Genomic DNA, 288,358 nt, shown 5'->3' on the forward strand with positions numbered 1-288,358 from the left:
AGGAACGCCTATTCTTCAGTCAAACCGCACCTGGTGGCATCTAAATGTGTGTGTGAAACACCCTCACCTGATATATAGAAACACATGAGCTCTTTCACACGTATACTTCTAGCAGTGTTGCTCCCCCTAGGTTCCTTCTACATCTGCAGGGTTCCAACACCTCAAGGTTTGCTGACAATCCGCTGTGCTAATATTGAGCAGTTCCTTCTGAAGTACAGAATTTCACCAGACCTCTTCCCAGCGATGTTTAATGATAGTTAAGCCTACATTTCAATACTCAGAACACATTGTGATAACAAGTATGACAGGACCAAGGGCAGAAATTGGTTTAATCACGTGGAACATTTTATATGAAGGAACGGTCCAATGCTGTTTTGACAAAGCTAAGATAGCATTAAATCAGATGTTATCTTTGTTTAGAGCTAATGAAATCTATTAAAATCCTGCTTTACATAAAATAACATTTTCCTATGACACGATATCTGCTGTGTTTTTTTATCAGAAAAACCTATCCCTGGATTGATCATTTCCAATTTGAGCCACATTACTTAGCAGACATTGATTTTATTAGTCACATGATGTTAGTTCTATTACCCAGATGAGTACATATTCTACTTGAGCAACAGAGCTTTCCTGGACAAAATGTAATATTTGGTTTCCTAGGACACCTTTAAATAAACTGCTAAAATTGCTTTTCTACAAATGCAGAGAGTGAAATTATTTTACCTTGAATGTTCACAGAAATTAAAAAAAAAAAAGAAAAACAAAGAAAAAGAAAGAAAGAAAAAAGGCAGAATGTACACAGAATGACTTGGGTTGGAAGGGACCTCAAAGATCGTTTGGCTCCAACACCCTGGCATGGGCAGGGTTGACATTTGCAAGATTAAGCACTAGATCAGGCTGCTTAGGGCCCCACTCTATCTTGCAATGAGTGAGCAGAAATTGCTTTTACTGTCTCAAAGTCCAGGATTTCAAATATCTCTTCTTTCTAGATTAGAAGGGAAAGAAATCCCAAACTGGGATGAAAAGGAGGCCTGAGCACATGGCAATGAGCATCTCCAGTTTTGGGAGGTTATCCTGAGTCTCAGGTCCCTATTTGTTAGCTCCACAAAGCAGAAGTATTACAGGAAGAACTGAGTGAACACAGTCACAATACAGGCAGCAGCATAGGGTTATATTATTGATTTGAATTAGTACTTCAAATCCTGAAATTTTAAGTTGTTGGTCCTTGTCTCACAATAGGGGTACTGATTATCCATATGATTTGTTATGTTGTTTTTGTTTTTGTTTTTGTTTTTTTTTCCTGAAATATCTACTTACTCCCATAAAAAGAAAATTAGTATAGAAGAAGGAAAAAAGTCCTGTCACAAGACAATTTTGCAGAAGAATTCCCTGAATGGTCACTCAGGAATAAGCCAACCTTTGGCTGCCCTGTTGGGGCCTCCATCCCTTCAAATCCCACAACATAAATAGGGTCATGCTTGGGAGATGTGTATATTAGATGCATTTGGCCAAGTCTTGCTTCAGGAAGTAGATTAACTAACAGGTCTGTCAAGCAGATTTACAAGTCTTTAAATTTATATTAAATGTGTTGGCATGGTGCTATAAATGCTGAAGTGACATATTTTCTACAAGGTGCAAACCCAAAGGTTCTTAGCAGGTAAATGGAGAAGAGATTGTAAGACTAGATGTAATCCAACCCTCCCTATATATTAGATTTCATTTAGTTATTTCCCAGTTGCTCAAGCTTTCCCTGAGGATTTTGCTGAGATTTGTGATCCCCACACCTGCTCTGCACAGCTGTGATGTGTGCTTCCAGAGCTGCTGCATTCTGGACCAGGGGAGCTCAGAAATGGAGGAGCTACTACCAAGAGCAAAGTGGTTATTACACATACATAGGCATTGGTAAATGAGAGGATGCTATTCTAAGAGGAAGAGACTATGCATTATGTGTAGTCCACCTTATACCCAATCTCAAGTTTTCAGTGGGGTTTTTACCATTCAGTCCTGAGTGAATATCAGTATGGCAGAGAAATCTTTGTATATAGAAGGACTAACAGTATTTTTAAATTGCATTGAACACAGATGGCTTGCAGTATCAGGATGACTCTTCACTTCAGAGACTGCATAAATTCAGCCTCTCTGACTCAATATTTCCATTCATCCACAGACAAAAAGGTCACTACTGGTATGAATTAATAAGGAAATACTCCACACAGCAACCACTCTACACATTCTCATTTAGCTCTAAGTATATGTAAGCCATGCTGACACCTCTTCAGATGCAAGGTTTGACTCAAAAAAAACCCCACACACCATTAATAAAGTGTGTTATTTCCTAAATCAGGAAATTTTTGGCCATAGAAATCAACTAGAAGCAATCACTTCAAAGAGTCCACGTCCCTGAATAAATACACATATGCTGCAATTAATGTAAATGGATAATAAAATATTTTCACAATGTACAACAAAAGAAGGCAATGACAGCACCTTCTACATCAATACAAGCATTATGGAGCAATAGAAGATAACAAAGAAGGAAAAGAAGCTCATCCCTTCCAACAACCAGTAACAGCTCAAGAGGAATGCAGTCTTTATCTAGAAAGATGCTACTCCCTTGGCTGCTAACCCTTAAAAGAGGGCGAGGAGGGGTAGATTCAGCCTCCACCCCTTCCAGTTGCTGGGGTGCATGACTTGCACCTGAGCTCACGGGGTTAGCCACACCTTTTCACCTGGTGCTCAGCCAAAACACAGATCATGATCACAGAATCACTAAGGTTGGAAAACACCTATAAGATCATCCAGTCCAACCATCCACCTATCAGCAATGGTTCTCGCTAAACCATATCCCTCAACACAACATCCAATGTTCTATCTCTCAGCAGGTCTTAACCTCAAGCTTTTGTTGCACAAGCATGACAGTCACTCTAGCTACTCTGGAGTAAAAGCTGCACACATTCTGTAGTACAGATGCTGCCATATCCTTTGCACTGCTCCCACAAGATGAAGTGAATAAATTGCTTCTGTATCTTCTCTGTGTCCACATCTGTGCCATAACAACAGAGTTTAATATATTGGCAAGTCAGTAATGCAATCAGTGTTTGCAGCATGTATGAACTTCTCTGGATCAAATTTCATTTATAAACTGACATTGGTATTATTTCACAAGCAACTCCACATGAATGAATTAATTTGATGTTGTGTCTAAAGCTCTCACTGATATTTGAGGTGAGCATCACTGTGCTACTGGGGACAACCAGCAGTGTCCACGGGGACAGATGCAGCAGCTTAAATGAAAAAAACTGGCCTACTGAACCACTCTGACTTGGATACATTGAATTTCAGCATCCTTGAATTATGTATTTTTCTGGAATTATTCAACGTGAGTGATACGAAATTGACAAAACATACATCACTTCTGCCAGTAAAACCCTAGTATTGTCAGTTATGATCTTTATATCTTTGTTATTACATTTCAGTCTGATCTGCTACATCACCAGAAACCACCTACTCATTGTACAAGACTCAGCTGTAGTTACAGATGCACACCATAGATACAGTCACAAATTGGGTCACATTGGACCTTTATATTCAGAGATCTCTGCCCACTCTTTTTGGGAGGAGGAACGCTTACACCAGCAGAGTTAATGTCTGTTAAAGGAAGATGTTTTTACAATTTGTAAAACAAAATATTCAGGGCCAACTGTCTTAAAATCAGGAGAAAGAGAAATCTGAACTTTTCAGCACTATTGTAGGTTCTCACTGACTTGGAGAGCATGAAGAACTCAGCTCTCCCTCAAAGTAAAAATAAAAAAAAGAGAAGGGAAGGGAAGATTTTCTTTCACATTTCCTTACTCACATAGTCATGTTTCAAATGAATTCTTGAAGAATTACAGCATTTAGTTAGACTGGGCTATAACCAAAAAGAAAAAAAATGTCTTTCAGAGCATCTCTTCTGAACAGATTCCTCATCCACGTGCCCTTCCAGCCAGGTGACATGGTCAGAAATGTTCTGTGAGGGCTTTCTCCCACTGCCATAGCCCCAGGACCAGTGGAGGACAGAGGAAGTCACCCCTCGGGACGTGAACAGAAATAGACATTTGCGTTTAGGGTTTTGTTCTTACTAGCATGAAGATGCCTTTGAGGAATAAAGCCTAAATTACACAAAAGCATAAAAGCAGATCTCTCTTTTTTTGTCTGCAGGTACTTTCATTTAAAAAGTTCATGCCTGCTGCTTGCAGAGGCCTCTGTGCAAATGAGAGCCTGCCTTCCCACAGCTGTAGCAGAAGAAAGGAGTCTCAAAGCAGAAGTTTGCATGTTAATTTTAAAGCTCCTTGCAAAGGCCATAGAGATAGCAAAACTCACATGCAGAATATTCGTTCCTTGTGCGTGTCTGCACACAGACTGCATGAGCAGCCTGCTGAGCGCATGTGCTGCCCTGGGCAGCCACAGCTGCATCCTGGTGAGAAAGCCTCACAGCAGCTCTAACCTGGCACCACAGGAAGACAATCCAAATGCCAGGAATTTCACGGCCTTATTGTGAGGACTGACTCACATGCAGCTTACTCAGTGCACAGTATGGATCCTGTGCTTAGATTTGTAAATGTTCCAGCCAAGATGCTGCTGTTATAAACAAGTAAATACAGACAGGCATCTTTCTTCTGTAAAATTATCTCCCCTGACTCATTTCAGAGCTCTTTTGTCACATCAAGCCCACATGCCTGACTGTCTATTCTTCAGGAGATGGGAGAGAGTCTCTTCTCTCAAGAACAGTCTTAGAATAAGTGCATACAAAGTAATTCAAAGGAAAGAAAAAAAAAAATTTCCAGCTCACCTAAAATCAGACTTTTTAGTTAAATATTAATCCTCTGCAATTATCGTTATTTCAGCTGACTCAGCTACTGGCTATAAACATAAATGTTACCAAGGGATGTTCATCTCCAGGATGGTCAATTTAACTCTGCAAAAGATCGGAGTCTTGCAAAAGCACGATTAGAATCACAGCAGCATTTAATAGAACATAAGAGAGGAACTGCAAAAGAATTCCCAGTGCTAACAAGCAATGATCCTTTCATTGAAAGAAGGAAATCTACTGTGGATTACACAATTTGAAGAACAGGACAACAGACAGAAGTTCTCTAATTACTGCTGAACAAGTTTCAAGGTGTCTCTTCAAGGCAAAACCCAAGAGGTAAAAGGCATCAGAGAGTAAGAGGTAAAAGGCAAGAGGTAAAAGGCATCATATATCAGAGACACAAAGGTCAGGAACTTTCTCTGCTAAGGCTTCTCCCATTGTCAGGCTGGTCAATGGCTATAAGCATCCTAGAGCACATAGAAGGAGCTAACAAAGCCAACCACATTCCTTGAAGGTAAACTGTTTGGTTCACACCAGAGGTTGAGGCGCACCTCCAAAGAAATATACACAATTAGACATGTCACCAGGATCCCATCCAAGGTCATTTGACACTTGAGTCTGGCTCCTCAGGCATACATTTATCCTCTTCTTTAGCTGTGTAACAGTTTAGTCAGCTCAGTGAGATGACCAACATATCTCAGATTTTCCCTGCAATGGTTTCTTGTCAGTTATGTTGAATGACCTGACTAACGTTGGAGGGCAGTATACAGTGATACTCTTCTGTTTTACAGTTAGAACAGACAGAGATGATACGATGCCTTCGGGAGTCTGATGTGATTGAAATCTGCCCATATTCACCATTGTAATAATGAAAAATAAAATGACAAAAAATGAGAGCTCTGATCAGGGTGTATCATAAGGACAGTAGAGTTAGTTACATCCCTGATTTGTGAAGGCAAGGAGGACTGGCTAATACACTAGTGGGCATGCTGCTACCTAGCTAGCAAAAAACAAACCCTGCAAATGCTGCCATTAAAGAAAAGAAAGAAACATGGATAAACACGTAGTCTAAGTACTATCAAGAGAAGAGAAATACTGAGGCAGCGTCAGTCTGATTGCCACCAGGCATGGCTTGACGTTTGTGGAGAGTGACATTGTGAAATGCTCCTGAGTAATCTCCCTTTGGCATGGGGGAGAGTTTTCACATTTACCCTAGAACCAGTTACTGAGCTATTTGCACTCACTGCCACAAGAGTTTCTGTCAAGAGGACAGCTGGGAGCTTTGGCAGGAAAATGCTTCTTAAGGTGCCATTCACTAAGAAGTACATGATACAAGTAATCCAGCTTCTCTGAGTTGCTTTAACTGTAATGAAACCACTGCCAGGCTTGAGAACACAAAGATGCTCTGGATGGAAAACAGAATTTTGATGAGACCAAAGGAGTATCCAAACCAGTGTATGGCAGGAGAAAAATGTGTGTGTTTTGTCCTGCATGGCAAGAATGAGTTACTGCTTGAAGAAGCTTTCTCCATTCTACAGCTACAAATTGCAGTAAAAAAGGGAAATACAAATATTTTAATGAGTAAGAAACAGGAACTATGCTTGATTTTTATTTTTATTTGTTTTAATTAACTCTTTGAAATAAAAATCTTGGAAAATTGTTGAAAGGAGTATTTACAGAAATATCACTGTTTTGGAGATAAACAATCTACTGCTTGGTTTATATAAATCCCAATATCTCATTTTTCACTAACGCTCATCTGGAAAAGCTTTATTGGTAATAATAAAAAAAAGTCAAGGTACTTCCTATGTGGTGTTTGCAAAAATGTGTATTTTTAAGCATTGTAATGTACAGCCCAGTAGATGTGCTTAAGTGTTAAACACTTGCTTACATATTTCTGCTCAACTGGGTCATGCTGGAGTGTTATACAGTGTGTTATCTGGCTACATTGAGTTTCATCTTCATCTTCAGCAAAACTTCCCATGCATTTGGATGCACAATCAGGCTTTCAGATCAAATTGCCTGTTTTCTGCAAAAATTATTCTGCAGAAGTGGGACGAGCACGGCCGGGCATGTTAGACAAAGCCTTGCATTTTAATGCTCCCTCTCTTCCAGAGTACTTTTACTTGAAGGAACAAAATGATCTACAAAACATGCTTTCTATTAATTAAGACAATGAAGCCCTCCTTGCTTCATTTGCACAACTTATTGAAAGTTCCTCAGCTAATGCTGATCACATATTGCCTTGTTGAAAATCCAGGTAATCTGATTTGCTGCTGAAGTGATACAAATGGATTGTAAAATCCCCAGATTTCAGGTGTCTGGCTCATAATTTCAGCACTACCTGCAAGCTATTCACTAGCCTGAGTGCCTCATCAGTACAAGGCATTAGTTAACTTCTCAGCTATCATCCTATCAGAAGAGCATCAGATGACTGCTTTTTTGAGGCACTCATCCCAGATGCTGGCTATACAATTCACATGCTTATTGAATATACTGTCTGGCTTTTAAAAGGAAAAAGCATTAGGTTATATTTGCAGATCTGTAACAGTGGGAATTAAATGTGTGAATCCTACCATCATGCAGAGGGGCTATGTAACTAAGTACCTGTTAAGTGTATGGAAAATTTGAACTAATCAGGCCTTCACAGAGAGGTACAATTTGCAGGGGGCACTCAGTACAAAACATATTACGACTTTTCAGGTTCATTCTCTCTTCCATGAATTTTAGACTTTTTGCCTTATTTCGACCCCATCCTGCTATTTAAAGGATGTTAAGGGCTTTGTTCATTGCAATTCTCAGCCCATAGCTCCCATCCCATCTTTCATCTCTGAGAAGACAAGAAAAAAGGGAAAAAAAAACCCTCTCTGTCTTCTGTAGAGTCATGCGGTCGATGCTAACGCTTTTCTCAGAAGTGTCTCACCTGGGATGTTTTTCTTGCTCCCCTTCTACTGATGTTGTTAAAGGTCTTTGGAGATACTTTTGTTTCATCCTTCTGTTCTAGTTGAGCAAGGGTGATGACATACCAGCTGAAATGTCTGGAGGCTTGTTAGCAAAAACCCTGTCACTGGGAGGGATCAAAGCGTTCTTGTGCGGAGTCCTTAGGGCACAGATCCTGGCAATACAGCTGGACTCCGCGCAGCCTCCACATGGCCTACTGTGACAAGCAGCTGGACCCTCAAGCTACCAGACAGAGTCGCGTTCTCAGGATGAATTGCCTTTCACAAAACCAAGGGGTAAAATGAGCATCGTTACCAGAAAACCTTGTTTAATTTTTTTGCAGTATTTGTTAACTAGAAAAAAAATGGCAAAAAATATGTTTACTAAGAAGAAGAAACTGGTTCTTTTCACTGAATAAAAGAAGACAGAATGAGGACTGGAGCAAACTCATTGTGGCACATCAAGTTTTTGAGCAAGATGGGAGCAGGGAACAATTCACTGCAATGAGGCCAGCCCTCCTTGCTGATAAATACTGGTTTTAAGCTGAAAATAAGCCCGAGACTGACTGACTTTCAGATGTATATGCAATCATTGCAGCCTAGCTGGAGGATGACCCACAGACGCAAGCTGCCTGTACATCAGTAATCAAATAATTGACTGGCTGACAGCTCAGCCCAGTATCTGGCTTCATGCCCCTGCCTAGACAGGAAATGGCATTTCCTGCATCTTGATAAAGCAGATGTCACTTTGTCCCTCCAGCAAAATACAAGGCACTGGGGGCATCTTTAGGAAAGGTTCCTTCCCACGCATGCAATATTGGCCAGTTTAAAATATTCCCTGTCCCCCCCGTTCTCTTCCTGTATAGTTTTATTAGGTAGTAGCTTTTAGCAGGCTAGAAATTCAGGGGAAAAGCTTGTACAACAGATGATGTCCTCATATCTGACTAAGTCTGCAGCTGTGCTGCTTCTCCTCAGTGGTGCTCCTGCTACATCCAGGCTATGTCCTTCCTTACATAAAAGCCTCAGACTCTTCTGTTCCTATGATTAGTTTTCAGCTGGTTTAATTCCTTGGACCAGCCTACGTCAAAATCAAAAGCCTCATGAGTGAATATGAGGAAGAAATGTGGGAATATCTGCACTCCAGCCTGTACATCCTCAGCAAAGTTGGGAGCAGGATCCCAGCAGACCTCCATGTGTAGCCTTTCCCGAGAGGAAGGAGGTAGCTCAGCTCTGGCTCTCTGGAGGAAATCACAGCAACTCCGCCTTGCCAGAGCTTACTGTCACAAGTCTGCTTTGCCAGTATGCATTTGGGACTGCAGAGGAGATGCTCCCTTGATTAAATATAAAGAATTTGCATTACCAGATTATTCCCCTAATCCATCCAGCTCTGCATTCTGTCCCTGACAGCAGCCAGCACTGCTTCTTCAGAGACCAGAGTAAAATCCTCATTATAGACAATTTTACAGCTAATAAAATCCTAAAAGCCTGTATGCAGAAAAATCCCTGAGGTTTTCACATTAGGAGTTTGCCAGAGTTAGAACTGAGAACTGACCGTATGATCTGGTCTAGCAGAAAATGTCAAACTCCTGTTATCCGCAGAGTTGATGCTACTAATAAACAATGAAAACACAGAAGCATAACCAGAGTTATCTGTCAGTAACAAAGGCATATCCTTAAATAATATCACCCATAGAATTACATTCAGAGAAAAGAAGAGTGCATCATCAGTGGCTGTCTCTTCCTCCCACCTGATGGACAGATTTCTGCAATCATCTCTCCAGGATGAGCACTGCGTGCAGGAGTTGGGCTGCAAAACCCCTGTGTAATCTGTCAGGCTGGTTGCAGCGTTTGGTATGCTGCAAGGATACCACACTGAACTTAAGGAGGCAAAAATCAATTCATAAACAACTTTTAGATTTGATAACTATCCAAATGTTCACCGCTTCGATGAAGATAATTGTACTTGCATTCATTTCTAAAATCTACAGCCAGGGTGAAAATGGGTATTCTTCAATACCTCATCTCTCAACGGCAGCTGTAAATATACTGGCTGATCTATAAGGATGGCTTAGATTTATTTTCTTTGTATTGTTTCTTCAATTAGTTCTTCATTGCCTCTTGCTTCTGTTACTCTCCACATCTCCTTGGAAGTAGTTTTAATTTACCCAGTCCCTGTAGTACAAGCATGTCATATGTTCATACCACAGCCCGTTACCACCCAACATGATGAATGCAAAAAGCTCAAGCTTGTTATGGGAATTAACACACGCTGGCAACACCAAACACTGAAGAACAGCTTTGGAAGGCAGAAGCAAGGCAAGGCCTAGCAAGCTTTTCATTTCTTATCAACGGAGCTGACAGAGATTTCTAGGCATGCCTTTGGACTGAACAATTGTTTAGGCATAATCTGTAAACAAGGGGCAGATGACTTCTGCAGGGTCAGGAGCAACACCAAGCACTCCAAATATTTAACAACAGCACCATTCCTGAAGAAGTGAGATTGACCCATGTCAGCTGTGTCCAAGCCAAGTGCTACACATACTGGCTATGCCCTGGCTGTGTTCCTTCCCCCTCCTTTGCTCCAGGACTGATCCCCATACACCTACACAAATAACTCATCTGGGGGGGTGGAGGGGAGAGGCTGGAACTAACTATAAAAGTAAAATAAATGTTACAGGAATATTCATTTGTTTCAGATCATATGCAATGACCCTACAAGCAGACCTGACAAAAAAAGGTGGGATCATAGATTTGGGAACAAAAGAAATGAAGAAATCAGAGAAGCCCTGTTTTAGACTAGTTTATGTGGCATAGCGTTATGCTCTCACTTGTTTCAAGGGATTTACATAACTTTTGGTAGGCTTGGAGATTTTAAAATATACACCCGATCCTTGCATGTCCCAGTGCTTCGGTCCCTCATCCCTCCATTGGAAAAACAAAATGTACACCTTTGAGGGAGGAATCTGAACTGACTTGAGCCTCTGGTAACTCTGAGAAGAAAGAAGGGCTCTGGGCTTCTGGTGTCCCTGTACTGGAGTGGGCCAAAAAAGGCATGGACTGAGCCCATGCATCCCAGTTCCTGCAATTCCACTTGCCTAGGCACACCTACAACCCTGTGCATACTTAATTACTCCCTATTTTTATTTATAAATTCTCTCTAATACTTTTACTGACCCATCCACTAGAGTAATTTGCTGCAGAATCCTGGTAGTCTGCATTACTTAATGACAGTCCACAAAGAAATAGTGGCACTATGGCTTCTGTCAGTATAAACATGCATTCCCACGTTTATACTGACAGAACGAGCAGCAGATCTACCCATTCAGGCTTCTCATTCCTGTTCCCACATCACTACTTCTTTCACATGGACTGCAGGAAAGGCTGTGGTGAAGTGGCAGGGCCAAGCAGAAGGACATGGCACTGCTTCATCTGACTGCAGTATTGAACACACATGGCTTGCAAGCCTACAAGAAACAATAGCCTAAAAAAAAGCGGGCATACTGCTGAAGACTCAAATGAGCTGTCTGAGAATCTCCCATTCCTCTGAAAACTAATGTTCACTGAATAGAGGAGGCTGTAACACCACAGCATTACACTATCCTATGTGTATCAGAGCTGCTTCAAAGAGGAGGAGAACAACTGCCATCTGACACAATGCAATCAGACCTCTGGCTTCTCTGCCATGCTCTGGGATTTAAGGTCTTTTTCTTTTTTTTAACCTTCAGTACTCCTGCAAACCTAATCTCTCTTTTATCCTACACAAGCATGTAAAGGTTAAGCCTGAGTGACACAAAGTTCATAGAGAGGCAAGCATCTATTATTACTTCTAAGCACCAAAAGTCAACTTGTTTCTCTACTATCCTCATGTTAACATTTCACCTTTGCTTAACACAAAAAGGTTCTGCAAAGCAGGACAAAAACATGTGGAGGGGGCTGAAGCAGTTGTATTACCTGCTAGTCTTGGGTACTGCATGTAAGGTACAAACAAAATGCTGCATCTTTTCTTGTGCATTAACTTGATTTGATATAAGTCACTATGTGGGAAACAAAGTGATTGTAGGGGAAATACAGAGATGCATCCCTTACCTGTTCCTCTCTAACCTACAGGCTGATAAACAACACTTGCATGGTGTTTTATTACTGCCCAGAGATGGCCTAAATCCTGTATTAAACAGTCATGGCTTGGATTGCAGATTGCAAGACATTCCTGTTCAGCCCAGTGCTGCAGATCCCCTGTCACTTCTGTTTAAAGATAAATGCCTTTTCTGCTTTGCATTGTGCTACATGCAGATATACATATATAAATAATAAAGAAAAACAGTAAAAAATAAACAAAAACATTATGGGTGCAAATTCAACTACTCAAAGATTAGGAAATGATAAGCTTAAGAATTTCTGTCCTCCTTCCATATACAATATTGGCATCACTTATGAGGCCACATGCTGTTTTTTCCAATGAAACCTGGTGCCTCATTCAGTGCAATAGATGGTGCCAATGCACAGCTGTGCAATATGTTGTTTCATTCCCTGAACCTACTATGCCACTCCAGGCTTTGCTTAACTGTGCTCTAACCAAATCCCTTCCGTCCGCATAAAATAATTTATCTCTTGGTGGGCTCTGCTGTGATGCTCTTCAATATGCCACTTGAATGCTTCAAAAGCAGAAGTTAATTTGTCTCTAAATTAGAGAGGAGTTTGTATTCCCACCATTTTCAAGACAAGAAGCAGACGAAGTGATGCTACACCTAGGAAACACAGCAACCCACCTAAAGATGCCCCTGCACCTCATTTCTCCCATCACCTCCCAGGCTGCACTGCATGCCTCTCTCATGCATGCAGAGGTGGGCACCCACCCTAGAAGGGCTGGAGGAAGGCAGACAGCTCGGCTGCATCCCTCTGCAACCATATTATCAGCAGCAAACACCACGTCCTCCAGGTTTTGTTGGACTCAGTGTTCTTCCAGCTGCCTGTCTCTTTTATTTCACCCTCAGGTCTCAGAGCAGCCTCTCCTGGCCTCGCTAGATCCTTCTCTGAACTCTTTCCTTTCTACTGTTCCTCTTTCCTCTTTAATGAGCTTTGTCGGTCCCTGCAAGCTCATCTCAGGCTTTGCACCTCCCTGTTCTCAGGTCTCATCCTGTGCCTCTGAGCAGCAGGGGGGATGCTGCCCTCTCCCTCCCTGCTGGACTGCTCCCCAGGTGATTCTTTCCAGTCTTTAGTGAGTCTATATGTCATTTAGTGTTACATTCTTCCTCCTGTTTTTAACTTCCCATGTTCCTAATACTAACATTTGGACACATTTTCCTATATCTTCCAGATAAAGCAGCTGCTTTTCTCCATTCTGAATCTGTTTTATTTTTCAAATTAAAGAATACATATATATATATATGTATATTCACTGTAGTACTGAAGTGAGAATTGCATCACTCAAAATCAAAGAATGCAACCAGCAACCTTCCTCAAAAAGCCAAGTTGCCCATCAAAGCCATCACCTTCCCCCTGCCCACGGTTTCTTGTGATCTCACCGACCAACCCATCTCCATTCAGACCCCAGCTGCTCCCAAGGCAGCTGCACTGCAGCCCTATGGCACATTTTTGGGCATGGTGTCAGTATGCAGCCAGCAGCTGTGCATGCAGCCTGGTATGGGGACAGCAGGGCTTCATCTCTCCTTTTCCTGCTGTGAGCTCAGCTCACTTGTTAGACAACTGACTGAGAGAGCACGGTTTTTTCCTTGTTTTTTTTTTTTTTTTTTTTTTTTTTTTTGCTGATAAGGGCAGGAGCAGAAAGAAAAAGAGAAGAAACAACTGATGTGGGGAGGAACAGAGAGGAAGGATTTAGGGGAAATAAAGGCAGAAGAAAGTAAAACATAAAGCCCACCTCAAATTTCTAGACAATATCATAGCCTACCCCTAAGCCCTGCCCATCGCCTCTCACAGCAGCTGATAATTTCATTAGAACAATCATGAAAAGAAAAACGGGGAAGGTTGGAAAGCTAGAAAAGCAACAGCTTGAATCCTGAGAAAAGTCTGTGCTCATAACCTGGTGCTTCTCTCACAGGCTGCCTGCTGCTAGTGCTCTAAGATAGCAATAACCTTCCCCACATCCATTTGTGCGGAAGCTGTCTAATCCAGTCAGCTCAGCACAAGGAACAGGCTGCAGCACCCTCCTCCCCCCCCAAGTGTGAGCATTTCGCCTTCCTCCTTCACGTGGCAACAGCAAGATCTCAAAGTATTCACTTAGTCCCTGCTTCTCTACCCAGGTCTCAGAAGTCATATTTCACTGTATCAAATACTAAACACTGGATGACATTTAATTTTCAGCACAGGTTATGTACCATTGCAGAACAGCCATCTATAGATATAACACCTTGATATGTGCTAGATACCTGAGCAGCACATAACCACACATTTAGAGGAATACCATTAGCTAGCCATCCAGCTATTTAAACTGAATTAAAAGCAGCTTCAATTTTCACACTTGCTCCCAAATCTCCTTGCCAATTTGCAGCCTCAGTTTTCTTAGACACTTTTATATTAGTCTTCCTTCTCATTGATATCACCCTTCTCAGAGTACAAAAACTGCAATTTAACAAATTAAAACCATCTATTCGGGGAGGAACAGTGTGAGTGATCATTCTCACACATACATGGCACTGGCTGCCCTCCATTTTGATGGACCAAAGCCCCATTATATTGTTTGGAGCTCACCTCACTGTGAACATCTGAAGCCTTTAGAGTCCAAACAAATGCTCAGCTTCACTTCAGATTTCAAAATGCAAGCCTATTCAGGGGTGCATCTTATCTACAGCATCAAGTATCTCAGTGCACATGCCCACTCCTCCTTCCCCCCCAGAGAGTAATCCTAATCTTTCTGGCCTCAGACTCCTAAATATAGTTGATTCTTTACCTCATCTCCCAGGTAACTAGCAATAGGATGAGAGGTAATGGCTTTAAGTTGCACCAGGAAAAGTTCAGGTTGGATATTAGGAAAAAGTTCTCCTCAGAAAGAGTGGTGAGACAGTGGCATAAGCTGCCCAGGGAGGTGGTGGAGTTGCCATCCCTGGAGTGTTCAAGAACCATGTAGATGTAACACCTGGGACACGGGTTAGTGAGCATGGTGGGAATGGGTTGATGGTTGGACTAAGTGATCTTGGTGGTCTTTTTCAGACTTAGTGATTCTATGATTCATGCAGAGGCATCCAAAGAACTTGCGATGGTCAGCCCTTGCATGCTTTTTCTGCTGGTGAGCTTCTGCACTAATGATTTGAGCCCTTACAATGAACACCAGCTGTGTTTGGGTCAGATCAAAAGTTCAGTGAGTCCCGTACCCCCTCTTTAACAGGAGGAGATAGCAGATGTTTATTATAGGCTGCTATCAGTTTACATTAATATGCCAGGCTGCACAAATCACAGCTGAATCCTCTGATTCATTGTCTGTCTTGGAGGGAGCTGCCCTTGTTAGAACACTCTCTCCTGCACTTGGGAGTAGTTGCAGTGGAGAGAAGGTAATCTTTAGCTGCATTCTTCCACATGTTTTAATTGTGACTTCTCCCTTTTGAATCATAAACTGAGCCAAGCCTGCAAATGGATATAGATATATACCTAGCCTCATTCCCCTACTCCTGGCCCCAGAAATGAAAGTATTCCCTCTTAAGCTTTTTGGATAATGTAGATTTAGCTAGAAAAACAAAATGTGATTGAATGCATAAAATAAACAGTAGAATTTTAAAAACAGATTTTTTTTTCATATTTGTGATATTGCTCATATTGCCATATTGTGCATGTAGGTACTCCTTGGAACTATAAGTAGTGCAAAAATATTAGGTTGTGATGGTATTTATAACTCTCCTCTCTTAGAGGACAGTTTTACACATTTGAAGGGGTATGAAACCTCTAAGAAATTCACATGAATTTTCACAGTGGAATATAGGCCATCGATGCACAGCTTCTCATACAAATAGGCATTATCATCTGGAAATGCAACTGGACAATTTGGATCATCGTTGTCTGCTGGAATGGAATGGGAATAGCTTAGTTACTAGCAAACAGTAGGACAGGTTAATATTTTGACTTTAAAATCATTAATGTTATGGGCAAATAGTGCATCTTTAGCACTGGGCCTGACACCATCTACACTTTACTCCAACCAGACCGATGGAGAAGTACAGGAGAAAAACATCAGCCAAAATATGAATGCAGTATTAGATAAAAAGATTTCACTTAAAGCTACATTTTTCCAAAAGTACCCACACTCTTGTAATTTGCTTTCATCATCAAAATACCAAATGCTTGGACAAACACAAGAACTCTCAATATATCTCTGAAAACTATTATTTCCCCCCATTCTGATATCCTTGCATCCCATTTTTCCATGCATGGAACCTGTTTTTTTTAGCCAAACTCCTTCGTAAATTAAAAAATTATACTATTTTTACGTATGTGTAAATAATGACGCAAAGTAATGAAGATAGGGGCTGAGGGACTCCAGTGTACTCCAGTTTTTAAAATCCATTATCCTAAATTGTTTCAGCATTTTAACTCCATATACTCCTTCTGCATTCTTTTTGCAACCCTACAAACACAAAAAAATACTTAAAGGCAAAATTCATAACAGCAATGCACTGGAACTACAGCCAGCTTTTAAAAAAACATTGTATAATTGAAAAGTTGTAATGTAAAAGCAAGTAAATGAATTGTTGAAATTTTTTGCATGAAACTTTTATAGCGAAACGCTCTCTTCCATAAAGATAGATGGAAGGGCGTCTCTCATATGCAAAAATAAAACAGTTTATTTGTTTGCAAAGCTGACATCCTTTAAGCATGCCTCTGGAGAACAAACTTGGAGACAGAGCTGCAGAAAGATGCAAACTTGACTTGCGGATGCATTCCTGCATCCAGGAGTGACTTATGGGAAGGGATGGGGAGCCAAAGGTGGCACTGAGACTTAATGAATTAACCTGCTTCCCCCCATCTGAAGAAGCGTAAACAAAAATCAAAGGGATCTTTTTCCCAACGACAACATGGTATGCAAGGTCACGTGGCCTAATATTTTAAGAGGATTATTGCTAAATCTCCACAAACTTTGAAATGGCCCAACCAAGCCTGTGAGCTTTTCAGTTTAAATGGGCGCGCAGCATGACTTCTACAATCAGCTGGAATTTGGCAGGAAGAGTTATAGCAAAGTGAACTAAAACAATTCAGTCCTGCAGTGATAGATTTTACAGGGTATCTGTTAATTTGGAGCTGTGCAGGAGGTGGAAACAAAGTGAGTCACCGAAACAGCTCAATACTCGTGCACAAAGTTTGTACAGAAAGGAAAACTAATCCTTGATATTTATTATTCATCAAATCAGGAACACAACCTCTGTGGTTTTGTTTCATTTCCAGGAGAACTGCAAGCACCCCAGCCTAACTGGAGCATCACAAACCACTTAAACAGCACCTCCATCACTCTTCAAAAAACAGTTCCTTAAAAAAATGCAAAAGCATACAGGAGAAAGCCCTGTTCTGGATAGTGAAGAACAGCCTTTCACCAAAACATCTCTATCTGAGCCTCAGCCATTATCACATGCAAGATGCATGCAGAGTAAATCTATTCACCAGATGGGGAAAATTGCTAATTGTCCTGTAGAATCCAGCCACCAGCTGGCAGGCAGCTACCATCATGCGAACAAGAAGCAATCCCAATAACCACACATAAAAATAGCAGAACAACATGCATTCAACCTGAACCATCAATTGTCGTTAGGGGCACAGCTGACAAAAAAAAAATCTGCTCTGAAAGCAAAGCCTGTAAATTCATCTGCCTGTGTTTTAGGAGCACTGCAAAGCATTTCTATGATAAAAGCTGTGGTAGTAAAGTAGCCAGGGAGCTCCATTCCTTATCATGTGGATGGCTGCCCTCTGAAGCTCAGACTTGACCCCCCACGTCTGGGGAGATATAAACATTTGCTTTCCAGAGCTGTATATCTCAAACATCGCAGTACTGGGTAATTACCCAGGAGCTGGATTGCTGCTGCATAGCTAGAAAGTTTGGAAACATTTAATAGTTTTGGTGGGAGCAGAGAATCCTCCTAGATCTTAAGAAGATTTTCATTTTCTGAAACAACAAGAACAATTTAAATCATTTACGGAAAAGACTTACAAAGAAGAAGCTGATGAATCTGATAGCTCTGTACCTGGCATCCTTTTGAGCAAAGAGGCAGCTTTCCTTTTCCTTTGCCACAGCTGATGCTTTTTTTGCATTCCCACTTTCTTCCAGCCTTCTTGTTGCTTCTACTAAAAGAATTGTTGAGTTAGCCAAGGGGACGTTGGGTGCAATAGAAAACTCTGTGGTAGAGACAGTGAATTTTTCAGTAGAAAATGTAAAGAGATTTAACCAACAACAAGACCGACTTGGAAGGTACTGTTTCATGCATGCAAACTTAGACTCTCTCAGAACCTCTTATGAAAACAAAAAAAAATATTCCACTTCAAAAGTTTGTTGGATTTTTTTTTCTTTTTAATGTTATTCGGTGCCAGTGTGTTTGCAAATGCTTCCCCTGCAAAACACATAGGAGGCAAGAGGACTGGGAACTGCACAGTAGGCTCAGAGTTCTCCAGCTGCAGTTCATTAGATCAGATCTCTCCTGTACACCTGTTTGTCCCTGAGAGGTCAAAACAGAACTGGTTTGGTTTTTTAAGTTTTGTTTTTTTTTTTTTTTTTTTAATTAAAAAAAAGCACCCAGGGAAACTGCATTTTTAGAAAGCACAGTCAAGTAAGCAACATTCTACATAATAAGCCACTTTTAAGCACCTATCTGAAGATCTTAATTAGCACATTCTGCTGTTAATTTCACATATCCCCTCATTGCCTTCAGTATCTTTCTGGAACAATTTACAGGCAACTGCATCTATGTTTAAACCCATATCCATCTAGGCAGGATATGATTATGATTATTTATGATTAGTTCTCCATGCATTCCCACTAGATCAGTGTACAAATGCTGAAAAGTTAACTCCCTGCATCCTTGCCTCAAAACAAGCACCCCAGCACCCTATGAAAATAATGAATTGTTCCTCCCAACAGGCCATTTCTAGATGGTGGAGTTTTTTTTCCTTTTCTAATTCACTATTCTGCCCTGTATTCTTATACTGAACACCACTGGCTCAACTGCAGAACAGTCCCAAGCACTGTTTACCTACAGTCTCAAAAATCAGGTGAGGAGACCATGGAATCATAGAATGGCTAATGTTGGAGGGGGCCTTAAAAATCATCTAGTTTCCAACTCCTGCCATGGGCAGGGCTGCCAGCCAGGCTACTCAGGGCTCTATTCAACCTGGTCTCAAGCACCTCCAAGAACAGGGCACCCACAGTTTCTCTGTGCAGCCCATGCCAGTGTCTCACTGCCCTCTGAGTAAAGAATTTCTTCCTAACATCTAACCTAACTTTCTCCCCTTTTAGTTTAATGCCATTCCTCCTTGTCCTATCATTATCAGACTGTGTAAAAAATCTGTCCCCCTCCTGCTTATAAGCTCTCTTCATATGCTGAAAGATCACGAGGTCTCTCCTGATTCTTCTCTTCTCCAAGCTGAGCAAGCGCAATTCCCTCAACCTTTTGTCATAGGAGAGGTGCACCAGCCCCCTGATCATCTTTGTGCTGCTCCTCTGGATCCACTCCAAAAGATCCCTCCTGCACTGATTCCAGCGCCCAAGCTGCTTCTCTCTTACAGAGCAATATATCCTTCTGTACACAAACAATACTGTAAACTCATGTTTAACATTTCCTGGACAATCATTCCCCAAAGGAAATGCTGTGATGCAGTGCAGCATTTCTGGCAGTCTTCTTTCAAACTAGTTATTTTCATATGAGTCACATGAAAATAGAAAGACTTTTGTACCTTGGACACCACACACTTACAGAGCAGTCAGCATGGGTTGAGGACAAGCAGGTCTTGCTTGATCTAGCTGATCTCCTTCAATGATCGAGTGACCCACCTGAAGAATTCATTTGCTTCAAATTAACAAAGTGAAACATTGTTCTGAAATGTTTTTTGTTTGTTTTTTTATTGTTTTTTGTTTTTTTGTTTTTAATTGAGATAAGAGTAAACAACAGTTTAAAATGGTAACAACTCAAGAAGTTTCCAAAATTCTATTCGTGACTGACATGCAGGGAAAGGCTGTTGACATAGCCTGCCTAGACACCAGCAAAGCCTTAGATGCTGTCTCCCACTGTATGCTCCTAGAGAGGCTGGCAGCCCATGGCTTGGACAGGTACACTCTTTGCTGGGTAAGGAACTGGCTGGAGGCCCAGGTCCAGAGAGTGGTGGTGAATGGAGTTAAATCCTTTCTGATTCTGTGATTCCATGACACTGTTTACCAGCATATTTTTACTTTTCTGTAAAAAATACAGAAGTTCCACCTTTCTAAAAAACTTCCTGCCTCCCACATTTCTCTGTACAGTTTCCTAAAAGATGGATACACTAAGGGGGATAAATACAGCCATTTTTGAAAGGCCCTGAGATATGTAACTTAGAACTATATCTATTTTTGTTTCACAGCACAAAAAATAACATCTGGAAGAAGGCAATATATTGTCAACATCAAAGAGGCACAATACTTCATACTGAAATTACAATATATTGAATTCGTATTCATCCATAACAATTTGAAGAACTAGCTTCTGCTGTGGATGTCCAGACAGTATCTTTATAGAGAAGAAAACATTTTCTCTTATAAATTTACATGATATCAACATAATCCCATCTATCAAAATGCAAGAGGAAGAAAATAAGAGCTGTGAAATTAGCTTCTCTGAGGGCAGAACTGCATTATGGGTAGCAATTAGAAAATGCCTGCACGAACCATGAACTAAGTGAGCAGATTTAGCACATCACAGGTAATTAATGAATCTGCATGTAAAAGATGATAACAACTCTTTCCTCCAAACTATCTCCTTGTTGGCAGTGCAGCAAATGTAATTGAAGTTCTTGAGGCCACAGAGATGGTTCTCACTGAAATATGAAGAGAAGTGAATGCTGGTGCCTTGTTCTCTAATGGAAGAACTGAGGTAATGCCCTCTGCTTTCCTTCAGTTTGACCTTCCTGGCCAAGGGTGTCCTATCTGCAGTTCTGGCATGTTGTGTGTGCTATGTTCCTAGCAAGAAATATGTGTGTGTGTATATATATATATATACACATAGGTACATGATGGAATTCCTTTCATCCTTTCATCACCGCAGAGGTATTTATGGATAAGTCCGTTATCTACTTGGAAAAGAAAAAATGTTGGGAGAGAGCTAGCAAAGGGAATAAAAATAGAAAGCTGAAAAATAAGACAAAGTGCAGACTGGTTTTGTGACATCAAGAATCTCATGCTGATGTATTTCCAGCCAATATCAAAGTTCCTCAGGTCATGTTCACATGCTAGAGATAGTCTGTTGGGAACAAACAGCCCTCCTCCTCACTGAGAAGCTGCCACAGGGCCTAGAAAACAATCACACACAAGAGAATTAAATAAAATGATGAGAAGAGGATAGGGATCATAACATCAATAGAAACACAGAATTAAGAGAAATCAGAGGGGTCTGGATCACCATCACCCTTTGAAAGGAAGACAAAGGGAGAGGGCTAACAACACCCAAGGGAACAGCCTCTGATTAGATGTACAGCAAAGGCTGGGGCTTCAGGTGGGTCCCTGCCACAAAGCAACTGCTTTTCGAGTTGCTTTCCTCTGATCAGGCAATTGGCCATCCTTCTCAATAGGAAGAAGGAACTGAGGACTGGAAAAAGAAAATGAAAGCAGAAATGAAAGAGCTGGAAGACTGTAACTTAATATATTGTAAAAAAAAATCACACGTTCCTGTTTCCTGTCTCCCATCAAAGAGCCAACTATCCAGGGAATAAGAAAATCTCATCATAACAATGCCCAGGTCTTGTTACAGGGAGGAGTTAAAAGGTCAAGAGTCTGACTGAAGAGGGATGAGCAGAAAACTGATCTGAGTAGAAATATCTAAGCATATTCAAGAATTAAGATTCATTAGAGGAAATTCCTCCTTTGCTTTCTTATTCTGTTATCTCCAATGTCACTGTAGTTCTGCTGTGGGAGGATGTGTTCCTAAGGGTCTTTTTCCACGGGGGTTTCCGTCTTTCCCGCTGTGGCTTTTTCTCATTAATCACCCCCAGCCTCTCCTCCCTGTCCTCTAAACGTCTTCCTCGGATGGACTGCTTTTGCCCCTCCTGCAGAGCGGCTCCCTCAGCCCAGCTGCCTTCTCACCTCTCTCCACCTCCTGCAGCCTGCACAACCATGCCCTGCCGCTCCAATCACTCAAACCCTTCACACCCACAGCAGTTGGCTGTGGAATCCTGGAATTAAACACGATAGTCTGCAAGAGAGAGATTAGAAGAGGGCTGAATGTTCACACCAAATTGAGCTGATCGCTGCAATGCATCATTCAAACAAGGGAAGGTGGTGGCAGGAGTGTGCATGCTAAACATATTGTCATGGGGATTGGAGGCCCCACTCATTAAAAGCCTTACTGCTCAAGAACAGTTGAGCAGCTTTCCCTGGCTTTCATAGAGCCTGCTGGCTTGTCTGCCAGCTGTCATACTGTCCCTATTCGAGGGAGCTTTTCACTTGGAGTTCATAAAATGCACTTCTGAGCAATGCTCTTTGCCTTTATAACGAGACAGATTATAGTGTGCTGAAGACATTTTCAGATGTTCTCAAGGAAAAATAAATCTCCAGAGAGAAACTTTGCCTTCAAACTGTAGCTGTGTATCTTTTCCTCAAAACTACGTAGCACACTGCTGCAGAAAAGCATGCTCTGGTAGGTCTTTACCGGTTGATCTTGTCTCCATAATGATGAGGGGTGTATGTGCTTCATTTAAGAGAAGAAAAAGCATTAGCAGTTTTTCCTGCCTGTAGTATGCAAACACTTCATTCTGAACATGTACCACTAGCACAGGACAAAACGCGGGTGGGAATTCTTGGTATACCAGAATTTCATCACCAAAATAGGTCATATCTTTACAAACCATGAAACATACTATATGTTATATCTGTGTGTGGTTTTATCAAAACCAGTGGAGGGATGAAACTGTTACTGTTTGCTATTCAGTAGCAATGGTGGGAAAACGTATTTTTAACATCTCTATACCTGGATGATATGTAAGGAAGAAAAAACACATACATTTCAACATAAATAGGACATGTGTCCTACATTTCCAACATTCTAGTTTGCCTGGGCTGCACTGAGTGAACAGGAAATGTCTCAGGCCGCGTACACAAAGGTAATGCCTCCTATTTATTTCCACAAAAACTACACTAGTATAAAGAGCTCAATAAAACTATTTGAGATAGCAAAAGCTCAGCTACAAAACACTATTTTTCAACATAGTAAGAATCATTTAACTATGTGCTTTTATCAGAACATGAGCTGCATGCCAGGCTCATACAAATCTGCACCAGTAGAGGTGACCCACTCTTGTTTTCACTGCTGAAGCACATCACCCTCACTGTGCTCACATCCACTGTTTGGTCTCCATAAATGTTCAGAAATCACCAATGAATATCAAGGGTGCCATTTTTTCTGCATGAAGGAGTTCAGTGACAAACTTCTGTTTCATCTGTACTTGCATGTCAGACGCCATTTTGTCAGACTGCTCCTCTGCTGCCATCTGTCACACGGCAACAACCTGGAATAGAATATTGGTGGGAGTGTTCAACCCTTACTGCCATACCACCAACATCTTCTGACATTGTGGGCCAATATAATAAAATAGGAAGCATTACTTTCAGAGCAGTCCTCATAAAATACATAATACTGTTCGTGTAAAAATATAAAATATTGCTCATATATACAAGAAATAAAACTTGTTTTAATCAAAAACATGGAATGAATGGGGTACGTGACCCTGTTTTTGTGAAACTAATGCATCAATATCTGTTTTGATGTCAGTGGCTGAAATTCTTAGTGAGTTCTCAAAGTGCTCTTCAGAGATTTTTGATTAAATTTTACTCTTCCTGTGCTTCATCCTTGAAAATAGCTGTTCACAATTGTGCGTCCTGACTCAAAGTGATGACATGAATAAGGTGTGACTATGAAATGAGGAATGTTTTTCTCTGATCGGAGAGGGCTTATAAAAGTAAAGAGACACAGTCAGGTTTTTGAACTGAATGTCTGATTGCAGCTCTATACAATCCATTTCAAAACTCCCAGGTAATGTATTTATGTTGACTGAAAACGGAGTTGCAAATATCCAAAAAAATAACAATTTTTTTTTTTCAATCTTGAAACATGTTCTCAAATTCCTTTCTCAGAACAAAAAGCAGGTTGCACATTTTTTTTTGCTGTTCACAGGACTGCGTTTAGACAATGAATCAAAATGCATACAACAATTAGCTGTAACTTGAGCTGGCACTGCACTGCACCCTCCCCATGCTCTGGATCCAACTTAGACAGTGTTAATAGCACAGAAACATTCAGCTGCTGCTGAGTGGTGGGTGTTCCACCAGGGCCAGGCAGGGGATGTGGGGCAGCAGCTGGGCCACAGTGCCAGCTGTGCAGGGCCGCATGCAGCCTGCAGCCTGTGGGTTGGACAACCCTGAATAAGGACAAATTTAAAAATTTACACAAACCACAAATGGCTCTTACTTTAAATACATTTCACATGAAAGGGGAACTCATCCAAATGTTGGTCCCAGACTTTTATGGCCCTCTGTGCAGAATACAAGGCACCCCTACTAAGTGGCTGTGGCTTACAAAAGAGGATCACATCAAATCACGTGTTGCCCATTCCTCCACACAACTCCACTGGCAAAGCCCAAGAGCTGCTATGTTAGCACCAGGCACATCACAAGGACCACAACAACACATCAGGAGAAGCAATACAAGAGTTTCTTCTGCTGCCTCTTCCAGCTGTATGGACTGGTTGGTCACAGTACCAAAAACCAGAGCAAGAGAATCTTCAAGGGAAACACTGCCAAACCAGGTTCAGGTTAGAAAGAAGGGAAATAATGAAATAATAGCCAGAAAATTATTGTTTTAAAGTTATTTATGACTGTACTGAAAAGAAAAGCTGAGTGTCAGTGCTATATGCACTATTAAATCATTGCTGAAAGCATACCTATTGTATTCTCACAAGTAGGAGTCAGAAAGCTCATTTCCCAATCATTTACCATGTTCCCTGTTAGACTGTCACACTTTCCTTGGAAATCATATTTCTTTGTTTGACAGAACAGGCAGACTATTACCCCTAAAACACTCTGTCAAGGTCCTTTTAAAGTCACTGACTCTTCAGAAAGGAGCTGCATCCAAGCATCTGACCTCCTGACATCCAAGGCATCTGGCATCCTGAGTGGATGCAGTTACTACTATGTAATTACACAAAATTGAGGTGGCTTTCAGAACTTCAGTGCTACTTAGAAAAATTTGCCAGAGTCCCTAGTAGGAAAAGTGAAGCAGGTATGTCAGGGAAGTTGGCCACAAAGCTCTCACATTTGTTGCTCCTGAACAGATTTAGGTGGGAGGTATCTGCTGGAATTTTGCACTGTCCGTGTGGTAGAAGCTCTGGGAGTGTGGAGAGTGTGCTCTGTTCCTGCAGCTGTGTTTGAGTTCTCAAATTCCCAGGCCAACAGTGAGTATCTCCCAGTCACAGAAATATGCTGTCAAGCAACTGCAAAAAGTGACTTACCTGAACAGGCAGGGAACTGTATCATGAGCATATGATCCAGCATGTTAATTACGATATGGCACTAGAGAACTTTACAACACAAGAAAACCTAACTGACCACAATTTTTCAGGTGCAGAATGGGACAGACTTTCAGTAGAAAGTTTTTTTCTAGTCTAAGAAGTCCTTTCGTGGACTTGGGTTCATGACGTGTAGATATCTACTGCCATAAAAAATAAGAAGAGCCTATGTTTGACATTCCTTCACCCCTTCCAGTGCCCTGGAGAGGCTCCACAGACACACGGCAAGTTTTGTCAAACCCTGCCTTGCATTTACCCAGCCAGGTTGTGTAGGCATGCAGACAGACGGGTCTTCACCTTATAAAAGGAAGCAGTAGGCTTTTAGAACCTGATAGGTCATTTGCTGGAGCTCATTCCCTCGCACAGCTGTGCTATTTTTTACTTTGAAATTTTTTGTAGACCTAAATGAAAAGTAAATTAAATTTTGATTGTTTCATTTCTATGTGCTGCAAATGAGCAAGGTTCAACAATTCAACAGAGCAGGAAAATCTGGCAAAGGATCCACAGTCCAGCCAGACAGTAGTCAAAGCTCCTGCTTTGATTTTCTGGACACTTGATGAGTTAGGCTCAAGCAATCTAGAAAGATACTGTAAGTAGATGAAAACAGTGAACTTCCCTTAGTCTGCAGTAACATAGAAGATAAGGAGATGGGTAAATATTTCAGCATGTATATGGCAAGTACCTTAGTGACTTAGTTTCAGGACATATTGGATTTCTTTGCATGAGTGCATACCTTTCCTGCACTGTCAGTACAGCTTGCATTGACAGTTTGTAGTAATTGGCATCCTTGTTCATTTTCATAATCTGTATTTATTTTGAAAGGTTTTACCACAAAAGGGCCCAAATTCTTGGAGAAAGCCCTCTCCAAAGGATAATGCTGATACTCATGGACAACTGAACTATAGATGCTAGAGATTTTAATGAATAAGTAACTTGGAGACATATATATGACTGAATTTTGTTTAAATATATACACATACACATGATCCACACAAATACTAAATTATATCCCAACTCTGTATTAGGTGATAACCTGGAAAATCACGAGTGGGACAAATAGGAACTACAGCTTGCTCCAAGAGACAATCTAGGCACAACAATTGTACCCTTTTTTCCTCCTTCAAAGTCTGTTTATTCGCATGATTCTTTTTCCTTACTCATATGCCAGTCAACTGTGGCACAAATAAATGCATGAAATAACAGAGTTTTCCCTGGACAATGCCAAGTTACCATTTACTGGAAAGGAACGTTGTTTTGAAGAAATTTGTGACAAATGCAAGGCTGTTGATCTGCATAGGCAGAAAGACATATCATGCCAAGTTTTATTTGTGTATGTTTTTGTTTTTTCACTGTTTTGTCAAGTACCCTGCAGCACAGTTCAGTGATAGCGGGTAGTGTTTGAATGAGTGGGTAAAGGATGTCAAACTGAGCGTACAAGAATGAAAGCATTGGCCTCATCTGTGGAAGATCTGTTCAATTTTAAAAGCTAATTCAATGATACAAGCTTTCCTTCAGCTGGTTTGATGAAAGAATGCAAGCAGACTTTTTCACTTCTTCCTTTTTTCTTCCTGCTTTTTGAATGTGTGTTGCAGGCCCCCAGGCATCTGTTCACAGGCTTTCCCTTTCCTACCATGTAGAAAAAGCTTCTTATCTGCCTGAAAAATTGAGTTAGGACACCATACCATCCTAATTATCTGTAAAGGAGTTTTCTTGCTTCCTTTTAGTGCCAGGCATGCCTTTTTTTTTTTTTTTGTGAGCCTTGTGCCTCCTAAGTTTCCATGAGCTACATTGCCTCAGGACACTCTCAGCCCAGTATAGCACGCTGTGGGATGATCAGCATTTGCCTCTGATCAGCACTGGTCCTGTGAGAGTAGGCAGTGCGCCTCAGGGAGGATTGGGAGGGCACAAGGCAGAGACAGAAAGGCTGGTTGCTCTGGATGGATCCATCACCTCCTCATTAGCTTTGTTTCCAGCCTGCTGGCATGCAGAGTGACAGTCTAGAGGTCACTTGCTGGTCTGGATCTCGAGCCGGGCTCATCATGACACCTAGACAGGAGCAAGAGATGTCTTATCCTGTTATAATTGGATCAGTCTTCTGGATTGTTTGGGAAATGGAGGAGTTCTGTAACATTTTAATGTATATTCTGATACTGTGTGTACTTATTTACCTTGTCACAAGTAAAGTGACTTAGTCATAAAAGAAGAAAGGAAATAAAAAATCCTTCAGAACTTGCAGGATAAAAATGGCCTCCTTGAATCAATCTTCATCCGATGGTCATGTAATTATGGATTATTTACCAAGATCCAGTCTCTTACTCAGAGCACAAAAATTGCCAAGGTGCCTGGTGCTAGTAAATTAGATAACACACAGGGTGATTTGTCATTATTACAGATCATTAGTTCTTTTCATGTTTAAACTTGCCCTTTCCGAAGACAGACTTTTTTGTGGGTGTCTGGAAGATACAATGTGCTTCAATCATGACTCAACCGGTGTTTTAATCATTGCACTGGATTGATTCTCTGTACTCCCCCAGAAAAGAAAACAGCATTAGAAGTTTTATAAAGTGATGGCAAAGAAAGAAAGCCACAAATGGACAAATATGACTTGGCTAATAGAGATAGTGAGGGAAGGAACTAGATCAGCAGACACAACATGAAAGCTCTTTTACCTGATCCTGTGACCAACACTGTCTCCGTCCCTTGTGTCCTAGGCCTTAGGAACACATCTCTCAATGGAGCATCTATGAAAGACATGGAGGTCTAACAGAACAGTCTGAACTGGTCCCCTTGGAAGTGGTGGCATCCTAAAATCCTTCTCTTTGAGGGTGGGAAAATGTTACTGTGCTGCCCTCTAATGCTCACAGCCATGCATTCTCTCACAGATGGGAAGATTTAAGGTTAGTCCTGCTGAATAGGCACAACACCGTTTTTTCATCTGCTCTCATTACATAAAATTGGAAAAGCAGGGCTTTATGCTAAATTCAGTGCCACATTTCCTGTGCAAGCACACTTGCTATTATGCAGTGAAAGCATGAATTACTGAGCGCTTTGGGGCTGTAATCCAATTTGTGGATATTTCATTTAAAGTATGCCATGAGTGAATTGTCCCACATTGATGAATTGATAGGCCCTAGGCTGATAATGTCACTGAGAGGTAAAATAAGGCAACTGAGCATGATTGGAAAAGATAGGGGAACTTTTCTTGAAGGAAATCATGATAGACACATTAGGATCTTGTTCCTTTAAATTTTAGACCATATAAATGTGACGCTTCCTGCACTGTTGTAGCTTGCAGAACCATTTCACGGGGATCACTTAATCTTCTTCAGAAGCTTCCCTGCCCTGAGTTTCTTATTGTTCTCCTTCTGCATCAACTAAAACCCTGTCAAAACTTAAACCCACTATCCTAATCCAAGATTGACCGCCTGAGCTCTGTGTTTCCGTACATCCTGTTTTGCACTTAAATAGATACCAGCAGCTCCCCCTGCTCTTCTCCCCTGCAGAGAGATGCAGGATGGGGGTAGGTGCTTTGTAGCATGCAGCCCGCTCTGGGAGGCACAGCCTGATCTTGGAGCTGAGCAGCCTCACAACTGCTGCCAGAGTGGGGAAGGAGCAGGGAAGGGAGGGCTGCAAGTGGGGAACGTAACATCTTCACGGAAACCCAGTGAGGGACAGGGTCTAAATGAGCTTATCAAGAAGCATAAATATTAATTGCAGCGTTTAAGCTGACATCCTGCCCCATCTGCAGATCTTCGCCATAAGAGGTTTCTCTAATAGGGCATGATGTCTCAAAGCTCCTTTTATTAATAATTAAAATGTTGTATCTTGAATTACCAGCCAGTTCATGGAGGATATCGCTGTGTCAGCAGTGTCAGGAAGGGGAGATCCCTGTGTATAATGTTGAGGTGAACAGGTTAGGTATGCAGCCTTCTGCCTTTCTCTTCATTATTTACATTTCAGTGCTTCCTAAAAGCCATGAGGGCATGCCCTCCTTGTGTTTGGCTCTACTCTTCACCCCTTTTCCCATCTGAAAAATGAATGTGCATTCGCTTATCAAGCACTTTGATTCCTATCAATACAAAGCATCATGTACAACCAGGCTCAAAGGCTTCTTTGTCAGATTACATTATGGGGTTATTAAATGCTAGTGCCAGCAAATCTAGTCTCCTCTATCCTCAGATTGTCACATGCACAGATTAAGAGGTAATTCTGCAAAAAATAAAAGACATATTTAGGAGCATTAAATGCCCTTCAACCAAGGAGGGACAGAAGCAAGCACAGCACAATGACTCAGCAATGCCTCAGGCAGGAGAGCTAGTGGGCACAGGGCAAGTCACAGGCAGTGGACTGTCTGTGCTATGGATAGGCCAGAAAGGTAGAAGAGTATGGCACTGAGTCATCCTATGGATTGAGGCAAAGAGAAGTGCATATATGACCCGCAAGGAGTCCTCCTTCAGGGATCTGAGCTGCAAGGAGCACAGAAGAGTCGTAATTAAGAGGGAAGATATAATCAATCCAGACACGAAATGTTTTAATTGAGAATTTGTTCTGTTTTCCCTTTGGAGGCCAATTTCCATCTGGCAACAGGCATTAAAGTCTGTGCAAAGATAGATCTGTGGCTATTGGTCTGTTGTGGTGGTGAAGCTCAGGGAATGAAGTAGAAAGAACAGATAGGACTGAGCCTGTGCAGTCCAAACCAGAGCTTAATGCTAAGACATCCCAGACAACAACAATCCAAGCATTAATGTTCTCATGTTGCAACCCATTCTGTGTCTAAAGCATGTCTGGAGGTATGGCTGGAGCAACCATGATTTGAATGAGCTGTGACAGCAGTGTCCCTGCTTCTGGTCCAAAGTGGGCAGAGCAGCTGAATTTGTTAGCATCTGCAGGTGGGTGCATCCTCACCGGTCCCAGTGTTCACATAAGAGCAAAGCAGAGCTCACACAAAGGTGTGTTTGAAACCCCTGGTGTCAGACATCTCTCTTTGTGCCTAGACTGGTATAAAAGTGTTTCAGAACTGAGCTCACATTATTTACAAACTAATGTCTTCCACATTTTTAATTATTACACTGAATTATTTTAAGTGTTGGGGAAAAAAAAAAGATACCAGTGGGAGCTGAAGAAGCTAGCAAAGATTTGAATGTGCTTTCAGATTTTTCTGGGCATGGAAACTTTCTCCAGCCATAAAGTTACATTTATACTAAAAGGAACCTGTGTGCCAGACTTAGTCAAGAAATCTGAAAGAACAAAAAAGAAAAAAAGAAAGCAAGAAGCAGATGCTGATGAAGTTGTTTAGAAAAAAAGATGTGCTTAGTATTAAAGAGCAGGCAGTATAAGGCAGTCAGATGGAAGCTGAACCTTTCCATTTCTTTTTTGGTAACAATTCCAGAACCCGTTGTCACCTTCTCTGCTTTCTTTTTGTCATTGTTGTCTATTCCCTGTTCACACAGAGAAGCTGGCACACAGGAGGCTCTTAATCTTTCGGCTAGGTGTTGTAATTGTTTGAAAACAGATTGCTATACTGAGGGACAAGAGAATTAAGAGACACGTCTGAGGTCACGCTATAGGTTAATGGCTAATCACAGTTTGAATCCAGGAACTTCTAATTATTAGACTTTTGCTGTAATCGACTGTGTTGTCTCCTGCAACTCCAGAGTGCTATAATATCACTTGGAAATTGACGTAAGGGTTGCATAGGTGAAAATTAAAAATGTGGTCAGGAAACAAAAAAAATTGAGCTATCAGGAATCACTAACAAGCATCTAAAACTGATTACTTCTTAAACAAACAGTCTGGATTCTACAGAGATGTATTTGGTACCCTCAGAACAATTAATCAACCCACATAAGTGGTAAGTGACAGTAATAATAACTTACCTGCAGATCACAGAATTCCCAGTGAAAACTGTGCTTGTGATAAAATCCTTCTGCCTTTTGTTTCCTCAGCGGAATTTGTTGGCACTTACTACCCTGCTGAGAATGTTATGTGGGAGAATTTCTGGAAGAAGGCAAAGTACTGCTCTCCTTCACCTGTCTCCTTCCAATTAAACCTCCATGGATTTACGTCTTAATAAAAAGGCAGTTATACTTTTTTTTCCAACTTGTCTTTGCTGTTAAAATCCACTACTCCAAACATAATAGGTATTGTCTGCAATTGCTTAAATTGGGCATAAACATTTATTGCCTCCCTAGCTAACGAAAGCAACCTTGCTGTTCGTAGGAATGAGGAAAATTCCACTCAAGGTCAAGTGCCCTGATGTTTTCAGGCAGCCTCATTACCTACATTAGCACTGTAGAAGATGAAGCAGAACATCTGGTAGTGCCATAAAAATGATAGAAATGTATGTATATTTGCTTTAGCTCTCATGCCAACATTCAGCCTGTCCTCCCATTTGAGGTCAACACTCTGAAGAACTGTCAGAGTCTTACTGTTTAAGGTTTAGCTTGAAAATATTTTTGGTTTCTGCTATTCCTTATGTTTGAAACAAAATCACAGGGGCACTGAAACTGGCATTTCTTGATCTTTGTCAGCGCTATCGGATTTCAGGCAGAGATGATTTAGCCAATCTGATATGCATTTTGTCTCATGTCTCTGACATCTGGGAGGTAGCTGTTTATTACAGAGCTGTCAGTATCCCTCTGTCGTCATGTCTGTCATGGAACTTTGCTCACCACAACAAAAACGAGTTACAGAACTGGAAGAGGAGAGGATGAAAAATTCTGTGCTCCTCTTACGCTGCCCTCAAATGAGCTGCAGCCCCAGTTGCTTTGCACTGTTCCATTCAGTTTTTGGAGGGCACGGAAGGGCAGCAGCATCTCACCAAACCCCTACAGGAGGAACCTCCCTGCCCACAAAAGCTCATCACAGGTGCACAAGTGAAATTTACTCAGCTCCTTGATTTTCTGCCTAACTCCATCAATGTAGTAGTTCTGGGTCTATTTTGCATCAGCAGGTTATGATGATCACACACTGACAGCTGAGAGACTTTGCTTTCTGGCTTTGCTTTCTTCCTGAAGTCTGACACATTTGAGGTATGGAAGGAAGGAACTTTAAGATCTGGCTCTGTAGCTTCTTGTCATATGGAAACACCGCTGTTCAGAATATCTTTACTGCAGAATCCAGGGAAGCTTCACCTCCCTTCAATGCAAAGGAGCACTGCAGAATCGTGGTGATGGGCTGAAAATCTGCCTGCAACCAACTACAGCATGGTCTGTCCACACAGTATGACTGGTTTGTATCTCTGTAGCACTCCTGCTCATTTCAGTACATTAAAAATGACTAAACATTTAGGACCTCCTGCTGCAGGTGCCAAAACAGTCAACAGCTATATTTTTGCCATCCAGAGCTTCAGAACTAAAGAAGATGAAAACAGAGAGATGTCTACCAACATGATTCTGTAGTGTATATTCCGTTAGTTTGGATTTCTGATGTAGAAGATAGCCAGGAAAACAGAGAAGACCCTGCTTGGGAAGCATCTGACTCCTTCATGAAGGTTGCCCTCTCCCATTCTCATCCATTCCTTCTTGACCTGCATGTTTTCAGCTAAACTGAAGAAGAAGCACCAGAGTCATCATCCATTGAAAATATTTTGGCCTCAGTGGTCATTACTGCTGCTGCCAAGGATAATAAACACAAGTTCTATGCACTCCTTGTTGACCAGCTGGAAATCTCTGCAGACATCAGAGCATAGGAACAACACAGTGATTCCAGTAGGCAGGGCAGCTCTTTCCAAGGTGGCCTTAGTGATGTTTCATGCAAAGATGTGAAATTGAAATAATCGAAACCCACCACCTCACTCAGTATGCCATATTGCCTGAGCACACATCCTTGCCTGTATTTTAAAGTGCTCCCAATTCAGAGTAATTTAAAACCTCATCAGTACTCACTAGAGGGTTGGGGTTTAGAACCTCAGTCAATTAAATCCATGTAGATGAGTAATGGGAGTAAAACTCACAGTTTTCAGTGCAGAAAAAGAAAGAAGAAAAAAAAAAAGATTCCATAGCCTAGCTATTTAAAAGCAATTATATTTTTAGTTACATAGAGAGACATTTTCAGATTTCTAATTGCTCCAAATCTGTCTGCTAAAGAGTCATTACATTCCATTTTAACCCCTCTCTGACACCAGGAACTAATGTTGTAATTGAACTGTGTCACCAGTGATCTCAGTTCAAGATCATTAGTACAGTTATTCTTGTTCATATTTGCTCTAACACTGCTGTTCATTGCCTACAGGTGTGGGGCCAGATTTGCTGGTAGCACGTGTGGGTACAACACCACTGAGATTGGTGGTTGATGTATCCAGCTAGGCCTGTGGTGGGGCTGCCCTATGTGCTATTAGCCACCATTAACTAATATATTCCCATTACACACTGAGTCCTGTTCACCCAAATACATCCTCAAGTACACATGGCAAAGGAGGATACAAATCAGCAATATTGTGCAGTTGAATTCTCCCCAATTATTTTATATCATAATATTATTTTGCATCAATTTTATACCCACTCACATGATATGTATTTCAACCGTGGACAAGAAATGAATGATACATTTAACTAATTTGGCCTGCAACATGCTTTCAGAATTGTGCTTCTTCCTAGTATTTCTGCATATCTGTAAATAAAACTGGGATCATCTCCTTTCTCTCCACAGAGTTTAGCTGAATAAAAGGAAGAAACTGAGTCAGAATATCATAGTAAACATGTTAATAAGGTTACATGCAGTTTTCATATCAAATCAAAATATAGATTTTGTCTTGTAAAAAAAAGAAAGAAAAATGAAATATAGGAAATAGTGCTAAAGGAGACCTAGAAGGTGATACTTCACTATACAGCATGATAGCTATTGGCAAGTGATCATGAGAGTCCTGTAACAACTCTATAATTAAGATTCTACTCACATTTCTACTTTAAGCTCTGCCATAAAAATATGCTTTGAACTGTAATTTGGCAGAGGTCTTAGCACAGCAGTGTGTTTTTTGTTTTGTTTTTAATTCCAAAAAATGATTCACATTTTATAGCAGAGAAAGATAAAGAATGAGCTGGAATTTTCCAGGCTCTCTGTTATGATCTTGTGCAACTGGTATGAGCCCAAGATTAATGCTCACAAATGCAATAACTCAATCTCATTCTCATGGCACGAGACAGCTCAGAGCCCAGCATTTACACAGCAGGTAGTGGAAGAGTTTTCTCATGCCGGTGTCATGATGTCAGTGTCTATCAAACCAGTTGATTCATAACCTTCCTCACCATTCCAAGCACACATTGGCCAGATATGTGGTGCTGTTTACGGTCCAGCTCTGCTTGTGCTCCCACTGATGGAGCATACACTGTTTAGCTGTGTTAGCACATACTGCAGAGCTCTGTCAGTACAACTGACTGGCCTGAGCACTACCATACAGCTGACCTTTACAGGGCCACAGCTGTCTCCTACCTCATTAGCTCAGAGGACAGGAGAAGGTGGTTGGTGACCATCTGCATGTATAGATGGCACCTGGGGAGAAACTGCTTTCTGGGCCAAACTGTGGCCTGTGACCCATTAGGAGAGTTATGTTGAGACAAACAACCCCATTTACATTTTTACCTACTTCATATTAAAACCAGGCTCTCTCTAGAGAGAAAACTGAACTTGTATCTGGGCCAAGATCCTGGTAAACTAGGTCACCACCATGCTGATGCCACCTGCAAGTCAGCTCAGCTCCCAGGGGAAGAGCAGATGCCATGTGCCAGAGCCACGGCTCTACACCAGCCTTGAACATGGCTGCCAAAGGAACAGTCCCAGTCGTTTGTGTCTCCTGAAATGTTAATGAAAGCACACAGTGGTATGGAGTGAAAATCTGGTCCTGGATAGAACCAACCTTGCGGGGAGAGAGAGAGAGAGATGGGTTAGTTACAACTTGCTTGGGTTTCCAAAGTTACACCCTTCTGGTCACATGGACATTTATGGCCTCAGCTGCACGGAACAGCTCCTGCCAGCACAATGGAATGAGTGACTGGAGCATGGGAGCTGTGGGATGGGAGCATCACTGCTAGCTAAAGGTGTCTTGAAGAGTATGGGAGACCAGAGCTTGAAAAGTCAAGCACAATGGCTTAATATCAACAAGAATCAATCTCAAAACCACTGTGAAAATCCTGTGTCTGCATTGAAAGCCCAATTTCTGAGTCATTCTATGATCAATATGTAAAAGCCTTAGCCTTCTAAGGAAATAATAGCATTAGAAATGACTAACATCCTGAACCTTTAGACTAGCTCAACATGTATGCACATGCTTTTTCCTCTGAAGATTAATAAGAGTTTTTACGTCATTATTACAGCGTTTAATCTAAATTTACGTCAATATTATTGTTATGTTCCTAACAAATCAATAGCATGATCTATTTCAGTATTCAGTTAGCATAATAAAAGCTGAAAAATTAACTAAAAACAAAATGAAAAAAAGTTCTCCTAGCACAAATCAAATGAACAGACCATAAAGATGACATGCTCCCAGCTCTTTCCACTTTAGCCAGACATTAGTCTGAGCTTTCCCAAAACACTCTGTACTGCTTTAACTTAGCTAGCCAAGCTCAGAGCCCACCCACATAAATATCCCTGTCTTTTTCATCACAAATGGAGGTCATATGAAGTGCTCCTACAGCACTCCCCTACCGCACAACACAGATCTACTTTCCCCCCACTTTCCTTATTCATTTTTAAAATATATATTCCTGTCAGTGGTATTCTCTGTATCTAGATCATATAGGAAGCAAGACACTAATATAAATGCTGATTATTCTTATTAGCTGTTGGTGAATAATCATTATCATTATATTTCCAAAATTAGGTTCCACATTAATGTCTTCCTGTGGTGCCCCTTATATTAAACCTTGGATGTTTAATCTGCAACTGCAATGCTTCTTGCTTCTGTCAGATTACTTTTCTGCCTTAGTGTTACTCTAATAGGTGGTATTTGGCATGTGAAACGACGAGTGCGTATTGTAAACCAATTAGGTTTTATTTAAAAAAAAACTTGTGATTGGCAATGGAAAAATATCATGAAGCACTGAGAAATGCTTGAATTTCCTGATTGTTCCTGCCTCAGAAACTGCTGTTTAGCCGATCTGCTAAACCATTGGAACAGCTTTGTTTTTAGATGATGTGTCTCCTTTGCTAACATTTTTTTTCTTGCTCTGTAGAGCTAATTACTATCCCATACACTACTCTATGTACCTTCAGTTGAAATCAAAAGTTAGATTTTTTTCATTGATTCTTTCTAAAGTAACAGGAGATAAAGAGATGCATACCTATGGACTAATTTTATCCCGTGGAAAATTTCATTTTTACTCCCATCGTATTTTCATGAGTTAATTTCCATTTTGACTATTTTATTAATAGACCTCTGGAAGCTTATAAACACTTCAAGGCTTTTAAGGCTGTGTTTTTGAGAAAGTGATTAATTATACAGTTTTATGGATTATGATGCCCTCCCTTTCCATGGTTTTCTGACTTCCTGCTTGTTGTCATGTAGCTACAAAAGTCTGATGAACACAAGAATGTTTTGGTTTTTTTTTTCCCATTTGTTATAAAGGACAGTGTGATTCTTTATAAAGGACATATTGCAAACTGAAAATCTGCCACTCACAGTCAAGTTGTCTTATAATGCATACAACTACTCAGTGCCTTTTTAAAGACTAGTTAAGTACTTCTGCAAAAGCCCAGACTATCAGCTGCAGAGATTGACAAGCTTAAAGCTAACAAGGTCAGTGGCAACCATCAGAACTTATTTCCCACACAATACAGACCATATACATTTCCTCTCTAATTTTTCTGAAGGCAAGATTTTTTCTTTCTGAAACACCAGAGCTATTTGATCTATGAGAGCAAAGGAACAGTGTCACCTTCTACTGCGTTGCCTCAGATTTTGATCAAACAATGTCTGAGTAGTTCCTTTATGAAAATAATTATTGGATTCTTTATGGATCATATGGAGTGGAGCTAAGTAAATCTTGAAACAAGGATCTCTACTGGAGGGTATCAATTTCATTTCTTAACAAATATAGGCAGTTTGTCCTGATCCTGCTAGCATAGGCATACATTTTCTACTGTCTTCCTCAGATAATCAGTTGCACTTTTGACTTCACTGCAAATTCCCACATCAGAAACCTTATTTAACAGGTTTACTTTGCTCTGCTTGGAGGTACTCCCTTATTATAATGAAGAGGCTTTCAAAAGCAGGCAGTGAACAACTGATATGGCAGGAATACTGCCATGGTATTGCACCAGTACTTTCTATCTCTAAGGTAACCTGATAACCAAGTGCTGCTGGGGGTGCTTCACCACTGAGGCATGAACAGAAAGCCTTAAAGATTGTAAACTATTACATTCTGACCCAGCCTGTCCGTCTGTGAAGAGAAGCATGGGAATGGTAGAGAAATTTCTTGTGGTGGGGAGATAGAGAATAGAGAAACTCTTTGTTCCCCTAGGGATTTTTCTTGTTACAGGAGACCAAGTATCATAAAATGATGAACTTCCCAGAAACCAGAATCTATGTTCTTTTTGCAGTAAACAGAAGGACAAGGGTGATCACTCCTCTTGTCCCTAGTATAACAAGCCCAACTGAGCTCACATAGACAAGCAAATAGATCAGCCTAGAAGGCAAACATGACCTATCTCCTCCTTAGTCAGAGAGCGGAGGTGGAATGGACTGCTGTGATCTGCAGCCTGGTGTGCACTCTGCATGCACAGCTCGACAGTCACATGGAGCTTTCCTCAAGGCACACTGGAAGATATAATTTTTATCTGCCACAGACACTTAGCATGGAAACCAGCCATTTACATAGTTCATTGGCTAAAATGTAGTGGTTACATTTCTATGGCTAAAATGAAGCAGTTCCACCTCACATCACTTCTCTATTAAGGTCTGACATACCAATTTATAAGTAAGCTTTGATTTTCTTTGTGCTTTTCACCCTTAATTTCTGGAGTACTTCAAGTACATTGATGAATTCTGTTTTGCATGAAATGCAAAAATGTGCACAGAAAGGAGAGGCATAGTATGATGACCAGATTTCCATACAACTAAGCAGACTGAAGGAGCTCCTGCAGGTCACCCGATGCCTGGAGATATTCACCCCCTTCCCAGAGGAAGCTATTGCTCTTCTGGGCTGCCTCTGCTACCCATAGCAAAACTTCCCAGTCCATTTCAGCCCTAAGAAGAGGTCCTTGATTAGGAGGGTTGTGAGCAAATCTCTGCTAACCCAGGTGGTTTTGAGTGCATTCAGGAGAGCAGCTCAAGCTGGATTGCCTCTGGCAAGGATGGGTAGCTAGGAGGCAGGGTTGGGCTGGTAAATTCTTCAGCTGGCAAGGCTGTATCTGGAAGTAGGTAGTGTGCTCACGCAATGACTTGCCCAGGGTCAGACTGTGGCATAAACAGCCTGAGACTTGCATTAGTTAATAAGTAGAAGATAAGAATGGTGATGACGGAAGTTCACAGCAGAAATTCTACAGTGCAGTGAAAAGAGAAGATACAACAAAAGCCAAGGGGAATAACAGTTTTCTTTGTTAGAATAAGGTCCTTTATTCAATATTAGAAGAAAGCACCTTTTATGTGATTTTACACTTTTTGCCACAAAGCTTTTATACAAACAACTTCTAGTTTTATGAGGCAGCAACCAGGCACTCTTCTTCCAGAACTGTCAGACAGTGATAATTAAAGCTGCTATTCAGGAGACTGGATTTGAACAACTGCTTGACAGGGAGAGAGTGTTATGGAATATCCTGCACACTCCCTGCATTGCACAGCCTTTCTTTTGCTATGAACTCACTAAAAAATGGAAGTTAAATTACATCAGACAAATGCATAATGAGCTTGTGCTGCAATGTTTAATAAGTTAATCAAGTATGTTAATGATACATATTTACAAGAAAGGCATTTGACTTGAAATCAAGTCAGGAAACAACAAAGGCTGGTAATAAGAACAGCTTTGCATTGACAAAGTCCAGATGAATATGAGATAATTTGGGAATCGAAAAGAACACAGAAACTGGTGATAGATGGAGCTATGAAGAAGAGCTGAATTTCACAGCATATCCATTTACAAAAGTCATTACTGATAGGAATAGCAAAACAACTTGTCTATACAGGATATGAGTAGAATCCAGTGGACTAAGTTGTCTATATTTGTGCAGCATTTCATATTTATTTTTAAAAATTTGCTTGATACTGTGGAATTTGAATCTGATTTCCAAAGCCTTAGAACATCTGGAATATGTCAGGTCTTTGATTGGTTTGTTGGAATTAAGGCAGATGTGAAGTTAGGGTTTCAGACTTGGCAAGCTCTACAACACAGAGTGTTTGGAGTTGCTAGGGTTAACTTTTTTTTTTCCCCCTATTTTTCAAATCTCATTTCTTCAAAAATGAATGACTGGAGAAGAATCATCCCACTGTAAAAGCTCCTGTTTCAGGTAAGAAACAGCACCCTTTCTTTGATCTACTCAAAACCGTGAGACACATGGAGATGGCTAAAAATGAAACAAGACCAAAGTTCATCCCAAACCAGGACTTAGAAGCATGACTTTCACTGAAGAGATTTTTTGTAATGGACAGAAAATCTATTTTATTTTTATTTTCTTCCCTTAGAAAGGAAAACTATTGCCCCTGTCTGTGTTTAGAGCTCCTAATTTCTAAAGCATGAGAAAAAGATAATCAGTAAGCCTCACTGCATGAGTGCAAATTATTTTTTTCTCATGACATCAGTGTGGTGGGCTGATAAAGAGTGAACCCCAAGGCATCACAAGGCATGGTGACCACTCTTGTTGCACTGCTGTGCTGCACTCCTATCCCTCCAACCACTGGTGTTCGGTGGCAAACTCCTAGGGTGCACTGTCACACCACGCAAGGACACTAGCTGGGATCAGAAAGCTGCATGGCTACACCAGTCCACAGAATCTACTCTTCCACATTCTTTGAGGTACCAACATAAGATTTTTCCTTGCAGTCCCAGCTTGAGCTAAGCTCAATCAGAGCACCTCCAAGCTCAGACACAGGCATGTTACTCTATGTAACCCATTTACTGCCACACATTATGTTCCTCCCCGTGCCTACACCATTTGTAGACCCTCAGCCATCTCTAATATCTATTAATGCTTAAGGTCAATTTGACTAACTCTGGCTGCACGTACTTTGCTCAAAAACATGCTCCCTAGGATCAACTGAAACTGGACTCCAAAGGTTTATTTAAAGAATCTGCATTACTTGTCTTTAAACACTTTTGCATTCTGAAAGTCATTTAGATAGACTCTCCATGGTACTAATTCAAATTAAGAATTCATTAGTTTTCAACCATTTTGAATTTTTTTCTTTTTTTTTTTTTTTAAATGGAAATGTGTGCATTTTATTTTAGAAACTTCACATTATTTTGCAGAATTTGTTGTCCATAAGAATCTATTGTCATAAGAATCTGTTACAGCTGAAAAGATTATTGTGGTGAAAATGAAAAAAGAAACAAACAGGGAAGGAATACTCACCTATATCTAAAGATCTAGGTTCACAGGAAAGGCTCCACAGAGGAAAGATCTCCAGAAAGAGACTCTTCCCTAGAAGCAGTCAGCCATTAAATGGGATCTAGGAGGGATGGAGCCTGCCTTCACCTGTGCTCCCACGGCTGACTCACTCCTTTCGTCAGGTGATCAATCAGTGGTTCAGGCCGTGTCTCAACAGCTTCCATAAAAGCACCTCATGTAAGTAATTCCCACTCTGAGATTGGTGATCTCAGGCAAAGTGCTCCTGGTTATTTGAACTCCCTGAACAACACAGTTTCTTCTCATTTGTTGGAGGGAAATTATGTTGCAACTTAGATGGTAAAGAATGGAAGTTTATGCTTGAGTCCTTAACACTGTTTTTCAAGGTTAGCACTCTTTAATGAAGTGAGTGCTAGCTGATGCATCTCTGAAATACAGCTTTGCTTGTCTTAGAGGCTGCATTGACAGCTACTAGCCCTTAATCAGAAGCCTGAGCAGGTCAGTGAACAATAAAAGATGGTGTGATTGGAGTTGTTAATAATGTTTTTCCTCTGCTAAACTGCATAAGCTAAGTATTAAAATTACTTGGAGCACTAAACGATGACCCTTCTCGAGTCACCATGTGTCAGTGGCTTTCAAATGATGGCTGCACAAAAGCCCAGCTAGGCCCAGCAGCCAGCAGGGTAGCTCATCTGACGTCCCTGAAAGGTTTTGGCTAGGCTCCTTTGATGGCTTCAGACCTTGGCAGCAAGGGAGACTCTGAGCTACTGTCTGAACAAAGGAACAGAAGGTTTTCTAGTGCTGTTTCTCTCTGCACTTCTTATTTTTATTTTTATTTTTTTCTCATCACAAGGACTACTTTCTCTTGGTCTTTTTGGCAGCTGCACTTTCACCTCCCAGTTCCTCTCTCATCAGTTGTTCTGCTTTTAAAGTAGAACACATAGATGAGGTGACAAGGATCATTTCTGTGGACTTAGTGAACATCCTTTTCCTTCAGGGTTAACCTCATTGCACATGCTGAGGTTTTCCTGCTCTGTCCTTGGCTCCTCTTTTTACTTTCTCTGCAGTGAAAAACTTAAGCCTCAAAGTGCATCTTTCTCTCAGCCATTGCAACAGTAGAAAGACAGCTGCGCCATAGCTTTATTTTTTAGAGTTTCTTACAGCTGTTGGAGAGCATGTTTCTTTTCTGCTACAGCAGACTGGCTGTCTGAGCCAAGCTGAGAAATAACTGAAAATAATAATAAAGCAGTTTAACACATTGAATGTCTGTGTGAAGCACTTACTGCATCCTGAGTCTTTTCTCCTCTTACGGACTCCTGTTTAGTCCCTGTTATTGTTCACTCAGCATTTTATAATGACAGGCATATAAACATTATAAAGCCATGCAGCTGGAGCATGCCTGAATGCAAATTACCTCACACAGGAAATCGTGCAATGCATTCGGTACCTGAAAATAAAGATCCACATAATGAAAATGGAGATAGTTGTGTAGATGCAAGAGGAATCATGGTAATTTATGGCAGCTAAGGATTTGCCTATGCAGATGTCCCAACAAGCAGGTGAAAAACAGCTTGTCCTGTGCATAATTGGTGTATTCTGTGGCACAGTCCCTCCCCCCAACCCTCCAGAACTGGGCGCAAATTATTCTTCTTCCCTCAGGACTGAAATACTGGAGCTTGAGGGATTTGAATTGCACAGTTTGGGTCCAAGGCATTTTTAAGAGCACAGATATGTCAATCCAGCATAAAGCTTAAATTTCCACAGGGAGATAATGCTCTGCAGTCTTGTCCCTTGCCTTGAACTGATATGTCCTGCAGATAAAATTCCAGAGAATTCAGGGTGTAAGGGCCACGGGGCAGAAAATTACAATGAAGGTGTCTACTAGAGAAAGGAAGTCAGTTAAGCTATGATGACAGAAATTGAGTCCTTCTCAATAATTCCTTTCTCTACCTGTTCTGTGCAAGATTTAAAAGGGATTACTATGTCTTGTGGACACAAGTTAAAAGCAGACCTAAAAATTAATTAGTTTTCTGCATCCTTTCAGAGAGCCATCAAGGTTTGCATCAAAGAGCCCCAAACCATTTCTATCTTAGATGTGGCAAATAGCAATAACAAAGTAGAGAGACTATCATGGGCTAAAACTCCCATACGAAGATTTTGCTTATACCGAGTGTGTGCTTCTTTTTAATTGCTGCTTTGAAGAACTTAGTTACCTCTTGTCCCATACAAGCCTTAAAGAGGCATTTGTAGTGTTTTTTGCCCTTCAGTTTCCCTCTTGGAAAATGTTAATCTATCTGCCTGAAGAGCCGCTGATGTTCTAAATCAACTCAAGGAAGGAATAGAATATCCAGTGTCCCACATCTTGAGTGGTTATTTACACCTCAATGGAACCAGACTAAATCAAAATGATGCTCTTTGATATTTTGCACTATGCAAATTGTTCCACAAGGGGTAATGCCAGCACAGAGTGAGGTCCAGGAACCCACAGGAAAGGACTTGCACAGTAATTTAATGTGAGCTGAGTGAAAAAATGATGGTAATTCATGGGGCAAAAGGCTAAATGTCTTCATTTTGCAGCATGTGGAGGAACATTCGGGAACAAGGCAGTCACAGAGCAAAACACAGACTTCACACAAACCTTTAAAGACATAGTGCAGAAACTTACAATGAGACAACCACATAACAGAAGAAGATAGCATTCTGTTGGCAGACAAAAAAATCCTCACACTTGTAACATTAAGATTGGAAATGTCTCCAGTTGATAAACATACATTCTTCTACACAGATTTACCCAGAGCATTGTCTCCCTTCGCTCATTGTGATAGCAATAAAACCATGTTGTATACAAACTAAGGCACATATCAGTGTGATGTCTGACAGAGGAACTCCAGCACTCCCCATACTTGCCTCTGCTCTAATATTATGCTCATTATTTTTCTGCAAACCCATAAATTCCCCTAACGTCTAAGAAAGAGTGTGCACTTAAAGAAAGAGAATTAAGCCCAGAAACAACGTGATACTGCACACTGCCAATAATTAGGCACTATCTCAGCCATACCAAAATGGAATAGAAGACTAATTAGAAAAACATTGAGGTAGCACACATCAAAATCTTCAGCAGCACATAAATATTATTCAATCATGGCATCCCTCTATTTGATCTGAAAAATAACCACTGGATTTTCAGTTGGACTTGTTTTACATTGTTCCTTATCCACCCTTCCCTAAAAGGAAAAAAAAAAAAAAAAAAAAAAAAAGGCTAAAACCTATGCAACTGTTCTCTTAAATATCTGTCTGGGTATCTCGGTAGTGCAACATTAGTGTTGTTGGTTTTAAATTTCATCTGTGCTCATCAAGAGAGAAATGCAGAAGGGTCAGGGTAGCACAAAGATAATACCGGTTATATTATTTTTATCCTTATTAGCTCCCTAACAGGAAGAAGTTGCTACCTCAGCCTCAGTGTAGAGCAAGAAAGGAGCAGGGTATCTCTCTGAGCCTGTGCTCCCTGACACATTCATCATTTTGGTTTATTTCAGAGGACTCCTTTTGTTATCCTGCACTATACACCAAGGCTCTTCAGCTGGCTTTTGGGGCAAACTGTGTATTATATTATACTATATTGCTCTGTATTGAAAAGTTCATATATTTCAAGGAAGACAGCAGAGGAAGGCATTATTAAAAAGATTTGAAGAACTGTATGAAAAGTATGGCATGTTTCATGGTTCCACTACAGTTCTGAATCCTTTAAAATTTATGCATGAGTATGGTGTGAAAAGGAATAGCAGTTGGCTAGGGTGAGAGAGATCACTAGGAAACAACACAGGCATGGAGACTCATTGTAAGATGAAAGCTAATGTCCCTCCAGCTGTAGGGAACTTTGAGGAATGTGAAGTCAGAAATTTGAATACTGGATTTTTCTCTTGGGTCCCATCAAATCCCTGTTCTGTTTCACTTGATTGAATGGGATCTGCATCAGGGACTTCCTATATTCCTGCCTAATCAGGTGAAAACACAGTGAAAGATGTGACTAGCCGTCTGTAGGGAACAATTTCTGGGCAGCAGATAGGAGCACACATTTGCCTTGCTATAAACTGATTCAGCCCAGGATTCATCATCTGTCCTTAGGCCCAGCTCGAAAATTCACTGTGATGCATTATATATGTCATTAGCAGAAACATCTGAGAACATGTCTGCAGGCTACATTTATCAGCACAAATGCAAGCATCCATTGTTATGATGGATCTCACACCTGGTCTAGGCTAGAAATAAGGGTGTAACATCTTGGTGGTCATGGGGGCAATGGAAAGAAGTTCAGGAATGAAGGTTTTATTATTGATTTCATTTTTAAGTTGAGAAAGAAGGAACAGGGCAGTGACAATAGATATCCCACGAGGTCAGATATGAAATGATCTCAACTCAGTCACAGAATAGTTACTCCAGATGGTGGAAAGAATGGGAGGGAGGAAAAGATCTACCACCCATTGTGCAATATAGGAAGAGAAAAGTAGTCCAGTATGTGCAAAGAATAGGTTGGATTTGAGGGGAAGAAATCTCACTGTGTCTTAACTGAGTAAGATAAAATGTTTAGATTGACTGGAAGACTAAGTGAGGTGCAGAAGTTCTCAAGCAGTAGCTTTGCATGTAAAGAACACATTTTGCTTTCTCTTGTATTTTTCTGCTAGGGATACAGGTACTTCCTCTGTCAGGATAACTTGTGAAATAACACCACAAGACAGCACACAATATGACCAAACAAAACTTTTAAGACATAATCCCAACAGTAAATGTCTCTCTCTTTCTCTCTCTCTTTTTTTTTTTTTTTCCAGTTGTTTTAAAACTAAGTATCTGCTTTTGCCATTAGCACAGCTTATGATGTGACATCTGTGACCAGTGTCTACAAAAGATGACTGCATAGTCATCTTTTTTGTTTTAAGTCTTTGCAATGGGATTGGAAGAAGTAGCAACCATAGAATCTCAGCAGTGAATTCATGAATGATGCATTAAAAGAAATACCACTCTGCCTGGTGCTTAGAGGTAATACAGGCAAGGTTGCAAAACCATTGCTGGGCTGGGCTACTGGATGCAATATGCAGCTTGAACATGGCCAGGAAATTCTACTTAGTCTCAAAGCAAATGCATAAAACACAATAAGAAAAAATAAAGAGCTAATTATTTGAAGTCATTTGACATATTGTGCTTTTTTTCCCCTCTTTCATCCTCTCCCTTTATGTCACTCACTTTCACAAAACAGCTGCCTTCACAAATCTGGCAAAAGTAAAGTCTGTTTTAATTACTTCCTTGATATGTCCTATAGAAACATATCTTAGTGAAATACGGCTACCACATTTCCAAGGGAGATCTTTTCCTCAAAAACAGTGATCTGTAACCTTTCTAACAATGAAATTTCTTTCCATATTACTAATACTGTTAGAGGGCCCTAAGAAACTGTGCAAGTTTTTTCTGTGGTATAAGAATAACCCTGTCTTTAAACCTAACTTCATCTACAAAATCTAGCTCAGGAGTTTGAGATACTATTACTACAAAGTAATAATTTCTTTTCTGCTATAAATTTCAGCATAGACCACCATTTGTTACCAAAACCCATTACTGGTTAACAGGCATTTGTAACAGCTTAACACTGAGTTGCTCTTTCCAATTAAGAGGTGTGTGTGACTCAGTACACCTGGCAGTTCCAGCAAAGATGATGAATAAGCTGGCAGAATAAGTCATCTTCCTACTCTCATAAAATAAGCCAGACATGGAAATGTATGTCCTGATGTTGATCCACAGTTAGAAATTCCACATTAATCTGAAATCAACTCTTTTTATTCCCAACTTTCTGTATCTCCACAGTGATCATCTTCAAAACCTAAGAGTTAAGACTAGCTACGTTCTCTTGCTATGTTAAGCTATAGGGTTGTAAGATATTTTATCATTTGTTAGAGCTAGTAAACAATAAGGGAGGGAAAGTGACATATACTAGCAGGGAGAGAGCTGACAGAACTTATGCCTTTACAGAAAAATAAATCATTCATGTCTATGAGAACAGAGAGTCGGCTGGCAAATTGTAATGACAAATGATGTAATAACTTCATTATGTCCTGTTTTAGTATCCAGAAGAGTTACAAATTTTAATTCTAAACTCATTATATGAAGTGATTTGTAGATCTCCCTTGAGGCTTGCTACTTGGAAGTCAGAGATGCTTTGTGAAAAATACCCAAACTAAAGATTTCTATCCTTTATTGATTATCTGCAAAAGTTCATGTTTCCGCATACTGATGATTCATTTTCACAGTGACAGCACTGCCTGCATGGGATCTCACCTTTCAAGAAGAGTGTGTGTGAAAGATTTTGGTGGGTTTATTTGTGGAGATAGATGCATATATTGTCCTGGGAACATTTATTTAGGCTTATTTATTAAGTATTAGATTGTGGAAAGTTTTCATGAGTTTGTTGAAGATGAGTATTGCTTGAGATGCAGAGATGAAAATGGTATTTACTAGCATTGTTTTTAAGGGTTTAATGCATTTTTGTACAGTCCTAGTCTAAGAAAATTTCTAGCAATGGAGTATTTTATCTGTTTAAGTACCAGTCTGTTCAAATATGTGATAAGTTTCTTTGGGAAAGTCATGTTTGGGTTAGACTCATCTTTGAATTGGTGAGTGGGCAGGGAAGTGTTCTCATAAGAGTAAACACAGCAGCAGTTGGACTATTAATCACAGCCTATTTGGCCTACTACAGATCACTCTGTTTTTACCTTTCCAAATCCCTGCATCAACAGACTCCCTTTCTTCTTGTTTTACATTCCATTTCAGATCTGTCATTCCTCCAGACTGAGGATAATATCCATCCCTTTTATTTGACTTATCTCTTCTCTGTTCTTCTCACTACACCTATGACTCCGTCCTCAAGACAAAATTAATCCTCCTTCCTAAACTTTCTTTTTCCCCTGTAGAAAAAGAAAAAGGTAAAAAAAAAAAAAAGGGGGGTGAAGATGTGGAGATGTGAATCATCCCTTTAGATCTGCCAGCAAAATATCTGTAAACGTGTAAAAAAACCTCAAGCAATCAAACAAGCAAACAGTAGCAGAGGAAGTGTCTGATGTTGCTCAGGGAGCACGCCCAAGCCTGACTGCTATCTGCAGTCCATTCCCCCACGCTCTTTATCTTCCACAGTTGTTACACCAGATGTCAGAGGGTGCCGCCCCGCCTTTTCTCTTAGTGTCTGCTTATGGATTTGTGGTCCATGACTTAGTCTCACCTCTTTCTGAACCCACTGAAAATATCTACCACCACAACATCTCTGGCAACAAATTTCAGAAGGTCGTTATCACTGTATAAAAATCTTTTATAGAAGATTTCTTTTGTAGGAGAAAAATTCTTTTATCTGTCCTAAACCCATGTCAGTAAGAGCTCCAGATTCCTCTTATTCACAGCCTCTGTAATTCTGTAAACCTTCATTCATCCATTCATTCTCCCCCTGTCCCATTTCTGCTGTACAGTGCAGAATGCAATGAGTGTATCTAACAATGGTCAGGTAGAGCTGTGGTTGGAAATAAATTATATTGACAGATAAAAACAGTACACTCCCCGCTTTCATAAATCAGTGCGCAATTACATTTGAAGATTGGCCCTTCAGTGAGAGCTGGGTACCTATTTGTTTTTGTGAATTATTTCAAGGGAACAGCTGCTCATTCTTTTGCTTGTGGAATGTCTATCTTGTTTGAGGCACTGAAGCAACAGAAATAATTTTAATTCAGCAGCATGAATGTAGATCAAAAAGCAAGCTGAAAGCAGGACATCTTGGGGCAGCTTCTGTAACACAAGTTCACAGGAGGACCTCCAAATCTGCTATTATTTGCATGGAGAAGTAAAAAATCAAAGCTAAATACTACATTGTCTCTGGGTATTCAACATTTTCCCCTGGAGAGAAGCGAGCTGCTGCTTTCAGCAACCCAGCATTTGGAAAGACTGATACAGGATAACAAACTGCTTAGTGGTGTCACTGGCCAGGAGAGAGGCAGAAAGGAGAACCTGCCAAGGTAAAGGCAAAAGGGTGAGAGCAATTAACCTTTGACATGCAGTATAACGTCTTATGGCCATCACCAGCTTCATTAACTATCGTGCCTACATCAGGAATATTCTCTTACACATCCATAGGTCTTGGCAAGGTTCATTTGCAAAATGCCATCTATTTGCATTATCTGGGAGCAATTTGCATTCAAGATCCTCAATCATTTTTAGACAGGGGAGTGCTAAGGAAGCTCCCCAGATAACAAAATACTGAAACGATTTAGAATGAGGAAAAAAAAAAAAACAACCCACAATAAAGTTAAGAACATTTAATAGTTTAAACGAGGAAAAAAATACTGATGGGACTTTCCAGTGACTGGCAAAAATGAGCACATAGGATGGTAGCTTGGAGCCTGGAGACCCAGGTCCTCTTCCTAGGCCCATCAATCACTGTGCCTTGTCGGGCAGGTTGTTTTGCCATTTATCCTGAGGACAGGGAGAAAGGCTGTACACACTGATTCTGCACCTGAGCACACAAGCACTGTCAAGCTGACAGATACAGAGCATACTTAGACTGGATATAAGGAAAAAGTTTTTTACAGTAGGAGTGGTGAGGCACTGGAACAGGTTGCCCAGAGAGGTGATGGATGCCCCGTCCTTGGAGACACTCAAGGTCAGGTTGGATGGGGCCCTGAGCAGCCCGATGTAGCTGTAGATGTCCCTGTTCATTGCAGGGGAGTTGGACTAGATGACCTCTGAGAGTCCCTTCCAACTTAAATGATTCTATGATTCCATAATTACAGACTTCAGCAAGCAGGGGAGAATCGGTTATTTGGTGCAAGTATGAATGAGCTGGCACAAAGAGAATAAATACCTGATGGGGATTTCTTCAGACTGCCCATCACTAAAAATGAGCCATTGGCATTGCACTATAACACAGTTGCAGATCACAGGGGTAAAAGCACCAAACATTGCTATATTTGTCCATATTAATAGAGTAGCCTGCCATCTGCTTCCCAGCCCATGTGCATGGGCTGTTGCTCCATACTTGAGCATACATTCACAAGAGGAATGCTTGCATGGCAGGCAGATAGGGCTTCATTGTAGAGATCTTCACAAACATTGCATTGCATTTTCTCAGTCATTTAAAAATCTTTCTATCTCCAAACACTTGTCTGTGTTTTTTTGTTGTGTTTCTTTTTCTTAAAGAAAACAAATCTGATATCTTAACGAGACACTAACTACATTTTCCAACTGCAGATATGCACAAACAGATAAACATAATATTTATATTTCTATATATGCATATATACTTGTATAAAAGTGCAGTGACAAAGAGATGGGATGAATAGCTTGGGAATTAGACCCTGCTGTAACACTGACTCCAGAGAATTGTGGGACAATTAAATGCTATTTTTGCTGACAAAACCGCCTTGGGAAATTTCTCTGCACTGCCCTGACCCAGTTGCTGCCCCTCCACAGGAGCTTGCTGTCTCCTTGGCAGAGGCAATGCAATTCTTTGCAGAACAGTCTGCGTCTGAGACCCTTGAGACAGTGCAGGGTAAAAAGAAAACACCAGAAGAAAGGCATTTGAGGCTTTTGTCCTTACTATTGTGTGTGTGCGTGTTTGTTTGTCTGCTTTTTAATGCTGATGTAGTTCATGAAATGATCCAGCTGCGCTGGCACATGTGTGTGGGAGCAGGCAAAAAGGGCTGAAGGGCAGCGGAGGAAGGTTAGACACTTAGTTAATGTCTCCACGAAGGAACACGTACAATGCAACTAATCCTAAAACCAACCTGCACCATTTTGCAGTGCTGTAGCAAAACTTTAGCTCTTCAGATCACTGTACTTGATTCACATATTTCACTTGCTAAATATTCTAGGTGTGGGTGTATTGTTTAAAAAAAAAATGCTTCTCTTTTTTTTCACTAAAGCATACTGACAAGCAACTATTCATTTCTTCCAAAATAGAGTATCAGACAGTGAAATGCAGCTTTAAGCTAAAAGATTTTTTTTCTTTTTTTTTCTTTTTTTTCTTTTTTCTTCTTTTTTATTTTTTATTTTTTTTCATGTGACATCTTTCTTGCCAGTGGAATAAACAACCAGCATGTATTTCCAGCTGGTGCTCAATTCCTCCTCGTGTCTGATTCAGCCCTTGTACATCATTACGTGAGTGCTATTGTTGCTGTTGAAAGTACGTGGATTGTTGGGTATTTGTTTCCTCAAAGAAGCAATTTTTCTTCCCCTAGGATAAATAATTGTGGGTATTTTATTTATGGGAAGCTCAGTACTGAACATGCTTACACCAGTTCAGCAAAGAATGTAAGTGTGTACTTAACTTGAGGAGTATAATTTCTACTGCACTCATCAGGGACACTACTTACCTGCTGAGAACAAAGCAAGCGTCTTCCTGGATTATAGCCAGAATGTTCAGAACCTCACAAAATTGAGCACATTGCTAATTGAAATTACTATGTGCGCTTCAGTAGGAGTTAGCCACTTAAGAACCATTGGAGATCTGGTCTAAAGTCATCCTTAGAATCCTACTAATCCCCCTTTTAAGCCTTGGTTACAGCAGTTCATACACAGCTACATCCTATTTCTGCTTCCAAAAGCATCCTTTTAACAGTTTTAAATTGGTTTCCTCTTAAGTGATAATTGATGATCTGACTTGGTGATCTTCAAGGTCTTTTTCAGCCTGGATGATTCTATCATTGTATAACTTCATAGTATATCTGTATTTTTCTATTGTGGAAGCAAACAGGTGCTTCTGTCTGACCTTCTCTGTTCTAGTCAGTGTCGGATATATTTCTGTTACGTCATAATTTATTTGTTTTTCTCTGAAACACTCAGCTTTATAATCACCGTGAATACTGCAGACATCTTGCTGTTCCTCTGATATTTTTTTCTTGCCCTTCTCTAGACCCATTGACTTTCTGGTTTTATCTTTTTTGAATTGTTGTGCACAGAATTGCAAACAGCATTCAAGGTGAAGGTACACTCTCTGTTTACATTATGACACATTCTTAGCAGCATTTGTTTCCTTTCTTAATACAGACTCTTGTTTATTTAACTTGATTCTCAGCTTCCGTCAATAGATGGCTTTCATCAAGGAGACTATGATGAAGGCTTTTCTTTCCTGCAGACACATAAATTTAGAACTGATCAATCTATAGGCAGTGTTTTGCTGTTAGTCTGCTTCACTACCAGCTGCCTTTTTGACTACCAGCTTGAGGTTAAATGTTTCCTTCTCAGGCCGTTCCCAACCCATAACCTGGAGAAACACTGGTAGTAGTTCACACACTAAATCACTGATGTGTTACAGTCTAATTCATTATTCTTCACACACACATACATCTGAAGTGATGGTCTCCCTGAAAATACAGGTAACTCTGTTTCCCCCTCCATCCTCCACAGAACACATATGGATAAACAACTAAACAAGTGAAAGCTCTACAAATACAGTACACATCCCTATTCTCCTGCAATGCACAAAGTTCCCCTACCCAGAAGTAAGGAGCTGCCTTGTTCCAGACACGAGGCGGTCTGTGCTCCTGAAACAGTTCTTTTCTGTCTTGCTGTAACAATATTGTTTTGCATTGTTTGCAAGCTTTACTGTATTGCTTACACGTCTTTACACAAATATTGATGAATATGCGGGAGTCTCCCAGTCAAAGGTGTTTCTTGGCTTGTTTTTCAGGTCAGCCCCATCCCAGGCTGAAAACGAACTGCTTACTATATCCAATGCTCCTGACAAATTTGCAGTTTCTCATCGATTCTATGACCCTTCTTTCTCACCCCACAACTGCGTGGCTGCCCTTACAGCCTCCCCAGGGACACTGTCAGGAAATGCACAGCAGGTGGGAGATCTCATGTATCACCTCCTGCAAATGAAGGCTGAGCAGCTCCTTACCCAAGCTCAAGCACAAGTACCCTAAAATTATCTGGGCATTTGGCAGCAGCAGCTGTACATAGCAATGCACTGCAGCCCAGGCAGCGGCGAGGCACAGAAACAGATGGTGCAGCAGAAAATATGGGTGTTGTGTTTGCTGTCTGGAGGCCTCCTCGCTTCCTTCTTTTATCGTCTTTGCTGAGTTTGTTGTGGATAAAATGGGATTCCCTTTCTGCCCCTCTTCCTATTGCTTCTGTATCCAGTTTTTACTGGAACATCTCTCCATTTATAATTGGTCACTTATACTGATTCCTTTCTGGTTTTGACCTTTCTCTTCAACCTGTGCTCTTACATTTTTGGCTCGTCTCCACAATACTCACATGGTAGAATAGTATTGTTCCTACAGGTTTCTTCTGCTCATGAGGGAGGTGAGTGTAGGCATTAGCATTTACCTCAAAGGAGTCATCAGAAACATTTTAAACTTTTATGCTACAGAACGTGCATGGATGTGTGTCCTGCCACAGCAGTGTCAAAAAACCTGTGAAAAAGCTTTTACTTTTTTTCCCTGCAGAAAATCAGATGTCCTGTGGGAGGCCAGTAAAGTTCTGGCAGTTTCCATTTACTACATTCAAAATGAAGAGATTTTTTTGCTCTTCTGATGAATTTCAGGGCAATGCAGCTCAATGAACCTAGATTTTCCTAGCATGACTCCCTTGTTCAAGCACAGAGAGCTCTGGATCTGTGACACCCACTGGCATTCTGCAGCAGTAGTGCTGCTCAAAACTTCTAGGGGATAAAAATAAAAAAACAGAAAACTCCGGTGATTAAAACTATAAATTTAAGAGCAAATTGATGAAAGTATGTAATGTGTCTCGAGGTGCAATGGAGCTGTAGTGTACATACCGGGAAGTAAGTGCCCCATGCCCTCTGAGTCACGCTTTTGAAGCACAGAAGTTAGTAATGCACACCCATAGGAGACATAGACTGGGGCAGGGATGCTCAGAGAGAGCCTGGCAGGAAAACCAGTGTGCAACAAAGAAATGCAAACATCCCTATCTCTATTTCTGTGCTGTCCAAAGCCTCACTGGGGAATAAATAATGTCATTTGAGACTGAGGCTAGGTGTTCTACTTATGTAGATGCTCATATCCTCCTTTATTTTTTATTTTTTATTTTTTTACTATTTTTTTTTTTCTCTCTGTGATTGTTAAGCTTCTGTTTATTGGCAATGAATTCATTAAAATTCTCCCTCTTGAGTCTACTTTGCTGTGGACACTGAAGATTCACTTTGCCTCTGGGACCTCCACATTACCAATGCAAACTAGGGGAAAGCAGGAGATGCATTCTTATCTCCATGCCCTAGCTTTCTCTAAGTACTTTTAACCTATAATAGCTATGGATACAAGCTCTGTGCACTTGTAAACTAGATGACAAACTGAGCAGCACTTGTGCTCACATACTCTTGACAAACACAAACCACAAAATCCCCAGGCATTCACCAGCCTGCTGAAAATTGTTTTGACCTTCACTCTGACGTGGGACAGAGTGGCTGGGGGCAGGAAGTAGTTGCTGATCTGTGATTGCTTTTGAGGCAGTGAATCATAGTCATGTTATCCCGGGACAACAGGGTTGCATATCTTTCAAATCACTGAAAATATCAGTTTCAGTCCATGGATACTGCTGTACTGCATGGCTTGAAAAGAGTTTATCCCTGCCTTTCATCCATTGGAAATAATTGAATTGCAATCATTAGATTATTTGTGCTTTTTTCTTTGCAGTTGTTGCCTTCTTTTCTTCTATTTAAAACCTGAAAATGAGATTTACATTGCATTCCAGAATCCAGACTTCATGCATGAAGTTGTATGCTATCCACATGGACATTAGGGACTGCAGCAGTGAGTCATTGCTTTCCCGAGAAAATCAACTCTAGCAAAGTTTGGGGCAGTAATTTAAAAGTGCTTTCTTCCTGTTTAAGTTAGGAGAAAATTTGAGGATTTGTACCTCTCAGGAAGTGATAGGGGTAACACTGTTAGCTAATGCTGTGGCATACATAAAGCAAAAATTTACATCTTTCCCAACTTTTCCCAGGGTATACAATGAACAGAGAGGTGAAATATACTTAAATTTATAAGCACAGGCACACCTCAAGAAATTGGATATTGAGGTTTAAATGCTTTCTATTCCTTAGGAAAAAATATAGGTGCAATCACAGTCTGTAAGAGCTAGCAGTTCTTCTGAAGCTTAAAAGAAACTTGCTTTTTGGTTATAAAATATGTATTATTCATCTTGCCCAGGTTAACTTTATTTTTCTTTTAAAGGAGCTTCGACACTTGAAACTGGCATTTGTAAATTACTATAAATCTCTGCAATATTAACCAGGTGGCAAGCTGGTTGTAGAAAATGAGAAATATGACCTATGGAATAGCCCGTTTAAACAGAAGCTGAATTCAGCCTACTTAAAAGCACTAAACCAGGTACTGGCTGCTCTGCGCTGCCTGTCTGTAGACATTGCTCCATCCCACTGTCATGGTAGTTCTTCAGTAGATTTTAAAATATTTTCTATATAAATGTATTTCTTCCTTCCTTCCTTCCTTCCTTCCTTCCTTCCTTCCTTCCTTCCTTCCTTCCTTCCTTCCTTCCTTCCTTCCTTCCTTCCTTCCTTCCTTCCTTCCTTCATTTCTCTTTTCTTTCTTTCTTTCTTTCTTTCTTTCTTTCTTTCTTTCTTTCTTTCTTTCTTTCTTTCTTTCTTTCTTTCTTTCTTTCTTTCTTTCTTTTTTTCCTTTCTCTTTTCTAGGAAAATAGATTGAAAATTAGAAGTAGCAAGTATAAATTGTATAAATTTCCTGAGGATAGTCATTTGAATACAAAATTGAATTAGATCTGGCCGTGTTCTAACCCACTTTATGTTTGTCTTTCACATGCCTTTAAGCAAGTAAATTTTGCTAACATAAGTGCACAATAAAACTTTCAAAAATCACAGTAGAACTAGTGCATTTTAGGGCATTTGGTGTTGTTTATGCAGAAAGTGTCTGACCTTCCAAAATCCTTTCACACCTCCTTAGCACAAAGACCAGGCAATGATTCAGGAAATGTTTTGGCCACACCTTCTGGTAATTAGGAATGCAGATGCAACCATATTACCACAGAGTTAATATGTTCACTGAAAAGTTCATTTGGGGAATTAGCATCAAAAAGGATGAGTAGGAAAAGCAGCCAGGTTGAAAAGCCAGATCATGTCACTGTATCTACTGGCTATGCACTTGCATTATTGTTTCTGGATCATATATCATGTATGATCATTTCTCAACGCTGTTGAAAGTGAAGTCACTCCATGTTTCCTTCTCTACAAAATGCTGGAGAAACTGTCTGTCTTTTTGGACAAGATAATGGAAGATAATTGCAGTGTTTTAGAGTTGACTTTGTAGAGGTTTTCAAAAAATGGCCCTTTAGAGGCACTAACAATACAGTCTCAGAACCACAGAATGTCATTGGTTGGAGAGGACATTAAACCCCCCCCCCACCCAGTCCCACCTCATGCCGTGGGCAGGGCTGCCACCCAGCAGCTCAGCTGCCCAGGGCCTCATCCAACCTGGCCTTGAGCACCTCCAGGGATGGGGCACCACAGCTTCTCTGTGTAGACTTTGCCAGTGTCCACTCAGTAAAGGATTTATTTCTAACATCTAACCTAAATTTCCTCTCTTTTAGTTTAAAGTCATTTCACCTTGTCCTATCACTATCAGGCCATGTGAAAATGTTGATCTCTTTCCTGCTTGTAAGCACCCTTCAAATATTGGAAGGCTGCAATGAGATTTCCTGGAGCCTTCTCTTTTCCAAGCCTAAACAAGCCCAACTCCCTCAGCCTTTCTTCATCAGAGAGGTGCTCCAGCCCTCAAATCATTCATGGGGAAATACAGCAGATACTGATGAATCCATTTGCTGCTCTTCCTTTGTGGTAGTAAAACTGTTGACCTCTTAGATAACGTCTTGTTTTCCAACCCCAACACAGACCTCACCGCTTCCACAGAAACAGCAGAGTGGGACCACTCTGCAGTTCACTCTGAATTTGGCTGGTTTTTAGTGGAAGTATCTGTGAAACAACACACAAAACTATTTCTCTCGTTATTTCTTTTTTTTTTTTTTTTTTTTTTTTTCAGTATAAATGCATTCCTGAGAAAAATCAAGAGCTTGAAGATGAGTGTTGACTGAAAGCTTCTTTGAGCTGAGAGCAAATAGATTGCCTCCCAGTGTTTAATTCTTTCTGCATTAAGGGCTGCATGAGTAAAAAGAGATTACCTCAGAGACACCTTGCTCTGCCACCCATTTTTACCCCTCAGAACTCTGAGTCCCACAAATCTTGACAAACAGCAAAGGTCAGAAGAGTCTCTTTGTGTACTAGTTGAAAAATGAATGTAAATGAGGAAAGCCAAAGGAAGACAGATTTTGAATGGTAAGTGAGAGTAATAACAGTGAGTGGGTGAAATTATCCACTCAAGCAGTGAAAGCAACAAGGAAGTCAAGGGAAATACTGAACAAGCCAGACAGAACATTTCAGTGTGCATCAGCATGAGAGAAAAAAGGCTCCAGTGCGGAAAAGCTGAAAAGCTGAAAAGCTGAGCTCATGCTGTGTGGGAGAATGGGATTAACATAATTCATTCACCTTTGAACTTGTGGAGAGTGCACAAAACAAATGTTCTAATCAAAATATTAGAAGATTGTTGCACCCATATGAAAACTCTATATTCGGGCACTGTGAGTTCAGCAGCTGGGGAAAAAAAGTCAAGGCATCTGATTGCTCTGCAACAACCTTTCAAATACCTTTCATATCAATGTTAGAACATCTTGTAGAGGGAATAATTTGTAATGGAATTACAGTTGGTTTTAAAAGTGAGGAGGGTAAGGCAGTGATTGCACACACCAGAGCAGCTATAATCTCCATAAAGTGCAAGGAGGCACACCAGGCAAAGAAAGATCTGTGCGTGGCAGAAGAAAAAATGCAAAGGCTGACATAAGATTGAACAGTAAGCTCTATTTCAAAAGAAATTTTTTGATAGCAGATCAAGGAAAGTAAATGCATTCTGGTATTCAAGAAAGAGAATGCGCTTAGGCAGAAGTCCCCAACAAATCTCAGAGCTGAGCAGCTAACAAAATCCTCATAGATGACAGCTTTGAAGAAAAATAGTTTTGCAGGAGAAGCACTGGGTTGAGCCTCAGGAGCTTGGTGTCCTCATTGCTACACTGCTACACGTGCTCTCTGGGACCGTGAAGGGGAAAAAAGTTTCACCAAAGATTTCCTTTATGAAATAGAGTCAATATTTCCCTTCCCTGACATTGCCTCATCTATTTATGAGAAAATTACATCTTTGTATTTATTCTTAGCTGAGCCTGTCAAGTGTTACTGTGGAAAACAACATTCCAGGGACATCTTAAAGAACAAACTGGTGTAGCCAGAGATACACCCTGCAAACCTGCATATTGAGAAATAGAATACGAAGCTGAGGCCACTTACACAGAGGTCACCTTTCATGAGATGGCAGGGAGGCAAAATCTGCTTGGATTCTTCATGTCAGTCTGGAGACTTCTATTCTTTTCAGGTTGTCAGCAGGTCAATCTTACAATCAAAAAGAGGGTTTGTGGGTGTTTTCCAAAGTGTTTGGGGCCGGTAGAGCAATCAAACCTTTCATGACCTTATCCTAACCTTTAATGGTCCCTCTGACCCTGCTCTGAGCAGACAGTAGGCCCCTAGAAGTCCATTCCAACACAACTGATTTAGTGATTCCATTGTTCTGTGAATTGCTCAAACTAAGTAAAAAACAAAAATAATGACTTCTGACAAGAACACGGGCACAATTAGAATCTGGTTTGATGTTATGGCTTGAGACAAGTAATAGGATAATGCTGCTGTCCTGCCCTGATTCCCAGTATCTCCGCTACTCCTGCTCATAGCCATGTTCTCCCACTGCTCTCTTTGAGGTGACTGTCATATGTGTGTAAGTCATATAGCATATAGGATGAAGGAGAAACAGATCTTTACAGAAATCAGATTCCTACCAAGCAAGAAAAGAAAATGCGAAGAGGAGAAAGCACACTTCAACCCATACTAAACATTCTTCAAGGCTTTCTAGCATCAGCCATCTGTATACGCACAGTACTTCTAATTGTGCACTTTCCTCTCTGATTTATTCTGGGTAGGGTAATATGACGACTACAATGCGGTGCTCCGTACCCTCATAAAAGGATATGTTTCTCCTCAATGACCTGCCCATTGCAGGCAAACAACCCTGTGTAATATATGTGTCTTTGTTCACAAGACTCTGGAGCAAAAATCCCATAACTCCAAAATGGAATGGCCATAAATGGAAAGCAACAAGCCTTTATACAGGAAAATTACACGCTCAGACAAAAGCTCAGGACTAGAGTTGGTGAAATCATGATGAGTGCTACAAAAATTCAGCGATAATGGACACAGAGCTTGCTACACAAAAGAACACAGGCCACATAGCAATGGCCTTATGAGTGAGTGGCATTCAAACCACAGACACAGTGTTTGAAAGCAGTAAGAAGTGATTGTATTGCAATAAAATATCTTCCCAGACAGACTAATCCCAGGGCTGTAAGTATACACTTTGTATTATTAAGGAACATTAAATCCCAAAGAACTGAAAATGCCTCATTCCAAAATAAAAGATAGCCTGCTTGCTTCTGAATGTAAAGGTCTTCACAGTTTAAAGCCATACTTTTAAAGCTGATATCTTCTACAACAGTTACAGTTAACACCGTGTTTAACGGCAGCGGAGACTGGCTCATCCCAGCTTTTGAGGAGAGAAACATTTGCTGATTGTCTTCAAGTTCTTCTCCCTAGTCTGAAAAGGTGGGATAACTAATGCCTGGCGGAAATCCAAACCTTTTGGTTCAGCAAACCTTATTGTTTCCTCTAGATGATTTATTTTCTTCAGTGTTTCCCAATGGCACCAATTTGTGCTAACAGAAAAGAAGCCCATGGGCAGCATCATATAGCTTCATGAAGTTCCCATAGTTGAGCTGGAATCGGTTTTGCCTAGTGGATGGAAAATCTGTCCCTTCAATTGCCTGCCCTGCCCTCCAGCTGTCCACCAGCAGCCTCAAAGAACATTTCTCATGCCTCAGTGGCACCATTCCGTAGTACATCTGAGTGGGATACAGGGACAAGGTTGCTGCTTGAGCAAGTGATTTCTGCAGAATTGTTCTGCAGTTCATTCTTGCCAAGAAATAGCACTAATGTGACTTTGCAAAGTTTTTCCCACCTCAGGTCAACTCAGATAAGTGTTCAGCAAGCCCAGAGCTGTATTTCTTTTCTCTGGATGAACAGCTACCCTAAATTGTTAGTGAGGTGCAATTTAAAAAAGCTGGTAATAGATTTGCCAAAGTCTTCTCTGTAGAATCGATATTAGCTTGTACTCATAATAGCATTTCAAACCATTGCATTCTGAGGCCCTGACCATCTGGGCCAGGAAATGGCAAGGGGAATTAGCATTTCTTCTCTTCTAGCCCCCAGTATGCTACCCTGTGGCTATTACAGCCATCTATTTTGCATTCTGGTTCCCCTGTGATATTGACAATAAACAGTAAACAGTGCACTTGGTAATAACTTCTCCAAAGGAAAAAAAAGTACTCAACAAAAAAGCATAATGTGGACACACGCTGTAGGAGTTTCCAAGATGGTTTGCAGCAGCCACTCAGGCATCAGTGCCAAACAAAATTATCTGAGTGGTAGAAAAAGTCCCCAAACAGCTGCCACCAGCTGTAGCAGGCCAAGCTGGAAATAATGAAAAGGAGGTGGGTTTTTTTGGGTAATTTTTTTTTTTTTTTTTCCAAGGCATTATTAGAACTGGGAACAGAACAATGTAGAGTGTACCTTCTAAAATGTCTTTTGTTGTTCATAATCCTTACAGCAATTTACATATGTCACCATCTGCTGGTTTCCTCCATAACTGCGATACGTATTACATTGCTCTATAACGTCAATAAATTGTTTCATAAAATTCCCATGATTCTGCTTAGAAAAGAGTGGATTGGAGGCATCATTGTAATGGAAATGGCCAAACCCTTGTGAAACCACCAGAGCTTGAGGACAGCTCAGCCCACATTTCACCTGCAGAACCAGACTAGTGGTTTCTGGGGGGTTGTGCCTGGGAACAGGGAGAGAGATTGTCACCGGGGTTGACTTGATGGAAGAGAGTAGAAGGACTGATTCTGTTAGGAAAGAGGGAAATCCTAGAACCACAGAATGGCTGAGACTGGAAGGCACCTCTTGGTCCATGTGGTCCAACCCTGCACAGGTAGAGTCTTACAGAGCAGGAAGAAAAGGAAATGTTTTACAGGCAGCAAGTGACAAAGCAGCGCTTTAGTCAGCTTACTGTCCAGTCCTTAGGATCCTGATTTGTGCCTTCCTATTCTTTTTGTCTTATTTGTTCATGTCTGTGTTTTTGTCTGAACTCCATTCCTTCAGTTGTCAAGTTTCAATGTTTTTTTTTTTTTTTTTTTTTTCCCCCCAATTTTTTTAATACAATGATCTTCTTTTTTGGGGATATTTGACGGATAGTTTGCAGCTCCACCTCATAACTCATTTTGACATTAAATCTGTCTAGTAGTGTTTTCTTTGTCTGGAAATGAGTCCCTTACCCTATTCTTCACAATGGATCCTTGTAGTGCTCACATATTAACACTTTATTATCTTGGAATCACAAAATATCCCCAGTTGGAATGAATCCATGTGGAACATCAAGTCCAACTCCTGCAATGGTGAATGCGTGGATATAATGTTGAATAACTGGATATCTACAGGCTTTATAAAATGTCTGCCATAAAATGAATCTCTGCATGAACAGATTGCTTTGTTATTGGAGTAGATAGTTAAAAAAGAAGAGCAACAGTTTGAAAGTGATCAGAATGAAGGAAAATGACCATATAGACAAAATGTATATAGAGAGGCACAGGACTATGAAAACTGTAATGTAGTTGTCTGTATCTGATCAATTCATTATTATATTTTATAGTGTTGGGAATATATACATGCATACAGCAAGCTAAACTAGTAGGCCAATACACTGGACAGGGATAAGCTTTTAAAATGCTGGACAGTATCTTGCATGAGGGCTAGAAATATACTACATGGCCCTCAACTCACTGCATGCAACAGTTTTGCTAAAAATGCCTCATGGCAGCTTTGCTCTACTGCATGCATAGGTTTGATAAATCCATCTACTTCAGGGCTTCATAGCCAGAAAGGCAGCATTTCTGACTGCAGGGAAACAAATAGAAATGAGTTACTCTGAGGAAAAGATACAGGCAGAACAAGTTGTGTTATATTTCCTTCCAGTTACATTTATTCCAAGCTTAACTTGAACTGAGGAATGGCATTGATGTAGGTGAAATTACCTTGAAACTTTAGTATGCTGTTTCATTATGCTCAATCTTTGGGACAGATGATGCTTCTTAGCTCAAGATAAAAAACACCACTTGCATAGCAGTGCTGACCTCAGAGAAGAGCTGAAAATAGAAAATAATAGCCAAGCAGAACTTTGAAGGAAGAAAATATCAAAAATACAGCACAACTGCTTGGTTTTGCCACCTTCCTCAGCTTCCCCTACTTTATATGTCCTACCACCTCCTTTCACTGTATCTTTTTCTTCTTATTTTTTTGCTTGTTTACAAAGCTGCTAATTGCCTGGGTTCCTGGCAGTGCTAGTCCAAGTGTTAATCTTTGAAGTATAACTGAATTAAAGAGCTCTAGGTTCTGTGTTTTTAACAACATAAGAAATAAGAACACTTGTTAGTAGCAGTGCCTTCAATGCGCATCTTTCTTCGAGAAAAACAGAATTATTGTTTGGGGCTCTTCTCTGCAGGTGCCTCTGCTGCCGGTATTAGTGCAGGAGCTCACAGCTCTGCTGGGGGCTTATCACTGCCTCCACATGCACAACAAGGAGTCTCTCAGTAATAAAAAAGGAATTTAGGGATTATTCTGTAGTGACGGGGTTGCTGTCTGTGGGCTTGTGTGAAAGATCCAGGCTAGTATCCCAGACTTGAACTCAGCTGCTGAAAACTGCAACTCCGAATCATCTATTTGATTTGATCCTCAATTTACAGACGTTCTCTTCCACATCTTGTATGTATTTTTCTCGAACAGTGTTATTTCATCTTTCTGCAGTCTTTTGCATTCAGGAGGCGTGCTCTAAGCTTCGGTTAAGATGCAGAAGATAAGAGTTAAATGCTGTACTTTATTTTAAGGAATAAGTCATGTCTGATAAACAGCTTTATCTGGAGAGGAATTTGAATTTTTTTAGCTTATCGTGCTTCTGTTCTATCCAGGCAAAATGTCACACATTGGCATCTATAGGGGAGCTATTGCCAGTGACCTTTACGCTGCCTTGAAAGAGCCTTAGAAACTACTTTTTTAAAAAACTTTTTTTTATTTTTAAAATTTTTTTTGCCATTTGTTTAAAGCAAGAGGAGAGGAAACGACTCCAAATTCTTTCATTAGCAGCTAAATCTTTACTTCTTAACAACACACCTCCGGGCAGGTAACATGGATTGCAGTCAATAGGAACAACCTAAATCTAGCAAATTTCAGAGGCAACTTTAGAGTAACACTGCATTGATTGTGGCATAAAAAGATCTGTGTATTTGCAAGCACAAATATACATTTTTTCTTTGTGAGACTGACTCTTCACACGGAGAGACATAAACCTGAGCGCTCTACTGTTTAAAACAAAAATTAAGACCAGTTTGCACAGCCTTGTAGATTAAACAAGAGAAAATGTTGGGTAATTAAATGCTAATGATTCAAGCTGGGTGCTTATGTTTTAGATTACTTCCCTAATAATGTTAGCATTTAAATGGTCAGCTATGAAGTTAACAAACAGCACATTAGGATGCAACCAGGGAGCTGGGGCTCTTTGGGTGCCATAGTTTCAGTCTGGCTGGCTGCAGACTCAACAGAACAGCAGTGGTGGGATTTACATAGCAAAGAGCATTTTTGCAATTGGAAAAGCCAGAAGTTTTTTTATTATTATTTATTTTACACAGTGAAAGCTCACATTATTGAGAACACAGCATGTGGGAACTCTACTCATTTCTCCCGAGCTCTGGGATTTCTATTGTCCCTGCTGACTGCTTAAATACAAATCCTTTGGTTCCCAAGCAGAGGCTCTGCACAGTGATCACCCTATTGCAGCCATCAGCACCATACCAGATTGTGCACTCCTCGGTGGTATTGCTGGGGGCTTGCAAGGGTTAATACAAAAATCGGCTCCTGTCAGTGAAAGTTAAAGGAGCCTCAGTGATGAAAATTGCACCATATAATGAAAAATCCTCAAAGTAGCAGCTACTTAAAGGATAGAAATAATTAAGACATGATTGTCAATGGAACAGAATATTCTCTGCAATAATGGGCTCCTGCAGATGCAAGAAGAGCACAGCAAAGCCAAAGCATTTATGGAAAATAAATGGCACGGTGCAACTCAGACTCTTTCTTCTTCAAAGCACACAATGCTGATCCTGTGAAAATGGTCTGTTATTCCAAATCATTGATGTAGACTTAATTATTTTGTCTAATGGAGGTTGATTTGGGAGTTACTTACTGAGCCACTGTAGACCTATTGCATTTCAAGTGCCTCCAAAGAGAAAGGCACAGTGGGTTTCAGAGCCTGGGTTTCATCAGACATTTTGTTATCCCTGCTGTGACTGCTGTTCCCTGCTCTTACCGCATGGTGCTAACGGAGGAGGCCTAGTTCCGTTTTATCAAAAGCAGAGTGCTGTGAAAGTTTGATGCTTCTTGGTGGCAACAGTAAATATTGACATTTCAGTGACTACCACGGTGGGAATTTGATGCAACTTATCAGTGCTAATGGGGCTTTTGTTTTAATGCAATTTAAAGGGAATCATTGCAAGCTTTGTTTGGTTCATTAGTGGAACTGTTCTTAATTTGGCTTTGTTTTCTGGTGTCTTCTACATGAGGTATAAATGCCAGAACAGCCTCCTTATAAAACTATCTTACATGTTTCGATCTTTTGTGTTATGCTAAAGAATTTATTAGAAATAACTTCCACAGATATGTGCTGCTAGGTCTCAGATCTTGATTGCAGAATCATAGAATCAATTGAATTGAAAGGGACCCTTAAAGGTCATCTAGTCCAACCCCCCTGCAATGAACAGGGGCACCTACAGCTACATCAGGTGCTCAGAGCCCCATCCAGCCTGACCTTGAGGTCTCCAACGATGGGACATTCACCACCTCTCTGGGCAACCTGTTCCAGTACCTCCCCACCCTTACTGTAAAACACTTCTTCCTAGTATCCAATCCAAATCTCTTCTCTTTTAATTTGAGACCATTTCCCCTTATCCTATCCAGACGCTAGATGATCTGGATGTTTAAGAAAAACTTCTTTATGCAAAAAAATGAGAAATAGTTAATTAGTCCTTAGTTAGAAAAATCTGTTGGGTTAAAGCAATTTCTTCCAGTTATTCATTTGCCATCTTTATTCTTGTGATGTCATTGTTAATTATTATTATTGTTTCCTCAGAAATGTTAGATAGGGTTTATTTATGTATTCTGATCTTCTGTTCCATACTGTGTTAACTTAGGGAGGGCACCCTTCAAGGCAGGGGACATCTTTGCATCCTCCTGCCCACACATGACATGATCAGGAGAATAATGTCTGTTTTAGTGCTGCATGAGCAGCATGTAGCTGTACAAAAGGGCACAGACTTGGCCTTCTGTCTTTCATGCAAAGGCTGAATGAGATAACTTAGCAGGCTGAGTTAAAAAAACACAGACAGACTCCAAAATGCAATAATGACATAGATAAAGAGAGATCAATAGTATGATTAAAGTACTAAGATCACAATGAATTTTTTCCAAGTGTCTACAGCTGTTAGGATGAATGTCTGATGATTTTATAACTACTCCAGTTTTAATTGAGAAGGTGTCTGAGAAAGTGATGTAAAGCCTGCATTTCCTTCTGTCTTCATTTTTTGCTACAATGACATTAACAGCATGTGATAAGTTCTGTGACCTAATACATCTCTCTTACTCTAAACTTACCAAAGCAAGGACAGACTGCAAGGTCCCCTTGCCTGTGTCAAACCTTTCTAGCTATAGCTCTCTTTCTATCCAGTTTGAGCAAATTATCTTCTTCACAGATATTCCCATTCTGACTGCTAGGTAATCAGGCGAACACTGCAAATAATGTGTGATTTTCATTCTAAAACACATTTCTTTGCTATTTTTGAAGGGTTTGATCCTTCTCTTACTGTAATAAGAATGCCCATAAAAATTTTGGTGCAATGTATTTGCTTGCTAGCATATATGGTGTTTTTTTTCCTATATCTGAGATTTAGAAACACGTGGACTCTAATCCTGAACAACTTGACAAACCTGTCATGCTTACTACCATTTCTGTGGCCTTGCAAGTGTCCATTGTATGGAAGACGCAAGCAATATGGACCACTGCAGTTTTGCCATACTTAAGATTTATTACTATATGTTATAGCATCTTAGAACAGCAGCCACAATCTGGGGTCTATCTCCAAGAGTCAGAAAAGGGCTGTTATGAACTAGCTCTGTCTGTCTCCCTGCTGAAACCGTGTGATGTATTTCACATTGAGGCTGGAAACAACTGTTCTGGCTTTGTAACCTTTTGTGCTGAGCGTGCTTCATTCCCAAGCCTGTCGCCCAAAGATGCAACTTCTCTGCCTTGTCAAAGAGCTGTGTGAGGAGCTGCAGACCACCTGAGTAGTTCTATTTTCCCTGGGACTTCTTCCAGACAGAGAACTTTCAACGCACTTTGCTGCTGACACATTTATTCACTGAATGATGTGCTCCACACCGCCTCTTCTCCGGACCCTTGTGCCTGCTGGAATAGCAGCCTGCAGGATTTACACAGCTGCCTGGAGGAAGTGATAAAACAACACAAGAGCAGCTTTAGGTGGGAAGGTAGGAACCGTCTGTCAGAGTGGGGCTGCATGGTATGCAGAAGTTTCTTTTGCTAAATTTGGCACTGAACTCTCTCTTAGATATGCCTAGTTGATGGTGATGTCACACTGTATCTATAGAGTTTATGATACTTTTTGGAAAAGAGACCCTATTGTCCTTTCTGTGTCTGAAGATCCTGCTTTAAGCTGTCTATGGCAGCTACTGACTTTTCATCAATAGCTGTTATAGGAGCTATTGGATCAAGGATCAATATAGGAAGGTTATATATGGTCATGCCTTCATTTCTTATACTACACAAGGAAGTGCAAAACCACCCATATATAGCAAGAACTTGACAAATCTTACTCCTGTAAACCTGCAATAACCATGGCTTTAAAATAAATTTTTTAAAGAGGCAACTTTAAAAATACTCATTAGTTTCTACATTCTCTGTTTTACTGGAGAAGAATGCTTTGTGATTAACCTGAAAAGAAAGTAGTCACGACTCTCGTATGAGAAACGAACAACGCTTCAGTTGTAGGTAGTTCCAATCTCAGACAGATGAAAATAAAGACTATCCATCCACAACAATACAAACAAACAAACAATTAAGCAAAAAGCCCAACAAAACTAAATGCTTCAAAATGTTACGTTCTGGGGTAAGATTTTCAAATGTGCTCAGCAATGGGTTGGCACCAGTGAAAAGAATCTGGTAGATTTCCTTATTTACCAGTTCAGTATGATGGAGGCAAAACGGAAGAGGCCATGAACCCAGAGGAGAGCTGTGGCCTTCAGAAGACCCATGCTGTTATGTCTGAAGCATCAACCTTGGAGGAGAGCTCCTTGCTGTTGTTTGTGATGGCTGGGTGGGAAACCTGTGTCTGTGACATTAGGGCCCTTCTACAATTGAATGAAGTTAGCAAAGTGCTCCAATGGATTCTGCAAAGCAGAAGTGCTTGAAGCAAATTCACTCTGCTACTGCTGCTCTATTTGGATTGCTATGAACAAGCTTTCTCTTCAAAAATATATACAGCGAACATGACTATTTCTATAATCATTTCAGGTTACATCTTAGAAAGGAAGACAATTTTGCCTCCTCCCTGCCCCTCCTCCTCTTCTCTTGTTCCCTCCACTCTGGAAAAGTCTTATGTACAATTAAAGCATATGCTAAATGTGGGAGGGAAAAAAATATCTTCCAAATCTTCCCTTCATGTTCTTTGACAGCAAAGCAGCTGTATATATCTCTCCCCTTCAGTGGTATGAATTAAAACTGAAGAAATACTACTCCAAAAGCTCATAGAATTTGACAGATCTTTCTTAGTGTGTGGTGGCTATGGCTGTTAGCAGTTCTTTGTGAAGAATCTCAGAATGTCTGATATTAGAGGGAAAGTCCACCTTTTCATTTCTTAAAGCATGGGGAAACCCAGACAGAGGATGACTGCGTTAGTCATGCACAGCTATATGTAGTTTTTGTTTTGACTCAGCTGATCTTATTCACAGATCTTGCAGACTCTAACAGGCATAGCTTGGCATTCAAGGATGAAATCACTTATCTCTATCAATCTTGATACAAATACTCATCTCTTGGCCCAGACAGGGAGACAGTGCTAGAGGAAGAGAGTATAAAAAGAAATTCCTCCCCCAGTGTACATTGAATGTGGCTGTTTCAATAGAGGGACTGAATCCAGACCTGCATTTTCTGAGTAGGTATTAGTCTGATTTTTAGGGGAGCAAGAAATTTTGTATTTAGAAGCTGATTCATACAAAGGGGAAAACAAAACAAGACAAAATAAAGCAACAAAAATACCCAACAATGAAATATCAGGAGCTAGCTACAAAAGCTTTGTGAAGAATAAGAGACCAATAGCCACAGGAGGATAGAAATATGCAGAAGGTTTTTATAAAGGAAAAATAAAAAAAGCTAAATAGACAAACATATATAAAAATAAAAAGGAAGAAAGTAGTCAGAGAAATAGGGAACTGACTCTAGGCTAGAGCCAATTCACATAGGTTGACTAACCATAATCAATAGCCGTGTTAGTGGTCTTTAAATAAAGGTCAGACAAAACTGTATCAAAATCCGCAGGCACAGGCATTATTTAAGTGCTTATTTAAGACAGTGGGTTGCTTGTGGAAGGCTAGTGGTAGTTTCACTGTTATTTTTAATAACTCTTAGTTAGTTTACTGTTGTATTTAAAATGTTTCCTTTTTAAGGGACTTTAAAATCTTTCTATTAAAAACTTGCCTCCATCTTCATTTCTCCCTTCAGCTGCAGGAGAAACATAAATGTCTCATTTCAAATTCTGCATCTTGTGAACAATCCTCTGGCAGTGGGACTGTGGGAGTACAAGAACCACAGCTCAAGCCAGAAAGTTCTCAGGACTCATCAAAAAGCTTCTATGGAAACAATCAATCAAAATATCATCTTCTCCTCTGTTTGTCAATGTCTTCTTCTGCCTCAGTCATTGAAGCAGAATGCCATGAACTCCATGCACTTTAGAACCTTGTCATTCCGAGACTGATGATGAAATCATGGCTGTTTACACTTTGGCAAGCTTAGTTATCAGGCATGAGGTGACAAAAATGTTTATCTAGAATGGTCTACTGACCTTCTGTACCTACAGAAGTTGGATAACTGGAAAATATGCAATGACATTGTATGGTTTTACAGGCTCAGAAGTTGGTACAATTTCTGAATGTAACATATATAGCTCAGAAACATTTTTGTGAGTGGGGCCAGTACTGTTGTATATACTCCTTGTTTCTGTAACACACTATAAAACTTTAAATCAGGTGCACAAGTTTGTAAACCATTTTCTCAGTGGCTAAGAATGCACAGTATCCCTTTTGCTAAAATATCTCCTTACCCACCCCAGGGAGAAATGGAAATCTTCCAAAAATTAATTCTGTATATGAATTTAGCAGAGCCAAAGCAGATATATTTTCCAGTTTTGCAAATCATGCCTGTTTGAGACCTTGCAGCTGGACCATTTAAATCCTCTGGATAAAATACATGAGAATAATTGTCCTTCAAAAGGTGGCCTTCTGATAAACACTGCCTCTGTGCTCTTACTACCTAAGAGCACCTTGTCTGTGGCTCATGTCACCTTCAGCACCCTCAGCTCTGTTTCCAGCTCTGTGCTGCAGATACCAATTGGCACAGGTTGCCCAGAGGCTGTGGGGTCTCCTCCTTGGGGACTCTCAGCAGTTGCCTGGATGTGGGCCTGGACCCCCTGCTCTAGTGACCCTGCTGGAATGGAGGTTGGGCCTGATGGACCCTGAGGGCACTGCCAGCCTCAGCCATTGTGATTCTGTAAGGCACTGCTGAGCAGCTGCTGTCCCTGCTAGTCTGAGTTCCTATAGGAACATTTGTGGTACTGAGTAGAATATAGTTTTTAGGAGTACTGATGTGGAAAGTGAGCCCTGTCTTGTGGAGAAGAAAAACAGGCTGACCAGCACTCTGCTGCACAGAGAGGTTACGCTGACCTGCTGAATGAGCTAGATGCTTGAGCTTTTGCATGTATTACAGGGTCCAAATGGGACTGTGAAAACAAAAATTCTCCAGATCTGAACAATCAACTACTTTATCACTACTGGGAGTTTAATCCTCTTTTATACACAGATTGAAATGAGAATACCATTGGATCCTTGTACTGCTCACTGCGATGTAAATATATAAGGAGCACGGCAATGTACTGCTTTAGGATTGAAACTACTCTGAAAAGTGTCCTTTAAGGCAAAATTGATTTCAAAAAACATGAGTGCTGTAGGGAACATTTCCACTCTGTTCTATGGAGGCTGTGCAGGTTGGTTTCTATCTTGCATGAAATGGTATTTGATATGAACTATTATTAGCTGAAAAAAGATAATCTGTTGAGTGAAACATATTCATTTTCTGGTCTCAAATTGTTTCCGCTCCTTAAAAGCACCAGTCCCACAGTAATTCAGAATACAAGCTCTGCTACTGTTATGCTTGACGTACATATTTATCAATCTGATAATTATGCTTAAAATAAGGGAGGGAAACAAGAAAGGGCTGACTGAGAAGGAATTCTGATCGAGTGCTAGAGGCAGGCACTGCTCATGCCTGCTAGCTTCGAGGTTTACAAGAAAACAGAAAAAAATGCAATTTCACATTTTATTCAGTGCTGTTTATTCAGCTCTTTTTCCCTAACAATCATTATCAATATTCTGTAGTTACTCGTGACTCCATTTCTGTTGGAACCTGGGTCAGCAAATCTTTTCTACAATAAAGTATTCTCTGTTTTATATCTGCTCACAGATGTTTTAGGATGAGATATTGATTATCCTGTAAATGGACAAGAAAGCAGTTGCTTGTGAACCAGAAGGTTGTTTTCCTCGTTACAGCTCTAAATGACTTGCTGGTTTTTAAACCTATTCAATCCTCTGGTTCTGTTTCATCAGCTTCCCAGTTGTTTTTTTTTTTCCTTTTTTTTCTTTTTTTTTCTTTTGGCTTCTCTCAGATTGTTGAGGTTGCAAAATTCCTAGGATATTTCACTATTCATGCTGCATATAAATGAAGAAATGAAGGGGTGAGCGTGTGTGTTTCTATGCATGCTTTGGAAACTTAGCAATGTGGTGATATTGCCACTCACATATTGTTTGTGCCATGCTGTTATGGTGGGCTTACCTGGGCTGGCTGCCAGGCCTTAACCCAGCTGCTCTCTCTCCCCCTCCTCAGTGAGACAAGGGGAGAAAACAAGATAAAAAAAAACCTCATGAATCAAGATATGGACAGGGAGATGACTTACCAGTTACCAGCATGGGCAAAACAAGTTTTACTTGGGGAAAATTTAGTTTACTGTCAAATAGAAATAGAGTAGGATAATGAGAAACAAAGACTAAACTCCTGCAAGTTCACTCCACCTCCTCCTTCTCTGGCTCAATTTCACTCCGTCGTTCCTGACTATCATATGTCTCTTCCCCATATGGCACAGGAGAATGGAGGATGGGGGCTGTGGTTAAGCCATAGTGCTCCATCTCTGTCATTCCTTCACAGTGCCTCCCTTCCCCTTCTCCACATGGGATCCCTCCCATAGATGCCATCCTTCCCAAATGAATCCTGTATCAGCTTCCTACCACAGGCCACAGCTCTCCAAGCACTGCTCCAACACAGCTCTATACCACAGGGCCCATCCTTCAGGCACTGTTCCAGCATGGGTCATCACAGGCAACAGCTCCCCCAGCCTTCGTGCCCCACCATGGACTCCTCTCCATGGGCTGCAGCTCGAGCCCAGGGCTGCTCCTATGGGGGTATGCATGGGCTGTGGCTCCTTCAGGCCTCACGCACTGCTGCACCACAAGCTCCTTCATGGCTGCACATGGAGATCTGCTCTGTGTGGTACCATGGGCTGCAGGGGGACAGCCTGATCCTCTGTGGGCATCTGGGCTGCAGCTCCAGCCTGGCACCTGCTCCAGTGAGTCAAGGATTTGTTTTACACTAGTTAGACTTGTATAAAAACCGTGTGACTAGAAGTTATCACTTAGAAAGCGATGAATGGACTGACCGTAATATCTAAAAGGATTTTTGAATGGAGCTTGAGGCATAGCATCTCCAGTCAGCGCTTGCTAAAATGACACCCTTAATGAGTAGATGACAAAAGAATTTCATATCACCCACGTGAAAGAAGAGGCATTTTGCATCTTCTCATGCCTTTCATGAAAAAAACAGCACTTTTCTGTCACAATATTCCACCATATACTTCCTGTCAGTAAGAACTGAGCATGGTCCAATTCATCTGCTGAAGCAGAGCACCTTGCAGGGTGGGGTGTGGAGGGCTGCTTCTTCCTAAAGAAGAGGAGGCTCAGGGGAGCCCTTATCGTTCTCTACAACTGTCTGAAAGGAGGTTGTGGGGATCAGCCTCTTCTCCAAGGTGACAGCAACAGGATGAGAAGGAATGGCCTCAAGTTATGCCAGGAAATGTTCAGGTTGGACATTAGGAAAAAATTCTTCTCAGAAAGAGTGGTGAGGCATTGGAACAGGATGCCCAGGTTGGTGGCAGAGTCACTATCCCCAGAGGCGTTCAAGAAATGTGGAGATGTGACACTGAGGGACATGAGTTAGTGGTACAGTGGTGATGGGTTAATAGTTGGATTAGGCAATCTTAGTGGTCTTTCCAGTCTTTCTGATTCTATAATTCTCTCTAAACAAGTACTACCTACAAGGCAGTGCTCAGCCATGCTGTAGGCCCATCAGTGCCTACAGCTTTATGCCTTATCTGTTTTCTGTTGACAGTGGGTCTGTAATTGATACCCATTTCTGCAAACCTCTTTCTCCTCCTGAAAGTCACTTAACAGCTTCCAGGATCTGGTGGGGCTGTCTCCCTACCAGGGAGACACTGGAATCCCCACTTGTGCATTGCAATCTTTGACAGACATTTCACACACACATGTTGGAAGAATTTGAAGAATTTGAACAGCAACAGATGATTGTTTTGCTTAAGCTTTTAAGCCGGGTATTGAGGTTCACTAATGTGCTGCTTGCGAGCATTGGGGCTATGTCATGACAATGCAAGCCAAAAGAAGAAAAAAAAGGATTCACAATTTTTCCCTGTATCTTGAGGTATATTACAGGCTGAGCTGTCAGTGTGAGACAGTAAGACAAAGACTTTTTGGAGGAATGCAATATGGTGAAGTAAGGATTCATATGCTCCATTAAAAAAGACCATCCTCAGCTGGGACATAAAAGAAGAGGAGCTAACAGGAGAAAATTCTGTTTTTTCCTGTATTGTTTTGAAGTTCTGGAAAGCACTTTGTGATATGGGGTTCCCATTGGAGTCTGGAAGGAGAGTCAGCCTTAGCAATATGGCCTACATGGGCACCACCATTCTGGGGCTGGACTCAGTTAACATTATGTTATTCTGTGTCACTAAAACCACACACTCAGGACTACTAATTCATACCTGTGAATAGAAAGGAATTGAAATAAAAAAACTACTTAGCTGGTTTAAATTAGCCTAGCCTGAATGGTCTTATTAGTTAGCAAAACTCAAACAAGAGAATCTGCTCCAATATATGAAACATTAAATAATGTATATGTGTGTGTACACATCCACATAACCAGAAAACAATCATAGCATTATGTTATAATTTTTTAAAACTCTTCCTCAGAATGGACCAAATTGATCGTATTTCAAGGATTCCAGATGTTAAAAAACACTAACAGGAAGAACCTTTTTGTCAATGCAAGACACTATACCGCAGCACTTCTGTTTGCTAATTAAGTCAAGAAGTTCATGCAGCTGCTATTCAGAGCTGTGTGGGATGAGGTCTGAGGACAACAGGGCATGCCTCTGACCAGAGGAGTGGTTCAGAGGTGATGCCTTGAAAAAAAAGTGCCATTTTCTGGCACAAGTGAGTACAGTCCTTTGGATATCCAAAGACAGAAAGGATGAAATTTCATTCAGAACTTTTCTCATTTCTCTTAAAACTCTAATAAAAATACATGATTCCTCCTAGCTGGGAAATTATTCTTGCTTTTAAAACCTTCTTTTTTCCCTTTAGCTGCTGATGATTGACTTTCCCTGTAAACTGCTTTGTAATACTCTGTATGGAGGACAGTATATAAAAATAAATTGTATTGAGCTTGATCCAAACATCATTTGATTCAAAATTACACTCAGGTTGTTGTTTTTTTCTTCCCTATTTCTAGTTCAGACTGGCAAGACACATCATTTCTATTTGCTATCATAAAGGCTAAATAAAAGGGCAAACAACTCATTGCTGTTTCAATAAAATCCATGTTGTTATTTGCAAATGTATTTCTCCTTTCACAGCCCCCATCCCCCTACATACATAGACAATGCTGCTCAGATCAGTTATGTGTTTGCACATCACCAAGCCTGCAGAAATTATGGAATCCATTTATACCTCATTTGGTAGACCTGATCAGTGAAAAAAGAGTGGGCCCACTGGAAAATTAGCTTTTATTTACAACACCGATGACAGTGAAAAGATGCAGCCTCTTAGTACTGTTCTGAAGTCATTACCTTCCTTGTAGTAAATCTCAGGGCACACAATTAAAGTTAACTTGCAGCTTGCAAGCAGCCTGTAAAGTTTGCTGGAAAGAGCTGCCATATTGTCATTCAAAGTACTTTGTACTAAACAGTGTAAGACAGTGACAAAACATCTAATTATCTGATTACGCTGCAAGAATTGTTCCTCACATATCCTGAATTTTGCATACCACCAGTGAATACAGACTGTGTTCATCTGTGACTCACATAAACACAACTCAAACAAAAATAAAATAGAACATTGGGTTTCAACTATTCTTGTTCCCAAACAAATTCACATTTGCCTCTCCCTGGAGAAGCCTTTCAGAGGAGGGAAGAGGCTAATGCAGAGATTCTTGTGGAGTGAGTGAGGGTATAGATAAGCAGCATGGAAACTGCATTACTTTTCCACCAGTTTTTCTTTTCAAGCTGATTCTGCAGTCAATTGCACACGCAACACACTGACTAGTCTGTATGCAAAACTCAATATGGGTAAGGTACTCAAATTTTCTTTACTACAGTATGGGGCAAGACAAAGGAAGAAAATGAGGTTTTGGAGCATCTCATAACTAAACTAATTTCAGTGGAAGAGGTTATGTTGCTTTGCTACTACTGCATGGAGAGAACTCTTGCATCAACCACAACATAGTCCTGCTTCTTCACAGTCCCAACTGTCACACCATTAAACATAAATCATGGCCTCAAGGGACCCTCTTTTACAGAAAGGAGAAGCAATTTAGCCTACGTAATACATCAGTCTCCATCTTGTCCTGAAATGGCTGTCAATTGCACTGAATTATGTATAAAATCAGTGCAGGGTGCTGTCTGTCAGAGATGAGTTGACATTAGCAATTTCATTTTCACTGAAGGGGGTCACAAGTCCCAAACCTTCATGAATGTGGAAGTACCTATTCCTCCCCTGCTCCTCCAGTTCCAAAATGGCACCCCTTTTGTTGCATGTTTAGAATTTAAAAAAAAAGTTCACAATAAGATGTTGCTGTCATGAAGCACCTCTTTGATTTCCTACAGTGGAAAAACTTAAATACTGTTGTCAAAGAGTACCATTATAATCTGCCCCTCCCTACTCTAATTTAATTGTACTATCTACTAAATGCACATTCACAAGAACTTTTTTTGGGGGGGTGGAAGAGGGTCCCCCCCATAGTATTACATCAAAATGACAAAAATCAGTACTCATAGGACTCGCAAGAATTTTCAGTAATGAAGAACATCTCCTCAATAGTAAGATGCCCAAATACAAGTATGTACAATATATTAATGTGAATTGAGAGGGACAAGTAACTTTCTGTTGATCTTCAGGGAAGTCTGATGTTGTATTTGACTCTGATTATGAATCTTGCCCGTGTAAAAATCACCATCACTGTGCGGCTGTATTAAATGATGAGGGATTGTGGCTCACAGACCAAAGATAAGTAGAGCCCTGTTTTACCACATCCTTTTTCACTACTGTATGTATGGCTGGTGCAGCACTGAATTCCAATTTAATGGAGTGGTCTTTGCCGTCTCCTCTAGAATGGCAGCAGATGATGTGTTCCTGTGACCTACTAAATGTCTGAGCATCTAGTGCTCTTTAAGACCATCAACCAACAATATTGCCATCAAAATTCTCTTTCAAAAAATTCAGTTCTGAAATAGATTTCTGTAAAAGCTCATTTAAACAGGGTCACCTGGCATCTCAGCATGTGTCAGAGCTCAGCAAACATAGCACCTCACCGAATATGAGTGGTAATAAACAAAGTTATTAAAGGACATTTTTCAAAAAGAAGTCAATTGACAACTCGTAACAATTTGGAATTGTTATGTCAGTCTATACTTTCCAAAACAAATGTATTCAAGGTTATATTGCTGGTTATTCAAGGCAGTTTTGCTTTTTATAACATCATACATGGCTGCAGGGATATTACAGCCATGAATATTTTCTCTGAACTGAATGCTGCTTTGAGGGCATACACAATAATCACGGACACATCTCTATTGACTCGGGAGCTTCATATGTGAACCTACTTCTGAAGGTCTTTATTCCACTACTCTCCTATTTTGCATTGTGTTACTCTAGTGGACATGTTGACTCTACTGAGTGGTAAATATTTTCATGAGAACTTGACCTGATGGATAACTTAGAGGGAAGAGAAGCATCTAGAAGGACCTGGACATGCTTGAGAAGATGGGCCCATGCCAACCTCATGAAGTTCAACAAGGCCAAGTGCAAGGTCCTGAACCTGGGTAGTTGCAATCCCAAGTACACATAGAGGCTAGGCAGAGAACAGAACAGCTTGAAAGCAGCCCTGAAGAGAAGGATTTGGTGGGGGGAGGGGGGAGGCAGTTGATGAAAGACTCAACATGAGCTGGAAATGTGTGCTTGCAGCCCAGAAGGCCAGCCGTATCCTGGATTACGCCAAGAGAAGTGTGACCAGGAAGTTGAGGGAGGGGATTCTGCCTCATCTACTCTGCTTTTATGAGACTCCACCTGGAGTACTGCACCCAGTTCTGGGCCCTCAGCACAAGAAGGACATGGAGCAGGTCCAGAGGCAAGCCATGAACATGATCAGAGGGTTGGAGCACCTCCCCTACAAGATTAGGCTGAGAGAGCTGGGGCTCTTCAGCCTAGAGAAGGCTCCAGGGAGACCTTGTAGTGGCTTGGCACAGTGCCTGAAGGGGGCCTACAAGAAAGCTGGGGAGGGACTTTTTATAAGGCATGAAGTGACAGGACAAGAGGAGAATGGCTTTAAACTGGAAGAGGAATAAATTAGAGTTTAGGAAGATATTAGATTTAGGTATTAGGAAGAAATTCTTTACTGTGCGGGCGGTGAGATGCTGGAACAAGTTGTCCAGAGAGGTTGTGGATGCCCCCTCACTAGAGGTATGCAAGGCCAGGCTGGATGGGGCTTTGAGCAATCTGATCTAGTGGGAAGTGTCCCTGTGTGTAACAGCGGTATTGGAACTAGATGATATTAAAGATCAGCATTGTCTTTCATTTCATTGAAGGTGGTTCTCAAAATACTTATTTGTGGTACTTGTCTCCTATGAAAACCATATTGCAATTTCTTGAATGAGAAGTTGCAGGGCAAGTAGCAATGGATTGCAAAAACTCTGGTCTAGTGTTGTCCAGAAAACAATTTATTTTTTGAATACACACAAAGAATTTGTGATGCGTGTCCTTCAGGATAAAATCTAGAACTTCCCAGAGATTTTCATGGCCATTTTCAAAATAATGATCAGAGCATTCTCTCAGTATATAAATTACCAAGGGAAAATTCTTCATTCTTGAGCAGGGACCGGTACTTTTTACTCCCCAAATAGTGCTTTAGGCTTTAAAGTCCTTTATAAAGAACAGCAAATATTTAATTAGTCACACCAACAGGGAACAATAGGAAACACCAAAGCAACTAATTCAGATTTAGAGCTTGGACTCAGATGCTCTGCAGTCAGATTATTCAGGCTCTAGTCAGCGTGAATTCTTTTCACATAAAAAATGGGAAGATCAAAAAGCGAGGCAATAGCCTGGAATTCTTCTGTTATGAGACACAACAGTAGAGCAAGTCTTTGAAGTTGCCTCTCCCAGTCCATGATGAGTTTTTAAGGGTCGGATTTACTTCTTTTTTTACTTCTTTTTTATTGATTTCCTTCATTCTGCCCAAATGAGGAAAAAATCAGTTCCCAAAAAGGGATGGGGCACTGCAAATTGCTTCCTGATTAGGGAAGGTAAATGATTCATTTCTTTTTTTTTTTTTTGGTTTATCTTAAAATAACCATGCTGAGCAAACTGCTCTTTATTAACTTTGAGTCAAAACATACCAGTAATGATTCTACGTTTTTAATGTAATTCCCTCTAATCATCCCAGTACAAAAATCCTGCTTGTTTTTATATCTCCTTTATACAATGCCACCAGTAATGAATGTTCTAGAATTGGAACATAATTTTGATTATCTGGCCATTACTTTTGATTTATGGAGCACAGAGACAGCTGGATTTTTATAAGCTCGCCCTGCAGTACTGCAGATAACAAATGTAATGTAATAATCAAACTTCTGTAACATGGAACACAGAAGGGGAGGGCTCACAGATCTGTCTATCTTTATACACCAATACCACATCAACAAATTTTATCTTCAGAAGCAGAAGTATAAAAGTAATTCACACAATGCTACTATTCATTATTCATACCCAGAGCTAAATATGTTGCTTTCAGAACTTGTACTTAGGCTCTGCAGGAGAGAGTGAACAACTTGGAGGTGGTTTCAGTAAATTGCATAAATGCAAGCCACTAAAAGGTTTACAAATGCATCCACATATTAAAAAAAAAAAAAAAAAAAAAAAAGTCTCTCAAAAGAAATATATTTTAAGAAACAGTAATAAATAAAAGCCAAGTGAAAGAAAAAAAAGAAAAGAATTTTTTTTCTGCCAATGCAGGAAAATATGGAGTGAACACGACTTTCCCACTGGAAAGGGAAAATAAAATCAGCTGATTGAAGGAACATGTTGACCATTTAGTTTACTTATGAGAGATGGATCAAAGTTCTGAAAACAGCAGAAAACAAAATTGGAAAGTAGAAAGGGGAATACAGAAATATTCTCTCAGGCTTGTCAAGAGATCTAGAAGGACAGAATTTGTCCTACCCAAGCCAAAAGGGCTTAATAAATATACAAGCAGGGGGAAATAGCAGCAAGTAGCAAAAGTAATTTATGAACCAAATCAATGTTCCCAAATACTTTGCAAAAATCACTCTGTTACAGGGTGCGAGGATGAGAAGAATGATAAAAGCATTGAAAACATACTGGCCATCTTGTTCAGGTAGCATCTGATTATAAAGGCGATAAGAGAGCACTGGGGAGGAAAGGGAGTAAATGCCCATGAGCTCCATCCAGCTATGTTCCAGGGCTTGTATGCGGGTGGCTCACATGTGTGCAGAGAACAGGGCTGATAGAGCTGTGATTACATGGACATCTTTCCAGTACTCAAAAGGAGCTTATATTCAGGAGAGAGACTGACTTTTTACAGAGTCTAATAGTGAAAGCACAAGGGAGAATGGTTTTATACTAAATGAGAGGAGATTTAGATAAGACGTTAGGTTGAAATGCTTTACTCAGAGGTTGGTGAGGTGCTGGCACAGCTGCCCTGAGAAGCTGTGATGCCCCATTCCTGGAGGCACTCAAGGCCAGGTTGGATGGGGCCCTGGGCAGCTGAGCTGCTGGGTGGCAGCCCTGCCCATGGCACGGGGGGGACTGGGGGGAATTAAGGTATTCTTATATATAGCCAGAGCTACACAGAGAGCAGTTCAGAGAACACATGCCCAACTTCATCCTCCTGATTAATCATACCTAAAAGGTCTCTGGGGGCTGCAACTTCCCACTGTCATCACATTAGTTCGTGCCCTTCTGTGCCAGAAAAATTAAAAGAGCATACGAATAAACATAGCTACAATATTCCTGGCAATTTCTGCATTTTTAGATTTTAGAAACCCACAGAGGCTTCAGGGGAAAAATACTGTTTTGGATACTAACATTTAAAACAAAGCCAAGTCCTTCCAGCTATTGCTATGTTGAGAACACATCCTCATCTCTAAAGAAAAACCAGCAAACCAAAACAAGACTAAGGGCTTGATTCTGTGAGGCTGCCAGTTGAAGAACATGTAGTCTGATTTGAGGTTTTGCACTGTTCAACTATCTTAGTTGAACAGAGTGAAAACATTGGGTAAAACATGGTGAAATTTACCCCATAATGAAAGGCAGTGTCATTACAGCAGAAGCTCCAGTGAAGAGGCATCTTCAAATTCTCCATTATGCTGACAAAAGCAGTTTGCCCATTCCAGAAGCAGCAGGTTAGTTGAGGAGGGCCTTGTGATGGTTTATCAAAGGGTCCCAAACAGAGGAGCAATGCTCTTTCCCTGCCTGTATGATGGAAAGTACTTTGAATCCCTAGAAGTACTCAGCATTTCTTATCTGTTATCTTGTTTCCCTGGGCTTTGTTGTTGTGGGGAAAACTCCTAATTATTCCCAAAACTTCCTCATTATTCCCACTTTTTCTGTGGCACACACTAAGCAAAAAAACAGTTATGCTATGCTTTAGGAAAACTCGTAGGAAAGATCCATTGGAACAAGTTATCCAAGGAGGTTGTGGGTGCTCCATTCCTGGAGGTTGGTGACCCTGCACATAGCAGGGAGGTTGAAACTAGATGATCCTCTTCAACCCAGGCCATTCTATGATTCTATGATCTTTGCTCACAGCAAATTAAAAGAAGCAAAATTTACGTAAAGAAGACGAAGAAAGGAAGGACACCATGTGAAGTACATTATCTCTAGCTGAATGAAGAAAGAAACGTGTATAAAATACACCATTGTGTGCTGTGTAGTGATGCATTTAGATGACTTTGCTGCATTTTATTTGAATAATTAATATTGACCAAGTTAACAACAGTCAGGTACTCTGCTTTCATACTCCTGGCCCAGAAAAGTAAATATGCTAATACCATACTACTCCTGCTAGGAAGAAGGCTCCTTAGGATGTTCCAAGTAGTTTTCTAAGTTAAGAAGTGGCAATGGCTTACCTGGACATCCTGAACGACTAGATGTGTTGGAAAGACTGTCAGTAATTTGTGCCTAATCGCTATCAGAAGACACTTATCTTAACACATAAGGTGAATAGGTCCCAGTTGCAGTAAAGACAAACTCTCTTCAGGGTTAGGAACTTGCTATATTGATTAAATACAATAATATAGCAAGAAACAGAGCTCCCAAGAAGCAGACTTCATATGGCTTTTAGCATCAGAACAAACTTTGCTACTTCGGCACCAAAAGGAGGCAAATAGCTGTCTAAAATGTTTTTGTTCGCAACTGTGAAACATCTTCTGTATGCAAATTCAGACACTAAATTAAACATCTTTCATTTAAAATTTACATGAATTTATAAACATTTTATAAAGCAGAGTCAAGGAAGACAAAATAATTTGGAGCAGAAGAAGCCAGTGCTTACTGCTTGCCTTATCAAACTGATTTATGTGGGTCTTTTGTAATTCAGAAAGATCACAGTGAGCTTTACACCTAGCCTGTAACAGTGCTACAGCACTACACAGCAGCAGCATCACTGACAACGTAGTCACCAGTTGAGAGCTCTACTATAATTTAGTTGAACTACATAGAGGAAGCCTAAGTACGGGTTTTAGCCTGTTACAGTCTGAGTAGTAACAAACTTCATGAGCATTGATAGTGATAGGACAAGGGGGAATAGTTTTAAACTAAGACGGGGTGGTTTAGATTAGATATTAGAAGGAAGTTTTTCACACAGAGGGTGGTGAGGCACTGGTACAGGTTGCCCAAGGAGGTTGTGGATGCCCCATCCCTGGAAGCATTGAAGGCCAGGCTGGATGTGGCTCTGGGCAGCCTGGTCTGGTGGTTGGCGACCCTGCACGTAGCAGGGGGTTGAAACTAGGTGATCATTGTGGTCCTTTTCAACACAGGCCATTCTAGGATTCCATGATCCTTCACCAGTGTACTTGGCAATCTCAGAATGAACACAGGAAGCTAGATCTATCTATATGTGTGTAAAGTCTTCTGTGACATTCATCCCCAAGAAAACCCTTCTCCTCACCTCTCCAGCCTCTTAATTTCAGAAGGAACTACCACTGAAAGGAAATACAACCTGCAGAAAAGGCAAGAGAGGAAAGCTCCTAAAGCCCAATTCCTTGTCAGCAGCTTCCCTTAGATGCAATGTCTATAAGACAAAAGCATTACTTATCACTGCTAAATCTCATTTCCAAAACATGCAGCCAGAATTTCTCAAAACTGCAGCATCTGCAGGTTGACCATCTTCTTCCTCTCAGTCCTCTGAGATTTAAGTATATGTGACCAAAAACCACTCCCACATTTCTATAATAGCAATAAACCTGAAGCTAGATGAGTGAGGATCAGTATGAACACATTTTCTTTTTTTCCTTGTAAAAGCATTTGAGATGTAAAAAAAAGTTTTACCCTTTGCTCTGTTCAGTAGACTTAAAACTGACCTGACACTGGGTTTGAGAACCACTGCTAGAATCGCAAAGCAGCTCTAGACAGAGCTATAAGATTGTCTGATCAAGACAGAGATAAATGGATATATTAACACTCAAACGTATGAGCTCCTATTGCTGTCCAAGAGAGCTGAGTGTTCATAAAAGACAAAACCTACCATGTTTAAACAACATAATGGACTACAGTCAAACCTGGAAATCTCACGTATCTCTCCTTATCTTTTAGCATTCAATCTCAATTAAACAATCTAGCATTTCCAATTCCTTTGGTTCCAAACAGCAGAAACAACAGGATTATTGTTTTTGCATGAATCACAGAAGTTGGACAAAAATCAACATGCCAATAGTGGCCTTTTGCTTACTTAACACGCTTCTGCAGTTTCAACGTTGCCGTTTATCAAGAGTTCATTCCTTAATTATGCATAGCCAGATTTTTCTTATTTTTTTTTCCCACCCTGCTAATTAACATGAAAATAGCTTAAAAAAATCTCAGTGATAAGTTTTGACACATTACTGAAAAATTAAGGCTACAGTATCAAGCTATAGTTACTAGCTCACGAGATAAATAACAGTTAGGTATGCAGACACGAAGGATCTATTTCAACCTGAGGGGGATTCACAGCATCATCAGGATTGAGAAAGAAAGGAGACGTGCCCATGAAAAGCTTTAGTGAGGAAGAGATATCACATTTTGTAACCTACAGTCATATGCAGCACATAATGCTGACTCTGATTTCAGGGTTCACCTCTGAAAAACACAATGACATTAAGTAAATTGCAGTCAGAGCGCTGAGGAAGCACTGAATTGGCACCATGCTGAAGAGCATCACCCAGAGCTTCCCAAGCCTTCCCAATGATAAGGCTGCTGCATTACTCCGCGTGGATCACCTCCTGCCGCTCCAATTCTCTCGACAGGCTGTAGAAATGTGTTTCTGCTGAGTACAGACTTCACACTGCTCACAATTAGGCTCCTAATGAGTGTAAATGTAGACTTTAAAGCTGAACAGACTGTTGCAAGTGAATGCAAGGCAGAATTACTGCACCTACTGCGCTTGCTTTGTTTGCAAATAAATCACTGTAACAGGTTAGAAATGTGTCTGGTAATGACTAATCTCCTAAAAGGACTTGCTTTCCATGACTGTCAGCATTCTCCTTGAGGGACGTGAGCCGGTGTGCACCAAGTTAATAGGGGCCTTGTCTTTTCTTCAGAGTTCAGGCAGCAGGACGGCAGTCAGGATCTGCAACTTACTTGTTAACACAACCAGCAGTATTAGCACAAAACCAATCTAGAAATGAGTCAAAAATGGTGAAAGACTTATTATTTAGATAAAGTACATTAAACCAAAGAGTCACCTTCATGGAACTGGAAGTTTTGGATTTCCAGCAATGGCACAATCACTCTGCTTCACCTGAGAACTCAGCTTCCCAATCCATGCCGAAGTTTCTCCTCTATGCAGCTGATTTTCAGTCCAGCAGTACTGAATGCACAAGAAGTGCACACTGGACACAATTCAAATGTGCTCTGTGTGTGTTTTATTTACTACGCTCAGGGCTTACCCATGTAGGAAAAAAACTGCCAAACCAAGCACCAGATCCAAAATTAGCATTTTATTCAGAACGTTGGGGTCAGAGGTGTATCATTCATATTCTGGTACACAATACAGAGGCAAAGCTGTTCTCAGAAGTCTCTCCAGTTTGAAAGCTCCTTCCCCCTTCCCTCCCCACCCCCAAAACATACTGTATATTTACTCGTGCCACCAGTATTAGGCCAACTTCCCTCCCCCCCCCTTTTTTGGTACAAATTATGTAAAACTTTTGTGCTAAGAACTTTTTTCCCTCCCCAAACAAACAAAAAATAATAAAAATAAAAATAAAAAAAATATTGAGTACTCTAACTACAGTTCAACAATTGATTCAATGTCACTTGTTTGCAACCTGTTTTGTAAATACTTTATCCATAACGAAAGATATAAACATGCAAAAACCTGAATCCATAGTCCAAATAATACATACACATGTTCTGAAGTTTCTGCACTTCTCCACAGACTATGCCAATAAAACATTATGTACACATACCATTTTTACAGTGAAGTGGGAAAAAAGTACTAGAAAGTAAAAAAAAAAAAAAAGTGTACATGGATTGCGACCAAAATGTGTCTAACATTCTAGCGTAAGGAAAAAAAAAAAAATCAATTCTGCTACAAACTGGTGATATGAAAACTCCCTTTATTTGCAACCAGCTGCATAAGTTTTAGAATTTTAGTGAAAAAAATCCCCTAACATCTAAAACTAGAAGTAATGTACATTGTTCTACCTCATGGTCTTCTCTTCCACATAATAAAATTGTTCCATGAGGAATTTTTTTTTTTTAAATTTTCAGTCTCCTTATTTTAATAAAAGCAATGCGATGTAACAAAAGCATATTGAAGCATATTGTGATTCACCTTACTCCTCCCCACCCCAACATACCTTGTTTCTTTAATGCATCATTTCATAAATCAGTACCATTAAAGCCTTAAACATAAAACTAATTCCGATCTGAAAAAGGTACAAAAAGGCACATAAAATCCCAGTGCTTCTGTACTGTAAAATTCAAGTGTAACTGAGCTCAATATTTTTTTCCAAACAGCATTGGATCACTGATATTCCACGGAGCCCAAATTGGTTTGCAGCCTATGCCAAAGCCTTCAGCAAGCACTTGTGCTAGTAGACTACAAAGTTAAAGCCTAGCTTCTGTATGCTTTTGGGGAATATCAGTTGAAATGTTTGTACTTGTCCAAAAACAAAGTTCACTTTGAAGTTCAGTCATCACCTCCACCGTACATGTCAGCAAGTTTCTTGAAGCGTGGGCCCCAGTCATTTAGGTAGTCATAGTCTTGCTCACCACCACTACTTGAGGAGTTAAGAGAGCTCAAGGATCCAGCAGTGGAGCCACTTCCTTCATAGTCGAAGACTAAGAGGGAATCGTATGGTGGGGCTGTAGGGTCATTGTCGGCTGCTTTAAGTCCCTGTAATAACGAGAGAGAGAAAAAAAGGTTAAGTTCTGTATCAGTGAGGCAACATGTAACTGGAACACTGCATTGCTGTTATCTACCAGCCTTGAGAAAATACCATTCTTGTTCTTCTACAGTTCATCTAAAGCAGAACGGCATGGTTCATGTCTCTGTAACTCCAGCAAAAACATATTTCAATTGCCTTTAGAATGGACACATTTCCAGCATTTAAAGCTGGAAGTTTTGGAACAACTGCACGCACTGTTCTAACAAAATCTTAAGAGAACATCACTGAACTTGGAATGGTGCTAATAAATATACAGTTTCTGAGCTGTACAGCTCACAACCTGAGGCATGAGCAATATGGGACTGGTTAAATAGACAGATGGGGAAGGAGAAATAGGCATGTTTGCAAAGATTTGCTTTAACAGCTATCTCACATGGCCAATAACATATCCACTGACACTGCTGGCCTGCAGTCCATCTGTGTGTGCCAAAAGCTGTATTTAGTTAGTTCTGCAAAATTCATGTGCCTCTGTAGGCTGCTGTGAGATAAAGGTACAATATGTTGGCTTAAGCCGCATGTGTTTTGCCATTACCACCCATAAGATTCCACCTGCTCCTCATAAAACACACACAGAAAGAGACGCAAAAGCTAAATGCATCAATATATCCATTTTTGCTTCCTTGTTTGAAAGTATTCAGGCCATAAACACACAAATATTAGTTCTTCAGTAATTTTAAACTTTTACCCTCTACAGCTGAATAACCCCAAACTAAAACCAAAGCAAACTGAACGAGGGAAAAGTAGAGCAAGAACCAGACTTCTTCCAGAGGAGTGACTCCTCTGTTTCCTAATGTAAGATCAAACTTAAACAGTAAATTTAAAGAATATAAAGCAATTACTCTGTGGCGAGCCACACTTAGCCTGGAAAGACTTACAGCATGAATATAACAGGCTACAGTTATAAGTAAATGCAAGCCCTCTTGTGTTTTGGATTTTTCAGCCCCGTAGTTTCTTCCACAGGATTAGCAATGATTTTTCAAGATCTTCCACTTTCAGGATGGATCTATTCTGGCAGCTATTGATGAGGAATAATGTGACTGCCAAGGTTCTTTCAGCCTTAGCTAAGGCTTCAAGTTGCTCACTGTTAGATTAATTTTAACCAGTGCAATTTGTGCCAATTTTCCTGTTAATTTTTGATGCTCGTTTATTTCTTTGAAAAATCGCTTTCTTCTACTCTTTTTTTGAAGGATTGATTGTGCCTCCTTTGAATTATTTAAGATGCCATTTTTACAAATGTACGTTTTAAACCAAACAGTGCACGATAAAAATGTGATCTAACAGAAATGACTGAATTTTTTTCCCTATAAATATATATGTACCTGAATTTGTTAATTAAAACATATAGTATTGATAAAAGAAATCTGATTATTAGCATCTAAAATCATTCAGAAGTGTGCAAAATGTACCTAAAATAGTTTTGCAAATCAATGCTGGAAAGGCCCAGCATTATTATCAAACTAATGACCTCCAATCAAGAACATATTTTGGATTTAAAGTGATCGTTTCGCGTAGTACAACAACATCAAGCACGCTATTAATAGCCTGTATTAGAAGCATAATCTTGAATTATCTGATAAGAATAATTGGTGATGCTTATTATCTTTCTCTTTGGAGTTTTCCATCCTGACAGCCGCAATAAGGGCAAATGATTCAAGATTCCTAAAAGGCAACAGAAAGTACATGTAGGAAGATTTCCTTCGTCCAGCTTCAAAGCTTCAAATAGTTCTAAGGCTTTCTCTTTATTTCTGCCGCTGAAGCAGAAATCTAAATTTAAGTCTTAAGCAGTCCTTACAGTATTTGCACCTTCACTTAAGCCTGCTTGCGGTGATGTACTTACTCTCATGCTTTTTGGACAGAGGTGACAAGGAAGGTGAATACTTAAGGAGTGCTGAGGTAGGAATCTCAGGTGTTTCTGTGTAAAAAATCATTTACAAAGGAGGTTTGGGAGGAAATGTTATTTCCTTGCAGTTCTGCCTGGGAACAGCCAAACACGTGATACTGACTTATTACAATTAACAATTCCTCAGACTCTAGATATAATGAACGTAGTTTCTAACTTTAAGACAACAAAGTTCTCTGCCATATCTGTATGGCATGTTAAGATGATTAAGAAATAGCACAACTTTTTACATTCCTTCTGCTAAGCATATTCTCTGAACTGCTGGGTTCTACAGCATGTCTGAAGCTGGAGATGCTTGATGTCAGCTTTGGCAATGAAATTGGCTTATGAGACTACCCTTGGTTTTAATATTGTCATCTTTCTGCTTACTATGCCGTTCCTTCCAGTACCACAAAGTGCTGTATTGGCATGACTGAGAAGGCAGAAATGATTCCCAGTGATTGCTTACACTGTTTTTGCTGGAGTGGTATTGTCAACCACTCCTCAAAAGATTCCTTAGTATTTCTCAGAGGTGCTCAAGAACTTCAGAACACTGAATTTTTTGTTGTTTTGATTACTGATTCCTGATCTTGAAAACCTGCAGTTTCCACTAGTTAAAAGTAATTCAACAGTTTAATTGAGGGGACATTTACATGAGAGCAGATAATCTCCCTGGAAGATGGAGAACCAAAATACATTTCTTTGCATTTGCTACACAAGCAATGCACAAAAAGCAGTCACTGAAGAGAAGCTGCTGTGACAGCCAATAACATCATGGCAATACAAAAGCGAGCTTGAGATCTAGGATAGACTGACCAGCAACCTCACTTACTCCTATTCCTTATGTGTTGCACATCCTTTCACTGATCAGGAGATAAAGAGGATGAAGAGGAAAGACTACAGTGCCTTAATAGAACAATGATGGCAACCTTAAATTATACTTGTATAACTTGGTCTTGTATATACATGCCTGGTCCCAAATAGAGCAAAAATGAAATCCACAAGATGAAACTTTACAAAATCTAATCTAATGCTTTTGTTTTTATTAATCCTACTACTTAATCAGATTCAACAGATTTTTGATGAGAATAAAAGAATAGAGCCCTACAATGAAGTATGAAAAATGGTTTCAACTTGTTTTTTCACTTGACAAGAGAAAACAGAAAACACTGAGGGACTGTGTTCTGCTCAGAGGTGTACTGTATCAAGTCATTTCCTAAGAACGAATCAAGTGTCCTCCACGTTCTCACGGGATGAGACCTTCAGTTTGTGATTTAATTTACCTCAAGCTATGTCCTCTATTGATTAGAAATATATTCTTATTCAGAAACTTTCTGCCACAATAATTTCTTTAAGATTTCTAGGGACAGCATAGGTGATTCTTGAAAATGAGCTTAACAAAGCTTCTTCAAACAGGTCTGATTTATACTGCCTGCAAATCCTGAATACTCTTAGCATTAATTATGCTCCACATTCTGTAGGTTATGTTTTAAAAAGCTCAAAATGGAAAACAGTGTCTACAGAGGATTCTTAATAACACATGACTTATTTCCCTGACTTGTTTGTACACTGAACTGGAAGAAAAGAAAGTTTTCCCGTTGCCCTCCCCTCCCTTAAATTAGAGATTCATCTATCCACTGAAACAGACAAAACAAGAAAGTCCCCGAGGTCATTTAGATTATGCCTGTAAAACATATTTTGATTATAAGGCACCTCTGGAACCTTCTTATTTTTACGAAGTTCGTGTTTTATTTTAACTTTGCAAGTGTCATACAAATACTTGAAGGATTTATCATACTTCTAACTTGTTTTTCCAATGAGAAGTTATTAGAACACTACAACATACTCATACTTACACATGTTTCACTGTATTAGGTAGACTTAATACAACTGATGACAGCTGGAAAATAATACACTGCAAAAAACAAAGTAAGTACTGCCAAACAGAAAAAAGATGATCCACTAGGTCTTTTTCACCTTCTATTCCTCTGTAATAGGATCAAGAAGAAAAAAATATCCCATGCTTTCTCAGGTGGTGGTAGCTATGTCCTCTAGTATCTGACACAAATGATGTATGGTTATTTTTTGCCAAGAAGTTGGAGTAATTTGGTAGCCAGTTTGAACAATACTGGCACTGTGTCTGAGGTACTGGTGAGCATTCAACAGACTGAATTAATTCCTATACGTGGGCTAGCATCCCAAAGGCTCAGTGATCAGCATCTCTGGGAACAGGGCCAAGTCCTCCAAAATACAGGACTAATCTCCAAAAAGCGTTGCATGTTTTCAAGCCAGCAGAGTAAATGCAAACTTTGTTGCAGAGGTACTGACAACTGAAAGGCAGCCCCTCTCTGTTCAGCTAGCGACTCGGTTAGTTTGGGATGTGGTCTGGATTAGGGCTGAACAAAAGAGAAGTATGGTGTGATGTCGCAGTGGAAGAAAGTTCTTTGCCTAACAATGCTAAATATGGACGCAAAGAAATATGAACTTTACCATTTCTTATCTTGCTATGTCTTTTTCACAGCTTAGCATATCTTCTGTCTGAACTATCATTCTAAAAGAGAAAACTGGCATCTTTAGCAAAGATATTTCCTTCATTTATTCCACATAAAACTGAGAGATTTGAAAACTGAACAACTTGTTCAGGCATAACCTTGCTGGGGTTGCTTACAACACGTGGCAAAGGATGTTATCTGAAGCAAATCTGAAAACCTGTGCAGCCTCAATGTTTATGCACAGGATACTGATTATTAACTGTAATAGTGACTACTACAGCAACAACTGATTTTTTTTTGTTCTAATAAATTTCTTAGAATCATGTTTGCCATGGGAAATTTTGACATAACACAAATTAAGATAAAACTACTGTGGAGAAATAAAATCTTCATTTTGCTCAGTGTTCTGGTAAAACAGAGCAGAAAGAATCCTCAGCAATGATTGTGCACTTCAGAGAGGATTAGGTGAAATGCTCCATAGTAAAACAAAATCAAAATCCTAAGAAAGAAACACCTTACAACAAAAAGAAGCTAAATATATAACATTTGAAACACAGAATCTACATCATGTAGTTCCTTTCAATATGGGGAAGCAATTGATTACCAGTTAGGTTGCAGATAAAATTGCCATGCTTTAATTTTGTATATAAATCTAATGTTAGTTTTGTTTTTGATTGAATTATATTATTGCTATCATTTTACAATATAAAACTAGCTGGAAGAACCCTTCTCTTTTAGATGAAGAGGAAAAGGAAATATGCAGGAAGGTACTGAGCTAATACAACAGAAATCAGTAAGAAAATGATTCCTACCTTGGTACTAAGATATAAACATGGGGTTAAATAAAGATAGAACCTACTGTTTCTATCTATTTATGATAGATTCTTCAGGAGTGACAACATACTGAAAAATAACATTGCTAAAACAGTTCACTGAGTAATTTTAAAATTGTGTAAGACTGGACAAACTGTCCCTTTTCTGGTTGTCGAGAATCACTCCCTCATTTCTTATCTAGGATCCATATGAGTGTCAACATTGCTGCAAACATGAGAAAAATCAGGCTGCTGAGGATCATAGGCTCTTTGCCAGCACTTGCCAGGTTAGGAACGTACAGCACAATCAAAGGAGAACAAGAATGGAAACTGATCATCTGGAAGAAGATGAGGGGCTGTAAGGAAGTTCTTGTGCGTACACAATCTTGGTCATTTTATTCTTCCATGACTCTGCTTTATTACAAAAGTCAAATGTATTTGAAATATTTAGAAGTACAAGATATGCAAAGATCCACTTTGCTAAGCCACTTCATTCTAATAGAGGTCTTCCACAAATCTGGATACTCTTAAAATAACATCTAATTGGAATAGCTTACAGCTAGTCACCTCCCTTTACGTAGTATTGCTGTGTATCATATTAGGATCAAACTCCATTTTACACGGCCTGCTAACATAGAAGAGAGTTAAGTGTATTAGTCTGCTTTTTTTCCTTAAAACAAACAAGAAACATATCTGCAAAAACTGTTCTCTTCAATACTTATCCAGCTAGTAACTGCCAGAGATACAAGAAAATTAGAGAATATAATTTACGGAGAATATAATTAATCTACAGAATACTGAATTACTAAACCATAATTTACAACTTAAAAATAAGCTAAACATTTGTGTTTCTGTAATCAGTGAGCACAAGAAATGCATTCTACTGCTACATAAAAATCAATGATTTAAGATTGACAAGTGATTAAAATAATGAAACAAATATTTGTAATGTTATTACTTTCAGAAGCGTGAATAATCTGGTTATAGTCTGAATCTTACTTACATTTATCTTTATTAATTTGAGGAATCAAAGATAATGCAAAGACTTTTAAAGCTCTATGACAAGTATTAAAAGCACTTACATAACATTTAATTTAGCTGCCCTGCTCACTAATCGTATTTGATGGAATTCTTCTGGCCTTACTGAACGTACAGAATTTCCAGTACTATCCAGCTTCAAAGGGTAATGTATGAGGAAAATGAATATGAACTACTTCTATTAATAAATTACTCTGAATTAATAAATGAATTTAGGCTAAACTATAATTTTGTTATTCTATTTATTACTTGGAACCCAAAGAATAATCCTGCTTGAAGATACTGTGGTTGCAGCTGATAATGTATTATGAATGTAATTAATACAAATGTGCAGAAGTTAATTGATATATCTTCTCCTTCTGTTTGAATGAGTTAATTGAATTTGTCTGCACTTTAAAAGAATGCATTTAGTTCAATTTAGCGGGACAACTTTAATTGTTTAAGTAAGTTTTTAAAAGTTATAATGTTCAAATTTAATAGCTACTCATGCAGAGTACAATTAAGAAAATATAAAACCTTACAGATCAGAGGAGGAAATTCTTTCTCTCTTTTACCTCATTAATGAAGTCCCCAATGTCCCCAGGATGAGGAGCAGCTGATCTGACTGGATACTGAGGTTCTGCATGGATTGGCCTTTCATCAAGACGTCTGATTCCAACAGGTTTGATAGCATCTGGTTCTACAGTGTCAGGCTGCTGGAGCTGGCTCAAGTCATAATCCTGCAACATGCGAAGCAGAGAGAGTACGTTAGGAGAATTTTAAATGCTGCCTGTCAGCAGAAACATGAGGAAAGAAAACAGGGAAGTACAAGGAATCATTTCACCACAACTCTTATTTTCAGGATTGGAACACGTACTGAGAATAAGTCTGAAACATAGTTACTTCCAGGACATTATTTGATTTATACTCCCTGAACCTACTGTTTTGATTCTGTTCCATCAGATTTGTAGTGGTTCTCATAAATTTTCCATTGAGAAGAAAGGATTTGTGTAGGATTTGTGTTAGTCTCTATTAAGAGACTAAACACTTTTCCTCGTAACGATGATCTACTGCATAGAGCAAAGATATCAAATCCAACTCTCATTTTTCTAGGGAAACAAACACTAGACATTCTTGTTCCGAGAAAGAAGCAAGAGTACTGCTCCGCAGTATTTTATAACACATTCAAGAATGGAGTTTAAGACTTCCTGCTGATTTCATGTGGCTTCTACAATACAAAAGCCAAAGGGGGAAAAATGTCATAAGAAGTACAAAGCTCCTCAGATTTGGCCTTAATTCTAGGCTTTTTCTAAAGATTACTTGTGGATCTGTTCATTAAGTACTTGATGCCACAGTTTCCAACTCTGGCAGACTGATGAAGCTAGCATACCGCCATGAATTTCAATAAGCAGTATATATGTATATTAAATTTTTAATTAGATGAATATTTATGCATTTAAGATAGATATGTCTGAATACTATTTGCACAGTGTGATGTGTTTCTGCACTGTCATTCACCTCGCTGTAGTCATGCCTAGAAGGTAGTCATGCTCAAAGGATGCCTTTCCACAAGGCACTGGTAAAATTGCAGAACAAAGAACTGGACTTAAAGGCTTAAACTAAAGCCAACCATCCACGAACTACCTGCAGACTGGGGCTTAACGCCAGCTCTACTGTATGCCAGATGCCCTACCCCACAGATAGTCCAAGCAGCTGAGAAGCATCCTAAAATAAGTTCTTTTGTAATCAGTATCTATTTTTCAGTAGTGTTTTTCTAGTAAAAACCTTATTTGCAATCTCAATTTGCTGGGTGTTGTCTGTACAGAGAATTACATTTTCATTGTTTCCTAACTGATTCCTGAGAAAAAAATATATACTGCTGCTGTCACTTCATGGAACTTACGGGGCCTTTTGAGAGCATTACTTCACCAACTGTGGCCCCCCAGCACAGATCTTTCAACAGGAAGCAAGGACTGTTGACTGCAGTGAAGGCATTTTCATTGGGAGAGCTTTACTGTCTATCAGATCATTACACTTTCTAATTTGTTTCTCAGGTCCTCAACTGATTGCACACAAATTCATAGTTAAAAAGGTGCAACAGCTCCACTGAGATCTTAGAATGTAGTTTTGTATGTTTTAATTAAATTAGAAGTTCCTTGGGGCAGAGCTGTAACTTTAACCCTTTGTCTCATCAAAACAAAACAGAATAAGTCATTTCAATGAAGTCATATGGACTAGAAAAAGTGCAAGTAAAGAAAGTAAAAGTAAACCAAACTCTTTATCCTTTCCCTTTTTATTATGTAAAATAAATCAAAACAGTTTACAGACATACTATCAGAAAATCATATGAGAGTAGAATGCAGTTTTCAGAATTTATGAATATGTATAAAGAGTGCTTTTCATACATTTCGTTTTAATGCTTAATATTTTCCCAGGAAGGAATTCAAATAGGTATGGTTAATGAAAAAAAAATATTAAAATCAGGAAAATCTCTCTAGTCATTTCAATTTTATAATGCTATATATATCTATATAAATATATATTTATATTGTTATAAACATTTTATATATTTATATATACACACATCAATAGAATCACAACATGGCTTGGGTTGGAATAGACCTTAAAAAGAACAAGCAGTTTCAACAAGCTGCTTAGTGGCTGAATACCTCCAAGGATGGAGCATTCAGAGCTTCTCCAGGCAACCTGTTCCAGTCTCACCACTCTCTGAATAAAAAATTTCCTAATACCTCATCTAAATCTCTCCTCTTTTAGTCTATTCACCCATCCCCATATGCAAAAGCTCGTTTCCTGATTAGTGGTCATACAGAAATACCGTATTAAATGAGTCAGACAGAGTCCTCATATTTAAGGTTATCCTCCTGTGTATTTGTATAGTATGAGACATCTCTAAGCTTTACAGCTACAAAGACAGCAAAGATTGCCATCCTCAAGGCAACAGCAGGGCAGAATGTCTCTTTACGTGGACTCCCACTTTGGATTTTTTTTCCAGGATAATTTATGACACTGCCTTCCAGACTTCTATCAGAGGAAATTTATTTTGCAGGTCTATTAAGTGTCTGGACAGGAAAAAAAGAGATCCATTGTGCTTATTACCACAGACTCCCAATTCTCCTGTATCATTAAAATCAATACCAACTGTACATCAGTCAGGTATGGCAACTCATTCACCATCTCCTGAAACTGGCTTAATGTCGTACAAATACAGCATCATGGCAATGTCTCCAGCTGTTTCAACATTCTGTCTGAAGCCAACCCTACTCAATTACTGCAAAGTAAAAATAAATAAATAAATAAAATAGTAATATATATATACACACACACACACACACACACATATATGTATTTCAAAGACTCAGAGTGTAAGCTGTAAAGGACTGTAGAAATTCCATGTCTTTGCTCAATGTTGCATTCACTGCTAGATAAATGGAAAAACTTTTGCTGCATTATCTAAAGCTCCTGAACAGACTTTAAGGTTAGTCTCAAGCAGAGTTTTACATAGTTAAGTGCAAAAGTAACAGCTAAAAGGAAAAGTGTCATATCAGAGTGAGAAAAAAACATGCTGAGGTAGGTTGGGACAGCATGCTCAGATGATGTTCAGGGTCATTATTCCTACTCTAATTCAGAACCAGAAGTCAACAGTTCTATCCTAACTTCCATCTTTTTTCATGTCATCTGTTCATTATTTCAATCTGCTGAGGGATTAATGAGGAACGAGAATAGGCCCTCTACTGAAGTGATGACATTTAATTCATATGGCTGTTAGCTTTTGTCAGAGGCATTTATTTACTAATTTCTATTAGTAAGCCCTAACTCCAGTAATTTTTTTCCCTTCCTTAAGTTTGGATTTGAGCAAATTCCTTCAGAAGGTTTGAATTCTTCTTCTTTAGACTTCGGGATAAGCTTAGATGGTTAATGAAAAGAAGAATTGAAGACTGCTGTTCTTTTTTTTTCCTACTGGGAGATAGCTAAAACATTAGCTTTTATTTATCTAGCGAACTCGGGCCCTCAAGAAACCAGAAAATTACACTGATCTGGTTGTCCAAGTCTACCAGAAAACAGAAGCCTCCAATTCAATGACAGGGATCTAAGTGAAGCAAGCTGAATGACCTCTTGCTTATAAAGGGATCTTATAGAACTGTATGAGACAATACAACCACCTTTTAGATAACTGGTGGCTAATGAGATGACTAGCTTAATGTTTTATCAATATAACTTGATGTAACCACAAACATTTCTGTTTCCTTAGTTAGCTTCTTTTGATATCACTATTTACTCTTACTGGGGAAAAAAAAGTTCAAAAAAACCCAAAGCAACAACAACAAAAAAGCAGACAACCAAAACCCCACTATCACCTGTACTGAAACAGAAGAACTTGTTTTTGATTTGTTTTTGGTTTTAAGAAAGGAAATAAAAGTCAGGATCTCCTAAAAAGGTATTTTACCAGAAGCTGCATCTTGTCCAATTAAGTTATCCTCATGCTCCCTTACCACAAAAGAAGCCAACTTCGTATCAGCCCAATTACAAATATTAACAATATTACCTATTCACTTAGTTTTAGACAGCTTCAAGCAAAGACTTGAACCATTAGTAGCTCTTCCTGAAATGTGAGATCCAAGTATTAAATGTCAAAACCAGCTACCAGCTATAGAGATCAACCACTTTACCAGCTGTGCAGACAGAAGAGACCAAAGCTCCTAAAAGCTTTTCTTTAAGAAACTTTACACAGTAGTTGGAAGCACAGTTCACATATCTCAACTTGAATAGAAGAAATGGCCAGAAGAGAAGAAAATGCCATTTTATATTCCCTAGTAATCACTGATTTACAAAGAAAAAGAAAATGCTTTTTCCTTAAACAACTTCCTCTTGTGCGAAGCAGCCATTTATTTAATGGCACTTGAGTAATAATCCCTCATATAGCAGCCATCAGCTGCGGTAGTGGGAGAAATATCTCCAAAGAAGTACCTCACTTTCTGGCTGCAACCAATCTTTGGAGGTTAAAAAATAAAAAATAAAATAAAAAAAAATCCAGGAGATAGGATTTCCCAGAAGCTTCAACTTGAAGTTAACTTTTTCTCCTGGATTAGCTGCTCTGTGCTTGAATTTTAGAAGTTGTTGGCAATAACTTAAATTACAAACATATTACACTAACTAGACCGTCTTAATATGAATACATACTGAAACAAAGCAGAATTCCAAATACCAGACTGAAACCACAAGTTAATAAACCTGTAGATTTTTATGAACAGATGGGTTATTTCTTAAAAGCAATCAAACAAGTTTTTGCTGTTGTTGTTTTGTTTGTTTTTTGTTTTTGTTTGTTTGTTCGTTTTTAAATCTCTCACAGAAAGCAAGCTTTGGCTACATATATATACAGGCCTGGACACATGACTCACATAACAAAAATACAACACCTGTTTCTCATTTTCAATGCATATGGCCTTTATGAAGACATACAGAAGTTCTGATCTATTCCCATGGAAGAAATCAATTTAATTGTCACTGGTTCACTTAATTTGATTGTGACAGCTGTAAGTGGCATTCACTGGACAAAACCAGATGCAGTGCTCTAAGAGCAAGTAAGGCAGCACTGGCAGAAGTCTGTAATTCACGCACCTGTTTTACAGGATGGTATCTTAGTATAAACCCAATTTTATTTCAGTGTTGAGATAACAGAGCAAACTATGACTTGAATGGTCATAAATGGTCATAGATAAAATGTGTGGTCTGCTTCTCCTCTGTGTTGCTAACTACTGTTCTCTACTCCAACAGAGAACTGGAGCAGGGGGAGCAATGGAAGAAAAATGTAGGTGAAAATTCAGAAATGTAAAAGTCTCATACAAATAATGAAAAGGAAGTGAAAACCAATCCTCTAACCATTCTACCCCAAAACCCATTGAACATAATCATAAATAATGTTGAGCAACTTGCACATAAAATATTGCTCAAGTTCTGCAAAATGCTCCAAATCCCCTAAATCTTTCATTTACTGAAATAGGATTCCCAAAAAGGAAAAGCACGTGGGTTTGACTAGATACAGACTGCAGGTGGGAGTCTAGTTACAGTGTCTGCACTAACAGTTGGTCTTTATTTGCAACTCATTTTTTATTACTTTCTGCCATATTCCTTTTCCCATTTGATTTTATTGTAGATAAATCTAAAGCATTACAAGTTAATCATTTTTAAGATAACCAAGAAGCTCACTTATCTGTTTTAATAAAAAAGGTAAAAGTTAAACACCAACTGCAGATAAAACACAATAACACTGACGTATGTTCTAGATGGGATAAAATAAAATACAACACAATTTTGTAATGGAATTATGGAAACATTACTTTTCCATGATGAGATAAAGATTCACCAAAGAATGATGATAATTCCTCCACAGGAGCACTGCATGAGTCACTCACTCAAAAAACAAGGTAAGCAAGCAATCACTATTCTCAAAATAACTTCCTCGTGTTTATAATATTACAGATGCCTAGGGATACCTTAACAGCAGTTATTTTATTCATTATCGTTTAAGTTTTTAAATGAAATATTTTACAGTCTTAAATGTAATACAGATAAAGGTTAAGAAGTGAGAGTAAATGATCTGAACATTCCGGATGGTAAAATATAATCATGTGGATTTATACTGTTGATAAAGTAGCTCAGAAATATTGTTTTTACAACAGAGCTTACGATAAGATCCAGCATATAAAACTGATGTAATCTTAAAGACACCAATATCCAGAAAGTCATGACATTAACAAAACAGAAAAAAAGAAACAAACTATTAAAATACAAATGATTATTCGGAACATTTTTATCAATGACACACAAATGCTGGAATAAAAAGCTATCCTCTTTCACAAATGAGAAACTCCTGTTTAGAATTTAGATCCATTCACACCTAAAAGTAGACTATTATGTTTTTATCATCTTTAAAATAATTGCTGTTTTATTTCTCAATATTAATGGTAATAAAACAGGAGAAAAAGTGAGCTACCGACTGTAAGGAACAGTGATTTAGGAAGGAACAAGCAAAGTTCTTGGTTCTAAGAAAAATACTTAATGATAGCAAAATCACTGCTTTACAAACTCTTGTATTTGAGTGTGATAGTCAGGTTAAAATACATTCAGGACAGCCGAAAATAAATAGTTTCAAGGCATACCACTTGCTGTTCTAATTTGCATCAACAAGACCACTTGCATAACTATGCACTATTAAAATTCAGGAAACATCATAGAACTGGACTCAAAGGAGATGTGAGGAGCATCTTCCATAATGTACTATGGAAGACTCATGAAAAAACAATTAAATAGTAAACAATACATATCACAGATATCAAGCTGATGTATGCATCGAGTATCCCAGTTGAGCACCCACTGCCTCAATGTAAATCACATAAGTGGCTTGAGGGACGTGGTAGAACGAATTAGTGATGTTTATAGGTTGTGATCTGCCACACATGCAAACTATGTGGCAGACGTGCTAAGTGCTTTAACACTCAGCCAACATAAGGATTTTGCATTTAGAATTGACAATAGTGTTACAAGCTGAGTGCATATCATGCCACCAGGACTATGTCAGTCCTCTGTCTCACTCACACCTCCCGTCTGCTAACAATTATAAGCTCCAGATCATGTGGCAGTTCATTATTAATCAAGACTGTCGCTCCCAGCTTCGGAATTTGTCATAACACTTGGTAACGTTATGGCAAATTGTAATTCCCCTGCCACAGATAGCTGGGTTAAACATTCAGAGGGAATAAAAAACCCAAATCCTTCCCAAAGCAGCCCCACTGACTCCTGTGGAATGGTGGCGACCCAAAGTAACTTCTAGTGTTACTCCAACAGGTAGCCAAATTACAAGTAGAAAATTAAACAAAACCCTGAAAGATTAGCAGACCTTCTATTACCTGGAGTATCTCTTCCCTCTCTTAACACCCTCTCTCCTTTCAGCTGTCAGAACAGTGGGGGGGACAAAAAAAAAAAAAAGAAAAAACGCTCCTGCCTGCACAATATGAGTACTATAGAGCTTTCAGATCCAGGTTTTAAACTTTTTTTTTCCCAAAAACTGAAATTTCAAGTGAAAAAAGGCCAAAACACTTCTTGTGTTGACAACACTCTGCAGTGAGAGCAGGCTGACATCAGTTATGACTGACAGATACACAGCTTTTCTGGCTTAGGGAATTAAATGCATTTTTCTCTACTGTGGAGATCACACAATCCTGTGCAGATCATTCGAAGCTAGAGACAAACAACGAATCATTTCAGAACCTCAATTTTCTTTACAACCATTCAGTCTGCCAGTGAGCAAAGCAGGTCAAGAAGGCTTCAGAGTGGATTAACAGGAGACACAATAAATTGCTCTTTGATGACAATCTTCACATCACAATTAATTCAAAATTCTAGTTTGGGAAGGGGGAGAACACATGCAAACACAAAAGACAACAAAGCATTCTGCCTCACAGGAAGGAGTTGGAATTTGGAACTAATCAAATTTGTTACTGGATACATTTCTCTGATTGCACAAACAAAGAATTTGAAAGCAACATGCTGAGCATGCTTTAGGAGAGTGTTGTGACAGCTTGGAAACCTAACTGAATAGCATTTAAAAGAAACAAACAAAAAAAACCACCTCCTAAATAAATAAATGACCTTCCAAGAACAAACCAGAAGTCTGAAAGTGGTTTGGTTTAGGATCTAAAGTATCTTAATTTTATCACTTTAGACACATCTTTGGAGTCTTATCAACCAAATCTTCTGGTCACCTAAAATATCTGCATAAACAAGATGACGATGAGGCCACACTATGCAAATCTTCAAGTATTCATTCAGAAGAGTGGGTAATTTTTAAAAGGCCTAAAAAATTTACTTTTTATCAATACAAAAAGGAATTTTAAGAGGTAAAGAATATGAAAATATTTGAACTTCTTAAAATATTCTGTGTTTTCACTGAGTTTTGCAAGAAGCTTTAAGCATTCCCCTTTCTTTTTCTGCATGAGAGGCATCCAGGCTTCAATGGCTCTGTATTCCTGAGCCTTTTTTGTCACCATCTTCCACCTAGGCTGCTTGGTCAATCAGCGCTGATCTTGTTCGGGATAAGGAGCAACAAACATTAATACTGACATACATATGTCATTTGCTGATCATCTACAGACCCACAGCTGACATTAAACATCTTTTTCTTGATTTTAATGGAACAGTGGCCTGATGAGGCCTCATTCTGAAAACCAGTTTTTGAGGGCAGTCTTGAATGCTTTTTTGGGAACACCTAACTTTGATCTTTAACTCTTTAAATTTGGGAAGAAAAAAAAAAATTGATAGCCAATGTCTAAATAGCATTTTACATTTCTTTGCCTGTACAGGGTTGCAAAGATGAGATAACTATTTGTAGGGAACTTGTTAGGACACTAGAAAAGCATACATAGTTCTTAAATCTCATACAAAATGTGTGGAAAACCACTTTATAAGAAATAACAATAATGTTAAATCAAAATAGTAGTCTTCCTCCTTCCCCAGAGGGTTGAGGAGTGAGGGAGGGAAGAAGGAAAACAAGAACAAGTGAACCTAGAAACTGTGATCATCTAGTTAAGCACCAACAGGAATCTACTTTTTTTCAGTAGCAAACCATCAAGTTAATGAGTTTCCATGAAAAGCAAGACAGAAGATATTGAGACCATCTGATGTAGATAGAAAATTAGGTGCCAACATGAAAGCTTCTGCTCTCTGTTTAGACACACGATCACTTTTACTTATCCTTCCTGTGACATTCGGTATGTCTAAAGTGTATAAAGATCTTTTAGATCTCTGCTCAAGGAATCAAGAGAGTGACCAGTGTACCTCAACAACATGGTTGGTAATTACAATTACCATGACTCTCTTAAGGTAGCCAAATGCCTCATCATCTAATTAGTGACACGCATGAATGGATGATGTCCTCAAAAAGTACCTTAAGAAAGAAAGCAGGGTTTTTGTGGCTAAAAATCTTTTTTTTTTTTAAATGAAGTCCTTGAACTTCCCTATATCTTGGTGCTTCCTCGACTCGTTGTAAGAACTGATTCTCATTTCCCTTTTCTTACCAATTTACTACTCCACCAACAGTTTCTCCTTTCACTGCATGCACTACACTCATTCATAGGTTGTGAAAGGCTGCGTTTCTGGATGCTTTACATCCTGCTAATCTTTAACTGTGTTCACAAAATGTTATGTCCTGCTGCGCTCCCCTGACTATCTCTCTGATAAAAACAGCACATTCCCTGCTGAGGAGCACTGTGTACAATGGACAGAGGAGAGACTCCAGCACTCTTTTCAAATGATTATTTTACTCTTCCCTATGCTGCTACTACAAGGCTTAAGGTTTCCGATCTCCAGGCACAACCTCTCCCAACACTCTAATCGTATCACCTACAATTTCCTAGCAAACAGTATAGACACTCAAAACTTTACTGACTCTATCCTGGGGACTGTCTCATCAATAATTAAAACCAAAACTACATAAAAATTGCTAAGCAGATCCTCCAGGGAATTGTGGGTGGACAAGAGCTGGGGATACGTGAACTGGAAAATTAGTCCTCACAGGACAGACTTTTCTTGTTATCTTCTGTGCAGTAACATGCGCAAGCTGGGTACGGTTCTTGCACTCAGTCTGTACAATCAACTGGAATATATACAGTCTCGAAGGGTTGTCTTCAATTTATTAACATAAATGATTTTCCAAAACCGCATGAGCTGAAGTTTCCTTTGCAAACTGCTTAAAAACAAAGTTATGCAGAAAACCCAGGAAGTAGGAACAGGACCAGGGGAAATGCAGGAAGCCTGGAAGTTACTAAGGATAACAAAAATTTCAGACAAACCAACAGAAGAGCAGAGGGAAGCCACATGTGTCTGTACTAGTGAAGGGAGACACTTTTCAGGTAACTGAAGTGCCAGATGAACATGGCTGAGGATCTGAGGATGTGTGGAAAAATTATACTTGATTTTTCAAGGCTTTTTACTGGAAAATTTCTCAGGATGTATTATATGCACTGTTCCCTTCATAATTATTACACTCACTTCTACCAGTAATAATGTGCATTAGTCTATTGTTTGTCACGCTCATAAAGCACTTAACAAATCTCCTCTGAAGGAAGGAAACCACACTGCTTGGAAATTCACTAACTTTGAGAGAGGTGGAGGGGAAGAGAAAGAGGGGAAAAAGTAGCTATTCTTAGCATATACACATCACTCCTAGTCCTCTGACATATCAACAATGGTTCAACCAGAGGTGATGTGAGAGTAAATGCATATGGCACCTGCCTGGAAAGGTATTTGAATAAACACAGATGTGCCCTGACAGCTACTTGAAACATAAATACTTTCCAAGCTGAAATCCCTGTAGTGGCCAATCTGTCAATAGCCCACATTACTGTACATCCAGAAAAGCATTCACCTACCACTAAACAAGGGTTGTATTTGCATCGGACTGTATTAGCCACTCTACAACAGGATCCCAGGCAAGGAGTGGAAGGTTTACAGATTACGACGAGAAGGGATTTTTATTTTCATTTAAATATAATTGCCTTGGTTGAAATATGGCAAGAATACCATGTCTTTTTTTAATGGCGTAAGTCAGCATGCTGTTGGTTTTGCATATTACCCAAGAAACAGAAAATTTCTGTCTGTGCAACTGCAAAAGCAACATGAGAAAACAATGTTTTTTTTCAGGCTTTTGAAGTAGTACTCATTGTCTTCAGTGTGTTATGCACAAATTAGCTATTTATAACGATTTGTCAATAGAAACAAAATAAAGTGCAGAGCGAATTATGAGCCTTTACATAAGAAGTACTCAACATTCCTCACCTGATCTTCTTCTCCACCACCTTCTTCATCGTATTTCAGAATGTTGTCCCTCACATCATCCTCTGGATCAATTAAGAGCTGCTTGGCCTGACGCTCCTTATCACGGCGCTTCATCCATACTACAAACATCAGAACTAAAACTACATGGCAAAAAGAGAAGACAAACACACATCTTGATTCCAAAGCATGGAAAATTGTGCAAATTTAAACCACACTACTACTATTATCTTTTGTTCTGGATGAGAAATTTCAGTATTCCAGGATAGCTTTCTATTTTCAAATTTAAAAGAAGATAGCTTAAGCTTTAGAAGTTTAAACTTAGGATACTATAAAGCAACTTGATTTGGAAATCAATCACATATTACTTCCCTTAGTCAAAAAATCTGTATCTACAAATTAAACTTGTCATAAAGTAAGAAAAAACAAGTATAATGAATCATAGAATTCAGAAGGAAAGAAATCCTTCCAATAGAAATAAGAATTCTAGATTACACTGCCTGCATTTTTCCCTACTATGACCAAACAATATATGGTACTTTACACAATGGCATACATTTTTAATCATTCATTACAGATCATTTTTCTGTTTTACTGATTGCTTACAATCTAAAACTATTAAAGAAAGCAAAATAACGAAGAAAACAAAATAAGAAAGAAAACAGAATAAATACATGATTTTCTAATATACTAGGTAAATTTCTAATTACACTGACACTTCTTTCCATGAAGGTAGTTGTATCTCAAATGTAAAAATATGGAGAATATTAAAAAAAAAAAATGCAAAGAATACCTTATAAGATGCAGCAGTTTCATTAAGCGTCTGCCAAACCAATATCTGACATTTTAAGAGTGCCTTGTACCAGGAAAATCACTGTGCTGTGCTTGTGTTCAGCCATGGGCTTTGCCTGGCCCAAAGACTCTCCCTCACACTCCCCACCCCCATGACTCCCTTCCATCATTTTCTATGTTCTGGACTAGTGCACAGTATACTCTAAACAGGTTAATCTTTTTCTCGTGTTCTACCACAATCAGAAATCAGTTAACCATAGTGTGTAGGAGAGCTGGCATCTAATTTACTACACTGGACAGATACTTAGTCATGATGTTTAGTCATTTCCCTTATTGAATGCGCTCAACACAAAAATAAAATACTAGCACAGCTTTATGTAGTACTTGAACAAATACACACATCTCTTTTTCCTGCATGGCTGCCAGATTGTCAGACCTTATATGAAGTACTGTGATACATTACTTTCCAAAATCATAAAATAGCCTACTTACATTAATCTGACACACAATAGTAGTAACGCCAGAGCATTCCTCAGAGGCTGTGCAACCTACTGTGAGTGGTGCCAAATTACACAGTACCAACAGGACCACAGACTAAATATCTGAGGGCTAATCTCATTTTCGTCCTGGTCACCCACTGATGTAATATAACATGTGCCCTTTGGCACGGATGGAAAACTTCCTTCGTAAGCTCAGTGTAGGGACTGTGAACTTGACTGCCAAGTAACCATGCAAGTGCTAATTATGACCTTTCTCACAAACTCCTAATCCATCAGAAAGTTTTCATACTTGTTCAACAGTTATTGTATTTGAGTCTTTAATTCCTCCCTGGTCTTTGACAAGGTACATGGGATTGAAACACAAAATAGCAGTTATAATACAAGAGTAAAAGGGTCAGGATTCAGAGATCCATCTACTTACTGAGCAAGATGATGATACAAAGCAGAATTGCAATGATGGCACCAGTGCCCAGTCCTGCGCCAACAATCCGGTCAACATCAGTACAGTCCCCATTTATGTCACATTGGCAAACTTTCACTTTCAGCACAGAAGTGCTAGATGCATGTGGATTTCCAGAATCTGTAATTACTATGGGCACATCATAAATACCAGCCTCCAAGAACCTGATCCTTAAAGAGAGCTGGGCATGATCACCTGTGGGTGAAAGCAAGGCACTTGTTACAAGGTAGTGTATTGCTCATGTTTTAAAAAACAAATGGCAAAAATGGCTTTGCATATTGCATAACTGGGTATTAGACCCACAAAGTGCATGACTTCTTTACTGTAAACTTCCTTAAAATTTATTCTTCTCTGGGGAACTTGTGCCAAGGTTCTTTCCTATTTATATTAACCAGATCAGCATGTATTATGAGATAACACCAAAGTAGAAAACAGAAAAGAATATGCAATAGTTCCTTTAATACAATTAAAATTTCTGTAATGTTAATTACCACTAATTCGAACAATGGTCCAATTCCTCTTAATACTAGGAGGTGAATCAGGCAGCTCAAAGGCAAATGGGCCTGCATTTGGATCAATGTCAGGGTCTACAGCAGTGATGTTAATAGCATTAGGCTGCAGGGTTTCACAAGTGGTGGCTTCTTTTGGGTTCACTTGGGGAGCATTATCATTGATATCCAGCAAGTATATCTGAAGTGTGCCGGTTCCACTCATTGGAGGAATTCCTTGGAGAAAAAAGAAGAACCATCAGGTATTGAGACTGTTTACAGTTGGAAAATTACTTAAAATGAAATCTTAACAGCACTTTTCAATTACCATGCACATGTTTTGGTATTGTGTCTAGAATCCAAGCTAGTCTAACGCTGTCAGTATTCCTGCAAACACACAAATAATCATGTCGTCTGCCTTTTGAATAACTGTCCTACCTAGCAAAATTCAACACAACTGCAGATTCACAGGTGAGGGGGACTCAATCACTTTACTTGAACAAATAGGTAGGCTCATTTTTCAGAGAAGTCCACATCAAATGCTTCAGACAAAAACACGTAGAATTTGCTGGAGAAATTCTTTATTAACTTGGAAGACTTACTATCATCCTTCATCACATGCATGATATTTAAATTCTTTCTAATACTTACTTTTAGCATGTGGATTCATACTTCTAGACACTTGTTATCTATACTGAACGTGTGATGCTTCCTTAAACCTTGCTAAAGTCACACATTTATGAGAACATGTAGCACTGAATTTCTCAGTATAATTAGCAATAGTTCTCATTCCTCCTGCTGTACCCAATAAAATCTCCTTCCAATTCCATTTAATTTTACTCTCCAGAACAGGGCCAAAAGGATAGAAATAGCTGACCTAGCTTTGTTATACTGTACCAGTTTGCATAATTTTACCATTTGTCTTCTCTCCAAAGTAAACAGCCTCAGCTTTCCCCTCCAATGTGAGAATACTACTAAATACACCTGTCCATTTTTCCAGTACCGACTACAAACAGCACAACATCCTAGCCACTCTCACAGGGCTAATTTCTGAGCAGAGATCTTCATTAACAAACGGCCAAAGAAAAAAACACTTTTCCTCTGCACTACTGCAGTCAGAATATGGAAAAATACAATCCATGACCCCCCCTTCAACGAGCTACTTCCCACAAAGTCATCAGCTACTCCTGCTGTGAATCCAACTCAGCCTCGTGCAATCTTGTGCAGACTTTTTCAGTTTTCTGTAAGCTTGACTGACATAACAAAACCAATTCTCTTCTCTGAACTTGTTCACTTATTTTTCAGCTGTTTCACAACTAGATAGAAACTACATGGAGCCTGATACTAATCCAGACTTCTGACTGGATATATCCCAAGCATATCTTGTTTTCTGCCCAGTATAAAATAGAATCACATAGAAGAAAGCTTTTTGAAAAAAAAATACAATGTTGATACATACCATTATCAGAGGCAAGAAAAGTTGCATTATACATATTGTTTTGCACATATATCGATTCTCTGTCCAAAACAGCTGTGGTTGTTATTTGTCCATTAACAGGGTCAATTTTTAGCCAATTTGCAGGATCCGAAAGTTTTGAGTACCTGTGTATTTTAACACAAGATGTGCTATTTATTTACCAACAAAAATATTGACAATAAACATAACGTACGTACTTGAATTTGTATTCTGAACACATTTTTGTAATTTGGAGTCAACATTTTATAAAGCTTCCATTTGTTAAGCTTTGTCACTAGAATTCATGAAGACACATATTCAAGAATCTCAACATAGGACTGTTCTAAAGTGCCCTGCCATGCATTTTATCACATTACTTGATAATGTGATAAACAACATAATATATACCTTCAGACTCAAAATACTTCACTAAGGATCCCTCTTGCTTGCTCTATACCTACATTACCTACTTGCTCTATACATACATTAGCATTGACGATACTAACTTTCCTACTTTTAAAACTGTGATAACATGAAAGATGGAGAGAAGTAACAATGTACAAAGAGCTGTTAACAGCAATAAATTATTCTCATGCTTTCAGTATCACTTAAACTTAATTTTCTAAAGAGGCAATGGTTTTAATGAATGTTTCTCATGTTCATTTGAAAAAAAGAGCATCTTTCAAAACCATCCTTCAATCTATCAAATTTGGCCTTTGACATTAATCAAGTGAAAGCCATCTTAGCTCATTAAAAATGCATATATCCTGAGAGTCTTATCATGATGTCTACAATGCTTACATCCAGAAAAAATCATCCTACCAGTTACTGCTAACCAATGTTAAGTGAAAATAAAATTTCAAGAACCTTGGAACCTCTCTGAAAGCTAGAAAGAAGTCTTGGAGTTTCCTCTCTAAGCTAAAAAGCTGTTGGATAAACTAGGAAAGTGAGTCCTGACCCAAGGCTAATCAATCAGCTTTAGTTTTGTAGTCATTAGCCACTTTCTGAATGAGGCATATGTTTAAAATTTCCATGATTTTGCTTTATACTCCCCACTTTTCTAATTTAGATCATCTTTTAGACTTCAAGCGAATTGTGAACAAATTACAATCGTAGCTATCAGCACAAGAATTTACAGATAGGCAACAATAGTACTGCAAATTGTTGGTGAATAAATGAGAAGAAAACTCCTCAAGATTCGGTCCACTAGCATGGTTTAGATACAGCATCAAAACTGCTAGTTTATTTAAATTGCAAAAGCCTTAGTTCATACAAGCATGTGACTGTTCTGACTGAACTCACTGGGATGCCAAATGTACTTTAACACAGGTGCGTACCTTCACTGTACCTTGATGAAGATAGCATTAGAATTTGATCCTATTTACAGACCTATGAACACTAGTCAGGTTATCTTTTCTTCACAGCCAAAAATCCATTTAGACAGTGCTGCTAAAAAGCTACAGAAGGTATTGCTATAGATATGGGTTGTGGTAAATAGAATCACTTCACAGCACAGTTTCTATGCTCCTCACATGCTCTAAAAAACATATATCGCGTTGTATTGTTAAGTAACTGTTAAATGTTTATACAGACCTTAGAGAGGTTTGCTGCATGTAACGATCTGGGTCCCGAGCAGTGAAAGTTGTCAACATGCTACCAGCAAGTAGCCCTTCTTCTTGACGTACAAGCTTGGGGTTTGGAACAAAATATGGACTCTCATTCACATCAATAACCGTAATGGACACTGTTGCTGTTGACTGAGGAGGATGCTGAATCCCCTTAGCCAAAGGCACTTGATTTTCCGCAGCCACAGTAAGTACAAACATCCTGTTGGTCTCAAAGTCAATGGGCTGGGAAAAGAAAAGAGTGGGAAATGTTAACATTTACTCACAACAGTGTTGGACATGAAAAACATTTTTACTTTTAAGCAGATTTTCAAAGTAATACTTATGCTGGTTTTCTGAAAAACGAGGAAAAAGCTGAAAAGGAATACAACCAACGTAATACCTCAACACATAGCTGGGTTGGGGTTTTGCTTATCAGCAGTAGCACTTGTAAGGTTAGAACAGCTTGAAACCTTAGCATTTCTTGGATTTTACTTGCTTGAGTACTGCCGTTACTTACAACTGAAGAAACAAATAGTTTCATCAGAAGATGACAGAGGGAGTCCCAGCTTGTGGCACTCATTTAAGCAGATATGCCCTGAGAGGAGCTCTCCAGTGGAGAGACTTTCACTATCATAACACAGAAAGGCAAGTGTCCTATAAACAAGATCACAACCATACCTAGCCCCTAGATCATGGATTCCTATGTCCTTGTATTTTACTAGAAAGACTGTAATCCCAGCTAACCCCATTGCTGATATCCCTACTGCTCCATTTTCAGAGTTCCGATACCCCATAGTCTGGGGACTTCCTCACTGAGCCAGGAGTCCAGTTTAAGGAGTAGAGACAGTCTGAAGCTAGAGTTCCTTTGTTGTGCTGCACATGGCTGAGGCATTTCTTAAGACCTGATTCTCACTAGTGCTACGCACTGACCTGCCTGCACTAACTCTAGACTTACTAAGGCAACTGGCACCTGACAGCATGAAGTCAATCAAGAGACAACCCAATCTTCATTACAAGTTGACAGATCAATTCACTGCATTGCAAACAACCCTGTGTCTGGGTTCTTACAGAAGTGCTGCTGGTCAGACTGCAGAACTGCAATTCACCACCGTAAGCTGAATTTTCTATGCTGTTTAAGAGCTTCTGATTTCAGATAATACATCTGACCCCCTTCTGAACAGACCCATCATTCCCTTTCATTTGTAGGAATAAGTTCTTTTTCCAAATGCAGCTCCCACATGCTGCTATTTTGTTGTTAAACCAGGTCAGACATGGCAAAACACTGAGACACCAGCAATAGAGGGGACACAGATTTATTTTAACAAATTCTCAGTGAGCAAAGCTATGTCAAATACATTAGAGACTTGCATGCTCCCGGCTGCTTCTCTTTTGTTACTTTGGTTTAATCTAAGTAATTTTTCAGATTCACTTTTCCAGAGGTTTCTAGTTTTATGCTATTCTTAGATCTGAGAAAGATACGCATGTGTCTAATTACAAAGCACAGACATGCAATACTTGCTTGAAGACTGTAATATAACAATTGGTACCTCTGGGGAAGTACAGTTATAGAACAGAGAGTTATAAAAAAAAACCAACACCACCCCAGTGTGGAGTTTTGTACAGCTAGAGTGATATCTTTTTCTCACCTAAATACTGAGATGATTAAAAAAGGAAAAAGAATTAGAAAAGAGAATGAATGTTTTAATTTCCAAATGGGAACACTGGCATCTTACACTTGACTTTATAACTGGATGGGCCAAAAGCAGAACAGGCCAGCTCAGAGGTTACACTTATCAGAGAGTCATGAGGAAAGGTGGCTACTGCTTGTCAGGCTTAATTATAGAATCACACTGTTATTATCACTTTAAGTAAGTCAACCCTCAACACGGAGCAGTGTTGGATATGGAATGAAGATAGACAGGTTATTCCATAAAAGGTATTTAAATGAGGTTTTAAAAATAGCCAGTCTTTATAAGTCTCTTGTAGAAGTAGCCTCCCACCTATCACTTTTTCCTCTCTGGTTGTGACTTGACTGTTTAAACTGTACCTGTTCCTTAACGGGAACGTGTTGACATAATACCAGCAGACAACAAGCATTACTACTAATGGATGCCAGGAGGTAGGAAGCTGTTTCACGAGACTAGCAATGAATGCTAAGCAAACACTTTTTTCCAGACTAATTCCTATATTTTGGTAAATAAAGCTTCAAAATCTGTCATTTTCAACTATCTTACCTGCCTTTTACAATTGATCACTTAGAATACTACTTAGAGCATAAGCAAGGAAACATTCCAGAAGATGAACGGCTTACTTCCCCAAGATAGACAGTGCACATTCATTTTACTTTCAAGACTTGTGCTGGCCTCAGGAGTTCACATTTATTCTCAGTGTTCTCCCACTTATTCCATCTCTCTTTAATTCACTGAATTGTAGGCATCTCTTACCTTGACAACAGTTACCAACCCATCATTGCTATTTGGATCGGTCAGGATAGTAAATTGGCCTGTCGGGTCTCCCCCCGTCATTTGGTACCTTGCATTCCACGCAGGCGTGTGTGGCTGATCTTTATCTGTTACTGTTAGGTTAGCTACTATGACATCCACTCTGTTTTCTGGTACTTCACCATAAAACTGCAAAAAGAACAAAGACTGTCATCATACTCGCAAACGCATACAAGAGTTGTACAAGTAGTCCACAGGCTGGCATCCACTTTGTTTGGTACTGGAGCATCTCTCTCATCACTGGAGCCCTGACAACTTATCTAACAAAGTTCACCTGAGGCCAACCAGAAAGCGGACAGTTCAATTCCCTAATCTACTTTTGCTTTGAGTCTAAGGAGAATACCATATCTAAGGTATTTACTATATCCTGCATGTATTTAAGTCCTACCTGCTAATAAGCTATTCAATAAGTAATAAACATTCACCATCTGTGAGCATGATGAGAAAAGTGGGGAATAGTTATAAATATGCACATCCTTCCATTAGTCCTACCCTGTACTTACAGTCATAGCAGTGAACTCTGGAGGATTGTCATTGACATCTGTCACAGTGATGACAGCAGTTGCTGTGTTTGAAAGACCATATGTTGGGTTTCCTTCCATGTCCGTAGCTTGAATTATTAATGTATATTGTTGTACTTTCTAAAACACAAAATGACATCAACATAAGTTTTAGACAAAACTAACATTACTGTAGGACAGCAGGTGTTTCCAAAATTACACGTCGCTAAACACTGAGCTCATCGTACTGTTTATTCTAGTTAGCATCACTTGAAATGACAGAAGCAAAGTTTGTACCACAAAAATAATGCACCAAGTTGCATTCAACTGTGTTGAACCACCGCTTGACTTTCCAAATACCACTAATATAACCACAGACTGCCTACTTCCTATTTGCAAAATTGAAAACAGGCAGTTAATGCTATTATCACAGGTTTAGAAACACTTTTTTTTTTTAAATGAGAAAAAAAAAGAAAAAAAAAGAAAAAGAAACAGCACAGTTTATACTATGACACAGTTAAGTCCTCAAAAGCATTTGAGAGGGCTGAGCCAAGGTACATCCGTTGGCTAAGCCACCATAACGGTCAGGCCTAAGTATACAAGGGTAGTTGCAACTTCTTGCCATTGCTATGGAAACAAACGGTGTCAGGGCTTACTGAGACCAGTGGGGGCAGCTGGAAGAAGGGGGAGGCAGCTACCCAGCAAACTACTTCCATAAATGTTAAACACTCTGGAGAAGATGGCTGCTGCCTCCTCCCTCGCGTGGTGTTACTCGGGCTCTGTGAGCCAGGGAGCCATGCTCTCCGGCAGGCCTGGAGGGAGGCCAGTGTTCCCAAGCACAGCTTCTTTTCTCTGTAAAAGAAATGCCCTGCTGGGAGCTGGCCTCTGACTGGTTGGCTTTATAACACGCAGCTGACACGGTTGTAGTTAAAAATAAGAATAAAGAAATAAAATTAGAAACTCTGACACAACGCTGCTTGGAAGTTGCTTTTAACTCATCCATAGTTTCTACCATAAAAACAGTGCGTATACTTTATTGTTTTTCAGTTTCAAATTTAGTTCAGAGAGAGCGAGGTAGGTGCTATCATCATAAATTCAATTCTTTAAAAAAGAAAACTCGAACATAAGAAGTTACTGTTACTTTGAAACATCAATTTCATGAACAGTTTGCCAACACAGCCAAAATCTTTGTAGCAAAATAAAAATACTTTAAAAAAGCATAATTTTCCACTTGGTAATATCATTTCTCCCATTACTTAAAAACTGAGCTTTGTGACAGATTATTGCTCGTGTAAATAGCTTAGGAAATAGAATTACTGACACAAAAATGAGTAAGGACAATGACACTGATGATATCCTTTTTTTTTTTTTTTTTTTGCAACGCAATGCTAGAAATGCACACTTCTATTCTGCAAATACAAGCTACTGAATATAAAGTTTTAAAACAAATGTATTCATCTTTATGTGACACTGAAGATAATTTATGCTCATGTCCTCTTTCACAAAGGAACTCCTACAAGACACTGTCTATTATTGCATAAGCATCCCATGGGTCTTTTTTAAACAAAACCAATACTAATCTTATTTATAGAGAAATGTAATATATACATTCAATAACACACCCATATTATACACATTCTGCTTTGGAAAATATACTTGCAAAGTGACCTTCGTAAGTCTTAAGTAAACATCCTAAAGGTTTCATTTACGACACCAACACGAGAAACAGTCAGAAGGGAATCAAAGAAATACTTTTGGTGCTTTCATCCAGGAAAAAATATACTTTACTTATAGTGAAGCAATAAAATCTAGAGCAGTATTGAAGTAAATCTTGCAGCCAGATGATTCTGAGTTATTGAAACAGCAGGTGCTTCTGATTCATCTGGGTCTTAGCACATTGATCCCAAGCAGCAAATTTCATTAAGGAAACTCCATTATTATTACACGGAGACTCAACTTTCACACAATCTTCTTATTTAATTCCAACAGAAGAAGCGCATGGGAAATTCTCTTCAAAATGCCCCAAAAGTCAGCAGTTATGTGAGTTCTTTTCCTGTCTGTCCTTCTCTCACCCCTTTCCAGCACTCAGATACGTGAGATCAACTGCTGGGGAATGAAACTTCAGGAAAATCAGCATGCGCACAACTTTTACAAGCATGGGGAAAATAAGGGAGGTTGCTCTCCTCGTTTTACTGAGAGTTGAGAAGCAGCCAGGAGTAAGCCGTTGAGCATGTGTCAGCAGCCTGCACAGAAACTTTGCAGCAACGCATCTGAAAACGAGCTGGCAGCTTCAAGAAAGAACACAGACCTCATCAGGTCAAATCTTTCCACTTCAACACAGGCCAAATAAAAAAGAGCACTTCACTGAATTAACCTCACGTGAGACAGGAATGCCTGTGTGTAAATTTAAGTATCCTGCCTGACTTCTGTACCTCCAGCCGCAGAAAGGCAGATGTTTTAATGTTGAAGCAGATTCTTCCACAGCAGTAGTGGAAGAAATGAGAACAGCTGGAGCTCATGAAAAAGCATCTTCTGGGGAACAAGTGAAAGATTCCTTCTGCCCGTAGCTGAGTACTTAAGCAATTCTCCCTTCCTGTGCACGTTCATGTGGACAATGCATTGCCTGTATTTAACCTAAAATGCCCCAGCAGATTATTCAAAGTTAATATCATGCTACTTCTGTTAGCCCTGGAGAGTTCAGACAGTTGGACTACATGATCTTTCAAGGTCCTTTTCAACTGAACTATTTTATTAGGAATGCTATCAGGGGGACCACCTTTTTTTTTTTTTTTTTTTTTTTTAATGCCTTCAACACTTATGCTCGTGTAAGAATTTAAAAGTGTCCTCAGTATTTAGTGAGCCCAATTAGAATTTCACAAAGGGTATCAAGATTCAAAGAAAAGAGAAGACTGTGGTAGCCCAGAGGAGGCTCACAGACACCACCTCTGCAGTGAAGTCCAAGTACAACAGCATTCCCCAGAGCACTGTAAGAAGCCCTGCTTGATTCAGATCTGGCTTTTGAGAATCCTGACTGTTTTAATTAAATTGACTCTCATGAAACTCAGGAAATGAAGGAAGCAAAGCAATAGCTTGGGAAGGAAACCAATTTATCTCATATTAGTCTAATTTAATATTTCAATGCTTTAAAATTAATCATTAATATTCAACATGCGCAATAAATGTTTATAAATACGCATTTGGGTATCAGTACAGTGATCCTCTGGGAAAACTGACAGCAAATGACAAGTCTTCTTCCAAAGTTATATGAGCATCAAAGCTGCAAAGACTGCTGGTTTCTTCCAAGTTAAATCACAGTAAAGCTAGTCACTAAGCAATAAAACTCTGAGTTATCTCTATGTGTTTACCTGCCAAAAGGTAAAAAGCGTACCTGTCAAAGATGACCAGGGGATTTTAAAAACAAGAGCAGAGCCACCCATCATTCTTTTAGCACTGCAATATTATAAGGTTCAGGTTTTTTTTCCTTTTCTTAATTCCAGTCTCATAAAAAACAACTTTAACAGAAGAAATATTAATAAAACTTTTTTAAAAAAATTAGCCACAATATCTGTTTGTCTGTCTAGCTTTTCAAAGCTTCTGATAGCCACTTTAAAACTGCCAAGTGCAGTCAAATATTAATATCCAATCAAGAGCACCCTTTTGCTCTCCATTTTGAATAAGTATAAGCAAACAGCTAAAAGCTGAACTTCACATTTAATTAAAAAAGTATTTCAGATTCAATATGCTAAAATGAGGTTAGTAAAACCAAAACTGAAAACAAGATACGTTCAGTTAAAATTTGCTTGGATTTTATAGTTTCTTTATGAAATAACCTGTCGTCTCTTGTGAAGTCTGAGCTAGTTCAAAAAGTCGTTAGCCCATGTAACACATCTGAACTGAAGAGGGAAATATTTTCACCTCACAGCTTGGTAAACCAGAGCAAAGGACTTGGCACCTTCTCTCTCCAGTGGAGGGCTTAGTAAAGAACTGTCTGGACAGCATGGCATTTGTCCAGGACGTGGCAGGTAGCTACTGACGGAATTTTTTTCTAAAGTTTTCAAATGTGTGATCAGATTTTTAAGACCTACTTTTCTCTATACAGTTTCCACAACAGACTTCTTTATTTCTTAGAGACGTGTACAATTCAAATTTTATCATCAGTCATGCTTTTCCTGGTTTATTTTAATCAGCAAAGTTCAGATCAGGGCATTACTGCAATTTAGCAACACAGAATCTAGAAGATTTAAAATATTTACCACCTCTCTGTGAAGAGCTAGGAAGAAGAGCAGGGAGGATAGAAGCTCCTCTCCTGAGCTTCCAAGATTAATAAAACAGAAAGCCAATTCTATTTTCCATCTACTCTCTGCTTACAGAACTCAGCAAGAGGAGAGGGTTGGAGCTGAGGAAAGTCTTCCATTTCAGCACCCAAGTTGAGCACCTGAAACCTCGTCTGCATCATCCTGATTTAGAGTGTACCCATTCCTTAAAAGCACATACAAATTGTCTGTGGTTAATTTCCTTCCATGTAGTCATTTTCTCTTTTTTAGCTTTGTATACTCTGGGCCTAGAGTAATGACTAGTGTCAACAGAATGATGAAAGGAAGAAAGAGTGGGAAAGGGGGTGAAATACTTGCAATTACTCACAAAAATTGTGCATTTTCACAACACTCAACACAACCACTCTACAATATCAAGATCTGCCATACCTCTCTGTCAAGCCCAGCTGCTACAGTAATAATATCACCAGTCTCATTGTTGATTGTAAACATGTTGGGAGAGGGACTGCTTGGTGCCTGTGACAAGATTCTGTATCTCAGCATCCCATTCTGTGCATTGGGATCATCAGCATCTATGGCAGTAACAGTCATCACATAGGTTCCTAGCAGCAGGATAAATAATTGATGTTATATAAACAGTTTACTCAGATTACCCAAGATCACTTACAAGCAACGGTCAAAGTATATATTTCTTTTGGTAAACTCTACACATTCCTTCTCTTTCTCAAAACAAACTGATTAAACCCAAGATTCACCAGCAGGGTAATTAAAATACATAACAGGAGATAAAAATACTTTCTGTTTATAAAATATCAGGTTTGCTTAGAACTGAAGAAGCTCCATAAACAGTGAAATCTTACAGTTCTGCCATAAATAACATTTCTGTAACAACATAGTTTCCCAATGTTAAGATAAAAATATTATTAATTGGGCCAAAGAAAATATACTTGATTTTCAGAATTGGTGCACATAATGATAGTGATTGAAAATGAATGTAAGTAATACTTTTTCAAAGGTCTTTGAGATGCACGTTCTTTCCATCTCAATGCCAAGTCAACACTGCAAAGTGAGAAAATCTATTCCTTTTGCTAGCCTTTTTAAAAATTTCGTTTTGCACTATGGACAAATTAAGGAAGCCATTTCAGCCATAGTGCAAATGTAAACATGAGCTGATTAGAATTTTAATGAGATGTGAACAACATTTAGAGTTTTCTCAAGAATTCAAATGCAAATGTTTGATTTCAAATCCCAGTTTCCGAGCCTCTGAGAATCAGAGCTGGAACTGAATCTGCTGGTGTGCGAGACGTCTCTTATATCCTCAGTTGTCAAGTAAATGAGCAGCAATTGCTACTATGAACATAACTGGAAGAACTGTAACATTTTAAATAGGATTTTCAAAAACAGGAACCTAATCATAATCTTAAATCCTCCTCTGTTTTAGTTTATGTAATAGTTTCCTTCTTTGACATACTAAAAAGAGTTAAAAATGAGGTGAAAGAGTAAGACAGTACCCGAGATTTCACTCATTACATTTATAAGACACCCTTGAAAATGTTAGAAGGTATGAAGATACACCCTTTATCATCTTTTCAAAACATAACTGTGTAACTTTCTCCTTCCCCCACCTCCTCTCTGCTCAGAAAGCCCATATATTACCTGGCTTTGATCCTTCAGGGACTGTCCCATTCCAAACCTGATGCAGGAACTCAGGTCTGTTATCATTCATGTCAATGACGTTAATCACAATATCAATAGGATTTTCCACCTGGTTTCCATTTACATCCACTGCATGTGCTCTCAGCTACAAAAATTATCGTGAAATATTAGAATTTGCAAAACACAGTCACGAGTAGATACTAATAATGGTGACACAATGATTCAGGCCAGACATATTTAGATCAGTGCAGTCTGTCAGCTTCCACTGCTCCCCCACACCGATCGTTTAAGTTTTCAGGTTGATAACTGGTATCTGAACTATTTAGAAGTTATATACTACTTTGATTTGTTGAAAATTCTTTTGAATCATATAATTTTGATTAATACCAATGCCAGCTGTCAAATATAATTCTCTTCTTAATAATGATCATTAAAAATCAGTCTCCAAAAGCATGCATATTTATATTAAAGGGATGAAAAATTTAAAAAGATAGACCTCATTAACAATTCAAAGGGAATAAATGCTGGCATCACTTTCAAACACTCTTAGCTGATATTATGGATATTGAACAGACATGAATGCATAGAAAAAGCGTAGAGAATATATTTGTAATACACGATAAAGGTAACCAAGGCAAAGTTTGTGATAAATCACTGTCAACAAACACAATAAAATGCCAGACTAAAATTAAGCTGAAGTTTACAGACCAAACATCTTTGAAACTGAAACTGTTACATTTAATGTCCTGGTTGTCAAAAAAGGCTAACTACCTTTGACAGTCAGGCTTACCTAAATAAACTTAAATTGGACAGAAAAAAAAAAAATGGGGGAACATGGTTGTTTTTGAAAATATAAACCTATGTATCTAGGCCATAACCTGGCAATTGCTATGCAAAAAGAAAAAAACATCCTGCTAAAGCCCATTAGGTATCTATCTACTGGCTGCAAACCTACTAGAAAAGAGCAAGAAGCCATGATTAACTCACTACTCTGAAAATGGCTCATACAGATGTAAATTCTTATGTCAATAAATCTTAAATTGCCAAATTTTCAGTAAAACCTCATAGATGCTGGAACCATTTGTCCTTGCAAGAGCCAGGTTCCAGACACAAATGCCATCTGCTATGTCCTCCATTCAGGAGTAGCACTCAAATAGATTTCAAGAGAGCCAGACAAGGAGTGTTTTAATCAACAGCATGCTGGAAGTTCTCTCTAAGAGCTGAGTGAGTGTAGTAAAAATTTCAACCAGGCCTTTCAACAGCAGCGAAAATTCTAGGCCAAAGTTTGGTCTCCCTCCTTCCTTCAAAGCCTTCTTTTGGACTAAAACTGGAACCAATGGTCTACTCTGTCAATTCCTTTAGAGCAAAGAATATCATTTTCATAAGCTGGCAGACTGATTTACAATTCCATTAAAATGCTTAGACTTGCCCCGAAAATGAAAATTGGTACGTTATTCTTCCCATCCATTTCTCAAATCACAGCTGCTGCAATTCTAATAGCAGTCTTGTCTTAATTTAAGTTGCTGAATTAAAAGTAAACTTTTGAAAAATATGCAATAGTGGAGACTGTGATCAATGGCCTGCATTTGAAATATAAACTACAGTAACCATATTTCAATCTTTTAAAATTACTTTATATAAATACATTTAATCACTGTTTATGTCTGTTAATGCATTTAAGCTGCTTAGGCATAGTAAGAGTTAGCCTCAGTAAGTACAATAAATATAAATCTGCTACAGACTCTTCAAATCATATCTCATAGAAAACTAAATGCCGGCTGCTCAAGTCATGTTTGAAGCAGATGTTAATCTTCAATTTGATAATCTGATTTATGGTAAATTAAACTCTTACATGAAAAGAAGCAATCTGCTCCCGATCTAAAGGCTTTGTCACAGACAGCTGTCCTGAGATGGGGTTGATGATGAAGATTCCTGTTGGAGGTTGGTCAGCTCCTGGGCCAGTCACACTGTACCGTAGCGAAAGGCTTTTATCACGATCAGATCTAATCTGTGCGTCAAAAAGATAATGTTTACATTAGCTACAAACAACCAGTAGATGTAACTGCTGCTGTGATGGTTAGTATAAAGACTGAGGTTTTCAGTCACACTCTTTCACTTGTCATAAAGCGAGTTAATAAAATTCCAGGAACATAAAATTATCTCTGATTACTTTTTGTAACAATCATGACCGTGGATGGAAGGTCTCCTGCACTGGACTCTCAGCATTGTGATGCAGAGTCCTGCAAAGGAACCAACGTCCTTAACCCTATCACATCCCTCTTCCTCCTGCCTCCTGGTACAGTCTTCCTCCTGTAAACTCCTGCACATCTCCCAGTGGAGAACTCCTCTGTAGGTTAACCAGAGCATTCTGAACCTGCAGAGATTCTCCTTAACAGGGAGGAAGTTGTCACAGTACTTACCACCAGAAATAAAATCACCTTATTCCAGTACAGGAGCATGGGGACAACTTAAAAATAAATCAGTAATATAGGAATAAATAGCAATCAGCCCAAAAGACCTCGATGAACATCTGGATTGCAAACAAAACATCGTTCACATGAAGTCTCTCCAAGAACACTTTAAGGACACTGAAATCATATTTCTATTAACTTCCTTACCCTAACTAATTCTTGAGGAAAAGGGCCTCTGGAATTTTCTGGTAGGTTGATTGGAGGGATAACCCAGTCTCTCTTCTGTCTCTTCAGATGGCTGCTGTCCTTATACTGTTGCCATGGAAATATGATGTCTTCAATTTTCTTTTGGTCCTTTCCCAGGTACATGGTAAAATTATGCATGTGTTAGGAAACGTTATAAAATACTTTGGATACAATTTCATAATTGACTGAATAGCTGTCTTTCCGCTGTGTTATTTACATTAACAGATGAGTACAAAAATAGCCAAATGTTATTTACAACTGTATGAGAAAAACTCCTTTTCTTTCCTCCTTATTCATGTCAGAAGAGAAATGAAATCATAAGCCATTTATAACATGGCACTACTGTGTAAACTATCCTCCACTTTCAGGAAAGTAGTTAATATTTTGCAGAATTTAATAGTATGCCTTTATGTATTTCTCATTAGCTGGAACTTCAGTCCAGGTAATGTGTTACTGTATATTAAATTTAGATCTGGGTGTTCTAAAATATAATTTGAGTTTCAAGAGAAGTTTAATACATACTGGTAAGGAATGTCTCAAATATTTATGACCCTATTAAATCCCATCGAATTAATGCTGTAATTATTTTAAACCTATGTCAGCCATGATGGATGCTGTAGATGACCCACTTTACACGTTGGGCATTAATCTCTGCTGGGTGTCAACATTCTTTTCCCATTCCCTTCTACAGCCGCAGTCATTTCAGCCTTTGGAAGCCAGCACACACATACCCATGCTAGCTTGCTTAAGGGTGGAGACAGTGAGACAAAAACATTTTCAAAATCTTTTAGGAGAAAAATCTCTTTCCTCTCCCCATCCCTTCCCTTAGTCATTAATCTAATCAAATGTGTCACGGACTAAAAACAGATGTCCAACTGAAGGCCAGATTCCACTACTCTATATTCTACTTATGTTAGAGATGCCTGAACTGCATCTGTGGAAGGAACAGGGCATGCTGTTGCGTATCTAAGCATATGCCCTTTTACAGACTTTTTTGGACAAAACAACAATATTTCCTTGTTTAAAAACATGCCTTAAAAGGTTTAAAAGCAATCTGCAAACAGAAAAAACAAAACAAAACAAACACACCCTGAAAGTTACAGAGCTTTGATTTCCTAAATGTTCTCAGCAAAAATATCTTGCATAATCACACCATCCATTTTGAAATTATGCCTAAATCTTTAATGTATATCCATAACAGATATACTAATGCAGGAATAAATTTTGTTCCTTGTTTGTAAATTAATCAGCTTATAAGAGAAGAAACACCAAGCAGCAAGTAATAATACAGAGCAGACCTAATACTGATTTCCTAAAGTAAATATATTATGTTATTCAGATATCGCTAGGTGTGATTTCTGGTACAGCACAGTACATGATTTATCCTATGGCAGCTTCCAGCAGAGGGAGACTATCTTCCTTACCAAGTAGAGTTGGCATCATGAATAATTTACAGCTTCCAATTTGATTATGAGGGGACAAGACAAAGCCAATATTCCCTGCCAGAAATGCTTTCCTACTACTGCTGCAAAATACAGCTCCCATCTAATAAACTTGACTGATGCATACTAGCACAGATTTGTTTATTTTGTGGTTATATTTAACTGCTTGGATAAATACCGCAATACTTTCAAGCAATTTAAAATAAAGAAATGACCATGTCCGACTTAAGTTTAGGTATAAATCTCAAACTATACAAACAAAAAGCTCAAACATAAATGAATCCTACATATTTAAACAGATATGCCTTTTCCATGCCTTAGCAAAGCTACAGAATAACAACAGAGAAGCTCTTTTAAGGCTCCAGCTTTACAATTATTCATGCAGTATTTGCCCATTTAGTAAAATACCTCATGGAGAGGTGCATGACAGCCAGAATTAAAGACCTGTTTTTAAGCTTGTTTCTGGACAGATGCTTATACATACAGCATTTATAGTTACTGTTTTACCTTTTCTGAGGCCCCTGTGAATGCTGGTTCAGGGGTTAGCTTCACCTTCATTTGCCATTCTTCCTGAGTTTCCTTGTCTTGAGCAGACACTACAAACTCTGTGGGCTCTGCTGAAAGTTGAAAGCTTCTCTCTGCATATACTACACCATCTTCACCTACTCTGAAATCTTCTGGCTCACTGCTTCCAAAGTATATTTTTCGGTTTTCATCACAGCTTTGAAACCTCACTATAAAACACAAAGTGAAGAACAAAAAATTAGAAGCAGTAAGTTTGAAAACTATGTGATATAAAATGCATTGAGAACAAATACTCAAAATAAGGAATATCTGTAGGGATTTGCACCTCAAGCTTCAAGAAAATATTCAGTCAAGTCAAAATCATAATACGCTCAGAAACACCCAGTGAATTTAATTATGCTACAACCGTAATCACAAACACAACTGTGCTTACAGTGCCTTCTCCGCTATTGATGGTAAATCAAAAACCCTGAAGTCAGTTATGAGATTAACTTCTATGCCTTCCTCAATCCATGATTCAGCTGTATTATCTCTATACGTCACTTATGAGCTCTGGGCTTAATTTTCCTCCCTCATTCCTCACCTGTAAGACAGAATCAGCAGTAAATACTTACCTTATAGAGAAAATACAAGTTACAAACTCAATATTTATCTTTTTTCTTTTTTTTTTTTTTTTTAAAGCTGCTTCATATGCATCCATATATCCACTTAAGAGTATAACCCTTTTTAATCTAATTCTCCCTCAGCCTTGATTCATTTTGTGCCATCTCAATTATGCTCACTGGAACAAGAACTCAGTAAAACCAACTGTGCAAGGTACTGATGGGAAACGCACAAAACAGGCTGCTGTTTTCTTTACCCAGTTGCTTTCACTACTGCTTATCTTCCAGATTACTGCGAATAATAGTAGGTAAAAAATGAAAGTGTGACTTTAAAACCAATGATCGTTCTTTAATGCTTTCAAAGAATTGTGAAATATTTGATTGTATGGGCAACAGAAGTTCAAAACATCATTATGAAGGTTGTGTTGAAATGCACATAGTGAAGATGAAGATAAAATGAGGCTTTATGCCTCATTTCAGTTATTGGACTTTTTTATATTGTGCTAAACCATGCACAAACTATTTAGCTTCAAAACCTAAAGGTCTCTCTCAAGAAAAATCACTACTAAATGTCATGCATCATATGCTTTCTTCTGTAATGCACTGGTTACAGGAAGGTACTGAGAAGAAGAATCGTATCTTTTCCCATTTAAACTTCAAGGACCGAGATGATGTTCAGATGACATTCAAAATTTGTTTCTTTACTTCACCCTTTCAATTATCTGGAATCTCCCACTTGGCCTCTCCTGACAGAAAAGACTTCACAAAATACTTATTTAAAAGGGTCTATCATGCATATCAGTGTGATGAAGTACAGTGCTCCTCAAAATAAAAGATAAAACATCAATGTTCCCAGTATTAAGCTTACTGGCTTGTGCTCTTTCCAGATGGCTCACGTGGCTTAAAGGCTTCCTTTGGGAAATGCCACTGTCATCCTAGGGAGAATATGAGACCCTGTACAAAGCACAGAAGGCAGGAAGAACACATCTCCCTGGGTGAAGGCTGTGGCCTCATCACTAGGACTTCTCATGTGGCTCCTTGTAAATGCTGCCTTAGGCCTTCACCATGAGCAGTGGGACTGTTTCACTACAATTCTAATAAATACTTGGCCTCTAAGACCTGGAAAACATAACGGAGTCAAAAAAAACACCCAAAAACAGAAGAGTGAGCAACATAACCCGTAGCTCTGTGCCTTTGCTGGCCTCTAATCTCAGCTACCACTGCTCTCTCTGAACCTGCTCTTCAAAAGAGTGCCCTGACCAAAAAGGCAAAAGACAGGCTGATTCACCTCTGGCGCCTCTCAAGTCTCATTTCTAAAAACTACCAAGTGCAAAAGAAAATTAATATTAATCCAAACTTTGATCATTACTAGTTTTAAAAAGGGGAAATTTAAAAGGAATATTACAGTCATTATAATCTGAAAGACTAAGATACCATGACATTTTATAAAAACTTATTTCCCAACACACAGAAATGTAATATATTCAATGTTTTATGCATATCATAAGATTCTGAGAAAATCCCTTTCCTTTTACAGCATCTTTGTAAAAATTTATAAAATCGTCAGTGCTTTGTTAGAATTACTCTCCCTTTGCAAGGAACACATTAACAAATTACACTCAACTATAACCATCCATAATTGAATTACCTTGACAGAGTACAAGTTGTACAGTAGTGACTCTCTCCACAACTGTACGGTTATCATTCTTAAATTCGATTTAGATCCCTCTACTTCATTTTTCAATATTCAACTGGTATGAACAAAGAGGGACTGCTGACTGTAGGTATTTAATCTAAGGATGGTGGGTTTTTTTGCAAAAATGCTACAGGAACTTTTTTCAATGAGAGTAACACCACTATTTACATCAATCATGTTCTAACAATGACAATGAATCACAGAATGGCCTGGGTTGAAAAGGACCACAATGATCACAGAGTTTCAACCCCCCTGCTATGTGCAGGGTCACCAACCACCAGACCAGGCTGCCCAGAGCCACATCCAGCCTGGCCCTGAATGCCTCCAGGGATGGGGCATCCACAACCTCCTTGGGCAACCTGTTCCAATGTATCACCACCTCTGTGTGAAAAACTTCCTCCTAATATCTAACTTAAATCTTCCCTGTCTTTAAAACCATTCCCCCTTGTCCTATCACTATCCACCTCGTAAACAGCCGTTCTCCCTCCTTTTTGTACGCTCTCTTCATGTACTGGAAGGTCACAATAAGGTCTCCTGGGAGCCTTCTCTTCTCCTAGCTAATTAAGCCCAGTTCCCTCAGCTTTTTTTCACAGGAGATATGAAGGGAGATATGTTTTCCAAAAGTTCCATTCTGTTGATAAATCAATCATATGGATCCCTTTTAATTTAAAAACAAGGTTAACCACATATATTATAGAGCATTTAGTCACTTTATTTGCAATGAAAATAGCAATCAAATATCTTTTTTTTTTCTACTTCATTAGTTTCCTACTACTCTGAGAAACTTTTCCAGTACAAAACAAAGAGTATTATATTCATTATTAAAAAAAAGAGAGAACCAGTCTCTGTAACATTATTAAAGGAACACATATAGCACTGCGCTGCGCTATTAAAGCAAGCCCTCAAGTCAACACTCTTTTGCATGGAAGCAATTAAAATATATGTTTAAATTTGTAGTGTACAAAGTCTTGAGAACTAAACATGCAAATTCATTTAAAGTGCCAGAGTTACACCACTTTTACTCCTGTCTAATGGGATGAATGATTCATGCTATCTGTTAAAACATTTCTAACCTCATGTACCTTACTAGTAGTCTTTAAATTACTTTGGTTTTTATTCTCTCAGAGAGGACTCTTTCTTCAGCTACTCACACTGGTTTGCACTCTTTTAGCAATTCCCTTCTGCTCCCTTCATCTTAGGCAAAAAACAGCAAAGTTATCTGACCTAGGGACCGAATACAGTCTGAAACAATGGCCTATTACTAAAATCAGTTTTCCACGAAAATATTCACGTACAGTCTACTAATAGAGACTTTTTGTTACTTGTATTAATCCCGAGACAGCTGTGTTGAGTTTGCCATTCAAATTTTTGTACTTTGAAAGTATCTAGTTCACTTCTGGATAAGATTCAGATACATAAAAACAACAACAACAACAACAAAATAATGTGTTTCATTTTGATGATATACTGGAGCAACATTACTTGTCTTGGATGTTATTCTCAATGCCTAAGCATCAACATCAAGGCTTACTTATTGGACATCATGAAAACTGCAATAAATTCTAAGCACTAGTTAATACAGTTAAAAGTATGCATCATAAAATGGAAAAAAAAAACCCAGGTATATTTAACTTCAAGATCACTGTTCAACAGATAAGTAAGATAAGAAAGTGGCTTACATAAGACCACCTACCAGATACCACTTTTGACAGTATGAAAAACTGTACAGAAACATTCTGCTTGAAGTATCAAGCTAGCTGCAGGCTTAACAACTGAATACTAACCTCTTCAAGAAGGCTATTAAGAAGAATTCCTATTCTCTCCTGCAAGGAGAGAAATCAGAGAAAACTATGCTAAATATATATACATATATTTTTAATTACACCTCTATAAATTAGTCATTTATTCAGATTGGCTACTTCTGTACCTGTAAGGTGATCTATCAGTCCTACTTACAGAATGCAGATGCTCATATTTCAGTTTATGGTTTGCCAAAGTGGCATCTGAAATACCCATGAGACACTCTACTACAATTATAGATAACCTTCAAGTACATATAAAGCCAGAGAAGTGTATTTTTTCTAATGTATCTTGGTGGGCCATTATAATTGCAAAGAACTGAACTACTTGCCAACTTGCTTCTTCCTTCAATGATAGCACTTCTAAAGTATGTCTGATTATTAAACCTTCACGAGCTTAGCTTAAAAACATTATTTTTGGTTTTTTGACACATGGGTGGCCTGTAGCCATCAGGAAAATGTCTTGACTTTACCTGTAAGCTAAGAAAATTAGATGCAGAAGCTACTGATGCAAAATAAACACGGAATATAATCAAGTTATTTTAGACAATGGCATTTTCCTAACTGAATTATAATTGAATTTGTCATTATATCCCTCAGAGATACTTCAATTCACTAGCACTGTTTCTAATACGTTCTTCCATTCTGTTTTCTAATCCCCTTTTCCTTTGTCCTTTTACAGTCATGCACAGTACTTCATCCTATTCTCCATGTCATCCAGAAAAATCTCAAAAAGTGACTCCTTTTGAGCCTTTTTGGAGTAACCGGCCTGTAACATTTCCAAAGAAAGCTTGCCTGTCAAAAGGCAGCTGCTTACCACTTTCTGAGAGCAAGTCTGCTTATTCAGTAATTGCTTCTGAAAATCTCTAATTCTGTGCTGAACACTGCACTATGCTCTGCCACCTTCACTCACAGTGAGCAGAAGGCTGCTTCCATGGAAGACATGTTCCAAGTTTTGCTACTTACTAAGGGCCAAATTTGGTCTATATGCTTCTAATTCCTATTTTCACTTGACTTCACAAGCTTTTCAACCTGGTTCCAAGTGGAAGCCTGGCTAGGAAACTTGCAAAAAGGAAAGAAACAAACAGAGAAAAGTTTCAACTGAAATGAAACTGGAGATAAATTAATTTACCAATTTTAAATGTTTTATGATCTGACTCTTAGTAGCTTAACTTTCCACATTTTCATGTTATACTGTTTGCTTAATCACCTGTCTATTCAGTTAGGAAAACAATAATTAAAAGGAAAAATGATTTGCAACAGTTGTGGTTTAATTTGCAAGAGTTGTGGTTTAATTCATACAGTATACACTTATTTCATTAACTGCAAGCATTTTCAATGGAGTGATCTGTGGCAGGCATAAGGTAAAGCTTACTATTAATATATGACTTTGTTATTAGTTATAGTACATAATACATGCTAATAAATATATATAATGGTATATATATAGTATGTATAATATATGGCAGTAAGATGCTTGTCGTAAGTCATGTACTGCAGAAAAACTGTAAAATTGCGTGAGAAGTTATACAAGATGCTGTACAATACACTGGTAAAAATAATTTGTGCTGGTTATTGCAGCAAATGCTCTTTCAGGACATTTTCCTCCCCTACTCCACTCCCCAGGCTAGTACTTCTAGACTGAAGAATATGCATACTTCCTAAAGTAATATACTTTCAAAGCAATCTGGTAGTCTACACAATGGTGATTTCTGCAAACCCTATTTCTTCAACACTATTTTTCATTCTTGATTTGTGTAATTGCATTGTGAGGATGTTATTAATATTATTTTTGCAAGTCTTGCATTGCAAGGTGCAAATGGGAAATGTTGGCCAGAGGCCTGCTTCCTCATTAACCCAACCAACTCAAAAACTAGGGTCTGGTTTTGAAGTATTTTCTTTCACAGGTAGCTGTCACAAAACTGCCCAGTTCCTACATTTGTAGTGAAAGGCATGCACAGTTCTTTAACAAAATGCCATCCAGTTCCCAGTTCCCATAATCCTTTGTTTACAGAACAAAGTTGTAACTGGCATGCCAGAATGAAAATAGGGATAATGTTCTTTCTATTCGATAGAAATGCCTCTGCAAGCTTTTCAGAACAGGAATACCAGACATCAGCAAAACACAGAGCTGGTATCTCAAACAGAGTCCAAATTATATCTAATTCACTGACCCTTTTCATTTCTTGCCTCTACCACTCACTGACACAAAGATCATCTGCGTTTTGACACCCCTTTTGTCCTCATTTTAGGGAAAAAAAATGCAGAAAAAGAGGATAAGCATCTTTGGGGAGGGGAAGTCCTTCTACTTCGACAACTGCTTTTGTTTTAAAGCACAAAAAGGTTTCTTTCTCTTTCCCTCCACTCTTTTTCACTTAATGCAGTTTTGCTATAGACAAGCCTGTAGGGCCCCTGCAGAGTTCTGCTCCAGCTTCTTCCTAAAGGATGCTAGCTGAAAGAGAACTTGGTAATAAATGTCATTCTTGTACTCTGGAGTATGCAGTGCACCTTTAATACTTCCCCAAGTATACCATTCTACACAGTAATAAAAAGAAGGATTAAATGCTAATCTCTTATACCCATAATGCATCAACAGACTATACCTTCTAAAATCCAATTTGGTAATTAAAAAATATCTCCTGAACAGCCAGACTGGGAAACTAAAGGGAAAGTACTGTCTTTAGAGATAGCTAGAAGAACACAGCTTCAAAATTCAGGCACTTAGCACAAACCTATTTTTACTTCTATTCATTTTTATGTGACCTTAAGCAGCATAAGAAATAAATACCTACAATTATGGTGTAGCAATTACAGGGCAGTTTTATTGCTACAGTAATGACTTAAATATCTAGTATAAACTAGGTAAGCAGCATTACTTTTAGTTTGCCTTCAGAAAACACAGAAAAGGATTTTACTTTTTTTTTTCCTCCTCTTTAACAATAGGGAGAGACACTTTTGTACATTCTTTTTGCCAACTGCTCCTGGACAAAACTCTTTCTAGGCTTCAAATTTCACTTTCTTACTGTCTCTTTCTTTTTCACTCCTCCTCCAGTCTCTCGTTGTTTTCTTGAATACTGAAACTCACTTTCTTATCATTACTTTGTTGCCTGATGCTCTCCTTTTTCCTGCCTCCTCATAAAGCTGTGCTCCCCATGGAGGTGCACAGGTGCTGAAGCTTAACTCATTTCATGCTGACAGCCCAGCCTTCCAGCACACTGAGGGCAGAAAGAGGCTGTCACTGGAGGGCTGCCTTTAAGAAATAAACTAAATAAAAACACAGGCTCCTGGTTCAGTAGAGAGCTAGAACATGCTGATATATCAAACAGGCACATGATTTCAAATGAGCTGATGATCTGTTTCATCCATTCAACAGGTCAGCAGTTTTCATAGCTGTCTTAAGCTCCCACACTTAATAGGGGTTTAAAAGCCAACAGGAGACAAGTATGCATATATCACAGTTAGGGTATTTTTCACTACTACCGTGAAAAGAAGCAAAATCAAATTAGAGTCTTTTCCCCTTTAATTATTGGGCTGCCCTAGCAGCAATGAATGTTGTATTTGCAAAGAATTACATCAAACAAAAATTCTCAGCTCTGACAAAATGGCTGTGATTCAGAGAGTGCTCCCACTTCCAATGCAAAAACATTCTTAGAAACAGATGTGGGGGCATTTATTATTTGGTACTCTGATGAGAACTCTGGCTATCACCCACTGCTTAGTAGCACATTTTGCAGTTCTTTGCAGGTGGCTCAAGGCACACAGGGGCACACAGTTACGTGGATGCACTTCTCAGATGCACTGGGCTGTGAGAGATGCAACAAGTGGAAGGTGGGATAGTTTTCCCAAAGCTGCTTTTCACCTTTGCAAGTGCTGCACTTTCTCTCATCTCCTCTCTTCCTGTATAGTTAGTCAATGGCTCTGGTGTCACTTGGCATTCCCAACTGCTGAGAGAGCGCATGAGCAAAACACACCACTGTCCTCAGAGTCACCTGGAGGTGGCCTGGCCCCCTGCTCTGGGTGGTCCTGCTGGAACAGAGGATGGGCCAGATAGACCCAGAGAGCCCTACCAGCCTCCTTTCATTCCAAGACTCCTTGATAATACATGTCTACCCACTACTTAACAAAGACAAAATGGTTTAAAAGCATCCTACTTGCTTCAATACTGTGCCGTAACAACAAAAAAAGGGCAGGAAACTGACAGTTACCAAATGGGATAGAAGAAAGGCAGGGACAGCCTAGCAGCCTGCTAACATACTGATGTTTCAGATAGCAATAAAAAAAAAAAAATCACAAATCCCAGGGATTATACTATCACTAGATCATGTCCAGTAGGCCTCAGGGAGAAAACGAGTTGCCACAGCAGCTTACTGTTACCTAGTCAGACCTGGGGATTTATTATTATTACTACTAATAATAAACACAGATATCTGACCTTAAAAATCAACAAAGTATCTGGTGAGCGATACAGTTAGCACAGGCCACAGAATAGCTTCCTGTAGCAAACAAAACAGAAGACAAAGAACTAGGGGAACACGACTCTCTTTTCAGAAAGGAATATGCATGTGTGTAGAAGTCACATGTAAATGGGTGTTCTCTCCCTCTACATACAGCTTTCACCTCTTCAGATGGCAAAGGTAGTGTTCAAATGTCCGATTAATCTTTCAAGAGGAGAAAATACCTAGAGAAATGGCAAGAAAATGCCTAACTGCATATACTTGACTGTACTTCCAGGAGCTTGTTATGGTATCTCTCTGAATGCACATAGCATTCACCTTTGAATGCATATCCCATTCTCCCTGCTTGCAAAAATGAGTGTAGATATCTAAAAAAAAACCAACCAAACACACAAAGAAGCACTAGTATCAGCAATCAGAATTGAAAAGACGCAGGAAATCTTTGAACACTGAAGACCAAGGAAGTTTACCTCAAATGTTCAATCATCACACTGAACCCTTACAGCTGCATTCAGCCCTACACATAGCAGCAATGAGTAATTAGTATATATTTTTACTTTTTTATTTTTCCCCACTCTTAAATGAAAAGTAGTACAACAACCAAGGGGGAAAAAAAAAAAAAAAGTAGATTACAGTGCAGGAATATTCCTCAGTGACTGTAATGCAGTGAATGCTGTGATAAATTACTTTTATCCTCTTGATTGATCACCTAGACCAGATCCTCAATGAGGTAAGGCATCACTGCAATGTTACTGAATCTCAACTGACCAAAAGGCGAAAGTAGAAGAAAAGAAATCTGATTTCTTAGGATAAATAAAGAGCCACAGAATAAAGATTTGAGTCTCTTTTCAAATTATCATTTAATGGAAAGCTAACCTGGCTCTAAACAATTTAGAGAAATATTGTTTGTGGCCAGAAGTAGCATTTTCACTTCATATTTATGCAGTGGAAACTTTAAAATGACCGACTTAAGATCATTTGTGTACAGCCAACACAATTAAAGTCAAAATTCAAGCGGTGCTACTTGCTTTCAGTAACACTTACCATTCTTTGCATACAGAGTTCTAAGGATTACAAAATTACAAGCCTCAAATAATCCACTTAAATTCAAATTGACAGTAACAAAATTGACAGAAATAAAAAAGGAGTTATGCTAGGAAAAAAAGCACAGATAAAAACTGTTTTCTTCTCAAAATGCACACAAGCATGACAGCAGCACAACATGGCACCTGGGATAATCCTGGAAAAAAAAAACCAGAATCCTCTGATAGAAAAAGCAGACAAATGAAAGGGATGCAGAGAGGCTTAATTCAAGAAGCAACTTTCAAAGCCAAGAAAAATTAAGACATATTTTAGGATCCTGTTCCAAAACAGTGCTGTGCAAATTTATGCAATTTATTCCAGGTAAGAGCCTTCCTGGGGAACAGGCTGATGCAGACCTGGCTGAACAGCCTCTTGCTTAACAATCATTTCAGTCCAGACACAGAAGAACAGAAAAGAAAACGAACAGACGTTCTGATATATTTGAAGATACGCTTCCTATGATAAATGCAGCAATTTTTTGCGTCTAGACTTTCCTGTGGGCCTTGTGAGTGCAAAACACAAGATACTTGACATTCAAATTGTGTTAGATTGGAATAATGCCTGAAAATGGCAGGGGCTTGACTGATTGAACTAGAACTAAAAAGCTACTTTTAGAAAGGCCTAAGGACTGGAGCAGGATATTACCTTTCTGAACCCTTTTGCTGGGTGAACGGTTACACCAGCTTTGAGACCAAAGATTAATGTTATAAATATCACAATGAAAATCCTCCGTGTGATAACGGTTCCTGAAGGGAGTCATTAGAATTCATTTCTGGATGTGGCAATTAACCTATTACTGCCTGAGTCAAGACTGTTTTGCTGAGCAGCAGTGAGATACTGTCCTCTGCGCAGCCTTGATTTTTCAATTATTAGTCATGACATCCTAAGTTTCTTAGTACAGATTATGCAGCATCACCCTCCAAATGCCTAGAATGCAAAGTCTCCAGGGATAATCCCTACAGTGATCAGTATAATGGGACTGATCCTTGACTGGCAGTCCTTGGTACTAGACGAAAAAAACAGAAATAATTTCAGATATTTACATTAATCAGAGCAGTCCATGCACCTGGATGATGGAAACACTCATTCAGTGTTGAACTGCAGAATCTATGTATCACAAAAATGGAACTAATTTTGCTTGCTGAAACCGAGTGTCCTTTCTGATAGGAAGACATGCCTCATTCTGCTTACCAGAATATGAAATATTCTGTTTCAAAAGGAATCTGAGTGGAAAAGTCCCATTATCATAAACATTTCAATGATTATTTCAACTGCCATCTGTATTTCACTTAATTTTCTTCAAGTGTTTGAATTCCCAGAAAAGGCACCTGTGGTATTCATTCATGCAAACATCTCTTTCTACTTCCTCTCCTCCAAAACAAAGTCAGTTTGCAAATGGAATAAAAAGAGCCATGCTACAGTGACTACGTACTTTGGAAAATACTGCCCAGCGTGCTTTATAGTAATGACCACTGATAAGCAATTTCTCTCTGCTGTAGTTATTTTTCCTTAGAACAGGCATTATTTTGAACATCTTGTACAATGATTACTGAGGGGCTGAATGTGTTAGACAATATAAGCATATTCATGATTTATCTAAATGATGACTACAGTTACTCATGGCAAAATTTGTTGGTTTTTTTTTCCTGATGCATGAAGTGCTGTTCCTCTCCAGTGAATCTCAGACACTTACTATAACCAAAACGTGCCTTTATATGCATATGAAAATGCTTTTGGTCCATAAATGAAATAGTTTCACCTACTGGGAGAAGACGAAGTCATTCAGCGAGACAACATACTGAATTTCTGTTGAAACAGAACTGTAGAGCGTGAAATAGCAACCTGTCATCAGGTGTTGAGAGTCTGATGTTCATCAATGGCAGCTGAAAACCACCCTCTCCTCCCCACATATGTTTGAGGCAGTCAAGAGCCATCAGCGTGCAGGCAAAGACTGCAGCACTGCTTGGATATGTTTCACTCTGCCTTAGGGCTGTGTTCTATACAGGTAAAAAGCAAAAAAACAAACAAACAAAAAAAGACAAAAAAAAAAAAAGCCCTACCATGAAAGCCAAACCAAAAGAAAATTACTCATTTTGGGTCACTTCAATGTAGGTACTATCTAATTTGTATCAAAACATGTACTCTGTTTGAAAAATGGATCCAAATCCCCATCACACTACCTCACTTCATACAGAAAAATTTCAGAGACTGAAAGCAGTTGCCCTCAGCATGATGCACCCATTGAGGACAGGGGGCCTGCAGACATGCTTGGCAGTTGTCTGAAATGTGCTACCAAGAACAAGTGGTGAAATGCATCTGGTTGATTTCCTGACCAGTGGAGAGTCCACCTGGCTGGTGTATAACACTTCGACAACGTAATCGGGCAGGTAAGCAAGACATACCTTCTATACAAGCAGCCACCCTGCTGACCACTTTGAGTTTGAATAATGCTCATGAATTTGGGCCAGGCCGACAGCAAAAGAGGAATGCATTATTTCCATTTGCTTCTCAGGGCTCAAATTATGGTATCTAAACCTTACCTTCCCCTATGAGAAAAGGATTTCTGAAAACTAAAAGCAGCCTCTTTGGCAGCGGGAGAAAGCAGCACGTGAAATTGAACAGATATGACCTTACATTAAACATCTGAGCTACATTTTAAAATACTGGCACCAATACATTATTACTTTGCTTTGATATGCTGCCAAGGGAAAGCAAAGATCCACTGAAAATTGAACTCTATTTAGAAATCACATCCATTTTTCAGTAATCCTTGTAATTCTGTATATATAACTTAAAGATGTTATAAAATACAACAGACTATGATGTCATGAAGTAATAATATTAATGTGAAGGTCTCAACAGGTTCATAGTTACTACTGTTGCACATCAGAAAAATCACCAATGAAAATATAAATAACACCGCAAATGAATTATACAGAGAAACTTGGGTATGGTTAAAAGCATTGGTGTTAAATTAATAGTATTTTGGCTCACAAGCACACCAACATGGCAACTGTTTCATAGAAATAACATTTTTATTAAGTTCACTATAGCATTTTTTCCCCTTTTTTAAAATGTGCAAATGCCACCTTAAATGTGCCACTGTTGACATTTGGCTCATTATAAATATTACTAATAAATTTCCAAAGCCTGCTATCAGTAATCTCCAAGCAAGCATGCTTTAACTCTTTTGTTGCTTGACGTTTTCAATAGTGCAATTTAATTTTCTCTTTGTAGACTAAGGAAAGAGAGTAACTTGACACATCTGATATTTTACTCATGCAATTGTGTTTTATCCATGGCACTCAAAAAGCCCTCAGGATAAAAATCAGTAACTGCATTCAATCCATCTACAAATCATACTCAACTGTCTTACGTACAGCTGTGTAGCTTTGCTTTTTCTTTAGCTTCCTTTCATATTTGATAGATTTCTGCTCTTTTGTTAAGTATGTTATGCTGCTTTCCCTTTCTTTAACACACCCTGCCTCCACGATACCTTTTCTAAAGCAAGCTGCTTTCTACATATGACACAACCCAATTCTCTGCTTTCACTTTTTCTACCTAGATGTCTCCAAGCAGTGTTTTCCATTAAGTGTCTTCATGCTGCTCAGAGCAGTACTACTGCCATGTAGGTCCCTGTCTCTTAGGTGCCAGTGAGATGTTTATTTTTTCCTCCCAGACTTCAGGGAAAGAATTAAAAAAAAATCTCAGCAGACTCAGATAGTCTTCCCAAAATCTTGATGCTAGGAGGCAGAGAAGCACTGACGCCTTAGGAAATGGATGTTCCTCACCCAAGCTGGTTTACTGCATTTTAGGTATTCTGGGGAATAAGAAAGGACACAGTACTTCTTTCTACTGCTCATCAACTGAGTCTTCTCCACTGCACCTGGAAATGCTCTCATGTAATGGCAGCTGATGAGTAAATGGAACTCATGTCATTTTTACAAAGGATTCAGAAACAATTCCAAAAGCAATTTTAACAGGTATGACAGAGGCTTCCATATAGGAATCAGAAAGCATTACAGTAGGTACTCTTCCCTTAGCCCTAGCTGACCCTTACTGCATCTGCAGGTTGCACAGGGCAGCGTGGAGAAAGGCAAAACTACAGGATGAGTCTTTGCCATCCAATTAACTCACATTTCCATTGGTTATGTTTACTGGAAACAAGGGAGTGAAAAATGCAAAACTGGGATGCTGTTCAGCAGTACATCACCACTTCCAAAAACATAACTAAGCCAACATGAATTACTTATGAATGCAGGTATGGAAAAGGGAACATTTTTACTGATGTTTTCCATCCACCTGAGGAGCGCACAGAACAATTTTATAGGCACATCTCTCTTGACACCTATTTATCCAGTGCATCTTGGTTAGATTTTTCTATTAACATATGGATGAAATTATCAAAACCTGCAAACAAAAAACGGAAAGTAAAACTGAGTAATTCAAAAATGAATGAGAAAAAAAGAGAAAAACAAGTTACTCTCAAAAAAATTGTCCTGAAAACCAGTCACCACTTAAACTACTTAGTCTTTGTCTTTCTATTTAAAAGGGAAAAAAAAAAATAAAAAAAAAATATATTAATTATAAAAATGCTTCCTCTCCTGCCAAATAGCAATATTGTCTTTTTGTAGTTTCATCAGGTCAAAAGCACAGTAAAGACTGTGATACTCACTGACCTGAAGAGAAAACAAAGTTTAACACAGGGAAAGCTATGTCATTTCTCTAGATGAAAATTGAAAGATTTCTTCTTCACTAAGTGTCTTTTCAATAGGGTAGCAGTTTTGAAATAATAATTAAAAAATAATTAATTGCATTTCCTGCTTTCCTTGGTTGTGGTCACGAACTGGAGAAGGCTGAGATGTGCCTTTTTTGTTATTGCTGTTTCTGTAAGAAAGAAGCCCTTGTTCTATACTTTTTTTCATCCGAGTCTGAAATATATTCACAAGGCCTTGTCAACAAATGTACAACTCTGAAATAGAGGACCAGCTTACTGAAACTAAGCACAGTTTCAGAACTGCTTAATGCAAGACTATAAAATACTGTTGCCTTCCAAAATTAAATTTACCAAGTTTTTAAAAAGATGTATTTATATATCCTGTAACAGTTCTTCATTATATTTACTGGATCAGTAGCCAAGATTACACTTTTCAGCTCTTAATAAACAGTATGCATATTATAATGATCTATTTCCTATCCTTTCCACTGATGCTAACTCCGTCAAAGGAGGAGAAAACACTACCAGTATCTTCAAACAAACCTCCTACAGAACATGATCTAAAGTAAATAGAAACTATCCGGAGAAGGAGAACTAGACGTGACATCTCTTGTTGCTCCTATTAATGCTGTTTTACTGCATGACCTCTAGGAAAATCCCTTCCTGATCACAGTAAAGATGTTGCACGACTCGTGCAGAAGGAGGGATGGGAGCTGCCCCAGTGATTGCCTCTACCAGGCCGAGCTCCCTCCTATGAGCAAGAGCTGAGCCTCAATGACAAGTAATGCCCACTTTTCCTGTGATCCTCACAGACCTCTATTTCCCAGGCGCAAGCAGCGACCTCAGCATTTCCCCAGAGCAGGAGGCTTTGACACAAACACAGAGCTCCAGAAGAAAACGCGAAGTGACATAGGGATATTTCAAACATGAGTCTTGCAGTGAGCTGCTGCAGGATCGGTGAGATGAGGGGTCAGACAGGTCAGCAAAATATCAAGGGTAGCAAATTGTTTAGCCACTATTTTGTTTAGTGTGCAAGTGGCTTCGGACTGGGAGGAGCGGTAATTCTTTCCGGTTTGCCTTGGGCAGTGAGAGCTATAAAAGCATTTGTACTTGACTGGTGTCTGGGGAAATCAGATGAGGCTTTGGGGCTGCTCCCTTATCAAGTCTGGCAAGTGCTATGCTATGTGTGGCACACTTAAGATTTTCTCTCTCCCTCTCCCTGTTTCACGTAATACATCCAGAAACAGCATTAAACATGCCAGACCAAAAAAACCCCAACAAATAGTAGGCAAAAAAATCCCTCCAACACTGCTTAGCAAGCTGCTTTTGCAGGGGTTTACTGTTTGAGCAAGACTTTTACCCTAATCTTCATAGAAAACCATAATGCCATACAGATGCCTGGTTAGCAAATCTCTGAAGCTAAAAATTTGCATGGGAACTTGAAGGAAGGAAGCTATAAACTGCTGAAAAAGGATCTTATTTACAGCTTGGCAGAAGTGACAGTACCCACTAGCAGGCATTAACAACAACAGCAACAGAAAGACAGATTTTTTTGAATTTATTTATAAGCCATTTCTGTAGTTTAAGCCACGTTGTTGTCATATACAAAATGAGAAATTACAACACAGCTGGGGACAACGGGGAATTTCAGTAATAACCTTGAACATTCATTTTATCTCCAACCCCTACCTGGATAGAAGTACAATTTTTGTTAAAATTGCTGGAATTAAAGTCAACTGTAAAATATTACAGTCTTTGAAGAATAAGAAGGTGACTTTGGTTAATACTGATCCATTTACATAGAAGAACAATCCGCCTTTCAAAACAGAAATGTTCATTTAACTTGAAACACAAGTAATTAATTAATTCAACAGATTATAAATTGTGACTATTAAATGCAACTACCAACAGTAACTGAAAAAGTACTTTGTTGTGTCTTTTAGGTTTTGATAGTTCACAGTAGATTAGAACTAATTATAGTTTCAAGGTCTTCATCATTAAGTAACTCAGTGCTCCTATCAGCTAATTCACTGAAAACATTACACACACTAGACAAATGATTTATTGTGCAACTATACAACTAAAACTGGGCAGCCGCAATATTTGGGTGAATGTAGACAAGGCCTCAAAAGCCTGTTCTAATGGAACCAACCAGCCATAGCTTAATGGAGTAATTCCAATCAACTCAACCTGGACTTGTCACAAATCTATACAAAAATCTTGCCTGATATATAACCTACTGGATGGCTTCTACTGGAGTTCATAAAAAAAAACAAAGTAAACTATTCTTGATATTATCTATCCTTGCTTAAATAACACAAGAAAAAAACATTAAGAGATTGCTAGCAGAAAAAATAAATGTATGAATTTTCATTTGTGATTTCATTTGAAAATTGAACAAATACACTTCTAGAAGGGACAGGCATTTCAAATCGATACATAATAAATGAATAAAACATCAGCGACCAGAGAGGCCAGCTTTTCTTGAGCAAAGTTACTGTATTTGCAAAGAAAGCGCTGAAGGGAAACAAGTAGATACCAGAAACCTATCTATACTATACACTTGTATTGATTTGGAGGAGTTTGGTATGCATGAGAACTACAAGACTACGTTCTAGGGAAATTAAAAGGAGATTCAACAACCTTGTACTGCTAGATTTTTTTTCACCAAATGGTGTCTGTTCCTGAACTTTCATCACTAACAGAAAAAGAGAGAAAATGAAGGTTGATAAGGCCTTAAGCACTTCCACTACCCTACTGCTGCTACTGAATCCACTTGCCCCACAGCCAGGCTGCTCAGCATGGACGTGGGGACCTGGCACAGTCAGCAGAAAACCGGAGGAAGTGTTTCTAAACAGAGAATGCTAAGGGAATACACAACTGGGTCTCAGCAGTCATTCATGGGGACATGGGAAATGTGTCTCCCAAGTTGTTATGGCCGCCATCATGTACCATTCACTTCGCTGTAAACTGCAGTTCCAGTAATAGTTATTCTCAGTCCTTTCTTTCTTAAGTTCCTCAGCCTTACTTACCTTTTAATTACACCAAAACAACTCTTGCAGAAGTCATTTGTCTTTAAAATGCTGGATTCCAAAATTAATGGTCTATAACAAAAGCTAATTGATACAGGATCTTCAGGATATGAGATGGATTTGAAGGCACATAGATAAGACGAGCAAAATTGACAAAAGATCAGTAATTAACATTTCCCAACATATTTATATATGCCAAAATAAGACTTCCCAACATACTGTATTTATTTATATGATGGGAAATCTTAATTTATCTATGTATTTTTGCAGAACATTGGGATTGCCAACAGAACAATCTGCAGCCACTCAGGATGAAATTTTCTATAAGAGAAATTTATTTCTCTTCCATTTCATTTCAGCAAATGGATCTCATCTCTGAAACTGGAGGTAGGAAAAACAGGTGCTTAACTCCTACAGATATCCGTCTAACTACTTTGAGGGATGGGATGCTCTTCTCAGCTACTGTAGCTAAATGACTATGTTAAATCTGTAAAATAGAAATTATCAGATATTTTTATGAACACTTCAACTACCATGGACCTGTCTTGGATCCAACTTCTCCTAGATAATTTTAAGGAAACAAAGCAATTGTAATTCCTAGAGACTCTGATCTAACAAGAGACAATGTGCTGACCTTGAAAAGACTTTTTCATTGCTATTTTTTTTTTTCCTAAGCTAGTGGCAGAAAAATATCCTACACAAAAAGGGCTACAGAGGCCACAATTCTGGGGCAGCAGAGCACTGTAAAAGGATTATGCTGCTGCTCAGAGAATATGTACCACAAATGCTTTCCCCTTGAAAACTGTGACAGCTACACAAAAATCCTAAAACTCGAGAACTATTTTGACCATCTATACTTAAATTTTTAACTATCATTCATGAGAAAGGCACACTGGGGCAACAAGGAGCAAGCAGAACAGGAGACTCAGCACATCTTTATTCAGTGGCAGGAAGGCACTATTGTCAGATGCAGAATGGGCCTGAAAAGCAAAGAAAGCCTGCATTGTTGCCAGTGTTACTGGGAACACCCCAAGCGCTCACTGCAGTATTCAGAGAGATGAGCTGGGACAACCCAAAACAATACCTTTCAAACTGATAAACCAAGCTCAATTCTTGCAATAAGACTAAAACCCAGGCACGCAGGTAAAGTACTTACTACCCAGAAATGCACGGATAACAAGTGGCTGGAGACTGGCCTTCAGAGTCTGTCTCCGCAAGCGTGCTCCGGAGTTATAGCAAAAGATGCAGTCAGCCTTTTAGACACGGTTGTCTTGGAGACACCAGAACACACTGCGCTGATGACAAAGAAAACAAAAAGCTGGATGCACTTTCTAAGGCTTTTAGTCTGCTCTCTTTCACATCGAGTTCATGGAGGAGGGCCTCCCTGGGATGGGTATGCGAAAAATGCTGGCAAACCCCACTGCATAGTGGGGCCGAAAGTTGTGCCTGGTTGCCTGGCAGGTCAGCCTGCTCATCTCCAAGCAAGTCACAGCTCTGCACCAGAGTTAAGCCCTTCCACACCTAACCATCTTCAGCAGATGCCAAGTGGTTTGATAATATAGGGGGCTATAACTTCATGAGCTTCACGTGAGCTTTTCCTGACAGCAGACACTTACAAAGGATGGTGTTGGGGGGGGGGGGGGAGGGGGAGGAAGGGAAGGAGGAGGCAGAACGTTAAGCTGCAATTATTCTTTTATGAATCTGATGATCAGTAACTGCAGAGCAGTAGGTCTGCTTTTAAAATAATTATGGAAAGCTCGAAGAGCTGCCAAGTGAACTCTTACAGAAGCAGTCTGTGACCCAGAGAGAGAAATAAAGCAGGCAGTGTCTCGCAGCTCGTGCAAGGGCCCGGGAGCCACGCTGGGGATTATTTCCAATTAACCAATTGGTTTGCTGAGAGATGCCTTCCAAATTATAGGCAGAGATTCAGAAATATACTTTTAACGTACACAGCCACAGAGTTTCCAGCAACTAGCAAAGGAACAGCTAGTGGCATTTAGGCAGTGGCTCAGGGGAAAAAAAAAAAAAAAAAAAACCCTTCTATCTCTCTGTCATTGATATGCATGAAGAAATTTTAGCAAAAGCCTTTTTAAAGAGATGATGGACTCAACAGTGAATCTCTCCTATTCCAATTACGAGTAACACCTGTAACTCCCTGCCTTCCTGGCTGAACTCACAGATCCTGGCTTTGCAAGAAAGTAAGACAAGTTTGTCATTTCTGTCCACTTTAGCTAAGGAAGGCTATTATCGGGGAGTAGCACTCAGCCTGAACAGGCCTCTTCTGCACTGTATATAATATGTGCATCAAGTATGAGGATCTTTTCAATTTGCAGTACTCTTCATTGATGTAATTCAGAGCCACATCAGAGGATGCCATGACAACAATAGTAACTAGTGGCTGTAGATACACAGTGTCACATGCACCCATCGCTCCTTGAATTAATTCACGCTAACATCCAGGTCTAGCTGGATAGCCTGACAGCACACACCCAAACACACACAATGCAAGGACTCTGGCTTTGTCTCCACATCCAAACCTCGTGTAGGGCAACATGATACTGAAAATTATTTGCAGAGAGTGCACAAAGGTTTCATCTATTTCATACAAAAAAAAGATGGAAGCTCTCACTCCACCACAGGTTGTACAGTTGTTTATTAATTTCCTGATTTCGTGGGCTGCTGACTTCTATATGCCCATTTTCAGATTCTGAGTACACCAAAAATTCTGTGTGATATATCAACATCTAGTTCTGACTGAACTGAATGGGACAGGAGGAGATGAGGTGAACACAAGCAAATTGATAATTTTCCACATCATACCTTCCTTTCACACTGTTCCTCTCTTTTGCCTGGACACCCTCCAAAAGGAGGGAATGGAAAAGCCTACACAAATGCACGTTACTTGCCTTCCTAGTCTGTTCTAGAATGTCATAAAATGGATAGAGAGGAGAACATTGGAACAATCAGTACAACTACCATCATGCATTACCTCTAAACATCTTTAAGTAGAACTATACTACCACAGCAGATGATTGTTATCCTTTCACAACGATGACTGGCAATAGCAGAAACCTAGGTCAAAAGATGCAAAAGACATTCAAACTTGATGAGATCAGCTGCTATTGGTGGTTTCTGAATAAGACTTGCCACAGTCATACACAGCATTAAGATCACCATCTCTCAATTTGGTCCATTTGTCTTACCACTAAATGCAAAACAGTATATTTTATTAACTGAACTGCTGACTGGATTTGAGACTGATAAAAACACAATTATACTATAGACACCAAAGTACAGATTTGGGGATATTTCAGGCACTGTGTGTCTTAGGCACAAACAAGCCAAGTCAAACGTCATGGAATTTTCAGAATTGGTGAACCTATGATTTTAGCAAGGTTAATAAAAGTACATTCAGAAATTCTGTCTTCTCATGTGAAGCATACCTCAGATGCCACCCATGAACTGAGTGGCTGTAAGCCTTCCAGGACTCCATCTGTAGTGCATGCTTGCGTGTTAAATCTTCAGTATTCTCTATTCTCCAGCAATGTCTTCTTGTAAAAGCATACCATAAATAGGACATGCTGCTGCTCATATTGGCTCTATCCTTTTACAATTATACATCAAGTTTACTTAATGGATTGAGACTGACAAGTTCCTTTTTGTGTGTCTGTACTTGAAACAAGCAGTATCATAGCTTTTTCTCAGGTACAAAACAAAAATCCTAGGAATTTGAGTTGAACACTTACGACTGCAGCATCCTAATGACCAATGTTTGGTCATTCTTTCTGATGTGCAGCCTTTGACCTGTCAATCATCTAGAAGTTGAAAGAGATGCATGCTATGTACACTTATCACATAAAATGTAAATCTGCCACTACTGCCTTACAAGAATTCAATGGTGCAAGTACAAATCTGAAAACTCTGTTAGTTTGCCAGACTGGCCCAATCTGCCAGACTAAAAATGCCTCTTTGATGCATCATTTACAATTTCTTTGATGATAAGTAAATCGATACATGGCAAGTACAGATGATCTATTCCTTGGTGTAGCTACCTTGGGTAGCTGAAGCATGCACAGCAGTACGATTATGTACGATTTATCGGCAACACTGTAAAACTAAAAAAACAAACTATCCAAAATGATTAGGGGAGCAAGTCCTCTAAAATGGAAATGGATTAATTTAATGATAATCATAATTTAATGATACTGTAATTCCTGCTGTAAAGTTTAAAGTAAATAAATAGCCCAAGTATGTGTCCACCATTCTGATATTAAACCCAACAGTAAAGACCAGGCTTGGAAAACAAAGGAGTAAATACTGATGATGGTTCATGAGGTAGAATGTACTATAAAACAGTATTTTTTCAATTAAGTCCATTTTGTGAAATATCTCAGAATCTATGCCAACGAAAGCCCCTTAATCTTTGCCTAGATCCAATCCAAAACTCTCCAAACCACACACAAAGCCATTAACTCCTACGAAAGTTTTAAAGTTCCAATCCCACTTTCTAGATGAACTGTAATTAAGATCTTGTGCCACATCTCTTTACAGTCAGGTAAGTTAAAGAGATAACAAGTATTGGCTGACAGCTAAATTACTCCATTTTGCCCAAGCCATACCAGATGTCTACTAAAATTGTTTCACCATGGCAAAGCTAGGAAACAAGAAGATTTTGCTTACTTTCAAAGAGCTTTCCCCACTTCCCCAACTGAAAACCTACTGTGTATTATGAACACTTAGCTCAATTTCTTAGGCCTTTGTAAGGTATGTGCTCCACACAGCTGATGTACACTGACTACCAATTGTCAAATTTATTAGTGACCCATCTACTAAGTCCTGCTGCAACAACCCATAAACAGCAAAGGGCCTTTCAGTTAATAGCATCTAGATAATAAATCTCTGCATGATTCCTGTAAATTTTTACCAGAAAATAAGAAATAATGATGCCTAAAAGAAATATTTACAAACTAACACATTGAAACTTCAGTTAAAGTAAGTAAAACAGGTTTTCTTGTTCTTCATAGCAGATGCCACTTGCTCCCACTATTGTTTTATGTGAATTCAATTCCTTAGACATCAACATCATGCGTTGCATGTTTTATGGATACGATTTTGCATCTAGGTCAGTTTCAATTTTCCAAATCTTCATCCTTAGCAGTCAAAGCCAGAATCACAAGAACAACAGAAGATCATTAAAGAATGATGTGTTTGCAATGTGAATGTACACAATACACCATGCAAACAAAAAGCAAATTTCGCAGTTCCGGTTAATGTAAATCACCATGAGGTAATAATTGGTATGACTTGCCAGATCGACTGGAAGGCAAAGCCTGAAACAGAAAAATTGTTTTTGTATTACTACATTCCTGGTAAAAGTAGACAGGACTACTGCTATACTTTGAACTGGTCATACATGATTTCATTGTGGAAATACAGTCCTGGATACCTATCTCTGTATTAGTACAGCAGCTGAAATATTGCAGCTTTACACCTCCTGCTTGCTTGAATCACTTTTACTGCTGTAGCAGGTATTTACATCAATGTTGCTCCTGCATAGAAAGTAACATGATAAAATCTTCTGGTTATTTGTAAAAAGATTTTTGTAACCATCATCTCTATTAAATGTATCTGGATCAAAAACAAATACATCACTTAAAAATGATCAGAGCGGGTTGTTAATACCATATTTGAACATTATTTTCTCAAGCTCATTTTCCTCTTCCTTTTACATTCTGCGTATCACACCCCTCCCCCACTTTCTCTAGTAATCCCTTTTCTATTGTGCAGACATAAACAAAGCAAAAAAAAAAAAAAAAAAAAAAGCAAAATGAGCCCGTATTCCTGCTGTGGGATTGTGCCACAGAAACAGAGCAAAGTTCACTAGAATTATGTAAGTATATACTGTCAGCTCTGCTCTGCTCCCACTGACACTTGCTGACTGTCTGCACAGGAGAGAATGGAGATGTAAAGTTGTAGCATACAGAAGACATGAATAAGGGGAGAAAAGCAAAATGGGCATCCTGGCTTACTCCTAGATATGCAGACACATACTACAGACACTATGATTGTACGTGTAACAGTTTGCTAAGCAGAAGCAACAGGAATGCTAGTTCTACCATCAGCAGTCTATCACATGATTCCAAATCACAGGTGTGTATCTCATGCAGTTGGGATAAACTGTTGCTTAAACTCAGTATGGTCAAATAAACTACAGATTAACAATTAAATGTTCCCCTCTTTAATTCATAATATCAAACCTGACAAGTTCTCTTTCAGCTAAAGACACAGGTAGGTACCTTACATACAGAAGAGATTTGGTTGCCTGTGAAGATGTTTTCATGACTCTTCAGCTCTCTCAGAAGAGTCATTCACGTTTGTGATGGACGTGAATCTTATTTTCAAAATCATTTCTAATGTAAGACTTCAAAATATATAGGCTATTGCCACCTTTATTTCACAACAGTGAAATTCCATGATACATTTTCTGTCAAAGTTTACTAGCAACACAGTTTAAAAGAAAAGTTGGTTTCCAAAAGACTGATGCTGTAATTAAAATTAAAAGCAAAATTTCCAGTTTGAGAGCAGAACTTAATGAAAGGCCAACAGCAAGTTAAAACTTTTCATAATAACCAGTTTCCATAAAAGAAATTTCTTTGGCCTTTATCCAAAGGTAAGTACTAGATACCTAAGACCATTCCACACATACATTTAAAAGTACTATTATTATCACACTATTTCAGAATAACAGGTTACATCTAATAAGATTGAGACTGCTGGTATTTGAAGATAAAGAAAAAATGTAGAATGCACTCAGAATGTTAAACAACAGGTTATTCTACATCTTAGGATACTTGCATTCTACATATATACATGCATGCTCAGTACGTACATAATAGTAAATACATATTGATACTTATCAATGCCTTAGGACAGCAAGTGTATTTATACCAGTCCTAGGACAGCCGGATATTTAAATTCTTCATATAGGGACTATCAGTTTTGTAGTATTAATGTTAAAGACCTGCTTCCTCAGCTGATTCTCCAAAGAATCAGGTTTCCAGGAAGTATCCAGCTTATCTTTCACCCATTTTCTACTCAATTTTAAAAAATAAATATGAACACTTTAAAAACGACAATGACAAGCTGAAGATGGTGGAGTTCACGTCAACCAACTGTAGTGAGCCCAAATGTCTAATCTGTCCACTTTCTGTACTCGCCTGAAAGATAAATTGCTTTCCTAAAGGGTTAAGGCAGGCTGAGATAGTGCCATCTAAAAATAACTTTCCCTCCACTAGAGAGTCTGCAGAAGCCCAGATGACTGACACCAGATGCCTAGCAATAAAAGACAAGTTTCATATGAAGAAATATCATCTTGAATTAGGCTAACTTGCATAGTTTCAAAAATGATGCAAGTTTTGGGTCATTGAAACTCTTCTTTGGGTTGTTTTAAAATCTGCATAATATTATTCTCAGGTGGGCAAGTATTCTTACTTTGCAGCTATGGAAAGACAACCAAAGACAAAAGGTTTGCCAAGGGCTACAATGCAAACTAACAGCAAACTAAGATCAAAGATCAAGCAGTTCTGGATGTACATTTGGGGGATTCGTTCCCTAGCTAACATCACTTCTCTAATATATTTGGAGAGCCTGCACTGAACAAAAACAGACTTGCCAAATTGCCTTAAGAGAGTTGTTTCATGGTTTCAATGTGCCCTACATAATGTACTTCACTGCGATCCACCAAAAGAATATATTGGCTGCTGCTGATAAAAGAAACCAGTTGAAGCCACAAGGAAAAAACAGACCCTGCTAATGCTATATGTATGTCCTTAAAATTATCTACTCCATCTAAGTATTTCCACACTCACAGAACAGACAATAAGGAGGAAAAAAAAAAAAAGATTATATATATATATATATATGATAACCTCACATTGAAACAGATCTCTACTTTAAATAAGTTGTATGGTCTAAAACAAGAGCCTGTTTTTAGGCAGAATTTCTGACAAGGAGAGAGTGAGTCAGTACAGATCAGAAGCAGTTTATGCATACAGATATCCAGAGGGGAAAATTACTGAAAATTCTGTTTACAGTTCTGAGTTTGAGACTGCCTACAGGTAAATAGTCTAGATTAGAATTAGTGTCTAAGGGTGATGGTTCTTTCATAAGTCTCTGATCTGATATAACCCTTTCAGTGAACTATAACTAGATTTCTATGTACTTGCCCCTCAGGGACTCATACGCAGTTCCTGACCTTGAATGGGTACCAGCTGACCTGGCAAAGACTCCTATCACCAGATCCAAAATAGCCTCAATGATACTCCCAATGTGGGTCGCGATTAGCATTACCACTCGACAAGAAGCAATGACTTCTCTGGTTTGCGTTGCAGTTGACAGTCACAAACAAAAAGCTTCCCATAAATTGTTGAACGGTACCCAACTGAGCAGGAAGAATCTGGAGGGAAGCTTTTAATAGGCCATTGAAGAACACTGTGATGAGCTAAGTATGAAACAGCAATAGAAATAATAGTGGAGGACTGCAAAACAAGGGCATAAGGCCTAATATATGTGAAGATGTGCCAGTCAGAGGCAGGAAGGAACTAATGCTGGGAAAGGGAGCTCACAAAGCAATTCTTGAGTAATGAGTCGGATAAAAATACACCTTACTAGTTCTGTTTGCCTTTAGCCTGTGATGCATTTCGCAGCACTGCATATCTAGGAATATTGCCCTGCTATTTAAACTGTGCTCCCTGCCTCATTCTCAACAGATGGCAGTACCTTCTGCCACCTGTTCCTGCCCCCCTTCCCATGAAAGCACCCCACAAACCAGTGCTCAAATCTGTAGAGCTTAGCACAAACGCAGATGGCTGACTGTTTTACCTTTTCTTCTTCTTTTCATGACCTATAAAACTAAACTATACCAATTAATCATGGATGATACAAAAATGATGCAATAAACTTTATTCTAGTTTTCTGAACCTCTGGATGCATTTCTTCCCTCTACAATTGTAAGATCATAAGTACCCACAGAAGCTACAGAAAACATGTCATTTGTCTCAAAATGCCCAAGCAGTGAACCAAAACGTGGCATTTCCCAATCAGGACCTACCAAGGTTTAAAGAAGTACTAGCTGTTCAATACTGGCTAATAAAGACACATTATGTGGTACTCCTTGAATCCCCTGTATATATTCAAAGTCAGCCTTAGAGAAAGACATCTCTTACTCCAGGCTCTGTTCCCTTTGAAAATTTCTGGAATTTGAGGGAAAAAATGCATGGAGGCAGAAAGGAAGGGAATGAAAAAAAAAAAAAAAAACACAAAAGGGAGCTGGAAGCTGAACCCTTTGGACAAGCTGGCAGAAGAGATCACATACTTGTTCCTAACAAATAGCTAACTGCAGAAGATCCACTGCTTGGAAAGAGGTCCATTCAAGTTATATGAGAGATGCTTCCTTACTCCCTGTGCATAAAGATTATGAAAGAAAACATGTATTTCTGAGTCCTTCCACAATTGCTATAATCAAATTTTTAATAAATTTGATTCAAACTCTTCAAAAGTAGAAAAAAAACCTCTTCTTCCACCTATTAACAGGGAGAAAAATGCCAGATACTGGAATAAGCAAGAAGGTGTTACCTGTGGGACACGAGCGTTTACAGTAAGGCTCCTATGTTTGCTCAAAAATTTGCTTCTTAGTTGACTTATACAGTTTTTAAGAGGTCTTACTTAAAAAGCGTTTCAGTGAATAGCCTCCATGAAAACTGACTGACCAGAAAAAATCCATGCAGAATTCTGCCTTATATAAAATAGGAAACACATTAATAATGGCTGTAACGCTAATCTCATTTGTCAACACTGCAATGAGAGAAACTTGCACTTTGTAACTGCACAAAAAATTGTTGCAATCTGGATATATGAAACACTAATCATACAAAGACTGTTAGTAAACTAAATACCCACTATTCCTTCGGCATTCAGGAATAACAGTTATGCCCATCTACCTGCATGGACAAGCGCCCTGTCAGATGACTGCTACAAGAAAGCAATGCTTCCCTATCAACTTGTTGAACTAACTGACAGAGCTAAAATGGGATTTATAAGCCCAACATTTTGAGATAGGAACAAAAGAATTCACTCTGTTCTAAGAAACCACTATGTTTGCTTTTTTTAGTACACTTCAGAACAAGTTAAGGCTTTACTGATCTTCAACAGCACAAATACAAGACGGCTGTTCAGAGTAAGCCTTAACACTTCCAGTAGCAAACATGCCTACAGACAAGTGTGTGCCTATGGGTAAAATTTGCCTCTTGAGTATGAAAGTTTGTGAAACAATTCCTGTCTATTTTAGGTTATTACTTTAGGTACTATCAAGGGTTAGAAAATGAGCAGCAATTAAAAATAAGCCCACTTATGAATGGAGCAGATGATACTTTTCCTTTAATAACAGCCTCTATACAACACTTTGTTTACTGCATTTCAAACAATGATAATCCAAATGCAAAAGTGCAAGTTTGTTTTTTTTTTTTTAATGTATTGTGTATTAGATTAGCTGTCAGTTGCTAAACATTACAGTTTAATTACACTTTTTATTCTCCCCTCCCCCACCCCCTTTTCTGTTTCTCCCCCATCCTTCCAAGAGAGAACATTTACAATTTTGAGTCCTTCTCTGGCCTGCCAGTACCTCTGCTCACTACACCGGCTTTTCAGCAGTGCTGAGCAACTTGCTCTTCTGCTTCTTCATTCATACTTCAGTGGCTTTTTGCTAAACAGAATAAAACTAGAAGTGGGGTGGAGAGACCACAGATACTCGTTTCCTCTATGGATATCCAGCCTAGTTACATGATCACTTTCCCATTTTAGAACATTAAACTATTCTTAGAGAAATTGCATGGAAGGTACAAAATAAATAAAGTACTGTTTAGTCCCAGTGAGCATTCACGTGGAAGGTCAAACAGATAACAGCACAGCAACTAACAAAATATCATATCCATCTTCTATAGGTAAATCTGCCCATCATTTGGTATTATTACTCCACAACTATTCCTGACCAGACACAAACATCCAAAACCAAATCAGAAGCTACTTTAAATGCTCCTCTTTCTTTCAGTCTCTCAAAAATAACTATTCCATTGTCTTGCCTTTGATCATTCAGAGATTACACTAACACATTACTTCTAAATTTGGCACAAGACAGGAACAAAGCTACAAAGCATGTTTACTGCACAGGACAGAGGCTTGTTAGAGTTACTATTTGATAAAATCCTGGTGAAGAAGGAAGACTGTGGTTATTGTTATTCATTATTAAAACAGACAAGAAACACTTCTACGTTTAAAGTATGGGGAAAAAAGCCTTTTTCTTTGAGCAGTCAACTAGCAAAACTGCAAAATGTTTTTTTGAAATCCTTTTTAGTGGATTAAGCATCTTTTAAGTCATACATCTTATACATGATTAATTTGGTAAGCAATGGAAAAAATAACAGCATTTACTGCAAGGGTCATTAGCTTAAAATGAAATTATTACCCATTTTTGTATGGAGATACAGGCACACATTTATTTCTTTAATGCTTTTACATTTATGCTTCTAAAACAGAACGTTAAGGATAACATAAGCTGGATGATATGTAATAGACATATTTTATCCATATACACGACAAAGACTTGCCAATTGGCAATTCCAGTACCATGAGAAGTTGGGCAGCATTTTATTTTCCCTTTGAACTTCAAAAAAATTAGAGGCTAATCTCTCATTTTTAAAAAAGACTGTTTAAAGATAAAAATCTTTACTGGACAGACTACCTCTGTTCATCACACCATTTACAAGCAGTTGCACCAAAACATTACTAGCAACACGTAACTATTGGAGGTTAAAAAGGAATGACTCTGACTGCATTTCTTGCACACTGAAGTGTGCACAGAGGGGGCTCAATGGGGCCTTGTGCCCCCCACCCTTCCTCACCCATGCTCTCAGCTCATTAGAATTTCTGCATCCTCTGGTCCTGCAGAACTCCTGTTACCTTCTTTTGTGCTGGGGCACTAAAGACAGTAATTTACGTCTAATTAACGGAACTGAGTCATAATGAGCTTCTTTCTTTCAGACATGGTTTGAATGCTAAAATTCCAAAATAACCAGCAAAACTGGGCTTCTAGTCTTGCTCCATTTTAAGTTCCTGTAGCACAATGCTCTTATTCAGGCCCCCTCGCTTTGCATACAGTCGGAGGGCCGGAGGTTGTTCACACTGAGAAAGCCTTAAGATGGTTTGCACAAAGGGCCTCGCCGTCAGCTTTAGCATTGTAGCTGAGCAGCCATGTTGAGGCAGGCAGGCTGACTCGCTCGTCCTTCGAGGCTCTCTGTGGGTTTTCTCCCCCAGCTCTGAAATGGCACGGTGTCTGACAGGGCTCTTCACGAGCGATCAATTTGCAGCAAGAGAGACAAAAGGCGAGATGGAAGTTAGAAGGGAAAGACACAAAGGACTGCACATCTGTGTCAAGAAAAGCGTGATAAAGCAGTTCTTCTACCGACCCGAGATGAGCGACCAAGATGTAATGAGGTAAGTCGAGGCTATCAAAAGAACTGAAGCGGGAACAAAAGCGTGCACAAAAGGAAAGGAACTGTGCTGCTCAGTCAAGGAAAGAGGAAACTTGCTGACCCAGTGTATCTAACCACAATAATACAAAAGGAATACATCAAACGTTTAAAGATATTGACCAATCACCCGGAAAGATCGTTCAGAACCAGAACCTGGCCTATCATATTTCTATCACTGTTTTCAGTTACACAGGCAATTGCAAAGAAGTATATATCACATCCATACTAATATGTTACTGTAAGCAGAAAGGCAAAAAACAGCCCCAGTAGGATGAGCAAGTAACAGCCTTGCAGAGCTTGGCTCTTCCACAGAGTTCTGGAGCACAACCAGCCAAAGAGAACCTCCCACCTGCATGGATCCAACTGCGCTATGTATGGATGCATCAAAGATGTCCCTGTGCTGCACTGTAGGCTTGGGCTTCCCAACTCCTAAGTTTGGAGTTTCTTAAGGAAAGCTACAGATTCAGGTCCTCTCTACCAGAAGACTGTTTAGTGGACTACAAATTACTTTAAAGACCAAGAACTGTCTTTATTTGTTTGGCATTATAGTAATACTGTGTATTACTCATAACACTCATTTTACAAATCTTTTTTTTCCCCCAAAATTAATTTTAAGTAGAGCACCTTAGTTAATGTTAAAGCATCATGCCTGATGTCAAAATGACACATAAATAGTTACACAACCACCTACTCATTTTTACTGGTAGTTCACTGAAAGTATGAATTTGTGACAGCAAAATAAAGCCTCAGACTAAAATAATTAATAATTAGAACACGGTAGTAAAAATGCATTCTGAGATTATATTTTGTATGGGTTACCTTGGAATCACAGAATCTTCTGAGTTGGAAGGGACCCCTAAAGGTCATCTAGTCCAACTTCTCTGCAACAGTTTTTATACCATGAATGCAATATAACAGCTTATAAACTTTTGTCTTGTTTTGTAACAGTACACTGAATATCTTAAATTAAAGTCTACAGAGCTTTACTTTCACCTACGTTGATGAAAATAATTCATATTAAGCTAATAATCTAGCTGCTTGGTAAAAATACTTTAATTGGATCATAAGAAGTTATTGTTTTCAATTGGCTAAAAAGCACTCAAAGTTGAATTACACTAAGAACACTTTCAATGTTACAATTACGTGTAAAGAAAAAACAATGTTATCTTTAAAAACTGTATTTGTCAAGTGTTCATTTCGTTAATGCACTGTTCTAGTCTTCTATGATAGTGACTTATTAAACATAGTTTTCAATGAAATTTATCATAAAGAAAACAAGTACATCACATCACACTATATTAAAACTTATCTTCATTTGAAAACAATACTGGTAATTAAATGACATCATAAATGGAATTGCTTTCAAAAGAAAGAGTACTCATTTAAAGAATCAGTTAATCAAACATGAAAATTCTTAGTAAAATTACTGTACTCTCTTTAAATGCAAGCACAGCAACGGAAGAGATTTAGCTTTCATTTCTGCCCATAAATTTTGTTAATACGAAAAAAGACAAATCAAGAACCATGCATCACGACAATCAGTCCAGTTTTGTTCCTCTGAACTGAATCAAATGGATTTGCAAAGGTTGATTATCATCAGTTGCATATAAAATGCATTTTCACTGGAGGAGTACAGACCAGATTAAAAAGAAGAAAAAAAAAACAAAAAAACAAGAAGGGCAATTACTAATAAAAACATACACTAAATGTAAAAAAAAAAAAAAAAAAAAAAAAAAAAAAACCTATTTCCATAATCATTTTTCCCTGAGCAATCTGAATGAACACACAACTAAAGCACAGAACCGGCAATCTGCTGCTGAGACCACTTTGTTTGCTGATGGCAGAAGGTTCAGACTGATATGTACTGCATTTTCTCAGAAGCTCATGCAGTGTTCCCTAGAAGAGAGATTTTTAAAATAGCATACGAAGTGTTTCTACACACAAAGCACAATGAAAGGTGCCTCACCAATTTCCTGAATCTTTCTCTGAAAGAACAAATACAGCTATACCTAATTTTCTACTTCAATATTTGCAAGGGACTTCAATAATAACCAATTTGGTTTCGGTAGTACTCATTCTACTTGCATTATTTTCTACTCTTCTATTTTAACAATTTGTTTAACACAGTTTGCACAAAGAAACTTCATTATGAAGAAAACCATGTCTGACTGACAATATATCAACTGATTATGCCGCTGTGCAAAGCTCAAGCTACCTCACTACCACATGCTGTTTTAGCCCTAAGAACTTCTTGCCTTTTCTTCCACTACAAATATTGAATGTAAAAGCTTGCTTCCATATGCAGATTAAAGTTTAAGTGGGTATGATAAGAATTTACTCCTAAAACTTAGCAATTGGCGCTCAATGAAATTTTAATGCTAGTCAAAGAACTCCAGACAGGATTCATTTCTACAATTTAAGTCTCAAATTTTTAAATTTATATGGCAACTCAGTCATCCATTTAACAGCCTGTCAAACCAAGCTAGCAAACGTATAGGAAACGTGATTTCAAGACAAGAATAAAGACCACCAGAGTGCTGTTAATATACTTGTGTGCACGCTGATGTACACACATTGTCTGCTTTTGTTAATGCATTCCCAGTGTGAAGCCCTTTTTCCTGACTCTTCCAATCAGTAGATCCCTAATTCTCTGTTACTGGTTCCACCTGGCTAGAAAGGCTTTTCTCCATTCATACTGTTCCTATTCCCATACCTCTGTTCAGAGTGACCAGCAAGCAGGGACAACAGCCACAAAAATCAGACTGACAAGAACCAGGTTTGGGCCCTGTCTACGTGGAGTCCATCTTACAATACTATTTTTTCCTTTTGGTTTATGTTTATGCACCAATGCAGCCATACTGATGTCAAACTTGCTCAATCTAAATTTCATACCAGTGCAAGAAGAGTCCATCACTACTGTCAGAGCATTACAGGAAGTCCAGGGCTTGCAGTTTCCCACCCACCTGATGAACTAGATGCAAGCCTGAGTTACAACTCTAGCACTTGCTTTTAAAGGCTTCTCTCAGGAAACAGAAGTCACTTCAACTAGATTACTTTAAATTGTTTGACAAAAGGCTGCCTGTTTTTTTGTGGTATTGGAAGTTCATCTTCACATAATTCTGTTTCAGTAGAAAATTTGCAGATGTCCTGGAGAGTAAAGCTGCATGACTGACACATTTCTCCCATTTCTGGGAACAAGGAAACACATGCTCCTCCTACAAACAGCCAGAGAATACCTTGCAGTTCTTTATAAAGTCATATAAAAGCTGGATACCAACCTAAGAACATTACCTTTCAGTTCAAGGATTGTTAAATTGGTCAAAAGTAGTTGAGTAATCACAACTGTATTAAAAAAACACAGACCCTTTGCCAATATTAAACCCGAAATGACTTTAAAGGTCCTCCCTGAGTCTCAGGCTTTTATTAAGGTCACAGTGACAACCACTGAGCCATCCAACTTTCTCTAATTCAAAAAGGGCTCCAACTTAGAACTGGAAAAAGTCTGAAATACAACACTATACGAAGGCATTTAAAAATACATTATTTCAGCACCTTGGGACATGGTGAATTGAAAAGCTGACTTTTTACTCTCTTTTTATTTATGAATAATTATGTGAACAGAGAGATGTGAAACGGGTGTTCAGAAAGGCAATGTATTATTCAACTCAGAGCAGAATTCACATTCCAGGACACATTTCTCCATGAGTACAGGACTCCACTGAATAACATTTTCACAGCACTGCAGATCACAGTATAATTCCTGGGTCACAAACAACGTGTCCCATAGTTTCATCACAATAGCCAAAATTCCTCATGTGACCTAGCGTTATACAGCATTGGTACATGCTGAAGTCAGGGCATAAAGCTGCATGCTACAACCAAGGCTGAGAAATACCCCGTGTGAAGCATGGCTCCGTCTGGTGCTCATTTCGTATGCAAAAGATTTGGCTAAAATTAAGCGCGACCTCCACTACCATGAGAACAAGAGCAGAACACAAACAACTATTTACAAAATTGTTGTGCTAAAAGTGGATTTTAAGGGAAATAGGAAGAGTCAGGATTACATAAAAATTCACTGTATCTCATGTTATTCTCATTTATGTTTTGAAGATTTCAGAATGCTGATCTCATTAGCTGAGTGAGATTGCTGCTAAGTAGACCAGTTAGGTATGTAAGAATTTGGTCTCTGAAATGTAGAGAAAAATCTAGACCTCTGCTGTTGAGTTTCTACCTTTGCCATTCTGCAGTTCCCTACACAGGACTCCATCTCTTCTAGTAAAGAGGAAAGAAAAACTGTAGTTTTAACAAGTTTAACCACAAACTTTCAGAGAAAATGATTTCATGTGGTATAGCACTTCTCAGGATTTCTCCACAGTTTTTTTTATCCTAGTATTTAAATTACTCCCTGAAGAACCAAGTCCTTTGGGTATGAACACATACATTCATACAGTAGCCAACATTTATGACTGAAATAATTTTGAATCTAACCAGTCAACTTCTTGCTGTAAGGGATCATTCTGTTCTACATGTGGTAGTCAATAAAATGTTGATGACTTCCAGAAGAAAACAATCAAGCCGTAGGAAACCAAAACTTGGCAAATGAGCTGTATATGAAATACTTTCCACGCAAAGAAAATGCATGTGCTTTCTAACAATTCTTTGCTGTCCTGAACAGTTTTTGTTGAACTGCAAGAATTATTTCTATACTAATTAAGCATCCAAGCATTTGATTCCTCCAGCAGTTTTTCTTAAGCATATGAGAAAATATTTCAGATAAGACTGTGGTATTTGGTGGTCTACACTAAAAAACAGTCCTGCAATGAATGCTGAAAATAGTATTGCCAAAAGGCTTATAAAATATTATATCACTCTCTTCTGCACCCATCTGACAATGATCGTATGTTCACAAATATATCTTTCATGATGAAAGAAAGGAAACAGTATTCAGAAAAGGGCAGTGATTTCACGAAGTAAGCTAAAATTCATGAATAGTATCCAGAATGGTAACTATTTTCACAACCCAAGCTCAAGTTTCCAGTGGAGAAAAGACAGGCAGTGTCATCATCTGTTGGCAGCACAATAAAAAAGAGCTAGGTTATAGTGGAAGCATGTGCTTCTGGAAGTTTTTTTTCTTTGCGTAGATGCCTGAAGTACCCACCGGACACATACACCCTATGCACTTACAAGTTGGCCTCTATGCTCTTTGTGAGTTTCAACCAACTTGGAATACTGTAAAATTCTATGATCTCAAATCTAGCAAGCTCAGACATACTGACAGAAAAATTCCTCAATGTATCTTTATTAGATCAAGATCTACAAATAGACTGAAAACACAGTAATTAAACAGCTAACTTCAATAAAAGCGAGCTGACGCTCTATTATAAGCAAGGAAGTCAGTTGCCCAGTGCATTATAAATCCTATGATATTTGATGCTTTACTTTGACATATGACGTTTCCAAAAAGTCTGCTATGCCAATAACAATTGGAGATTGAGGCATTTCACCTATTAGACAGCACTTCTGGAAGTTAACGATCCTTTATTTGCTTCAGTCTGAAACTAGGACAATTCTGGAAATCAGTCTTTCCTCACTGGTGTTCATTTTCACCCAGTGGGGCAATGAAACTCAAACATTCTTAAAATGCTGCTGTTAAAACTCGAAAAGCATACACTATTTTGAGGAAAGAAAAGATCATTCTTGCTTGCAGGGTTGTCTTACAGACAGCTGCCAGACAGAACAATTCCCCAGACTGATCTGCTTTCTGATCCTGTTTCAGGTACCTAACTTTCCTAAACAATTTTAATTGTCTGACATAAAAAGTCCGGCAATGAGCCATACTTTTTTCTGTATCTTGCTAAAAAAAATTACACAAGTTTTCACTAGAAGAAGAGCTGTTATCATTTACATTCATAACAAGTCATTCCTGACAACTGTTCCTTGACCTTTGCTTAAGAAGCACAATTTTAACATAAAGGGTGACTGCAAATTACCAGGTCAAGGAAATTAAGCTACGAAGGACTACAAACCTAAAGGGTCTCGTAATTGGAATGTTGCTGGGATGCTATGCTTCTTTAAATCATTTTCCCCTCAACCAAAAAAACCCTTACATTCATTACATCTTTTTATTTGATGCTCACACTAACTCAATGCAATAATACTTGTGATGTCTTTCCTCCTTTACCCACCTGAAAGAGAAAAGGAGTGTGGCATACACTGTTTGTGATCCCATCATCCAGGAAGCCTAAAGGCAGCATAACAACTGATAAAAGCTACAGCTATGCTATTATCTTCTCTTACTTGTCCTACACAGCCTTTGTTTTTCCAAGTCTAAAAAAGACAAAAAATAAAAACAAACCAAAGAAAGTTAAGCAAATAAGGAGGAGCCTGGCAAGAGCAATTCACACTGGAAGATTAAAGAGCTAAGCATACTGTGTATTTTGGCTAAGCAACAAATGAGGGAGTCACGATAACAATCTGCAAAGTATTTTAAGGACATGGAATAGGGAGGAAGAGGGAATCTGTAAAGCTGCATAACCCGGGAAGGTACAAAGAGAGTACCAGGCTGGTTAGATAAGGGAAATGGATGCAGAGTATCAGGGAAAGCATTCAATAACAATCACTTACTATGCAGTTGTGCTTGAAAATAAAGATAATTTTAAAAAGCCATTACATGGAAATAGCTAAAATAGAGGGGAAAAAAAAGAAAAATCAACAATCACTTGTTTCTTTGCAAGCTATGTGACAACATCCAGTCTATGTTATTCACCTGCAGAATTCGTTTTCCTCTTTGCAATTCTGCTGTTTTCCCACGTGGGCTTTGCTGGTATGGCAGGAATTGTAAAACATGGATTTAGAGAAAGTACTATCACTGGCCAAACAAATAAGTAGTGATGCTAAATCAAGGTGTTCTTTTTTTCTTTCCTTTTTTTAAATAAAAAACACACACAGAAATAGCAAAGTGAAAAAGTCTACAGATAATCGTTCTCAAGCAAGGAATGGAAAACAAACAAACAAACAAAAGAACTATGCAAAAAAAATCACTTCCCCAGAAGAACCTTGAGGTAATATTCTGATGTGCTCCAGGAACAAACACCTTGCTACAGATGACAGGGTGAGAGAAGCAAGAAGTACGTCCTTTCTTACTTTTTCAGGCTCTGAGCAACATCTAGCACGTTTTTTTATTTTTTTATTTTTATTTTTTAGGGAGAGTTACTCATCATCACTCTCAAAAGCATTCATAAAAGTGTTTCAAGAACCACTTTTCCAGACTGAGTGCGCAACCATTAAGAGACAAAACACTGGGGCTACTGAATCTGGGTACTCATACAGACATCATCCAGTCTAACACAGAACTGATGACAGAATGAAGTTTCTCATAGGATAAGTTAAGGAAGAAAGCAAAGAGTATTTTAACGTAGTTTTATACTGACCTGAAGAACCACTTTTCACATTAGTCTCGGGAACAGCTGATTTCTTGCCAGAGTACTGACAAAGGGTACAGTTACCAAAGGATAAATAGTTCAAATTCCAGAAATTCATATAGTTCTATGTAGCAACCTCCCTTTCTATCTTCAGGCTGTTCTTTTTTGTTTGTTTGTTGTTTTGTTTTTTTAATTGTACTGGTTTAGAACAACTATTATAGAGAAAAAAAAAAGCTTTTTGGCTGTATCACAACTTAGGAAAACCCATGAATGACTCTACAGGATCAAGGAGGAAACCTGTCAAGATTCAAGGTGAGCAACATGGCATCCAAGAGGAGCAAAAAAGATAAACTTACATCTCGACTTTCAAAGGGCCTGTCGTTCTCATATTTACTGAATCAGAGATGGAGATGCAAAAATAAATCTATCAGAAATACATGGCAACAATTAGTAGTTTAGGAAAACAAACAAACAAGACCAATAATAAAAAAAAAACCAAAAATCTAAATACAACATAGGGATGGAGATGATCACATTTACACAAAAGGAAAGGACGCTTTCCTGAACAGAGATTATAAAGTGTGATTCTAACAGAAGAAGTCAACACACTTCCAAGAGGACAAGTAAAATTGTTTTTGGAGAGTGGTGATCAAGTACCAGGAGAAAACTACTTCACTAATTTATATGGTCTATCAATGAACAGTATGGATGTACTAACATTGCTAGACAAACTTGCCAAAACCAAAGCTTTGCTGAATCCATATATTTTCTTTAGTACTGAAGAAGATAAACAAAAATGCAGTTGAACCTTAGGTTCCAGAATGAAAATGCAAGGCTAGCAATTAGAGGAAACACAATCGGAGTTGTAACGTAAGCGCATTTGATGTAAATCTCACTGACAAAAAATACACTGAGAGATACAATGCCACTTTTACACTCCCTCCAGAATGCACACATTTTCACATGAGAGGAGAATGCTGCTTTCAATTTAATTTCCAGAATGAGTTCCATTCTATAAAATGCTACAATACCAAAATGCCATTGTAATACCTTGTATAAGATTTTCTTCCATGTTTTTAAGCAGCATTTAAAACTATACTCCTCAGATATGAGATATAGTCTCTTAATTTGTAATAGCCTGCCAGAATATCCTGAAGAGTTTTCTTGCAACAGTGACCTCTGATGTTTCCTACTTACAGGAATCACCTTCTAGAATCAGTAAAGCATCATTACTTTCCTTTAAATGAGATAGTTATCTGTTAATAGCAGTAAATGCAACTATAAGCCCCTCAATAATCTCAGATTTATGTGATGCTTATTCTTTAAAGAAAGATCTAAGGCCAATTTTATTTTAACAATGCAAGGCGATCATATTTTTTACCTGCTGCTTTTACAACTGGGTGCCACTCACCCCAAGGGGCTCATCCAGCAGCCCTGCCGCCAGTCTGCCTCCCTGTATTTCTCTGTAAGTTACGTGCAGTTCACAGAATTTACATATCCCTTCTCAGAGTCCAATTTTAGAGCTTTATTCAATATAGTGTCCCTTGGCTCCACACACCAGATAGCAATTAGATTTTGTCCTGTTCGAGGAATAGCAATCAGACTGTCATGAGACGCCTACTCCTTAGTTTGTCTCCTGCCCTCTTAAATAATCAAGTTTTAAAGCCCAAACCACACACTTTTGCTCTTCCTTCTATTAGTCATGTAGTTTGCAGCCTCCAAAACAAACAAAAATAACAGAAGGAAATGCTCCCAAAGTTATCTGATCCCCAGATTTTGGACAGACTGCAAAGCAAAATGCTTGCTTATAGTCTGTCCTTTTATACTGTCACAAGATGATATTTCATCCTTTTACCCTCCCACGTCGCACAAACATACCTTTGGCAAAAGTTGTGATGCCTTAAGTGGGCCATCTGTATGCAGTGAATTCTATCCATAAACCTGAATTACTGATGCTCAGTATTTTTAAATATCTTTCTGGACAAACCTTATATATAATTTATGCATTCAGTTCTAAAGTATGGGAGAATCATTACATAAATCTGCACATTTTATCTACTTAGAATTACCTTACCAAACTTTGAATGCCATCAGAAATGAGATCACCTCAGCTAGAATGGAAAAAGGGAGAGAGGGTAGAGGGGTTATTGGTTAAAGAGCCACGCTCTCCTCAGCTAACATTATGTACACGAAGTTTGTTCTTTTAAAGCTGAAGTTAAAAAATAATTCTACAGCACAACATAGCACAACATTTTGGCTACCTCCTTTCTGAATTACTAAACTACTGACTTAAAATGATCAGCATCTCAAAACCTCATTGAAACCAAGAAGTTTTCATATATGCCAAAATAATTGATTGAGATGATGGGGAAGCATGGTTCAGTATTCAAACAACAGGCACCGAATCCAAATGAAACATCAATTAAAAACCAAAAACCACTCATGAATAATTTTGCGTATACAAGCTACTGAAGAACTGACAATATGTATGTTTAAAAAAAAAAAAAACAACAAGAATGTTGAATTTTGATCACTTTGTATGCTTCAGAAAAGTGTAAGGAAATTCAGTTTAATAATATGATCTTTTACTGTACTAGAAATCAGGTTTGTTTGTAAATCTTTAATCTAGGGTGCATGTGGACAATTGCACATAAATTTATGATCTTAAAAGTCCACACAACCTACTCCTTACCTCTTTAGCCCATTTGCACCAAGTAAAAATGAGTAAAAATGAAGCATTTGCAAATGCTTCATTCTTGAGGAATGCTTTCCTGGAAAGGATAAACAAAAGCTTTCTTCATACACTTTAATTAGCCAGCTTGCCAACCAGAAAGGAGACGGAGACCAACAATTAAAATCTTCTGTAGCTGGCACTTTGTTGTCTACTAGAAGAAAACCCTCCCACTTTGGGATTTAAAAGACTGCTGTTCCTTTAGTATCCTTCCGGTAGCTACCAACAAGATTTATCTCCAAATAACTGCTTGTTTACAGTACAGATATTATTCTGCCACAAATTAAAGCTAATTATCCAGAGTTTTTAATTGAAACTATTTAACAATCTTCATGTTTCATTTTGCTAGACTAACAAAAGAATAACCCACTACTGCTGGGGGAGACCAGGAAAAGTGAGAAATATGGGGGAGAGGAGGCTTGTAAGCCAGTTAATTAAAAATCTGAATGTTCAGCAAGCATGACAAATGGTAGAAAGATAAACAGACTTTTTTTTTCCTTTCTTCCTTTTTTTTTTTTTAATACTTTAGGCTTGGCATTTTACCAAAAGATTCTTTTGCAGCACAAAAATAAACTACTGTAAGCTACCAACCACTTGAAACATCAGTACGTGTAAACTTCTTCTGGACACTTACTCATTCTTAACATACGCCCTCATCAGCTTTTCCTTCCAACTGCTATCTAAGCTGGTGGATTTATTTTAGCTGCCGCTGAAAGCCAAGCCAGCAGCACCCAGCTAAGCATTCCCGGCTGCAATGAGAGCAGGCACAGGAACTGCCACGATGGATGCATGGGGCTGGCCAGGCATAGCTGGCTGCTGCCTGTCCTTCCTCACATAGCTGATGCCAGACCTGGCCCAGCTGGCACCAGAGGCCTCTCTGGCATCAAAGCCAAACACAAGGTTACTAAAAAAAACCACAAGTACCAAGTGTGCTCTAAAGGCGAAGGTGCTTGCAGCCTGAAGCACTTCTCTGCACTTCAGTTTTTGCTCAAAAAAGGTACATTATTTGTCTGCACTACAAAAGATTTCCACGGAACAACCCCCACCAGCCCCTCCCTTCTCTCTGAATTTCCAGTAGCTGTTTCTGAAGGATCAAATTACTTTGTTATGCTCTCAAAAATCCCGTCTGAGCTGGCACTAGTTCCATCCAACTGACTTCTTCCTCCACGGGCCTTGCCCTATTTCTTTTAAAGCTACATTTATACAATGCTTTCATGTGCTCTTGTTAACAGCTTGGGGAGCAAATGTCATTGTTCTCCTCCTCAAAATTTGGAAACCAGGGGATTCAAAAAAATGAGCAAAGAGGTCACAAAGTGCTACAGGATAGAGGAGCCGTGCTGTGAATGACACGGTCTGCTCTCAAAGATGATATATTTGGCCTTCCAGCTGCTACCACCTAGGCTTTTCAGTGCACCACCATTTTTAATCACAGGAAGAATCAACCACACCAAGAAGAGGAATGACCAAAACAACGTTGTTACTTTCCTGCATGCACAGGGAAGGAAGCTACTGCAATTCTACAGAGAGGATCTTACCACCCCTTTTACTCATCCCTCAAAAACATGGGAGAGTGAGCCAACTAGCAGAGATGCAACAGGCCCAACTGAGTTCATTCTGATTAAAGTGCACCCAAGCAAACCCTGCAATATCCTGGTCATCTCTGAAATCTCTGTAGCAAAACCAGCAGAAACGCTTTCTTCCCTCAGCAATTTACTAAGTTAAAATGTTGGCTGACTTCAAAGTCTAGTTAGCCCTACCCTGCTACCAAGACAGTCAGGGAGGGATCTTCGGTCCCCTTTATTTTGTGCTAACACTACCTCTTCCCACCCTGCAATCTCGCTTTGAGAATGAACACAGCCCTCCGAGTACAGCATCTTGTGGGAAGGCTTACTACACAGCAAAACCACAAACATTTAAGTAATTTGACAGATTATGGGTTTTATGACAGATTAAGTTAACTTTGGTCTTGCACCACATCCCAAGAGAGCAACAGGCAACTACAGAGTAAGTTTTCTTACCATTCTTTCAGATTTATTTCTGCCTCTGTTGTGTAACCTCTGTATTTCTGCTCTTTTATTACACTCTCAAGAAGGCACTCCACCTCCTGTCACAAACAGTACTACTATTTAACTTATCATTTAACTTGGACCTTTTCAAAAAGAACAAAAGCCAGTTCCCATTCCACAACGTGAATTCAGGAGCCTTATGAGATGTTCTGAGCACACATCCCTTAGGCAGGCCAGTTAAGTCTCAGCCATCAACACCAGTCATTGCACAGGGCTATCTCGTACAGGAAAACAGCTATACAAGAAAAGAAAAGATTATTTGCAGAATGACCTAGTTAGAGCTAACAGGACTAGCAATATCTACATATACCTGCAATATTTTTGGTGTATGCTAGCAGCGGATGGTAGCTTTAGCTTTCTACCATCTGGATGTGCTACAGCTTAAGCATATGCACAATAAGGTTGCCAGCTGCTAAGGTCACCTGCTCTTGTAGGAAAGCAGCACTCCTGTAATGCTGAAGTAATGGTGCATTTGGTTCCTGAGACAGGCACTGAAAAGGTAAGGCTCTTTTGGTTTAGCAGGCTGGGGGAGACGTGGAGGAGGAGATCAAGAATACAGAGGAACAATGTTGGGGTCTGTGTTTAGGAAAGCAGGAGGGAAACATGAAGGGTTGAGTCTTGCTTTTAGGGAGTAAGGAATATAGTGGGAGTATAGGAAAAATCTACTTGGAAGTCTTCAATTAACTTGGGAGTACACTGTTACATGGCACAAACTTATGTCAAAAAGGTCAATTTAGCCTACGTGCAACTGCTCTGAAGAAGACTACATGAGGTCAAATGAACAGTGGAGAAAAAAGAAGTTCTTTCAAACAACTCTGAGGCTATTCTTGTAATATAATCATTAGTTATTACATGCAGAAAACCCTAGAGAACGTCTTCCAAACTTTGTCACGAAGCAAAAAAACCAGATTGTTAAAGATAATTCAGCTAACTAGCAAAAAGGATGGAATGGAATTTACGTGGCATTTCACCAGTACCATCCTGTCAGAAAATTACAGACATCAAAAAATATGCATACTGTGCAATGGTTAGACCACAGATAACAGTAATTACAGCCTGCACTACACAGAGTTTTTCATTAGCAGCGTGCTTTGCAAATAACAACAGTAAGAAGAAAAACAAAAAAAAAGAAAAGCCCCAAACATCACCACAAAATTTTGCCTGGAAAAACATATACACAAAAAAAAAACATTTAAATCCCTGACATCCTCCTTTTAGCTTTGTTCCTGGCCTCATCACTCTTCAGACTTCAGTTGACAAGTACTCTAACAAAGTCTCTTCACTCTTAGGGCGCTTAGAACATGTCAGAAGACCATCTTGACTTAATATAATGGTACACACATTCTCTCATGTATTAATTCTGTATCAAATCCCCCAAACACACTTGCCAATGGATCAGGGATGAACTGGAAAACTGAGGGTTCAAGCCTTCTCTCAGAGCAGAGAACACAGTTCTGCAGAATTCCATATTGTAGAGCTGCTACAAGAACTTGATAAAGTCCATCCCCTCCAACTCAGCACACTTCAACTGTAACCTGGATGTGCAAAATAAACAGACTGTGCCAGCAGAGAAACAAGTGAGCACTCCACCCAGTATGGCAGGATTGGACCTAATTCTCACACTTTTAGATATAAAAGATGTTACAGACATGCAAGACAAAAGTCAACAGCTCACCCTGTTACTATAAATATTCAGCTTTTGTATTTGTATTGTTTCCCTCAGTATTTTCATTTTTCCTTCACTTTTGACCAAACATCTCCCTTCTACATTCCATTTGTATTTAATGCATGAAACGAAATAATGGCTACAAACTAATAATAGACCTAGGAGAAAAGGCCATCAATATCTGCACACTGATGTTTATAGAAGACTTTGTCACCTGCAGATAACTTCCTAAATCACACCCACTACAGGCTCCCTGCTGCACACAGCCCTTATTATTTCCTATCTCTGCTCTGCGACCAGATACAAAGTCACTGGACTAAAATAAGCCACAGCTACTCTGTGCTGTTATCATCCTAGAGGCTGTCTGTGATCCTGCCCTGAAGAACTCCCTGCGGCGAGCAAAATGCACAAAGGCACATTCAGAGACTGACCTCAGTGCGGCTGGAAATGCTGCACATGCGTGAGCAGCTTTCACCACATCCAACATCGAAGTGATGGCTGGAGATAACGGCCATTAATTCATGGGTACATATGGTTTGTGTAGTTTTCTTTAAATAGCCCTGGTACCTGTAGCATTCAAAGAGAATTCTGAAGCATGTGCCTTTTCTCTTCCCACTCTGAATTATGCTCAATTATTTTTAAGTCACTGAGAAAATAGAGGAAGAAAGGATGAAGTTTAAATAGCAGAATAACTTGATTTCCCTTACTTGCAGACACTAACTGATGGTAACAAAAAACCTTTCTTCTCCAAAGCTGAGACTAGATTAACAAAGGCTAAAAAACTGGGGGGAGGGCAGGGAGTCCTCAGCTATCTTCATGCTAAAATACCAAAAGTAAAAGGTCAGCGGTTACTGAAATCCATGTTCTATGAGAAGTTCAACTCTGAGTCTCTGATGAGGTGAGGGGCCTTTCCCCATTTTTCTCACTTCTTTTTCTTTACAAAAGACTATTTCAACTGAACATAAGAAGATTTTATATTAAGATTTCTTACATTGTCTCTTATGCTGAAATAGGTGAAGCAGAGTCTCTATCTTTGAAAAGCACTTTTTTTTTTCTTTTTTCCCCCTCTAAAGGCTGTTCTATTAGAGATAGTATCTGGGAGTTTATTCTACAGCCAGACCCCTTCTTAAATAGGAAGATTATCTCCTTTGACACTTTGCCTTTTTTTTTTTTTTTTTTCCTCCAAATGCACTGCTAAGCCATGCATTTCAAGTCACCCAACACTTTGGAGATTGCAACAGAGCCTTCATACCCAGTGCAAGGGTGGAGCACAGGTCTAAGCTCCTTAGCCAGAGATTAGCCTTGCCTAGTAGAAGGGGTGGCACGCTATGCCACAGCAAATCCAGCTGCTCTTTGTCCTCCCCCCGGCCCTCCCCTCTCAGGCTGCCACTCTGCCTCTCCCATTCCTGTCACCAAGCAGCAGGACCAAACCAGTAAGCAAGACTCTGCTCAGAGTTGCCTGACCTCAGAACTTTCCTCTCCAAATGCACCATCATGCAGAGACTTCTAGATTAGCCTACCAGAGTTCCAGTAAACTGAGACAGAGTGCTGCCACAGTATAGCTTGCCTAATCCTGTAACAGGAAAGGGGAAGAAACAAATTCAGTTTCATGGAACCAAGACGTTTTTGTCTCATTTGTTTGTTTTGAAGTGTGACCCTACATTTCTTCCACATCTAATTCCACAGTTATAGCTGCAGTAGTGCAGTGCTGATAAGACAAAAAACCAATATGATACAGAAGCAGCGAGAAGACAAAAGCTACCCTGACCAGCAATACAAGCACTGAGCTAGGCAGTACAACAAAAAGGTAGGACAGGCAAGCAGAAAATACTGTACTTCTGTAAAGACAACTAAATGACTTCCAACTAGCCTTACACCTACTGTTTTTGAGCAATACATTTTTTATCATGTGGTAATCTCCTGTGCGCATGATAATATTCTTTTAACTGCACAATGGGGGACGACATATGGGGCAAAGTGTCTCGAAGTTGTTCATATATACTGGGCTGTTCACTGCAGAATGGCAAAGAAAAAAAGACAGCAGACTTGCGCGTACAGCAGACAAGGAAAAAACTAGGAAAAAACAAGGCCGATTTTTCTCATTTTTAAATTAAAGCCTTTAGCATGCAATGGAGTCCTTTTATTATTATTATTTTTGCTTTATCGAAACGTCCATCAGCCTCTCAACATCTTCAGTATGATGCTTCCAGAGCATAACTGCTCTGAACTCTAAAACTGAACAATGCTATGCATTTTTTAAACCAGTCATTCCAGCACCAGAAATTCTGCTCTTCTGAGTACTTTAAGGTTGCGCTTCCCTTCCAGGTCAATGTCATACAGCTTTAAACGTGTTCCCAAATACAAAACAATACTGCTTTTGAAATTAGGTAGTGAGCAATTCAAGTCCACACCCAAGTATAGAGACAGACAGCATTAATAGCTGTCCCGGACTTGTGTGACAGAGGGGAAAAAATATGAATACTTGCACAAGGGATTTCTTTTTTTGCTACACAGTTATGAATGACATACATCTTGACAGTCAAATGACCTCTGAAAAGGACCAGAGTAGTGCCTATGTGTTCTATAAAACCCACAGACGATTTACAGGCTCAGTGAGCAGCAATGTCAGGGCCCACCCAGCTTTTCAATGCTCTGCAGGAAGCAATGCAGAAGATGGGGGTAAAAAACACAGTTTGTGACCCTCCTTTCTGGAAAGATGAAGAAAGCAGCCAAGGAAGCACTTTCCAGAGAGCAGAGCTGCTGAACAACAGACCTTCTGGCAGCTGCCATTCTCCAGTCAAGCTGTTCTACAGCAAGCACAGCAAGTTCTCTGCTTCCCAACCTCCAGCAGCTCTTTAAAACTCCTTTTGAGACACAAAAAAGACACAGGCTCTTGCTCTGAAGAGCAACAACAACAGTGGCTTTCTGGGAAAAAATGGGATTACCTGAGAGTAGAGTAGCATTCCATATGGTTTTATATTCCTCCTGTAGTGGATCAGCTCCCACTGTGCTGCTCTGTAAAAAGCAGCAGCTTCATTGTACAAGTAAGGGAGTGGTGAAGCTGCGATCAACACCGTCACTCTTCTGCTACAAAGGAACTGTCTGATAAAGCTTGTCTAAGCTAGAAACAACACTCGGTGTGACTAGTTTAGGATGGTGCTTCCACAGAAATAAAGGGCCATCCAACTTCACTATATTTCAATAAAAAAATAAGACAGTTCTGTTGCATAATGTCTTGCTAGGAGTCACTCTACATAGGGGGAGGCATGCTTGAGCAGAACAAAGACAAAAAATTAAAATAAAGATCTCAAGCACAGCGATGCTCGTTTGTAACCTGCAACAATACCAAATTAAAGATTAATCAGAGCAACTCTGATACCTGCCTGATGAGATGCTCATCCTTCTCATTAGCTCGAATTTTAAGTGCACATGTAAGGTTCAAGCAACACTGGCATTCTGACTCCCACTGCAACAGGTCTGGCTGTTCTTTGGGTAACACCCTGAAGAATTAAGTCCTATCAGGACAGTCTCAGAACAACACTGGAAGCACAGTGCATTACTCTGGCATCAGAGAAGGAAAAAAAAAAAAACATACATGGAATGATTCATCTCCAGCGTTAACTACACATTTCTACAAAAAATAAAATCAATTTAAGCTTTGATTACAAGTTCTGCGCTGACTGCAACTCACTCAATTTTGCTATTCGCTGTTGCTTTAAGAACGCAGAGGAGATAAACTAAAGCAATGCATCTAATGAAAGCTAAGCCTATATAACTTAATTACCACTGAGGTACTGCATTTGTCATTTGAGAAAAACAGACCTTCCTTGTTTTCACATCTATTGCAGCTTGACAGAAACGTGAAAAAAAATCTAAATGTGTCACTGACGGTCCTAACTAGTATCGATGAGCACAAAGGAAATGGCAAATTTCTGTATTTTGCCAAGTTCCCAACTTGTCACTTGGAATAAAGGAAAGATCCACCGTGAAGTCCATCGAATAACCGAGACTTCTCCTCCCAGTCCTGGTTTTCCTCATGGTTTCTTCTTTCCTCTCCAAGAATATTTGCAGTAGCACTGAGGTGCACATTAACTACCACAAACTACTTAGTGAACTCCACTTAACAGGTACACAAATTCAAGGATGTCAACACTATTTCTTTTAAATAGTAACCTTTACTTTTTTGTCATCTTTGAATATTTAGATTCAGTTCTTTGTACAGAATTCCAACATTGCAGACACAACAGAACTCTGTTAAACAGCTCTATTTTTTCCACTACTACAGTCTTCTTCAAAGGTTTTGTCCACTACAAGTATCCATGTGTGCAGGGCAGGCAGTCACTGAATTCAGACAAGGAAGTTACTCTGTGATATTGTTGTCTAAATATTGCAGATGTATCTTCTCTGTGTTCTCATAAAAGCGCAAAATATTTCTAATGCAAAGGAAATGAATTAATAAAACAATGCTGCTTTTGTTAATTTTAGGCCTCAGCAATTAAATTGTTCCTTCTGCCCTTCCCCCTTTCCCTTTTTTTTTTTTTTAAAAGTCTGTTTAGGAAATTAAAATTATTGGCAAAGCCACACTGTATTGCATTGAACAACCCCCTCCGGCCACAGCTGTCAGCTCTTAGTTTCAGAATCAGGATCTGCCCAAGGGCACTGATATCGCTTGTAGCTAATAGTCTCATTAGAAGTCAAGGGCAAACGAAAAAATCCACAGAAATCAGTATGAAATGCTAATGTAACTTCTGATGCTCAGATTACATAGTTGCACATCAGTATTTTGATAGTACATTTTTTTCCTCATTTAACGTCCAGCTTTCATTTAAGTGAAAACCCACACAGAGAAATCGTTCAAGTCATAAGAAAAAGCAAGCAGTTAGCTCCTGAGCGCAAGTTCAGATTAAATAAAATTGGGTATCATAAAATCTTTATCTGAAGAAACACACCTATGCCATCAGGTACAGTATGGTATTATCATAGAGAATAGTGCATTAATTATTAGTGTCCAGAAGCATCTTTACTCCTATTCATCTTTGGGCAGGAAGCTGGCATGACTGACATTCACTATAAAAGTCACATAACATATAGAAAAATAACTTGCATCCCTTTCCTAGAATACAAGATCTAGAGGAGATTCTACAATCGTTGACAGTTGAGATATTCTGAACAAGTAAAAATCTAAATACCAGAGACTTCTAAGTTTGACACTGATTTTAAATTAATAAACAGATTTGCCTTGAATTTCAAGCATTGCTAGAAACTCTGGAGCTAATTTTCCCCATCTTATATCTGCACATCCCACCAGTTTTGACACGTTACTTTTATGCTGCCCACTAATTTGAGAAGAGAAGCAGACTGTGCTATGTAAAGATCTTAGGAGCAAATAATTTGAAAAGAATACTTTAAAAAATGTTGTTGAAAACAAGCCATGTTCTTCAGGTTAAATGGAAACATTCCTGCTGTTTTCAATTCCAACTTTATCAAACTGATTATTACAGGGATTGTTTTTTGTTTTTTTTTTTTAACCCACTTACTACAATAGAAACACTTGCAATTAGCCTTCAACTTCAGTTAACCATTTTGTGCTTAAAAAGCACCAGTCCCTGCCACCCCCAGAACTCACTGCAGAAAACAGCTGGAGACCTCTCCCAAGAGGGAGAAGTCCCCTATGAACAAACGGGGTAAGGAGAAAAGGCAGAAAAGCCACAGCCTCAGCCACCTGTTTTCCTCCCCTCCCTGTGCTGACAACAGTGCCTTGCGAGACCTGACAGAAGATCTCTAATTTTGTCTCAGCCATTCTAGTTCACATTCGTTGTCTTGGCTTCAGCACAGCTTTACTGCTATTTCAAACCAGGCTCTGACCCACTGAGGCTGAAGCAGGGCACGCAGCCTGTGATCAGTCGCACTGCAGGACGGCAGCCTCCAGCAGAGCCAACGCACTGCAGGAGGCAGTGGCACCTTCAGCAGCTGCAGAAGGCTCCAGCAGAGCCATGCTTCAAAGCTCCTGACACAAAGGAAAGCCCCCAGAGCAGCCCAGGCAGACTGTCATGTTTTACATGAGTGGGGGTGGCTGAAGAAGCAGCTCAAGATGGATGCGTACAGAAGGGGCTTCCAGCTACAGCAGTCAGCCTCACTCGCTTCACTTCGCCTTGTGTGTCTGTGGTAGGACTTATGAAACTTCTGGTCGAAACAGAAACACTGCCACTTGTTTAAGGGGTTAGTACTGGATTGACACAGCAGCGAGAATGAGAATGGACAGACTGGAGAAAGATTAAAACGCTGCACGTCATTCTCATATTTCACAGAAGGGCTTCATGTAATAGTGAAATACCCATGATTTATACATGCATTAAAAAAAAATAATCACAGCAGAAAGGTCATCCTATTTGCATACTAGATGATCAAATAAGCCATTCAAGTTTTGTAGATCTATTGCACCTAAGATGACAGCAAAGCATTACTATTGGCCAGTCAGTGATGCAGGATGAAGACCTACAGAGGAGGGAAGCAGATGTAGTTAGCATGTGCTTTTGGCATTACAGTTATAGAGGAGGTGGTCTGGCAGTCCGGGAACCCACCTCCTCCCCTCCCTGCAGAATAGCCACTGGACAAGCAATCCATCTGGCAGACCCAATGGAATATTGGTTGTCCTGCTTCAGGCAAAGTGCCTGATCTGCATTAACCCACGCTGAGGATGCACAACTGCTGTATCCCATGCAAGAGAGGCATTAGGACCTCAAGTTAAGGCTGAAGAAGTGCGAGACTGCTGTTTTCAATGGCAACTATTTTTATTTTATTTTTTAACCCTTAGGTCACAACAAGTGTAATACAGAACTTCAGCCTTCAATATAAGAAGGTAAGTCTAATAGTGCTCCATTGTTACCACTGAAGGAGAATGGGGTCGTCGAGCTTTTCTCAAGTGCGACTCACATCAGAAAAGTGGTACCATTCAATCCCTTATCACCACAGATCATTTTTCCCCTTCTCTCTCCCAGGCCACCACCTTGGTTCTCTTACAGTCCCAAACCAGACCAATGTTTCTTTTAGCCACCTCATCCACAGCCATGTAAGTAGCTCTGCACCAAACCTCTTAGTGCATTCAGATCTAGGAGAGGCATGCACAAGCTGGACAACATCAACACCTTATGTTACTCCACATTTATTTGATGTTCGTCTCTCACTAGCAAGATATACTCCGCAATTTCTGAATTGCTCCTCTGCAATTCTTATGTACTCTAATTTGGAGGAAATCGTACTCTTACTGTAAGGGAGCTTGGAGCTATCAATCTCCTAAATTGGTCTCCTAATCTTCTTGGTCTTTGTCAGTAAGCCCACGTGCCAGCATCTTTTAAGTCTTTCAGTGTGTTTCATAAACTACACTATTGCTAGGAACCTGCAGTATTTATCAGAGAGGGCTTAAGACACCTGAGCAATCCAATTATGGAATTCTACAGCCTGCAGCAAAAAACATTTTACAAGCTAAACTTTAATGGCTTTACTCACTGCACTGAAGAAAAATTATTTCAAACACTTTGTAGAAACAGAAATTCAAAGGATGAGAAATACAACATTCATCTGCATGCACACTGATTATAAAACGTACTAAAAGAGATCATGTATAAATGAGCATTGATCCCCTGATAATTTTATCAGAACTAAGCAGGTACATTATGAAACAATCCAAAAACACTGCCTGTCCCTGACTGAGCAACAGACTTGACCATTCTCCCAGCATCCCCAGCAACACAGTTCTTTTCCTGACCAAACCCAAGGAGAACGTTCTCATACAGTACATACCTAAAGTTACACAGCAGCCTTTCAGCAGATAGCACGTGGGCTTAAAAAAACATCTTTTTCTGAACTCTTCTTTGATTGCCCTACAAAAAGGTTAACGAGTGAAAGTTTACAGCCTGTGCAAGGAACACAAACATTTAGAGCTTACTTACTCAGTCCATTATTGATGAGCTGTGTTATAAAAGCGGCTTCAAAAATTGAGAAGCAGATTTGTGTCAGATCACTTATTTAAGAGGAATGCACTTTTAATTTAAGATCAGCTGGAATATAAAAACCACAGCTACACAGACTGCCATTGCCCGAAGCAAACCTTCAACCCCATGCAGACAGACCACAGCAGCCGCAGGAAGCTCTGCAGGGAGCACACAACAGAACAGCTCCTGCAAAATAGGTCTGACGGACAGGAACACCTGTACTTCCACCAGTCTTTGCTTCTTTTAAATTATGATCCCATTAAAGGCTAGCAAAATTTTATATTTTAGTGTCAATTTTTTTTGTTTTGGGTTTTGTTTTTCTATAAGTTATAGTCTTTGTCAAAAAAAAAAAAAAAAGAAGGAAGAACTAACAGGTCTTTAGACTTCTACAACTGATAAAGAAAAAAATTACCTTTCCTGAGGATGAAGTGATCCATTTTTATAAATAGTGGCATGTACCATAGTCAAATATTTAATTGCAAATGACAAGATTTGAATTAAATGAGACTTAACACAGTCAAAGTGCAGACAGTGACACGCAAAATTAAGAACACTGTTTTGTTTTCTTTTCTTTTCTTGGATTTATTTTGATTTTAATTTCAACAGAATATGGACTTTGGAAACATTCTGAAACAATTCCAGGGGTTACAAAACCATCTCCAGACCTAAAAACAACAGATGTACTTTCTGCTTCAAGCTGTCTCAGCTCCTACAGTAACTTACCTTAACTCTGCACCTAAGCACTCCGTTTCACTGCTCTTCTGTTCTAGACTTACAACATTGCTACATCACTGACCTCCTCCTGCTACTTTAATTTGTACAAATGCTCCCTACACACATTTTCCATTAATTCAGTGATTTTTCTACTCTTATATAATAAGTATGTTTTTAACGTAAACTCCTGCAAAAGAAACCAGACCAACCAATGCAATGTTTGCAGAGCCTCCAGACAAGCTATCAGTTAGAGGCTACTGGGCGCAGACGGCAGGCTGCATCTGACCTGGTGACCTAGAAAGGACAAGTGGTCCCCCATCAGCCAGCCTCCAAGAGATGAATTAATGGGTCTTTTTGATAAGAGCACACACATGCACTAAAGCACGGTAAAATAATGTGGTTATATGAAAAGAAAACACATGCTGAATTAGAAGTTATTTTTATGGTATAAAAAGTGTACCAGCTGCTTTACAGAAAACAATTAACACAAGGTTTGTTTGTTTTTTCCTTCTTGGGAAGAACACAGACTACAACCAGCACTGAAAACTGATTCTAAGCTACAAAAACAATTAGATTTAATGAACGAATCGTGATTTGAATGCAGTTTGAGAAATCTGTTCCAAACAACTGCTGGCATAAAAGCCAGTATTTACTAAATAGTAAATACTATGGACAGGACATAAGGAGTATGTGGAGATGATACAGTCATACTTTCACCTGACAAACAATACAAAAACAGAGAGTGCCCAGCCAATTATCAGCATGTCAATGACAATGTTTCACGAATTAAAAAAAAACAAAAACAAAAACTGAAGTACACATTTTAAACTTGACCTTTATTTTCTATTCCTCACAACAGTTCCTACGAACGGATTTTGTTGTAAGGTTCTCCTTCAAATTTACTAACTACTTTAAGCCAGGCATGCAGACAAATGTACAGTTTAAGAGCCTGCATTCTCTATAAAGCAGAAAGCCCCAGGACACAAACACCAGTAACATTTTACGCATCCGGTTTCTGTCACAAGACTTAAGTGTTAACATATAAATGAGTGTACTGCATAGAGCAATTATTATATTAATGAGCGTAAGCAGAATCCAAATCCAGGAAGGTCAGAATAATTCCCACTGACCTCAGCTATGCATCAAATCCTATTTGCAAAGCTAAAAACCCAGAAGAAACAAAGACCAAAAAACTCCCAGAAATGCTCAGTATTCATTAACTGCTACTAATGTTTAAAAGCCACTCACTTGTAGAAAAGGGTTTTTTTCCCTCTCTTTTCATATGCTTGAATCAAAACGTTGACCTAATACAACCAGTGGGCCACCATTAATAAAGCCCCATGCTGAAAGAGAAGCAAGAGCTTAACCTCCACACACACATATTTTTCATACAGGTATGCTAAATGCAGAAACCCAAAGTCTATTTACATAGATGTTTTGCTTGTATTTGATTACCAGTTTACTTATATTTGAATATCAATTTGCAAGCTAATTAGAGAACATCACTAAGCCCGTTACAGAAAAATAGTGCTCCACCATTAACTGCAGTGCTATCTAACTAATTCCTTTAAAGACTGGCTTCAAACACCATCTTCATCTCCATTCAAAACAATTAGTGTACATTTATTTCACATTTTAAACTGCAGAGAATCAATTTTTTAAACACTTTAACAGATTGCACTGCTATTTTGATAGCTTTTATGTTACAAATTATGCTTTTAGGGATTCGTAACTTTCCTATTTAAGGAAATGTTAAACTGGAACTCACAGAGGGGCTCAAATAATTCTTCTCTACAACCTGAGAGCTATGTGCCATTAACTTTCAAAAACAAACAAAACCTAGTTCTTGAAAGAGCACAGTACACAAAAAAGGACTTGCTCCTACAGGCAAGCCGTAATTTCCAATACTGCTCAAAACTCCACCAAAGCCTCATAGATGGTAAAACGAAGCAGGAAAAAGTCAACCTGGGTGTCTAGTCCTCGGAGACTACCAGCAGCAGGGCAGCCATGGGTCAGCTGCTGCCAGGGCAGCACACTGCCAGGGCAAGCCTCAGGGTGCTGCCCAACCCTGGAGTAAATTAAACAACAGTACAAAGGGAGAAAAGAAAAAAAAAAAAGCCAAAAACCCACCAAAATAAAACATACAACACAACAACCTTTCACTAACGGAGTATCCAGCGCTGTGGAGCCTCATTCAGCTGTGACCTCCTTTTCTTCCATTACCCTCAGCAGATTGTTTTGCTCACTAACTTATCTCCTTTCCCAAAGCAGGTCCCTTTCTTCTCTCCTCTCTCCATGCCGGTGCCAAGCAGTGCAAATCTGAATAAGAAACATACATGCTGGAAAAGGCTAAAAGGAAATATGTACACTGTCAACTGCTACTTCTGCCTACTTACAACTGCTGATGAATTTTCAGACACAGAAGGACATCTCCACAGGAAATCCACAGCTTGGTTTAATTGCGCTGTTATGAGATTGAGGGAAGGAATGGCAGCCTGTGTCTATGTTGGACAGCTGGGGCACCGCTCACACCTTCTATCTTTTGGCTGCTTGGAATGTGTTGCTTACCAGATGAATGGAACAGAAAGGGAACTGGTTTGATGGGCAGAAAACTGGAAAGTAACACCAACAGCTGTTCCTGGGATTTTCTTCTGAAGAAAGAGCTAGAAGAGTGCTTCTGAGTCCATACACTATTCTTAAGGTCCAATATCACTTCTACCATACCCAAACTCAACATCAGCCATGTAGTAAATCCTCAAGGAACCATCCCATCATAAAGGCCTGGAATAGTTTTGTGTCAGGTCAGCTCGGACTCATCCCAACAACCACATGGATGCAATGTACTCTCAACTCAAGGAGAGAAAGCTGCATTCCTAGTACAGCCTCTCTCACTGAAGGCTGTATTTCCACATGTACTTAAACTGCACACCTATAATCATAGTGAGAAACAATGAAACATACCACCATTATTACTGGTACCAACTCACCTATAGCAAGCAGGCAGAACGCTTTTCCAGGCTGCTCTGTAGGCAGCAATGGATATCAATACCTCAAAACCCAGAGTTGTCCCTGGAAGACACACATTGCGTGGCTATGAGTGTTTATTTAGAGGCGTTCATGTCCTGGCTGCAAGATCAGTTTATCTTCAAAAGACTCTTCCTTCTGCTTCATTCCCTCTTCCCCCACCAGAGTTTAACATCACTCATTTCTCAATATCTTTCTCCTTGTTCTCTGAGGGAAAAGTCACCCAGATGGTATAGAGAGAGAATACTGCAAAACCAGCTGCGTCACGTTGAACTGAAAGGCTTCAACAAGCGTTAAAGACCAATTCCTCCTCCTACAGCTTAATAAGAAGATAATAACAACTCCAGCTCTTTTTCTTCTCTCCACAACCTGCTGCCGTTCCTTGCACTGTTTTCTATCCCTTCTACAGTCTCAGCTCAGTGGGGCTGACTGATACTTAGGACATGCCCTAAAAGTTTGGAAGAGAATTCTCTAAAAGTTACTGTTTCCAGGTTAACAAATATGCTCACATAGGTGTCAGACCATGACACGTTCAATCAAAAATAATGAACCCAGCTCACTGCACTCAACCAGCAGAAGAGCAGTTCAAAACGTATTTGAATTTGACGATTGACATCAAAGTCTTCAACACAGCAGTATTTGATTTAATGTAGTTACCAAATGTTTAAATACTACTGGAATTTCTATACCCTAATTAAGGGTATTTTCCATAATATCAGTTCAATAAGACGCTCTAGTAATTTTGTCTAGTCACTAGTCAACAGATTATCTTAAATTGGGAAGTTGAAAGAATAATTATATATACCATGTGTATCTTATCGTGCTAACACAGGCAGCCTCACCCAAGGTTTTGCTCCATGTATTCCATATACTGATCCTTCTCTCTTTATAGAATTCTTAATGCTGCTGTTGCCAGGTGATGATGAAACTTGTCTCCTACCACTGAATCAATTAGTCATCCTTAAGGGCAGCTTTGTTTGCTCTGGAGGGCCCCTTTGCAGAGCTTTGTATCTGCCATTCCACTCCCCTAAAGCACGGGTCAGCCTTGGAGAAAGCTCCAACTACAGCAATTCCAGGAAAAATAACGTCCCTCTGGGAATCAAGGCCAGATGGCAGAGTTTAAAACAGAACTAAGGCTACATTAAATGGTGTCAGAAGCAGGTAAAACCAGACTCAGCTTTTGAGGCAGAAACTAACATCTACTTTGCCATCCCCTGTTGAGCCATGCCAAGAGCCTTACTGAGGCAGCTGATGGCTCAGCTCTCTTAACTCGTATTTCTACACAGAGAAAGGAGACTGCATTTGAGATCCTCTTAAGTAACCATCTGAATATAGGAAAAGGGAATAAGCAGTAATTAATTCACTGCATTCCAAGTAAATGCACCATAAACAGAAACGACTATCAGAGCTGGACTAATTAACCAAGATAGTAATTTACGGATTCCAGAACACTGCAACTATGCAGGATCTGTGTAATTTCTCCATAAGAGTATTTTTCTCTTTATCGAGATATATTTGGAAGGTCCTACAATGAAAACATGAGCAGAATTTTGTAGAGAATAAAGGTGAATCAAGTACCCTTTTCCGGAAAAAGTGGACCCAATAGTTGATTTAGGATTTTTTGTTTGTTTCAAAACCTATATATATATGTATATATATATATATATATATATATACATATATATATATATATATATATACATATACACACACACTTCCACCCCAATTCAAATATTTCATAAAAAGAAAGCATTTTGATTGGTGTGTCTGCAAGTTTCTTTCAGAATGGCTTCTCTAGAACTCAAGCAATACATTCCCCGACTACTGGATATACAAACTGATCCAAATGCTACACTTCCTAACAGCTTTAGTGCTAGCATTGTTCCTGAAGAACAATGGAATCTTGTTTTTGAAATCACGTTTGTCCTCTATGTGCATCCAAAATAGTGTTGAATTTTGTAATTTATTCCCTCTTTATATACATAAAGTTTAACATACATTAACATTAATTAGTACCTCAATACTGGAGAGTAAAGTCAGGTATCACAAGTAAGATGTAGAATTTTACACAAGTAGAAGAAAAAAGGAATCACTATTCAAGTATATATCACTTTTCACTAAGTTGAGCATGTTTTATTTATATTCCAGGACATATTCCACTTTTAACTGAGGAGTGGAAGAAAGGGAGTAGGAAACCGAATCCCTAAAAAAAAAAAAAAAAAAAAAAGAAAGCCAACAATAAAACTATTGCTTCATTAAAAGCAAGCTCTGTTTTTCAGGGAACTACTGTCTGAGAATAAGTTAAAGAGCTTGGCAGATAAACAGGCAACAGAAATAATAAAACAGGTGCTGTGCTTGTGTAGTTAAAGCAAACAGAAGAAGCTCTACCAATCCAGGAGAGTAAGCTCAGTACTGACACATGAGAATTTAGGATGCTGCGGGGAACGCAAAAAGGACAAACAGGAAGACTGTTTGAGAAAAGAAGAGAAAAAGGATTAAAAGACAAGAGAGTAAGAACTAGAATACAACTGTAACAAAGTAAGTCAACAGGCAAAGCATCACCAAAAAGTGGCAGTGAAATTTACTCTGCTTCACATGGGAAGAGGACAAAACCAAACCTACTAAATGTTAAGCAGGAGTGGTAAGAAAAACAAATATTCTCAACATAAGCTTCTTAACAGAAAAAAACAACCCAACTAAAAACAATATCCTTACTCCTGCTAGGGCAAAGAAGTGTGACTTGGAGCACATGGCTGTTCGTTGAGTGCTTTATTTTTGGGGGGGTGCAGGTAGGGTGTGCAAAGAAGAATTAAAAAAAAAAAACAACAAAACATTTGGGAAGAATGGAAACAATTTCTTTCAGCTTTCCAGCAGCTCACAGAGAGACCCCATCCATCTGAGATTCTTTGGCTGTCTGCCTGGAAGGAACTTGTCAAATTGTCTTTTTTTGCTAATGGCAAGGAGAGTTCAAACAAAGCAGTTGCTACTTCCATATTTTTTTTTCCTGCAAAAACACAAACTTTTTTTCAGTTTGGAAACAAGAATTTCCTCTTTGAAAATATGATTCTGCTTTCACTTTTCCTGGCTCTACTCTTAACATTCACTGGAATATCAAAGATGCCAGCATACACTAGCATAGGAAGAACACAATTGCATAAAAGTGTTGTTTTCTTTTTATTTATAGCGAGGATAAAACAAGCCTTAAAAACAGTACTGCTGTCTTGTTTTAAGCATGATGACTTCTAGAGGAATTTTATTCTTCGTTGACGATGGACATTTTTATGCATGGAATGATGAGAACAGTAGCAAAAAAAACAAAAGCTGAGTGCATCTGGGATTGCCAGAAGATGCATCACCTGCACTACCTAATGAAGAAAGCATTAGTTACATTTAAATACCAGGCACTCTTAAACATTAACCTTGGGATTGATTTTCCTCAGCTTTCATCACCTAGAAATCAGTAGTCCAGTGCAAGATCAGCTTCCAGACTTCCTTATCACCACTGCAGAACCACCAGGCTCTCTTGGGAACAGTGTGTCCCGTACAGAAATTAGTAATTTGGATGGATGAACTTATCTCTAACATCACGCAACTCTACAGCAAGCTGAAAGAGCAGCTCTCCATCCCCAGAACCTCCAGTCCTTCCTCACCACAAATAGTTCTTGAGAACCATCCCCTAATCACCATGCTTTCCTCTTATGCTCAGGCTCCTCCCATTAACCAACAAATATCAGTGGAGCTTACTATCTTCAGCTACATAGCCACCAAATCAGAGGACAAATTATGCTCACACAGGTACATGGGGTGCACCTGCAAATGGCACCACAGGTGACAGGACATGGGGACACACCTAAGACTGAGGAGAACCAACAGTATAAAAAGAAGTAAAGCAAACAAGGGGGGAAAGTTCCTCACCTTAGTGGCACATTCCCAGCAATATGCTTCTGGATTGTTTTATAACAAGTTACGTTCAAAGTTGTAAACTACAAAGTAAGTCAGTGGAAATGCTGAAATCAGAATCTGGCATCAGATATCAGAGCATTAAAGGTTATTTACTTAGAGCTTCACTGCTTGAAAAGAAAAGGCAGCAAGGATGCCATGGCTCCATTTAATCATACAAGATCTGTCTGCAGAAACCTAGGGACAGGGAGCATGAGCTATATGCCAGATAAGCTGGCCAACCCCATTCAATTTGTGGTTTCACAACCACTTGGTACCAACCTCAAAAAGGAAAGGAAGCGGAAGCAACCCCGTCAGCTTGCTTCAGCTTACACAGCTCATGGAACAGCGGTGTTACTCATCCATGATCACTGCTTATCTCCATGACCAACACTAAGATATTTTCTTCCTCTATCACTGTGCAACTCAAAGAGCTTAGAATTATTTGATAGCTACACAATGCTCAAACAATGCATTTAAGCATCATGTGTAGGCAACAAATTTGTTTAGGAGAACTAAAATCATGCTTTTAGTAACAGGACACAATATTAAAATACGTGCAGTGTTAAAAAAAATCACTAAATTATCAGACAGAGTTTGAAAGTTTAAGATATTTTTCTGCAAAGAATTGTTCAAGTAACCTTCCTAGGTTGGTAATTTTAGTAGAAATGCATTATTCTTATCTTAAAATTTGCAGGATATAGAACAGAGATTAGATAAACAGGTTGGACATGCATATCAAGTGGCCAAAGTATTTCTTTCCTGGATGAACTACAAGACTCTGATAAAACGAGCACTAGCAAGGACATTTCATATATTAAACAGAACTCCCTCTTCAACTTAACCTCTTCTTCTCCAAATACTAAATCTTAAGCATGACACTTCAAGTACAAATTACATTTTAAATAAAGAAACAAGTAAGTAGTACCGTGTCTGTAAGTTCAGGTTAGATATCTTCTATTAGGTGAAGTCTGGTGAGTGAGTCATATAAGAATTGTTTTATTTAATACTGAAACATTTCAATCTTCAAATACTTAACAAATACATTCAATTCTAGAAGAAGGCCCAAATAATTCCACGGTTTTATCAGTAAGATAAGCACTTTTTTTCTGGTGCACAAAGTTCCTTTTAATTTTCTTTCAGAGACTTATTTTTCTCCCCTTTCCCTTGACAGAAACGAAGGCGTTGGTACTGAGCTCCTCCCAGTCACTCTAATAACACCGAAGCGTCTGACGCTTATTCAGAATATATTTTTCCATCAATTTTTCACAAATCATGTCAACCGAATACAGGGATACCAACTTAATATATGCCCTAATGCACAGAAGGACAAACTAGTGAAAGTTAACATATGCTAGCCACGTGAATAAATGGAGAAAGTCATTACAAATTAAAGAAATATTTTTTTCCTCCATGTAATAGGAATAACTCTGACCCTTCCTGGAATACAGGAATAAAAAAAAAAGAGTATCACATGGCACACGATAGAACACTGCCCCATCCTCTCAAACCTAGGCATTTCCTATAAGGATATTTAATAATCAAATATCCCAGATTACTGTAACAACTGAAAAGCATAGATCAACAAGTCATATGATTATTCTACTTTTATTTACATTTTGGTGAGAGAGATGGAAATTGAAGAGCTTAGAAGCAGCTTATCCCCCCCAGTGGGCAAGATAAAAGCACACAAACATGACAGATATTAAACATCTTGTCTCTTTTTTTTTTTTTTTTTTGGTTCAAAAATTTAAGAAACAACATGTCAAGAAAACATCAAGTAAAGTTCAAATTATTCTGCAACTGACTGAGAGGATCATAAAGCCTCTATGTTTGTTGTATCAACGCACAAATCCAAAGAAAATTAGAGCTTTCAATTCTAAATCACACAGAAAACTTATATATGTGTCACTTCTGAATTCATACTAGCATAATCATGCAGTTAGATATGAATAAGGCCACTGAGATCAGAATCAGGCCCATGGTTATACTTAAGAAGCAAATGTCATGCAACTATACATAACTTGTAGCATCATCTGAATCTAGTTCAATAACCAGAAAATAGGCTTTTGACAACAATAGTATTTCAAAATGACAGTATAATTAAATTTAAGTCAAAGCTATGCCATGATGGACTGTATGTTTATCTGTAACCAGCAAATGATATGCTTTTAAGCATGTCAGAATTTTCAAAAGAATTAACCATTGCAGTAATGCAACTGAGGAAATGGTAGTAGAAAGCAAACTCCTCCAGGTCATTTCAAAACCAGTTGATGTTGATGTGATACAGAACACGCTATATGCTCTGTACATTTTTTCCTATTCCAACTTCCCTAAAATGCTATGCATTTTAATACCATTCAAGGACAAACCAACAGTATGCCTCACTCCAAAGTTTTAAAAAGCAACAGGAGGGACTGTGTAGTTGAGATGAGTAATGAAAAAGGAAGTCAGTTTTCCATCCGTACATTACTTACTCAAAACCAATTAGGGCTGGTCAGTCATTATCATCAGATTTGTATGAGCAATACTGAGAATCAGAAGGCAATTCACTGTATTTCCCAGCCAGTAGAAAGACGTGAGAGAGATTTCAGAAAGGGTCTTGATTCCATGAAGACAGAAGACAGTTTCCATGGGACAGAGCATATCCCATGAATTCATGTCATTTTCATGTTATGATTAACCAGCAGCATTATAACTGACCATTACCAAACAATGGTTTCAAGACAGCACATTTGGAAAGCAGTTGCCTTCTAAGTTCTCTGCTGTTGTTTCTGCCCCTTTCTCCAGGTTTCCAACATCACCTATGGAAGGAGTTCTCAGTGTTGATAACTATTGCAACATTCTACAGCAGAACGGTATATTAACTCGCAACTGGTCGAGCAGTGAGGGAAATTCCTCTGTATTATCTTTTCAGTTAGCTGAATATTTAATTTAATGCATAAATTTCTAAGCTATTCTTCAATAAAATAAAAAATGTGGTTGTTAAATATATTTCCTTGAAACTGAACTAAAAATGCTTTAATAACCGAAGCTGAAACATGATAAAGGAGATTGATTCTTTGATTCTACTTCCATTAACGTTTCCACTATACTTCTCAAAAGCACAACACAAGTCTGTAAGAAAATAATTAAGGAGAGATACCGGTATATACAGCATGCAGTATCAAGACTACAGCTTCTATTTTGTTTTGCAGAGTCATTAGCATGTTTTTCATTCAAGAGTCTTGATCTGTGTAACTGTACTTACATGCGAGAGAAAACAAAAAATTAAATTAGCTATTAAGATGTATTTGAAACTAAGACTGATGTTCTTAGTCCCGCAGTTTCAGAATTAGATTGAATAAAAGCAACATTGATGCCAGCAGTTCAGAAAACAGTGAAATTTATGCAAATTTTTTAAATGTCATTCTTTCACAAAGTTCTATACTGAAACTTAGCTTATTGGGAAATTCAAAAAGGCTCACATCAGGTGCCTTTGTGTTCCACAGATGGCTAATCTAGCCCTTAAGAGACAAGAAGACAAGAAGGGCAGTGAACCCAATTCCCCACCCAGACGGCTCCCAGGCACATGGGCAGACCTACTGACTTTAGAGCATCCCATGCAGAAGCAAGAGCTCACACTGGCGGAGCTCACTGCTAGCTGGAGACTTGGCTAGCCTTTGTCTGGGCATCGTGCCACTCAGACACAGATACGTGCCAGGGCAAAGCAGCAGTGCACCGTCCGAGAGATAGCACCGGCATGATGCTGTGCTGCCTGGCAAGGCTCCTCTCTGAGCACTGAGAGCTATAGCCACTGACCAGGGCTCCCAGGCAGCTGCCCTTGATATAATTCCCTGTCCTATGTCTTGCCTTCCATAGGTGCCTCTCTCCTGAGGTCACTAGGAAAAAGCAACCTATGTTGCTGCCTAAATTAAACTACCCACTCCCGTGCTACATTGCCTGTGGATACGCAAAAGCTTGAGCTCTCTTCTCCATCTTTGGCAGGTACTTAAGGAGCATAATCACTTAATTATCTACAGCCAAAAGCATGCTCCCATACAGCCTCCCATCTTGTCTAACAAATATATATGTGACTTCCAGCCCCATCAGAGTGCCACCAAAGACAGCTCCCTACTAAAGGAACTATCCCTGCATTGATTTGTGCACGAAGACTAGGTGCTAACTGCAGTACTTCCATAGAAGATAGAAAGCAGAAGGGAAGCTTACTTTACCTTCTCGACACTCACACATGGGTTCAAATTACAGGCAGATGACAAATCAGTTTAAGGGCTGTAATAGGAAGTATAAACGGGAAGACTGTGCTAAGAAAGGGAATTATTCTATCTATGGTGAACATATGTCCATGTGCTACCATTAACAGCAACTGATTTTCCAGGTCCTACAACAGTAACCAAACAGTAAGGAAAAATTAATCACATAAGAGCTGATATTCCTTCCTTAATTTGTGTCCTAAGAATGAAAATCTTCAACACTGATTTATGATTAAGATTCTAGGTAATAGAAATCAGAACATCTTTTCTAGCAGTACCGTTGAGCAGAGGCTGTCCTCCATGTACACTCCTCGACACGACTGCACTGTGCACATCTTCAGGAAATCCCATCTTGCACAACACGTCTTCACAAGTTGCTTTTATCGGTGCCTGAAATGCAAGACAAAATTTATGTAATATCACAACCCTTATTCACCAGAGAAACATTCCAGTTAGCACACATTCTGTTTTGCTGCTATCTTGTACAAACAGCATCTTTGTTCCTATACGACAGCAATTAGAAGTCCGAGGGCAAAGGGTTAATCTCTCTGATAACTGGAATGGAAGAAACAAGTCCCACTTGTCTGGTAAGATCTAAATAATACACAATCTTGATTCTTCTGACAACTGAACATTTCAACTAAACCAGTCTTTGAGACTGAAGTGGAAACTTAGGGGGAACAAAAACATTCCTTCCTCTGGAAATAAATGTTGCACAGAGACAAATGACTTTTTTTTTTCATGGCCAGATATATTTGAGAGGAAAGACTTCAGCCAATGATTTAAAATGCTTTATTTAGACATCTCTATGTGAGGCTGCCCCAGTACCTGTAACTGAAGACAGAATGTTGCATTTGTGGTAAAGTAACAGTACTTACATTTGTGTTAGCAAACAGATATCATAGCAAGTCAAATGGTTCCAATGTAATCCCAATCCAGTGAACATTAGGTTAAATAAAGAGCTGCTCTTCACTGAATTTGCACAAGGCAAAAGACAAGCAGTTGAAACCGTTCTCTCACTTGTGAAGAAAGTCTCCCTTCAAATCACATTTTTCTAAGTTTCATAAATGACCTTTTATTAAGAAAGATAATAGTGCACAAAAACTTTTTTGTTCTGTAGAGGGTTCCGTGTTCAAAATATACTGATAGGTAAAGCCAGCTTTCAGGACAGTTTGCTGCTGTAAAAAAAAAGCATACAACTTGCTCTGGCAAAAGACTATGATTTCTTTTCAGTGGATTGTTTTTTCCTTATTTCAGAGCTGCATAGAACAGCCAAGCTTCCATGTGGCTAAATGACCAAATGGAGAAAAACACCTCAAACTGCACAAGGCAGAGACCAACTTTCACACCACTACACTGAACTGCATTCCAGATACTGAGACCCCTTGAAAAACCTGACATGCACCTACACATTATGTAAAGACCTATTCATATGCATGCCCAGATGCTGTAGTATATGAACTTTGATATCATGAGCAATTGTGTGCTTTTGCCTACAACTGATCACATCTTTAAAAAGATTTTCCCTTCTACTTTCTCAAATGGGCGTTTCTCAAGTGGAACTACTTGAAGTCATGTAAGCACACACCAGCACACATTTCACAACAGAAGCCCAACAGGAAAGAGGCAAGGAGAAAAAAAAAAAGAAGGATGCAAAAAAAGCAGATGATGGTGCTACACCAGTTTACCACTTTCCTGAGCATCAGCACACTGACTCAGGGCATCAGGATATTATGCCCTAAGCTCTGTGCTCACACATTACCTGCACAGAAGAGGAGGAGCATTCCCATACTGTGCAGTGGCTGTGTCACCTGTTTGAAGACAAATTTCACCAGGTCTGGAGGCTGAACACAGAGATGTTACAGCTGTGCGCCTGGTCCAGCTCAGCTTGGCAAGAGATTAACCCACAGTCTGCCTACAGGTTTATCAGCACTTTCCACTGGAATTTTTCAAGCATGCAGCTATCTGTCACCACTCTGTCTCATAGTGCAGTCACAAATTTTGAGATTAGTTTCCATGCTTTTAACAGCATATCATCTGTAAACCAAATCCCTTTCTGTCAGAGGCAGGTTAGGGAGCACTTAACCAAACCACTATGATGGCAAACCCGAGCAGGTAGCACGTGCTGGCATGCAGTGGGGACAGCCCACTGGTGTTACTTCAAGAGCAGAGGCAGTAAGCTGAACTTGCATTTAAGATGAACAAAAGTGCAGCACCAAAAACACGCTGGCTTTCACCCTGCTGACACTGCTACAGGAGCAGTAGTCTCAGTGCATGAGAACATTACAGATGTGGGACAGCAGCGCCAGAAACCACGTGTTTCCCAGGGAAGAGGTCCCAGCAGAAGTGCTTGCTGTCCATTGACACGCTAGGCCATGCACAGCATGCCAGCTCCTATTAGGGTAATTTTATTGCTATTGCAAGGAGGGATTTGTAGCACAGCCAGATGCACTTACACTTACCGATCCTATCTAAGCAGCTCAACACACTAGCAATAAAAACAAACATTTTTCTACCCACCTCCAAATTAGTAAGCTATCTAGGTAAGCACCCAGTAAGAGAAATTTTAATTATCAAGTGTCCACTTAAACTGTGGCACTGGTTTCACTGTGATTTAATCTTTTTTTTTTTTTTTTTTTTAAATATGGGGACCTAAAGAAGAAATGTAATGGAAGAAAAGTAAAGAAAGAAAGGAACAAAGTTTAAAGTACGAGGAGGCTATGCAACCTGCAAAGTTGGAACCTGGGTCTGCAGCTAAGCATCAACAGCCCACTCAAACATTGATTTTTTAAAAGATAAAAAGATGGTAAAATCAAAAAATAATTATGATTCCAGCTGCCAGGTTCCTCGGCTTTAGAATCAAATCACAGGCTTTATAAAGTTTCCATAATTTGAAAGAAAAATACTAAGACTTGTTTAAACTACTGCATAAAAGATAACCTCAAAGAAAATGTGACAAAAAAAAAAAAAGCCTTTCATGGTATCCTTGAAACAATAAAGGTCCTGGGTGGGCAGTAGAGGAGATAACAGGATTGTGTAACAAGTCCGCTCTGATGCGCCTGGGAATCTTTCAGCCTTCTCAACAATCTATACGTACTAAACAACTCTTATAAACTGAAACAATGCCCACTGAAACAAAGACGTGGGGACATGAATAGAGAGCCTTCTTTGTTCTTTCATTTGCAGCCATCAATTTTATCTGGAGACAAAAGACTGTACTCTGCTCTCCAAAAACAGTCCTTTGTAAATATTGTTTGAGAATAAAAACACAAGGGAAAGGAGAATTTAAATTTCCAGCATTTCTTAATCACCCCATGTTAAGCATTTTGAATTAAGTAGGAGTTGTAGCTTCAGACACAGTGGGTCACATCAAGTTCAGACTGAAAATACTGCAAGACTTAAACCATTTTAACTCGAAGCAAAAGACAGTGCTGGAATATTTTTATCTCCTTATCCAGGGCAAAAGGGGAAAACTAGCAAAGATTATGGGGGCACATTACTGTAATTTACAGGATTTTGTGTGATTAGTGCAATTCTCAAGACTATTTTGAACACAATATTAGTTGTACATCCATCTACAGAAGGACACAACTGAAAAACTATCTTTTAAGATGGAAAGCAATTACCTTAGCTTGTACTCACATAAAATCTACTTAAAAGAGTTACAAAGCTTTGAACAAGATCAGTACATGGAAAATTCTTCTCTGAAGCACTAACAGACTTTGCAAAAGCAAAATAGGTACCACTGTAAAACTATTTTGCTTCCCCTTATAGCTAACTCAGTCATTTTTAAAGATGTTCGTTACATTATGCTGTTATCTCCAGATGCTAAAGCCTACTCAAACTTGGTAAGGTCATGCATATAAACTTGGTAGTATACATTTCAGACTAAATGCAAAAGACATGCTGCACTCATGAAGCAACATGACACACATTAGAAGCCCTCTGTCAAAACTTATTATTCAATTAATTAACAGAACAGGTCATTTTGATAAAGCAGCTGAGCCTGCTGTTTTTGTACCCTGCCCCTCCAGTTACTTTAACTTCACAACTAGAAGTCTGTGGTTTAAATTCAAGGTTGTGCCATGGCTCAATTAGAAAAAAATAAAATCCTCCATGACCATCTAAACTTTGTAACTGTAAAGGAATCATATTTACATGTTTTTCTAAACACCACCAGTAACATTATTCCAACAATGTAGGCTTCACACTTGAGAAAAGATTGTAAATGGAAACAAGAATAAAACCAGACAGGACTATTTCATTAACACTGATGGTTCTAGACTAATAGCTCTCTCCAATTTCCAAACTTGCTAAGACATAGCCACATTTAAAATGCAGTTCTGTAAGGAAACACCTATTTAAAAATGCAAGCTCACCACACAACTGTAGAAGCAATTTTATATCACAACACGCATCCTATGTTTTCAGAATTGGATTCTTAAAGACTGCTTTCAAACAGGGTTGGTCTTGTTCCTTGTGCATATGCCATACACCACTGGAGTTCAGCAGTTTCAATTCATCTGAAATATCAAAGTCTCTGCTTTTGCACTGTTTGCATTTGCATGTACCACAACATTAGATTTCTTAATATTGATTGTAACAAAATGCAAGGGAAGTTGTTTACGAAAGACTTCTTTCTTTTATGCTGAATATAGCTTACTCCTGTAGGAAAATAAGCCTACGTCGTAAAACGAGGAATGGAGGGATATGCATTGGAGAAAATACCACACCACACATTTATAATTGGATGTGTTACAGCTGCTAATTGCCAAGTCCAGCCAATTCGCAGGGCATTATTGTGTGAAGCTCAAAACAAAGTCTTACATAATTACACCTATGACAGAGCAGGAACTGGGTATTTGAGCTCTCCCTCGTTAATAAGCAACATTAATTTTCAATTGTGACAGTAATATTCAACTTAAGCACAGATCACAGAAACATCTGTGACTGTGTTTAAAGGCTGGGAGTTTCCTCATTAATTTAAAGGCCAAAATTGTACCTAGCATTCATTCACAACTTATGTAACTCTAGAGATCATCTTAACAATTTTTAGTTTTGGGTAAACACATCATCTGACAAAATGTGATATGTTGCACAAGGTAGATTTTACTTTATGAGAAGCTTCCCCTCACTACCATAAAGTAACAGGCATATGAAAGATAACCTGCAGGATCATTGCCACATCTCCAATATACTTTAGATGCAACACTTGAAAACGATCAGCAACTCTCTTAATCTCTGACTTACTGCTAAGAGCTGCAGCAGTTTATACCTTCACACAACTAAAGAGAGTTGAGCGTAACTCCAGCAAATACTGTCAAGTACCGTTTGTTTTCAACTGTGGACTGCAACAAGAGAGAAAGTGCCTTTCACTCAAATTGTTCTGGGAGCTAGCAGCTACCCAAGCCAAGGCCAGACCACGTTCTCCCTGAGGTCATCCAGTTACCTCTATTTCAGAGGCACCAAAAGCGGTTCTCATTACAGCACCTTCAGCTCATATTAGAGCTCCACTCCATGAACCAGATTTCAAACCAGAAAGTGCAGCTTCTTAAACCAATACATAAAGCTTTCAAATACTTCCACAGGATAACGGGATCTACAACTTCCACGCTATCATTTGTTTCAAAATGAACTGCCTCAAACTACCACTGGTTACTGTTTGTTTGCAATCCAGAGTTTCACAAACTGCACTCATAGCCTCCTCTTGTTCAGCCCGGCTGAGAAACAAGGGCTGTTGATTTGCTTTACAAAATATGGAGACATTTATGGGCGTATCTGATACAGCACAAAGCTTTGATCTGGAATTTCTTGTTCCATCAACAAGGAGAACATGGAACCCCCACTCTCCAAGACACAGTTCCTATCAGAGAAAAAAAAGACTAAAATTTCAACTAAAATGCCACAACTAAATGGATTTTTTTAATAAGTCTAAGTCACATTTCTGTAATAAAAAAATAAATATTTTAAAACCAGCCCTATGTTTGACTACATATCCCAATTTCTTCAAAAAACTGAAACTTCCTCACTCTGACTTGATGATAAAGGTTGCGTGTTCAGCATCTCTGCCCATGAAAACTGCTGCTGATGCACACAGAAGAGCTCTGGGTTTTTCTGACCTTCAGGGGAGGCCTTGCAAGGCCTATCTGGAAGAACTCTTTCAGGGAATCACAAAATTTTAACTATGTCTTCAGCTGCTGGGTGATAATTATGTGCTAATTATAAGGAATGGAGGAGTCCCTAGGCGAGTCTGTTGGTAAAAATATATTTTTTAAATATGTCAAGGAGTGCCTAGAGGAGAGGATAAACGCGCCTTTTGGATATATGATATTTAATTAAATACATGAATACTGACTAAAACCAAATAGTTTAAGTGAATCGTTGAAAAGGCTTGGCAGTGATATACCTTCCATCTTGGAAGCTGCTGTATCTGTTTTCATAAGCCATTTAAAAATAGAAAGCCTAATTTCCCCTCTTTATTCAGACAGAGCTCCCATGATCTTTCAGTGAGAACGGCAGGATCAAATCAAATTATGAATCACGCAGATTAGGTCATCCACTGATCTGCCGCTGCCACAAGAAAGGGAGCTGGAACACAGCCCAACACTCAGATAAGGAAGGTCCTTCTCCCATCAGCCACAAGCTACAAACACTCTCCAGCAAGACAAATCCTCCTCAAACTCATCCCACGTTAATGCACACCACCTTTTTTCCTGAAGTTCTCTCTCGCAGAGAAACACTTGAAAAGGCTGCCCAGAGAGATGGTGGATATTCCATCTCTGGAGATGTTCAAGGTCAGGCTGGATTGGGACACTCAATAACCTAATATAGCTGCTGGACTGCTCACTGCATGGAAGTTGGACTACTTGGCCTTTTAAATGTCCCTTCTTAACTCAAATGATTCTGATTCTAGACAAACTCACTTCTGCCTGGTATGGGCAACCAGTGACCAAGCAACAAGCATCACTTCAGTGAAAAGTGAGGGAAATTGCTATAAAAATGATAATTTCTACTGCAAAAGACATTGAGTGTTTACTTTACTTTCATCATTCATATGGGATTTGCCCCATTCCACCTCATACACAACTGGAAAGAATGAGGTAGTAGATAAACGAAGCCTATCTACTATGACACTGTAGGCCTCTCCTATACTTTGTAACAACAACAAAAAAAGCTTAAAAATAAACACATAAAAAGCCACCATAATACATTACAGGTTCAGTTTCTTAGGTGAGCAAATTGATGTCTTGTACGCGCATTGTTTAAAGCATAAATTCTTATCCTAGATGCTGGTAGCTGGTGAACTACTGAACTACATGCTATTTAACTTAAAAAATAAAAATAAGTAAAACAAAAAAGCATTCAGAAAAAAAAAGAAGGAAACACAACAGTGAGAGACAAGGAGTTTAACTGGTAGATGATCCTCTCATTCAGGCAAGAAAAGCCATTCAACAGTTCCTGCTTGCTGCCACATGACAAAAAGTCCCTTACGCAAGGCAGTCTGCAATGAACAAAAATAACTTGATTCACAACTTCCCCAGGCTATTTTTAAATATTATACTACTAAAATTTACTTGTTATACTACTATAAGAACCAAATTTTCTTATGTGTTCAGTTATTAAAAACATCAATAATTGAAATTACTGACATAAAAATGTCACTAAAAATAATTAAGATAGAACATGACAGGGTTTTTCCAGTGATGTTTCTGGGAGTTCCTCCAACTTCTGGGAGCAGAAAGACAATAGATGGGAAGTTTTTGAGTTACACATTCTTAACTAGATGTAGTTCAAAAAATATGACAATTCAGGATGATATTTTAAAACAGGTATAACAAAACCCACAAATGTAACTGACTTTTCTTTATTGCACATTAAATTGCATGCCTACATAGTAGAACTACACACGAAGAAAGAGAGCAACAGAAGGCTTTCTAGAAAACACACATCATTTATTAAAATGAAAATTATGAATACAATACAAGAAAATATCTATCTTCTGTTACATTGGCATCGTATACATTTATGAGCTTGCTACAATACCTGTTCAGAGAACAGAAAACAGAATTTCCTGTTTTGTAAACCAGTGATTTCAATTCCAAAAATTCACTGCCTACTTCAGCGACATCTATTTCTGTCCTACAACAGGCAGAAAAAAACAGTTTACAGAAAAAGTCTTTTTGAAAAATATATTTTAAAACAATGCATCCAGTTTAATATCCAAAGATAGATTCCCAAAAATACGTTTGTTTTTTTCAATGTTGAAGATATTAGAATTTTGAGGATATGTCAGTGGTACCACTATCACCTAAACCAGGCAGACAGGGAGCAGAGAGCTCTCTGCTGCAGCATCCTGCCACATTTAACTTCTCAGATTCTTTGAAGGTGAAGCAAAAACAGGACAGGAAGATCCATAAAGGTTGAGCCACTCACGTAAGTGTTCTGTTCCAGGGCTTATGAAATGCATTATAAAACACATTCAGTTCACTTTCAAGGGAGTAATGATGTTTGAGTCTGCTTTGTTTGAGAGACACCCTCAAACTCATTTTAGTTCTTATACAATCACGTATCTACTATAATACTTAAAATAGTTTGGCTAAAAAAAATATTGAAGACACGTGTGTTATGAGATACATTCAGAATAAAAGATCTCAGCTCTCCTTCTGTGCAAAACTGCATTCATGTATCTCGCCCCATTCTGCCAGAGATCAGTGCTGGAGGTAAGAGTGGTCTAATTGACAAGAAACTCAATCACTGAATTCACAGCTGAGGCAGCTTAACAGGAATGTCATTTAGGGCAAGAGTTTTATCACCTGGATATGTTTGCTAAGACCTGGAATAAGATCAAAACTGCCTGCGGGGAGTAATAACTTATGTCCCTTGTCATCATAATTCGAATTCAAACCAGTCTTCTACATACGCAGGGCTCTATAATGGCATTATTATTTGTTCTAATTCAGAAATGGAGAACGCCCATGGAGTGGTCCCATCACCTTGTACTTAAAAAGAACGATTCCCCTTTTGAGCACTTAATTTCTATTCCCTTTTCCAGTTAATTTTTAACTCATCTCAGTTTTATTCCCATAAACCCAACACTCAAACCATCTCTTCCTCTGCTTCTGTTTTGTTGTTATCCCTGTTCCAGAAGCAGCTGACGTTTGGGGCAGAAAAGCAGATACTGCTTCTTCTTTCCTACCCTCTCCCGGGTTCTTTACACAGTGCTTCCAGCCTCACACTGAATTGGCTGATCAGCAAAATCAAGAGCAGTTTACATTCTCTTGCATCCCATGTGCATTATACATTGCCAGAAATCTAAAGCCCTTTCTTCTAAACATACACAGAACCCACAGATCTGACTTAAAACACACTTCCAGTTATGATCAAGCATTCCATCATGACTGCTTTTCCACATCACTGATGAAAAATGAGTGATCAATAACTTCAGACAATAAAGGCAGAGAGCTCTTGTGTTGCAAAGAGGCAGGAAAAAGCTGGAAGGTTCAGCACTGCAGAAGAACCTTAAAGAGATAACCTTGTACAAACCAAAAGGAGCAAGTACCAAGGCGGGAAAAAAAAGTTCCCATTGCACCCTATTCGTGAGGGCTCTTTGCAGTACACGTGAAAGAAAAAATAAATAAAGTGCTGTACAGACACAGGTCTATAAATCTGATTTCATACCCAACTTCCAATTTTGTTACACACTATTAAAAATCAGTCCTAACCTGATTTAATGGATACCCAAACAAGGGGGAAATTGGATTCCCCAAGCGTAACACAACAGTGACACTGAGTGATGCATGAAAGCAGTGAGGCTCCCTCCTGTCCCCAATTCAGAGCTCGGGCTTCATTTTCAACCTGCCCCGGGTAGGAAAAAGATGAAATAAAGGCTCAGTGCAGAACGTGGGCTTTGAAGAGTCACTGAGACGGGAACAATGAACAGAACTGAAAGCGTGCACGATAAACAGCACTAAAAATCAGTCTGTACCGGTTTTCGGGATCTGGGTTCTGCCTTGCAAAAACAAGCATAAAACAAAGCTAAAGTGGCACAACACAAGTTTCTGAGCAGAGTGGGTGCTATCATGGAAGTCAGTCGAGTCCTGCCGGACGCTCTTCCATAGCGATGGACGGACAGACAGCCCCATACCCTGTGCCCTCTGTGCTGAAATCCGCCTCACCGCGCTGCCAGCCAGCAGCCCCGGGCGCCGCTGGGACGCCCGGGGATCGCAGAGAGGGCACGCGGTGAGGGAAACAGCGGAGAGGCGGCAGAGCTCCCTCCTGCCCCGCCGCTCACCATGGACAGGGGCCGCCGGCCCGGCCGCAGCCCGTGCGGGAGGCGGAGGCCGCCGCAGCGCCCCGGGGCCCTGTCCCCGCCGGCGGCCCGGCCTCCGGCCTCTCCCCCAACCCGCCAGAAATGCCCCGACCGTAAATACCATTAAGAGGCGATGATCTGCGCCATCTGTCCCTCAGATTTACCGCCCTCTCCACCCCCCTGGCTGGGCTCAGCCGGCACAAAGCCAGGGGACAGCGGCCGCCACCCGCTCCTACCGCGTCCCCCTGGCGCTCGGGGCACCCCTGCGGGATCCATTTTGCCGCCCGCCACCTGCCCCCACCCGGGTCCCGCTCTCCCTCCGAGCGCCGCCCCGGGAGCGCCCCGCACCTCGAGCCCTCCCGGGCCGTGCGGAGGGGCTCCGGCCGTGCGTTACACACTTCGGAGCCCCGTCTCGTCCCGCTGGAAATTCCCGTTACACGCAGGGGGTGGGCGAGCGGCGCCCGCACGGAGGCGGCGGCTGATTAAATTCTTCCCGGGAAGGGATTAGCGGGCACGGAGCCGGAGGCGGCGGAGCTCCGTGCCCTCTCGGCGAGGCCGGCCGGGCTGTAGCCCCACCTGCCCGGGAGGGACGCGGGGCTCTGCCTTACGCCGCACCGCTCCTGTTTCCCCGCACCGTGTCCGTTCCGCTACTTTCTCCCCCACGCGCGATACGAGGGAGATACCTCCTCTTCCGTCCGCAAAACTAGGACCGGACCCCCCTATTCCCCCCCATAAACACACGCGCATCCCTCCGCACCTGCTCTCCCCCCAGCCCCGAGCAGGTGGCCGGCAGCGCATCCCGCGCCCCGCCGCTCCTCCCGCCGACTCTCCCCGGGCACCGCCGCCCGCAGGGGAACAAAGAGCCGCAGCCCGGCCCCGCTCCCCACCCGCCGCCGGCGGTGCTTACCTGCTGCAGGGCCGCCAGCAGCATCAGCGCCAGCGGCGGCAAGATCCGCGGCGGCGTTCCCGCTATCCGGCACATGGAGGCGAGGAGGGGCGGCGGCGGGGCGGCCCCCGGCGGTCCTGGAGCGCGGCTGGAGCCCGGAGCGGGGCGAGGGGTGCGGCGGGAGCGGAGGGAGGGTCGGGCGCCGGCGGCTCCCGGGGCTGCGTTCTGTCCCCGCCTGCCCGAGCCGGTGCCGCGGCGCTGGCTGCCGCCTGCCGCTCTAGCTCATGGGCAGCGATGCAGCGGGGGAAAAGAGAGACGGAGAGAGGCGGAGGATGGGGGAAACTCGGCTCCGGGTCAGGCTGCTTTTCTCTCTGTCGAGCCCCCTCCGCGGTGCAGAGGGTGGGCAGGGAAGAAGAGGAGGAGGAGGAGGATGGGCGAACAAAAGGCTGCGAGATAAGAAAGAAGTAGCTGCTGCCGCTGCTGCCAGGCCGGTGCGGCGGCGGCTCGGCGCGGCAGTCCTCGGCGCCGTCCCCACGCCCGGATCGTGCCCGCCCCTCTCCTCCCCGCTCTGCTCCCCGGCGAGCTCGGGCGGGCGGCTCCGTTCAGCTCAGCGCCTCGCCCCGGGCGTGCCAGCCCCGCCGCTGCCCCGGCCCCAGCCCTGCTGCATGCTCCGTCTCCACTTTCTCTCTGCCTCTTTCTTCCCTCCCTCCACCCCTCCCCCTGCACGCAGAGAGCCCTCCGCCGAAGCACGATGATAACAATACCGAGCAGCCTCTGTGCGTGTGTGCGCGCCGGGCGCAGCCGCTCCCTACGACCAATGGAGCTGCCCCGCCTCGCTCCGGGGAGCGGGTACGAGGCTGGGGCACCCCGCAGCGCCAGCAATCCGGGAACAAAGAGAAAAATAATTACAGAAACGCTCCTAACTTGCTTCGCTGTGATTGTTTGGGGGGCGAGGGGGAGGGACGAAGGGAGGGAGGACCCAGGGGTGTCATTCCCGGGGGTTGCGGGGCGCTGCCGGCGTCCCAAGTTTAGCTCTAGTGCTGCTGCTGAGAAGGTTGCTTATTATTATTTCTGTTACTCCTCTCCTATCTTTTCCTCTTTCTTCTTTACTCCTTTCTATTCCAAACTACCTGCCGAATTTACCAGCCAATGTTTTTCAAAGGCTTTGGCCGGCGCTGCGGTCCGCGCGTCCAAAAAATGTCAGCGTGCTTAACGGAAACGGAGAGCGCTGCTGAGCGACCAGTCACAGCAGCGACTATCAGTGCTGGGTCAGTGGCGGAGCTGGCAAGGAGCTTCCCTCGCCCTCAGGTCGCTGAGCAAAGTTGTTTTGTGTCCATGCATCGCAGCTCCCATCCTGGGACATAATAAGGGGAGGATTTGTAGGCATTCCCAGGAAGGCAATCTCACCAAGTGTTGACTCAAAATGGTGCATTATTTTAAAGCATCATATTCTACACTTCAGCTTGCAAGAAAAACACTCTCAGCGCCTGCCTTTTTTTTTTTTTTTTTTTCCTCCCCTTCTTTTGTTTTGAAAGAAAACAGCAGGTTTGCTTTTACATTTTGCCGAGGACTCTCGCACGATGCTGGTTCCACGAGATGCAGAATGGCAAACACCGGTGCCGTGCGCCTACCGGACCGCGGCTCCGAGGCAGCCCAGGACCGGGGAGAACCACACCCACCTGGAGGCATTAAAAAGCAAATGAGGCTCAGGTGAGGAGGGACAGCCCCGACAGGAAAAATCAGCCCCCCTTTTATTCCGCGCGCTTTCTTAAAGTTATAGCCCATGAAATGGTATCGAAGCCAAGAGTTGTGATGAGCAATAAAGGAGGGAAGCAGTGTCTGATAATGCAGTTCTGGAACCAAACGCAGCTTGGAATGGAAGGAAAGTGAGCAGGAAAGATACTGCTGGTGTTTGTTATTTTCATACGTACTGCGGTGAGTTTCCCGAGTTTGCACCTGGTAGTGCACGTACTCTGTCAGTCTTTGTGGCTAATCTGAGCTTTTGCTCGGATTTGCTTATGAAATGCTGACTTTCCCTCAGATTCCTCTTTGTGTTTTCAGGTAGATAGACATAATAATAACAACAATAGTTAATTAACTATGCTGTTTGACCGTTTATTCACTCTCACAAGTGTGCTACAAAATGCAAAGCATACCATATAAATAATGCTGCAAACAAGCAATCCAATTAGAATAATTACCATCAGCTGGAGAAGACCAGCCTCTCATACTCCCTCAGCCCATCCATCCCTACAGGCCTGAAAAAGCAAAAGGCTCTACAGCATATCTGGAAGGGGACCAGCTCTGTGTTCTGCCTGATGCTTCTTATAGTTCTGTTATTGCCTTCAGGTTTCTTAGTGGAAATACTAACCAGGGTAGAAAAACTGCTCTTACAAACACTGTTATACTGAATCTTTTAGCCTTGAATAGCTTTCTACTAAGCAGGTGGCTTCCGTCATTTACACTTTTGTAATCAAAAGTGCTATCATGCTCATGGACTTTCCTGGTTCTGGGTGCTGTGATCAAGAGAATCTAACAGAGCAGGGATAGGTTACACTTTTTTGCACAAAATCATGTTACGAGAGCAGAGCAGAAACCTGTGAGTTGCTTATGAATGTGGATGGCTCCTCGAGGCTTCTGCTATTCTTCTGCAGCATGACCCCCCAGAGAATAGCTTGTTCCAGAAGTAAACTAGTAACAAGTGGGTGTAGTTAGGGCTTAGGAATTAGAATTGGTGCTAGACTGAGATCATCAACAGAACTGATAACTAGATTGCGATCATCAGCCCTTTTCACATATATCATGTAAATGCCTGGCCAAGATTCAAACAAGTGATTTAGAGCTCAAAGAGTTTATCTCATAACTCAGCTACAGATTGCATTTATGAGTGTGTTCTAAGCAGTGGAAAAATAATGGACACGTTAACATTCAACCTAGGAGATCTCAAGGGCTTCCAGAAAAACCTTGTTAAAATTCTATGATTAAGTTGAAGAGAGGATTAGGGTAATTCCCATGTTAGTCATGGAGTTGAGTCTCTCTTTCAACTTGTCCAAATTAATTTTCATTCCTAAGGTTCATAAAAATTCTGTAAAAAAAAAGAATGTTTTCAATTTGGAACATACTAGAGAGCTCATGGCTTCAAATATTTTGAAAAATAAAAGAACTTTTCCCTGGTGGGTTGATCCATACATTTAATATGCCAGGTACTGCCACTGCCTCTTTCCTCAATTCAAATTAAGCACCTTACTGACAGTTTAGGCCTTGATCTGACAAATATTTATACATGTGATCTCAGAAAATTCCGTCGTACTACACACTGCATCCTGCTGTTCATATGCCTACGTATTTACAAGGTGGAGGCTATACTGCATTATTTAGAATTAATAAAGGAAGGATAAATATAACAAGCAAAAGGACTAAGAGCATATTAATATATCCACTTTTCTTGTTTTCATTGCATACCACAAAATATCTGTTTCATTAAAAAAAAAAACAAAAACAATAGCAAAACATTAATTAATAGTTTCCTCATTCTCTGCAATCTTGTTTTCTTTCTGAAAGCATTCAGTTCTTAGTGCAGTTTTATCATGATACTGGAAAAAATAGGGGTTGTTTCTTACTATGACATGAGAAGGATGCATGTATTATGAGCTAACCAGGATTTTGTGCATGTTTCTCCAGCCTTTCTTATATGAAGACCATGCGAGTTATGGAAAGGTGTCTAAGGGTGCTGCAGTCTGTGGGCTGCTCTGCTCAGATTGGAAAATCGTCTGAGTTAGGATAAAAGCAGCATGTAGCAGATGAAACTGTTTGTAGCAGTTCCATTGCTTTAGCAACCCTCAACATCATTAATCTCTGTCATGTGTATATTTAACATACATATATATGATTTGGTGAAAGAGGATTTTCCTTTTTCTGATAGCTAAATCGTAACTGCCACCAGTTATATTTGTGTTAATTGCTAGTACATTTTGCAAAGGATATCTCTATGGAGAAGAAGCTGAGCATGTGTAATCCAGCTGAGATACTACATATTTGCATATTGTATAATTTGCTTTATGTCTATACCCTATGTTTGATGATTTGGGAATCAGCATAGTGAAGCTCATTCAGCATCGCTGCCCAGTGCCTGTAAGCTGTTCAGTCTGGAGAGTTTCTATCGAAAATCAAGACAGAGGGAGAGATCTTCTGATCAACAGCATCTCTGTTTGGTCATATATCATATATAACAAACAATTATCTTCCAGAACGATGTCCTTCCGTACTAAAATGTTGTGATAAAGGATTGAAAAGACGGTAACTTGTAAGAATGGCGTATGATAATTTCTGATCATCACAAAAGAAAGTTTTACAGTTTCATATAACTGTTCCATTAGAAAGCAGTCCAGTAGAAGGAGTAGGACTTGCCTCTTAAAAAGCTGATTTCACTAAAATCAGTCAATTTTTTTTTTTTTTAATTTGCTCATAATTCATTTATTTGAAGTGAAATATCTCCTTTTTCTTGATCAGCCTCTCAATGAAATCATGTAACCAAATCTTGGGATCAGAAGTCTCACCTTTTTCAGACTCACACAGTCTGCAGAGTCCCAGACTTCCTCTTCATTAAAAGCCAGAATTCACTGGCAGAATGCCTGTTAGTTTCTCTAAAAGTTAGGTAACACATAGAAAATAAATAAATAAATAAATATTGATATTTCCAGAATAACAGCCTTATTATTGCTGACTTCCAGGAAATAACAGTTAAGGAACTGGAATCCCAATCATTTATTGTAAACCAGCATAGATAATAATTTGTTTAAATGAAAATGAAATTCATGTGGGTTGTCTCTTCTGTTGCTGAGCAGAAATTTTACTAGCACCTATAGTTAAATTTGCTTAATATTTTCTATCCCAAAATCTTATTTGTATTTACTGTTCCCTTCCTTTAGTTAACTAGATTGAATTTTCTGTGCTGGTTTGCTGTTTTAAGTTTTTTGATAACTTTAGAAAAAATCTTTTATCCTTTTTGAAGAATGAGATCAAGGAAAATATTTTATTTTTGTTATAAAATTGTTTTTGCCATCTCACTGAGGGATTTTACTCCGAGGCTCTGGAAAACAGCCTTTAACTTTGGAAGGAACCTAGTTCTTATATTGAGGGTGTGTCTTCCTTGGCCTTTATTAAAGTTGATCAAAATCTGGTATTGTTGCAGGTTTGAAAATTATGTTGATGTATTTTAGAGAAGTTTCCTATCTGTATACCCTAAATCTGTCTGCATCTAATATTCCCCTTATTCTCCCAGCAAGCACTGTGTTGCAAAAATTTTGCATCTAAGCCATCTTCACTGAACAAGTGAGCATTCACTGTTTGGAGACTGCAGCAGCTTCTCTGGAGTTTACAAGAGTCTGTGGTGTATTGAGTGGCAGAGAGATGGTAGGGACTATCTATTTTCATATCCTTGTTGTCCCCCTTCAAAGGGCCTGACAGCACAGAGCTGGTTCTGACTGATGTCTCAAAGGAAAGTTGAAGAACTGAGACAAATGCTTCTCTTGGATGTGGCACTGGAAATAAAATTGCTGTGCTTTAAAATTTACTTAGTCAGAAAATTACAGAAACATATGGCTTGCTTCAGTGAATAAACTGTTTTCAATATAGGATGTAGTTGCACTTCATAGATATCTCCTTTTGTAGTGGATTATAATAGTGATAATTATGTTTATCATAGGAAATGTGAAGTTAGAATATAAAATGGCCCAGTGTGCTAATATAATTGGTATCCTGTTGATACCTTTTTCTGGTTCGAGGAAAGAAATTGCAATTACAAAAAGTGAATTTTAGATCACAGTCAATGTTCTCCAAAGTTGGAGATTAAAATACACATTGTATATGGTTTGTTCCAAGGATGAAAGAAGTTTAGAGCATTTAGAAAATTAGGAAGTTGTGGATTCAAAATTGTTTTTATTGACAGGTGGATTGATAATAATAATGCTCATTCAAAGTGTTTACAATCTGGCTGCAGAAATCCTATCCAAGTTAAAATCTGACACACAGTGAAATACCCATGCTGCAATATTTTACAAAGTTCGTAGAGATATGATGATTTTTAAAAAATCCTCATTTTGAATCATTTATACTAGGACTTCTAAATGGCTTTCTTCTCTGATGTGACATTTTTGAGATCTTTCTGTTTTGCAGTAATGCAAGTCTGAAATGTCCCTAATGCTATATAAATTGACATGTCTGGATCATCAGTCTGAACTCCAGAAAGTCTTTAAGTATTTATTCATGGAAGAAGGATACTCTCCTTTGGGTGAAGGGACCTGGACCCCTGGAAGCCTGCAGAATTGGGGTTTGGGCCTCATAGCATCAGGCCTTTCCAGTGGGAGAGATGGTGAGAAGTTTTACATTTGTGCCCGAAAGTGGGCTCTTTCAGATAGAAAGAGCTGTTCCCATGGCATTGTGATGTGTTACAATTCACAGCTGTCCACCTTGTATCTACCCAAGAGGCCTCCATCCCCAGAGCTAAGGGAATGTGCTCATAACCTCCTCACCAGTTGTGCAGGCTGCCATGTTTGATGAAACAGGAGTTGAACGGTACCCTTAAAAGCTACCAGGCAGCTGATTGTTGGTTCTTTTTTATATATAAAAAAGAATGATAACTGTGAGACCAAAGGGTAGGAGGGCTGTTTGGATGAAAGTGTCAGCAGTTGCCTTGGCACGATGGCTTGTGTTCCTTTGTGAATGTCCTACATCTGCATTAGCAGTTAGAAACTTTTCTCTGCTGCTTCTCACTTCAGGGCCCGTGGGGGCTGCAGAGTACTTGTCATCTATGAAAACATGGCCCGTATTTTATAGAGTTACAACAGAAGTACTTCTGAAATATAAAATTATTATTATTGCTATTAGTATCATTTTTAGTCACAGCCCCAAATTTGTTCCTGTGTTAAGGAGCACCATTTAGTACATGTGCTGATTCTGGGAAGAAATAATAATCTAGGACTTCAGTTCTTTGGCTTTAAAATAAAGTCTCTTCCTTTTTCTCCACTGCTAATGGATCGCATCAACTGCTTATACATTCTGAAGTCAGAGGGGACCGTTTTCATCATTTACTTTGACCTCATTGTAAAACAGGCTTAAGAATATTGCCTGGTAATTTTCCCGACAGGGCCAATAACTTGCAGAGAGGCAGGGCATGTTTTTATAGCAGAGATGGAGGCTTGATTTAAAGTGACAGAACCCACCACAAGCTTTGTTTGTTGCAGTTATTTTTTCCCAGTGAATGTGTTTCCTCAGTGGAAAATCTCACTTCACAAATCAGTGACAGACGCATTCTTAGCCTTGCCTGGGCCTTTCTTTGAACCACTTCAGAGAGGGTGCAACATCAACTACTGCTATAACTAAGGCTGTTCACTGCTCCTCAGCTGCAGGCAGCAGCAGGGAACTCAGCAGGGGCTAAACACCCAAGCATTTGCTCTGATTTGCAGAGAGGCTGCATCCAGCACTGAGTGGTGTGCTGCTGTTAACTGGCCTGATGCTATCCCAGTGGTATCTCTATTACACAGCACTTACTCCACAGCCAAAGATAAATAGTGAAAGAGCTTATATGCCTCATAGGGTTTATCAGAAATTCTTTATGCATGTTTGTGATTTACTTTAAAACCATTAGATTGGAAATGTTAGATATCCTAGTTTAAATGAGCAAAAGTGTATAGGATGACCTTTCGTGTAATACTGGCTATAAAATGCTACTGAAATAATTGCTGCTTGAACTAGATACTTAAAAAAAAATCCAATTTTAATTTAAAAATTACTGGTGATGGAGAATATAATGTTACCTGTAGTAAGTTGTTCCAGTGGATAGTTACTCTTCCCTTTAAAAACGTCTGTGTCATGACTGGACTGCATTTATCTAACTTGTCTAATTTCCAGTCATTGACTCTTGTTATTTCTTTCAGCAATAAGCTGATGAGTTGCTTTTTCATGTTTCTGTTTCCTGTATAGAACTGCAGACTAGTTACCTTTGATAAGTCTGTACTTTTCCTCATTAAGCTAACTAAAGCAAAATTCTGGAGTATTTCATTAAAATACTAGGTTTCCAATCATTTAATAAATGTTCTAGTTCTTCTCTGACCCTCTAATTTTAAACATTCTGCTTGAAATACTGGCACTAGCACTGCACAGTGTGTTTCACTACTAGCTGTAATCATTAAAAAATAATAATAATTTAAAAAAATGATGTACAGGATTCCTGTTCACTCTTTCCATATCAACAAATACAATGATCACATTAATCCTTTTGTCACACTATTGCTTTGGTTATCATTCAGAATCACAGCTTACCAAAATAGCATTCCACTCTCTGAAAAACACCCTGCAGTATTTGTTCCAGGCATCTGATTTTTACAGGAAGAACCCTCATTTTCCTTTGCACCGAAGCTTTTGTAAATACATTCCTTGCAGCTCCACTTTTGGCAGTCTTCCACTTCCATCCCACACTGATCACTTTATATCTCTACATGTTTTCTCCTTGCACTGATTTGGTGTCATCATGACCAGACCAGACTGCCTTTAGAAATAAAGTGCCCTTAGGAAGCCAGAAGTGTCCCACTCCACTGCTAGGTAACAGTGAGTTTCCATATCCATTAGAGCACGTATGTCCCTTTTGATTCTGCCTGAACATGTCCTGGGCTTCTGAAGAGAAACATGTGTAATCCCACCTGGAGATGAGTCAGTAAATTGTAAACATATTGTTGGAAGAAATCCCTCCAAATCTGGGCCAAAAAGTTGCAGTAAAGAAACTGAAGAACAAGAAGACTAGAACAGGTCTGATAATATTGGATGTGCTACCATTGTGAGGAGTTGGATGGTGTTAGCATCTAAACAAAGAGTTATATGTTGTTTTCCATGAAAACACAAGTTACTTGATTCGGTGCTGTGTATTTGTAAGTCTACAAACGTATGCTAGGCTTTGGAATGGTGTGGAGTTTTCTCCATGTGTATTACTTTGCCTCACAGCTGTACCTTCCTGGTGCCTTATTTTCCACAAGCTTCAGTCTGAACTGGATGACTTTGCTCAGCAGTTTTTAATAGTTTTGGAGAGGGTTCGTTGTTTTGGTGGCTTCTATGCTTTTTGAATACACATCCATACCATGATTCATCCCCTAGAATCACAGCACTGGCTCTTTTTGAGGGGAGGTTGTGAAATAAAAGCTTACAGTTAGCCATTGCTTGAGAATGCAGAGGTAAGACTTTCCTCCCTCCCATATTCCATGAGAGTTTAAATATTTTGTGTTTTTATGACTTTGTTTTCCTTTGACAGCAACCTTGTGTTGACTGTAAATTCAGCCATTCATACTCTTCTTCCTTTTAACTCAAGTGCACGAGTTGTATAAATGAAGACAGGCTGCAAAACAATAGTATTCACAGCGTCTCTCCCTGCTGAAGAAAGTGACATTTATCAGGTGCTGATTTAGAAATAAATTCTAGATTTGTTTTCTTCCTGGTATCACACACCTAATAAAGAAACAGAGCTAAAGAACTCTGTATTAGCTGTTTTCAACACATCTCCTTCCTTAGTCTTCTTTAACATAAGGCTTTCTATAACATAGCAGCGTGCTTCAATTCATTCCTGCGAGAAACCCTTTTTCAAAAGCTTCATGTTTCTGAGATCTGGTCTCTTGGTCATCATTGCTTGTACAGAAAACAGGCAAATGGGGTTTAGATCTGCTGAAGGGTCACTTCAGTATGGAGGTGGGATATGGTTACAGTTCACATCTGGATTTTGGGTGTTTAGTTTTCCTCCAAAAAACGGACTAAGTGGGACTTTGGAAGAGAAGATAACCCAGCATGCGATGCTTACTGTAGTGGTAGAGCCAGCATGAGAAACAATGAAAGAACATTGGCTCAGTGTTGCATTAGTGCACTCAGCTTTTGCTGTTATCGGGATTTCATAACATAAATGGACAAAATTACATTACAGAGACATTTCAAACTTGAATAGAGATTTTTAAGACATTACAAACTACTTGCCCTTAAGCAGTTACTTCAGAATGTTATTAATTTTGCAGTATATTTTACACTTATTTGTAGGTATGATAAAAAAGAACTGAAATCTAAGATGCATGAACTTCAAGGAAGAGAAGCTTTGCTACATACGCCCAGATAGCTAGTATTTCTCTGTACTGTTTCAGCAGCTGGAGTGCTTGTATGAGTAGGAGAGAGATGGGGAAAAGCTCTTGATAAAGAGCACCCTTGTGCATCTTTGGGGTTGGCCTGTTGCCTGTTTTGAATAAGATCTTTCTGTACCCCAAGAAAATCTTTTCTCTTGGTAGCATCCTTGAAAGTAAGAATAGCGTTGATTAATATAGAATGCTATTAGCAACCATCTAATTACTCTTCTTTTATCTGTCTACCCAAGAAATCCCTGAAAGCGTACGTCAAACACCCAGATGCTATCACAGAAGTTCTTTGTAGGAGAGGAGAACCAAATATAGCTCATACTCTCAAAGGAAGTCAGAAGAAATCCCAAGGTAGAAAAGTAGCTGGAAATAGTATCCCAAAACTGTGGGGGAGGTGGGAAAGGGGAGAAGAATTGTTTTTTTGTTGGCGCTGATACTATGAAGAGGGCAACATGATGTGCCTGAGATAGTTCTCTCACGCTGTAGCTTGTATAAATGGGGCAGCCGTCTTTCACTGAGAATCAAACAGATAACCATAGGAAATGAAAGAAGAAAATATCTGCTTGGAAGGATTATTGAATTTGCTGTAGCAGAAGGCCACAAAGGGACAGCTGAGAAGCAAATAGTTTCTTATGCCAAGACCAGGGGACAAAAACAGAGGAAAAAGCTCTGGAAAGAATCAAAATGAAGAAAATGAAGGGAAAAATGGCATAAATACATATCTCCAGCAGTAGGCTGAGCAGCACAGCCTTGAGATCTGCTGCCATCTGTGTGGGAAGCGTCGTTTCAAGCAATGGCTATAGAAAAACTTCACACAGTGATCACCATCTCCTTGTTTAATCCCTGCAGAATAAAACAGATCCTTTCCACACATCTATGGGGAAAATCCAGTGTTTAATAAGTGGTCCAAAGACACCTTTCATTTTAAGACTAAGCAAAATGAAGCCAAAGTGTTCTTTTTCCCACCAGAAGAACCTAGAGAAAGCACTATATACTAGGGAAGAGAAAACACAACAGATCTTTCCTACTGAAACGTGAAACCTTAACACCATTCTAATATCCAGATTCACAGGAAGCAGATTCACCTTGGGCAGTGCTGGAAATGAACCCTAGTTCTTGGCAACGTTGATGTTTCCACATTAATATCAGTGAACCTTCCTTAATGATTGAGGAGGCCTTGCAGCAAGATGAAAATTCTGTAGGATTTTGGCTTGCTATCTTGCTGAGGATCAAATTGCACAATCATGCTGAGAGTCCTAAGGAAATTAGAAGTGCAACCATACAATGCCATTCATAGGTCTCTCCAAACAGCCAGTGCTACTGGTACGTAGCAACAGCACTGGGAGCACAAAGGAGCAACAGCACTGCTCCTTGCAGTACTTCTGTTCTACACTATGTTTGCAGTACTTCTCTTCTACACTATGTTGAGCTCCAATAGTTAGCTCAAAACAGGCAATCAGCAGGTAAAGTGAGCTTTCTGATGATACTGAGACATGGTAACACCTTGCCTATGCAGACACATAGGAAAGCAGCCTTTGTCATCCTGACTTTCTACTGTTCTTCTAGGGCACTTTTGCATCACTGCCCTGGTCCTTGTCACTGCAGGTTCCTTATTTAACAGTAGAAGCCAACTAGGAAAATCTGTACCGTGCTCAGCCTCTTCCATGAGCCAGATGACCACGACAGCTGGAGTTGCTCAATACTGCATAGTGTCATCCATCTGTTGTAAAATTCCAGTTGCATAGGCATCATCCTATTTGTATTAATAGGATATATATTCACAGCATTCAAGATTCCTCCAAACATCTTTACAGCAGTTCAAAAACAACTGGCAAAAATAATGGATGTCACAAAAGCAGTGATGAGAGTGTTAGTCTCAGCTGCAGTTTGCAGTTTGAAATTTGTATCTTCAGGGACTGTCCTGAACTATGAGAAAAAAAATAAATAAAAAAAAAAAAGCAAAATATGGAGGCTTGGGGTGTGTGGTAGAACATCATAGGGCATCTTCCCAGACTGCTGAAGGGAACATTTGAAAAAATGTGGTAATGTGAATATGCATTTACATTGCATTACTGATGAGTCTACTACAAGCTGCTGTTGTAAAGTGATATGCATGTACTTGTGTTTGATATTGCTACATAACGGAACATAGAGTGAAATGGTTCATCTTATGTACAGACACTTAGCAGTGCAGCTTCAGAAAGGCATATGTGAAATATTTCCTCAGCTGATTTTACTTTCAAGACTTTGTTTAAAGTTATACCAAAAGCTTCTGAAAAGTCTATTTAATTGATTGCCACGACTCTTCCCTAGTCATTTTCATCTAAAAAGTGGACGGAGCTCCGTAAAAACACACTACAAAATTAGGAATACAACTAAACTTAGTAAACCTACTGAAACCATACCATAACATTCTTACAAAACAAACTCCCATTGAATAGAATTATGGTTGTATTTAGAAGAAAATAATTTATGTTATCCTAACTATATGAAATTATGATAGAGTACAGTGCCAATGCATATTAAGACCTATTTGCACAGACTTAGCTAAAATTTAATCATTGCTAGAGTGAACTGAAGGACAGTCTTAATTTTGTTTATGTCAGTAAAGAAAACTCACTTGTAATAATAAATTAAAACTAACCTCTTTATTCTATTTGTGTTAAATAGAACGCTTAATGGAAAAATCAGAAATATAACAGGCCAGCAAATACATTCATTTGTATCCTGTATTTAAGGCATTAAGCAGTTTCCTATCAAGTGCCCTGCCAACAGTTTAAATATGGACCTTTCAGAGCTGCTTATGTAGTTCCAGTGACTTCAGCTGATGTTACTACAACTTTAAAGCCAGGAAGGCTCTAAAGGCTTGGGTAAAGGAGACTACATCTGGTTTATGTTGTTGCCTTTATGTTAGGTTTTTTCAACTGGTAATTCTCTATTATAAAAATGTTATATTTTCATGAGTGTTAAATCAAGCCCTGCGTAGACAAATAAAAAATATCAGAAATTGTAGACCCAGTGAAAATTGAACACAGAAGTACTGGTTTCCTTTGACTCATTGAAGAAGCCTTGCTGTTAGGATGAACTACCTAATAAGATCCAGAAGTCACTCAGAAAAAGAAACAACAAACACAGCGAACGTTTTGAGTGTGTGCTAACTGGTCACGTGTGAATCTGGCTTTCCCACAAGCAATGTTATCTGCTGGAAATGAGTCCACTGGCTTCACTCATTTTTACATTTGTCCCAATCTTAGTCTGCTTTTTTTCTTTCCTACTGAAGGGAATCAACAGTGTGCCCTCTCCTGTACTGTGCTTAACTTAACCATCTGCTCCTTCACTTACCTTCTCTTAACTTGGTTCTGTATACCCAAGAATTATCCTAATTACCTGAAATCAGGTTAATTTCCAGAACTCTGTTGATTTAATTTCTTAGGTTCCAAGCAAATGTTGTATAAGGCACTAGCTACTAAATTGCTAAACAAATACAAGGTGATCAGACCTTGACAGATGGCTGGTGTTGAAGTCCTTGTTACAAAGATTCCTATTGTTATTTTTTTAAAACCAAGGTAGAAATGGTGGATTGCTAGCTGAGAGGATGCACAGGCAATCAATATGTTTACAGAGGAAGGTACAGAAAATCTAACTTTCATTACTCAGTGCTCCAGCCACTTACATGTGTGTATATTAATTACGTACTGTACTCCTGGAAAAAAAAAAAAGAAAAAAAAAAAAAGAAAAAAAAGAAAAAAAAAAAAAGGAAGAAGAAGAAAAAGAAAGTACAATATGAGGCAATTTTCAGAGACTAATAATGCTGACAGTGTGTGTCCTTTTAACTGAAGACTCTTTTTCTCTTCAGCTCTCTTCAGCAAGAGGGTAACTTCTTTAAAATACCAAATTTAATCGTAGTTAGCACTGCAATGATAAATAAAAGATTTTACTCTCTACAGGAGGCTATTTTTTGACTGATGAAAGGGGAGAGATGTCTGACAGAATAATGGGATTAATTTTAAAAAACACACTAAGCTTTGGACATTATCTCCAAGGGTACTGACATGACTTTAAAGAAAATACAAAAGTTTATTTTTAAGGAAAACACTGGAAATATTAAGACAGTAGGCATTTGATTGGCTTTGAGGACTTAATAGACAGTTTAGTTACCTTTCAAATTGTTGGCTGACAAGCCAAGTGTACATTTCAAACAAGTTGTCTGGAGTTCACAATCTCAGCTTCTACTGGCTGTACTGGAAATCATACTGTTCCTATCTTTGGTAGTAAGTCTAAATTTTCTTGAGCCAATTCTTTTGGGTACCACTAACTTTGCCTGCCAAACAACACAGGCAGATAACTCTCAGGCACAATACTGTACCAATTAAAGATGAAAGGTTATTTATGTTTCCAAGGATTTCCTTTGAAAGTGAGATCCTTATCCTAATACCTTGACATTAATTCATCTTCAAGCAATGTAAAAGAGTATTTTGTCATAGGAACACACAGCTGTTTGCAGAGAAGCATTTGCATGGTCACAAACAGATGCAGAGTAAAGATATTACAGGAAAGTACTTTGAATTTCCTGACCTTCACAGAATTAAAGTTTCAACTTTAATCAGTGCTAACACAGTTTCTCTCCCTTCTACTCTTTTCACAATACAGTAAAATTTTATTTTAATATTGTCAAGTGTGTTGTAAAGTCTCAGAAAATTGAAGTGGCAACTCTCCAGGATCTGACTGTGCTAAGGGAAGAGATAAATTATCTTTCTTGAAGGAGTGAGCAATTGCTTCATGTTTAAAACCTCTCTTCTATTAGAAATGAAAAACAAACACTTGGATTTTGCTCTGTGACCTCCCTCCAATGTCCAGGAAGAGAATGACTTAAATGTCAACCAAAGCAGGCCTTCACATAGGAGGAAGAAGGAAAGTAAGGGCTTCTCTCTTTCAAAAAAACCCCCAAAACTACCACTGTCAAAAGACATTTTGAGGACAGGTGTATTATTATGCATTACATCAACTGAACTTTCCAAGTTTTGTTGTTTTAAGCAAAAGAGATGTTAGGAACATTTTAGATTAATATTAATATAACTTCTGGCTCTGGAACAAAGGACATTTGTAACATTTTAAATATGAATAAAGTACGCTTCTGAGCAGGATTCTTGTCATACCAGAAATATTGTTTTGTACCAGATATACAGTTACCCTGTAGTATTTGTCTGTCTTTCCATATGTAATAACAGAGTTCTAACATTAATAAACAGGAACCTAAGCAATATAAGCACCTCTACACGGAACGTTAACTGCAATACCAGCAGTCCTTTTCATTGTTAAATTTTAAATCTTCATTGCCGAATACACATGAGACAAAATAAATCATTTTCTTTAACTGCAGAAACCTTTCTCCCCCGGATTCCTTTCTTTTCCCCTCCAAGACTTTTTCTTGCTATTTTAGTGATAACATAACATGTTAACTTCTTTATGCTGCAGTTTGCTGATAGGAAATTTTATTGTATGTGTTAATATAGGAAAGCTACCAGAAAGTTGCTTGATCTTCTTCCAAGTTTTAAATACCAATTTTGAGCAGCAATAGTCTCATTCACTAATTGCTGTTTATTTCTTGCATGCTGCTGTATTTTTCCTATTCTTATTTTCTCTTTCTCCCATAGCTGAGTGTTTTTAATTGCAGCACAATTTTTCATTCTGCTCAGGTCAGTTTTATTTCCCTCCTTCCCTCAGCTTTAATAATATTTATAGAGAAAAATACTGGGTGCTGTGTTATTTTTGGATTTTGCTAGAAGTAGGCAATCTATCCTAGCATTGTGATAAAGCTAAGGTTGAATAGCATTATAAGGGAGGTGTGGACCTGTAAACTGTAAAAGCTGCTTAGCAAAAATGCATTTTCAGGTTATCTTCCCATTCAAGCAATAATTCTCACTGTTGCAAAATTGGGATCTCATTGCTAAAGAAAAAGAGAAAAAAGTAATTATCCTTTCTATGAATAAGCTAAAAAAGAAACAGAGGCAAAATCTCCTTTTTTTTCTACTTCTGAGAGGATTGCTTCTTGTTCTAGGTGCTTTAAACATGAAACAACCATTGTATTCTACTTTCACATATTCTTCTCATGTCTTCTCTGCCACTTTCTCCTCTGATTTAGGCCTTCAGCCTTTCCCTCAATTTTGACTTGACTTTGTCAAGAAGTGGAAATGAAAACAATGAAGCTTTTGCTTCTGTTTCCCAGATTCATGGTCTCTTCAGTCATCATAGAAGCTTTTCTAGCATGACCTAATGCTTCAAGGGAAAAGAGTAAGCGTCCATGTTGTTTTAGTGTCAACAAACCAAACTAGTCTGTACATTCTAAAGAGAAAGAAAAGCTCTCTCAGTATATGCTTCTATATATCTCTATGCGTTCATAGGACATTGAGCAAAATGGTCACTATATAACCCAGAGAAAATCATGTTTGATGCATGTTCTGTGTTAATTGCCTCTCATCCCTTTCTGTCTTCTCTGCACTTCTTTTTTTTTTTACTGCATCTCTTTCAATTTCTTACATTTTATTCACAGTGCATTGAAATTCAAGGTATTCAAACCAGAATAACTCAATATTTGATAAACTGAGTACTAGAATTTTAGGTTTCTTTTTTCCTTCTTTATATCCAAAAGATATTAATGATGGTAATAAGAGGCTATTCAGAGTTTTGCATGATAGGTAGAACATAAGCGCAACATAATAATGAGCCTCTTAGCAAACCCCTTTTGACTTGTTTGTATTATTGACTCTGCTTATCAGGCTCCTACTGAGTTTAGGACCTTTTTTTGTTCTGAGTACTATGCAAGCAAAGAAGATAAATAATTCCTGAGCTAATTAGGCTAGTTTTAGACTTGGCAGAGGGAGTGAAAGTAGGAATTTATTCTTCATTTTCAAGTAGGATGTTGAAGAAAGATTGTGTACTCTCTATCCTTGAGAGTATTTTATCCTGATAAGATTTGGCTTGTAATAATGATACTACAAAAGATGTTATAATTGAATAACCTGTTTATACAACCAAAGAGAAGAGGCTCTGTAAATTGAGTAGATGCTATCCTGGGTATTCTTAAATTTAAAAAACCCGAAATTTCAGAAAAGTCAGTGAGAAAAAAAGTAACTAAGGGAGGACTTCTTAGCAATCCACTATTACATAGTACTTGAAGCTTAATAAACATTGACTTATGCTGCTAGAAGTCTGATAAGTGCTTAAATTACAGTTATTGTTGGAACGCTCTGCTGAGGTTTTCATAAAAATAGACAACTTGGAACTGCCAGAGGAAGTTTTCTTGAAAAAAGTCACACATAAATTAATGTAAAAGGTTTTGTTAGCTGATTGAGTAAATACTGAAGTGCACCCATTAAGAGGCTTGAAAACCTCTGCTACAGTTTTATATGAATTTATTGAAACATTTATGTTAAATAAGGTACTTTAATCTTAACTCTTTAAAATACACTCAAGCTAGTTAGATCTTTAGTTCCTCTTCTGTCTTTGGAAGATCAGGGAACTCTCAGAACTCAGAGCTACGTACTGTGTGTATAAAAGCTGAAATTCCTACTTCATTCACAAAGCTGGAATAAGCAACAGGTTTGCATCAGGAAAGAAGAAAGAACTTGTATAATGGCAAAACAATTAAGTTCAGTTTTACAGTCTGACTGAAATTTATCTAATTGAGAATCCAACAGTAAATATTAGTCTTTTCCAGGCAGTAGTCTCTCTTCGAATCATTCTTCCCATCTCACCACCTAACTTGTCAGCAAATTTTGTTGGCATTTACAATGTAAGAAATGTAAGAAATCTTTAAGCTGGGCTATGGTGTACAAAGCACTGCTTGGAGGAAATAGGTCTATTTGTGTCATTTTGTAAAGCTGCAGGCAATTAAGTCACAGGATTTTAAAAATAAACCAATATTTCAACTATACAAGCACTGATTCCCAAGTCTCTTCCAGATAAGTATTTTTCTATTATCCACTATAGCTTTACAATCAAAATTAGGAGCAAGCAGCAAACACGGGATCAAAAGCAGATTTTTTTTTTCCTTTTAGGGTTGAGGCAAGATAAACAGCAAAATTATTGTCTTTTCCTTTCATGTAGTCTATAGTGTGATCAGATATTCAATCGTCAACGTTGATGATTTTCTATTAAGGAATTATTATTTACATCAGCATCAATTAGATCTCCTCCTCAGTAAATATTCTACCCAGAAATTTTCCTAGACTTTTGGATTCCTTAATGTTTAAACTGAGTAACTATGAAGTCCTAGATTATTTATTTTCTTAAAGAGTGTATCTCTACTATTACTTGAACAGTTATTTTGCTATTCTGGCTGCTGCAGATGTGTCACAGACATCTCTGTACTATCTATCAAGTCACATGCTGTTAAACCCTTGCCAAAACTGTCTTCACATTTTCCACTAATAAAAATCACAGTATAGAGAAATTGTCACATTTACAGTGTTAATATAAGACTTAAGACTTAATATATTGAAAGGGTGAATAAAACAATGGCTTTCAAAATGCCTGAGGTTGTGAACCACAGCCTTCAAGACTACTTTTTTCTTTTTTCTGCTATTTTTTGCAAGCTTTGCCATTAATTCATCTTGTACAGAAAACAGTAACTGCTCAACAACAAAGTAAAATTAAAGAGATTTTCTAACTCCTAAAAGAGATTGAAATATATTCAATCTTGAGAACATTTGTTAGTGAGCCTGCTTTACTCACGTCTTTTTCATCCTCCCACAGAAGGAACTGCAAAATCTGAGTTATGGAGACACTGTTACTCTGAGGAAAAAAGTTTGTGTTTGGAGATCAGGTAGGTGTGCACAATAACTTTTCAATTTCTTTTTTTAAAATATGCACTTATATGGTGACATCCCCTCAGATGTACTAATTTTACATAAAGAAAAGAGACTGGAGGAGATCTGTAATTTATTCTCAGTAGGAAATATAAGATATGCAGTCTCTAGGGAAGATGGCTGAGGGGATGAAAAGACTTTATTTCTTCCATTAAACAAATCAGTTGTATGTATGAAGAACAGAGTGGAGCACAGTAGTAGTCCTGTGCAGCCTTGTTCTCATTTAAGCATTATGCAATCTAAACATACTACAGAAGAATAAGGGGAAAAAAAAAGAGTAAAAAGAGAAAAGATTGAAACTACATGGATCACTCCAAAAGTAATGCCTCCTATTTTTTTTCCATGGAAATGACAACAGATATGAAGAGCTCAAAACCATGATTTGGTAGAACAAATTCTCAGCTACAAAACACAATTTTTCCACAGTCACTACCATTAGCTATGCATTTTTGCCAGCAGTGAACAAGAGCCTGCATGCTGTGTTTTTAAAAGTTTGTACTCGTGGAGGAGACCCACTGTTGCTGTCTCTATTGCTGAAAAGAACTACCCGCTGCCTCACTGTGCTCACATCCACTGGTTGGTCTCCATCAACATTCAGCAAGTGTCAGTGAATGTCAGTGGTGCCATTTTTTCCACACGGAAGAATTGGATGACACACCTTTGTTTCATACAGGCTTCCATGTCAGACACCATTCTGTCAGACTGCCTCTCTGCTGCCATCTGCCACACAGCAACAACATGTAATGGAATATACCTCTGGAATATACCAAGCTGCCATACCACCAACATCCACCTCTGATGTCATGGGCCAACAGCATAAAGTAGGAGGCATTGCATTTGGTGGAGCCCTCATATGGATAAATTTGGCATGCAGGAAAACTAAACTGCTCAAATGAAGCTAATGTGGTAGATATTAGACTGAGTACAGTTTTAGATTTTAATTTTTAAGAAAGATATATATTAGCTGAAAGTAGACTGAGAATAATTAAGAATTTGGAAAATCTCACTTGCCAGAGAAGAGTCCTTATGTTTTCATAAAGAAGAAAAACAGGAGAAGCACATGATTATGATCTTCAGATATATAAAGATTTGCAATATAGCAATATAGCAAAAGGAAAAGAAGGAATATGCAAGGAACAGACAAGAAATAAAGTATTATCAGGCTTCCCAGGTGTGTCTTGTAGCAAGGCCGTAGAGAAGAGAGGTACGCCACAGACTTTAGGAAGATCACATAGAGTTCTATCTAGATTGGTTAGATATATGGGACTGTGTGGGATACCTCAGTGGGTATTAAGGGAGCTGGTCACTTTAAGACTCTCATCATTGAACTCATGTCTTACCAGAATTCCCAACTGCAGGTGTAGTGAGAGCTTTGCAATCTCATATCTTGAAATCAAAGCTAGGGCACAATTATTGCTATCCATTAAGTTGTCTAATACCTAACATGTTAAAACTAAGAATTTCACCACTTAGATTCCTTTAATTACTTTAAGTTGACATGACACTATTTATGAATATTAATATGATAATCTGTATGAATATTCACATACTCCTACTTAGGAGTATTTGCATTTATAGTAAAATTTGCAGAAAATTTATTACCAGATGAGTGTGTTTTGTTGTCTGTCCTCTGCCCCCCTCTGAAACTGCTTTCCTGACCTGTTTTGGTTCATAGCTGAGGGACAGCAGTAGATTTTCCGTTCTTTCATTTTTCTTTCTGAGCTTTCCAAACAGGAGTCAGTCTGGTCTAGAATTGTACCTTAAGCAGTAGGCTGAAAGGCAGGGTATATTAGCACTGCTAATTTGCTTCTGTGGCTGCTGAGCCAAAACACACTCACAACTTCCTACCTTGGAGTTCAGCCAAAATAAATCTGTGACTACACTTACCCAAGCAGATACACACTTCAACATTTAATTCCTTTTTATGAACATCATTCTAAAAAACTTCTCCTCTTTTAGCGTAGGAAGCACTATCTTTATACATGGCTTAGCATCATCATTGCTGAAGGCAATGGGAAACAGGAGCCATTTTGAAAGAGAACAAGTCTTTGTGTTTTGCTGAAAAAAATGTACGCCGTCTTCTAATGAAACTAAGGTTCAGCTCTGTGCTTCTGTGTTATTTCAAAGGTAACTGTGTGCTTGCTGTACTGCATCTATCCTAAATGGAGGCAACGATGGTGGAATAAGAAAGGGTGAGTGTATGTGTGTGCGTTTAAATGGATTATTGCAGAGGAGAATGTGCTGGGCATGTGACTCTGCAAGGATGGGCAGGGAATCATGAGGAAGACTAGGGCGGACACCTTAGCCATGTGGGCTCTTTTGCCACCAGAAGTGGAAATAAAAAGATGCTTTTGTGTGCCTTTAAGAATCATTCCTTCTATTAAACCTTCAATTGAATGTGAACATCTAGACAAATTCCTGAATCATAATAAAAGGTTATTCCATGATTTCACTTGATGTAAGAGATCAGAGGCAAGGGTAGTTGTGTTCCTCGGCTGTGCAGACCCACTGCTAAATTTTTAGGATTAACTTTTAGCATTTTGTTTGCATATATCTTACACTTAAACTGCATTTTGTTTATATTGTTAATAATGTTCTTGGTCAGGTAAATACAATGGAGTTGGTCTAACAAATTTGGAATTGGATTTTCCATCAGAATCCTTTCCTGGAGAAGGCTGTGTTTTGACAAGCATTTGACAATTTCAGAAATTGCAAATCAAGGCTCTTTGTCTAGGAAAGAATAAAATCAATCACTTTATGATTTGTAACAATGTTTCAATTAGAAGTTTAAGTTAATTAAACCAAATCTTAAATAAATGACTAAAATTAAATTGTTGACTGAATTGTTTAAATTGAGCTCAATTGTAGAGAATATTCTTGAAATCTTAATTTTTTCTTGATTTGCGGTGGGAAGAGACTAAAAAATCTTGACCTCTCTTCATGATGATTAAACTGTTTCCCATTCAGATTTAATCTCTAACAGTATGAGAATATGTTTTAGTATAGATTTCAGTTACACACTGTCGACCTGAAGTCAGTTTTATTGTAGTCTTCTGTGATAAATTTATTAACTGACACCAATACATTAAGACTTAAGAGGAGGCCATATTGTAAGCTATCTACTGATAGAGACAAATTGTGGCTTAAATTCATTCTCAGCTCCTGTTCTCCCATTCACCTTCCTTCATTAAATGAAATTACTGGCATTGGTCAAATGCAGTTGTAGCAAAAAATAGTAATATTTGTAAAGGACATTATTCCACGTAGTAATTTACATCGTAGTCTCACAGCCACTCCTAAAATATTCTGTCTCCTACACAGACAAGCTTTACTTCTATCATAAAATAGCCCTTGTGTCTGAAGAACAGAACTACCACTCATCAGTCTTTATTCGAGAGCTTTAGGTGATTTTAATCACCTTGGCTCTATGCCAACACTTGTTTTGAAAATCAAGGCTGGGGCCGAGCACAAGGAGAAGAAGACAGGTTAGATATGCTCATGGTAGGCTACAGTACTGAGTGCATGTGCTTCAGCATTATCTTTTTGTGATTAGTTTTCGTAAGTGTTCGTAACTTCCTGCCTAGGTAGCAACTTGTAATGAAGTTGTGATGGGACAAGAGGATGGATGACACAGAAAGTTCATTTTCCTCTGGGATATGATGGATGGAGAAATCACTAGATTTACAATACTGAATAGAGTCAATGGAAAAGACACTGCAGAAATAAAGTTATATAGAAACCTGACACAAGCAAATTCTCCATAATTGTAAGTCATGTTGGCCAACTGCTGACACACACTTTCAGCCAAAGTACACTCAATCATCACTGAATCATAGAGTAACAGAATATCCTGAGTTGGAAAAGACCCATGTGGATCATGGAATCCAACTTCTGGACACACAGGATCATCCAGAATTTAAACGTTATTTCTGAGATCACTGTCCAAACACTTCTTGAACTCTGACAGCCTGGGGCTCTGTGACCACTGCTCAGTGCCAGTGCATGACCATTCAAGCTAACGCAGCTCAATGCCATTCCCTTAGGTTCCAATACATACATGTCCTTATACACGTACATATCGTGGCAAAGTACTCTTCACAAAGTATATTCAGTTTATCAACATGGCCTTCGCCAAACTTAGATTCACCTCAGTTTGACTACTCTTCATTCTTGAGATGATTTCATTGCCATCCTAGCGATTAAGGATGAAAAATGAGACAGCTAAATGTTAACTCAAAAAATCAACTCTGCACTTTTTTGATTTCTCCATAGTTGTGATAGTTTAAATACAGGATTTCTTGATAGTAGTTTTTGTTTGAAACTATATTTGTTTGCAATTGGAAAAATAACTGCTAAGTAAACATGTCCACACTGTGAATAACATCCTCATTCTTTTGCTATGAGCAGATACCAAGAGTTAGATAAGGGTATTTGGCATTATAAATTTAAAAGATTCGTGATTTTACACAATTCAGCCGTGTCAAAAGGGAGAATTAATGAAATATAGTTGAACGAATAGGAGAGAGGAAAAGGTTAGTCAATGATGCAGATAATTCTAATGCTCCAACACAGATGAAACAGTGTGTGTCCACAATCATTGGGTGCCAGTAAACTCCAGCATTGTCCTTTTCCCCATTTCTCCTGGATGCAGAAATACATTGCAGAGAGATATCATCACAGCTGTTTAAGGGATATATAATGTTTTAAAAACACCTTAATTAGAACTGTGCTCGAGAACATTTTGCATGTATCCAAATGTATATGTATAGTCTTATACTAATGTATATTATGCATATATACATCAGTATATGTGTGTATATTTAGATAGAGATGTATAACATGTAGTCAGCTAAATATTTAGTATGGAAAATTGCTCAGCTTGACAGAGTAAAAATGACTGATTTGACCACAGAATTACAGAATTGCAGAGATTGGAAGGAACCTCATAAGATCATTGAGTCCAACCCCCCTGCTAAAGCAGTAACCTACAATAGGTCACACAAGTAGACATCCAGATGAGTCTTGAATATCTCTGCAGAAGGAGACTCCACAACCTCTCTGGGCAGCCCGTTCCTGTGCTCCATCATCCTTAACATGAAGAAGTTCTTCCGCATGTTAGTACGGAACTTAGTATGTTCAGGTTTTAGGCCATTACTCCCTGTCCTATTGCTACACACCACTGAGAGGAACCTGGCCTCATCCATTTGCCTCCCACCTCCCTTTCCATGTCATCTCTATATACATGTAGCTTACTGGGTAAAAAACAAGCTTTTCTTTGGTCTGAATGTTGAATGAGATACAATTTGTTCTGATGCGTTCCATGTCAGTGCAAATACAACCTGTATTTTAGCTGGAGAATTTTTACTGTGAGTGGATGAAAAAAGATGTATGGAACAGAAAGAACTTTTTTTTTTTTTTTTGGTCACAATCATAACAGGGAACATAGACTACTGGATTAAAAAAAAAAAAAAGTTCAAAAAGTCTCCTTTGATTTGTAAACTGAGTAGATCTAATCTTCAGATCACCCAGGGAAAATAAGTACATGATAGATGGAATTTTTATAGTGTCATTTTTTTCTGACCAGTTACATTTTAACAGTTCTGCTGAGATGATAGACGTTCCAGAGGAGTCTTATGCTTCACAGAATTTTAACTGCAAACCTTTATCCTTAACACATATCTCCTAAGGCAATAAGAGACGTCCCAATCAACACTAACATCATTTAAATCTGCATCAGCCAGAAACTACAAGTCTATGTCAGTTATGATTGCTGCCTGTTAATGGTGTCCTTCATTATTATACCATCTATTATTTTACTTCTTGTTATTATATGCCTGTGTCTGGGTGCTATGAATGCAGTTTGCATTATCCAGTAGATGTAAAATGAAATGATATGCTAAAAGAACTATTATTGTTTCAAAGTCATTAAAACTTGTTTTAAAGATCAGTCCTGTATGGGAAAGGAAAACTAGCAGTGGTATGTAGAGATTTTAGGACATTCATTTGCTGCAGTAAGGCTACAAGAATCAGGGGAGAGCATGAGGGGTGATGAATTTTAGAGGAAGAGTACAGAATGGGAAATTATGGTAGGAAAATAAAAGAACTGAAAAAGAGGTAAAAAGAAAGCGCAAAGTGAATACTGGCAGTAAATCCAGCAGAAGTGGTAGAGGAAGAAAGCAGATTTCCAGGGGAGTGAATAAGCCTTTAGTTATCCATAAGTGGTCCCATTACCAATTTAGAATTCATTACAAGCATTAGCATGGCAGCCATCAGCATCGTTTCTGGAACCTCCCTAAATGCTTTCTTTCATCCTTGTGAAAACCTCCAAAGCATAGCAATACAGCATGGCTGGCACAGAGCCAATTCAGAGCTTCTCAGCTGCATAATAAAAATGGAGTTATACGACCAGAGGGATGAAAAAGTGGGATCAGGCCACGGTCCTCTCCTGTCACTAGAATGGGCAGAGATGGGATTCAGGAGAGCCACAGGGAAGGAAACTGATTCCTGCTCTGGACAGAGTTGTATCCCTCTGGAGGGACCTTCACCTCAGGCTTTCTGCTGAGCTTCGGCAGCAGGAGCAGCATAAACGGTCAGGAAGATCTCTAGGGCTTTGGCACAGCAGCCTGCTTTGCTAAGAACATATTGCTAGCCCAACTGTGCTACAGCTGGATTCCCTCTATTGCCAGTTGAAGAGCAAAAGAGGCCAACTGAATCACTCGATATTTTGGGAATAATAGAAATCATAGAATGACAGAATCATTTGAGTTGGACAAGACCCTTAATTGTCATCTAGTCCAACTCCCCAGCAGTGAACAGGGGCATCTGCAGCTACTTCAGGCTGCTCAGGACCCTGACCTTGAATGTTTCGTAATATCTCATAAGTTGTGTTCTCATAATTGGTGTTCTCAGCAATGATAGCTGGGGAAGCAACAATGAAGATACATTGAGGTGATAATTTTTTTTTAATGATGGTTATTGAAAAATTATTTTTTTGAGTACAGTTAAACCTTTGCAGAAAGCTGTGCTGAATTTGTCATACAATTTTAGTTGACAAAGCTTTCAAAACTTTAATGTTTTGTAAATATGTTTATTCAGCCTTGCCCCAAACACTTCATTAAAAAAATTAATTAAAACCAATACTGTAGAATGTAAGAGCATCCAAAGCAAAGTGATACCCATCTTTTTAAGTTGGAGAAAATGCTTCATTTTACAAGAAACAACCTTTTTCTTTTTTTTTTTTTAATGTCAGCAGTAAATGTGGGAGAAAAATATATTTAAAAAAAAAATAATCCTAAAACAAGAGTGATGTCTCTAGCTTCTTTGAGATCTGCTACTCTTTGATGTGTCCTTAGAAGGAATCTGTGCAGTTCTCAGTAACTGAGACAGGACTGGTTTGGCATTTTTGTTTTTCTGAGGCAATGGTTCCACTTTGCAGATAACTGAGTAGCACTTTTTTAACAAATATCAAACTTGCCTAGGACATTCAGAGATTCAAACACATATACAAAGAAAGCCCTACCACTCCAACATCCTTCCAGATGACTCTCCAAGTGGCTTTGGAGAAGCAATATTCTAATGGCATAATGTTTTCTAAGAAGCTTACTGCTTCTCTTGTAAAAAGGAGCATCTGAGTTTGAAGTTAGCAGGGTTAAGCTGGTTATACTCTGATGGTCTATCAGCAAGAATTCTGTGCTGTATTTTGCAAAAGAAATTCATCCCCAAAACAAATTTGGTGTGAGCCCATATGGCATCCTAGCACCAAAGCCAAGTTTATAGGCCCCATAGAATGGTGCTCTCTGTCTTTTTTCATTATTGAATATTATTGCTGGAAATTAACTAGATCCTAGTAAGAGCTGTAAAAACACAATACAGAGGATTAGCTATTAAAGGTGTAAATAGCCGATTATGTATAGATACGTAGTCAGCACTCCTCTCTCTTCTCCCTTTGCTCTTTCAAGAGTACTTTTTCTTCTGTAAAAATTATTTGTTTTGAAGAATATTAGGTTGGTCTACTAAACTTCTGTAACTGCTTCAGGTTTGTTTTTTGTATGACTTTGGAGATTTTTTGACAAAACACTGAAAATGTTGTTCTTTCTGATATCTCTATTGCTCGTTATGTGAAAAGAACCAGCTTTTGTCTGAATCCTGAATCTAAAGATTTGCATTTTAGTTAGACTATTAATGTTATTACTGTTTAAGATTTTATGTTGTGCTGGCAATGTGCATTTACAGCCCAGCAAGCCAGTTGCATCATGGACTGCATCAAAAGAAGTGTGGCCAGCAGTTTGAGGGAGTTGATTCTCCTTTTCTTCTCCACTGCAGTACTGTGTACAGGTCAGTGGCCTCCAATGTAATGGTTTGAATTTGTCAGAGCAGGTCCTGAGGATGGCCCCAAAGATTATCAAGGGGCTAGAACATCTCTCCTGTGAAGACAGACTGAAAGAGGTGGGGTTGTTGAATCTAGAGAAGAGAAAGCTTTGGGGAGACATTATTGTGGCATTCCAGTACCTGAGGAGAGCCTACAGAAAAGCTGGGAGGGATTCTTTGTAAGGAATGTAGTGATAGGACAAGAGGTAATGGCTTTAAGCTAAATGAGGGTAGATTTAAATTAGGTATGATGAAGAAATTCTATACTCAGAGGGTGGTGAGGTAGTGGAACAGGCTGCCCAGAGAAGATGTGAATACCCCATCCCTGGAACTGCTCAAGGCTAAGTTGAATGAGGCCTGGCCAGCCTGATTTGGTCCAGGGCATCCCTGTCCTTGAAAGGGATTTGGAACTAGATAATATTTGATGTCCCTTCTGACACAAACCATTGGGTGATTCCATGATATTGCATCACAGTAAGGTTGGTCTAATTTCCATTCTGAGTTTAGGTATCGGTCTATGCCTTCTGATCTCTGGATCAGATTTACACAACTTGCCATTCATTTATCCATATATTTATAGGCACCATTCTGTGACAGTACTGGGTTGAATGAGAAATAGTTCAGTGTTCACTGGAGATTCCATTAGGACTTCTTGACTTTAAAAGTACAGAAGAAATCAGCAACTTGCTGGGTGAGCCTTACCTGCTGTCAGAGAGCAGATGGTGCAGGCAAAAGCATTGGCTTTTTCTTCCAAAAATACTGAGCTCGGGGTTGCTACTAAGCATTAAGAAAAGAGGAGAAAAGCAAGGAAATCACTAAAACTCATGTGTGAATTGGTGAGGTTGTGGCAACCTGTAGTTTACACTGTGCTTATTGTGTGTGAGTATCTTCATTGTCTGAGTCCGTGTATCAGCAAAAAAAGGATGAGCAGGAGAACTTATATGAACAAGGTGATTCCAAGGAGAGTCCTGTGTGCACATTTGGAGTGCTATGGGAAGTGCAGTGAAAATAATGGGAGATCTGGCATGCTGCGGCTGATATTACTTACTGAGCATAGGTGGTGGCCAAATACTGAAGTCAGATAAAAATGTGCTAAGTAGAGCTGGCGATCAGTTTAGCAAAGAAATGGAAGGATAATACTTTCAACCAAACCACTGGTCAGCAAGTAAAATTTCAGCAATAACATTCTCCTTAAGCAAATGGAAGCAATGTGGACCAGGGAGATCAAAAAAGATGCAGTTACAGCAATTAAGCCTGAAAATGGCTACTTGAGACTATTATTATTTTTGTGACTGTTAGTATTATTGTTATTTGCCTGAACAGATAGAAATGATTAGGTACAGTATACGTGGAGAACAGAGTAGCAAAATACAGATTGATAGTCAGGAGGCATAGCAGCAAAGCTTATTGCCTATGTACATTTTTAAATACCCCAGCAATCCTTTTTCGAATTGCATTAGTATCTTATTGTATACAAAATGAGCCTCATAGGTGCCATGTACTTGTTAGCTCACTATCATATCATATTTCCAGCTTGTCCCATCAGTATTTTATGCACAAAAGTTATATCTGTTGTAGAAACTGAAAGCCCTATTGCAAGCCTAGCCTTATTCATTTTAGCTATTAAATTGACCCAGTTCAGAATAAGGTATGAGGCTTTTCATTATTTATTTGCAAAAGAGTTTTACAGGAGGAAAAAAATTAGAAATTGTACTTGTGTTTGGAAAAAAAGCTCATCAACCAAGATGTACAAATATTCTAAACAACTATTGCACATGGCAGAGTACAAGGCTTGCCAACGGTGTAGAGGCGTTCTCTGCCACTGTTCCTGGGTTTTGGCAGGTATTTCCTGTGCAGAAGAGCAAGGGGCAGTATTTTTGGAGACTATAAGAGTGCTCAGGATCATTGAGAGCCTGGGAGGAGAGACTTATTTAGGGGAGGGAACATAGAGAAGAGGAAAAAGAAAGTTTTTCTTGAGGGACGTCTCAGCTAGCTGAAAACTTGCTAGGTCAGCAGGCCTTGATTCAAATGATGCGGGAATGAACAAAAAAGCTGGAAAGCCTCTCTCCCTGTCTGAGCTGCTGGTAAGGTGAGGATGTCCTGTGCCCTCAGCAAGGCTGCTGAGTAGGGTTGGACAGAACCCAACAGTTTTTCTTTGTGAAAAACCTCAAGGTTGTTTTTGATGTTAATATACATGAGACTGAGACTTTCTGATAGTTATCATGGAAAGGATAATGATGGTCAGTGAAACAGGGCTTTCAGGTACGTGTTTACGTACAGCAGAGTGAGAATGCAGGTCTGACTCTGTGCATGAGTGTATTGTGAGTGTGCATTCTGTGTGAGCATATTGAGCAGTGCACTGGGCAGCTCTAAAGTGACACATTTTTCCTTTTCACATCTTTTAAGAAAATTTTGCTCAATGTAAAATTTATCCCACTCGAAACAAATAGGACTGCCAGCACCGTAAGTCCCCTGCCAGCCTTTCCCAGGCCTACTCTCACTCACTGAGGGCCCAGAGCCCCATTTCAGAGCCCTTCCTGACTGCTCTCTTTAACAGTGCTTTGTCCCTTGCTTGGCAGAGGGTTTTCCAAGAGAGGAACTTGTGTCTCTAACAAATGATGTATAGGAAAGGCAAAGCAGATATAGAGGAAAGAAGGCTATCTTATTTGTTGCACTGCTTTTCACCCCAAATCTCTGTGACCAAACCCAGTTCCTCCCCCATACCCAGAGATTTCATTTTGAAAATCTGGTCAGTCTGCTCCTGGTTAGGTTAAATCAGGATTCCCTGTGCTGTGACTAATGTGTTATACAGGGAATTTAGTAATAACGCTTAAAATCCCTTCCAATTTAAGTTTAAATCCTTGTGTCCAATTGAATCTTACTTCCCTGACAAAATTACCCTAGATTATTTTTAAACAATCAAATTCGCTGCAACCACATTTCCCTGGGTGTGCTCAGCTCCATGCTCCTCTCCCCACCTCGGAAAGCCTACACACCCTCTCCATAGTCAGGGAGAACATGTCAAGGACAGAAGTTGTCAAGTGACAAAAACAAAGCACAGGGAAGTGCTGCTCCTCCCCACTTTCCTATCCTGTCCCTAATAAGGAAAACTCATAATGCCGCTTTTAGGCAGTCTGCTCCTACAACTCGAGCCTCCTCATTTCAGCAAAGCAGCGTAAACTGCCAGCTGTATCTTTTATACCTCCAGTCACACTTTGCAGAGTAGCTCCCCACCTCTCTTCTGAGCATCAACCCCCTTCTCTTCCTGCTTTTATTCCTGCTAGATCCTGATGGAGAGAAGGGTAGGGATAGAGAATGGCTTTGCATCCAAGCCTGAGGAGAGCAGGCAGGACGGGGGAAGAGCACCTGTGTCAATTTATCACTTCCTAATACCATGATAATTAGCAAGGTTCTCATTAAGCTTATCATGGTTCCTTGGTTTAAATGCAAACTATTTGTTACATCCTGCTGACTGTTACTCCAAATAATACCCTTCTCGCATCTCAGCTAGTGTTCTCCTAAAGCCTTTCAGCTGCAAAGCCCTTTGGGCAGCCATTCCCTGGTTCTCAGCAGAGCTCTCACAGAGGGTGGGTTCTGGGACCATACAAAGTGCCTCTGTAGGGCCACAGCACAAGCACTGAGCCCTGTCTCCTTTAGCACTGTCCGTACTGGCCTCTGGCCAACTTTAGCCCTTGCTGAACAGAAGAAAAAATCTGAATGTTTTTTGGCAGAAATACAAACCGCTTGGAGCACTTCGGAGTATGGATGTGAAGTGTTTTACAAGCACCCTTAGAAGCCCAGCACAGCTCTTAGTGCTGTAAATTTGTGTAGCATGGACAAATCTTCGGAGAGCACCTAGGAGAGGCAGCTGATGGCCTAATTACTGATGTGGAGGGATGGGAAGCAAGGAATGGTGGGGAGAGAAGAGACTTGTGGATTGGACAACATTTTAATGGTGCAGTTTGACAAAACTGGAAATCAGGGAGGAACTGAGCACAATTTTTTTTTCTTTTTTTTTTTTCCCCGACTTATAAGAAAAATTAACAATGGTTGAAAGCAGAAAAGTTTATCAAATAGAACATTCAAAATTACTAGAAACCAAGTTTTCCAAATTTCATTAGGATTGTTAGGATTATTGAACTTCTCTTATTTTTCTGTTAATTCCATACCACACGTACCTCCAACATCCCTTTAATTTGCATGGGGAGGTAAAGAGATCTCTGCAGTGACTACATTGTACATCTGTCTGTACAGAGCCTCTGCATCATTGTATTCTGCAGCATGCTAATGTTGATACTAGTTTTCTTCTGCATGAATTTCCACATTTTTATTTTTCAGCTGATGGCTTAGATGCAGACCACAATTTAATTCTGTTTCATCAGAAGTGATGACAAATGTTCTTTGGCAAAACTGAACAATGATATCAGAATACACTTTGTGTACAGCACGCTCATAACTACATCAACAACCTATTTTTCTTAGACATTTAACTGATGAGAAGGAAGAAAAATTCCTGCATTAGAAATATCCAAGAAGAATGAGACACACTGACTTAAATTCTTGTCTCAGTGTCACTGTTATGATTCTGGACGAAAAAAAATTGAAGTAATGTCATCCATTTTGCCTCCCCCATCTTTATCATTTTAAGACATACTGTTCGTAAGTTTCAATAGCTATGAGTAGGGACACATCTGTGAGGTTGCCTGAAGATGAGTGGATTCTGAAAACAATAAAACAGTGATAGCATGCTGCCAGTTTTTATCTTATCAGGTTTTATCTTAGCAAGAAACTTGTTGTCATCTGCCTTAATGAGCTTGAATGTAAAATAAGCAAAAGCTGTCTTGAGAGATGTGGACTCTAGTGTGTCAGTAGTGCAGTCACACAGAGCTGGAAAAACTGGAGATCTCTGATTAACTCTGGCTTCTCTGTTGCATTCAGACTCATGTCCCACCACTAACTGACTTGGTATAGGACTGCAAACCAAACTACAATAAATGATGAAACAGTTTCATATACATCCTTTAGCAGGAGGCAGAGAATGCTGAGTGGTATTCTACCTCTGCTAAGCCTCTGAAGAGTATGTATGTAACAACATCTCTTTGTAGGATAGAACTCTCCCCGTGTGCTGCTCCTTCCTAAGTGCATAGTGATGAGTGAACTCAATTGTGCTTCGTACTTATTTCTAATATCTCCTTTGTGGAGAGAACAGACCAGCCTCCATGCAGGACTCCATGGCTAGTTACTGCTTTCTTATGTCTTGCAAAGACAAAGCAAATCTCCTCCTGTCCCATAGCAAACTGTGTATCTCCAACTAGAAAATGTTCCTGTGATGTCATCTTTCCTTTTTTTTTTTTTTTTTTTGGAAAGAAAAGGCTATAGGAGGGGAGATGAACTACCTAAAAGACAGCCTGGAAAAAATGAACATTACATGTATTTTGCTAGCATGGCAGTGCTTGGAAAGGCTTTGCAAAAGATATAGGTGTCTCCTCTCTGACTCAAAGAGATGCATTGCTCTGCATCTAACAGACTGCCATTGAATCTTCAGAAAAGGAGAAGGAAACACACCAGTCTTCTGAAACAGAATAACCTCACATAGCTGGACAGAAATCTTCCTGAAGGAGCTCGGCATGGAGAGAAGCCACACCAAAGAGCCTCTCATTTCTGGCTTCTGAGGTGTGGCTGCTGATCAGCACCAGTTAGCTCCTGGGCTGCTTCTCCCAGGACTGCCAGCTTGGCTGCTCACTCTCTTGCAGCTCCAAAGAGCTGAGCTGTCTGCTGCTTTTTAGCAGCTTTTAGCAGCCTGAATTGTTCAGACTACAGCTGGTAAAGGAGCATTCACTCAAGCATTTAATCCGCAAGATCTGGAGGATCATTTGTCTTCCAGGGACACTGAGAGCTCTCCAGGAAGGAAACATCTTCAGATAGCTCACCTCATTTTGGAAGAAGATGATCATTAATTGTAACCACTGTTTAAAATTAAACTGCTAGAAACTATAGTGTGACACAAGATAAAAATGAAGGCAGTGACTGAGCAAGCTATAGGCTGTTCTGTTCAGTTATTTACAACCTGTGTGGGGAATACACTGTTATACAAATTTAGCAGCACTGAAGCAGCATACAGACTGCATCTGGTAATGAAAAAATCATAGCATCATAGAATTGTTTGAGTTGGAAGGGACCCTTAAAAGTCATCTAGTCCAATTCCTCTGCAATGAACAGGGACATCGACAGCCAGATCAGGCTCCTCAGAGCCACATTCAGCCTGACTTCGAGAGTCTCCAGGGATGGGGCATCCACTGCTTCTCTGGTCAACCTGCCCCAGTGCCTCAACATATTTATTGTAAAAATCTTCTTCCTTATATTCTATCTAAGTCTCTCCTCTTCTAGTTTGAAACCATTTCCCATTGTCCTATCATAACAGACCCTGGTAAAGAGTCTGTCCTCTTCCTTCTTATAGCTCCCCTTTAGATACTGAAAGGCCACTCTCAGGTCTCCCTGGAGCTTTCTCTTCTCCAGGGTGAATAGCCTCAGCTCTCTCAGCCTGTCCTTGTAGGGAGATGTTCCATCCCTTGGATCATTTTTGTGGCCATCCTCTGAATGCACTCCAACAGGTCCATATCTCCACAAAAGGGACTCCACAAAAGAGGTGTTTTTGGTTGCTTCACCTTCAAAAAGTAAGAAAGGAAACAATAAAGTAAATGGGGACATCCCTCCACATGGTAAACAGCCAAATATCAACTAAAGATTAAAAGTAATATTCATATATACTTACTCTTTGTGCTTTGATTTAGACTAAGAAGAAGGCAATTTAATCAATTTGTTATACTCTGTGTGATAGGAATGTCTCAGAAGTTTGTTGTTCTGAAGCTGTTCCTGAAAAAAGAGAAGAAGAAAAAAGGCAGAAATCTTATCTAGAAATAATATACTAAAAGTGGTTATCAAAGAGGCCTAAAAATAGATATTACTAAGTGGAAGGTAATGGAGTTTAAAGTAATAGGACCAAAGGTCAACAAGATAATGAAGCTTGGACAGACAGGTATGCTGGAGTCCTTTCACATGAGTTTGTATCACTTCTATTTCTTCCAAAAGGTTTTCTATGTAGTCTTTGAATTGTTCATGTGAGGATATCTGTACTAATATTAGCTTATCCTTATTCTTACCTTTTTTGTTTCTTCTTTTTCTTTACTTTTTTTTTTTTTTTTATGTCTATAATTTGTTGTTTCTTAGTGGTACTCTATTTTTAATTTTTTTTTTAATGACTGTCTGATCCTTTTATAAAATCCATGTTAAAGTAAGATATTAAACTATAGAATCTGCCACACAAATGTAGGATAATGACCTTAGTTTGATATTATAAAAACGTGGCCAGCTACAATTCACAGCCACAGCAAAAGAAAAGCCAATGCTGAAAATTGGCACATTGAGATAATCTCAGTGTTCAAGTCCAATTATCTCCTTGGTAACAAGTTCTTTCATTCATTACATATTGTATTGTCAGAATTAACCATGTAATAGTGCTGTATCTGGGTCTGTTCTTCTCCTGCAAATATGAAACATGGAAGCATAAATAGGCAAGCTGCTAACCAGTTTCTTACGCTTGCTGGAAAATTAATCACCAAATATCTCTGTGAATCCAGATCTGCCAGATGACTGTAGTCTTCACTTTTCTCATATATCTTTCAGTCTAGATACAAGTTGCCAGCTGTTATTTATCAACTCATGAAAGGAAAAACTCCACATGGCCGTGTTTTAAAATCCACCTTTTATGAACAGATTGTGATTTCACATGCTGAATATGTTTTATACACGTCATGCGTTTAGAGATGCTGAGTGGACCTGAAGAACAGGTGAAATGCTGAGGTGATTTATACAACAGCTCAGACTCGATTTACATGGCTGCAGCTCCATGTGGTGAAGGTTGGACATCTTGATGTAGTTGATTTTTGTGGGATTTTTCTATACTGATGCTAGTTTAATTGGAATTAAGATAATGGTTGCTGAGGGCTGAGAGTGGAAGAGACCATTCCTTCAATAATTATCAGATCTCTTATCAAGGAAACTGCTTTGTGTGAAAAAGAACAAGGCAGAACTAGGCTATTACAGACTTGTGCACTCTGCTATCTATTTTGGGCCCAGATCCAAAAGCATTTCATGGTTTAAAACAGTGTCCAGAGATTTCAGCTGGGATAGAAGCCCATTTCTTGTTATTGAAAAAGCATAGAAGAAATGTTCTGACACCATAGACTTCATAGACTTGCTGAAACAACAGACAGAATGGGATGGGAAAGTATGAAAGCAAGTGGTATTGAAGCAGATATGATACAGAGATACAAGGGCTTCTCTGAAAGTAATGTCTCCTAATTTATTGTGTTGGCCCACAATATCAGAGGTGGTATGGCATTAGAGAATGAACCTTCCTAAGAACATTCCATTATATTTTGTTTCTGTGTGACAGCAGACGATCAGTCTGACAAAATGGCATCTGGCATGGAAGCATGTATGAAGCAAAGGTATGTCACTGAAATCCTCCATGTGAAAAAAACCACTGATGTTCATCGACTCTTGCTGAATAGTTGTGGAGACCAAACAGTGGCTGTGAGTACAGTGAGGTGATGGGTGGTGCGTTTCAGCAGTGGTGACAGTGACAGTGGATGACCTCTGCTGGTGCAGATTTTTAGGAGAGTGGCATGCAAGCTCTTGTTCATCACTGGTGAAAATGCATGGCTAAAGGTAGTGACTATGTTGGAAAACAGTGTTTTGTACCTGATAATTTGCTCTATCAAATAGTGTTATTGTGCTCTTTGTATCTGTTGTTGTTTCTATGGAAAAAAATAGGAGGTGTTACTTTTGCAGCAACCTGTATTTCACATAACCAAAATTCAATGATTTTCAGACTCTTTTTTTTGTTAAATGTGAGACTTATGCAAGAAATTATCTATGTAGTCTCCAGTGTCCTAACTTAACTTAGGAAGAAAGTATAATAGGAATATTTGAGCAAAAACTGTCCAGGGAGTGCTAACTTCTGTTAAATAGTAAGTTGTACTTACTAGAAGTAGCAGGAGTTATTACTACCAGGAGACAGCAGTAAGAGAAATGGACTATGACAAGCATATCAAATAATAGAATAACAATTAAAAAACCCAAAACATAAAAAATCTCATTATGAGAGCACATTGTTTCTGGATCTTACAAAGACTTCAGGAAAGCATTCTTTATAATTTTATAAGAAACAAATATTTAATAAAGATTTTATACTGTGACATAGGCTAAAATGCTGTCATAGAGTCTTTAAATGAAATAACAAAAATCTGCTAGTCTCTAAAATAAAGTGGAAACAGTATTCCAGCTACAGTGCCGTAGGAATTGTTATTTGGATGACCTCTTACATCTTAAGCTACTAATTTTTACACAGTGATATGTCTTCCACATCATGAATAATGAAACTTGTGAATCCTTGGTACCACATAATGGCTTCTCTTGTGACATTATGGAAGCACTGAAAGAGAAGATCAGAATGCTGATCACTCGTTTGCAGCTGTCAGGCATGCCATTTTCTTGGAGGAGCCCTCCCAAATTCCTCTGGGACAAATCTGAGGATTTCCCCCGCTGCTTCCTAAAGTTACAGAGTTCCCTGGCTCTTCTCTGTCACTCAGAGGTACATCTCCTTTCCCCATCAAATATAGTTTAAAGCTCTGGTGATAAATCCAGCCGGCTTGCTGCCCAGTATATTAATTCCCTTCTTGGTCAGTTGCATCCTATCTGACATCAACATGCCCAGTCTCCTGAAGGTGCGTGCAAGATTATAATACCTGAGCATGACACCATCCCCACAGCCATTAATTCAGCTGTCTATTCTCCTTCCCAAGTCAGTCTCTAACAAGGAGGATCAAGGAGAACACTACCTGTGCTCCTGATCCCTTCAACAGCTTCCTAAGGGACATAAAATCTTTTTAAATACTTTGAATTTCCACACTGCAGCCTCCCGTGACCCAGCCTGAAAGAGAAGGAGCGGAATACTTGTGTGCACTGCTTCCCACCCAACTGGATTTACACAAACAAGTCCAACTGTACAGTTTTATTCACAAACACTCATAGAATCATAGAATCGCCAAGGCTGGAAAAATCCTCTAAGGTCATCCAGTCCAACTTTTCACCTATCACCAATATTTCCCAGTAAACCACGTCCCTCAGTACAACATCCAAATGTTTCTTGAGACCCTCCAGGGACAAGTGACTCCACCACTTTCCTAGGCATCCCATTCCAGTGCCTGTCCACTCTCTCAGAGAAGTATTTCCTAACGTCCAACCCAAATCTCCCCTGGCTTAACTTGAGGCCATTCCCTCTTGTCCTATTGCAAATTACATGGGAGAAGAGACCAACTCCCACCTCACTCCTTCAGGGAGTTGTAGAGAGCGATAAGGTCACCCTCAAGCCTTTTCTTCTCCAGACTGAACAGTCCCAGCTTTCCAGCTCCCTTGACCATTCCTCATAAGGCTTGTGCTCCAGACACTTCATAGCTTTGCTGCCCTTCTCTGAACAGTGCTCAGAAATGTTCTCAATACAAAAGCTCTTCTGCTACACTGTATGTATATGATGGCTGACAAATGCACGCTCTGGAGTGTGTTAATGGTTTCTTAGGAACAGTTGCACTTCACTAAGCCAACTGCAGCTGGCTTGCTGCCTGAACAGAGATTTTCCCAATTGCTCTGTGCCATGATTATGGACAGCAGGTTCATAAAAACATTGTTTTTATGTTGGACTCTTCAGAGGGAACTGCAATAATCAGCTATCTGATCATGGACCCTCTGCCATTTTGGGCTTTTCTATTTCATCATCTGACAAAAGTGAAAAAAACTTAATGCTACCAATGCTACTTTTCTGCTACCTCTTTCCAAGTTTAACATCAATGAGATTTGCTGCAGTTTTTTTTCATAAAGACATGAAGAGTTTCTTTCTTAGACATACTGGGAAACGATTTTCTCTTATCACAGAGTAAAAAGCTGCAGCCTCAGGAATAGATCTGGAAAGGTCTGGGAAATGTCTTTTGCAACTGGACGTTAAAGTGATTTATCACGAGAAAAAAGTAGTCTTTTTTTTTTTTTCTCATACAATCTGATTGCTGAAGTTCTCTGTTTCAGTATTATGCATGCAGTCACATGGAAAGCAGCGTGAAATCAGTATTTATGAAGGTGACGTGAGTGATTATTCAGATACCCCTCCCCACATAATATTAAGAATTCAAAGTGTGCCAGAAGATGACCAATTCTACCCACCAAAGTCTCAGATAAGAAACTGCTGATTGTGAAAAGAAGGATGTTTTCATTCCCCAAGGCAATGATAATGCCACTTAAAATACCACTATATTTCTGAGCTTTGAGCTAGCTGCTGTTCTCTGTAAATTCAGATGTATTTTAGGATTACTAGTGTTGAATTTGGAAAGATCTTGAGGGTTTTGATACAAATATTAATGTCAAAAGAGAATTACAGATATGCATATTACAGGGTGCTTTCACAAGATTCTTATACTGGAAGCTAAACAGAAATTAAAGTACTTCCAAAAGGAATTTGAATAGGGAATAGGGATTTTCCAACCCTATCACCAGTCTGTGAAATCTGTTTGATGTGTGTTTTTGAGGAGGACAGAGAGGCCTATATCTAAGTTTTGAAATAATTTAGAGACCCAAGTAGGGCACTATTGACTTTCCACATTTACTTTCTTAATTAGTGTTGGATCTCAGTGACTTTCAACCATGGGTGGTGCCTGTCTCCCACCATTAAACTGTGGCAAAATTCCAATTCATAAACATACTGTATATCACAATGGGATTTACTACTAGTGCTGTAAAATTGAGGCAGGTGGAAAATTATATCAGCTCAAGACAGTATTTATACATCTTTGTCATCGGCCTAGCTGAATGAGAGTGGTAAGGTGCTGGAACAGGCTGCCCAGAAAGGTTGTGGATGCCCTGTCCCTGGAGGTGTTCAAGGCCAGGTTGGATGAGGCCCTAGGCAACCTGGTCTAGTATTACATGATCCTTGAAGTCCCTTCCAACTCAGGCCATTCTGTGATTCTGTGATTCTGTTCCTACTAAATTAAAGATATAAAGATTGACAGAATCAGTCCTCACAGGACTGAGATTTGGCTCTGAGGTTGACAGGAATTAGACTGTATCCCTTTGTTAGTGGTTTTGTCCCTTTGAAGTGGTACTTTTGTACATTGCTGCCTTTAGTTTCACCAGCAACAGAGCAGCAGTATAGGTCCTAGCAACTGAAAATGTTTAAAACACAACAGTGCTTGGTCAAAGCAGGTAGAGACTTTATAAACCCGCCGTTAATAGTCACTTATGTTTTGCCTGTGCAGATTGTTCTTCCTCCTTGTGTGATAGGTCATGATGGTGAATGGCATACATATTATTCATGTTTCTGTGTTAATTTACTTAGGAATGTAGAAAGTTCATTTGACTGACCTTAGTTCCAAGGTAACCATAGCTTTTATCATTGGTGTGTTAGAAGTATCATAAAAGACAGATTGCCCAGAGGTACCTGCAGAGAAATGGATGTGAGGGGATAAGAACACAAATTCATCAGAAATCCGGCTTTATTAGTCCTGCTGCTCATAGAATAAATTAATAATAATAATTATTATTATTATTATAAAAGGTAATCTCCTAAGGGCTAGAAATCCAGAGCACTTTAAGTCATAGCCTTTGGTATGACAAATATGGTTAAAAGAAAGGAAGAAATATGGTGAGTGAGATTACATCCCCTGAAGCTGGGGATATTTCTTACAGCATTTCTTCCTCCCCACTCATTATCTGTGTAGCTCATTGTCCCAGTGCTGTGTCTCCCAGAGAGAGTTAAAAGTGATAAACAAATAGATCTCAATTTAGCAGCAGATCCTTCTGGGAGAATATTTGTAAAGCTGGAATTTTTCTGTCTTCCAAATTCCCTGGTTATTTTGTATCTGAATGTTTTTCAGATATGAAAGTCTTTTCATATCAGCTTGACAGGAAGCAGTGCATACCACGGTACTGTAAAGCACCTAGAGTATAAAATGAGAGATGAACAACGTGGCTTAGCAAGGGATACAGGAAGAATTGGTTCAGCCCTCAAGCCAAATATCAAGCCAACCCCAAACTAATGTCTGTCTGGTTGAATGTTGTCTTTGAATCTTATTTGTTCCAGAGTTCCCTGGAGAAAGAAGATAGCAGTGAATTTTGAGCTGCCTCTTATATAGGGAGACCCATAACTCATGAGATTTGAAAAGAGCATCTGGTAAAAGCCCAGCAAGGGGTTGAAAAGGATGCATAAAAGACAGAAATAGGGCCCAAGTTCCTCAGAAGTTGTTTATCCTGTCTGCTAAAATGTCTCTTTGGCTGTTTCTCTGAGTCATGCCATGATAATAACAACACTGTGCTATTACAAGAGTGGCTGGTGAGAGGAGAGAAAAAGTAAGGTAGTTCCTTTTCCTCTAAGGCACCCTTGGTGAGTAATACATACGAGTCTTCACATTCAATTCCCACTATCTTCAATAAAAGCATTGTTTATTTGCCACAGGGTAGAAAAACAAAGGTAAAACAAAGAAGAAATAATCAGAAAATAAAAGTTAAGCAGACAGTAAGCACAATAGATCAGATTACTTCAGGGATATGTTTGACCCAGCTAAATATATTACCTCAAAAAAAAAAAAGCATTTGAGCTGGGCATGAAATCTGACATCTTAAAACTTGTTTAGTGTCTAAATAGGCTCCTAAATCTAGATTGTGAGCACTTAGAAATAAGGAAAAAAGGAAGAAATGTTTCCTGAGGTGGTCACATTCTTGTGGTTTTTACAAATGCAAACGCTACCAGAGGGGAGCTGTGTTTTGCTCCTTCCCAGTTCCAGTGCTCCACTTCAGACAACCAAGCATAGAACTGTAGAGAAACTTGAGGGCATAGTGTCACTTTGGCACTTTCCTTCCTTCCTGCCCTTGGAAACACTATGAAAATACTGTAAAAGATAGAAGCAAGCAGCTTTATGACTGCATCCCAGCTTTGTTACAGGAAATGTGTATTTATAAGCACTTAACTCATGTTCTCACTGTTTTTTTGTTGTTGTTGTTGTTGTTTTTTTAAATAACTTGCAATGTTTTTGCTATTAAATCATATGCTCCTTTCTAGTTCCTGCCAGATAGTCTGTCTAAATATCCTCACTTCTCCATAGGAGTGTGCCACAGCACAGGCAAGGTCTGTGAAATATGAGATGTCCTCTCCTTTTTTCACTGTCATGTATCCTTTCTTTTCATTCCTTGAGAAGAAACTCCCAGCTCAACACCTTCTGTAGAAGAGACTCATTTGCCATTGTACATATTTAACAAACTGTACAGTGTTCATACTCCTAGTTGATTTCAGTGGGAAATTTGGAAGGTAAATAAGAGTTAGGTATACTCTCCTGGACCCAGAGACCAATGCAATACATCTCTTCAAGTGAGTCAGATGAAAGTTTTTGATATAAGAACAACAGAAACTTTTCTACTGTAAACTTACATTAGCAGACACTGTGGCAGATGCGTGTTCTGACCTGTGTGTTTCAAACACTGAAAAGCTCATTTTTATCTCATTATTTCATGTTTGGTTTTGGTTTACTCTCTACTTGTATTGTTCGCAACAATAATGATTTGCATTTAATCAAATAATTTTGGTCCAGTTCCATTGTATAAATTGATCTTCCAGGTGTTCACACAAAAACCCATTAGTGTCTTTTCTCTCAGCACATCTTGGGGCAGAATATCCCATTACTATGAAAATGGAAATAACCGTATTCCCAGGCAGGTTAAACGTTGCATAACGTAACTGACACACTACTAAATGTTAACTTATATTTCCTTACACAAAATAATTTATATCAGATATGCAGGACAGCAACTGTCACACATGATATGTGTTAGTTATTTTTTAAGTTTTAGCAGAAATCAATCTAGCTGCATGAGTTGTGAGAGCAGGAACTCCCTCCCCCACCTCTTCCATATGTTCCAAATGAACTGTTACATTCACATGAGCAAAATCCAGCTGGAAATAGAAAACTGAGCCCAGATCCTCCTTTGGCATAAGCTAGTAGTTACACTGAAGCTAAAGGGCACCCCTTGATGTAAACAAGGGGGGATATAGCCTTCAAAATTTCACTTGCTTTGTTGTCTGAGGCTCTGAAGTAAGAGCATTCCTGCTTTACAGAATACAGGCTCACTGTTTTAAGAGGTGGAAATGAAGATGTCTTTTCTATGAAGAGTGCATTGCCATACAACCTCTGAAAAACTCTTGGTGAAAATTTTAAAAAGTTATTATTTTTTTAAGATCTTTATTGTTTTCTCAGTATTTTTGAGGCAACTCAGGCTAGAATGTTAAGTATAGAAAATGCAGAATCTCAGCCATTTTTTGTTGAAGTCTGGTTGATTTAAGGGTGCTATGTGGAAGATGGGGAACAAAAAGAATGGGTTTACTGAAGGCAAATGATTCCTGAGGAGCTTGACTGCTTGCTGTGGTGAAATGCCTGACTCTGTGGCTACGTGGAAATCAGTGGATGTTGTTTGCCTCATATTTAGCAAAGCTTTTGACATATTCTTTTAGCATGGTAGTGGTTAATAAGCCACCAGTGTGCCCTTGTCAGGATGAAAGCTAGCCCACTTCCTGGGCAAGGGAGCATCCAACAGGTTAAACAAGGTGATTTTCCCCTCTTCTCAGTGCTCACAAACCACACTTGAATTGCTGTGTCCGGTCAAGGGGCACCGAAAAAGAGTTGTCAACAGATGGGAAGGAGTCCACAGGAGGGCTGTGAAGACACTGAAGGGACTGGAGAATGTGACATACAAAGAAAGTCAAAGGGGTTTTTATATGTGTGTATCTAATTGCACTCTTCTATTGCCTGAAGAAGGGTTATAGAGAGCACAGAGCATGACTCCTCTCTGATGTGCACAGAAGGACCATGAGAGCACTGACAAGTTGCAGAAAGAGAAACCCTTACCATGCTGTTCACAAAGGGTGTTGAGGTGTGTTCACATTACACAAAGATGTATTAGCAAGGTCCACCTGTAGCTGATGATGTGTATCAACTTTCCTTCTGAAAACTACTTTTTGGGAAAAATATAAGAAAAGAGCAAAGGAAGAGGAATAGACAGGAAGAAGTTACAGGGGAAACTGCTCACAGACCAGCTGGGAAAGGAAATGATGAGTGTCTCCAGATGAACATCCTCCTTGTCCTCCACAGCAGGGTTTCCCCACAGTAGTTTTCCCACAGTATTTTTCACCAGTTCTTGTACAAGCTTCTTGCTGGTTGTTCCCACTGATGAGACTGTTAGCACTGGCTGTAGCACTCTTTGTTATGGGGCAAGTGTCTCACGCATCTTGGTAGTGATTTTTGCATGCACATTGCTGGTCCCCTAATGTAACCCAAAAGCTACAACTGAAGAGGAAAAAGGAGAAAAAAAGGGGTGATTTTCACACCAGAAGCAGTCACTTCCCATGACAGCCTACCACAATTATGATGTCGAAGGTTGCAGGTACATGAGAGAAACAGCTTGAAAAATCAGCATGAGAGTAACAAGGAGGAAATACACTGGCAGAGGCTCTGGAAAATTGCCCTTGCATCTTGGTTGAAAGGTTGTGGAGTTGGGTCAAAAGGCAGTCTACAATAGTGCAGGCAAAAGGCCAAAATGCTAAGATATCTAAAGCAGTGTGCAACAAGGCACAGGAGAAGAATCCTTCACTATTTTATCCTCAGAACAGAACCTAAAGAGGATGTGAAATATCTGTCCTTGGAGGTTCCCAGGGCTTGACTAGAAAAGGTCCAGAGCAACCCAACCAAACGTGAAGGTTGGCTTCCAACTTGCATTTCCCTATGATTCTTTGTGAATAGTGTTGGGTACCATCAGCACTGTAAATGTATTTCAAGTGTGAAATCTGAAGTCTTAAAATCTCTGTCTAGAAATTGCTGTAAGGGGAGAAGACAGATCTCATGCTCACACTAGACATATTTTGATCTACATAGGAAGATGATTAAGGAAAGATGAGTTTAATTGCAGAGTGATTTTTGCCCTTGACATAATTTTTAAATACAGACTTCAAATTTTTTACTCTCTTTGGATTGCAACTTATGAAAAATGTAAAAGATGATTCAAGTGTAAGTACCAAACACACTAAAGGCTTTGCAGCTATATTTGATTCAATAGTGATTTCAAGGAAATCTATAATAATAAAGCTTTCTTAATGTCACAAAATCTGTTTAATAAGACTGTTCATAAAAATAAAAGTGTTTGCTGATTGAGCTGAATCCCTTCCCAACACTAAAAAGTCATCAGTATGTATCAGTTCTTCTGTTTTCTTCCCCAGGCTTTCCAATGGATATTCTTGGAGAAATCAGCCATGCCTAGGTTTATAAAAATGAACAGGAACAGGTGAGTGAATTTATGTATACTGTGTGTCTTCAGGGAGTTATATAAATAAAATCTGAATTCCTTCTATTTACTGTAAATCAGAGCTCAGATAAATGAGGCCCTGTCCATATTCTGGGTGAATTCAGTCAATCCATGTTAGGATCAAATTTAAAAACAGCTTCTAGCATAGTGACCAGCCACTGTGCAACCTAACCAGCTACATTACAAAACAGTTTCATTAGAGTTACAGTTCCTAACCAGCATTTGAGAACTGCAGGGTTTATTTTTATTTGCCCTGGGAGGGAAAGTGAAAGGGTTATGGTACCAATGTCATTGTTGTATGGGTGAGTGGACTGAAAGTCTTTAGTGAGCTGGAAAGCCATGATGGTGTTGCAGTTTTAGTCTGTATCAGATGCTGGAGAATTTCCTTTGCAGTACTAGGTCCAGCTGTTGGGAAAACTAAATGCATATTTTGCCTATTTATAGCAAAGTTTTCATCTTGGCAGCTCAGCCTTAAAGAAAATGTCTCTTTTTTTTTTTTTTTTCTGATTAGTTGGAACAGTTGAACAGTTGAATGACTGATGGGTACAGACCAAGAATTATCAGAACCATAGTGTTTTCTAGTAGAGGAAATTATTCTGTGCAATTATTTATTTAGAAGACCAAGTGGGAGTTTCTATAAATAGACACAAGGAATCCAGACCAAGCCATGGGATATCATAATTCTGTTTTTCCCATGTTTAGAAGGTAGCCAAGGGACAGTATCATTTACTCTGATGGAGATCTAGCTGAGTATCTTTGCCAGGGATCACTGGACCAAGGTATGCAATTGTTAGCCCTATCTAACTTCTGAGATAACTGTGAAGGCTTTCCTGGTTGGTTGCTTCTTAACAGTTTTCTTCTTCTTCTTTTCTCTTCTTTTTTTTTTATGATTAGGTCTTCTGGTTTGCTATATTACAGTAGTACAACAGAATAGATGGGACTATTTCATTGACAGGAACTAAAAATAATGCAACCCTTAAACTACCCACAGCATTCCTGGACATGCTGGAAGGGTGCCATGGTGTTGCATCTGCTCCATGTTAGTTGGGAATCTGGAAGAACATCAGCTTTCCCAGATGTCAGGGAACAGGTTTCCAGCATCCAGGTCAGCAAAGCTCCATAGCCATGAGATGAAAACATCATCCAATGTGAAGAGGGACTTGTCAAGTTTAATTAAACCTACTAATAAATATGGAATACAATGGTAATATGCCTAAGTTTCATGTAAACTCAACAATATCATGGGAAAAAAAAAACAACTCAGAAAGGCCTTTGATACAGGCCAACCAGTGAGTCTGCTAGACCACCACTTACTTAGACAATGAAAGAGAAGGCTGGAGGTAATCTGAAAAGATAGCTAGTTTTGGACCATCTCCTTGATCTAAAGTTGGATTAACCATCCTTGTCTTGAATGCCAAGAGTCTATCTTGACTGTCCAGTTTTTACTGTAAAATAATGCAAAACTGGGGGTACTACAGCAACCACTGGTATTTGTTGCTTGCTGCTGTGTGTGCTGCAGTAAGTTTAATGAAAGAACTGAAAATGCAGGAACTGCCCAGCTCATGTTTTCCCCTGCTTTCTTCTTCATTCCAGAGATCAAGAGAAGACTAGCTAATGTATTCCGTTGTTAATTTGCCTTTGTTAGATATTGCTCCCTGAGCCTTGAGATAGAAGGGTATATCTTCTGCTAATCCAACCCTCCAGAGGCATTTTAGCAACTAATCTGGTTGAATCAAATAATTCCTGCTGCATATGATTAATTTGGGGCCAATTTAATTTTTATTAGTCATGGGTTTCAGTCACCTACAGTTGCATGACTGTAATTGCCCTTGAGCATGTGGAATTTCTTTGTAGATGTGATTCAAAAATGCATTGGGTAGCCCCACTTCTCTTTCACCTATTTGTGCACTGTTAATCTTATTGTGCCTCAATTTGCACCCTTTGAATATAGGTTAGTAAAATAAAATCTTTTCGGCCAAAAATGGTAAGTCAATTTGCTTCCCTAATTGTGGGATTTCTTGAGTGAATTTAGTGCTTTAAGAATGTGGTGCCTATGGCACCCATGAAAGGATTAGTTTATGAAGGCCAGCTCTTAGAAACAGCCCAACAATAGTGCCTTATCCTCGGGATCACTTATCAGTCAAAGGGAGTTTGTTCTCAGGAGGGCCAGAGCCAATGGGTAAACTCCTGTTTACGCTAGCGGAGGAGCTCTGTCTCAATGTTTGGATAAATTATCACTTTGTATCCTGTTGGAGGTAGAGTTGCATGAGGATCTTAGAGGAGCCTTTGGCTTTTGCTCATGCAGCTTTGGGTCTGCTCACTCTTGCCCGTGTGAGGGAATAAATCTATTTTCACATGGAGATGTGTAGCTTTATCTTGTGCTTCCCCTTCTCCACACATAATTTGCCTCTGGCTACCTCCATCCCATAAAGCAGGGGGATTCTTCAGTAGTGCATGAGTTTTAGAGGACCTAGCAATCCTGGGACTTCTCAATGAGGAGGGCAGTAATGGCGCTAATGTGTGCCAGCGGGGATAATGATTTTTCTTCTGTGGACGGTGGAGAGAAAAGTGCCAACTCACTAGCAGCAGTGGTACCACTTCTGGCTGGCGCCAGCTAGAGCTGGTTTGTAGCTAACGACCTGGAAGGGCTCCCGGTACCATTACACTGCCCTGCAGGCACCCAGCTGGCTTTCCAGAGGCTGGATGGCGTATGTCTGTGAACGGCGGGTCCTGCAGAGCTGTGCTTGTAGGATTGCTTCATGTGTTACAGGATAGCGTAAGAACAAATGAAGGGAAAGCCACACTATCTCTTTTAATAACATTCTCTCTTTACTAAAATCCCATAGAGATGTAGCAGACAGCAGTGGTATTAATATTATGCGACTTAGCTGATGCTAAGAAGCATTTGGGAAAACTTTGACTGACTGGCTCATGCAGTTGCTAATGAGGATATCTCACTTACAGGGATATGGCAGAGTAAAGAGGTTTATTTCTCAGTATGCTCTTGCCCCATCTGAGAGATGAGACTAATATTCACCTAAATGGGAGGTGTGGAGGTTGCAAACCTCAGTCCTGATGTCATGAGGCAGCTAATGATGGCTTCCACTCTACCTGATGATGTGTCTGGACACGGTGATGCTGCAGGGAGGACCTTTGGATATGTGGCTGAACCCAAGGAGCAACATTCAAGAGATCACAGCCAGGGACTGCAGAGCATAATTTCCCCATGGTCTAAGGCATATAGAGGGGCTCCCTGTGCAAAACCATCTCCCACATGAAAGCATAGAAGGATTGCTTAGTTTTGGGACCAGAAAAGTTTCAGCATATAGCTCTGCTTGGCTCTGCGGAAGCGACATGTCACCCACAGTACCCTTGAGACTTCTGTCTGATGTGCACTTCTTTCATTAGACACTTACTTCTCTGTGGCTTTTTCTGGGAGGAAATAGTTTTGCTTTTGTCAAAGCACAGGAAAAGGGATTTATTTTTTTGTTTATGTTTTTCTGGGCTGTGCTTCTTTTTTCTCTCACAATGGAGGTATGTGAATAGAGATAATGTGGACAGATTGATCTGCAGTAAGTGAATCTCATGGCAGCTTCTGTGATAAACCTGTTTGGAATGTCTTTATTAGTTCACAAAATAATTTCAACCACAAGATTCTAACATGGGTACAGTGACTTATTACATTTTGGACTCCAATAAACTTTGGATTCCGAAATAGATATAGTCACTCTGAAACTAAATGTGTGAATTTTTCAGAATTATTCCCAACCATGGAGTGTGTTTGGAAATGTACAGTTCTTAATATTATGTTTTGCTTAATACAGCTAAATTCTCATATTGCTGTTGTGGGAACTAACATGACACAAGGCTTAGTCCTGCTGAAGTTAATGAAGCTCTTTGTGGACTACTGAACATGATCAAAACTATTTTCATCCTGGTGTAATGCCTAAATGCAGCAATCATTGCTCAGAATGTACATGTTTCATTACATCTCCCTCAGCTGTTTTGAAAAACAGTTATTAAGGACTGTCTTTAGGAATCTATATTTTTACCATCCAAAGAAAAAAATGCAGTGGAAACCCAGCTGTAAACTTCAGGGTTAAAACATTGCTGCAATCCTGGTCATGCCCTTTGTGGTATCTTTCAGAAGGAGGGTAAGCATAACTGGAAAACCATAAGTACAGTTTATATGCATTTTAAATGGGCTGAGCTAACATTCAATTTAATTGGAAGGAGTCCTGAATGCAAAGCAAAGCCTTCCCACACTGTAGAAATCCATATGTTAAAGTACTTCCTTTTTTTAGAATTTCACAGTGCTACAGCCAAATGTTGCTAGAACAAGGTCCCTGTGCTGTCCTGTTTTGAAAATAAACAAATTGACAAATCTGTTCTTTGTGCTGCAGCCACTGGTTCCTTGGTATATTTGCAAATACAGAAACGTAAAGCTGAATAATCTGCTTCTCTCAAGACTGCACATTAGGCAATTAAGGGGTATGTTTGCAGGAAGGCACACTGGGCATTAGGCACACAACTATTAGCAATAATAAGAATTGGGCATTTAATTCCCTTCATAGGGATGAAAAAGTATCTCTGCTGTTTAATGCAAGCCAGCGTAGTATTATGTGATAAACACGGATCAATAGAAAAGAATTTTTAAATTTAGAGTGCCGTTCTTCCACCACAGAATTGGCAATAGAGACAGTTTCCCAGTAATAGAACCAGTCTACCTCCACAGAAACAGGAGCAAAGTTATCTGAGGAAGTAACAACAATGTCATTTATTTTAATGAGGCTTGTTCTCCAACAAATGCTGTTTCCTCACTCTCTGGAAGGTTCCAGTAATGCTATTAAAAAAAAAAAGAAAAAAAAAAAAAAGGATCCCTATCAAATTCTGAAATGCTTCTCTGTTTACATAAGCCCAGAGCATCACATGCAGCAGAGTGCTCTATGCAGACAGGAGCAGGGTTACCTAACTAGGTGTACCAGGGCTTATTACAAAGTCTACCCTTGTTGTGTATGAAAATCAGTTCAGCTCTTTAGCCCAGCTGATAAGCGGACCGTCTGCATCTTTAGGTGATTCATCTGTGTGACGAATGCTAAAATATCCAGATTCAGTTTTCTCCAAATGCATATATTATAAAACCATTGTCTCTGTGACACGAGGGTTTCATTCTGCTTGGCCTTTCCATGGTATTATGCTATACATCCCTTTGGCTTGCCAGTCGCAGCACTGACCAGGGGGAAGAACCCAACAAATTGGCTTTGCTGCAGGGTTTGCCAGTGGGAGTCCAGGGAGAAAACCAAGCTGAAACTGGCACACACGCTGCATTTACTTTAAGCTTGTATTTCAGCCGCCTAGCAAACCCAATGGGAAACTTAATTTCTAAACATGAACATTATTGAATTTCAGCAGCTATATTTAGGTCAGCCTCTTCATGCCAAAATTATTAGGCTTTACTAGGAAAAAAATACATTACCGGCTAGAAACATGTTAGCTCTACTTGTGTTAAATGGCATAACTGTATTTTAATGCACTTCTACCTGAATCTGAAGATCCAGTGTCTGCTTCTGACATCATGAAAAACCTGAGAAGCTTTTATCTGGATGTTTTACAAGTATTTTCTTTATCGGGCAATCATTCAATCTGGCTCAGACAGATATTTCTGTTGGGGAAATGCTCTTTACCATTTTTTCCTATGCCTTTGCTGCTCCTTTCCTTGTGCTAGTGCAGGTGTTACAGTGAAGGAGAGTTTGCTGAAGAAAATGATCTGGGAAAAATACCATGCAGAAAAAGGTGAGGAGAATTCAGAGAATTTAAAATTTGGAGGCAGAAGAAAAAATATGCAATGCTACAGAACCAGTGTAAGCATGTGGTGAAAATTTGATGTTCTTTTAGCAGGCATGTTTTTTTGAACATGCTAATTGGAGTTTCACTTATTGCAATGAGTTATCTTGCCTTGTCAGATGCAAGGCTGTGGGTTTATTATAGATTAACTTGTGACATTTTTAACTTTCCTGAAGCAGTTTTGAAATGTGAGTTAGAGTAAAAGCCTGGACTGGTTTTGGTTTCTTTTTTTTTTTTTTCCCCATGAAGCTGTAATTGACAAAAAAGAGGTTGATGAGTAAAAGAAGTTCTGGACCTTTCACTGAGAATTAAACCCTATTCATAAATGAACTTCATGCGAGGCAGATGGGCATGTTGTGTTTTATTGAAACAGAAAGGGTGGGCAGTGCTGTTGCAGTGCAAAATGGAGCTGCAGCTCAGCAGCAACACGCTGCCCCCTGTACACCAGCAGCACTCATGCCCAATGCCTCAACAGAAGAAGTAACCAAAGCTGGTAAAATTAGAAAGGTGCAAAAGTTTCATGCAAAATAAAGTAAATGACATCTATTAATGTTTGCATTTAATGTAGACCAGTTCACTGTAGTGCAGGATAAGGTTCAAAATCTGTATAGTGTTTTTCTGGACTTCCCTTTTAGAAGAAACCATATAAGATAAAATGTTATTGAAAAATCTGTGGTAAAAATGGCTATCAGTTGCCCTTTTACCTTGTCATTTCTCTTTACTGAACATCGAGAGGAGGTGATAACATATCTTTCTGTCAAAAATACACTATTATGCTTGCCTTTTCATGACTAAACTCCATTTCATAAATGAAAGCCATGCTAAATAGTAAGTCCCAATTCCACATGCCATGTGATGAAACCTTTTTATTGTGCACCTGTTTGTAAAAGGACAAGGTAAAGTGTTCTGAGTTCTAGTCTAAGCATACATTCTATGAACAAAAATTTCTTTAATTAAAAGCATGTCTTCATTTGACACAGTCTATAAATTTTTCTAAGGTAAACTACTGTCCAATAGGACAGGTTAAACTAAAGTTATCCATGTATACTGGCAGCGCATGCCGTCACTGCCTCCTGAACTAAAAATATCAAGAATGCAATAGATAATTTCAAATATGAAGAATAAAACACAGACCCCTTTGAAGTCAGTGGAAAATTTCTCAGAAAACATTAAGTCAGCAAAGATGCTACGAAGGATAAGCAAAGCCCACTTAATGGCCTAGATATCTAATAAAGGGCAATGGTTTAATGCAAAAGCCATTCCTATTTCCTATAGGAACATCAGACAGTTCATATCTAATCAAAGGCAGTGTTACCAAAATGATGTGTCTGGTCAGATATGTCAGGGGACACAGTGTAAAATACAGGTCCTGCTGCTCACTTCTGGCAATGTGTCTACTGCTGTGACATTACCCACAGGAATTACAGAGCCCAAGTTATGCTCCTGAGCAGACACATATCATGGATACTTCAGAAGCGGTTGGTGTAAGCCAGTCAATGCAACAAAATGAAGTGAATTTTCCTTCAAAAATAAAGAACCGATCAGATTTTTCAAATACCGTGAGCCTAAAAACAGCTCTCTTACCCTAGGCTGCAAATGATCCTATCTAACTTTATAATTCCTCTAAATTAAACTAGCCACATGCTTACTGCTAAGCTCAAAACTGTCTGCAGTATCAAACATATGTTAAATCGCGTGTCTGATTCCTTGCAACATATCTGTAACTCAAAAGAACACCAAAAAGCTGTCCTGAAATTTCTACGTAACTGTTGGCAATTGAAAGCTGTAACTGCATTGCTGAAGTTTTGGTGACCCAGGAACATTTTGTAGGAAATGTGTTTGTACAGAAAACCACCAAACCCAAGAAAGAGAGGAAATCTCTGCTTTCAGTGAAAATTTTACTGTTCTGCAAAAAGCAAAAGCTATAATGGAAATTACTTTGCTCACCACAGAAAAACAGTCACCTCCGAGTAACTATTTTTGGAAATTCCTTGTTATAGCTGTAATTGACAGACTGTGAAGCATTGCTTCTTTTGAACATGTTGAACCTTAGTCATCTCTTTTTTTGGATTTTGTGAAAATACAACATTAAGTATGGTTATTTAAACAGGTACCCCTTTTAGAAGTGAAGCGCTTTATGGCATGTTGAGGAAATAAAATGCGGGTCACATTGTGGAGGACTATGCTGATTTCTTTACAGATGACTGTTTTCAGCATCTAATATTAGGGACCCAGTTAATTTACAGCTTAAATTTTCACTTGTGGATTCTTGATTTAAGTAACTATGTTTCTCCTGGATACAGTCACGTAATGCTTGGTTTCTATACAAGTGAGCAGGAAAAAGCTCAGCTATGACGCTAGTGAAGAACCCAAATGAAATTCCCTGTAAACTATCAGACATACTACAGACTTAGCAGCTACTTCTGATAGAAATCCTGCTGCTGGTTAAAATGAGTAAAGTTCGACCAAGTGCACTCCAGGGCAGTCACGCAGTGCCGAGCTTACCCTCTTGTAATCAGCTGTTAGCTATCATCCCCCTGTTTTGCTCATTACTTTTCACCTTCTTAATCAACTTGGCATAAAGAGGTCAGGAATTCTTGCTGCAGGTTTAATTCAGCAACGCTTCTTTATCTCTTACCTGTAAGTACTATCCAATTCTCTCTTGCTTTTCCATATGCTGTGTTCTCACTACAATCACTTCTGTTTGATTACAACTACAAAGCCTTGATCGTAGTTCCTCACCCACGAGAGAGCTCCAGGACTCAGGAGATTACGGTCTCGTTCGAAATACTGCCAAAAACATTGTGACCTCAGACAACTCATCCTGGAGGCACACCCTGATGCTAGCAGAAGCACTGGATGTTCATTTACTCCAAGAGTAAAGAGTAAATAGAAATGGGGAAAATGAATCCTTTTGCATGTTACCTGGAAAAATACACAGGTTTTAGCCTAGATTTTTTCTTTTGCTCTTGTGGGTGTCTGGAGGTGTGTGTCTGTTAATGACTGTGCGGTGGTTGCTGATGAGCTTTGTGTGACCATGATGGTTCCCTCACACAGCTCTGGTAGGTGCAAATAGGCTACTGATGTTATGTCATTAACAACAGGCAGTGATCTCTGGGTTTCCTTCTTGCAGATGTGGGTTGGTTTTCACAGGCTTTGTATATTCAATAGGGTTTATCTTATGCCTTTAGTGAAGCCCGTGTTTTATAATTGTAGGATTACACAGAATAATTGTGAGATTCCCTGCTGCCCCAAAGGAATTCAGCTGCCTTTCCCACTGACTAGGAGGAGATGAATTTTCTAGTGGTGTATGTACCAGCCTAGGAACTGAGGAGCCCAGCTTTCGCTCCCAGCTGTGTCAGTGATTTACTTAAGGATTTCTCCGTGCCTCAATTTTGGTAGAATAATGGTGTTACCCGCCTTTTGATAGGAGGGCTAGGAAAATCCTGGGATTGTTTGCAGCTTCAGTTAAAGATAAGGTTGCTCCCGCTTTCTGAGAGCAGGTTGTCATTCAACTAATTTGGTGAACAGGAGCTGGAAACACGTTACCTGTAGAGAAAGCCATGGCTTGTGCCTTTGTCCAGACTAAGGGAAAAAATGAGGGAACAACAACTGTTTTTCAAAAGCTATTCCCTTTGTAAATAGAATTTTCTAAGGCTATAGAGAGACTGTTAGGTATATAGACTAAGGAGAAAAGATAACTCCCCAAAATGTTGGGAAATCACTTGTGTATTTCAGGAGCTATATATGTGAGTATATGTAGATTGCTCTAAAAGAGCACTAGAAACTACAGAGATAATTTCTTGTATAAGTTTTCACGTTTATCAAAAAAAAAAAAAAAAAAAAAAAGAAGAAGAATCTGAAAATTACTGAATTTTGGTTATGTGAAATGCATAGCTTGTTCCAAAAGTAGTGCATCTTATTTATTTCCATGGAAACTGCAGTAGCTAGAAAGAGAAAAATAACTCTAGTTGGTAGAGCAAATTCTCAGCTACGATGAGTGTGATAGGACAGTCCAGCCAAGCCTGGCAATGTGCTTCATGGTCTTCAAACTGGTATGGGACCTGGTGTTACTGTGTTGCAAGAGAAAAGTTGTCTTCTCCTGATTCTGGAAGTTCAAGTCTTCAGCTTAGTCAGCGTTGTGATGGAGCAGTCAGTTAATGGAATGTCTGGGTTCCAGGAAATCCAGAAGGATCACCCCTTTCCTATTCCAAAAGAGGGCATGCCGCTTTACCAGCTGAGTGCTGTGTCTTGAACTTTTTCTTTGTTGAGGAATTCACATGTTGTAATGCCATGGACTGCCATTTTGACTCTGGTTTGTCTTGTTGAATCACAACTTGTCACCAGTAATGATGTGATCTAGGAAACTGTCACCTTCAGCCTCATACTGGTTCATGAGGTCCTGACAAACTTGTATACAATATTCCTTCTGTTCCTATGTGAGTATTTGTGGGACCCACCTGGAGCAAATTTTGCAATATGTTAACACTGCCACCATCATTTCCAATGTTTTGAAGCTGATATTCAGCTCCATACACAGTTGTAATCCGCTGATTCGTGTGGATGAGCTGATTGAGACATTCTTCATTTCATGGTGTGACAGCTGTGCCTCACTGTCCAGAACGTCATTTGTCTTTCGTGTCACTGTCACCAGTATTGAAACACACCACCCACTGCCTCACTGTTTGGTCTCCATAAACTTTCACCAAGCGTCAATGAACATCAAAGGGTGCAGTTTTTTTCTACATGGAGGAATTCAGTAGTACACCTTTGCTTCATACACACTTCCATGTCAGACTGCCCCTCTGCTGCTGTTTGTCACGTGCAACAACATGTAATGGAATATTGGTGGGAAGGTTCAGCCTCTACAGCCATACTACCATCAATATCCACCTCTGACATCGTGGGCCAACATTATAAAATAGGAGGCATTACTTTCAGAGCAGCCCTTGTATAAAAATAATGCGTGTGTCTCTCTCTATATACACTCATATATACACTCTCTCTATACACAGGTGTATGACTAGAACCCCATCAACTCTTCCTCTGTGCACCAAAACAACACTGCAGAGTGTCCCTTTCACAAGCTATTTTATCTTACCAAACATTCACACCTCCAAATGACTGGTTTTAGTGTATAGTCTTTTCACAAAGTATGATGAAGTATCAGAGGCCACTTAACTGATCGAGCTATCAAGTTACACCTACACTGCTGCATCATGTATATTTACAGCAGCAGACATTGTTCCACCGTTGTGGGTTTTTTTGTTTTGGGGTTTTTTTTTTTTTTACTTTTTTTTCTTTCTTTTTTTTTTCCCACTCTGCAGCAGCAGCTCAGATTGCAACAGCCAGTGCAGGTGGTTGGCATTGTGAAATACAAAATAAAAAAACCTACAGCTCTGTGGAAGATATCCTGCAACACCAGCCATTTTCTGCCTATCACTTTGTCATCTGAGCCATCCTTAGTTCATTTGCTCATTGATGTTATTTTTTTCAGTGCCTGTGAAACCAGGAACGGCACACAGCATGCTTGGAATTTGGCCAGTTTCCTGCTGAGATAGTAAAATGGAAAGAAAATAAAAAGTACACTGACCCAATTTATCCAAATAAATGTATTGGGCCATGACAATAAATGCTATGAACATGTTTATCTTTGAATCATTTTTCAGGTGAAGCAGCTTAGGACAATATATTATAAATGGAGCTGGAGATCAGGGACTAGAGACCTCTCATCAGGATGTCTATTCACTTCAAAAGGTGCTTAATGTTCCATGCATCAAATATTTAAAAGAAGACTTAAAAACAAAACAAAACAAAACAAAAAAACATTTTTCCACTTAAATTCATTTCACTGAAAGTTTATGTCCACTTTTCTTGTACCTGTTTTAATCAAAAAGAATACCAATGAATCTATTTTTTCTTTTTCATGCCAACTACCTACACCTAGGATTTAGGGAGTGTGTGGCCCTTGCTCTCTAGTGTAAGTAGAAATACATCTGGCTGCATCTGCAAGTGCTAAGAAACACAACAGCACAACGGGTTTGTTTTTCAGATGCAGAGTGGAGGATGCACTTAAAACCTGATAATCATCTAAACTGAACAGCTTGTGCTTAACTTTGGCTCCCCCACACCTGTGCCATTCTTTGTACTATGCCAGGTGATGCCCTGTTCCAGCAGTGAGTGTGCCAAGGGGTTGGCTGCTCTATTGTTGAATCTGTATCCCAAGAAGGACCAAACAAACCCTGTGATCTCTGTCTCAGTTTTCTCATTCATGAGATGGGGACAATGATCTGCTTCCACATTTAAGCACCTGGTTATACCTGAATGCAAAGTGCTAAGGACACAATGGGAGTGCAGCAGAACTTTTCTCGAGTGCCATATGGCTGGTCAGGTTGCCAGCAGCCTGTTGTGCAGCTAAAGCAGAGACAGTAACCCCTCCCTCAAAAATGAATAAATAAATAAATAAAAATAAAAAAATAAAAATAAAAAAGCCAACACCAAAAAGTATCAAGGCTGACCAACAAACAAAGGGTTACTTTTGTGCTATTAAAAAAGAAACACCTTTCAGCAATAACTAGGCAAACAAATGTTCCATTGCATCTCCCCATTGGTACTGGCAGAATAATAATAGTACCTTCAGCATGGTGCATAGCACCTCTTGCAATACACCCCTGCCTTTGTTGCCTTTTTCAGATCTAAAACATAACATCCCTATCTTAGTGCCCTCCAACTCTTCACCTTTCCTTTGTATGATTCACCTGGAATGCTTAAAAACTGTAGAAAGATTTGTGACCCACGCCTGAGCTTCATCCAAGTTGTGTCCTCAGCTTGTTTTTGGCAGCCTCCGTCCTCTGCATTGAAACCCCTCAGCATGAGGGCCAAGCCTGAGCCCCTCCACCCCTCTGCAGCCAACACACATGGAAGAGTGAATGACAGAAACCCAGCCAGAGGGGAGGGATCCAACAGCTGGATGAAGGTAAGAAGGACATTTTGATCATCATGCATATGCCAGCCCAGGAGAGTTTTCCATTTGATGTCACGTAAGTTTGAGGTAGGGTGCTTGTTGGTATTCTGCTTGATTTGGCACAGAACTGAGGAAGAGTGGTCTCTCCAAAATGATGGCTTGGGGAATTCTGTCAACCAAAGCCCAGGCTAAACATATGGCTTGTGCATTGGTATTTCTCAAAGGGCCCTAAGTGCACAAAAATAGGCATCTTAGGATCCCAGGAATTTATGGTTTGGAGCCTAGCTCTCCTTTAGGGTATGGTCTCTCCACACAGCATTTTCATGGGCAACAGCTGTTTTATTCCTGTTAGGAGGGGCTGGGCAAGCAGAGCTAGCCATTTGGTGGCACAAGGTCTGGGCAATGATTGAAGGCAAACACTGTTATTTTGTATATTTCTGTTTTAGATGAGAAGCTTTATTGTATGCGAATCCCCCAACCAAAGTCAATTCATTGTAAGAACTGGCAGAAATAAAACTAGGCAAAGGAAAGCAGATGGCTGAAACATTCTGTTGAAAAAAATCAATAGTCTTACTTCTGATGCATCAATAGTTGGGTGTGGACACATTCAGAATTGATGTTTAAATGTCAGCTGGGCCCAATTTGCAGCATTTCAAAGCCTTCTTTGTGTTTCAAATTTGGCAGGACTGAAGGTCAGAAGTTTTGCTAAGTATTTGACACCAGTGATATGTATCTTACAAACATTTATTTTTATTTGAAACGGTCTTCTTTTATCTTCTTCCACTGGTAGTAGCCTAGGTGAAAGAACATAGAGTAGGCATAAGTTCAAAGCTTGGTCAAAGGACAATAGTTGCTTATGTTATCTTGACCTTAAACCTCCCATTACGTCTCCTGAAAAACGACATAGCAGCAAGTCTGAATTTTTCCACTGCAGAATTATGTTCTTTTTTTGTCCAAATCTGTGAAGATACTGTGGCCAATAGAACTCTTCACTGAATTGGTTGTTTTTGATGTGTGCATCTTTTGTAGTAGAAAGAACATTGTGGGGATATTTAAAAGAAAGTGGTTGATAGCCTGGAAAAGAACATAAAAGACGCATATTTCAGTTTTAATGTTATATATTTAAATTACCAGAATTTGCTTAGCATAAAGTACCAAAGCCTCTTTAAAACTAATAGAAATGTGCATTTGCATTGTCTGAAGAGCTCGTTGTGCACCTCAGAATTCAGAAGAAACAAGAGCTACACGAAACTGTAAAAAAAACCTGCCAGTATTTCAATGCTGTTATCAATAGAATAGTTTTATTTTAAAATTAATTTTAATATGTTGTTTCATTGTTCTACCATTTTGGAACAGACTGCCCATGGAGGTGGTGGAGTCGTCATCCCCAGAGGTGTTCAAGAAATGTATACTGAGGGACATGTGTTAGTGGGTATTATTGGTGGTAGGTGAATGGAGAGGTCTTTTCCAACCTTAGTGATTCTATGATTCTATTACTGTGGCATGTTCACTGAACAACATTTTGGACATGCAGAAATAATAATTCAGTTGTATATTTGACAGACAAAACATTACTTTCTTCTGAATATAGAACAGGCTTCAGGAAATAGTAATTGAAATTTAAGTAAAAAAGGACCTTATAAACAGGATCTTGCTAGATAGATGAAAAGGGACATTAACTTCATCTGAAGCAGACATCAATCAGTGTACTGCAAGAAAATTTTGCCAGCCGCTACTACTAGTAATAGCATTCACTATATGTTTGCAAAGGAGTATAAGACTGAATGAATAAGTCAAGCAACTGCTCCCTTGGAATTAGTAGAATTGGAGGGTGTTCAGAGTTTTTCAAGAGAACTGCATTTATTTTCATCTCTGCTACATTACATTCTATGAGTGACAGATATATGGCAAACAGAGTACTGAAATTTTACTTCAAGTTCTGAACTGTGACGACAGAACAATGCTTGTCACATTTCAAAAAGGCTACAAAGGAAAATCCTCAATACTTAGTTAATGGAGACACCAGAAGGAAACAAAACAGCAGAGCTTCATTAAAAAAAAAAAAAAAAAAAAAAAAAAAAAAAAGCCACCTATATTTACTGCTGCAAAAGGAGAAATCTTCAGAACTTTCTGAGTAATAGAGAAGAAGAATTATCTCAAAATCCCAGGCAGAAAAATTAATTTGAAAGCGTGCCTTTTTGAAGAAAATCTTGGAGACGCTTGTGTTAAGCAGAAGACTCCATCTGCAAAGAAAGTGCTAGGAGACACACTGGAGGAAAACATGCCCAGCTTCTGAGCCTGCATGGCACAGCCAGGATGGGTGATCTGGAGGAACAGAATAGGGCACAGTTATGAACCCATCTAGTCATGAAAGGCAGTTTGTCCAGAAGTCATTTCAACAGGAGCGTGGTTAGCAATCAAGCAAGCAGGTAGTTTGAAAAAAAAAATAAAAAAAGAAAACAAAAAACAAACACTCTTGTAACAGAAGGAAAGGAAAGGAAAATGAAAAGGAAAATGAAAAGGAAAAAGAAAGGAAAAGGGAAGGAGAGAAAAGGAGAAGAGAGGAGAGAAAAGGAGAGAAAAGGAGAGAAAGGGAAAAGAAATGGAAGGGGGAGAGGAGAGGAGAGGAGAGGAGAGGAGAGGAGAGGAGAGGAGAGGAGAGGAGAGGAGAGGAGAGGAGAGGAGAGGAGAGGAGAGGAGAGGAGAGGAGAGGAGAGGAGAGGAGAGGAGAGGAGAGGAGAGGAGAGGAGAGGAGAGGAGAGGAGAGGAGAGGAGAGGACTCAGCATACTCTCTTGAATATCTGTTTAAGTCAAAGGTACAGGAATGGAAGCATAGCATGAGATACCCTCTCAGGAAGAAATCTGGGTCCTTAAAAGACTGTTCAGTGCTATTATAAATCCTTCAGTGGGGAAGATGTGCTTTCTTGAGGAGTCTCCAACAGTTGAAAAGAAGAATGCTCCAGGTTTTCCTTGTTTATTTTACAATTAGGGAATACAAAGATCTTCTCTGTCCTCATTTATTCTGGGCAAGAGGAAATAATAATTATATAGAGCCCTGATTAACCAAAATGAAAGAAAAAAGATCAACTTTATGGCAATATGTGCCATTCATAGCAGACCATAGAGACACGTAATGTCTTTAATATTGTTAGAAGAAAACATTTGACTTTCTTGGAATGATGTTTTACTTTACAGAGGAGGTTATTAGTGGCTGCTTGGTTGACTTGTTTGTTTGTTTGCATTAGAGCAGTCCTGCTAAAGCATATTGACTTAAAACAAAAGTCACCTTGGTATCAGTTGCAGTAGCCCCACGAACAGTGCTTGATTTGCATCACTGACAGGCACTATTATGTGCTGTTTTTTTGAAGGCATTTGAAGGTTAAAATCGAACCTATCCTTAACACCATTACCTTTTTTTTCTTTAACACCATTAGAGTTGCCTGCTTAGCTTAACTTTTTAAAACATAATGTTCACTATATTTTCTCCTCCAGCATTAAAAAATAAAACAAACACAAAACCAACCTTATTCATAGCCTGTATTTCTATTAAATTTGGAGATTAACAGTCTAGCTTCAACTTTATGCCTGTAGTGCCTCCCATAGCATGGGAGTCTCAGTAATGCTACTTATTCCACACACACTGCACTGTGGGTAAAAGGGAGGCATCAGCTCCTGGGGTTTGTTATCTCAGTAGTATCTTCCACAAACACATCTCTTCTTTAAAAGAAGAGACTATCTTTACAGGTAGCTTAACGTCGTCTAGACAGCAAATGCAGCCACAATTTACAGAGCTGATTTAGCTACCTCACCTGACTAAGCTACAGTGAATGTGATTCACAAAGATTTTCTCTTTATCCTGTTTGTCCTTCTAGCTCCTCCGGTTCCTTATCTGTGCTTGTACCTGGGAAGCCAGGGAAACTCTAAGCAGCTATCCCACGCCACAAGCTGCATGCCAATCACCCCAGTAGGGATACATCGGTGGTAAAATGAGACTTTGGAGAGTCTAATGAGTAACGTGTGGTGCAGGTGATGTATTTTCATTCATTTTCTTTTTAAGAAGTTCTTATTGTTTCTGCATGATACGTTTTTATCTGCTGGTTGTAGCTTATACAGCAACAAAGTGGTTTTTTTTTTTTTTTTTTTTTTTTTCCAGTTCAGGATAGATGTTTTTCTGCCTTCTTATTAATTCAAAGAAATAAATATCTTGATGAGAGTGACCTTCATTATACCTCAGAGCCGATCATTGCTCCCTGTGGACTCCATTACCTCAGTGAAAGCAAAAGACAAAGTTCACTCAATAATTAGAGGGACCGGAGTTGTTCTGGTCTGGGAACCTGACACCCCTGCTGTGCTGAATGGCAGTGTACAGATGAGGGATTCAAGAGCACAGAGAGAAAACTAAATGAAGGCTGCTAAGGTCTCCCTTGTGCATTCACTTGCAAATAAGGTGGGGGCACAGCCAAAATTGAACAATCCTTTTCCCAAATAGCAGCCAATCATTCCTAGGTAGGATGAGGACTTTGTGTTCAAACAGGTAGATGTGATCTGTCAAATATGATTCAATTCTACAGCACCACGAGCTGAATACTCTGTGCAATGACAAATATTATTTAGTGTCCACTGATGGTTATAGTATGCATTCATCAGGACCTGCTGTATTTTTCTGTCCCATCTATTTTGAAAGATTATAAATAAGAAATGTATATAATGTGAAATGTGTATAACTCTATGCATTTGCATACACAGGTGCACATAAATATGTATGTGTGCACATAACTGAACTAATCAGTGCATAGGTAGAGTACTTAATGCACAGAGAAAATCTTTCACTGTTAAAACTAATGGACAAACCTTGTGTGTTCAGCAACACAGCCCTTCAATATTACCACCCATACCTGCCCTGAAGGATGAAGCCGAAGCATGCCCTATGGACAACATGCCTTACAGCACCCAGTCATAAAGCAGGTCAGGGCCCAGGGCAGCTCTCAGAAAGACTGCAATAAGCTTAGATTTTCTAAGAAGCTTAAAGCCATGAATTGACAGAACTGAGAACTGGAGGCCAGATGTAAGTGAAGATGCTTAAAATGAGACTTTGGTGGATTTTGTGCAAATGCTGACCTGTTAGTGGGCAACACAATCCACCTCTATCTGTGATGTGTACTGAACTTGAGCAATGGGACTCATGGTTTCTGCTCAGCCCTTGCAGCCTTCTCTCCTGAAACAGCTTAAGTATAAGGTGATGGGATGACATACATTGGGAGCTTTCTTGTTTGGGCAGCTGAGACCTGGCCAGGTTGCCCATCCAGTCAGCTGCTGGCCTACAGAAACTAGTAACATTCTACAACTCCCATTTGGAATTAGCAGAGTTTCCTAGCTATCGCAAAATCAGAGTGCGATTGACCTTTCTCAGCTCTGGAGGTGTCTGAGTTCTTAGGTCTTTCACAGTTTGGCAATTCTGTGATAATTCTCCACTTGCTTTTCAAATTTTTGCATCTATAGACTTAGGTTAGCATCCATTTATGGCATCCTATCCACCTCCAACTCCAAAAGCAGCAAAGTATGATTGCATATGGAAGTGTTTTCACTCTACCCCTATTCTTATCAGCCCATAATGGGCATTTCTCAAAATGGGATTGTGGCCCTTTTGTCTTTAAAATGAGTTTTTAAGCATCCCACTTTCCTTATGTAATTGAACTCTTGTCTGGGTGGCCCTGGGGAGGTGGGTAGGAAGGTGAGGTTGCCTTTCATTTCCCCTTTTGAAGCAGTGCTGCTGTGCAGAGAGGAATGTCAGATTTATTGGGCCAGGGAGAACACAAGCTTGCCGTGTGGCAGCTGGGTCACTGAGCAGAGACCAGGGAGACTGGATTTCCAGACCCATCAATCATGGAGCTGTTGCATGGGACAGCAGTCAAAGCCCAACCTTTCCTGTTGACCATGCTTTAATTCTCAGCCCACGGAGTCCTGTTTGTGACTCCTCTAGCTGCCTTTCCATCTTGTCCTTTTGAGTCAGGTTTCTGATTGAAAAGAAGCAGACCATGGAAAAAACTTTGCTTTCTAATAATGGCACTGTCTTGAACGATCTCCACCCCTTCACATATTTTTTTTCCATAACAGTTCTCCTTTTAACTATTTTTTTTTACACTCACTTGTTTTTCAAGTGCTTCCATCATGACAGCAAATGTTGTCTTGCTTCTCCACCTAGTTCCTTCCATCTTTTCATTATTTTTTATTTTCCTTTTGAAAGCTATTCCTCATCTTTGCTCCCCTTCTCTGTCATTCTATCAGGCTCTTTCTGGATCCTCTGCTCACAGATGTGTGTTATACCATGGTCATGGAGGACATGACATTGTTTTTGCTTTCTGTCTCCTCACTGCTCATTACATCAGCTGAAGGAGCCTTCTCCTGCATTTGTTTTTTCCTGGTAGGGATGACTCCTGATTTTGGCAGTTTGGATGTGGTCTCTGACACACCCACTGCTGGGTGTTTAAGGGCAACCTGTAGGCCCTATTTGGTCACCAAGCTGTCACCAGCCTCCACTTTCTCCTGTTTGTATGGCTGCGGATAAGGCAAGATGGCAGAATAGTGTTAACAGGAAATTTATATAATATTTGACAGCATTACACTGCTGAAGGGTGCCAAGAATATGACTGGCATCATTTTCTTGGGTCTTTCCCTGGCCTCAGATGTAAATTTGATATTTGTTCAGGCAAGAACATATTTCAGAAGAACTTAAAAGGAGAATGTATTCCACATATAGCTGTATTACAAGTATTTACTTTGCTGAATTCAACTCCAGCCATCTACACAATTTCTGTTTGTTTAAGATCAGTAATCACAGTGTTTGCTTTAACAGTGCAACTATTTATGAGAATTGGAAATTAAAAATTCCAGCTGTTCAAGAAATTGGTTCCTTTCAGGAAACAAAAACATAACAAGACTCACCTGTGTAGTTGTGGGTGAAAATATCCCACCTGTTTAGTACATATGGTTAGAAGTAGTCACAGTAGAGCTCTTTTTTTTTTTTTTTTTTCCTCTTTTTTAGTTCTAGCACATGGTACTGAGATCCTATCGCAGCAAGCCATTTTGAACTGAACAATCCCTGCCATGCTTTTATAAAGAACTTCTCTACATTGTACCTTCATAGTTACAAATTTTCAATATATTGCTCAACAGACATATAACATCCCAACTCCAGCTAATTCCTAGAAGTATATGTGCTTAAACTCTTACTATAGTTCTTAAGCTTTTAAAGAGGATTTTTCAAAGGAAGCAGAGGCAGCTAGGTAGGTCAATAGGAATTACATCTCTGTCTTGCTTTTGTAAACTCCTTACTGCAACATAGTGTGATATCAAATGGCATGCTCTGTATTTCCCGTACTTGTTATATGCTTTGTCTAGGCAAATTTCTGTACTCCATTTTGATGGGAGATAGAATAAAAAGCAAATAATACTTAAGTAAATATTTGATATATTCATGTCCATCATTACTTATGTAACTGAAGAAGGTATAAACTGCCTCGCCCTTATGTATTCTCCTGGCAACACAAGAATGTCAAAGAAAATAATACTTAGAGAGCAGAGAAGGAAAAACACAAAAAGCTGAACTTTGGATTTATAAATAAAAGATTCTCAAAAGTTTTCTTCTATGGAGAACATGTGTAGCAATAAAAATAATAAAAAATAATAAAAGTAATTAAAAAACAACAACAAAAAAAGGAGGACTAAGGGTAGTTATCATCCTGAACACCATTATTAGCATATGTCCAGGTAAAAGACCACTTTATTTTCTGGGGTGAGTTCAGCTCCATTATTTACTTTCTCTGAGTCAGAGATTGTTTGAAGAAATATCAGTGTGCTCGACAGAAAGGAGTCAAAATATCACAAAGCAGCAGGGTGATACAGTGGCATACTGGCTGTTGGGCTGAGCTAACATGTCTCACAGGGTGGCGTGGCAATGGATGAAAATGGAATGCAGGGACAGCAGGGAGAAGGGTGTTTTTTACAGGAATAAGAGTTGTGAGCTCTTAGGCTTTTGTTATTTTTGGAAGAAAAGGAAATAATAAAAAGATGAAGGAAAAGATACAGCAGTAGATAGTACTGAAAGTGCAAGGATTGTTAAACGCCAAAACTATCTCATCAGAAATCCAGATGAGTGAGAGGGTGATACTCAGGGCTGGAAAAAGAAGTCTTCAGGCAGGTGGGGAAGACAGACAAACATGTATGGCATCTTGCAGCCTGAGAAGAAGCACAAAAATTAGTGGTGCTTCCCAGTCAGTCACCAAGACAACAGCAGACTTGATTTGGAGCTGCCTGTAATAATTTATGACTACTTTGTTTTGGTTGGATTATTCTGTTGCTTTGCCGGCTTCTGTTGGATTCATCACTTTGGCAAGAGCTTCAGCAAGAACAGAGGGAGAATATGGGGACATTTGGATCTGCAAAAGGGTGGAGTAGACATTTTAGTGCTCTTGAAAGAGGTTATGGCTCTTTTTTGTTTTGATCATCTTAAGTGCTGTAATTTCTTCCAAATGATAAAAGAAAGAGATATGCACAAAGAACAGTGATGGTGAAATCCTTTTTGGCTATGAAAGGACCTTCTGTTTCAGCAGTACTGGTATCAAAAATGAAAATCAGTAGTGTCCTTGTACATAGCTGTCCCTTGGCTCTGGCAGAAAGATGGGAGGAGAATCATAGTGTTTGCACCCCTGGAAGTCATCAGGACCAGGGTCATCAGGTCCAGAGTTTGGAGACATGCTATGTATTAGGGGAGCTGAAGCTGCGGGTCAGTAGGAGCTGTGTCACAGTTGAATGATGCATTTTCAACACTGGGATAGAAGTGATAATAGAGAAGCCAAAATGGCCATATGAAAATATCAGTTCAAAAGGTAAGCTAGCACAGGAAGAGCAGAGATGGACAGATGTCATGACAATATGCTGCTTGTAGCACTTCGGTTGGATGGAGGATGGAGAGATGGAGGCTGGCAGTGAGGAAGGGTCTCTTTTCACAGCAGGCAACCTACTGAGTGACAAAAGTCCTCTTAGTTCATTCCTACTGAGATACCCACGCCTGTTAGAGGCAAAGATGGTAAGCTGCACGCACAGGCAAACCGCATACTGTATGGTCTAGTTTATTTTGGAAGGAGTGTGGCAAAATGCAGGAGAAACCATCCTACAGCATGCAAATCAAATTCCAGTCTGGCACTGGACCTGCTAGGCTTGCTTTTGCAAGAACAAAAGGTTTTACTGTGGACTGGCTGCCTGCAGAAGTTCCCTCTCTGGAGCACCTTAGAAGTATTTTAAAACACTCAAATAACAGGAAAAAAGCATTAATGATGGCAGGGAAACCTGTTTTGCACCTCTGAAATAGATGCTAGAATTCAGCTCCTGAGCTCCCAGAAAGGATAGAGGATCTGTCTCTTCTACTCTACCCATATGACTTCATCACCAAAATATTGCCACACAAATATTAAAAAAAAAGAAGCAACAAAAACACTAATGATGCTCCCTCTCCCTTCCCAGTTCCCAAGATTTACAGCTTCAATAAAGTGACAAATGTGAGGGAGAAGTTTGTATGTACCATGCTTTGGACATTGAACTGATTTTATTACATGCAACATATATAGCTGATAATATAGAAAAACATCCTGCCCCTATACATGTGAAGGACCAAGTCCACATGTGGGCATACAAACAATTAGAATTAGTGCACATCCCACACAAATATATTTGTGGAAATAATTTAATATTATAGCCTAACTTTGTACGTCTGGATTTTTCTTGACTTGTAGCTTTCCCTTTCAAAGATATTACAGCAGACCTCTTTCTCCCCCTGAGGTTGAGGCCAGCTTAGAATACTACTTTAGGATTACAATAAATAAGCTTACAAAAAACGTCAACAAGAAAAAGAAACAGCAACCCTGAGCCATTCGTCATTTTTTCTTTCACTTCTTTTTCTTCCTACAGCTATTACACTAGCCCTTATGAACCCCAAATGTTCCTTGCTTTTCTATGGCAAGCACTTTGCGAATTGTTTATTAGCTTAGAAAACTGTTTTGCCTCTCAGGACAGGTGTCAGTAGAAGATATCTGGGACGAGTACTCTATGAAGAAATTACTTCTTTATGCCTTAGGAACAAACAAACTATTCCAAATGATCCAGTGCTATGAACCAGCTGAACCGAAGACCAACAAATGTTACCTTCCATCTCTTCTAGTGACTTTAGTGCTGTCTTCATTATCATCTACTGTTCTCCCTTGCCAATTCAGTCAGCGGTTTGCCTCCTGTGATACATACCAGTTGACAGATGTATCCTTTTTCGTTTCACATACACTTAAAGCCTTGGGCACTGCTTTCTGGAGATATTTATACAGCTCTGGGACCCACTTGCTGGAAAAGTAGTTTGTACTGAATATTTGTTACATGTTCTACAAGATCCCACACATTCTTACTTTGCATACTGTATAACAAAAGAAGGTGCTAATGCTTTGTATGTATTTTGTATGAAACCTCCCTCCTGCACATCACAAGACATATTTGTGTCATCTCAAACACTATAAGAGGAAGGACATCTGCAACAAAACACACCGATGAATCTATTCCCCCGCAGTAGTCAGTAAGAGCAGTCAGTCATGTGCTAATTCTGCTGGTGTATTTCCTCTTTTTTAAATTACTACAGAGCAAAGTGCAGAACTGCGCACTTATTTTTATTTCAAAGTATTCTCTTTTACTACATATGTAGAAGGGAGGGATGCCATCCAGAGGGAACTAGACATTCACAAAAAGTGAGCACAAAAGAATCTAATGAGGTTTAACAAGGCTGGGTGCTAGATATTGCACTTGGATTGAGGTAGACTCAGATAAGAGTACAATCCAGAAGAACTCATTGAGAGCAGCCATTGAAGGAAAGGATTTGGGGGTCCTGTTTGATGAAAAGCCGGATATGATCCAGCAGTGTGCTCTTGCAGTGTGGAAGGCCAACAGTATCATCAAAAGAGGAGTGGCCAGCAGGGAGAGGGAGATGATTGTCCCCCTCTGGTCTGCCCTTGTGAGGCCCCATTTGGAGTACTGTACCCAGACTGGGGGTGCCCAGCACAGGAATGATGTGGAGCTTTTGGAACAGGTCCAGAGGAGGATCATCAGGGGGCTGGAGCTCCTCTCCTATGAGGACAAGCTGAGGCAGTTGGTCTTGTTCAGCCTAGAGAAGAGAAGACTCCTGAGAGACCTCATTGTAACTTTCCAGTTCTTGAAGAGAACTTATGAGCAGAAGGGGGACTGACTATTTACATGATCTAATAGTGATAAGTGAGAATGCCTCTAAACTGAAAGAGTGTAGATTTAGGTTAGATGTTAGGAAGTTTTTTTTTACTCAGAAAGTGGTGAGGCACTGGAACAGGTTGTCCAGGGATGTTGTGGATGCCGCATCTCTGGTGTCATCCAAGGCCAGGCTGGATGGGATCCTGCCCATGGCAGGGAAGTAAGAATTAGATGATCTTTAAGGTCCCTTCCAACCTAAGCCATTCTATGATTGTATAATTTTATTTCACATTCAGGATACCTTACCTGTATGTTGGCTAAATATTGAGCAACCAGCTCCTGGCTCTAACAGAGGAAAGTGGCAAAATCTGAAGGCTCTTTTGTTTGCTGCTGTTCTCTCATTTAGATGATCCATTTAGAAAAAGTGATAAACACATAATATTTGAAAAATGCCATAACAGAGCCCTTAAGGTAAAACAGCTGGCCTTTGCTTCAGTTTCTAGGGCAGCATTTTAATAAACATTAGTCATGGCGATTATGGAACATTTTATCAAGGATACATCATTTCCAGCATTATTCCATTTTTGACTCCATATTAGCATAATAACTTGTGTTATTAGTATAATTTGAGACATTTTAAGAATATGGCTGAAGAATAAGAAGCTCAAGATGGAAAGCGTCTGATTGCCAGTTGCTTCTCTTGCTTGCCAGGGCCAATTAACATATTTCTTCCATTTTTGCTTTCGTTTGATTTATCGAAATACAAGTGTGCTGTAGATATTCAGAATCACTTAGATTTCTTCTTCGGGCTTTAGAGCCACATAGCAACATGAAGCACATTCATGCAGATTAAGTGCTCTTTGGAGTATTAGAAACCACTTAATCTGTATAAATATGCTTAAGGTTGCTTAGTTTTTACAACACCTTGAGAAGGATATACAGTGATTCAGAAAACTGTGCAATGTATTATTTAAAAGAAGATATATAATCCACAATAAGTTTATCTTCCAAGTGACAATTGTGAGAATCATGGTTTATTTTTTATATTTTTGTACTTCATTGCACTGTTAATACAAGTGACAAAGGAAATTTCCTATTATATACTCTATTACTTTCAAAATTCTGTTTTTATCACTGTTGATTTAGAAGATAAACATGAGAGATGTATAAGTACTGAGCGATATTACTTTAGAAATCAGTGCGGCAGGAAGGATATACAATTTTAAGCTGGAAAAAGTAAACAGTATTTATTTTTTCATCTAGCTAAATACATTAGCCCATGCATAACCAAACCATACCTTTTCAATTTCCATTGACTCTAATTTTCATTTGCAAGAGCTGAAAAGAATGATGTATGAGACAGCACTAAAAGCATCATATTGAAATGTTAACTATTTTGCTTTTGGGGTTTACATTGTCTTTGTAGTACAGTTTAATTATTGCCAAAAATAGAAAGCTTGGTTGTACTGTGCAGCTTTCCCAGAGGACATCTTACGTATCTCGAGATAAATTTAAGCTCTATATATAACATGTCTGCATCTGTAACTGTGTCATATTCTGAAGCCCTTTGTTATTCGAGTGCTTCCAGTGTCCATTTGTAAGCAGGCAGCGGTAAGAACAAGACGGCATTCATAATAAAATACTAACCCCAAAGAAGTCAATAAGACTTTTGGTGGTCACAGAAATGGAGACTGAATGTCCTCTGAAGAATAGAATTCAATACATTGATTTCTAATTTAGTCACAACTTCTGAGGCTTAATATCAATAAAAACCTATTATGAGTAAAACCCTACAGAGTCAGATGGACCCTGTGGTCCATCTTGAAAAATGCTTTAGTGGATGTTAATTGTCCCCACTGGTATTGCTCCTAAGATGAAGTGCAGCATGTACATTCTGGTGTGGTAGGTTTGTGCTAGCTGAGGGAGGTCCCCTACCCACCACCAGCGCAGTTCTCCATTTGTTGAGGATGAGCTGTGCCAAGTGAGCACGACGAAGACCATCATTCCCTGAGGTTCTCCTGCACTGACAGTAAGGCTTTAGTGGTTTACTGGGCTCAACAGTGGACTTCCTCGTCCACTGTGATCATAATCTCACTGTGGTTTTAACAGATGCTGCCACGCATCCTGACATGAAACATATGATGGAGTTTGTGGGAGCATCTTAGAACAGCCTGAAGCCTCCTTTGAAAGACATTAAATAGCACAAGTGGGTCTGGCATGGGGCAGATTGCAGCCTGTTTAATGGGCACAGAGCTGAATTTTAGCCTTCCTTTGCTGCTTACACACAAATTAACTAATGATGTGACTGTCGTTGTGAAGGGGACTGTTGTGTGTCTATTCTGTCTCACTTCATCATTCCTGTAAAAAAGTTCTTTGTTTTACACAGAACTGTGAATTTGAAATCTGTGGAGGTAAGAAGTCCTAATATCCTAAGCTTTTGTAGTTCTGACCTTCTGCTGTGATAAGCAGCATTTAGTTGCAGTAAACTGTATTAATAAGTTATCTCAGATAATAACAAAATGGATCATAAAAAAACCAAACAAAAAATGTGAAATGATTAAGGTATTTTTCCTAATTTTTACTGGATCCATTGTGTGTGAACTGCACAATGCACACTGGATATTTTCTTTCCAGTGCAGAGTCTCATTTAGTTCCATGGGTTATAACAAGTGCAAACAATGAAATGTTATATGACACGGGTGTCCAACCTTTTGGCTTTCTTAGGCCACAGTGAGTGAACAAGAATTGTCTTCGGCATCGGAGGTCACTTCAAATGTAATGCCTCCTATTTATTTCCATGGAAACAACAATAGATACAAAGAGCACAGTAACACTGCTTTATAGAGCAATTTCTCATCTACAAAACATAATTTTTCCACTATTTGTTATGCATTTTTGCCAGAAATGAACAAGAGTCTGCATGCAATGCTTGTAAAAATCTGTGCCAGCAGAAATGACCCACTGTTGCTGTCACCACTGCTGAAATGCACCACTACTGCCTTGCTGTGCTCACATCTAATGTTTGGTCTCCAAAAATGTTCAGCAAGTGTCAATGAATGTCAATGAGTGCCATTTTTTACTGCATGAAGGAAGTCAGTGACATGCTTTTGCTTCATACATGCTTCCATGTCAGATGACAATTTCTCAGACTGCCCCTCTGCTGCCATCTATCACATGGCAACAAAATGTAATGGGATTTTGGTGGGAAGGTTCAACCTCTGCTGCTATATCACCAACATCTGGTGTTGTGGGTCAACATAATAAAACAGGTATTATTTTGGAGCAGCCATCATAAAACATATAATGTAGATAATGTGTATAAATAACAAAACATTTTAATTTTTAATATTTTTATCAAAACATTAAAAAAAAAATAAAAGAGCATCAAAACCAGAAAACTAGTGGGATACATGACCATGCTTTTGTGAAACTAACTCATCACTCTGACGTGATGGCAGTGGCTGCAATTCTTAGTGATCTCTCAAGTTGTTCGTCAGAGGTTTTTGATTAAATTTTATCCTTCCTGTGTTTCACCCTTCAAAAGGGTTGTTCACAAATGTGTGTGCTGCCAAAAGCAATGACATGAATAAGGTGTGACTGTGAAGTCAGGGATATTTCTCCCTGGTAAAAGAGGAATTATTCAAATCCAGTAGTGAGACACGATCAGAGTTTGGAGTAGAATATCTGACTGCAACTCCGTACATTCCATTTGAAAATGTGTGGGTCATGTATTTTTGTTGACTTAAAATGGAGTTGCAAGTATACAAAAAAATGATAATATTTGGCAATCTTGAAGCCTGTTCTCAATTTTCTTTATCAAAATGGAAGGCATGGCTGTATATTTTTTGCTGTTTGCAGATCTATGTTTAGCCAGTGTATCAAAGTGCATAACCTTATGACTTGACCTTATGCCATGACTTGAGCTCACACCATGCTGTGTCCCATGCCCTGGTTTCAGCCCAGATGGGCCTCACAGCACACCAAGGTTTGGTTGGTGCTGAAGGTCTGGGCCAGGCCACTCAGTGGGAAGAGCTGCTGCCATGATGGCACAGGGCAGGGGCTGGATGCTCTGCCAGATGGGCTGGGTTTCATGCAGGCTGTGGGCTGCAGGTTGGACATGGCTGTTATATGACCTTTATTGCACAGAGGTCCTTTGCCAAAAGCTCATTGCAGGAATAGGCTGTAATACTTTTTGCATTGGATTTTACCCTACTGTAGGTTTTATCATTCTTGATCTCTGCAAATATGCTTTATTGTCTGGATCATTTAATTTTGTTAGGCAAACGTGCTTCATTTTTTAATGATAAAATGTTAGCACGTTCTTCAATACTAACTGTTTTTCCTTTCAGAGCAACTGATGCATAAAGTCTAATCTTTTGTAGTTGAAGGAAGATGTTCTTTAAGAATTGATTTAGGGTCCGTCTTTGTCTTACTAATTTTTAATTACATGCAGTCAGACCCGATTAATCTGAATTAGTATGCAAAACCCCTTTTTAGAACTAAATAAAATCAGATTAACTAGTAAAAGATACATACAAGGATGTGTTATGTGGTTGGTTGGAAGTGAAATCCTACTTATTCTTAAGCATACAGACATTTCTGTCTGAACAGTTTATATCCTCAAATTGGCTACACATTTTTGCTGTGTTACGGAGTTTTAATTCCTTTTGACTTCTGAGCGAAGCATCTAGGCATTGTAATAATATTATGCAACAGAATTCCTCTGTAGAATTTTATAACCAAAACTGGATTTAAAAAGATCAGCTCAACCAATGCCTTTATGAACATACATGTCTATGGTGGCACAATACTCCAATTTCAGAAGTCATTTTGTTTTTAAAGAGTGCCTAATATAACCTAATATTTATTAAGAGCAGCTGCAAAAATGGTGAACTCTTCATGCTTTCCCGCAAAGCTCTCCTCCCCTCTTACTCCTGCTTGTGTACCTACTTATTTTATACTGGCTTTGGTGCACAATGCAGTCACTCAGATAACTAAAATGGCAGAAAATAACCTGGTGAAAGAGTGAATATGGATGATTTTTGCTGGTAGAGCAAACTGTGTTTACCTAGGGATTAGCCAAGTACTGAAAGAGATGAGGTGGAGGGGAGAGGGTAAATATAGAGCAAGGGGGCAGGGAGGGGATTGGAAAAAAAAGAAAAGGAAAGAGAGAGAGTAAAATACTCTCCTTTCGGACACTGAGACTTTTGTTCAACTCAGTCATACTATGAGATTGTGCCCTACAGAGGCCAAAGTCAAAGCTGCCATTGATGTGTTTGAGCTCACAGGAACGTCAGATGCATCTAAGTGCACTCTGTAAGCAGTGGTAGATTTCACACTCTACCATGGGAACTCAGATCCCTAAAAAGATCGACTGACTCTTTGCTGTCATTTCCCCTCCAGATATCAGGGGAGCACTTGCCTTGGTGGCAGCCTGTGAGTGTCCAGGGCTTTGGAGCCAACACCAGAGGTGAACAGAAACCTCATCAACTACAGCTGCCTTTACAAATTGATTGCAGCCTATTATTCTACTACTATACAATTACTTCTGTTTGTGACAACTGCACAGTACTGTAACTCTGAATCTCAGCTATGCATCTCATCTGTGTTTCCAAGACAAAACACAGCATGTTATAGTGTTAGCAATATATCAGAAAAAAATACATTTAAAAGATTCTGAATACAACAGAAAAGGCTACTTTAGCCTTTGGTTATTTTTATTTGAAATGATAAATACATATCTCCTAGAAGACAATAAAGGCTTTATACTTGACTAACCCGTGCCCTATTTATACTACTTTCTGCCATGATGTATTTCTGTACTTTGTACAATAAAATACGAATGACTCAAATTCATTAGGAAGGGATTAATTGGCATATAATAGTGAATCTGGTTACTATAACAGGAAGAACCCAAAATAAAAGGAGAAAGAAGCTTGTACAAAAGGGGACATTAAAATACAAGTGAGTGCCATTTGTTAGCAGTTATAGGATAAGCCTACATAGAAACTGAGTCCAACTGTGTGGCTTGGCTTATGTAAAGGACAAGGACAGTAAAGACATTAGCAGATTCCCGACATGGAATGATTTCTATGGGCCATTCATACATTTCATTTTATTTAGGCTTAATCTGAATTGCTGAGCAGACAGGTGGAGATTTGATGTAGTTTTTCAGAAAGGGTAGGAACCTGGATGAGTAAACACCACAGCCTTGCTGACATGCTGGCCACATCTTCTCAAGTTAAAAGTTAAATGCTGCACATCTTTGTACTGTTTTTTTGTTTTTTTGTTTTTTTCTTTCTGTTTTTTCACTTTTCCCATCTTATTTCTTATGACCATATTCCCTATTCATTTTTTGTACTGCTTTACATTTTCAACAATGACCACATTATTGGTCAAAACCAGACTCTCTTTTCTATCCCCCTTCAGGGAAAAAAAAAAGAACAAACAGAAAGGCCATACAGTTTCTTAAAAATTTGCTGTTGCACTTATGAACTTTAGCTGTCAGGCATTTAGATGCAATGTTTTTCAGGAGGGAATACAAATCTGCCCATTTCAGTGCTATTCTGCTTGCCCTTAATTCTCTTCCTTCATTCTGAATAAATAAAAAGATTAATTCCCACACATTCCTGAAGCTCTGCTTGGCCTTAAATTAGATCAAGTTAGGAGTTTTGCTCATTACAGCTCTTCTTCCCTGCTGGCAGAGAGACTCTTGTCTTTGTCACTTGTCTTCTGCCTGTCCTCCTGTCCTTACAATTCAATTGCAAATCCCACATGACCATCATTCAACCAAAGAACAGACTATCATCTAGGCTTTTTAACATGTTTCTCACTGTAAAACACATACACATAAATGCACATTTCTTCCAGACAAACCCTTATGCTGCTAATAAAGTTTCAGATGCATAGAAAACAGAGCAGTTGAAAATATGCTGTAGCACAGATTTTAAATATCTGCTTAACTCATTAGAATGGCATTTCAGCATTTCAGTGTGCCAGAATGTCACTTCAGTTTTGTGGGCCCTTCCCTTCAAGAAGAATTACCATCTCTCCTTATGCAGGCGTATTCAGTGACAACAGTTCCCACCATGTTTTTAATACATATGTATATACATTTTAGATGCATAAAAAGCTATACATAGTATGAATCATCTGTTTCATAAACTTGAATATGCTGTTGTCAGAACCTATAAAAATAATGTGACAGGCAGACCTTCGCAGCGTGTCTATCCACCAGCTATTGTGAAGACAATCAACCACTTTCAATCTTCATCACCTCAGCTGGAAAGGAGCCCCTGGAAGCCAGAGGGAATACAGGCAGGCAGGAAGCCAGAAGTTTGACAGATCTGATTTTTCAATAACCAGGGCTATGTGTTTCATAGCAGAGAGCTTTGAAAATACCTTGTCAGTCCCACCTCCCTGTTTATACTGAAGGAGCTGCAGGTTGAGCCATTTTGCTGATTAAGGCACCAGAAATACTGTCCAATATGGCACCATCTAGGATCACTGTCGCTTTCACCTTTTTAGAAAGATTTTTCTTTTTTAGTGCAGGCTCCTCAGGGATGGCATGGTCCTATGCAACACTCCAGTAGGCAAACAGTCCATGGTGTGCCCCAAATTATGTAATTGATTCGTGTTCAAGCAGACTACCCTCCTCCTGTCACGTGTGGGTAACAAAATGCTCCTTGCCAGAGCCACTCTGTAGGTATTCCATGGAAGACAGAGATCTGGAAAGCTCAAAGGAGTTGTAAATTTGTGCTTAAACTCTCCCTTATGCTCCCTTCATTTACATTTCTTCAACTTCTTTCCCTTCCTCTGCAAGAGGCACAAACATACACAAACATAGGTATGTAAGGAGGAGGTCTCTTCTCTGCTTGTCATTCCAGATGGCTACAGGCAAGTGTAAAGGAACGGGTTTCTCAGTATTTGGTATTATACACACTCAAGTCAGCCTGATGTTGCTAATGTTTTTTGTTGTAAAGCCAAACAACAAAGTGCAGTGTGAGTGATGTCAATATGTTCCAGTCTTCTTTCACCAGAAAAAAAAAATATATATATATATATATTAATTTTTTTTTAGGGCATTGCCTTTATGTCTCCTTTTTTTTTTAGGAAGGTGCTAGAATACCAAGACTCCTCAACACAAACCAGCCAAACCACTCCACAAATTGGTTTACAAAACTAAGCAGATAGTAGTCCTGTGAACGGAGCCCAAGAAATTATCTTTGCACTTTTCTATCTTGTAAAAGTGCTAAGATGATTTGTCTGGCCAATGTGGACACAGGGATTTTGTTTATCGCTAGAGGCAGTCAGACCATATTCATTTTATCATCCAGAAAAAGTATAGGAACAATAATAAAATAACACCCCAAAGCACCTTTGGGAATTCATAGAAAGCCTTATTTACAGTGATGAAAATGTAAAAAATAATGTTGAGCTCAACTTCCAGGAAGTCTTGTGTGTAGTATAAAACTATTTGAAATTTTGTATGATTTTGAGTGATAATGTGTATGACTTACTGATAAGAGATTCTATATTTGCACATCTGAAATGAATTTCACCAAAGAAATTTGAATTTCAATGAAATCAGACTTTTTTTTTTGAACTAAAAGGATTTATATATTCTTTGAATGAATTTATTTGAATGAATGCCAGAATTAGCAAACTCATTAAGGACACTTAATAACAATATGTGCTTGAACATGAGCACTTATTTGGGCTTGACTTTAATGATAGGCAAGTTCCCATTTAAATTTAGAGCATAGGTTGAAGCCTTTTCAAATTGAAGATATATTTCCATAATGCCGAATCGTCTGAAATTCAGATCAGTAAAAGACAGGTGAAATGTTACATCATGTTGATATATAGTACATGTTTTTTTCTTTCAGAATTGTCACCTGTCAACCCCTACATCATGTTTATCGTATTCGGAGACGTGGGAAAGTTCAGGGAGGAATAATTTTACTTCCTAAATTTCAATAAGCACAATTCTACCTAAATATGAGACACAAAAGCTGTATGAAAGAGAAAAAAAATAATTTAAATTAAAATGCATCTCCAATTAATGTTTGGCTAGCACAGAGACATTTCTGAAATTGAAAGTATGTAGTTGATGTAATGCATTACCCTGTAAGATAGGACATAGGGCAAACTTCTACTGAGATCGACTAGGCATGCTTCTGTTTCCCAAGTTTAGCACTGGAAGTCCCCTTTTCTTGAAAACCAGTTTGAACAAAACACTAATGAATATACATAGATGTAGCAAATCCTTTACTGGCAGAGGAACAGATTTTATGACCTAATGGGTCTTTTCTTTCTCCAGAGCTTATAATTCTGTGAAAAATAGATCCTTTTCCATGGAGATTTTTACTGCCCCAAATAATAGCTCTTTGCAGAGTGATATGAGTTGGTTATACTACGTAATGCTCACCTACGCTTTGGTAAAGGTAGCAAATAAACAGATAATCTTGTCATCAACAATACAGGTCCCTGCAGCGTGAATGATTCTTTTCTTAAAACTACATTAAACAATTACCCCATTTCTAGGCAACTCAATCTGTGGCCTCAATAGTTTTGTGTTGCCTATAATCCCACTAAAGTCTTACACAGCTTTGCTGAATTTAATTTCTTCAGTTTCCCAGTTGTATCCCTGTACTTTCTCAAACTAACTATTATTCAACTGATGTTGAATTATACAGAACCTTTTGATTAAAGTGCTAGCAAACACAAGGAGCCTTGAATATATCTGAGGTTTCCACTGGGATCAAACCAGCCTCATCTGCTTCTTTTTGCTGAATTACAGAAGCCATGTAACATGGCACACATTTCTCCCCACTTTGGCATGCCAAAACACTGTTTAAACAAGAAGGTACTTTGGCACCGTGTATAATTCCCAGAAGTACGAAGAAGAAAATTTCAGAGGGCTATGACTCAACTAACAACCTTAAAAAAAAAAAAAAAAAAAAAAAAAAAAGATCTACTTTCCTTTCCTGTTGGAATCAGTAACAAAATAAATTCCCCCTTTTTTTTTTTTCTTTTCCTGACCAGCATCAAATTAGCTGTTTCCACTGTGAGCCAAACTCAGCTGCTGTTCATTTGGTACTGCTTTCCTTTGTGCTTTAGGGTAGGCTATGCAATTAATTTTTACTAAGGTCTGCTGAGTAATTTTACTGAAGCCCACTAATTTTTACCAAAGCCCTCTGGATAATTTTATTTAGGTCTGCTCAGCAGGAAGCTGCTCTGGCTCCAGCTCTGATGGTCCAGCCAAATGATGGATGCTGCCCTCATATCTGGGGACAGTAGCAATGTGCTGCAAGGGCTTCTGAAGAGCTCAGGGCATGTAATGGATACAGTGATACAGGCAGTGATGTGCCTGCAATCTGGGCGAGCTCTGCTCAAAACTGCCTTTCTTCCTAATCCATTTGGAATCTGTTATTCGAGCTGATGTGGACTGCATTTTATTCATCTGGTATTTTTTATATTGTGTTGGTGTAATTCCATGAAGTTTACAGAGTTGTTTTTATTTATAGTATTGCTAAGAAGGGATGAAATAGGTCCTGTTTACTAAAGAGTTTTTCTTAGATTTAGAGGTCACTGTCTGCTGTTTGTGATGGTTTATCTGACAACCTCTTCAGGATGACTATATTATTTGTGAATGCATTTTTGTCTTCCTTTTCCATAACAGATTAAATTGAAGATATTTCAGCAGCTTGACTTAATAGGGTCCTTCCTAACCTAATAAGCACAGATTGCTATTTCCTGTGTATGAAATAAAAGATGACTGCAGAAAATAAGAGATTTTCTCTTTATCTGGATAATATTTTACTGATATGACAGAAAATTTGATATATATCTGTGGCAAATTAATGCATCTGAATAGTCTGCTTCATATTCATGTATTTGAAAGCTACTCTGAAAACCATAGGAGTTGGAAGTACCTCAGGGATGAAAGATCAATCCCTTCTTAAGTATGTAAACCTCAGAAAAGATTTCAATTGTCCAGAACATCTACTTTTGCCTCAAAACATTGCTTGACATATTGACGTGTATATTTTCTGTACGCTCCCTTAAACAAACTGAGGACTCAGATCATAAGTTTTGCTACAGAAAGCACACACTCCTTTTGGAATATCAGGATAAATTGTTTCAAAAAACTGCCTACATTACTTAGAATATATTATACTCCTTGTGCTATGGATACCAAAGCACTCTGTGTGGGAATGTTTTTCTCTTGTCACTCTCTTGATACTTTACAGACCCTGCAATCGATGGTGTCCTCCACTTTTAAATAAGGAGTCCAAGAAGACATAAGGACTTCTGTCATTTACATACCAGCTGGATCCACAAAGCCATTTAGGCACTTATCTCCCATTGATTTTTATGGAGCACAGGCACCTAAAATGCTTTTGCGGATCTAGTAAGTCATATTTTCTTTTCTTTATTGAGATGAAGGCAATTACATGGCCAAATTCCTTCAAAATCCAAGAATAGTGTTGTCACTCTAATGTATGCTTTTTGATCAGTACTTGAAAACTTGTCAGTGTATTTTACTGCTGTGCTCAGAAATATAATTACATGCTTTATAAAGTATAATCAATATTAGCACACTGAGGTAGAGAACAATCCAGATCTTTTAATTTGCCTGCTTTCCATATTAATGCATTTTTTCAATATGTTTGGAAACATTAGTGATTAAATATCGTCATGACTTAGAGAGGGAAGTGGAAACACCATGTGCTCCCGATCCTCTTCTGCTTCCCAGAAAATATAAAGCAACTTCAAATGGCACTTATCTGACCCATCAGGCTAGTTTTACATCTCCTTTCAACAGCTAGGGCAGTATACATCAGCCTGATTAGGCTGGTGACTCTGGCTCATTAATTTTAACTAGACACTGGGCCTGAAGGTTGTTTAATACCTCTGGACTATGGCTTTCTCTGTCCCTTCAGAGGCATGATTAACGCAGTTGGCAGTGCTGTACCTGTAGCTTCAGACTTGTAACTAACTTCTTGTAACCACACTGAAACACAGTAGTGGGTGCAGCTATCCAAGAAGAAAAAGAAGCATCCTATTCTCCAATAATTTCCCTGCCGCTTTACAGCCGGTTTGGTTTCACAGATAAAAGGCTCCATTTTTAGGAGACACAGGGGAAATCAGACCCTGCGGGCAACGGTGGAAGAGTAGGTCTGCTCTGCTCCTCTCTGCCAGCTTGCAGTTGTCCCCTGGGGACAATTATTGCACCTATGAATCACTGGAGTAAGCTGTTATGTTAGCCTATACAAGAACAGCTCATGGAAGAGCTTGCACTGAGGAGATCCTCAGTGGCTGCTGTGAAGCACTTTTAAGTATCTTGCAATGTCAAGAGTCAGCCTGGCCCTAATATACCTTTAACTTCATACTTAAGATCGATGGGTCAACTCTAACATAAAAATGAAGAAGGTAGAATATTACTAATCCAAAAAGGTACTTTGTTTAATGACATATTACGTAAAATATATTGTCTATTGGCTTCAAAGTTAACAAAAAAAACTATAACATGCAGGTAGCTTGGTCTGTGAGATAAGGTTTATGTCTAGAGGTGTTTTGGTTGTTGCTGGAACACCATCAAATTCTCTTCTACCCATAAATATCAGCCTTTGGATTGATCCAGGGCAGGACCAGCTATAAAAAATGCAGCTTGCTATTAACAAACTCAGCATACTATCCAAATAAGATTAGGGAACTCTAGGAGTCGGCCATGAATACACAATTATATGATTTCAGTGGCGGCGATATATGCTCTAATAGTAAGAAGGCACCATGGGACTTAAGAATCCTATCTGGAAAGAAAATCAAATTTCAAATGTATTAGACTGAGGGTAAACTGAAGTCAGCTGCTACCACTAATCTTAAAGCTGCATTTCTGAAGTACGAGACAAACCCTCACATTTTGCATGCCAGGGAGAACCTCGAGCTTTAAAAAAACAAAAACAAAACAAACACCAGAAGCAACAACAAAACAACACAAAACTTGACAGAATGGAGCAGTTATAGGATGCCATAGGATGTAAGACCTCTGACCCTGCACTAAGCTCAGCCATTTCTAAATCATACAAAAATGTGGTTACTCTGATCCTCCCTTATGACTAAAACTTCACATTTACTTCTCAAAATGGATCTTTTGTGTTCCTTCCCCCATCTATTCCTACTGACTGAATGTGATCAGAAATGCCAACCAGCCTACAGAAAGGATGAGGCAAAACTCTAACACTTCAAAGTCCCAGGGCCTCTGAAGCACATCTCCCTCAGCAGCCTCACGGGTCTTGCAGAGAGCCCATGGGAGACATCAGCAGCCATCAATAGAGCACTTTGTGTCCTCCCAGCCTCAGCCCTTCCTCTGTGGCAGTTAATGAGAGAGCCCAGTGCAGGAGAGAAGACAGAGAGATGCTATGCCCAGAGGCTGCCGCTCTGAATAATGCCCATTTAAACTGATGTTCTAGTTCTTCTGCTCATCATTCATTGCACTTCTGCAAGCACTGCTTTTCCTGAAAGGCAAGAATTTAGAGGCCTATAGCAGTTAACTATCTGTGTGCATTCTTTAAACGTTGTGAAGAAGGTAAGCCTACAGTTTTTTTTTTTATGGGTGCTGTTCAGGAAAAAAAGAGGGGAAAAATTGATGAGTTCAGTATCATAAAATTAAATCTTGTGAAACACCCAATTCTACATTTATTTATGCTCATTTAACCTGTTAAATAGGCTACTAGCTGGCTATAACTTTTCTAGGTGTATCTGCCCAGCCCCACCCACACTGCTTACCTTCTTAATGCTTCTAGAAAAAGGAAGGCTGCAGATTTAAAGTTCATTTGTAACCTTACATCTGTGAATAAGAGCGCACTGTGTTTATCCAACTCTCTCTCACTCGTGGCAATAGGAACATGGATGTCTTCCTCCTACTATGTGCCCTCTTGTTAACAGAGTAGTATCCAATTGTCAGCTCCTACAGCCTGCATCACCAGCTGCAGACGGAAAATTGGACTCCAACAGAAAGCACAGCGCAAATCTTCCTGTCCACTTTGGAGACCAAATTGCACTTGGGGGGACATCTTGAAGAGACACCTGATCATTCTGCTATCCATGTGCCTTTTTACTTTTCTATGGTCAGAGGACATGAGGAAAAATGTTGAAGCCGTTTCGAAGTCTGTGAGACTTACATCTCACAGAACCTAGCAACAGAGCAAGTACTCAGCTATAACTGAGGTTATAATAACTCAGAGGTTGAACATTGCAGGGACTTTCCATGTGCTCCAGAAAGTTTTGCTTGGCATTTGTACAAACTTTGGTTTCTTGAGCCGTAGTCCCACAACTTTGTCAAGATGTTTGCATCTTGGTTGTCCTTACATACCCCAGTTCATCAACTTTGTCTACTTTTCTTAGGAAAAAAAAAAAAAAAATGAAGTAGAAACCTAAATCAAAGGAAAAAAAGAGAACTTCTATCAGTACATAAAATGCTTGAGGCAGGTTTTCATCTGGAAAAATATTAAGGAATGAAAGGGAATGCATAAGTGAGCTTCTGTGAGCAACAATAAAATGTGGTGATAAGAAAATATATATAAAATAGTGCTGAGCCACCAACAGAAAGCCCACAAGTTGCACAACAGCACATGAATGTCCAGCCTGACATTTGAATGCCCAAAGACATATCTATCTTTCTCTTCTTCAGTGCACTGTGGGCAGCATTCTTTAACAGTTATCCTAATAAGTGGTTTGGGGAAAACTCCCTCGTATTTTCCATTGATATGCAAAATGTTTCCTTAGAGAAAATAAATAAGCATGAATAAGAGACTCTTAAAGTATGAGATTCCTTACAAATGAAAATCTGGGCCAAGACTCAGTTAAATGCAAAAAAAAAAAGAAATCTCCTGAAAAAAACCTCAAAACCCAGCAATTGAAAAAAAAGTGATATGATGCAGAAAATAGTATAAATGGTTATTATTTCATTATATAACTGGCTCCATAAGGGACTCATCAACACTGTGGCTATATAACCTTCTGTGCCAATAAATCTGTTGCTTCACAAAACTTCCTTCCAGGTTGATGCTGCTCATTTTGCTCCACAGATGAAGAAAAGAATAATAGTTCTGAGGTTTATTCTCTTTTCCCTGTTTAAAGTTATAGGGGAGCATAAGAAGGTCCATTTCCCTTTTGTGTTACTTACCTGCTTCAGCAATCCTTTTAAAGTATAAGTAGGGACAGAGAAAAAGAAGCAGAGAGTTCTAGGAACTCTAGATTCTGTCAACTGGTTAGAATGTACAGTGCCCAGGGTAAAAATAAAGACTTGGTCTGAGTACTTTCTTCATGGAGTTTAAAAGGACTAAGCTAGGAGATTTTCTCTCTCTTGCTTGCTCTGGGCCAGCGGTTTGCTCTATAATTTTGCTGTGGTTCAAGGTTGGCCTTGGCTCCCTGCCTGTGGCAAAGCTGCAAGCAGGGCTGTGTTTATCCCCTTTGAACTTGGTGCCCACACCTACAGATTCACTGCAACAGAATGCCATCTTTAATTCCGGCTGACATGGCCCTTCCCTTCCTCCTTCTGTGTCAGGCTTTTGGCAGAATAGTCCTCTTGTGGCTTTAAGGGCTGCAGGAGCCCACCATGTGCATGAGACCCAACTTCTGTGTTAATGAAAGGACTGTACTCACAGAACAGGAATGTTTCCTGCTGTGGTACCAGTTACAGCCTGCTAAGCCTTTGTTCTCCCATGCTGGAGTGCTGGGAGCCTTTCTGTGGGGTACAGAGGGCATCTGGACCTTGGTCTCTGAGTCACTGGGAACCAAGTGACATATACAGAGCAGCCATTGAGGAGAACCAGACTCTGATGCCAGGGTACTCCTCCAGGCTCACTCTATCCTTGAAGAAATGTGGAAAGTTATTTCCTTTACATCTTTAGAATCAATCTTACCCCTATCAAGGTTAATAGCAAAGCTGCAATTTATTTGAGTGGAAACAAGATCAGGTCCCAGGTGGCTGGAATTAGAGCTTGGAGCAGGAAAAGTCATTGAAGATTAAGAAGGTGATTGTGGTTACATGCACATTTTTCCACTGTTGTGCAGGATAAAATGATTCTGCTTTGTCACTGTGACCCTAGAGCATGCACATAGAGCCAAATCACTGAAAAACAAGCAGTTTGGTGGGGGTTAGTTTTCAGATGGCTCAGATTCACACGTAGTCCACTCCGGATTCCCACATATGCTTTTTCAGACACAATGTGGAAGGTGACAGGGATCAAGGACAAGTGGCCACGGAGATCAGGAATGGCTGTAACACCATCTTAGTTCTTTATTTTCTTTCTACTGTTCTTCCTCTTCACAATGGTTGACTGAGGAGCAAACAAAATTTCATCTCTTCATTGCTAGCGGCTTGGCCCCATCCTCTCCTGTCTTCCAGATCATCAGCGCTGTGGTCTCTTTTAAAGAAAGAGCAAATTGCTTCCAGTTTGTTGGGGCAGATCACTGTGCTGAGATGTGGTGACCTGACTTTGTATCTGAGCCCTTAGTTCAATATGAAGCACACAAACATTGTAAAAGATCTAGTCCTAAATAGCAAGGTATGACTGTACATGTAATCAGATCACTATACTATGATATTTCCTTTTGGGAAATGATGTGTTGCAACTTACCCTGCCCTCCAGTTTGCCTTCCAATTTTTTCCTTTTGCCAAACATTCCTGTTTCCTATACTCTCTCTTAAAAGTGCCATCAGTTTCAGGGTTCTGCTGCCAGCCGCCAGTCCTGCGTCAGTCCCTCCTTCCAGCTCCTCTGACTCAGCGTTTCGTGAAACCACAGTTGGCAGAAAACACTCTTTTAGAGGAACCAACTGTAATTTAGGCAAAAAGGCCATTAACTGTACTTAGCAGCAATGGCAAGACTGCCTTTGTGCTGCTGTGTTAAGGCAAGCCACAGCAAGGAAGAATTATGTATGTTTCCTAAGTTTTGGATTGGCAGCTTTTGAAAACTTATTCTCCTTCATTTGCAGTATTTTGGTAAAACAGATTACAGGCTCTGATGAGTGATCCAGCTCCAAGGCACAAAATGGTTAACATTTAACTTGCTGGACCCACAAACCCACAGATGTTTCTGTGGGCATTTCAAAATAATGTAGCATTTTCTAAACTGGGAAGATCATAGTATGTGGCAACCAAAAATTAAGGCGGACTTTGATTCTTGTTCCTGCTCTCTGGAGGCAGCAATCCAGAATTGCTCTTTAGGACAGAATTGTTTTTTTTCTCCATGGCCTGTGTGCAAGACACACAGTTTGTATCTCCTCTTTTGGATGTCAAACAGAGAAAAAGAGCAGAGGCAGTTTGGGGTGATATATCTACTCCTTGTCAAGGGGAGATGTTTCTATCAAAAGAATAGAACTCTTGCCTGATGCAGTCAAGGTCTCTTGGAGTTGTCAAGGTAGATACTCTTCTAAAATATATAGCTCCTGACAAAACAAACAAAGTTTTTCTGTGGAAGCAGAGCAGTCAAAAAATCTATTCAGCCTTTATTTTAGGTAGACTGTATGGTTAAGGACAGGTCAAGGATAATGAGCTGTGATTGTAAGAATCATGTAAGAGAAAAAGATGTAGTAATGTGTCATTTCAATTAGGAGAGAGTGAGTCAGGTAGGGATTTGTCTTCTGCCTTGTCAAGGGGTAATCTGCCTGCTCTGGCAGCACTGCTGTCACCCTGCAGCAGACACAGGTTTGAACTGTTGGGTTCTGCTCCTGTGTCTGTGGCCATGAGAAGGGGAAGAGCCTGCTCCAGGTTTGGTCTGCAGCAAAGCCTGGCTGCAAAACCACGAGCTGACCATTGCAACAGGGCATGATAAAAACCATCAGTAATTAAGGAGAGCATTTGTGAGGGTGATTGAAGAGGGCTTTATGTCTTTTTGCCTTTCTTTAAAGAATGTCCTTTTCATATATGCATAATATACACAAGACAAATACCCACAGAGCTGTGGGGGAAATACATAATGCTCTCTGCTCCAAAGGTTAATTGTCAAATGATTAAAGCATAGTTGCTTAGGGTTATTCCAACAGGGACCTGCTAACTTTGTTGCTATTGTTGTTTATTTCTGCAATTATGCCAATGACTACTAAGAATTAAGAGAACAGTAACTGCTAAATGTAATATCTGAATTCATGCATGTATGTATGAATACATTTATCAATGCATAAGCAATGTTTAAAATGCCTTTCTGAAAGAAAGGTGTAAATAAATTAACATAAGAAAATGTAAATTAGCACACTTTTTTTTTTTTTGCACAACACATAATCTCTTATTAAAAAATTTGAACCTGGTGACTAAATAAATTCTGAGAAAAGCTTATTTTTATTCCCCATCTTCTTTTTCTGTGGAGAAAGAAGGAAGCATCAGCAGATGTGACTTAGCAGCACACAGGAAAAATAAAATGGAATAAAAATAATGCAGGAAGGTGGAACACTGACTTTAGTGGTAGATAAATGCTTAGCGGTTGAAATCTGCTCCCAGTACTATTCTACTTCCATAGATGCTCTGGATTTTGTAATATATTAATTTGGATAGGAATTTATATGGAATTATTAAGTCTGACAATCTGAGAATTCATCTTTTTTAAACAACTCTTCAGGGCTGCTAACCTGTTTGTAATATATATCCACTTCTCAAAGTAAAACCCCAGTTATTTTAAAATAGAACAAAACCAAAAGCAGCCTGGACAATCAACAGATCTGATTACAAATTTAATGGCATGGTTTACCCCTGCTTTGCTTCAATTTTGGAGCCCTATGAATCCAGTGCTTTTTATCTCCTCACCCCAGACACAGTCTGGACTGGCACAGCAAGGAGTTTAAGCTTGTTCTACTTTATTCATTTTCTCTGTTTTTGAGAACAGCTGTCTTGAAGATTTGTGATCTTTTTTCAAAGCATGACTATAGTGATCATGAAGGCTCACAGAATTTATTAACACCACTTGATTAAGTCTTCTCTTGACTCTATTTTAAAAGCATTAGTTCAGGAACACAAGTTTAGATGTCCTCTACTGTATATTCTCCAGATCTCATCTGACTTTGGCAAAAAGGTTTTTTGGTTTTTTGGGCTTGAATAAGAAATATCACAAATATGTAGTGAAGACTACTAAAACCATCCAGTAAAACCTGCTTGACATTCAAAGTGCTAAACTTTAAAGTAGATTGTCCGATAGAATTCAGCTTCCTTTGCAATCCCAGGAATAAATGTGTGGCCCAGGCCTAACAGGTAAGTGACATTTTGAGGGAACCAAAAGTGGGTTATATGATGTCACCCATGAGCAGTGTTTTCTCAATTAAATATCCTGTGTGGGAGGAGACTGTATTTGAATTGTAGCGTCAGAAAAGAGATATAGTTTATGAGATCTCCAGTGCAAAGTGATCTAAAATTTTGCTCTGAAGCGGTCAGCTGTGCTAATGTTCCTTTTGTAGCATTTAGCAATGATTTTCTCATTTAAGTATGACTAAATCTCTCCTCTCCTTCTCCCATTTCTTTTTTAGAGGGTTGTGCTTGCTGCAAAAAACATTAAGTTAATCCTCGATAATCCAAGAAAAAAATAGAGGCAATAGTTCAAGTCCTATTGCATGCGTTTAGAAAAATGAAATATGATTTCACCATGAAAACTCTTCTTTTCCTATCTGAATTCTAATAAACACTATATGAAGCATAACTCGTAAGTGTTCACAGCGCACAGTTGGGCTGCTCCTGGAAATTGCATGTTTTGAGTGCAGCAAAAACCAGCAAATGTAGCATGATTAAATGCTAAGGAAAGAGAAGATCTTTTGGCGTTTTGAAGATTCTTATAAAACAGTACCTTCACCTATAATTGCCAACCAAGATATTACTACAGGACCATGGATTGTTATTTAAAAGGCTTTTCCCCGAAATATAATGATGAATTAAACAATGTCATTTAAAAGGTTTTAAAAATATGCTCCTTATCTTCTCCCATTTGTGCAGCAGTGCCTGGCTTAGGGAAGTGAAGGGGATATGCATGATTAGCTAATGATGGATGATTTTGTAAATGACACCATGTAGAGATTAAGACACTTGAATTTTTCTAAATGTGTATGTTAGTGCTATAAAAGGTGCTAAAATGACAGCTCTGGAGACAGAAGTTTCCTTTTTACCCAGCAGTGGACAGAAGAGAGGATCATTCTGTGTTTGCTCTATTCAGATAGTTCTTTGTCTACCTACAGATACCATTCAGATTTCAAATCTGCAGTCAGGATTTCTGGGAACACCTTAAAAATTAGAGGTGAAAGTCCATTGATATCTTTTATATAGGCTATCCACATCAGCAGCTTTTATTTGAATCACTGATCTAGTAATCTAGAGACTCATCTGGTAAACAAATGCATCTTTAAAATTAATTTCTTTATCTGTTTTCTTGCTGAAAATTTACCTCACAGGTTTTGATGTGAAAGTGTATTTAAGAAGAGACTGGAAACAATTTCCAAAAGTGAAGAAGCTGATTTACATTCAAGGATACTCTTCTTTCCGAAAGGAAGTTTACCTGGGGTAACTCCTGGGTGGGAATGTCCTTTGAAATGATGTTGATTGTACCTCGGTTCAAAGAACTCTTTGAAATTCCTGTAATGCAATTATGCTAAGTCAGAGGAAGTTAAAGGATTGTGTATTGGCAAAAATGCAGTTAGAATCCGAGTTGAAGTCATGTGTCAAAAGTGCTATTGATGATAACATTGACACCTGCCTGTGATAACTTCAAAGTCTGTTCTCTCAGTATGTAAGTTCACTGAGCTCAGCTGGCACAGGGACAAACCAAGACAAAGACACTGGTCCAGACCTTCAAGAAGTGCGAATGGAACTATGTCACTTCACAACAGCACATCAAACCTGAGCTCTCTGCCTTTCAACATAGAGAATACAATGACTGCTCCCCACCAAACGAAGCCCAGCATTTGTGCACCTACAGCTGTTAGTCATAGACAGAAAGGGATCTCTGCGACTGTCTGCTTTCACCATGCTGGTGGAAAAAATAAAAGTGCTCTGTGTGAGTTACTGAGGAAAGATTGAGTGTAAAAGACAGCTTCCATGCTGGTTTCTGAAGGCATGGAGGTTCTAAGTGTTTCTGATGTCTTCTGGGCTTGAGTTCTACCCTTGTGGGGGGCTATGTTCAGATGGAATGAGGGTAGGAGACTTTTCATCTATCCCACAAAGTGCGTTAAAAAATGATGAATGAAGTCTGAACTGATGAACGAACCCAGAACTTAGCCTTTGGGAATAAGACTCATTACTCTCTGTATCTCCTAGTGTTCCATAAGCTGCTGTTCAACAAATATGTTTGCATATTTTGAGTCTGCTTTGAACATTTCTCTCTTTTTTAAACATCAGCCTGGTATTTTATTTAATTGCTGCTCTGTTCTGCTCAGTTCTGTGAAATGACACAATGGAGCTGAAGACCAAGCAGCTCCTAAGGTCTCAACCTTAGTCTGGATTTGGCTGCGTGTACACTGTAAGAGTTTGTGCAGGAAGAGTGACCTAACTGAAGTCCAAAAAATGGGAAACCAGGTGCTTTTAATCTTTTTAGGAGATTCAAGATTAAAAAAAATAAGGTGGGAAAAGGCTAGCATTTT

At 39.3% G+C, this 288,358-nt stretch overlaps 1 protein-coding gene and 1 long non-coding RNA gene across 2 annotated transcripts; one reads left to right on the plus strand and one right to left on the minus strand.

Moving 5' to 3' along the window:
- Positions 1–84,501: 84,501 nt before the first annotated feature.
- On the minus strand, positions 84,502–198,791 carry CDH2 (cadherin 2). The gene is made up of 17 exons (XM_031612901.2): positions 198,605–198,791; positions 197,862–198,286; positions 186,924–187,035; positions 122,856–123,082; positions 120,868–121,014; positions 120,102–120,257; positions 118,250–118,394; positions 117,023–117,195; positions 112,323–112,460; positions 111,763–111,948; positions 109,305–109,561; positions 107,715–107,857; positions 106,259–106,492; positions 105,729–105,962; positions 104,019–104,158; positions 92,744–92,908; positions 84,502–85,916 (listed from the first exon to the last, which is right to left on the minus strand). The coding sequence occupies exons 2-17, from the start codon at positions 197,934–197,936 to the stop codon at positions 85,710–85,712; spliced, it is 2,739 nt and encodes a 912-aa protein (XP_031468761.1). The 5' UTR covers positions 197,937–198,286; positions 198,605–198,791; the 3' UTR covers positions 84,502–85,709.
- Positions 198,792–199,360: 569 nt separating this feature from the next.
- LOC149918571 (uncharacterized) lies at positions 199,361–219,078 on the plus strand. Its single transcript, XR_016465576.1, has 3 exons — positions 199,361–199,550; positions 216,752–216,821; positions 218,992–219,078. It is a non-coding gene; the product is annotated as an uncharacterized LOC149918571 (long non-coding RNA).
- Positions 219,079–288,358: the final 69,280 nt, after the last annotated feature.

The sequence above is a fragment of the Phasianus colchicus genome, chromosome 3, assembly GCF_987193195.1.
Source record: "Phasianus colchicus chromosome 3, bPhaCol1.hap1.1, whole genome shotgun sequence".
Lineage (NCBI taxonomy): Eukaryota > Metazoa > Chordata > Aves > Galliformes > Phasianidae > Phasianus > Phasianus colchicus.

What these genes read in the sequence shown, in the direction of transcription:
- CDH2 (XM_031612901.2), bottom strand. Translation starts at nt 197,936, where the DNA reads ATGTGCCGGATAGCGGGAACGCCGCCGCGGATCTTGCCGCCGCTGGCG. An exon ending in TCACAGGGGCCTCAGAAAAG is followed by an intron (nt 121,015 to 122,855) that starts GTAAAACAGTAA and finishes TACCTGGGAAAG; the next exon opens with GACCAAAAGAAAATTGAAGA. An exon ending in TTTTCTTGCCTCTGATAATG is followed by an intron (nt 106,493 to 107,714) that starts GTATGTATCAAC and finishes TTTTTCTCCAAG; the next exon opens with GAATTCCTCCAATGAGTGGA.